Consider the following 265,675-nt stretch of genomic DNA (forward strand, 5'->3'; position numbering starts at 1 on the left):
CCCTTTTATTAATGGTGAGTCATAGATAGAATCAATGATTCACTCTAAAAAAAACAGTGAATAATTAAAGCTGAAGCTTAATCCGCTTATATTTTGCCTTTCCTGGTTACTCCACCCCCATCAACATGCTAATTAAATTTTTAAATTAAACCTTTCCAATTTCATTACATTTATGTAGCGCTCAGCCCCTAAAGGGCCTGCTGATTTGGTTTGAAGGCTCTTTCCCCAATAAGTGCACTAGCAGCCAGGCACATAGTCTCAGTCACTCTTTGATTTACTGAAAATTTAAACTTGGATGGGTGCAGGGTAACTACAGCGTACTCCAACAAGGCAAAGTAATAACTTGAGGACACCTGTCTCCTTCTCAAAGATTCCTAGCACAGTCCCTTGCAACAGCAAATAATGGACTGAGCTACACGGGGATGCCATAGGAAATGTTCACTTTTAAGATCAGGTTGGATGCCACCTTCTAATATCTGCCAGAAATATCTTCTGTCACCTTTTCAGACCAGACCAGATCCCCAAAAAAGAAATCCCTCAATCAGCTCCAACAGAGTTCAGTAGAATAGGATCCCCAGCTTACACAGCTGGGACCTTAATGAGCAAATGAAGATCCTTTAAGCTGGGATCTACTCCTTGTTGACAAGAACCCCTCTGCTCCAGGCAACAAACTATTTATGCTCCCTCCCAGCCACATACTGGGCACCCTCCGCCAGGGATTTACATAAATATTCATACTATAGATTTGACTCTCCCAACCCAGTACCTTCCAGAACCATTTGGAAGGCAGGTGGAAGCAATCAAACCAACAGCCTCTGAAACACGAAGCAGACCAAAATAATCATAGCAGATCCACTGATCACAGCAGAGCCAAATAACTAAATTTACCTAACCTAGCACCTATGTAAGAGGGTGCCACATTTATTTTAGACACTGTGATGTCATTGTTGGGTCTCTGTGATTCTCTATGCAATGCAGGCAGATCATGGTTGAGAAGGGGCAGCATGGTGCTGTGCTGTTTTTATTTTTTTAGGAAGCTCTTTACAGCAGCTGAACTCATTACTCTTCTCAAGAGCCCCCAGCCATGATGTAAGCAATAGACTGACCCTTGGGAGGAGTTATCAAATTTCAAAATGATGGGTAGATGTCAATCTTGAGAAATAGGTGTTCTTAGGCAGGATTCATTTGTATGCAGAGTGCCATACATATAACCCACATGTGATGCTGAGCCTCCATCATTGAAAGAATGGAAACCCAATTAATGAAAGCAATGAGCCAGGGACAGTAAGGCTAGGGAGAAAAAAAATCTAGATGATCCTGGATGTCAGCCAATGTGCAGTGAAAACAAAGCAAGCAATTTCAGTAAAGAAGAGGAGCCTGAACTAGTGTCAGCAAATGTGGAGCTGGCAATATTATACACCAAAAGTTACACAGTCCTGTATTTCTCATTCAAAAAAGAGAATGTGACTGAATCAGATGGACAATGGGCAAATGCAGACAATGAATGTGCTACATGGATGCCACAAATGAAATTACTGATGAATCAATCACTAACCTATTTCTAAAAGTCAAACATACATGTAACATTATCCTATTTTCATTGTGCAAATCTAATTGCCTATCTGTGAAAGGGGCTTACTTCTCGCACTGTCTATGCCTTGAACACCCAGAACTCCTTTTCATCATAATGTAGCAGGATGTGTCTGAAACAGAAAAAAAGCTAAAACCAAGCTCCCATGAAGCCCCTGAAGATTTCATTGTTCAGAATAACCAAGTGGAGGGGTTGGCACAAACACAAAATATGTGGGACAACCAGATCCTGTAGACAGATGCTCCTTCGTTGCAAATAAATTAGGTAAAAGTTTTCATTGGTTATATTTCGTCAACTTTCTATCTCACTCGGACTTCATTTTCAGTGGCAAAACATTGTAAAGGTCAATGGACAACTGTGCTATGTACACTAGGTAGATGAATGAAAAAATGGACAGGTGGACCTTATGTATCATGTCACGTCAATGTAGCATTAGTCCTAACCTGAACATCTCAAATTGATTGGTAACTGCAGGGAAATAACTTTTGATCTTTTTGAAGAGCTTGCCAGCACAAGGCCTATTGTGTTACCATATCCTAGAAGGGTGGTGTGGTATCTCAACTCTACCAAGCCTTAAGGTGTCCATATTCAAGTCATGCCACCAATCTAGCTTTGCTTGAAACAACCAGGCCAGGTCTTATACTGGTCCAAATCAAGTAATTTAATTCTTTAAAAACCCTGGTATTACACAAGGAATTATCAATGTCGGAAATGTTCTGTGCTGCTAGAAGTCAATCACAGCCTTTTCTTTAGAAAAAAAGGGTATTCTGTTCATGGCTTAATTAAGAAGTGCTCATTCCAGTTCTGAGGGTATGAAAAAGAATGAATGGATTTGGGAAAGAAATTTGGAAGAATAACCCTGGAACCAGGGGCTGACTGACCATTTTGGAACGCGGGCACTGCCCGAGGGCCCAGGGTCAGTAGGGGGCCCCATGAGATGCCTCTGGTACCTTTTTTTCATAGGCTTTTTTGGGTGTGATTTGAGTGTGGGAGAGGACACAGAGGCCCCATGATCCCCTATTGCCCGGGGGCCCCATGAGTTGTCAGTCCGACCCTGCCTGGAACCTTATTATTATACTACTGTTATGGAGGGTATGGAGATATTTGAATACAAAGTTTGGATTCCTAGAGCTGTCAGCTTTTCCATGCCAAAGAACTTCCAACTGTCTGATTGGTTTGTAACTAAAGGAATTAGAGATTGAAGTGCCACACCCAGGAGCGGACTGACCATTTGGAAACTCGGGCACTGCCCGAGGGCCCGGGTCAGTAGGGGGCCCCATGAGATGCCCCTGGTACCTTTTTCATAGGCTTTTTTGAGTTTGGGCAAGGACACAGGGGCCTCGTGATCCCCTATTGCCCGGGGGCCCCGGTATCAGTCCGCCCCTGGCCACACCAAAATGTAATCGTCCAGACACAGACACATTCCAAGGTATGACAGACTCCAGACACCCCAACTGGGTATCTCTGCCAAGAAACTGCTTCTCAAGCTCTGGAACATGAGGCAAGTGACTATAGCTGTAGTTACCCCAAATAATTAGACAACACCAGTTTTGGAGTAAACAAGAAGAACTGCTTTATTAGAGAATTACATTGAATTTATACAGAAAACCATCAGATAAAAGTTATTCACATTATCACAGACAATGCCCACTTTGGACAGTCCCACACCATCATAGGAATACATTATACATAAGAAGCCATATGTTACAATGATAGTTATTTTGGGGTGATCCTGAGGGAGTGGCGGCAATCCCGGGATACCAGTTGATAGCCCCACACCCCCAGATGGTATGATCTAAAAAGCTACATATTTTGTGAACAGGGTTGGAGTGACAGCTGGTTAAAGGTATCCGGGTGCCGTTCATAGATTATTCAGGCAACAGTTCCTTAGCCGTGGTTACCAAACCCCAGAGAGATGTAACACTGAAATGCCAAGGTTCGCAAGCAAGCTCTCTCTCAGCAACCACCCTGGCCCATGTCTAACCAAAAGAAGAACATAGTCCCAATAGAGCAACGTGGCAGGACAATGGGCCTTCGAAGCTACTCCTAGTAAAGTTAGCGGGTATTTCTCCTGGCCCTAGCTGCTATATAGTTCCATGAAAATGTGGCTATGATCCGGTGAACCATTGACGGAATGCCCAGGCTAGAGGGAAGTCCGGATGGGAATAAAAGTATACTAGTTACCAGCTCCTTCTGGATAACTTTAAAACACAATAAAACACAGAGTTCTCCGGGCAATGGTTCTCCTGCAGCAGGGGCAGACTGACCATTTGGAAACTCAGGCACTGCCCGAGGGCCAGGGGTCAGTAGGGGGCCCCATGAGATGCCCCTGGTACCTTTTTCATAGGCTTTTTTGAGTTTGGGCAAGGACACAGAGGCCCCATGATCCCCTATTGCCCAGGGGCCCCATGAGTTGTCAGTCCGCCCCTGTCCTGCAGCCCCAAGTCTGTGAAACAAAGTAAGTTACAAAAAACTTTATCACAAAACCAGAATGTTTTGGGGGTCAGACAACACCCCTTCATCAGGGCCTGAAATAAAAGGTAATATTTTTTTGATCAAGGTATTCCATCAGCAGCTGGATGATTACATTTTGGTGTGGCACTTCAATCTCAGATTCTCTCAGGGAATGAATGGGTGTCACAGTGAATATAGGTTTGGAGACTCTGTTGGAACAGGTGCCACTGCCATGAGGACAGGAAAACCCAAACTTCTTAGTAGAATCATAAATGAAGAGCCCACCATAAAAAAAAAAAAAAAAACTGTACAAGCTGCTGTAAAAATAGATCACACCCAATACTAAACTCCATGGTGGTTATAAAAACTACTTGAGAATAAAACTTTGCACAGCGATCCCTGGCAATACTCAAACCTTTGACATCTCTAGCGTGTAAAGCTGAACTCAAGGCAATTATAAAATACACATATAATAGCTCTATGTTCATTAATACTCCAAATGATTACATTTATTTTTCCAATCGCAACTAGTGTAAGTAAGCTGACTAAATTTCAGCCTCTTTTAATCCCCTGTGCTGGAGAAGTGGAAAGGGGACAATTAGGTGAGCTGCATGATGAGGACAGAATAGAAAATGCCTTTGCTGAAGAACAATTACTCTTTAACTTTTCAGCATTCTGTTTGATTTCAGCAACAGCATGACAGTATTAAGGCTAGGTTCACACTGTAGCGGGTGGTTGTGGGTGCAGGAATCACAGCTGTTCCCACACCCACAGCCAAAATGTGCTGCTCTGTGGAGTCGTGCAAAGTTGTCATTCATTCTTAATGGCACCCCCATACATTTAAACCCTCAGCATGTTTGCAAAATCACCTTGTGATTTCTGTGCGGCTGTGTTTTAAAAATGGTGCAGGCAACTTTTTTTTGTGGGAAACGCAGGTACAGCAACCCATTCAATTGAATGGGCTGTTGAGCCCATGCAAACACAGACCGCAAACCTGCTACAGTGTGAACTTAGCCTTAGGCTAGGCTCACACTGTAGCGTGCATGCAGCTTGCGTTTGCATGGGCATGGAATTTCATACCAAAAAAAAGGTGCGTGCACCATTTTCAAAATGCAATTGCAAGGAAATCGCATTTGCACCATGTAATTTCTCTGCAGTTCCTGCACCCTCAAGCGTGATGCGGGTTTAGATGCATGGGGGTGCCATTAAGAATGAATGACAGCCCCACGTTTCTCTACTGAGTAGCGTGTTTTGGCTGCAGGTGCAGGAATAGCTGCGATTCCTGCACCCGCAACCATCTACTAGAGTGTGAACCTAGCCTTAGATGTGTCCTGCCTATGAGTGGATGAACCAGGTCAGTTCCCTTTATCTGTCTTTATTTTAGAAGTTTTATCAACACACACACAAAAAAAATCACTGATAATTACAGCATGTCTCACCTAGCAGCATATATAAATCTGATTGCTGTGGAGAGAAAATTGCATGATTTATGAGGATAAATACAACAATCAGCCATAATATTACACCCTCTGACAGGTAAAGTGAAAAACATTGATTATCTTGTTACAATGGCACCTGCAAGTGGGTGGGGTATATTAGACAGCAAACATGTTGTCCCTGAAGTTGATGTGTTCAAAGGAATAAAAATGGGCAACCGTAGGAATCTGAGCGACTTTGACAAGAGCCAGATAGTAATGGCTAGAGGACGGGGTCACAGCATCTCCAAAACTGCAAACCTTGTGTGATTTGTGCTCAATCTGAAGTGGTCAGGACTTACAAAAAGTGGTCCAAGGGAGGAAAGTCAGTGAACTGATGACAGGGTCATGGGTGGTCATTGTTCAGTGATGCACATGGAAAAGAAAGGCTGGCCCATGTAGTTTGATCTAATAGCTACTGTAGCTCAAATTGCTGCAAAAGTTAAAGCTGTTTCCAATACAAAAGTGTCAGAAGACACAATCAGGGGCGTATATATCATATAAGGCAAACAAGGCACTTGCCTAGGGTGGCAATTTTCAGGGGGCAGCACCTCCCCCCAGAAGAAGGGATGAAAGAAGGGACATGAGCGCTATGGGAACCAGGTGAAATCTGGGATAGGCTGCAAACTGATGTACGTGGAGCCTGATTCTCTTTCCTGGGGCTATCCGGAGCTGTGAAGATGAGTGTATTTTTCTCTATTGCCGGGGGGGGGGGGGGTAGTGGAAAGCTCTACCATGTAGGGGGCAGGTGTGTTGTTGGTCAATGTCAGAGTCTCCGCAGGAGGGGGAAGTGGGGGGTGGTGTTGGTCGGTGTCCGTGGGGGCAGATGATTTTTGTGTTGCCTAGGGAAATACAAAACCTAAATACATTATTGCACATAATGCATCACATTTTGTTGCATATAGGGCTGCATAGTCATAGACTGGTCAGGGTGCCCATGCTGACCCATGTCCATAGCCAAAAGCTCCTACACTGAGCATGTAATGGATCAGAACTGGACCATGGAGCAATGGAAGAAGGTGGCCCAGATCGATGAGTTTAAGAATGGTTTGAGGAACACAATGTGTTTGAAGTGTTGACTTGACCTCCAAATGCTCCAGATCTCAATCCATTGAGCATCTGTGGGATGTACTGGAAAAACAAGATCGATCCATTGAGGCCCCACTTTGCAACTTGCAAGACTGAAAGGTTCTACTAATGATGGCCAGGTCCCAGATACCACAGCATACCTTCAGAGGTCTAGTAGAGTCCATGCCTTGACGGGTCATGCTAGAGTTGATCAATGTATAGCTTTCTTGTGTTTAATGTGTCCTATATCTCCTTATTTGATCTATTCTGCTAAAGTATTTTTAAAACATTATGGAGCCAGACAGAGCAATGGCTGTAGCCACACCTTGGATGGCATTCTATTTTTAAATATAAACAGCACTTTACTATGTACCAGATTAATTCACACTGCAAAATGCTACAGACTGTTTACACTTCTCGGAATTATTGAGCCTTAAAAAAGTATTAAGGTTTCATTAATAATGTATGATCAATCTTCCTGAGCTCTGTGCTCTTTTAAAAATAATTGGTTGCTACTATCACCTTCTTGCTATTAACCACTTGCCGACCGCGCATAGCCGAATGACGGCTTCACCGCGGCCGGCCAGTTCTGAGTGGACGTCATATGACGTCCTCCCAGAACGCGCTCTCCTGCGCGCCCCAGGGGGCGCGCACCCGGCGATCTCCGTGATCGCTGTGTCCTACGGACACAGCTGATCACGAGATGTGGTGAAAGGCCGATCCCACCGGCCTTTTACCACGTGATCAGCGGTGTCCAATGACACGCTGATCACAGGAAAATGCAAGTGCCGGTTCTCGGCTGCACTTTCCTCACGCTGTCAGATCGTGAGGAAAGTACTGCCGAGAACCGGCAGTTGTCAGAGCGGGGATCGGCACCGATCATCAGGGCACTGATGATCAGTGCCCTGATGATCGGTGCCCAGCAGTGACCCCCGCAAGTTCCGATCAGCTGTGCGCCCACTAGCCCCGCCCACCCATTCCCAGCGGTGCCCCCACCTGTGCCCAGCAGTGCCCCCACCTGTGCCCAGCAGTGCCCCCACCTGTGCCACTCTGCAGTGCCACCTACCTGTGCCAGCAGTGCCACCTACATGTGCCCAGCAGTGCCACCCACCTGTGCCCACCCACCTGTGTCCACCAGCGCCACCCACCTGTGCTCACCAGTGCCACCCACCTGTGCCCACCCACCAGTGCTGTCCACCAGTGCCACCCACCAGTGCCACCCACCAGTGCTGCCAGTCAGTGCCACCAGTCAGTGCCCAGGGGTTGTGCCAGTCAGTGCCGCCAGTCAGTGCCCAGAAGTGATGCCAGTCAGTGCCGTCTATCAGTACCCATCATCAGTGTCACCTATCAGTGCCGCCTATCAGTGCTGCATATCAGTGCCGCCTATCCGTGACCCCTAATTAGTGCTGTCTATCAGTGCCGCCTATCCGTGCCACCTCATTAGTACTGCCTATCAGTGCCCTTTAGTGCTGCCTATCAGTGCCCATCAGTGCCGCCTATCAGTGCCCATCAGTGCCGCCTCATCAACGCAAATCAGTGAAGGAGAAAAAATACCTGTTTGAAAAATTTTATAAAAGAAACAAATAAACTTTTTTTTTTTTTCAAATTTTTTGCACATTTTTTAATTTATAGCGCAAAAAGTAAAGCGCCCAGTGGCGATTAAATACCACCAAAAGAAAGCTCTATTTGTGAGAAAAAAATGATCAAAATTTCATATGGGTACAATGTTGCATGACCGCGCAATTGTCAATCAAAGTGCGGCAGCGCTGAAAGCTGAAAATTGGCCTGGTAAGGAAGGGGGTATAAGTGCCTGGTAGGCAAGTGGTTAAACACCCAGTATGTTATATCACAAAAAAAGAAAAAACAGCTTTATTAGTGTTGTTGAAGCCAGCAGATAATTACTATAAATGCTGAGATGATGAAAAATGATATATCAATGCTGTAGAGGCTCCAGGTATAATTTATGGGTCTTGTTTGCTAAATGAAATAATATGCTAAAGTTTCAAAGTACTATCTGTAATGAAATGTTAGAAAGGGAGATGTTATTGAAGTACTTGTCATTTTGTAGCAGTCAACATTCTGCATAATAGCAAAGCTATTGTGAGTTTGGACCAGTGTTTCACAAGCAGAATACCATGGCACCCTGGGGTACTGTTTAGGTTCTCCCCAGGGTACCGCAGGCATAGGACCCAGTTTGCCCTGGATCCGGACCTGTGGGAGGGCCTGTGATGGGGGACTGTGTGACTAATTTTTTTCTTCTTCACTAATGTGCGCCGATGAGGCTGCACTGATGAAGATGCACTGATGGGCACTGATGAGGCTGCACTGATGAGCACTAGGGAGACTGCAATGATGGGCACTGGTGAGGCTGCACTATTAGGCACTAGTGAGGCTGCACTGATGGACATTGGTGAGGTTGCACTGATGTGCACTGTTGAGGCTGCACTGATGGGTACTGTTGAGGTGGCAATGATAAGGTGGCACTGATGGACATTAATGGGCACTGATGAGGCTGCACTGATGAGCACTAGGGAGACTGCAATGATGGGCACTGGTGAGGCTGCACTAATAGGCACTAGTGAGGCTGCACTGATGGACATTGGCGAGGTTGCACTGATGTGCACTGTTGAGGCTGCACTGATGGGTACTGATGAGGTGGCAATGATAAGGTGGCACTGATGGGCATTAATGGGCACTGATGAGGCGGCACTGATGGGCACTGATAAGCTGCACTGATGGGCACTGATGAAGAGCACTGACAAAGTTGCACTGATGAGACAGCGCTGGGCACTGATAGGCGGCACTGATTAGCACTGATAAGTTGCACTGATAGGTTGCACTGATGGACAAGCTGCACTAATGAGCACTGATGGGGCTGCATTGATAATCAGGGCACTGATTGATTTGATTATCAGTGTAAATGTGCTGTGTCAGCCTTGCCGGCTATCAGCTCTTCTTTCCTCACACAGTAACAGCATGTGAGGAAAGGAATGTTGATAAATGGCAAGTTTGTTTACATGTGATCAGCTGTGATTGAACACAGCTGATCACATAGTAAAGGGCCGCTGTGATTGGCCCTTTGCCTCTATCTGTGATCATCTGTGTCCAAAGGATACATCGGTCACAGAGCGTGCCTTGATGTGTGCCCCAGGAGCCATGTTCTGGGAGGACATCCATGGACACCCACCCAGAACAAGAGAGCAGCTGTCTTTTAGCTAAAGGACAATATTGAGGTGGTTAAAGCGTACCCCAATTAAAAAAGGTTGAGAAGCACTGTTTTGGACTATATTCACTGACTTTAAACTTTCCTTTGAGTTTACTTACTACATTCTTTTTCTGGGTCAGTGACTCCAAAAGTATTGGAGCAGGAAAAAGCCACACAAAGTTAGCGATGGCAGCCTTCATATTTTTCTCAGTAGGGGTATCCTTTACATTGCACTGCAAGAAGCCTTGAATATACAAACTGTTATCATTGAAAAATAACACAAAATGTCTATCTTTCTCTATACTCCACCATTTATTTTCACCTGGTGATCCAGTCAGTAACACATTTCTGTCTTAGGGTGTCTCCTCTATCTATGGAGGAGAAACGGAGACACCCTTGGACAGTAGCACTGTCTGGAGAGGGTAGTGTTAGATGGACTAGAAGATATAGATAGACTTTACTTAAGTGGCTAAAAATTAAAGCTTAACTCCAGCTAACACTTTTTCAGCTGTTACAGATATTTTTTCTCCTTTTGGGATCTCAACCCTTTAATTGCCACTTTTGCTGGACAGCTTGGTCTGTTAAAGGAAGTTGAGAAATAACAACAGCAGGATCAAAAGGTAAAAGAAAAAGATTATAAGCCAAGCAGCTTCTAACTTCAGCTTGTTCAATTAAGCTTTGACAATAAAACCTGGAAGCTGATTGGTTTCTATGCAGAGCTGCGCCAGATTTTACACAGTTTTCATAAATCAACCCCAAAGACTTCTTTGTTAATGCTACTGACAGACTGCATGGTAGATGTCATTTTGATGTTGCTTTTGGTGCCAATTTAAAAAAGTATGAAACAAGAGAGGGAGTGGTGTGCTGGTAGTTGCAATAATGTTATGTTTCTTTGTAGGCCCTAGTCATAAATGTCTAAATGCTTAAATGAACTACAAATACAGCAAAAACTCTTAACCACTCTAGGTGAAGCCCAAACTCCCAGTTGGCATTGTTATTCAGGATCAGAAGTGATTCACAGGAAAGCTAAGCAGCGGCTTCCATATATATGTGATTTTGCGCACACCCTTGCTGCCCTGTAGCAGTATTTCTGCTATAGGGTGGAGGCAAAGCGGTTAATTTTTCAACGGTGACTTTAAATGGAACTAACATGCTGAAGGGTGCAGCCCCATTGACTTGACACTGACTTGAATGGTACAAGCGGAGCCACCTGTCACCTTGACAAGCCATGTTAAATTTGCAGTGGAAACAATGCAAAGCATCACAGCCATGGCATGTGCAAAGCCCCCTCCAGCTGCATGTTAGGTTTTAGGAGGGTAGTTGAGGGGGCAAAAATGTGGCTCAACTGCCTGTTTTTACTGCTCCCTGACCGCCCCGTGAAAAAGAGACTTCTAGATCAATGAAGCCACAAATACTGAAAGTTCAGATCAGCATAGGGAGAGATTTACTAAAACTGGGGCTCTCAGAATCCGGTGGCTCTGTGCATAGTAACCAATCAGCTTCCAGTTTTTATTGTCAAAACTAAATTGAACAAGCTGAAGTTAGAAGCTGATTGGTTACTATGCACAGCTGCACCAGATTTTGTATGCACCAGTTTTAGTAAATCTCCCCCTTTGAATCATTTTTTAAATATTTTTTTTTTCTGGGGCCATGTGCTTTGTGGCCCTGGTCTGTGGCTGATACCTAATATTGAGCCCCCCCGTGTCCCCCAGAAAACAGTATGGGTGGTGAAGGATGAAACATTTTCTTTGAAGCAATTTTAGCAAGAGAATTTGTGAAATACCATACTGTATACAGAATGAAGGAGACAAAACTGTAATAGAAGATATTTTGCAGGGGTATGTTGGGAAAATGCTTACTACCGTGTAGAGTCAGGGTGGTTTCTGCCATCTTATCAGGTTTAACATGAAAAGCTTCAACTTACTTTTCAACTAACAAGAATACTGAGGAAGGATTGCATTTACTGTATACTAGACATATGCATTTCATTACAATTCATTTTTCAGGCGAAAATTCATTTTTGGAAATTTAGATGTATATGAAACTCTAAATGGACATAGAAACACATATCACTGAATCTGAAAAAATCTATAATTAAATTATCAAATGCATTTTTTTTGTTTCATTCACATGATGCGATAGTAGTTTGGGCCAATGGGGAGATGAATTAAATTTTTGAATTTGTTTGATAATTTTGATAAAAATGGATCTGAATTTCATTCTATTTGTTCATTCGGATGCGCACGAAACCAGTAGATACTGTCCAATCAGCTCATGCCATTTCTCTAGCGTCCAAAAATATTGAATCCTTCTAATTCTAATCTGTCCAGTTTGATAATGTACTATAGTATTATGTATAATATAATGTATTTTAGTATATATAATAATATATAGCAAATTTTTCAAATCCACCTGGACCAATGAATATATGAAATGAATGCTGAAGAAACAAAATGAATTCTGAAAACAAATCGGGTCAAAACAATGAATATGACAAAACAAAATTCTTAAATGTACGAATATATCTGAAATGAAACAAATCGATCTGGTGTGCACATGTCTACCGTATATATAAAGGGCAGATACAAAACCCCTTTAAAGTGAACCTACTGTGCTTTGAAAAGAAATATGGGGGGGGGATGGTGGTCATTGCTACTTTAAATTTGAGATATGCCAGCTTTCATCTCTATCCTCACTTCAGTAATAAGCGAGCCACTTACCTAAAGCGAGCGTGTAGTGTAGGAGTAAAGCTAGTAGTAGTCCTAGTTAATAGGTCCTCTCCTGTAATGGTAAAACTATATTGCTATTTATTCAAGAAGCTTCTTCAGTTAAAACTGAGCAGAGCAAACGACGGGTACTTGCAGTTGGCAGACAGGCAGAGTGGTTCAATGACAGTGCAGGTACAAGACAGTCAAGGTTCAGAGTAGTCAAGGTCCAATCCATAGTCAAAAGTCAGGTAGAGCTCAGGAAATAGTCGATATCCGATCCAAGGTCATAAACAGGAATCAAAACAGCAGAGCAGGACAGACAGACAGGAAGCTTGAGCACCGATTACACATGCTATCAGAAATATAAGACTACAGGCTTGGCTGGCATAAATCAGGTTTGGTCTACACCCAGAGACTGGCCACATAAATCACCTTGCAGGTGGACAGACAGATAGGAAGAATGTATCACAGCCAAAAGCAGGATGCTGGAAAGAGACCAGCAACAGTAATGGAGCACGAGCGCTACACGCTCCTAACAGAAACCCCTTCAACAATACAGAACAAGTCCAGTTGAACTACTACTAGCCATACTATGACCTTGGTAAAAGAGAATCCTCATGAACAGACAGAAGACAGCAGTACAGTTGTTTTCATACTCTGCTGGCATACTCTATCACCTACCCTTCTAAAAACCAAATCAGCAATGACAGCTTAATATATATCTTCTAACATGTTGCCTTGAAGGGATTTGCTGCTTTAAGGTAATAGTAATTAAGTGCTTTAACATTCACAGAAATTATGGAAATTCAGAGCCACCCAAAAGATTCCTATGTTCATGCAGACATGTAAAAAGTTAAAAAAGAAAAACATGTAAGGGTGATTGATACTATATCACCATCTATTTCTCATATCCTTGTTCCATTGGCCACTGAGTGTTTATTTTCTTTTCATACTTATAGTTAAGATAACTATTCAACTTCTTTCAGCTTGTTTCCAACAAAGTTGTGCTGCTATCTGTAAGTCAAGAAGAACATGACTTTGTGAAGCCCACCAAGGATCTAAGCAGAGAAGGGCTGAATAATTTATTGGCTGGTGATAGAAAAATCCCTTCTCTAGCTCACTCACCATTCCTCAAGAAATACAGTAAGTAAGGAGAGGATTCAAGAAAAAGTTGCATCTCTCTTAAAACCCAATTCCAGGAAAGGTAAAAGTCCTCCCTTAGAGTAGGGCTACATCCACACTGCAAGGGTTAAATGCTTGTTTAGTTTGAGAGATGGTAAAAGCACTTTTACTTACCTGATCCCCTTCTCCCCTGGCAAACAGTGCTCTACTCTTCAGCAGTGAACTGTTTCTCTGTGTCCTCATGTCCAATGCAGGGCTATGATTCTTTCATCTGGCATGATGATGTCAGAGGAGTTTAGACCATTGGCGTGCAGGAGAGAAGAAGCTGCAGAGCTGGTGTTGCAGCATGGGGAACCCTATGGAATTGGAGGATTGGGTGAGTAAAACTACTTTATTCTGTCTGCCTAGTTATAAAAGAACAGTGAACCCTTGCAGTGCAGGTAGAGGCCCACTGTAAGGCACAACTTTTCCTTTTCCTGGAGTTCAGCCTAAGTTTCACAAATGCAGTAATATACAGTATATCTCTACCATGCTTCTGTAGCTGTAAACAAAATAGGGAATATAGCATTAATATGGTAAGAGTGGCCAACTGCCAAATCGTTTTGGAGAGATGTAAATTGATCAGTTTAAGGAAGCCTCCCTGGCTGCCAGACAAGCCAGCGCTGTGCTTGAGGTCACATGATGCGAGAAGCTGCCTGCTGTTGGGGTGTGTGAGCTGTTTCTATGATAACAAGTTTCAGAGGATGTGGCCTGATTTTTCAGTTCCCTTTTTCAAGAACATGTTTTGGAGAGCATGGCCTCCTTTATCAAAGGACTTGATAAAGGAGGTCGAGCCCTCAAAAACATGTTAACATAGAAACAGCTCATACACCCCAACAGCAACCAGTTTCTTACATAACACGATCCCAAGCATGATGCTGGCTTGTCCAGTGGATGGGGAGGCTTCCTGTGTATGTAAACTGTCAACGAGCGTGTATGTGATCAAGCATAGGGCCTGCTGCATTCGGTCCAGGACTGCTGCCATATCCACACTGTCATCTGGAGCTCCTATTAAGGGCGGTGAGAGGGTTTTGGTGCACAGTACTGTGGTGGGGAAATGTGATTGATGAGCTCTGATTCATCTGTGCTTGTGAGTATTGGAATGCCTGCCTTTACACGCACATGAACTTTAATGGCATCCCAGTCTTAGTCTGTAGGGTTCAATATTGAGTTGGCCCACCCTTTGCAGCTACAACAGCTTTGACTCTTCTGGGAAGGATGTCCACAAGATTTAGGAGTGTGTCTATGGGAATGTTTGACCATTCTTCCAGAAGCGCATTTGTGAGTTCAGGAACTGATGGGAAGGCCTGGCTCACATTCCCTCTCTAATTCAACCCAAAGGTGTTCTATCGGGTTGAGGTCAAGACTCTGTGCAGGCCAGTCAAGTCCCTCCACCCCAAACTTGCACATTCATGTCTTTAAGGACCTTGCTATGTGCACTGGTGCGCAATCATGTTGGAACAGAAAGGGGCCATCCGAAAACTGTTCCCACAAAGTTGGGAGCATGAAATTGTCCAAAATGTCTTGGTATGCTGATGCCTTAAGAGTTCCCTTCACTGGAACTAAGGGGCCAAGCCCAACCCTGAAAAACAAACCCACACCATAATCCCCCATCCATCAAATTTTACACTTGGCACAATGCAGTGAGGAAAGTAACGTTCTCCTGGCAATTGCCAAACCCAGACACATCCATTGGATTGCCAGACAGAGATGTGTGATTCATCACTTCAGAGAACACATCTTCACTGCTCTGGAGTCCAGTGATGGCGTGCTTTACACCACTGCATCCAATGCTTTGCATTGCACTTGGTGATGTAAGGCTTGGATGCAGCTGCTCAGCCATTGAAACCCATTCCATGAAGCTCTCTATGCACTGTTATTGTGCTGTTCTGAAGGTTCTGACATTTTACGTGGCCTACCTCTTCATGGCTGAGCTGCTGTTGTCCTCAGTTGCTACCACTAACAGTTGACCGAATATTTAGTAGCAAGGAAATTTCACGGATGGACTTATTGCACAGGTGACAACCTACCACGCTTGAATTCTCTCAGCTCCTGAGAGCGACCTAATCTTTCACAAATGTTTGTAGAAGCAGTCTGCATGCCTAGGTGCTGGATTTTATACACCTGTGGCCATGGAGGTGATTGGAACACCTGAATTCAATGATTTGGAGGGGTCCCAATACTTTTAATATAGTGTATGTGTATATACAGTGGGGAAAATAATTATTTGATCTCCTGCAGATTTTAAAGTTTGCCCACTTACAAAGAAATGAAGGATCTATCATTTTTATCATAGGTGTATTTTAAATGATAGAGACAGAATATCAACCAAAAATTCTGAAAAAAACACATGATACAAATGTAATAAATTGTTGTAGTTCAATGAGTAAAATAAGTATTTGACTCCCTAATAGCCAACAATAATTCTGGCTCCCACAAATTGGCTCATGTAGTACTGCCAAGGTCCTACCTTTCCTCAGACCTTGTGCTGCTCCATGTGCTGGCATCCATCTTAGGTGTCTGCAAAACATTGTGGGATCCTTTATGCTTTCAGCCCTCTACGGCTGCTCCCCCAGGAGGTGGCGGCTTATCACATATAAGTCTGCTGTTTGTGGCTGTCCATTGCATTTGTGTCCTGTCTGTTGCACAACAGCAAGCTCCCATTTAGCTACTCATTGCTTTCCTGGATACCGACTCGGCTTTGGCTAAGACTTCTCCTGGCTTCTGACCCCGGCTCTGGCGACCATTATTCCTGGCTCCTGATCCGGCCCTGGCGCGATTCTCCCTGGCTCCTGATCTCAACTCTGGCGACGATTCTTCCTGGCTCTTGACCCCGGCTTTGGCTACGATTTCCGCTGTTGGACTCTTGTCTTATTTTTATATTAATAAACCTACCTTTAATTGCACCTCCTTGTGTGTCTGGCTCCTCGCTCCCTGACAAGTACACAGATTAGTCCTGTCAATCTAAGGTGCTCCTAAGGACAACTCTTTATGTGTATAAAAAATACCTGTCTACAGAATCTCTTTATTGGGCACCACAATGGGCAAGACCAAACAGCTGTCAAGGGACGTCAGGGACAAGATTGTAGACCTGCACAAGGCTGGAATGGGCTACAAGACCATCAAAAAGAAGCTTGGTGAGAAGGAGAAAACTGTAGGAGCGATTATTCGCAAATGGAAGAAATCCAAAATAACCAGCAATCGCCCTTGGTCTGGTCCTCCATGCATGATTTTGCCTCATGGGATAAGGATGATCATGAGAAAAGTGAGGGATCAGACCAGAACTTCACAGTAGGGACTTGTGAATGATCTCAAGGCAGTTGGGACCACAGTTACCAAACGAACCATTGGTAACACCTGGTAAATCCTGCAGCGCCAGCAAGGTCCCCCTGAAAGAAGGTATGTACAGGCCCATCTAAAGTTTGCCAATGAACATTTAAATGATTTAGAGAAGGATTGGGAGAAAGTGTTGAAGCCAGATGAGACTAAATTGAGCTCTTTGGCATTAACTCAACTTGCCGTATTTGGAGGAAGAAAAATGCTGACTATGACCCTAAGAACACCATCCCTACCATCAAGCACAGAGATGGAAACATGCTTTGGGGCTGTTTCTCTGCTAAAGGTACAGGCCGACTTTGCCGCATTGAGTAGCCAATGGACGGGGTCATGTATTGTAAAATCTTGGATGAGAACCTTCTTCCCTCAGCCAGAACACAGAAGATCATCATGGCTGGGTCTTCCAGCATGACAATGACCCAAAACATACCGCCAAGGCAACAAAGGAGTGGCTCAAAAGGAAGTACATTTATTATTTATTTATCAAGTTTATATAGCGCCAAAGGGTTTGCTCAGCGCTGTACAATAGAGGGGGGGGGACAATACATGAAACAGTACAGTAACATCAAAAAGCACACAAGAGGTAAGAGGGCCCTACTCTTTCGAGCTTACAATCTAGGAGGGAGGGTTACAATCTAGGAGGGAGGGATTAAGATCATAGAATGGCCTAGCCAGTCTCCAGACCTTAATCCTATAGAAAATTTATGGAGGGATCTGAAACTTCACGTTGCCAAGTGACAAGTGTCAAGATTTAGATTTAGAGAAGATCTGTAAAGAAGAGTGAACCAAAAATTCCTCACACCAAAATGTGTGCAAACCTGGTAGCCAAGTACATGAATATACTTTGATCTAAACAATTCAGTTGTAGCTCTGGCTGTATGTTTAGGGTTGTTGTGATGCTGGAAGGTGAACTTCCACCCCAGTCTCCAGTCTTTTGCAAACCCTAACAGATTTTCTTCTATGATTGTCCTGTATTTGGCTCCATCCAACTTCCCATCAACTCTGACCTGCTTCCCTTTCCCGGCTGAAGAAAAGCATCCCCACAACATCATGTTTCACAGTGGGGATGGTGTGTTCAGGGTGATGTGTAGTGTTAGTTTTCCACAACACATAGTATTTTGCTTTTAGGCCAAAAAGTTAAATTTTGGTCTCATCTGATCATCAGACCTTCTTCCACATATTTGCTGTGTCCCCCACATGACCTCTTGCAAAATGAAAGTGGGGCTTCTTATAGCAATGGCTTTCTTCTTGCCACTCTTCCATAAAGGCCAGATTTGTGGAGTGCAAAACTGATAGTTGTCCTGTGGACTGATTCTCCCACCTGAGCTGTGGATCTCTGCAGCTTCTCCACAGTTACCATGGGCCTCTTGGCTGCTTTTGTGATTATTGCTCTCCTTGCCTGGTCTGTCAGTTTAGGTGGACTTGAGAGGTTTGCAGATGTGTCGTACTCTATCCATTTTCAGATGATGGATTGAACAGTGCTTCATGAGATGTTCAAAGCTTGGGATATTTTTTATAACCTAACTCTGCTATAAACTTTCCACAATTTTATCCCTGACCTGTCTGGTGTGTTCCTTGGCCTTTGTGATGCTGTTTGTTCACCAATGTTCTCTAACAAACCTCTGATGGCTTCACAGAACAGCTGTATTTATACTGAGATTAAATTACACACAGGTGGACTCTATTTATTAATTAGGTGACTTCTAAAGGCAATTAGTTCCAGTAGGTTTTAGTTAGGGGTATCAGAGTAAAATACACTCCACACTTTTCAAATGTTTATTTTTAAAAATTTTTGAAAAACATTTATTATTTTCCTTCCACTTCACAATTATGTGCCACTTTGTGTTGGTCTATCACATAAAATCCCAATAAAATACATTTATGTTTTTGGTTGTAACATGACAAAATGCGGAAAATTTCAGAGTATGAATACTTTTTCAAGGCACTGTATATATTGTGTAAAAGATACTGAAACTTTACCTCTGTGCAGGAGCTTCCTGTAATGAAGACCGGTCACTGCTACTCTCTCTCTTTGTACAAGTTTTGTCTGCACAGGTTATGTACAGCAACAGTGATGATGTATCTGCTACTTTTAAAAGGTAATATCTGACTTTGCATTTGATATACACAAAGAGGATTTAAATATCCATTGTGGAAGTCTCTGTGCCTGGACTTCAGCTTTAAAGCTGAACCACAGGCAAACAACTTAATACACAGATAAAATACATATAAGGAAACCGTTTTAGCTGGCAAAGGATTTGTGTTTCTGTCCATCCGGCCCAATGATTTACACAGATTTGCCACACAGCACAGCCCTATCTGGCAGGGGAGGAGACGTGGTTTGTCTTTGCTGCAGCTAATTACACTTACAGGCAGGGCTGGACTGGCCATAGGGCACACCGGGCATTTGCTCAATGGGCCGAGGCCGCTGGGAGGCACATAGAGGGCCGCACCCCTCCCTCCCTCATCTCCTCCAGCAGCCGCCCCCCACCACCCCTAATCTCCTTCTGCGCTGCGGGTGATCTGTCAGCATATTCTGTGCCCTAAATAGAGAAAGATGCCCCTCATCCTCCCGCCCTCTCCTCCTGTGTCTGCCTCACCCACACTCCCAGCCAGCCTTGTGTCTTCTCTCCCCCCTCTCTCTTTCTCTCTCCTGTTAATTTTCCTTTCTTTCTTTCTAGTTCTCTCATTTCTTTCTCTCTTTCTCTTTTTTTCTCTCTCTCGCTGCCTCCTGTTTCTCTCCTTTCTTTCTTTCTCTCTCCTTCCTTCTTTCCCTCTTTCCTTTTTCTCTCCCTATTTTCCTTTCTTTCTCTTTCTTTTTCTTTCTATCTCTTTCTTTCCCTCCTTCCTTCTCTCTCTCTCTCTTTTTCTCCTTTCTTTCTTTCCCTCCTTCTATACATCTCCTTTTCTTTCTCTCTCTCTCTGTCTCCTTTTTCCCTCCTATCTTCTTTCTTTCCCTCCTTCCTTCTTTCTTTCTATACGTCTCTTTCTTTCTCTCTCTCTCTCTCTCTCTCTCTCTGTCTCCTGTTTCTCTCCCTTTCTTTATTTCCTTCTTTCCTTCTTTCTTTCCTTCCTTCTTTCTTCCTTCCTTCTCTCCTACAAAAAAATGCAAAAAAATAATAAAAGTAAATTGCAAAAAATTAAATAAAAATAAAAACCTACTGACACTAGTGATGGAACTACCAGGGTCGCAAAGGTCGTTTTTGCGACCGGGCCCTGGCTTTCGCCACCAGGCTCCGAGGAAAGGGTCCCTGGGCTATGGGCTGCTCAGTCCAAAGTGCCCGGGCCTATATTTTGTCCCAGTCCGGGCCGGCTTACAGGTCTTGTCTATCCACCATTCTGTGATTGAAAAGTGACAGAAAAAGCAGGATACTAGTAAGCTCATCTCTCTGCCACCATGCCCTCTCTTCCTATCAACATGCTTCCTTGCCTTGCAGCATGCCTAAATGATTCCTTGTGTGGGCCACCCCACCCCACAGTCTGAGCTCTGCTATAAAACAGATATTTACACTGCTTACATTTAAGAATTAAGAAATTTAAAGTGGAACTGAAAGGGTTGTTCAGTCTGGGGTGAAAAAAAAAAAGTCAGCAGATACAAATACTGTAGCTGGTGATTTTTAATCAAAGGAAACTTACCTGTCCTTGGATCCAGCGCCGTCCTCACACAGGCTAGCCTTCAGGTTCCCAGTGTCGGCATCCTCACTGTGGGCAGCCTAAGCTGCTTTCGGCTTCACAGCCAGCTGCCCACTGCGCATGCGCAAGTCATGCTGCTCTTTGTGAATGGTCCCAAAGTCTTTGGGGACCTGTGACGTGTCCCATAAGACTGCAGGGAGTTCTTGGCAATCCAAGCGGAGGTGGCATTGGGTACCTGTCAAAACTAGGTCCCCCCCCTCCCAAAATGACATGCCGAATATGTGAGAGGAGGGGGGAGGAGGACGTAAAGCAGTCTTTTCCCTTTTGAGTGAAGTTCCGCTTGAACTTCTGCTGTAACAAACAGTGAGCAGGCAGGCTTGTATGGTGGAAGAGACTCTTCTGCAACAAAATGCCCCTACCTGCCTGCTCGCTGTCTTCTTTGGTGCTGTAAACAGAGCTGGAGCTGATGAGGGACCATTGGACACAAGTATATTTACCCTTTAGTTCCGCTTTAAGGAGTACTAATAGAGATAGTAATGCATTATTTTGTATATTTTAAAATTGCCTGGATTTCAGCCTTTAAGCGACACTAAACGATATGCTTATTTTTCAAAAATAATCCACATACATCCAATACTTAATAGCCCTGTAAACTATTTTTCAATAAATTGTTTTTTATTGTGTTTTTCTGCTCCCTTTGTGAACTCCTGAACCTCTTCTTTTCCCTCTCACTTTTGTTTGTTTGAAACAAGCAGTGCCTTTTAGTTGTGGTCATGTACACTGCTCTATTCAAACTATACATCCCATAGCCCTTAGTGTCTAGTCCATCTTGGAAGCAAGAAAGATATGGCTATGCTCTTAATTGCAGTGGAACCATGGAAACCTAGTGTAGTCATCCTCTAACAGAAAATCAGATCACAGCAGCAAACAGAAAAGGAATTTGGAGATTTGGAGGGAACTGAGAGCAATAAAGGGGCTTTTTGTTAAAAATACAGACATGAATAGAATATGTATTTTTTTTTTTAAATCAGAATTTTGTGTCACTTTAAAGTGTTACTAAATCCACAACAGCAAATTCAGTCTGTATATGCAGTAAAACATGCTTGTTATACTAACTGTGGACCTTAAGGGGTTAATCATCTGTGTAAAAAGGTTGTTTGATCCTGTCTTCTCTGGTCCTCCCCTTCTTCTACTGTCACCAATCCATCTGATAGAACAGAGCTTTGGGGGCAAGCTGCACATTCTCAGTTTGGTGTGTATTGTTAGAGAGGTTTTTTTTTTCTTTTTCTTGGGAGGGTGCATGTGATCAGCACAGGGCCAATCAGCACTGTCCAGACAGAGGGTCAGGGGTTATGCAGCCTCATAGGACAGTGAGAGGAGAATGAAAACTCTTCCTACAAGCTTTAACCAGTATTCTGCTGGACACTGATAGAAGTCACAAGACTGCTCTAAGTGCTGCTGATGAAAGGTATTTAGCCATTTATATTTACTAAAATAATTGCATTTCCATGTTGTGTGTACTGTGGTAGTCCAGATATATAGTGAATGCAGGGGCCCAGAGTTTAGTAACTCTTTAAAGTGGAGCTCCACCCAAAAGGGGAAGTTCCGCTTTAAGAACTGCTCCCCTACTCCTCATTAAGGATTGGCACCTTTGGGGGGTGGGTACCTGAATTTGACAGGTACCCACTTCCACTTCCAGTCCTATCGCCTAGGTGATCGGAAGCGGAAGGTGCCCTTCCTCCCTGTAGTCTTTCGGGACACGTGACAGGTCCCAGAAGACTACAAAACCATTCATGAAGTGCAACACTACTCGTGCATGCGCAGTGGGTACCTGGCTGTGAAGCCGCAAACTATCACAGCCGGGTACCCACACTGAAGATGCCGGCCTCCTGGAATACAGGATGGCCGGTGAAATGGGCTGCGGGGGACACACCGCGGGACCAAGGGACAGGTAAGTGGCTGTTTTTTAAAAGTCAGCAGCTACAGAATTTGTAGCTGCTGACTTTTATTTTTTGACAGCATGAGTGGAACTCCGCTTTAAGAATAGCTCTGGATACATTTGTAGAGTATATGATCACGTAGAGAACAATTGAGGAATTAAATCTATGGCTTGACCCAGAATTTAGAAGATAAAATCAACAGTCTGAATCAGTCTGGGTGGTGTTCCTTAAGATGGGGAAATAATGAGTAGATATTCTCTAATACTTTACCTTTGGTGTTTTTTTTCTCTTATAATATGATTTCCCTTTTTTTTATACATTTTAGAGACATCTGTCATTTTTCTAAGGCAAAATGTAAAATATTGGGTTACCAAAGCACCTGGACAGCATTGCCTGCTGGCAGTGACTACCTCCATTTCATTCCAGTATTATGTATTCTTCACAGTCTATTCCCAGCACCAAGCTTGAGGATGCCTCCTGCCTAGGCTGTCATCATGTACAACAAAAACAGGTTGCATAATTCTAAACCCTGGGTTAATAAATGGGGATCTGCAAATGAGACCTGGAGGGAGATTTACTAAAACCGATGCACTCACAATCTGGTGCAGCTGTGCATGGTAACCAATCAGCTTCTAACTTCAAGCTGTCCAATTAAGCTTTGGCAATAAAACCTGGAAGCTGATTGGTTTCTATGTAGAGCGGTTCGAGATTTTCCACTCTCCAGTTTTAGTAAGATAACCCCCTATGGGTCCCTATCCTCGGGAATCAGACCTGGACCCTTGGGCACAGCATTCTGCATTGTCCAGATAGCTGGGAATACGAATCCAGTCCTTTGATTGTCTCTTCCCTGCTACATAGATGACAAATGCAGAATGTTAATCTGAATGGCCTGAGCACATACAGCCATCAATCCATAGAAATCACTTAGAAAGCTTCTGTACATTAGCTGCCCACGTAGGCTATCCTTATATGGAGTGAAGACAGGAGAGGGGATATCCCTTTGGACCACCCCTTTGGCGAAAATAAATCAGTGCTGCATTAGCTCAATCCCATCCAAAACCCAGCCAAGCCTGCAAGGCAACCCAACCCCTCCATACACCATGCCATTCTTCTTTGCCTCCATCCCTATGATCCCTACATACAGATATTAGCAAAACGTGCATTGGAAAAAAAATGCGATGTATTGCAGCATTGTACAGCAGACGATGACTCAAGCTCCCCCAGCCTGCTCCCTCCCCACCATCCCCCGCCCCATGATAGATGTCTATTAAAAGCTGCTGACGTCAAGAAGGACGGCCATCTTTGATAAGGGCAGAGCTCCTTTTTTCCATTGAAGAAGAAGACTCGAGGAGGTCAGGATCGCTGCTGCTTGCCTCCCTGCAGCTCCATCCTCCAGAAGGTTATTGAGTGATCTAGACTTTACTGCTCCTTGCTGGATCTGACACCCTCAGAGACAAGGTAAAGGGAGCCTGTCCTCCATGGGGGGTTCTCTGTCTAGATTTGGTTTTGCCTTTTTTGTGCTAAGCTGCTTAGATGGGGAAGGAAGTCCTGTTATGTGACGGCTGATGCAGCCAACAAATCTGAGCTCTTGCTGTTTAACCTGCAGGCTGTGCGATCCTGAGAAGGCTGAGCAGATTGCATGGAGGGCTTTATTGCTGTGTGCTGGGGGGGAGGGGGCGGTGGTGCCCAGCACAGGCTCGGTCTGCTGCGGCGATGGGAGCCCGGGGTGATTGATGAGGAGCGGAGTGCGGGCTGTGTGCTGGTGGGCGGATTCAGCACCATGGACAGCTCCACTGCAGAGCCAGTGCGGCCATCTCCTGCACCATACAGGAGATCTACCCACCGACCTACACCACAGCGACCGGGCAGCACAGGAGATCGACCAGGCAACACAGGAGATCTACCGGGCAGCATACAGGAGATCTACCAGGCAGCACAGGAGATCTACCAGGCAGCATACAGGAGATCTACCAGGCAGCAGAGGAGATCTATCAGGCAGCGGAGATCTACCAGGCAGCAGAGGAGATCTACCAGGCAGCCTACAGGAGATCTACCAGGCAGCATACAGGAGATCTACCAGGCAGCACAGGAGATCTACCAGGCAGCAGAGGGGATCTACCAGGCAGCATACAAGAGATCTACCAGGCAGCAGAGAGATCTACCAGGCAGCAGAGGAGATCTACCAGGCAGCATACAGGAGATCGACCAGGCAGCAGAGAGGAGATCTACCAGGCAGCAGAGAGGAGATCTACCAGGCAGCATACAGGAGATCTACCAGGCAGCAGAGAGATCTACCAGGCAGCAGAGAGGAGATCTACCAGGCAGCATACAGGAGATCGACCAGGTAGCAGAGAGGAGATCTACCAGGCAGCAGAGAGGAGATCTACCAGGCAGTAGAGAGATCTACCAGGCAGCAGAGAGGAGATCTATCAGGCAACAGAGAAGAGATCTACCAGGCAGAAGAGGAGATCTACCAGGCAGCAGAGAGATCTACCAGGCAGCATACAGGAGATCTGCCAGGCAGCAGAGAGGAGATCTACCAGGCAGCAGAGATGAGATCTACCAGGCAGCAGAGGAGATCTACCAGGCAACTGAGAGGAGATCTATCAGGCAGCAGAGAGGAGATCGACCAGGCAACAGAGAGGAGATCTAAAATGCAGCATAGAGGAGATATACTAACTAGAGATCTGTCAGGCAGCATACAAGAGATCTGATAACCTTTAAGGGCTGAGATAGATTGCATGGTATATAGGTGCCGACAATAGAGGAGATCTACAAAGCTGCATAGAGGAGATCTACTAACTATAGATCTAACAGACAGCATAGAAGAGATCTGATACCTATTAAGGGCTTCGATAGACTGCATGGTATAGAAGTGCCAGTAATAAAGGAGATCTAATAAGCAGCATAGAGGAACTCTATCATTCAGCATAGAGGAGATCGACCAACCATAGATCTAACAGGGAGCATAGCGGAGATCTACCAACCATAGATCTAACAGGCAGCATAGTGGTGATCTACCAACCATAGATCTAACAGGCAGCATAGTGGTGATCTACCAACCATAGAACTCAGTCTGCACAGAGGGGATCTAATACCTATTAAGGACTTAGATAGATTGCATGGTATATAAATGCCATTAAAAGTGGAGATCTAATAAGCAGCATAGAGGAGATTTACTAAGCAGCAAAGAGGTGATCTACCAGGCAGCATAGAAGAGATCCACTAGACAGCATAGAGATGATCTCTTCCAGCCTAGAGACAACCTGCCAAGCATCACGGAGATGATCTACTAGGCAAGCAGATCACACCTAGAGCCAGCTGATGGTATCCTTGATCAATCTGCTTCAGCCTACTACAAATCCATTCAATGCAGAATGTGCAGCCAGATTTGCTGTAACCTGCAGCCAGTCCTCCCCATTGAACTTCAAGGCATTGCAGTCTGATGGCCATTATTTCATGTATGATTGACATCACATTTAGAGAGACAGGTAGGGAGGGTTCAGACAGATCTGCGTAGTTGCGTCTAAAAGCCTGCGAAGCTGACGGATTTATGTGCTGGGGCATTAGTAATTACTGCTGGTTTTGTTACCCACTAGTAGGAAAGCAAGGGGGGAGGGGATCTGCATTACAGCTCAAGTAAGGGAGGGGAGGAGGGGGCAAAGCCAGAGCTGCCCCTCTAGGGGGCGTGCTGGAGGCTCCTTCCTACAGATGCAGGTTTGTCTATAAAGAGATGGGTTTGCTGCCAGCCACATCCATACATCATAAATGTCTTATTGGGTTCACAGTTGACGTCATGCTAGCCTTAATCCGTCTTGAAATGCTGTTCATGTGCCATCCATTATTTTATTAGGTGAAATACTGATTATATAATAGCCTCAAGTGCTGCTGGGCATCTGTGAGCGTCAGTGCATTGGCATTGTGTGCCACCTTTAATGGGCATATTGCCAATTGCCTTGAAAACAGCCATTAATCTGCAGGTGCTGGGAAACAGATTGCAATCATTAGGAGGGAGAGAGCAACAGTCACGTCGGTGATATTCTCATGGAGGACCCCACCCCAGCACTGCGACTCTGAAATAAACTTACATTAAGGATCACAGGGATCTACCGGATTGTTTTCCTTTTTTTGAATGGGATACACCTTACACAACAGCATTTTGGTCTGTGTTGGATTGTATGTCTCGATAGCAATAAAAAAAAAAAGAAAAAAAAAGACAGACGTGAAATATAATAACTATGCTCTCTCTCTCTCTTTCTCTGTCCATATACTATATATATATATATATATATGTGTGTGTGCTTTTTATCCCAATTTTTTGCACATAACACTTTCCGAAAGGTTTGTTGTATGAGAAGATGACAAGACTGTCAATGACCAGGCTCGATAATGATGTAATTTTTCATACTTTGATTTTTAAATCTTTTATGATTATTCTCAGCGTGTTTTTGTTATTTAAAGACTTTTTTTTAAGACGATTGATTTTTTTTGTAAATTATAGCACCACCTACAGAAGATATTATAGCTTGACATTTATTCATATCTTTATCATTCTGCTGTAGTATACATCCATGTCTGAAAGAATGGTACGTTGACAAGATGTTGTAGTAAATTATTGATCTCTGATGGGGACATGTTACAATAGAAATGGCCAAATCATGCAGCGATTATGGCTATACATATATTAAATATGATAGAGAAGCAGTTGTTGTTTGATGTACATGACAGGGAAGTGGAAGGCTATGGATTATTCGAATGAAGAACACTTTATGTGTTTTTTTTCAATGCATCATATGGTGCAACATTGCAGATGTGAGAACAGTTATCAAAGTGCAAGGCACACATAGAGGAAATGGGAAGGAACTGCAGTAATAGATATTGTGTTTTGTGTCTTTTGGTAGAGATCAATAGGTCAGCATCCAACACAAAATAACTCCCACTGGGACACAAATGATGATAACTTAATGTCAGGAGTATTAATAACGTTCTATGCAGATAATTCACTTTTCTAATGATGTAAAACTATTGCCCAGCTAGGATTGTTTCATATACAAAGGCAAAAAAAAATCAATCATGATGTGTATGCAGCAAAAACAACCAATCACCTTTCACTAGTTTAAACAAGGAAAATGAATGAAATTAGCACATTTTAGGCTGATGTAATGAAATGAAAAGCAAGGCACAAATTGTAACAACCCATATTAACATATAAGTAATAATTATTCATCTTTCTGACTGTTCTGTGTCTGGAGAATGATAATTGTTTGCTATGGGTTACTGCATTTTGGTCAGTGGTCTTTATTCAATAAACATTCATAAAATGGGTAGGGCTCACTTAGGGTTCCTTCAAAAGTTGCCAGGGGTTCCTTGAGTTGTGTCTAATTGACCTCCCATTCAATGGTGGTGTAACTACAGCCATAGCAGACCATATACTGCAATGTGTTAGAGGAGCACAATGAGCCCAGGACTAATTGACTGAACAGTGGTCAGTTGCAATTGGCAATTTATCGTTTTTTAAATCCCATTCCCAGATTGATATAAAGATTGCTGTGGCAGTACAGTAGTGCACAGGGGTATAGAAAAGAATCACCCCCCCCTCCTTTCAAATATTCACATTTTGTTGCTTCGTAGCCTGAAATGAAGACAGACACAGTTTTTGTTTTATCCAGTTGTTTTTACTCAGTACCACTTATAACATCCAAGAGTAAGATATATCACCAACATGTCAGAAAAAAATAAAAAAAATAAAAAAACAGAATCACTGGGTTGAAAAAAAGGATCACCCCCCCTCCTAAAATGACTTGTAAACTCAATCAGATGTAGCTAAGCACCTTCTCAGTAGCACACAAAGCCATTTGACTTTCAAGTGTGATCAGCTGTGGTCAACTATCGGTGGCAAGGTACTGTCAAAAGATTTCTGGGATAAAGTCGTGGAAAGGCACAAGCCAGGAGATGAGTACAAAAAAAATTCAAAGGCTTTATCAATGCCTAGAAGCACACTGAAGACTATTATAAGTGGAAGGTATTTGGTACAACACAGACCCTCCACAGATCACGACGTCGCTTCAAACTGGATGAAAGGGTCAAGAGGAAACTGGTCAGAGAGGCTACCAAGAGGCCTACAGCAACTTTCAAGCAGTTACAGGAATTTATGACAAAGAGTGGTCATTCTGTGCATGTGACAACAATATCACAAATTCTCCACCAATGTGGCTTGTATGGAAGGGTTGCAAGAAAAAAGCCGCTCCTCAAGAAAGGCCACATGCAGTCACCACTGAGCTTTGCCAAAATGCACCTTGAAGATTCTGAGGCCACATGGAAAAAGGTGTTATGGTCAGATGAGACTAAAATTATATTATTTGTCCTAATCGATATATCTGGCAGAAATTCAATACAGCTCACCATCCAAATAATATCGTTCCTACAGCAAATCAAGGAGGTGGTAATATCCTGTTATGAGGGGAGGGGGAGGGGGGGTTTCTGCAGTAGGGACTGCAGCACTTGTAAAGATAGAAGGAAAAATGGATGGGGCAAAATACCATCAAATTCTTGTGGACAATTCGCTGCTCTTTGCCAGAAAGTTGTCAATGGGAAGAGGGTTTACCTTCCAGCAGGACAATGACCCAAAGCACACAGCAAAAATTACCACACAGTGGTTGGAGAAAAAGGTGAGTGTCCTTGTATGGCCTAGTCAGAGCCCAGACTTAAACCCCATTGAAAATCTGTGGAATGACATGAAGACTGCAGTCTACAAACGGTCACCATCAAATGTAACTGAACTTGAGCAATTCTGCAAACAAGAGTGGACAAATATTGTAAAGTCTAGATGTGAAAACAGACTAAAGGCTGGAATTAAAGCAAAAGGTGGTTCAATACTGACACAATGGGGTGATCCTTTTTCCAACTCCTTTTTCCAGTGATTTCTGTTTTTTTTTTTATTTATTCTGACATGATGTTTTATCTTTCACTTGGATGTTATAAATTGCACTGAGTAAATACATCTGGGTAAAACAAAACTGTGTCTGTCTTCATTCCAGACGACAAAGCAAGAAAATGTGATTCATTTAAAGGGGGTGTTCTTTTCTATACCCACTGTATGAGGATGTTAAGGGGTTCAAGGTTTTGCAGCGCATTGGCAGGCCTTTATAGACTTTGTATAATGAAAGAAGAGTTCAGTAAGCTTTGGAGCTTAGCTACTTTTGAAATGTTTAGTAGCTCAGTAGCTTGAGTGAGATTAGCTACTTGTGAACTAATTCATCCATTAATGTTTTGGCAGATGTTATAAAGATTTGATCACATGTCCTATGCAATTAAAAATATGTGCCCTTCAGTACTCAGAAAAGGAAAAGCCTGGAGCACTCTTACTAGCTAATAATCTGGAGACAAAATATCAAAGCATGTATAAGATGCAGACAAATTATAATCCTTCCTTTATAGTGGCTATACATTTATATTGGCCATACATGTTACTGTCTCCTTGTACAATCACTCTACAGTTTTCTTTACATTTTTAAAAACTTTAGGATGTTAAGGCCTACCTAAAACATCCATTCATTTTGTATCAAATAACCAGTCCAGTTCTCTACCTAGTCTAAAGCAGTGGCTGTCAACTTTCTTGAGATGGTGGGTCTCAGGTGTGGCCTCTGACGTCACCTAAGGGCCACAGAAAAAAAATTCAGTGCATATTCAGTGTAAGAGCCAGAAGGAGCACAAAAGGATATAGTAAAAGACTAATGGCATGATACAGGAGATGGTCAGAGGCCATAGACCTGATACAAGAAATGGTCAGAGACTGCAGACATGATACAAGAGATGGTTAGAGGCCACAGACATGATACAAGAAATGGTCAGAGACTTCAGACATGATACAAGAGGTGGTTAGAGGCCACAGACATGATACAAGAAATGGTCAGAGACTGCAGATATAATACAAGAAATGGTCAGAGACTGCAGATATGCTGCTTTAAAACTGTCAAGGACTGAGAAAATGCTGTAGCAGTTGTTGGAGACTAGAGACAGGTTTCAGGGGAAAATCATTGAGTAGTGACATATTACAAGTAGTGACACATTTTAGTGTCTGTAGAGAACCTAAGGGCCGAAAAAAAGTGTCAGGTCAGGTCAGAAAGAGGTCCCTGGATCACAGGTTGGGCACCAGAGATCTAATGAGTCTAAAGGATATTTGTAGTTGTTTGATGAAGGGTTTAAACATAGTATTGATTTATTGAATATGGGAAAAATGTTAAAGACCAAACTCTTGGAGTACCTAGTGGTTGATCCATGTATCTGCTATAGCTGTACTAATTCAGCTTTAGTTGCTTGAAAAACTGCTTGTCTTGGCAGGCCCAGAGTAAATGCACCTCTGCTAAAACATTGTATGCTGCAGTGCTGGATATTTATCAGTAGCAACATTTTAGCAGTGTGTTACTTTTTACAACAGTGTTTGAAGACCAGTTGGCCCTGTAATATTTTTGCTAAGAGGCCCCATTATTTATACCTGCTCCCTTAATGAACAACTTTGTATTTGATATATAGTTACAAAGTTAGTCTGGCTGAAAAAAGAAAAAAGTCCATCCAGTTCAACCATAAAAAAAAAAAAAGTTATAATCCTATACCCACAGTTGATCCAGAGGAAGGCAAAAAACCAAGCAAAGCATGATCCAATTTGCTTCTTAAGGGGAAAAAATTCCTTCCTGATCCCCCGAGAGGCAATTGGGTATTCCCTGGATCAACTTTACCTATAAATGTTAGTAATCAGTTATATTCAAGAAAGAATCCAGGCCTTTTTTAAAACAATCCACTGAGCTGGCCAGAACCAACTCTTCGGACTATGGGAGTCTATTCCACATTTTCACAGCTCTTACTGTGAAGAAATCTTTCTGTATTTGAAGATTAAATTTATTTTCCTCCAGACGTAAAGAGTGCCCCCTTGTGCTCTGTGATGACGTCAGGGTGAATAACTCTACACCGAGTTCACTATATGAACCACTGATGTATTTATACATGGTGATCATATCCCCCCTTAATCTCCTCTTCTCAAGAGAGAATAAATTCAGTTCCTCTAATCTTTCCTCATAGCTGAGCTCCTCCATGCCTCTTATCAGTTTGGTTGCTCTTCTCTGTACTTTCTCCAGTTCCCCAATGTTCTTTTTGTGAATTGGTGCCCAAAACTGAACTGCATATTCCAAATGAGGTCTTACTAATGATTTGTACAGGGGCAAAATGATATCTCTCTCTCTCTGGAGTCTATACCTCTTTTAATACAAGAGAGGATTTTGCTCGCTTTACAAACCTCAGCTTGGCATTGCATGCCATTATTTAGCTTGTGATCTACCATAACCTTCTCCACCATTGATTCCCCCAGTTGTACCCCCCCCTAGTATGTATGATGCATGCATATTCTTAGTCCCCAAGTGCATAACCTTACATTTATCAACATTAAACATCATCTGCCACATAGTTGCCCAATTATATTTAATTATTGAGGTCGGCTTGTAAATTGGAGACATCCTGTAAGGACGTTATTCCACTGCACAGCTTGGTGTCATCTGCAAAGATTGTAGTATTGTTAATCCCAGACCCTATATAGTTTATAAATATATTAAAAAGTAAGGGTCCCAACACTGTTTTATTATGTTTTATTGCACTTACTGAATTGTATAGTTTCCAGAGATTCCTATATGCCAAATAGTCATACCTCAGGGTTTCCTCCTTACAGTGTCACTTGAGGCAACAATGAAAGGCCTTTCCCAATGCCTGTCAAACCCACTACTAATATAGCCGTACCTTCAGGTAGACTGGCACATTTTGCATTGTAGATGCTAGAAAAACAGCAGAAAAGAAAACAATCTCATCTTGTATCGTGGAGGAAATGGCCCTGGCCTTACCAGTACAGTCTAAGGAGTTTATTTTTAAGCAGTGAATCTGACATTCACCAAACATTCACTGCAGGTGAGTCTTCTGTGTGCCTGTGTTTTAAAGCAAACTTTACTCTCCAAACCTAAAAACTACTAGTGCATGCAGATCTGCTTGCTAAACCAAAACCAAAAACATATTACATTCTTTGTTATTGTGCACTTAAAAGATATTAAAGTGGAGTTACACTTACTCTGTAAAAAAATAAAAGTCAGCAGCTACAAAAACTGTAGCTGCTGACATTTAGAAAACAGCCACTCACCTGTCCCACAATCCCACGTTGCCCCCGCAGCACCCCGTTTCACCAGCCGCCCAGTATTCCAGGAGGCCGGCATCTTCAGTGTGGGCACCCGGCTGCAACAGCTTGCGGCTTCACAGCCGGGTGCCCACAGCGCTTCCTGAATGGCCCCGTCGTCTTCTGGGACCTGTCACGTGTCCCAAAAGACTTTGGGGAGGGAGGGTAGGAGGCCATCTTCCGTTTTCGATTGCCTAGGCAATCGCAGCGGAAGTGGGAGCAGGTACCTGCCAAATTCAGGTAGCCACCCCCCCCCGCTCCCCGAAGGTGCCAATCCTTAATGGGGAGCGGGGGACCAATCTTTAAAGTGGAACTTTCCCCTTTTGGGTGGAACTCCGCTTTAACTTTGTGCCTCTCTGGAGGCTCTGGCAATGTAGCCCTGGCCTCGCATGTTCCCTCAGGAAGGCTACGTCACCAGTGCCTTCCTGGCAGCTCTCCTGTGTATAGAGTGGGCTATCACGAGATTTCAGTAAAACTCTTGAAATTTTTGGATGACATGTAATCTTACGTGTGTGTAATCAGGCAGATAACAAGATAAAACTGAATTACCAAAAACCCACAAGATTTTGTGAGTTAATGCATGGACCTGTTTATGCCTCCTACTCACATAGCAGATGTCATTGGTGGGTCAGCTTAAAAATTGCAGAAGAGAAGTTGGCCGCTGATAATGTCTTTTTAGAAATGGCTTGGGTTTCCTTGGGATATAGTGAAATACAAAAAAATTAGCTTTGAATGTATTTATTCATTTTACTGTGTTTATTTAATGGATGCTGGCAATTAAATATGAAGGGGGGTTGATATAAATCAAAGTGATTTATTTACCCCCATTGATTGGTGAAAGTCCCATTCACAGCTTTATAAATGCTCTCCCAAGTGTAGCCAGCTTTGTCCTTATAGGAATCTTGGTACTGCAAAGACAGTGGAATGAAGCTCTTATGTCTCATTTATTTATTGGTTGTGTTAGCAAAATGTAATTAGGAGGAAAATGTTATGTAGTCATTTTCCTAGCAGCATTTATTAAATAAGGTCAGATGTATTTGCATAGTCAGCGGATCAATACACCCTCAATCAGGTTGGACATTTAAGCATTGTATATACTGTATATTACTTAAGTGTAACTCAAGCTAAAAGCAATATAGGATCAGCATCAGTAAAAAAGGAAGATACGGCCATTACTCCTGCTTTATGCACAGTATGAAAATGTCAAATCGGCAACATACATATTTAATGGATTAAATGAAGGTCAGAACAAATTCCAAGAAGGATAGTGATGCAGTAAAGGGCTGCAGTAATAACTGATTCAAGCAGTTTGCCTATGATAAGGCAGTTAGTACCCAAGATGTAATATATCTGCACTGGCCTGGATAATAAGCAGGATACAGCTTATGACAACTGAGCAAATTGATGCATGCTGAGCATTCAAAGTGATGGGCAAAACAAACCCTATCATTTTCATGTAGAAGACAAATTTAAAGGAGTACTCTGGTCAAGCATTAACATTTGGCTCTTAAACTGACTAATGGGACACAGTGAGCATGGTTTCCCTGCTCGGACTATAGCTGTCATTATCTCCATCTTCTAAATGGCCTGGGATGTAAACCTGTGAAAATGCATGCCAGGTGGTACAATGGTTCAAGCATCGCCCTCCCTCTTAGCCCACTTTAGCTTCACCCACACAAACTGGATTATACAGTCAGGTCCATAAATATTGGGACATTGACACAATTCTAACATTTTTGACTCTATACACCACCACAATGGATTTGAAATGAAACGAACAAGATGTGCTTTAACTGCAGACTGTCAGCTTTAATTTGAGGGTATTTACATCCAAATCAGGTGAACAGTGTAGGAATTACAACAGTTTGCATATCTGCCTCCCACTTGTTAAGGGACCAAAAGAAATGGGACAGAATAATAATCATAAATAAAACTTTCACTTTTTAATACTTGGTTGCAAATCCTTTGCAGTCAATTACAGCCTGAAGTGTGGAACGCATAGACATCACCAGACGTCGGGTTTCATCCCTGGTGATGCTCTGCCAGGCCTCTACTGCAACTGTCTTAAGTTCCTGCTTGTTCTTGGGGCATTTTCCCTTCAGTTTTGTCTTTAGCAAGTGAAATGCATGCTCAATCGGATTCAGGTCAGGTGATTGACTTGGCCATTGCATACCATTCCACTTCTTTCCCTTAAAAAACTCTTTGGTTGCTTTTGCAGTATGCTTTGGGTCATTGTCCATCTGCACTGTGAAGCGGCGTCCAATGAGTTCTGAAGCATTTGGCTGAATATGAGTAGATAATATTGCCCGAAACACTTCAGAATTCATCCTGCTGCTTTTGTCAGCAGTCGCATCATCAATAAATACAAGAGAACCAGTTCCATTGGCAGCCATACATGCCCACGCCATGACACTACCACCACCATGCTTCACTGATGAGGTGGTATGCTTAGGATCATGAGCAGTTCCTTTCCTTCTCCATACTCTTCTCTTCCCATCACTCTGGTACAAGTTGATCTTGGTCTCATCTGTCCATAGGATGTTGTTGCAGAACTGTGAAGGCTTTTTTAGATGTCGTTTGGCAAACTCTAATCTGGCCTTCCTGTTTTTGAGGCTCACCAATGGTTTACATCTTGTGGTGAACCCTCTGTATTCACTCTGGTGAAGTCTTCTCTTGATTGTTGACTTTGACACACATACACCTACCTCCTGGAGAGTGTTCTTGATCTGGCCAACTGTTGTGAAGGGTGTTTTCTTCACCAGGGAAACAATTCTTCGGTCATCCACCACAGTTGTTTTCCGTGGTCTTCCGGGTCTTTGGATGTTGCTGAGCTCACCGGTGCGTTCCTTCTTTTTAAGAATGTTCCAAACAGTTGTTTTGGCCACGCCTAATGTTTTTGCTATCTCTTTGATGGGTTTGTTTTGTTTTTTCAGCCTAAAGATGGCTTGCTTCACTGATAGTGACAGCTCTTTGGATCTCATCTTGAGAGTTGACAGCAACAGATTCCAAATGCAAATAGCACACTTGAAATGAACTCTGGACCATTTATCTGCTCATTGTAATTGGGATAATGAAGGAATAACACACACCTGGCCATGGAACAGCTGAGAAGCCAATTGTCCCATTACTTTTGGTCTCTTAACAAGTGGGAGGCACGTATGCAAACTGTTGTAATTCCTACACCGTTCACCTGATTTGGATGTAAATACCCTCAAATTAAAGCTGACAGTCTGCAGTTAAAGCACATCTTGTTTGTTTCATTTCAAACCATTGTGGTGGTGTATAGAGCCAAAAATGTTAGAAATGTGTTGATGTCCCAATATTTATGGACCTGACTGTAAGAGCAAGTTCCCACTATGGAATCATATGACAAGAGGCTGCAGCCTGGCCGAGAATAACTTTTTTATAAGGATTTTATGAACTGTCTGACAACCTTCCCAAAAGACCTTTAGTAGCTCAGTGACTGTTGACCAAAGTTAGACTACAGTACCATAGATATTTGTATTATTATTATTACAGGCACTTGTATAGCACTGTCAATTTATGCAGAGCTTTACACATGTATTGTACATTCACATCAATCCCTGCCCTCAAGGAGCTTACAATCTAACTCACATTCATGCATACACACATACTATGGCCAGTATAGACAGGAGCCAATTAACCTACCAGCATGTCTTTGGAGTGTGGGAGGAAACCACAGTACCCGGAGGAAACCCACTCCCTAGATCACGTTCTCATCCATCCCCTATCAAGGACAAACTGGGTTATATTCTGCAAGAAATTGTGCATAAAGATCAAAATTAAAACAAGATGAAAGTTTAAAAAGCTTGCAATATTAGCATTCTTATTTGCTCAATATAATATATCATTTTGCCTTTTTTTTGGCTTTTCTACTTGTGTATCAGTCTTCGTAATCACTCTGCAGTACTTAGACTGGGCATAATTAGGAGCCAATCTGCTGAGTACATGTTGACAGGAGGGAGAAGCAGAGTGGTGTCTCATCAGTGTGCTGCTGTTTCTTGGTTGTCCAATCAGCAGGCAGGGGGTGTACTCTTAAAGTGTGATTAAACTCACATAATTAAAAACTATCAATAAATGCTGTATTACATGCTGTTCATACTCAGTCACCATGGGGTTAATTTTCTGTATTGTGCAAAAAAACTGGTTGATCCTGCTGTTATCCGTTCTCCCCCTCTTGTTTCATGTCCCCAGTGCAGTTGGGGATTTTGCAGAGCAGTGTTGGCAGGTAGTGTACATGCTGAGTTTTCAGTGAATTTCTGCGCAGAGCATTTCCTCCCTATCACATCTGAGCAGCCCATGTGACTATAGAGTCACACATGTGGGCATATATACAATGGTAAATGACAGCCCCCTCCCTCCTCCTTTTCCATGCCTTCTAACCAGCTAAACACAATGGGGGTGGGACGTTACATCTTCACCTTCCTCTCCTTCCTATTCTAAAACAGTGGTGTCCAACTTTTGTCTTTCATTGGAAGAAGAAACATTGTCTTGGGCCACACATAACATACACAGAATACACAATAAATGCACAATAAGGATAGCTGATGAGCAGAAAAAGTCAGGCAGATCACAAGTTAACCATCAATGCTTTAGATTATTCTAGCAATTCTCAATGAATTATCAAGGTGCTCATCAGATATTTTGGTTCTAATTTTTCCTTTCACGCGTTTCATCGTTGAAAATAGTTGCTCACAAATATAGGTGCTGCTGAAAATTGATGACATGAATAAGGCGTGATTGTGAAGAGTGGGAGATTTTTTTTTATAAAAGTCCAGTAATGAGACACTATCAAATTTTTCTTGGCCTCATGTGTTTGATAAGTGAAAACACATTTTTACAAAAATGTTTTTAAGTAAGTGTCTGATTTTGTTTTGGGCCACATTCATAGCCATCTTGGGCTGCAGGTTGGACACCCCTGTTCTAAAAAACAGGCTGGAGTGGTGTGACACAGCCTCTAACTGGCAGCCATCCACCCACACCATGTCATTACCAAAAATAATAAAGATTTGGTTTCAAATATATATTTGTATGACAAATTAAAACAGTTTATTGATATTATGTAGTTTTACTCTGTATCCCAGAACATGTAGCAGATGACTAGAAGCTCCTCCTGCCACTATTTCCCTGTGGAGGGGCTGGGAAAGAGTTGGGTTTTGTGACAGCTGTATATCGATTAGGAAAAAAGGTACTTTGTTTTTTGTTTTTTTTAAAGAAAACAATTACAGTGCCATCATCCCCATACAGAAAGAAAAGAAACAATGCAAATTAAACAGTGTGTTTAGTATTACTTTAACTAAACTGTGCTGCTGCTGCAGTGGTGGCCAAAGATCTGGCTATGCTGTCTGGGCCACACTGAAACAGAAATCCATTGTCATCTAAAAACAGTAAAATGATCTGATCTGGCCTCTATAACATTTGCCAAATTCATAATAAATAAACTTGTTTCTGTTTCTTGATTGTCCTATCAGCAGACTGAAGGTGTTCTGTTAACCAAACTATACTCCTGCTGCAGTGCTGGTTAGGGACCTGGCTATGCTGTCTGGCAGAGTTGTCTGGATTTCAAGGCTGTCTGCACTGAAATAAAAATCCATTGTCCCATAAAAACCGCAAAACAATTTGCTCTGACCTCTATAACATTCACCAAATTTATAATAAGTACATTTTAATGTTTGTGAGATCTGTATTTGTTATTGAAGAGTGAGGCATGCACATGTACGACAGCAAATGCTTCTTGTTCTAGTGAACACTTTTAATTATTACTATAGGGAATGATCCAATCCTGTAGCTAATAAGGAGCACATTTTTAGTGAGCTGGTCATTTGCTGTCTTCTGCTATTACGTGTGTGCCTGCCATCTTTGTACTACATCACACTGATGAGCAACACATCTCAAGGAAAAAGCAGAAAACACATACACTCTATCATTATGTTAACACACATAGGTTCAGGTAGTGCTGACAGTGCAGGCTAATCACACTCTATTGATTTGCACGATGCTGTAGTCTAACATAATTATTCACTGGGACCCCGAGAAGGGGGGAGATTTCAGCATGGGGGAGAACAGGGGGCTCTCACTAAAGATGCTTAATGCTAATGCTGGAAAGTGAAAGGCCCTGATAAGTGTTATATTGTCTTACAGGAGTATAAACATTCACAATTATTAAAAGTATTACAATTTTTTTTATTGATAAAAAATGTCATATACAGTACATGTATTGTAAATGTATATTTTGTCTGGGTTTCCATTTAAATGGAATAAACTGTATCTTTCCACTTTTTGGAATATCACATATATTGTAGTACTATTTGTAGTATTGCATAGTGTGCTATTGTGTAAAACCTTATGCAGCCTTGTGACATCCCTGAATTTACAATATATGATCTAACAGATGACGTGAAATGACAATATTAATGTAGTTCTAGTTTTTTTTTTTTTCTTCCATAAGCATTGACACAGAGTTCTCAGATGTTCTTGATTCATTGTACAGCTTCACTAATGGTCTAGGCAGTGCCTGTCATTTTACATTCAATTTAATTCCTTACTGATGGACATTTAATTTGATAAAGCATTGCATAATTTGTGCATTTTTTAATTTTTACATAAAACATTTTTTCACCTTTTTTGTCATCCTTTGTTACATCTCAGTGCTGCCTACTCACTGCAGCCTCTTTGTAGCCACGTACCGTCTATACCGTATGTATGCACTCCAGCCATGGTGGCATGACATTTCTCAGGGTGGGTTTCCTGGTGGACCATGCCTGCATAATGTGTAGACATTCAGAGAGAACAAGGTTGGGATTATGGGGCTTTTAAGGTGCCAAATCACATATGTGCATACAATAATCTAAGAATGTGTGTTGAAACAGCAACTTGTAGACTCCATCAGAAACCCATGTGACAACACAGCAGCACAATTGAGAGGCAGTGACAGAACATTCTTACCCCATAGCAGGAATTGCCTGAACAAATACTGTACCTTCATGGCAGGATCACTAGGTCTTATTTTAAAGCGGTTGTAAAGGCTCAAGGTTTTTTCCTCCATGCATTCTATGCATGAAGGTAAAAAAAAGCCTTCTGTGTGCAGCAGTGCGCCCAGCCCCCTCAATACATACCTGAGCCCCATTGAGATCCAGCGATGTGCACGTCAGCCTTGGCTGTCTCAGGTCTCTGCCTCCTCACTACCTGAGACAGCAAGCGGGAACCATTGGCTCCTACTACTGTCAATCACAGCCAGTCAGCCAATGAAGAGATAGAGGGGGGTGGGATCAAGCAGTGGCTCCATGTGTGAATGAACACACGGAGTAGCGGGTGCCCCCATAGCAAGTTGCTGAAAGGAGGAGCCAGGAAATCCTGCTGGGGACCCAAGAAGAGGAAGATTTGGGCAGCTCTGTGCAAAACCACTACACAGAGCAGGTAAGTATAGACATGTTTGTTATTTTTAAAAAATGAACCTTTAGTATCGCTTTAATGAAAGCTGAAAGTGTTAACATATTAAAAAAGATGCATTAAATAACATACTAAACCTATGCAGTTTTAGTGAGCAGGTTTATATAAGATTTAATGGTACTTAAAGTGTACACCTTTACACAAAAAATGAAGAGGTGAACTAACACCCTACACCCTTCACCCATCCCCAACCCCCTGGTCCTCTCTACATTTACCTCTAAGGGGGATTAGCTGTCACTGCCCATGAAGCCGCCTGAGGATTTGAACGCCTAGCTTTTCTTCCATGTTTTACCTTTGGGCTTTCTGGATGGATCAGAATTCTGATTGGTCACGTGCTGGCCAATCAAAATTGTTCTGATCCATTCCAAAAGCCCTAAGGAAAGAAGGGGAAGAAGAATGGGGCTTTCAGATTCCCATACCACTGCATTGGCTGCTTGAGCAGTGATAGCTAATCACCCATGGAGGTAAGTGCAGTCGGGATTGGAGATGGGGGTGGTGAGGGTATAGGGTGTTAGTTCACCTTCTTATTTCATAATCACATTATGCTCTTCATTATCATAACTTATTTCCAGCCCTAGTTATGAGGTCTAACCTGAGCCGCTCCCCTTTTGCAGCAGCCTACAATAACTATAAAGGAGATGGCTGATTCAAAGCTGTAACTTGTCCCCGCTGTGAGAATTTTCCTAAGACAAGCAATGGCAAGAGGAATGCAGGAGGGGTGTCAGCCTCTGCATTCCTCTTGTCATGCTTTTCTCGGGAAAGTACTCACAGCTAAGACAAGCTGCAGTTTCAAATCAGCTATCTCCTTCCTAGCTGTTGTCAGATCAGCCAATGAACAGGGGGAGGGCATTGGGTCAGATTTCATAACTAGGCTTAGAAACCACATGGAAACATTGGGGACAGAAATGAAAAAATAAAAATTATAGATATTAGATCAAAGATGCTCCTGCAAAGCATGTCAAGCAGTATAGCACATCATATTCACGTATTTACATTCAATGGATGTCTATACCTATGTTTATTTTTTCCTATACATTTGAAGTTAAATCATTCCATATTGTACCCTTATAAAAGTGTAAATTCTCCACTATTTAAAATGATAAATTTTTCCAGTGAAAAGTAAAAGCCTCGGGGCTGTAAGGATGCAAACATGAGTGAATTCTTTTATTCTAATTCATAGTGTTGGCGTCATAAGCAATTGAAATCATGTTGTTAAAGGTGATGCTGTGTTAATTGAACTGGACATACACTTCATTAGTCACACATTTGCACACACAAAAGCTTTTGTGCAGAAGGCACATATTATTTTGTGCTTTTTATTATATTATATGATACATTATATTCTACTGAAGTTGATTAAGCAAATCCAACCATCACAAAAAAAAATGACAGAAGATGTTTACTGTTCTATTGAATATACTTATAACTCGTGTGTCAGTCTGCATAACTGGTGGCCAACATGACATTTTTGTCAGGGCTTCCAAGGCTTCTCTCTATCATGGAATCAGAAAGCAACAGTGTTCTAATAACATGTATTTTTATAGGTCTTTATTATAATAATGGTAAAGTGTGGTAAGGATTGATGCCCTCTCAGGTCTTCTGCTTTGTATGAAAGACTGGCCGGTGCATCTGTCCCCTAGCTCCAGATGTCCACAATCTGCAGTGGGCCCAGATGATAAGCTAGTGTAGCACTACACCCACGAGGACCGCTGAATTTAGCTGGTTCTTTCCCAAACAATACAGAGGCTGCCAGTCACCCAAGCAACAGTCTGTTCATTCTGGCTCCAATAAACAGTCTAAAGGTTTTGTCTTTATGTAATTTACCGCTTGAAGAATTTGCAAAAGGAGAAAGATTGGGGCATGGGATAGTCTAAAAATACGAAGAAACATTAATCAGAGGACACTCTACACGTTGTAAAGATAGCGCAGTCTAAACTCTCGCAGCCTAGGACCACATAATGAGCCTCTTTTTATCCTGCACAACTGTGCAGCTATGTGTGACCAGTGTAAGTCTAAGGCACTGCAGACAAAGGGGGTCAATTAAGGTCTTTACTCAGAAGTCTCCAGGACAGTAGGCTCCTTCAAGCTTCCTCCTGACATGGCTCAGTGAGTGAAACTCTCCTTTCAGATACGATCTAGTAGAAGAATACTACATGCAGCTCCAGGTTAGTCCTTGGTCTCCAGACCTGCCACACCCATGACCCAGCTGAACAGCAACTCAGTCCAGCCAAGCAGCACCTTGGAGCTTTCCAAAACATTCCCTACCAGAGGAAAGAACAGTCACCTCAGGGCTGCAGGCTACTTATTACATCGTAGTCCACCTTCTGGGTGCACCTCCTCAAGGATTGGCCAGGGCATAGTAAATATTAAGGCCAGTTATTTGAATTTCCAGTCCTAAGCTCTGGAAGCTTCTCCCAGAGGCAAGGGGGAACAATCAAACTCCCAGCTTGTGAAACCATAAGCAGACCAGGGCAAATTATAACTCCTCTTTTGATTTTAGAAGAGACCAAAAAACAAAATTTCCTCACATCCTACAGTAGGAGGGTGCTACACTAGGATACTTGTCACTTTAGCTATAACATCTACTGTGTGGCCCATAGAGAGGTGAGAACTAATATAGTTAATAAACTAATAGATGAAGTTTGCCTGGTTGGTAAATATTGTTTAATACCCAAGGGTGTACTTGCAATAGGTTGAACCAAGCCATGCCCAAGTTTGATTGTCTTCCCTTCTCACCTCCCCATTTCCCCTCTCATCTGCACTCACACTGTGCTATAAGACAGTATTCCTGGCTATGTTTATGTGATCACATCTGCCAGCCAAGATACGGTGATCCTGGCTTCCAAGCTCTATGGAGAGCTCTATGCGCATGCATAGTTTGAGCTTATGCTAAAGCATACTGTACCGACTCCAAGTGAACTTCGCCCCATGCCGTCTCTCTCAAGCTGTTCTGGCACGGTTTGGAGCACTAACACTACACGAATGAACCAGGCCCAGGGGTGATCCGGTTAAAACTGCGAGTGTTACCTTAAAGGTAACTTAAAGTATAAAAAAGGAAAAACTTTTTTTTTAGTGTTTGATAGTAGAGAGAGATTAGAACAACTGTCAGGCTTTTATTGCTCTTTTTTATTGCCTCTTTATTTGGGTCACCAGAACAGGAAAGGGGAGGGGATCTTCCAATGGAGACACTAGTTCTGATAACTCTGGTGACAACCAGGAGTTCCCTCATTTTGGAGGGATTTTCTCTTACTTCCTGTTATGGTTTTGGGACTGGACGTTTAGGGATGGCAAGAATATATCTGACAGGGGTTTTAACTTCCCCCTACTATGTCCAAAAACAAAGATGTTTTACCTTTAGTTCTACTTAAGGGTTTCCAAATGTGAAAGGAAAGAAATAAAGAAATGGCTTCAGATAATTTAAAGCAGAACTTTGGCCACTAATACGTTCATTTAATGTGATTGTAACCTTAAAAATAAATATGCATGTATCTATCTCTTTAATGTATTTAAAGTGGGTGTGAAACCTTACATATACCTAGTGAAGTGACTGGCCTCAGGTGATACACAGAGATGAACCAAACCCTCCTACATAAGATGTACCTGTTTATCTTCAGTATTCTCTTCTCTACAGTCGTTCATAGTCCAGAATTTATAAAGCTTGTCTGAGAGGTCAGAAAACAGGTTCGAGTGCTGAAGTTATATTCTGCAGAGCTCTGTGAGGAGAGCTCTGAGAGCTGATTGGAGGGGAGAGACAGCCCCCCTCCCCCCTCCACACAGCTCACAGGAACAGAGCCAAGGATTTCAATCTGCTGGTGAAGCACACACTATAGAGGGCTATGCTTTGTTCATATTTCATGTCTAAGGTTTATATTCACTTTAATTGCGCAATTCATATTATTATTGTGTTTGTCCTTTCAGTGCTTCTATATTACCTGGTTGATCCTGCCAGTTCCCCCCTTCCTGGTAGTAAACTTTTTTGCCTTCCTCGGGATAAATTGTTGGTATAGGATTAAACTTCTTTTCTTCAATTTTATGGTTGAACTAGATGGACTTGTGTATTTTTCAGCCAGACTAACTATGTAACTTACCATGCTAAGCATGGTCTGAGCTAGCATGGTCAATTTGTGCCCCTGTTGTTTGATACAGGCAACCTGCCTGTATCTACTGTGGTCAGTGTAAACCCCCCACCCATCCCTCCTCCCCTGATTGACAGCGGCTTTCCAAGCCAGCCAATCCCCAGCAGCAGCCCTGATGTGAACATGTCTACCTGCAGGTTCATGAAATGTGTAGAAATGGAAAGCTATCACGTGATCTGCACTTTACTTTTCCAATAATTTTTAATGAAAGATTTCAGTTTACAACTAGAGAAATTATTAGAAGGACACAAAATGTCCTCAGCAGGGGCGGACTGACCATTTGGAAACTCGGGCACTGCCCGAGGGCCCTGGGTCAGTAGGGGGGCCCATGAGAAGCCCCTGGTACCTTTTTCATAGGCTTTTTTGAGTTTGGGAAAGGACACAGGGGCCCCATGATCCCCTATTGCCCGGGGGCCCCATGAGTTGTCAGTCCGCCCCTGGTCCTCAGTCAGCACTTTACACAGTAAAAGGGCGGTAGCTGTCGGTAACAAAAACAGCATTATAAAACTGTAAGAAATTAAAACTGGATGTCATTAAGAAAGCACTATAGATTGTCATATATATGCCCAGGGGGCAACAACTGACTTATGGGAGGAAGGAATGGGGAGGGAGGGTGTCCAGTAGCTCAAATTTGGATTGCCATCTGTTGCCTATAAGGAATGGTTCACATATATGCAGATTGGGTGCGTTTTGAACCGCATCCAATTCACATGACATGTGAAATAACATTGTTTCTTATGGGGCCTGTTCACATATATGCAGATTGGGTGCATTTTGAACCACATCCAATTCACATGACATGTAAAATAACATTGTTTCCTATGGTGCCTGTTCACATATATGCAGTGCACAAGCAGTGCGGATTCAGTGCTAATTGAAAAAAGTCCTTTTTGATTTCTGAGCAGTGCGGTCCGGTTCTGGTGCAGATTACAGTATCAATGTCTTCTATGGGAACTTCTTCTAAACCGCACGTTTATCAGTTGCGAACAGGATTTCAGCACAGTTTGCTCAGTCACAGAATTTGCAGCTGAAGAAAAGATCCTGTCCTGAACCTGATCTAAACCTTATCTGAACCACTGAACAACTACTTTTTCATTTAACTGTAAAAACAGAGCTTCAATTCTCACTGCACATGTATGAATCCACACAAAGAGGTCCATTCATGATAATGTAACATCAAAAAACAACAAGAGAAGAGTCCGCCATAGCAGAGAGGATACAAGGGTCCCAATTGACCGTAGAGGAGAAAATGAGACCAGTTTTAGACATTCTGACTCACAGACTCATTGAAAATTTGCTTAGGAAGGATCCATATAACCTTCAGGTCATATAGCAGGCTTGAAAGAGAAGGGAGAGAAGAGGAAGGCAAAGGAAGGAAGAAAGAGAGTCAAGGGGAAAGGGAAAGGAACGTAGAAGAGCAGCAGAACCAAGTAGGCCTCCATTGACCCCTGCCCATCCAGCTCCCACTATGTAGGTGACTGTAAATATTTTGATCTGCACTTTTCAAGCAGAAAAACAGATATAAAGGCCATTTTTTTATATATATAATAAAGTTCACAACTAATTTAAATATATTCCTAGTATTACTACTCACCTTCACCATAACAGCAGCAAGATTTTTCACCTTCACCATAACAGCAGCAAGATTTTTCTCTGATTTAAACCCCCTCACATGCTCATTCTTTCCCTTGATGCAGTAGCTCTGAGCTCAGTATTTAAGAGCTGACTCCTGTGATGGTGAAGGGAAGCAGTAACACTAGACCTCTCTTAGCAACATCCTTAGCAACTCCCAAGAAGTTTTCCAGTCAGGCTTCATGAGCTACAGTATATAAATGGCCTACACCTATAGTAGGGAAATTATTCAACTTTAGTTTAGCTACACAGTTTGTTTTTTTCTACAAACAGGGCCACTGTTCGAAACCATGGGGCCCATACAGCCAACCTAACAGGGCCCTTCTTCCCTCCCCCTATGAATGAACACAGTGAGTGATTTGTACCGATCACTCATTGGGGTTGATTTACTAAAACTGGAGAGTGTAAAATCTGGTGCAGCTGTGCGTAGAAACCAATCAGCCGCCAATTTTTTTTTTGGTTAAAGCTTAATTGAACAAGCTGAGGTTAGAAGCTGATTGGCTGCCATGCACAGCTGCACCAGACTTTGCCCTCTCCAGTTTTAGTAAATGAACATCAGCTTTACCGGATCCTTCCTCCACTCTTCATCCTGAAGGATCCTATTGTGTGCTTGCAGCTGCCAGTGGGAAGGAAAGGAGGGAAGCCAGCAGCACTGCAGGGGTGGGGGCACACATATGGTGCACAGGGAGAGTGACGGGTACAGAGGGGGGCAATTGCTGGAACCAATCCCCTGTATACCTCTCTCTCTCTGTTGCATGACCACGCAATTGTCATTCAAAGTGCGACAGCACTGAAAGCTGAAAATTGGCCTGGACTGGCAGGGGGTTAAAGTGTCCAGACTTGAAGTGGTTAAAGATAACCTGTTGCCTTTCCCTGCATACCAAAGCATAAAATATGTGATCAACAATGGTAATACTGAGCTGCTCGGCCCTTATTTTGTTTAGTTTCTAGTCCCAGGCTGGTTCTTGTTTTTCTTGTTTAGTCTTCTTCTTCCTCAACATTGACTTTGCTTCCCCTAACAACCTTGAACACCAAGCATATGGATGGTGAACCTCTGTACAGGGCTGCTGCTTTGATGGAAGTGTTTGATTATTCTGGAGCCCTTTTTCAAAGCATCCAACCAGTGTTGAAGGACAAACCAATTAGTAGCTGCATGGGGGAAGGGGGGACTGTTTGCGTTGAGGTATGGCAAATCACTCTTCCAATATTTTTCATGTGCCTAGAAATGGAGATTGTATTTTCAGGTAATTATGTAGGTTTAAATGTAGGTACAGTATGAATATAAAAGGCACCTTGCTTGCAAATACCGCTCCACTGAGGTCATTCGTTTACTTTGCTCTTTCTGTATGCAGTTATTATTTTATTCTCATAGTTTGGTGAATTTCTCTGGTTGCTCCAGTTTCAAACCGCAATCCAAAAATTTACTCATTTTTGCCTTTCAACCAAAACTAGCTCTGCAGTATATGTTTGTTGTTGTGACATTACGTCGTAGGCTCCTTGAGGGCCAGGGAATGATGTGAATAGTCTATTTATTTTGTAAGTAGAAAACTACACTGAGATTTTATACAATGTAATTGATCAACTGACAACACATAATAAAAATGTACAGAATGCAATTGCATAAATACAGTATTACTGTGCAAAAGTTTTAGACAAGTGTGAAAAAATGCTGTAAATTAAGAATGCTTTCAGAAATAGAGGTGCTTTATATAGTTTATTTTTATCAATTAACAAAATGAGTTAAAAAAAAATCCTGAAAGCTGAGAAATAAAAGCCAGATACTTATCCATCATGCCACACCATGTGACTGGCCCCAAATGTATTCTTCAGCAGAAGAAACATACCGCCAATGTTATTAAGAACTATGTTCAGTGTAAAGAAGAACAAGGAGTCCTGGAAGTTATGGTTTGGCCCCTACGGAGCCCTGATCTCAACATCATGGAGTCTGTCTGGGATTACATGAAGAGACAGAAGGATTTGAGGATGCTTACATCCATAGATTTTTGGTTAGTTTTCCAAGATTTATGGAACAACCTACCTGCAGAGTTCCTTCAAAAAGTATGTGCAAGTACACCTAGAAGAATTGAAGAACTGATACTGGTTTAAAGCCAAATGGTAGTCACACCAAATATTGATGTGATTTAGACTTTTCTTCTCTTCGCTCGGTTTACTGCATTTTGTAAATTAATAAAAATAAACTATACAAATAAACTACTTTAAAAAAAAAATAATAATATATATATATATATATATATTTTTTTTTTAAATTCTAACTTTGCAGCATTTATTCACACCTGCCTAAGACTTGCACGGCACTATATATATATATATATTTAGATATTTTATTTTTATACATCTAAAGAGTAAATTCTTTAACCGCTTTCCGACCACCCTATAGCAGATATACTGCTACAGGGCGGCACAGGGGTGCAAAATCACATATATATATATGTGATTTTGCATATCCGGGAAGGGGACGCACATGCCTTGGCTGACAATCACAGGGTCCTGGCCAGTGATTACTCGCCAGTACCCGGTGATTGCCGAGCTTCTCCAACAGGCAGAAGAACTGTATGTAAACAATACAGTTCTCCTCCCTGTCAGCTCGTGCACACTGCTTTGGATGGCAACACAGCCATCCAAAGCAGTATGATTATAGTGAAGCACAGACACAAGGAAAACAGCACACAGTTAACCCTTTGATCACCCCTCTTGTTAACCCCTTCCTGCCCAGTTCCATTAGTACAGTATCAGTGCTTTTTTTTAGCAGTGATCACTGTATTGGTGTCACTGGGGATGTCACTGCCACCAAGTCAGTTCCCCCTCAGTGTCAGAATGCCTGCCGCAGTCCCACTATAAGTCTCTGATAGATGCCATTACTAGTAAAAAAAAGAAAAAAAAATCCAGTATCTATACCACCATTTGTAAACACTATAACTTTCACGTAAACCATTTAATTTACACGTATTGGGATTTTTTTTAGCAAAGACGTAACAGAATACATTTTGGCCTAAATGTATGATGAAAATTGATTTTTTTTAATTTTTTTTACTGGACATGTTTAATAGAAAAAAGTCAAAAATATTGTTTTTTTTCTCAAAATTGTTGGTCTTTTAATTTTTTTAGTGCAAAAAATAAAAACTGCACAGGTGATCAAATCCCACCGAAAGAAAGCTCTATTCGTGGGAAAAAAGGACGTATATTTCAATTGAGTGCAGCATTGTATGACTGTGCAATTGTCAGTTAAAAAGAACGCAGCGCCGTAACGCAAACAATGGCCTGGTCAGGAAGGGGGGTAAATCCTTAGGAGGGCGAGCGGCTAATATATCACTCGTACTTTTTGGTCAACAAATGGAATCCCAGCTCACAGAAATAGTTATGTAGTCATATAGACCTTGTATTAACTACCTCCATTTCCATAATCTTACCTCCTCCACTACCATAGAGGTCTGTGTCCAGACACTTGTGCTAAGGTGTGTGTTACTCAACTTTGCCACCATAGAGTTAGACTGTAGTTTAATGCATTATCGAGCAAAAGACAGTCACAGATCATAACATGCTGGGGTACAGGACTATAAAGAGGTACAAAAAAAGTGTGAACCTTCAGTTGGACTTTTTGCACTTCATACCAAAAGTAAAACGTTTGTCAGCGTTGCGGTGGTAATACCCTAACAGACACAAAAAAAAGTGTGAACTTTCAGTTGGACTTTTTACACTTCATACCAGAAGTAAAATGTTTATTGGCGTTGCGGTTGTAGTACGTTAGCTAACTGTACAATAGTTATGTGTTTCTGGATATTATATGTTTTTGTAGCAAAAACTGTATTCATTAATTACTTATTAACACAACTTTACAGTGTATGTCTAGTACAATTTTTGTTTCTTTGAATAGAGTGGGGAATGGTTAGAATCCCTGTCTATTTTTTACTGCTCTCTGGGATTCTATTAGGGAGATTTCCCCTCACTTCCTGTCCTGCTGAAAATGTTTAAACAAGAAGTGATAACAACTCTCCATCAGCAATGCTGATTGAACCCCTTTCCACTGACCATACATATATATACGGCCTCATGGAAGTGGGTATTTATCAATGGGGCCGCATATATGCGTATTTCTCTTTGCCCTGTGAGCACGTCGCTAAGTACACTCCCAGCACAGAGACTGGTCTCTCACCGAGATTTCTGGGTCTTGTACTAATAAACAGGACCCGGGACTCCTCGTTCCAGCCTCTGATTGGTTATCATAGTGATCAGTGACTGTGAGCCTGCACCTGTGTTTACTTCCTTTTCTTACATTGTATCTTTCTCTTCTTTCAGGAAATGAAGGTGTAAACAAACAAAAGTGTGTAAAAAAAAAAAAAAAAAGAAAGAAAGAAAAAATAACTAGATCAAGGTTTGATCTAGGTCAGTGCAAGGGTTAGTGTTAGGGTCAAATTAAGGGTCAAAGTTCGGAGTCAAAGGTCACTGTGTGAATTTTTTGAGTAGAATTTTTTTTAAATAAAATTTTTTAAATTATTATCAGTGTCAGTTAGTGTTAGTTTGTGTGTGTTTTAAGCAGGATTTAAAACAAGCAAACAAAAAAAACCCCATTGTTTCTGGGCCCTACTACAGGTACAAACAGCAACTAACATACACATATGTGATATTTCTGCGATCTTCAAGAGCAGGAGAATTTTATTTTAGGTTGTTCCTTGGTGGTACATTATGGTATTAGCAAGAAATATAAAGCTAAATTAGAAAAAAAAAATTTCTTTATTTTTTGGGCCAGTTTTCCTCTGATAATAAAAAAAAAAATTAGGAGATATCCATTACCATTCACCACCAAAAGAAAGCCCAGTCTGTCCTAAAAAAAAAGGTATAATACACCTGGTTACGCAAAGTAGTTGCAACGATATGTACAGTTTTGAAAAAAAATGATGTAGCGCTTAGACAAAATAAGTCATGCGTAAACAATGAATATTGTGTATATAAGTGACTCCACATAAACACACTCAGTGACTATAATCAAAAAGTGACAAATATAAATATATGAGCAGCCTGTGGGCTGTATTCCTAGAAAATGTATTGATCACACAGGGATCAAACAATGAAGTGAAACAAAGTGATCAAGAAACTTATTAAAGATGATGAAATAAAGTTTTACCAACACACGTCAAAGTTGGAAAATTGTCCTTAGGCATTAACATTTGTTTTACCCTCAGTCACTAAGGGGTTAAATAAAGATGCAGTTCTTTAGTAGAGTAGGGATGTTAGAGTCCCTGACAGATTTTGTAACAAAGGCATTTTATTTGAGTTTTAAGATATTTGTATTTCTCTCCATGCCCCTGTTGCAGATTTTCCTTTACTTCCTGCCTGGCTAAACTGTTGTCAGCAGGAGAGGGACAGGAAGTGAGGGTAAATCTCTCCATTAGAGGCCAGGACAGGAGTAATATTACAGCAGAAGTTCTAATCCTTCCTCACACTATCAAAACAATTTCTAACAAACATTTTAAAGTATAACTAATGGAAATTTTTTTTGTGTTGGATAGAGTGGAGAGGGATTAGAACACCTATTAGGCTGTTATTGCTGTTTGAGTCCCCGTTAGGAAGATTCACCATCTCTATTTGTCCTATTTACCATTATCATTGAAAGTGAAAGTAAAAGAAAACACCGCATTTTGGCTTGTCTCCAGAAAAATAATAGTGGGAAATCTTCCAATGGGAACACTGGGGTGACCTGGGGGTCCCCAAGGAATTCCCTTAATTTGACGGTATATATATATTGGAACTTTTTTTTTTGTAATACTAGTAATGGCAGTGATCAGTGACTTATAGCGGGACTGCGGAGGGCATTCTGACACTGGGTGGGAACTGACTAACTGTCACTGACATCCCCAGTGACACTAATACAGCAATCAGTGCTAATAAAAAGCACTGACACTGTACTAGTGACACTGGGCAGGAAGGGGTTAATATCTGGGGCGATCAAAGGGTTAACCGTGTGCTGTGTGTGTTTCACATTATGTGCTGTTTTACTGTGTAAGCATGCTGCTTTGTAATGCACTGACACTGTCCACATACCTTTTACTGCCCTATGGACACCATCCTCTGCCCTACTGACACCATCTTCTGCCCTACTGACACCATCCTCTGCCCTACTGACACCATCCTCTGCCCTACTGACACTGTCTGCACACCATCTACTGCCCTACTGACACCATCCTCTGCCCTACTGACACTGTCCACACATCATCTACTGCCCTAGTGACACCATCCTCTGCCCTACTGACACTGTCCGCACACCATCTACTGCCCTAGTGACACCATCCTCTGCCCTACTGACACTGTCCACACACCATCTACTGCCCTACTGACACCATCCTCTGCCCTACTGACACTGTCTGCACACCATCTACTGCCCTACAGACACCATCCTCTGCCCTACTGACACCATCTTCTGCCCTACTGACACCATCCTCTGCCCTACTGACACCATCCTCTGCCCTACTGACACTGTCTGCACACCATCTACTGCCCTGCTGACACAATCCTCTGCCCTACTGACACTGTCTGCACATCATCTACTGCCCGCCAGATACCATCCTCTGCCCTACTGACACTGTCCGCACATTGTCTACTGCCCTAGTGACACCATCCTCTGCCCTACTGACACTGTCCGCACACCATCTACTGCTCTACAGACACCATCCTCTGCCCTACTGACACCATCCTCTGCCCTACAGACACCATCCTCTGCCCTACTGACACTGTCTGCACACCATCTACTGCCCTACTGACTGACACTGTCTTCATTTAATGTAGGTCAAGTTTATATTTTTACAATGACATTTGTTTTATTATATGTTTTTAGATTTTCCTTACTATTTAGTTAGCCTTGCTAGTTAATTTATTTATTTATTTCTTTTTAAACGGTGCCCACCCTGGTGATCCTTGATCTTTTTCATGTTGTTCAGGTAGATCTCCACTTCTCAAAGGTTGCCTACCCCCGCTGTAGAGATAGAGTATTTGCCGAATGAAAGCACTTATTGAAGCTAGTGAAGCATATGCTACAGATTGCAGCAAATTTCTCAAAAAATGTCAGTAAACCCGAGTTAATATCAGTAGTTCTGAACAACTGACAGATACCTGATGACTTCTATACCACTGTTCTGAATGAATAATGTCTGTTGCTTCTTACCATACTAAATTGTATGAATAATTTTGAAGCCGCCAATGTATGAATGTATTTCTGTCGTTTTAGTCTACGTAGTTATCCTTGGCTCTCAAGATTCTAATTCCGATTTCTGCTTATTAGTGTAGCTTGGAGAAATTAGCTGCTACTTACTGTATGCGCTATGGTTTGAGTTTTTGCTGGAATACATTAATATTCTCATGGTGGGGAAAACAAAATCCTGCCTAAGCCGCAATGTCATGACAGATCATGTGCACAGTGATCAGGGAATGTCTGGAAGGGGTGAAAAGTTTAAAGCTATATACAGATATAAGCTGAGCATTGTAGATGTTCAGGATCCTCATGTACTTGCAAGTCACTGGGAAGCAGCTTTATATCTGTTCTAAAGCGGTAACTACATTAAAGTTACATTTTATGATCTGATTAGATTGCAAAGCAATAATTTAAAACAAACCTTGCATGAACAAAACTGACGTTCCAGTGCTGTAGTCTGCATTGCTCCCCCAGCTGTAGGAAGGATAACCATGTTTCAGTATGCTTTTAATTGTATATGTCTTGTCCTCCCATAGCAGCTATAGTATATGTTATATAAACTTACCTATAACAGTGATGTTTGGAGATCTTGAGATGCATCTTGCTTATTGCTGCACAGCCTGTAACTTAAAGGATAAGTGCGCCTTTTTAGAAAAAAATAATAAATGCACATACTCAAGCATTTATTATTTTTTCCTGCAGGAGCCTAGAAAGCATTGCATCTGTGGTCAGTGGATCAGGAGTGCAATGTCAGGCTTCTGCAGACAAGCCCTGCAACTTTCAGCCTGTATGTCCATATGGGCTGTCTGTTTGAAAGCTGTGGGCTCGTGAATGAACTGCAAAGGCGCTTATCAGCACCCTTGCATTTCATTCAAAACTACCATGAATGAATGACGTAGCTGTGTGTGCAGTTCCCCAAATGACCATGCTGTTTTTGAATTGTGACAGCTGACGTTCCTCCACCTGCTGTCACATTGGGGGGGCAATGGAGAGTTAGCAGGAGCTGGAACATATTACATGTTCCAAGCTAAATAGGGGTGGAAAATGTAACATATTCAAAAAGGTGAACCTATCCTTTAAATCTTCAAAACTGTACCAACATATTTCCCCCCTTCTCTGTTCACTTCATTCTAAAGCCATCTACAGTTTGAAATACCTGGCCAGAGTCCTAAAGACTAAAAGATGGGCCTTCCATTGAAGTGACTGAAGGCTTCATACACACGTGTGATTACAATTTGGAATATTTCTGAAGATTTTGGCCATAGCTTGTAAGGCACATCTTGGGACAGTGCTATTATAGGTATATTAAAAGTGCTAGAGGAGGGGAGACAGGATTGAAAGAATATCATTAACAGCATAACATGCTGCTGCTTGCATCTCATCTTGTCATCTTGTCTTTAACACAGAAGAACCCTTGAAACATCTTTCAGGTCTCAGGGAATCTCTGCTAATAAATCACAGCTCAACACACATTTTGGTGCCTCGAATGTTAGACCTGTTCCTGGGTATAATTGACCCACTGATTACATAAATGCCACCAATTTTTCCCTATCAGCTCTAGTACTTGAGATACAGCATAAATTTCACATACCATTATTCACTTTGATCGCGCTTCCCTTCTTTTGAAAAACCTCTACAATGCACGATCTGAAAAAATTAAACAATATGAGTGTCGATACACATACACCTCCTATACAATTATAACTATAATACAGTTAATAACTTGCACTTTAGAATCCAATGTTTCCAATGTAAAATTACAGCTGGAAGTACCTCAACACTCTCACTATATCTGCTAACCTGTACATAAAGTAGGTAACAGAAGAACAAGTTGATCAGCATGATCTTTTCGAAAACTGACTAAAAGATTATATAAATTTGACCCTATCCAAGAAACTAGAGCTGATGTAATATAGCCAATGCAATTTTCCAAATCAGCATCCCAAATAACCCCAAGAACTGGTCAAAATGGCAAGGCACCAAGAAAAGAGTTTTTTTGTTTGGCTGTGTTATTATATCTACTGCTCACGAGATGTAGATATAAGAATAAATAAAAGCATAAGGAATGTAAAATGAAATGAAATGCGGACATTGCAAAGTGTAGTGCTCCCTCACATTTAGTGAGTTCAGTATAAAAGGAACCTCTTACGCTGATGGTCTGTGGAGAGGTTTCCCCTTTTAGTGGTGGTCAATGGTCTTTGTAAACTTGTAGTCAGTAGGAAGAATATGTACAGACTCCTGAAAAGATCATTGATGTCAGTGGTAGCTTGTCTAAGAGGCATGAATTACTGTTGCTCAAGGAATCCTAGCTACCTCTGGAACCCTGGTTGAGAAAGGCTGGCCTAGAGTCTCACTTTATATGGTCCATCTCTTTCTGGCCTCTCTGTGGGCTGTTCAGCTTCCAGTTTCTTTTGCAGCATATACTATGCTCCCCAAACCTTGCAACATGACCCACTCAATAATACAGAACATGCTCTGTCCCAAGTCCCCCACTGTTTTTCTGATTAACCAGTTGCCGCCCGGCCTATAGCCAGATGACAGCCGGGCGCACACCTTGTCCCTCCAGGTGGACGCCATATGGCGTCCTTTTTAAAGCGTGCATTGTGCATGCCTGCAGGGCCGCGCTGCGGTGCGATCTGTCACCGGCCGTGTACCTCCGACACGGCCGATGACAGATCTGTGTACCGGCCCCGTTGCCAGTACCATGTGACCTGCTGTGACCAATCACAGCAGGTCACATGACAGTTGTAAACAATGGATGGCTTCCTTTCATGCCATTCATTGTATACAAGTGTGTCTAGCTGTGAATGGTCACAGCGATCACATGCACAAGCTGGGCCAATCACAGCCCAGCTATGTCATGTGATTAGCCGTGGCCAAATCACAGCTAATAAAAAAAAAACCCTGAATTAATCAATTTCATTCAGGTAAATGCTTGCTTATAGCAAAGTAATTCTTTGCTATAAGCAAATTGTATAAAAAAAAAAAAAAATACTGATCACTTCCCCAAAGTAGTACAATGTTACTATGGCAACATTATACTACTTTGGTCATAGTGAAATATGAAAAAAAAAATCTTAAAAAAATAGAAACAATTTAATAAAAAAATAATATATAAAAAAAAATTATCAATTTTTTTTTCGTACTGTCACCAGTCAGTGTCCCTGATCACCGCCATGCTAGTTATATGATGATGCAGTACTGCACTGGTGACAGTATGTAAAAAAAAAAATAGTGAAAATCATTATTTAAATGTCTTCATTTTCCGAAAAATTATGATAAAAAAAATTACAATTTCAAAAAACTCACCATGCCTGTTATGAAATACATCGGACTGTCTACTTTGCAAAAGGGGTCATTTGGAGGATATCTGTACTGTTCTGATATTCTTGGACCTCAAGAAATTAGATTGGCTTTCAGTGCTTCAGGATCGACCAATTTTCAGATATATTCCATAGTTTGTGAACTCTATAACTTTCCTACAGACTAAATCATAAATACAAATTTGGGTTATTTTCACCAAAGACATGTAGCAGAATACATCCTGGCCTAAATTTATGAAGAACAATTATTTATTTGCTAACAGAAACAAAAACTTTTTTTTTTTTAACTTTCGGTCTTTTTTTGTTAAAAAAAAAACAACCCAGTAGTGATTAAATACCACCAAAGGAAAGCTCTAGTTGTGTGAAGAAAATGATAAAATTATAGTTTGGGTACAATGTTGTATGACCGCGCAATTGTCATTCAAAATGTGAGAGTGCTGAAACCTGAAAATTGGCCTGTGCAGGAAGGGGGTAAAAGTGCCCTGTATGGAAGAGGTTAAATCAGCTTCCACTTTGTGGATGGACCCTTGTGGCAGGACTTAAATATCAGAAAGAAGTACAAGGAGTCACGTGTATCTTTGGAGTGGATTATGTTGAAGAATCGGTCCACCACTAACCATTTTGATACGTGAGAAATTTTGAAAGTGAACAGAAATTATGAGTATGATGCCACATGTCAATATAAAGTATGTGAAAGGTAAAGTATCTAATGCTAAGCATATATTAAATGATTTTTGACACTTTGGCATTATATTATGATCAAGATGTGTACAAAACTTGATCAAAGCTAGTTGTGATGATTATTGCAGAAAACGAGAAATGGGTCAGCTGAAATTTTCAATGTCCATGGCAAGTCACCACAATCTACGTGATTCACTTATGCCTCATCATGTTGAATAATAGTTAGCTCAGAGGTTAAAATGTACTTGTCAGCTGCACACAAGAAGACAACATATATATAGAAAAAAAGTTATGTTATTCAGGATTTAAATAAAGTGGCTCAAACTCATGCGCTGCTACACCATAAGCATTAATACTAAATACAATTGAAAGAAGGCCGGGGAGATTGCTGCAACTACTCACTAAGTGTACTCTCACTAAAAAAACTATTAAACTAAAAATATTGTAGTGCGCAAACTCCTCATCAAAAGAAAATAAAACTCAAGTGAACAATATGCATTAATCCACAATAAATTAACTGAAAAAATAATGTCCTAATAGATTGTCTTAGATTGTAAGCTCCAAGGAGCAGGGTTCTCCTAACCCTTTTGTATTGAACTGTATTGTTGCTGTATTGTCTCCCTTTATATTGTAAAGTGCTGAGCAAACTGTTGGAGCTATATAAATCCTGTATAATAATAAGTGTGCTGTCATCCACTTTCCAAAATGTGCTTGTATTAAGGCCACACTCCCTGCTCAGAGTTTGACCTACATACTAAAATAGGTCAAATGCATTTTTGTTGGAATGTATATCCTTCATATTGTGATAGATCTGTGTATTTCTCCCTCCAAATATATATTCACTCAGTCTTGGCTCCAAACTGTGCATAAAAAAACGAAATATATTCCGTAGTGCAACACTGTTTAAATAAACTAAACACGAAGTGAACTAAACACATGCACTCATATTGAACAAAAATGTGCTCCACAACAGGGTGATTCAGTATTCACATTATCCAACGTGTGCAATAATCCATAGTGTTTCCCGTCTCTAAGTGTGCCATGCACTCACCTTCTTCCTTGACCTATATAGAGAATAGGTCACAAACACTTTAAACATTGATCAATTTCTGCTCATCCACTGCTATCCTTTAGTGGCTATTTTCTTGGTACTGGCCCTTTAAGAGACTGGACTCCAGATTTCCCACTGAGATGGTACATACTCAAGGGAAGAAAGGACAATTCATAGTGCAACCCCATATAAATTTCACTTTATTAAAGTAATAAAATTCACTCACAAAAAGTGTATAGTTAAAGGCATATCAAACCAATATCAGAAATGATTCCTCTCATTCTGGTTTGTGCAATGACGAAAGTGACGTCACTAGGCTCCATCTGACGCATTGCATCACTGGCCATGTGACTTCCTTCAGGACTTGCTTAATTCATCTTTGCAGTGGAGGGACATGAATACGTCATATGTTTTGTGTCACTTCATTTAGTATATATGCAGTATTTTCAAAATATCTTTTCATTCTGTGGATTCCAATTTTTTGCCAGGGAATTATAGTATGCACTTTAAAAAGACTCTGCCAGTAGAAAATGCATGGGGGCTAGCTTTGCTGACCTCCACTTTAACAATGTTAACTGTTTGGCTGTCATGCTGATGCTTTGACTCCAGTGCCATTGCAAGGTCAACCAGCCCCCAGGGCAAAGATGCCAAACTGCACCCCCCCTCCCCCCATTCATGATCCTACACCTAGCCATCACTCACTGGTCAAAATCACTGCTGCTGTCACTACTCCTGTCAGTCTTGTAACAGAAGGAAGGCACCCCCATCCGTACAGTAAACTACTGCGCCAAGGGCAGCCGCCCCTCCTGTCCAGGGAAGCCACCCTTGCCACCCACCTTGTCTCGGCTCTGCTTGGCTTCCATGCTTTCTGACTCTCTGACTCAAAACAAGTATAGAGATTAAGAATTCTGACAGTTTTCTGATATTCATATATGGCATGCCTATTTCTACCAGGAATATAACATTTTCCAAAGAGGGCCAGTTATGGCAACCGCTATTGTCACTTTAAAAAATTTTTTAACAGGCTAGATTAATGCAGGTTTAACTTTGCAACTTCAGTGCTACACCTATAGCACTGGCAATTACCATTTTAGATGATCACTACTTCACTTGCCTGGACTTACCTAAAAAATTAAGCAGGATGGTTAATGATTTGTGGCCACTTAAAATGGCCTATGTTGGTCTTTGGTTTGGTCAATGGCACCAGTCCCAATAGAAATTTTACATTTGCAGACGTAGCTTCCCACTCAATTCTTTTCTCTTCTTTTGAAAGCCAAAGAGAGGGATCTGAGGGACTGCTTGCATGCTATCTGAGTAGGATTAGTGAATAGATAGATTGTTAATACCAGATCCTAATATCAATTTTAACAATAATGTGAAGTGCTAGAAAGCCAAGAGTCTTCCTGAAGAAAATAAAAAATTTTCATGTTTGCATTTCAAGCCATAAAACCTGCAAGGATACCTAATATTTAGAATTTTATGGGTGATATGCCATCATATCAGACACATAAAATATATATAGTCTGAGCCAGGTGTCCCCAGTCAATTTGTTAGCCTTAGCACATGTGCTTTTGACCATCTGTAACTTTAGATTTTAATCTTCTTTTAAACCTTTTATTCTTATAAAAGCTGGAAGGAGATTGCACCACAGTACTACAATTGTTTACATATTATGTTCTCTTTCCTGTTTTATGTTCTAAGACTATTATAATTAAATAAACTGTAAAGTAGATTGCTCCTTTTCATTCAATGCACTTCTGCGATCAACGGTCATTTCATGGAGTTAGAGGAATTCAAAGAGATATGTCCTGCCTATGAGATCTAAAGACCCTTGTATGGGAATCATTATGTGCAATATGACCATTATAATTTTGAGGTCCATTTCATTTGGTGATAGTACCTTTCCTAAAGTGATTTTAAAGTCTAAAACTGTATTTTTTTTAAATAGCAAGTTTTTACTTACCTCTTCTATGCAATTCCATTGCACAGAGTTGCCCTGAACTACCTCTTTTTGGGTCCCCTGCTGGCACTCCGGGCTCCTTCTTTTCTTGGAAGCCATTTCCTATTGTGGCACACCTGCATGCTAGATCCAAGCCTCGCTGTCTGCGTCCATAAACACAGACCAGACAGCTAGGGTCTGTCCCACCCCCTGCTCCCTCGTCAAAGGATATGACTGATGGCAGGAGGAACCAATGGCCCTTGCTGCTCTCAGCCTAACCTGTGAGAGCGGGAAGGGGAGAGAGCTGCTGCAGATGGGCACTGCGCTGGATTGAGTGAGGCTCAGGTAAGTATATTTGGGGATAAGGGACAGATATTTTATGCTAAACCTTTTTTACTTTAATGCAAGGAATGTATTAAGGGAAAAAATGTTTAGACTTTACAACCACTTTAAGCTGGTGGTCAGTGTACACACCGGGAGCATGCTTTGACTATACAGCGTTCAAAGTGCCATGAATTTCTTCAGATAGACTATGATGGAGGTGGTGAAATCATCTTTACAAAAATTTATGAACAGCTACATGGCTTACTAACACTATTCATGAAAGATTTGATTATATAGTAATAGGTGGACTTTCTGTATCATGAAAAAATTGTAATTTATTAATACTATTTTTTAATTTATATATTGATTTATATATACACATGTATAGTTTGTTATTAATCCTGGTATAGCACTGTTCATTTTGGTGATATAGGTATTTTCTAAAACTGTTACATGTCATACTTTCAATCCCACTTCCTTTTTTGCACATTGTAAAATATGTGAATCAGATAAAAAATACAGGGTTTATTTTAATTCCATTTTCGCTCCATTTTCAATCTGCAATTTTCTACTTTGGTGCAATGACCATTGAAAAAGCAGCTAGAAAAAGGGATAAAAATGAAGACTAAAGAAATCTGCAAACACTGCTTTAATGATAATGACTACTAATAATAGATTGATTAAAAAAAAGGATTAAATTGCAGTGAGTTAGCGTGCATTATCTTTTTATGATGGAATAAAAATATCCATACGCACATAGCCTTTTGCATTCTTTTTTCCCCGAAGCCTGATGTGTGGCCCAGATTTATATAATCTCTTTAAGCCTAATCTCTGCATTCTCAAGAACCTTTAAAAGGTTTGATTTGGTAAAATAATGTGTAGGATGTTGTGGAGTTCCAGATCTTTGAATATTATTCTGATTTGCAGATGCCTAGTAAAAATAATACCCCAGTAGTAGATATGTGTAGGTTGGAATTCCTGAAACAAAACTGCCACCTGTTAAACTATGTAGCCTTTGTTTTCCATTTAATTACGACTCTTTATGATCCAGTCATGTAATTTGGTAAAGTTCCAAATCTTTTAAATTAGGGCCTTTGTAACTGTAGAATAATAGAACACACAAAGCATACAAAGAAAATGTAAAAGATCTATGGGTAAGACAATACAGGGTAAGAATGCTAGTTAGTTGCCATTGAAAATGGCTTGTCTTTAAAAGGAACCTGTCAAAAAAATAACATAGTACTTCTTTCTTCCCTGATACAAGGTACCTCATGGTGCCCTCACAGACCCTCACAGACCCTTCTTTAATTACAAAAGAGCATTGGACATCCCTGGAGATGACCACATGCTACGTAACATTTAACTTTCAGCCAAAATCAAGAGGTGACATGCCTATTTCATTTCACATTTCAAAGCCAGTTGTTCTCTGACTGTCATGTTGAGAGGCTGAGAAGACTTTCAGAATTGTGGGGCATGTCACAGATCTTGACTTTGGATAAAAGTCGAGATTTAGATATATTGGAATTACAGGTCTTTATACAAGGTTCTTGCATAAACTTGTTGTCAAGTGATGTAGTGATGGTGACAGACCAACTTGAAGGGTCTAGTCAAGTAACAAAGCATGTTTCCCTATTGTACATCATGGTATTCCAAAGGGGAAAACCTAAACCAGGGCACTTAACAAATGGACCTCAATAGGACAAATTATGATTGGCTACAGGTCTATACCCAGCAGGCTCCTTTTTAAAAAATCAGCAACAAAACAGATCTTTGTGCAAAATGCTTCAAGGTATTGTAAAGTCTGTCTTTATTTTTCTGCTGATCTTTGCTTAAAGAACTTGCTGGTTCTGGACCTGACTGTAGTAGACCTTTCTCAGGCTCTCCCATGCAACAACAGTGTTCTTTATTATGTGCAGAAGTGTAGAAGTTAGGTCTTTAGATGTAGATAGGATAGGCTTCCCTGAAGAGATGGGTTTTCAGGAGTTGCCTAAGTGCCTGGTCATACCGGTGCGACTTGTCATGCGAGTTGATAGTTTCAAATTGCATGACAAATTGCATCCTATGGAACGCAATTGAAGCAGTCATATCGGTGCAATTCCAACTTAGTCGGAGTCAAACCAATTTTGAAAGTATTGCATGCACTACTTTTTGCAAGTTCAGGTGTGACTTGCATAGACATCTGTGTCCTGCAAGTCGCAGATGTCTTGCAAGTCGCATCTGAAGTCGGACTGACATCCGACTTTGAAATCGCGTGACTTCACTGGAAGTCGCATGATTTCAGAGTCGGATTGGTGTGACCAAAGACTAAAGGTGGAAAGAGTAGGAGAAAGCCAAACAGATCTCTGTTTCTGAAAAGGAGGTTAGCTGCTCTGCTGTCATGCTGTCTTTCTTCAGAGCTTTAAATCACTGACCTCAGAGACATGCAGTCTCTCTGATTTTTTTTTTACCTTTTTGAATTTTCTGGTCTGTGTGTACTTTGGGTTTTAAGTAGGTGGCTCAAAAAGTATTTAAGCCAGAGGTCGGCAAAACAGTCAAGGAGCTTGGCAACAGGAGTTGAGTATAACCGAACAGAAAAAATAACGAGACCAAAAGTTCTGTAAGATTGATAGTTATTGATGTAAAAGAATGTGCTTTTTAATTTATTTTAATATTTATACTGCAAGGTAAAGCTGTAACAGTGTTAGAATTGTAAATTACCTTTATCACAGTAGAGGGGTATGGAGGGTACAGTGACGAGGGAGGCCAGGCGATGCACAAGGTATTGCTGTCCATCACTCATCCTTGGAAATTCACCTTTGCCCTGGCAGATTATCACATGAGTAATAATCGTGATGAAATAGATAAATACAAATTGTTAAGTCCTTCGTTATAATAAGTTATATATAACAAGCTTACCGCCATCCACGACCTCTTTGTTTCCCGCTCCCTCAACCTCCTAGCGATCACGGAAACCTGGATCCAGCCCACTGACTCTACCTCCCCTGTTGCACTCTCCTACGGAGGTCTCACCTGGACCCACTCACCCAGGCCTAACGGTCGTAAAGGTGGTGGGGTTGGTCTGCTCCTGTCACCCCAGAGCACCTTCCGAGTCCTCCCAAACCCCCCCTCCCTATCCTTCTCCTCCTTCGAGGCCCACTGCGTCCGACTATTCTCCCCAACCCCCCTGAATATTGCTGTGATATACCGGCCTCCTGGATCCATACCCCGCTTCCTGGATGACTTCTCCTCCTGGCTACCCTTCTTCCTCTCCTCTGAGCTACCCACCATCATCCTTGGGGATTTTAACATCCCTGTCAACCTCGACAACCCGGACACAGCCCGTCTCCTCCACCTAACCTCCTCCTTTGCACTTGCACAGTGCATATAATCCACCACCCACTCCGACGGAAATATCCTGGACCTTGTCTTCTCCAACCGCTGCGCTGCCCACAACCTCACTAACACCCCCTTCCCTCTCTCTGACCACAACCTGATCACCTTCTCTATCTCCTCGTCCTCCAACGCCTACCCCTCCAAATGTCACACTACTACCAGCCGTAACCTCCGCAACCTTAACCCTGCCTCCCTCCACTCTGCAGCTGATCAACTCCACGACCGCATCCTCCCCCTGTCCTGCCCCGACTTGGCTATGACCGCCTACAACAACGCGCTGTCAACAGCCCTTGACTCACTAGCGCCTTTAACCACACGCAACATCAGACCCCGACCGCTCCAGCCCTGGCAGACTGATCACACCAAAACCCTCAAAAGACAAAGTCGTGCCCTGGAGCGACTATGGCGCAAAACCAAATCCCAACAAGCCTTCACCCGCTACAAATCTGCCTTCCACACCTACACCTCCTCCCTCCATGCTGCCAAACAGTTCTACTTCTTGACCCTCATCAAGGCCCTCTCCTCCAATCCTCGCCGACTCTTCTCTGCCTTCAACTCTCTACTCTCTCCACCCCCACCTCCACCCAGCACCTCACTCACTGCCCTTGAGATTGCCAATCACTTCAAAAACAAGATTGACACAATTTGCAAGGACATTGCCGCAACTCACACACCCTCTCAAACCGTCCCCTCTCACATAGCTACCCCCTTATCCCCCCTCCCCCTCGACATAACCCGCAGGGACTTCGTCGCTGCTCAAACTCTCTCCAACCCCCTTCACCATCACTCAGCTACCCCCTCATCACCCCTCTCCCACGGCCCCACCACTGCTCTGACCTACTCTTCCACCCCACCCTACATTCCTCATACTGAAGCTCCCCCCACACTCCGCACCTTTGACCTTACTACCATCGAGGAAGTCTCCAAGATCCTCTCTGATGCCCACCTCACCACCTGCCCCCTCGACCCTATCCCCTCACAACTCCTACGACCTTTCTCCTCCTCCATCCTACGCTCCCTCACCCACATCTTCAACCTCTCCCTCTCCTCAGGCACTTTCCCCTCCCCTCTGAAACATGCACACATCACCCCCATACTTAAAAAGCCCTCCCTGGACCCCAATGACCCGAACAACCTCAGACCCATCTCCCTGCTCCCATTTACATCTAAACTCCTCAAGCGCCTAGTCTACACCCGCCTATGCTCTCACCTCAACGACAACAACCTCCTCGATCCCCTACAGTCCGGCTTCCGTCCCCTACACTCCACCGAAACTGCCTTACTCAAACTCTCCAACGACCTGCTAACCGCCAAAGCTAATGGCCACTATTCAGTGCTCCTACTCCTTGACCTCTCTGCGGCCTTCGACACAGTCGACCACCCCCTCCTCCTCAAAAAACTACACTCCCTCGGCCTCAGAGATTCTGCTCTCTCCTGGCTCTCATCCTACCTGTCACAACGCTCCTTCAGCGTTACCTATAATGCTACCACCTCCCCCTCACTCCCCCTCTCTGTTGGGGTCCCTCAAGGCTCTGTCCTTGGGCCCCTTCTCTTCTCCATCTATACCTCCTCCCTTGGCCAACTCATACACTCTCACGGCTTCAACTACCACCTCTATGCCGACGACACACAAATCTATCTCTCAACCCCCCACCTCACCCCCTTGGTCTCAGTCCTAATCACACACCTGTTGAGCGACATATCAGACTGGATGTCGCTCCACTTCCTTAAATTGAACCTCTCCAAAACCGAGTTTCTTGTCTTCCCCCCAGCCCGAACACCACCCCCCATTGATTTCTCCGTCATATCCAACAACGCTACCATCAAACCCGCCCTGCAGGCCAGAGTACTGGGTGTTATTCTGGACTCCAACCTATCCTTCCAGCCCCAAGTCCAATCTTTAACAAACTCGTGCAGACTCCACCTCCGCAACATCGCCAAAATCCGCACGTTCCTAACCCCAGAAACCACTAAACAGCTCATCCACTCTCTCATCATATCATGACTCGACTACTGCAACTCCCTCCTCACTGGCCTGCCACGCCGCTGGGTATCCCCTCTTCAGTCCATCCTGAACACGGCTGCCAGACTCATTCACCTTTCCAACCGCTCTGTCTCCGCCACCCCCCTCTGCCAATCCCTCCACTGGCTTCCGATTGCGCAACGGATCAAATTCAAAATCCTAACGCTGACGTACAAAGCTGTCCACCATACTGCCCCGAACTACATCACTGACCTAATATCCAAGTACCGCCCAGCACGCACACTCCGCTCCTCACAAGACCTCCTTCTCTCTAGTTCCCTGGTCTCCTCCTCCCATGCCCGCCTCCAGGACTTCAGGGTGTCACCCATCCTCTGGAACTCCCTGCCCCAACCCATCAGATTATCACCTACTCTCCTCTCCTTTAGGCGCACCCTGAAAACCCATCTCTTCAGGGAAGCCTACCCCACCCCCTGCTAACTTGCCGACCTCCTCCACTCTTCCTACCACTCCATCCCCCACAGCTATCGCCTCCTGTGCCACCATCCCCTCCCTCCTAGATTGTAAGCTCGAAAGAGCAGGGCCATCGAACCCCCCTTGTATCACATTGTATTGGTATTGTTCTGTCACATGTTCTGTCCCCCTTTGTAATGTACAGCGCTGAGCGAACTATTGGCGCTTTATAAATACTGTATAATAATAATAATAAGAAGCACAATATATTGCGTGCAACTAAAAAGGTCAATATACAGAAAAAAGTTCATATAATGGTGAAAACCAGGGGCCGGAAAATAAATGCTTTGGTCCCTGGTAACCTGTAGAGTCATGGAGAGGATGCATTGAGCTGAATAACTTTCAGGATCCTATCCAGAGAATGGCTGCAGGGCAGTCCCAGGTCCAGAGGAGGGAGACTCTTTCCATGCTGCACACTTGGTCCACTTTAAAGGGGGCTTCTGGCAGATCTTACAACCATCATATAATTCTACTAATTGCGTATTTATTATGCGCATCTGGTGAGTGCGCATTTTTTATCCTATCTCCTGCACAAATTTAATGGAGTATAATTACATGAAATTCGTCTGATATCACTTGGGCGACAGGATCTTCACGTAGCACCATTTTCTGACTGGTGTCAGATTTTTATCATTATATGAACTTTTTTTTGTATATTGACCTTTTTAGTTGCACGCAATATATTGCGCTTCTTATTATAACAAAGGACTTAACAATTTGTATTTATCTATTTATTTCATCACGATTATCACTCATTTAGAATAATTTTTTAGCACTGCACTTATTGATTTTATATGCTATTTAAGGTCTTTGGGTTCCTTTACAGTGCACATGCTGCTGACCCTATTGGAATCTTGAGTGCTCGCTGTTCTCTTCATCATATAGATTATCACATGAACCCAAAATTACCCAATCCAGACTCAATGACTAAAATCAGCATGCATATACTAATATCCCAGCTGCCACCACTCACAATATACAGGCTTGTGAGAAACCTTGGTCACTGGCTTTAAGTCTTCTTCAGACCATACAATACTTCAGATTTATCAAAAAATAGCATAATTTTATATTAAAGTGGTTGTAAACCCCTGAAATGAAACAAAGCATATCCTTGTGGTTCCTAGTGGATATAAAAAATACCATAAAAATAGTATTTTATACGGTGCCTTGGACCTGGTCCCTGACCACACCTCAGTATCTCTTTACAGGCTACAAGCCAAAACTAAATACAAAAGGGGGAGTTTAATTTTGGTTGCACTATATGTGTGCATTTATAAGACAGGCAGGGTAATAGAATTTTAAACACATTCGCTAGCCAAATATACAGCTGATATACATGAATAGCATTTCTGTCACTTTTCCCCATTCTCTTCCCTCTCTTGAAATCACAATTTTTTAAATCTTTTTTGGGGAATCCTCCTCCCCCACTTCCTGAATTCTCACTTAGGTGAGGATGATGCTTCCCTTTCCTGCAGTCATCTGGGATATCCATGTCACGCTTCCCAGGAGGCCACAGGTGATTCTACTGCCCATGCTCTGCGTCATCAGGGGCAGCTTTTTCTTACTGGTACTTTGCACAAAAAAAAATGCTACATGTTTTGGGATCCCTCCTCTCAAAGCTCCCAGTTAAGGTTAAATGCAACACAGGTTGGTACTAACGTAGCAAGTGACCCTCTTGATATGAGCATAGCAGCCATTAACACGTTAACCAAACTGGAAATGTTTTTAATGGATTTTTTATATTGAATAGATTTTTATAGTGAATTTATATGTTTCATTTACATTTCCTTGTATTTATTGATGCTTTTTGACCAACAAAATCAATGTTTTGAGGTGGAAATATGGTTCTGTTTATTGTCCTTATATCCAAACATATTTTTTCCATTAAAATCATTATTTTGTATCTGTTTTCTGTACTTTTTAAGCTTCAAAAGCCAAATTGGATGGGAACTTTGAAATTTAGCCTTGCTGAGGTGAAGATAGGCAGCTTGGGCATTTTAGGGTAAAATCATCTAAAATAAATAAATAAACTCAATGACAAGGTGCCTGGAGGACATCATATATATTGGAGGGATCCATTGCCCATGATGGACTTAATAATAAATGCATAATAAATATTTTTAGATAGTAGTTGATTACTAATTGTTGTTAATTATTTATTATAAATGAATGATGGAACAGTTGAATGAAGGTTATTCTGAAGAAAAACCTGCTTTATTGTTATTGCTTTTGCTTGAAGCAGGACCTCTTTAATTAGTTTGATGCCAAAACAGGCATTACAAATACAAGAATTTACACGCAGTGTTCATTTTGCTATTCTCACTTTTTCTTATTATGCAATTCCATATCAGTGGGAACTGTTCACAGCTTGAATAGTAAAGTAAAAAATGCAAAGGGGTTTATTTACTAAAGCTGGAGAGTCCAAAATCAGACTCACTTCTGCATAGAAACCAATCAGCTTCCAGGTTTCATTGCCAAAGCTTCATTGAACAAGCTGAGGTTAGAAGCTGATTGGTTTCTATGCAGAAGGGAGTCTGATTTTGGACTCTCCAGCTTTAGTAAATAAACCCCAAAATGTCAGACTCACGAATTCAGAAGAATTGCATGCGCCTGAGTTTGTTCAGCAATAATAAATACTTATTTTACAAGGCTGATTCGTGTTAGGTGGTGTTAGCAAGCTGTTTATTGTAATGTTTACTAAGATTTAATAATGAAGAGCAAAAAATGGCTTGGCAGATGTCACAGGATTGCAGGAACAAATGACTGCAGATGCACTGCCAGTAGAGAGCATGTTTTAGTTATTAGCATCCATGGTTCTCTATACATCGAGATCAGGCAACTCTCAAAGGTGGAATATAGGGCAGCGTAACGTCTTCATTTGGAAGGACATCATTTGTCTTTCTTTTACTCCTGATACATAGACTATTACGAAAATACACTATTTGACTACCAACTCATTGAATCTTTCCTCCACCCTGTAAACTAGGATTTCTAAACCCTAGGGTTCCTCCAGAGGTTGCTAGGGGTTCCTTGAGCAATGAGCGATTACTGCCTCACAGATAAGTTCCCACTGACACCAATGATCTTTTTCGCTGTCTGTAAGGGAGGATTATTCCCTATGACTACAAATGGAAGGATAATTTTTTCTACTGACCCTCACACTGATGTATCATGAGTTGTAGATATAGTCATTTTTAGCAGGGATTCCCTGAGACAGGAAGATTATTTCAAGGGTTTCTCTGTGTTGAAAAGGTTGAGAAAGGCTGTTCTCAACTGTTGCATTTGTTATTTTGAAAAGCAGTATACAGTAACTGAAATAGTAAAAAATAAAACAAAAAAACACTTGTGGATTGAACCAGGGGCCTCCAAACTTAAGCCTGTGGGCTGCATGTGGCCCTTTGCTTGCCTTTATCTGGCCCTTGGGGCACTATTTTTTCCACTGATACAAGGCACAATTCCTTCCACTGACACCAACAATGGGGTCCTATTCCTCCCACTGACACCAGAGAAGGGGAAGTAATTCTCCCACTGACACCAATTATGGGACACCATTCCTCCCACTGATACCTACAATGGGGCACCATTTCTCAAACTGACGCCAATGATGTGGCACTATTCCTCCCACTGACACTAATTATGTATTTTTTCTTACTCTCACTGAACACCAAGCCTATGGCATTGTTTACTCCCACTGATGCCAGAACATTTTCTACTCTCACTAGCCTCGGTCCAACCCCCGTAAAGTTTGAAGAACAGTAAACTGGCCCTTTGTTTCGAAAGTTTGGAGACCCCTGAATTAAACTAATAATTTTTTATGTGTAATTATCCTTCATTCTCCATGTAATTGATTAAGGGACTATAAACTGTCATTTGCCGTTATATTTTGTTCTAAAAGGTGTCTCTCTTTGTCATCATAGAAAGTTTTGGTGGTTTGGACACCTTGGAGAACACCAATATGCTTTAGAATATGAATTGTACAAATACTTGGTATAATTCATACATTTTAATTTTGTACACTTATGACCTCATGCAAATAAGAGCATGAGGTGATGCAACATACATTATGGGCATATTTCCACACCCAAGAAGCACAGATGCAGCATAGATCCGCCCATAGTAATAAATGGCTGTATGCTATCTGTACCCGGGTGTATGATGTGCTTCTTTAAACACGGGCACTAGCATAAGTTCCTGGGCATGGCTTGTGAGCATCCTGGTATAAATGCTTGCTCGCATACATATGTTTATGCAAGCATGACCTGTGCCCATACATAACTAGAGTGCAGACATTCATTACCATGGGTGGCTGTATGCTGCGTTTCTGTCTACCTTGTGCAGAAATACAGCTACAGTACTGGGCCCCTGTGCATAAGGCCTAGCAAGAATTAGTTCTTCCCTGGCCCTGCTAACCATAACATTTATTTTTATCACTAGCATTAATTATACATGTAGTTTTTAAAATACATATTTGTAACCCGTACTTACAGCAAATTAAAAATGTATGCTTTTACAGTTAGCAAAATACAAGGCTGTCATGAAATTTCCATCTTAGCTCATTGCTTGTGTAATTTAAAGATTAAAGGGGTACAATTTAAAATTTAGCACCTCCGCTGCACATAAAGTACATGGGAAGACTGCCAACATTTGCTGCTGAGCTTTTCCGTTAAAGGAGGATTTTAGAAGCTTTTTGTAACATTTGGGGAAAGAGCAGTGAGAACTGAGCAATCAAAAAATCATAGCTTTGGGTGCAGAAAAAACAAGATGGGTGACACTTAAGGATTCTCACATGTACTCTAACCAGGGACTTTTTCAGTAGCTAACTCCATCCAAAACTGATATTTTGGCAAGTTGAATCAGAGGTAGATTTTTGGTTCTGTGGATCCTGGGTGTATTCAATTCACTGGCCCCCTGCCAGTTTAACTGGATCAAGCATAAGGATAGGTTCACATTTGTGCGTTGTGTTTCTTATGGGATTTGAGTTTGAGTTTTAATTGTATCGTATGCAGTAGTATACTCTGTGCAGATTACTCATAGGATGGTTCTAGATAATATGAAAAAAATGCTTCCAGGTACAGGGAATATGCGGATATCTGCTGTATGTGCTTGTTTTATAATCTTAAAGCTAATTTATAGGCAAATATAAAACACACAAAATAATACAGCTTTTTATTAATTAAAACATCATAATGTTCAGTTTTTTATGCGAGCAGTGTGAGTACGCATATTTGACTTCCACCCCCTATATAACAGCCTCCATTGGCTGCTACCAATATAACAAGACACAATTTACAACAAACTATATCACTTGGTACATTGACTGCTTAACTCTGTACACTAAACTGTTGTTCAGTGGTTCAGATTTATCAAAAAGTCCTATTACTCATTCTGTATATTCATATGACAAGTTCATATTCTTCCAGGATTATCACTGTGAAGCATTCATGAACATTGGGTGGCACCAGAACAGAATATGCACGTTATGTTGTTTGTTGCTCAAGGATGTGGTTGGAGGCATCTTTGTTCTGTTAGATGTTGCATATACAATTTTGATGCACCAAGCATGTCTCTTTTATCGTTTCTCTGGGTGGCAAGAATGCTACAGTACAATGGAGCACAAAATTAGTTAGGATAGTAAATAAGTAATTAACAATCTCCACATTTAAATAAACTCATAAAAACAATAACAACCTCTAAGCACAGTCAGTCTCCTTCATTTCATATTGCTGCTGGGCCAAAAAGCCATCATTGCAGAGCACCGTTGGCTGCATAATGAAGCATACTGTCATATACAAGAAGTCCCGAGCTCTGGGCTCTTTTAGTTACAGCATCATTTAAAAGGACAGTGCAATCACAATTATTCTGTAAGGAACCTATATTCTTCACTAATAATTCATCACATTTCATGTTGGAATTTATTTCCCGTGTTTTATAACTGGCCTTCTCCCTACCAACTGACAAACTGCAATAATTGGAGGACGTAGAATGGAACTGAGTATGTGATCACTTAGTATCAATAACAAAGAGAACTTATTTGAGTTATATCTGTTTTCAGCTAAAAACAGTGGTAATGATTGCACACATTTGTAGGTATGTGTAGGTGATTGCAGCCGTCAGGTGGTGCAAGGTGTTGCCCTATTCTAAGGCAATATTGACACTAGGAATATAAAGCAATAAACAAACTACAAGCAATTTTACTTGGTGGTTACCTCCTCCTTGCTATAGTATGATATATTCCCTGCAGGCTTTCACTCCAGGTTGTCTGTTTGCCCATTAGGGAGCTCAACAACCTAACAGATGCGAGCACACTATTGTATTTTACCTCTTTTTACATTTCATCCAGCCATCTGTTAAACCACTACACTATAAGGAATTCTCCCGCTGCCTATGTCTTTTTCTCTTTTTATTTTTTTCTCTTTATTCTTGGAGGCACCTCAGCTATAGTACAATAGCTCTACGATACAGTAACACATGAGAAATCTAAACAACATAAATCAGCTAATCACCAGTATTGGCTGTGGTCATTCTGTAGCTGAACCTTCCCCATTACTGACTTATCATGCCTTTTTCGGTACTGTGCCAATGTCTGGAAGTGGTCATCTTGTAAGGGACAGGGACTTTCCTTCCCCATGTAATAGCCTCAGTGGCACAGACCATACCCTTCAACCATCCTAGATTCTGCTGGACTGTCATGGAATTGTAACAAATACCAGTGTCCCATAGATCAGGACTGTGTTGGAGCACTTGTTGCAGTGTTGCTGTGTATTTTGCAACTTTTTGTAATGAAGTTCTTCTTTAAAGCATCCATCTTCTGGTTCACTCAGTAGTTGCCCTGACATAGCCTATTCATTTTCAAATCAAACTGTTAATTCTCTTTAATTTTCTGTTTGTAAGATCAGTGATTGCTATACCTTCTATTCCCCCAGCTAATGGTCTTGGCACATCCCTCCTATAGTTCCTTCAGCAGGAAGCAGCAATGTAAATCAGCCCCACTTGCAGTGGTGGGCGGACCGAGACTCACAAACACATTCAACTTGTGCAGGCCTAGTATACCCACCCACATTCACTACAATTCTCTGTGGTTGATGGAAACTGTAGTTTACTTTTACTGCAGAGAGAAAGGAGAGGATATGATGTAATCCATGCTGTTTCACCTCCTCCTTGGCAGAGGAAATGCTATTATCTTTTGAATTAGAGAGATGAGGTCATGAAAATTCAGTTAGACTTTTTTCCTCAATGGTAAGGATTTTCAAAATGTATTAACTGTTTAGTGTAGGGGGGTGTACTAATGGGTGATTTCTTTGCCTATCCCAGAATTTTTCTTTAAAGCAGAGTTCCACCCAAAAGTGGAAGTTCCACTTGTTTGCCTCCTCCCCCCCTCCACTGCCACATTTAGCACCTGGTTTTCACAGGTACCCACTTCCACTTCCGGCTCAGTTTGCCACGGTGAAGTGAGCCGGACGTTTTGCCCCCCTCCTTCTGACTCAATCATGCGTAGTGGGCACCCGACTGTGAAGTCATAAGCTGTCACAGCTTGATGCCCACAGTTGAGCACCAGGGAGAGAAGAAGGAGAGAAGGGATGGTGCAGGTGAGCATGTCGCTGGACCCCGGGACAGGTGAGTGTCTGTTTATTAAAAGGCAGTAGCTACAGTTTTTGTAGCTGCTGCCTTTTAATAAACACAAAAATGGCTGAAACTCCACTTTAAGGTAGGTTCAAGCACAGCATTAGCTAGCTGTGTTTATTCAGTTTTATGTATTTATACTGTATTTTTGTTAATCCTTTAGGTTAATGTAAGTGAGACAATATAATAAAAATCTTCCACACTCAAGTATGGCATCAATATTGTGGAAGAAGTCTCATTCTCTTAACCATAAACCAGGTCTCAGTCTTAGGTCTCAGTCCACTGGGTTCCACTTGGCCTTGCTGCCCTCCTCAGACTGGGGAATCCATAGATACGTAAGAGAACAAAAGAGTGTTCACCATTCTTGTGCACTAACTAATACACTTTTTATATCCAAGGTAAAGTAGATAATATACTCACAAACATTAAAACATAGCATGCTCATCTCAAATCTCCAAATGGACGATCAGAACTGATGCACATGCCTCCAGATGGACTAAAAAGATGTCACAGAGTCCTACAGATGTTGACACATTTCAAGGGTGTACTCCTCTTTATCAGGGCAAAATGTATGTAAGAGAGACTCTCACTAATATTACAGTAATGATGCAGTATGTTGTGGGTACAAGGACTACAGACTGTGTGTAGGGTATACTGTATGTAACCCTAGACTTCATTAGATTCCTTTAAACTACAACCAATATTATTTGCAATTAAGCTATGGGTGCCCCCCTATTCTCAAGTTCCAAAGTTGGGAGGTATGCCAAAGATGATAGAAGGGGCAAGCAGGTCCTGCAGGACAAAACACTGGTAAGGCTGCATACAAAGTGGCCTACCAGATCAGCCAAACCAAAGACAGGAGTTAGTTCTGCATCTGTTTCAATACTTAAAAACTGTCCTGCTGCTGTCTACTTTCTACTGAACCATACTTTTTAATATGGTGCAGTGTAGTGTTACCAAGCTACTTCTGCCAGTCATAGCAGGTTTAGTATTGCTTGATGAAAACACATTTGTCACTGCTAAAACCACTTGCAAATGCATTTTTAAATGGTATGATTCAAATAATATTAGATTGGGGTACTGATAAAAAATGTAATTTCACAACCAAAAATAGAATGAAAAGGTATGCTGTTCCTGAAGCCATCTGTGAAAAAGATGTTCTATACCACCACGTATAACTTAAAGGCATCATCTAAATCGTAAATTTAAAGGATTAATGTATTTTCCATCTCACCCTTGAACTCATATAAAAAGGTATTTCCCAAGCTGTCTTCTTTTTTCTTGCATTGGTACAGGTCTCACACAAGAGTGCCTGGTTCCCCAGTGCTTTTGTTTTGCAACACCCAAATCTAGCTACTGTTCAGCTCATCACTTCAGTCTCTTCTCACCAATTGACTAACTGAAATATCAGTATGGATGCCACATCACTTCCTAAAACTCCATCCTTGAAAAACTAAGCTTATAATACCCCCCCCTCCCACCCCCACTGCATGGAATCCTATTCCAGCTCAACCTAACATCTGAACTTTTACTTTCTTCATCAACTCATCCCACCACAGTCATTACCATTTTGTATATCTTACCCTTCCCTATTGTGTTGGAAGATATCACAAGTGGTGTAGTAGCTGGCATAGAGACTAGTCTAGTAGCTAGCATTTGTTTTTGTGGGCTTGTGTTTTTGTGAATGACATCATCACCATGTAGTGCGATCATTGACAACACAAGCCAACAGTTACAACTGTACTCTGTCACCTCCAGTCGGAAATAACGGTCTTCTGGCTCTCGGGCAGGTGGGTCTGTGCTCAGGAAAAAGAAGACTTCAGAGGAGACACAGGACTTTACAATTAGAGAGTCGACCTGGAGAGGAGCAGCAGATGGGGATTGTGTGGGCTCTGTTTCCATCGTGAGTCATGCTCTCCCTCATCCTGTGCTAGTCAGGACTAAGTATGTATTCTTCTATTTCTTCTAGTAGGGTCAAAAAGCAGTGAGGGAGGGCAAGATTTTCAACCTCGTTGTTATGCAACCCCTGTACAGATTTAAATGGGACCAAGTGCTTTGTGTACTTGGTCCCCTGGGGGATTCAACAATGGTTTTAGAATTCTGGTGATACTTCTTTAAAACCATCAGAACAGACATATTTCAGTCTACAAGTAAGCTGAAAATGTTTACACAAGCGTGCTATTACAGCATTTACTCAAAACCTTAGGTCCTGAGCAGCCAATAGTCATTCCAAGAGATAGAATAGAGGCACAACTTTTGTGCAACAAAATAATCATAGCATGCATATAATGAGTAAATATGTCATTATCTATGTATATTTAAAAAGAAATCTTAAAATGTTTTAAAATATAATAAGCAATGCTGATCATGTGTATAGAGCTAATCACAGCCATTCACATACTGTATATGTCTTATAGCAAAAAAAAAAAAATCCAGTGAATTTTACTTAAAGATGGTAGACATAATCAATATGCATAATCCTTTAACCTGCTGAACTTGTACATCATGAATATTATCTAAAATATCTGCTTTTCTTACTGCTTCATGTATGTTTCTGGTTCTTTGTTCATTTGGGTCTGCCTTATAAGTACATTCCTGACAACTGACCTCAGATAACAGCACTGAAACAGACACAATTTCCAATATCTCTGTAAAGCACAGTTAAAGGGGAAGTAATGGCCAAAGCTGTTTTGGTCATACTTCACTTGTGGGTCACAGAAGTGCACTTAGTTCTGCACTCCTGTGGATCAGGTTCAGTCGACAGCTGACATCACATACCCGATCCAGGCTCTGCAGGGATCCCATAAATAATGTTGGGGTCTGTCCAGATTCCTGACGCCAGCTGGCTCAGCCTCTCAGTGTACCACTGAGAGCCTGAGGAAGCCGCTTCTGCCCCCTCCTCAGCCCAATGCTCAGATCAACGCTGCAGCCATATAGGTAAGTATGTATGTCTATTATTTTGGTTTCCCACATTTCTGTTTTAAAGATAATTAACAGATCTACTTAATTTAGTTGAAATGCTACCTGCTGCAGCACATGGAAAGTTACTTTAATTTGGTCTTTAGAATGACAAATTTTAAATCTGAGAAAACTGAGCATTACAAGTTGAATACACCTGCAAATGGGTCACTGAAATTATGTGTGTATATAGCATGTAAATAAATAATTGGGTCACTCAAATTATGTGTGTAAAGCATGTAAATAAATATTTGGGTCACTCAAATTATGTGTGTAAAGCATGTAAATAAATATTTGGGTCACTCAAATTATGTGTGTAAAGCATGTAAATAAATATTTGGGTCACTCAAATTATGTGTGTATAGCATGTAAATAAATATTTGGGTCACTCATATTATGTGTGTATATAGAATGTAAATATTGATTATTATTTATATAGAACCACCAGAATTTGCAGGGTTATACAGGGTCAAGTGTATAATATAATACAGTATAGAATACATGTCGCAATAGGATAAAAAAGTGGATTGCCCTTTCCAAGAGTGCATATAGTCTAAATAATAATGCGCAAAGCGCACCCCCAGTGAAAGAAAAAATGCCCTTGCGCTATAAAGGTAAATGCTCGTTCAGGGGCGGACTGACCATTTGGAAACTCGGGCACTGCCTGAGGGCCCGGGGTCAGTAGGGGGCCCCATGAGATGCCCCTGGTACCTTTTTCATAGGCTTTTTTGAGTTTGGGCAAGGGCACAGGGGCCCCATGATCCCCTATTGCCCGGGGGCCCCATGAGTTGTCAGTCCACCCCTGTGCTCGTTTAGATCCTGTGGAGGGGGTCACAAAAAGCAATTTTACTCACTAGTTCCTCTTCTACCCTGGCATCTGGTGCTCTCCTTTACCCTCTTATTGTCCAGCAGAGGACTGTCCCTCAGCATCTTTATGTCCAATACAGGGCTATGGGATCTTCATTGAAAGACTTGTGACTGCTGGAGCGTGGGGGAATTGGCTGTGGAGTTTTCCACTGCAACCTAAAGTGGACTGCTTGAGACCTACATGAACCAATTTCACAGAAACCACAAATGAGGAGAAATCTTTGCAGTGGGGATACAGACAGCATTCGAACCTACCTGAGGTTCTTTTCTTTCTCTACTCTGATAAAAAGGTGTAGTTTTGCTCTTTTGTCTCCATTGGAGAGATGCCCCCTTACTTCCTTTCCCTGATTTAGGGGAACAGGAAACTCCCCAAAATGACCTAGTAATATACCTGTTAAAAATTGTAATTCTTTCCTGGTATAACTAAAAATAAAAGTGACATTCACCTGGAATTTTCTTTTTTTAAGAGCATACCAAAGACCTATATAAATAGGCGATAGATGTTATCAAAGAAAGCATCGCTCATTCAGAAAAAAGCACAGAATAGAAAAAAGCACCTACCTGCCAACCTGTCTCCCTCTCATAGCGTGATAATTGTCTTGTTTGGACTTTTCCACTCATTTTCCAATTACTTTAACAAGGATTTAAAAATAATTAAATGCTGTTAAAAGCTAATTTTAACATTGGTTAACAAATTCTTGAGGTTGTTGCGATTAAAAAGTTGGGTGAAGTATAGAGCCAGATATGTGAAAGCCAATGAATGTTGGGAAGTCATGAACCTCTGAAACACATTTTTCCTTATACAAATTTAATTACATAGAATAAAATTTTTAAATATTCTAGAAAATACAGTGCTCAGAATAGATGAGTTCACCCCAACAGATTTGTCAGAAAACCTTTACTTTCCTTTCAGAATCAACATTTTATATGGGACACTATACTACAAAATACTTCCACAAATGCAGGTCATTGATTGCAAACAATTTTCACACACGAAAAAGTATTTTCCTAACAAATTCATTCAAGACCATGTTGCAAAAATGAATACACCCCAATGAAAGTCTAATGCAGGCCATAGATGGGTCGAAAATCGGCCGATTTGTCGGCCGAAAATAAAATCGGCCGATTTTTGGATCGTTAGTGGGCGATTTGGTCGGCCGTTTTTCAGGATTTTGGCCGTTTTTTTTTTTATGTAAAGTTGGAAAAAAATCGGCCGATTTTCGCGGCATTAATGGGCCAATCGGCCGATTTTTTACCGATAAAAAATCTGCGCATGAGCAGTGACCTGCAAGAGGAAGACAAAAAGAAGAAGAAGAGGATGAAGAAGAGGATGAAGAAGAGGAGGATGAAGAAGAGGAGGATGAAGAAGAGGAGGATGAAGAAGAGGAGGATGAAGAAGAGGATGAGGAAGAAGAAGAGGATGAGGATGAAGAAGATGAAGAAGAAGAAGAAGAAGAGGATGAAGAAGAAGAAGAAGAGGATGAGGATGATGAAGAAGAAGAAGAGGATGAGGATGATGAAGAAGAAGAAGAAGATGAAGAAGAAGAAGAGGATGATGAAGAAGAAGAAGAGGATGAGGATGAAGAAGAAGAAGAGGATGAAGAAGAAGAAGAAGAGGATGAGGATGAAGAAGATGAGGATGAAGAAGAAGAAGAAGAGGATGGGGATGAAGAAGAAGAGGATGAGGATGAAGAAGAAGAGGATGAGGAGGAAGAAGAAGAAGAAGAGGATGAGGAAGAAGAAGAGGATGAGGAAGAAGAAGAAGATGAAGAAGAAGAAGAGGATGAAGAAGAAGAAGAAGATGAAGAAGAAGAGGATGAGGATGAAGAAGAAGAAGAGGATGAGGATGAAGAAGAAGAAGAAGAAGTAGGATGAAAATAAGAAGAATTCCAGTCCAGCAAAAAGTATCTCTGCAGAGAGCTCTGCTATTTCTGACAGTTCTCTGACAGTTCTTTGACATTTACAGCGGTTGAAACATTGTATCTATTTGTTTCCGAATAAAAACATCTGTATCCTAAATGGAAACAAATAGATACAATGTTTCAACCGCTGTAAATGTGAAGGAACTGTCAGAACTGTCAGAAATAGCGGAGCTCTCTGCAGGGACACTTTTTGCCAGCTGTAGAAGGGATGAAAATTGGCCGATTTTTTTTTTACCATTGATGGTAACGTCGGCCGCTTGAACGACCGAATTTTCGTTTTTTAAAAGAAAAATCTGCCGTTTTTTCTCCCCATCTATGGCCTGCATAAGAAGCAAAGCAAAATTTTAGACAACAAAATCCTAATTAAGAAGAATTAAACTACAGGTGAGTCTAATTATTCATTATACATGTGTCCAGCAGACAGTTGATTATAAAAGGGTGTTACTTAACAAAGAAAACCCCTTCCCATTTCATGCAGTCAGCAATGGCACCACATGGAAGAGAAATGTCACAGAGCCTGAGAGAGAAAATCATTTCTTTACACAAGAGAGGTGAAGGCTACAAGAACATCAGCAAAGTTTTACTTATCAGTCAGAATACTGTAGCAAAAGTGATACAAAAATTTAACAAAGATGGAACTGCAACCATCTCCTAAAGTACATGCACAAAACAACCTGCCTACCATTTGCCAGGGCCCATGCTAAAAAAGATGAGACCAAGATAAATGTTTCTGGAACTGATGGCTTCAAAACTGTATGGCATTGCAAAGGTGAGGAGTACAAAGAAAAATGCATGGTGCCTACAGGGAAACATGGTGGTGGCAGTGTCCGTCTGAGGGGCTGCATTAGTGCTGCTGGTGTCAGGAAGCTGCATTTTTTTGATGGTATCATGAATTCACAGATGTACTGCTCTATATTGAAAGAGAAGATGCTACCATCACTCCGTGCCCTTGGTCGTCGTGCACTTTTGCAACATGACACTGATCCAAAACACACATCTAAGGCCACTGTTGCATTTCTGAAGAAGAACAGGGTGAAAGTGATTCAGTGGCCAAGTATTTCTCCTGATTTAAACCCAGTCGAACACCTAAGAGGAATTCACAAGTTGAGCATCACTCTCCATCCAGCATCCAGGCTCTAAAAGAGGTAATTCTTGAAGAATGAAAAAGATAGATGTTGCAGTATGTCACCAACTTGTTCATTCCATGCCTAGAAGACTTGGTGCTGTCCTTACAAATCATGGAGATCATACAAAATACTAGATCAGTGGCCAATCAGTGATCACATGCAGAGTAGTAAGCAAGATGTCGCTTCTGACATCATTGCTTACTACGTGTGAAATCTGTGAATGATCACAGAGGTCACATGGTACAAGGCTATTCACAACAGCCTTGTACCATGTGACAAGCTGTGACCAATCACAGCTCACACAGTATTTCTCAATGGCTGCAATAATGCAGCCAGAGAGAAGGAGAAATGATTACTTTTACAGCCTTTATTGGGTGTAAAAGCAATCAGTGTAAAAAAAAAAAAATCTTCATCACCCTCCCACAAGTAGTACAGTGACAGCATAGTGACACTGTACTGCTAGGGTGACAGTATGTAAAAAAACAACAATATAAAAAATAAAATAAAAATTATTTTTTTTTTAAATTATAATTTTTGGGTTTTTTTTTTTTTTAGATAACTGAATACATTTTGGCCAAGATTTATGATGAAATATTATTTATTTGCAAAATTTTATAAGAAAAACACTTTTTTCAAAATTTTTGGACTTTTAATTTATATAGCAAAAAAAATTAAAATCCCAGTGGTGAATAAATACCACCAAAATAAAGCTTTATCTGTCTCAAAAAAATGCTAAAAAAATCCATATGGATACAGTGTTGCATGACCGCGCAATTGTCATTCAAAGTGTGATAGCGCTGAAAGCTGAAAATTGGCCTAGACAGGGGTAAAAGTGTCTGGACCAGGGGCAGACTGACCATTTGGAAACTCGGGCACTGCCCAATGGCTCGGGATTAGTAAGGGCCCCATGAGGTGCCCCTGGTACCTTTTTCATAGGCTTTTTTGAGTTTGGGTAAGGACACAGGGGCCCCATGATCCCCTATTGCCCGGGGGCCCCATGAGTTGTCAGTCCGCCCCTGGTCCGGACTTGAAGTGGTTAAGGAAATATTTTGTGCCATTAAAGTCCCAATTAATGGGGGAGTCATTTCTCTACCATAATCATTTTCTATCTTGAGGCTTTCTATTTGCTTGTCTATATGTTCAAAAATCAGTTGTCGATTTGTCTCCATTAAACTTTAGAAAAGTGAACAAACATTCTGTAGACATTTTTTTTAGTTAAGTTTTACTCTTAAATGACTAGCTTTACTTATCCTATTCACATGAGTCAAATGGGTTAGGTGTCACTTGTTCTACTCACATGTTGCTTGTCCTAATTGCATTTGTCAAGTATCACTTGTCCTCCTCACAGTACATCAGTAAAATGTCACATCCTCATCACATGGGTGTGTTAAAGGGCATTATCAAAATTTCAGAGGAGAGCTACAACAGAACAGTCAGAAGCAGGGGCAGACTGACCATTTGGGAAGTCGGGCACTGCCCGAGGGCCTGGGGTGAGTAGGGGGCCCCATGAGATGCCCCTTGGTAACTTTCATAGGCTTTTTTGGGTGTGGTTTGAGTGTGGGCGAGGACACAGGGGCCCCATGATCCCCTATTGCCCGGGGGCCCCATGAGTTGTCAGTCGGCCCCTGATCAGAAGCTATTTTATTTCCTACAGTCTCTAAGGGAAGCTCCATGTGCAACCTTTGAACAGAGAAGGTAGGAGGGGGCAGTTGAATGACTGAAATTGATTGTTCACTTGTGTGTGTAGATATCAGCTTGAACTATTGAACTCTATACATAACAGTTTTGTTTTTCAACAGAAATTAGTTGATTGGTAAATATGTGGAAAGGCACTTAGCACTCCATTGTCAGCTAGAAATAGATCAATACGATTTTTCATATACAATACTTTATATTTTGTCTGATTAAAATAAAGTATTTTTTTTAATATTTAAGAACATACTATATATTCAAATTGTCTACAAATAATTTACCTGTTCTTAAGTAGAAGCTGTCACCTGTCGTAAGAGAAATTGGAGGCTGCCATTGCTGACCTTGTTCTGAAAATGCTAGTTGCCTGGCTGTTATGCTGACATACTACATACCTCACCATACTGGTCAGTGATTGCAGCCATTGGCTACAAGCGCTGATTGGCTGCTGGTTTGCCAACATGCTCGTTCGACAGTCGTGAGATTGGCTTCTGTCAGACAGGCAGCTGTACACATGGGCCGAAAGTCGGATGGTTTCTACTGTACAGGCTGATTTCGGCCGATACCTGGCTTAATATTTTCAGATCGAGATGTTAGCAGCCTTTATGTTTCTTTCATTCAAGGTTTACGTTACATGTTTATCTTTATTGTATATCACATATATTATGTCTTTGGCAATCTGTATCATCCTAGGTTCACACCTAAGCGTTTTCTGCAGCATTTTGCAGAAACGCAGTACAGTCCATTTAACATGATTTCCTATGGGACAAGTTCACATGTCCGCATTTACACCTGGTGCGTTTTTTGGAAAGGGTCAGGCACTATGTTGAACGCAAAAAATTGCTATTTTGTGTCTATAGACTTCAATGGAAATGCTGCAGAAAAGCATGTATAGTGTTTTTGCTGCGTTTTTGCTGCATTTTGCATTTTAAATCTGCCTAGCAACAATTATAGTTTAAAAAAATTAAAAAATGCAAAACGTATCAAAAACGCAAGTGCAAAAATGCAATGCAGAAACAGCTCAAACGCAACCTGCATAGGTGTGAACCTGCTCTTGGTTGAAATTGCTTTAGCAGGTCTAAAGAAATTGAAATGTAAGTCTCTTTGCTGAAGAAACACTACCAGGGAATTTAAATGAAAACATTTCTGCCACAATATTAGTATCCTCTTTTCTTGTCATTAATGTGACTTTTAACACGCCTTTTGTTTCCCTTGGCTGTGACAAACTGTGTTCACTTTTGGGATTTGTGTGAGAGATCAACAGAGTTAATACTGGATTACCGAGTAATATAAACACTTCAGAATTCCATTTAGCCCCTGAGCTCTGCCTGAGATACAGAGCACATTGGTTGAAGAAACAAAAGCTGGTCTAATAATAGCATGTACGGTGTTCATGCTAGTTCAAACAGTAATGAATATGTCATTATATGGTGTTTTTTTCTTCGTAACGTGTATTTGGTATATGTGCTAAATATATTAAATAGGATTAGAAGGATCAATCCATGAAGTCCTTTTTTGTTTTTACAACTTAAAGGCACCCTCCTTCCAAGTTATTACAATACCCAGCAATTTTACCTACACTGCCAACTGCTGGTGAAATCTGGAATTACATTGTGACCATACCTTAATATCTGTTGTGCTCTGTATAAGTCAGGACAGTAATATGTGCATCATACATGGTAAAGTTGGCCATAGACGGTTATTTTTTTTCTTCTGTGCAGCCAAGGTGGATGGAGGAGCCCCCACTCTGGCAGACATTGTATTCTGACAATGGAACCCACTGCTGTCGGTATACACTGATCAGCAGCTGCAGCTTCTGATCAAGAGAAATTTTCTAACATATCCTTTCAAAAGAATTTGATCAAGCAATCAACTTTTTGAGTAGGAACAACCACACACTGATTAAAATGGACTATGGTGGGAGATTGGGGTCATAATGTTAAATTATATACAGCATCAACAGTACATAGGCTGATCAGTATACATAACAGTATTTAATTCAAAAAATAAAAAAATTACCATCCCTCCATCTATGATTTTTTTCCTTGAAATGCCATATTAAAGTGTTACTAAACCCAGGACCCTGCATTCACTATATCTAGTCTCCCACAGTACATAGAACATGGAGGTGCAATTATTTTAGTAAATATAAACTGCTAAATACCTTTTCTCATCAGCAGTATATAGCAGTCTTGTGACTTCTATCAGTGTCCAGCTGAGCACTGGTTATAGCTTGTAGGAGGAGTTTTCATTCTCCTCTGACTGCCTTATGAGGTTGCATAACTCCTGACCCTCTTTCTGGATAGCGCTGATTGGTCCTGTGTTGATCAAATGCACCCTCCCAAAGGAAAAAAAAACTCTCTAGCACATACACACACTAAACTAAGAATGTGCAGAGTGACTCCAAAGACTCTGTGTTCTCAGAAGATGAGTCGAGGACCATGGAAGAAGGGGAGGATCGGAGAAGACAGGATTAAACAGCCTTTTTACACAATGCTGAGGATTAACCCCTTAGGTTCCACAGTGAGTCAAGCATGCTTTATCGCATGTACAGACTGATTTTACTGTTGTGGGTTTAGTAACACTTTAAGGTAGCCATACACCTGTAAAATCTCATTTGAATGTTCATCTAAAAATTCAGCAAAATTGTTCGTCAGAGTATTCGATGGTACCATCATGGACTTGACGTATTTCGTATGATATATTGTTTGATTGCCAGTGTGTCTAATTCTCAATTTTGGGATACATTGAGGTAATACATCTGGGAGCCACATTCACAGTCAGGGGCGGACTGACAACTCATGGGCCCCCTGGGCAATAGAAGTTCATGGGGCCCCTGTGTCCTTGCCCAAACTCAAAAAAGCCTATGAAAAAGGAACCAGGGGCATCTCATGGGGCCCCCTACTGACCCCGGGCCCTCGGGCAGTGCCCGAGTTTCCAAATGGTCAGTCCGCCCCTGTTCACAGTAGAATTTTGTTAGTTCAAATAAGAGTTTGTAAAATTTTTTCCATCATTTACTTTCAATTTTTTGCCACATTAGGGTTGAAAGCAGTTGTTGATTTGTTCCCACTAAACTCTTAGAAAAGCAAACAAGCATTGTAAAAATGAAAGTTTTCGATGGAAATTCTACTGATCTAGTTTGTCAGTTTGTCATACTTGTGTTAGTTTAAAATTTCTGCTATTGGCACAGGAATTAGGAATCAAGCAGAATCCAAAGACATCCAAAGATCTGACACGTCTGGTTAGTGTTGGAGCATACCGCTACCTCCCATTCCCACACATTCCTATTGGCCCCTAGCTATGACCTTCTGCCTTACTGGCCAATAGAAATTCTTGGTTATTAACTGTATGTATTGAAACTTGCTAGAACAGCCCAGGGTTGGGTCGTAATGGCAGGGTGTTTGAAGCGGGTGCGGGTAGGTCTCTGCACTTTATATCTGCTGATTTTTTTTTTTATTACAGTGTCTCTCCACCCCAGATCACTTTTTTTCGCATTTAGATGTTCCTGCTTTAAAGCAGATTTAGCTGCATTTAGGTGTGTTTAGAGGCAGTTAGCCACGTTCACATGTGCTTAGCTGTGTTTAGTTTCTAACTGGATTCTGCACACAGAATTCTATCTTCTCTAAACACACCTATACTGACTGCACCTAAACACAGGCAAATTCTGAGCTTGAATGGAACCACTGGAAATCATTATATGAATGTATTGTATAAGAATTTAGAAATGTCTTCTAGATACATATAAACACAGGGTTGACAGTGCCAGTGTGAATGAGGCCCTAAAGTCACCAGAAATAGTTCAGCAGCCATGGCCAAGAAATGTAGTGCCGGGGCCGGAGCTTCCACTAGGCAAACTAGGCAGCCGCCTAGGTCGCAATGCCACCGAAGGGTGCCTTGGCGCAGCACAGGCAGGCAATTTGTCTGTGTGGCTTATGGACCTCTTGTATGAATTCTTCATTTCTCTGCATACAGGGAATAATGGAATCTTTACTCTGTACAATTGTCTCACGGCCTATCCACAAACATGACCATTTAGTACATATATATATATATATACATATATATATATGACAGTATTCCATGTAGCAGTGAAGTGTCAGCTCCCCCTAGGATAGATAGTGATGACATTAGCCCAGGACCCCGGGCGGTCAACAGTCTCTGACTGGAGGATCGGTCCATACATCTACGGTACACACGCTGGCACACATGATCCTCCAGCCAGGGGCGGACTGACCATTTGGGAACTCAGGCACTGCTCGAGGGCCCGGGGTCAGAAGGGGGCCCCTTGAGATGCCCCTGGTACCTTTTTCATAGGCTTTTTTGGGTGTGGTTTGAGTGTGGGCAAGGACACAGGGGCCCCATGGTCCCCTATTGCCCGGGGGCCCCATGAGTTGTCAGTCCGTCCCTGCCTCCAGCTGTAAGAGGGAGCTGGCTAGTGACCAAATGGAGCGTGTCCAGCTTTGGCTGTGCCTTGTTCTAGCTGTAGCCAATCAATAGGCAGGGGTGTGCTACAGTTGCAGGGCTAACCCTATGTTAGTAGGATGATCAGGGCCCGATGTGTAGGAGAGGGAAGCGGTGTAGTGCTGGGAGGCCACCTGTCCTCACTAAGAGCCTCAGCCTGGACTCTGCACCCCAACAGGAACCATCAGGGGTGAGCCAAGCCTAGGGGTATAGCAAGTCATAGAGGTGACAGGAGGAGGGGGGCGAACAATGGTCGGGGTGAGAGGAGTGGATGCTGATTGATCGTGTGGGATGCCGCCACATCATGAATGATCCTTCAGTTAAGTGGAGGAGTGGCAGAGTGGAATGAAGAAAAGACAGGAGGTGTCTGGGGCCAGTGTAGCAGCTGAGCTGCCGCTCCTTCCAGTGTTCCTCTCAGACTTGGTCTCTTACTGCAAGCCGGCTGGTGGCTACTGATCACTGGAGGTTTTTAACTGTCTGATTGGTTCATACAGTTAATTTATATTTAGTTAATATATATTTTGTCTTTAATATTGGTGGCATCTTATGGCACTTATAAGGCACTTGCAAATCAAAAGAAATGTAGCAGTTTCATGTTTTGTTGTCTTAATATTTTCTACTGTTTTTAAAAAATGTTTATTTATTTTTTATTTTTACAAGTAGCTGGTCTTGTCTAGGGTGCAAAGTACTCTAGCGCCGGACCTGTGCAGCGCAAAACATAAAATGTACTTTCTTTAAAAAAAAAAGATGGGATATCCCAAATGACTATTAATATAATATTTAGTGGCACTAGGCCGGTATCCCAACATAGTAAGTATTAGCAGAGCTTGTTAAGAATCGGATATGATTGATTACAGATCACATTCAGAAATAGGTTAATTGCAGCAGGTAATCCGCTGTCACTGTCATTGATAAGCAGCATGAGAACAAGCTTTTTCTCCCCTCAAAGGCTGTCAGGCAGGAGGGGTTTCACAGTGTGGGCTCTAATCTTAGAGTCATGTGACTGGAAAAGTGTAGTGCTTATCATGTCATCCAGCTGGTCACATGGAGCAGTCATTTAGCTGATTGGTCCGGAGAATCTCGGATCCTTTATTAGTTGTCACATAAATCCTCTGCTTCCATTCTGTTTAATCTTTGCAATGTGCATAGTACTCTGAACGACACCGTCTAAAATAAAGCATGAATGAAAGCTTATCCTCCCCAAACCAATCTGCTGCTGCTCTCCCTGAAGCTGAAACAGTGGTAAAAATGGACTGCATATCATTTATTTTCTATACCTACTGTATGTAAGTAAGTATATACAGTGAGGCCAAATGGATTGTCAAGATGATTTCTCATAGGTCGCTGTAAGTTACTGTAGTTTGCAAAATCGCTGTCTGCCTTATCATATGAATACCATGGTGTAATAATCTTTTGAAATGTCTGCTATACCAAGGGAGAAATATTTAAATGTTGCATGTTGTCATGAGCCATGCCTTATCATAGGTTAGTGATAAGGAAAGGTAAGGCCATCAACTGTTGATTGCCTGCTGTATCGGGTGGATTTCTATAGCTGCGTAACATATCATTGGTATCAAATTAAAGGGAACTTGAAATGTCTTTTTTTGGCTAAATTTTGAAATTGCTGTTCAGTATATATATATTTGTATATATATATATATATATATATATATCAGTGTTTCTCAGCCTTTTTTCAGTCAAGACACCCTTTAAAATTATGGACAGTCCCGAGGCACCCTTTAAAATTATGGACAATCTTGAGGCACCCCATTCTAAAAATTGAAACACTATTCTAAAAGTTCTATGTAACGCAGCAACATTAATGCTATTAATGCAAGCACAATGGGCACCCAGATGTGAAGCCACAAGCTGTCACATCTGGGTGCCCACAGTTGAGTTGCCGACACCAACAAGGAGAGAAGAGGGAGAGAAGGGACTGCTCAGTTGAGCACATCACTGGATTGTGGGACAGGTAAGTGTGGGCTTATTAAAAGTCAGCAGATACAGTTTTTGTAGCTGCTGACTTTTAAAAAAACAGAAAAACGACTGGAGCTCCGCTTTAGTTGAACAAGCCAAAGTTAGAAGCTGATTGGCTATCATGCACTGCTACACCAGATTGTAAGTGCTCCATTTTTAGTAAATCAACCCCTAAGGGTCCATTTGGATCTATGCTTGTGCAAAGAAGTGCATTTTTCTTTTTGTAGTGTTTAGCAGGTGCATTATCATGCCTCAACATAGATTTCCTTTCTGCATTATGTGCATTTTGACAATTGTTTTCAATACGTTTTTAAATTTAGAATTTGGAGTGGATAGGGTTAACAGCCATTGACCAAGACCTGTTAATACATATTGCCAATGCATCAAATTCCATGTTATATGCATTGTGATATGTTGCCAGTAACTTACATAAGGCCTACCAATGCACAAAATCACAGAAAAAAATCAGATATGCCTCTTTCTTTTAAAAACAGCACAGTGGGTAAATGGTTAGCACTTCCGCCTGGCAGTACTAGGGTCACTGGTTCAAATCCCAACCACGACACCACCTGCCTGGAGTTTGCATGTTCTCCGTGTGCCTGTATGGGTTTCCTCCAGGTACTCCGGTTTCCTCCCACACTCCAAAGACATGCTGGTAGGTTAATTGGGTCTTGTCTAAATTGTCCCTAGTATGTGTATGTATGAATGTGAGTTAGGGACCTTAGAATGTACACCCCTTGAGGGTTAGGGACTGATGTGAATGAACAATATTTGTAAAGCGCTGCATAAATTGATGGCGCTATATAAGTACCATAAATAAATAAATAAAACATGGGAACAAACACTATGGGGTTCATTTACCAAAGACAAATAGACTGTGCACTTGCAAGTGCTGTTGCATGGGCATTTGATGTAGAGCTTAGTAAATGAGGTGGGAGCTCTGCTGGCTGCTGACTTCAACTGTCCAATCATGTGCCAGCAATAATATTCTTTCTAAACTGAAGTGTCACCTCATTTACTAAGGTCTGGAGCAAAATCCCTTGCAGAGTGCAGTCTATTTGTCTTTAGTAAATCAACCCCTTTCTTTTTTTTTTAGCAGGAACCATGACACATGCATTATAGCACAACAGAAAGCATGTAATAAAATACAACTGTGTAAATTGTAAATCTTACCCCTTGTGTGCTGTTTGATGTTACTGTACTGTTTCATGTATTGTCCCCCCTCTATTGTACAGCGCTGAGCAAACCCTTTGGCGCTATATAAACTCGATAAATAAATAAATAAATAAATGGGCCCTAGAAGAGCCACTATCATGAAACATCTTTTACTCTGAAAGTTGTAAGTGATTAATAAATGTAATTATAGAATTCTGTAGATAAATTTATTTTTCTTATACACATGCTGTTATTTATATCCACTTGCCCTCTGAAAGGTTTTACCCCCTACATGACCAGGCCATTTTTTGCTATTCAGCACTGCGTTACTTTAACTGACAATTGCGTGGTCATGCAACACTATACCCAAATGACATTTATTATATTTTTTTTCACACAAATAGAGCTTTCTTTTGGTGGCATTTGATCACCACTGGGTTTTTAATTTTTTATTATATAAATAAAAAAAGGCTAAAAATTTTGAAAAAAAAAAATACAATATTGTTTAATTTCTACTATAAAAGATATTTAATAAAAAAATTGAAAAAATAAAATTTTATGAATTTAGGCCAAAACGTATTCTGCTACATCTTTGGTAAAAATAAAATCCTATTAAGTATATATTATTTGGTTTGCGTGAAAGCTTTAGCGGCTACTATGTTATATATACTGGAATATTTTTTCTTATGCTAGTAATGGCGGCGATTAGTGAGTTATAGTGGGATGGTGGTTGTGTGGCGGGCACTCGGACACTAGCTGAGGCTGGCTGGGGGATACACTAACTGACTGACACTGACATCAATAGTGTCACTAATACAGTAATACAGTTACCATCTATGGGTGATCAAAGGGATTAACTGTGTGCCTACAATGTGTAATGTATGTAGTATGTGCTGCTTTTACTAAGCGATCATGTTGTTTTTTTCCCTACTTTGCTGGGATTAAAAAAACAGCAAGATTGTCTGTCATTGTACAGAGCTCTGTGTTGTTTACCAATACAGAGCTCTTTTCCGTGAATTATGGAGCTGATCAGTGGGTCCAGATGATCAGTCATTGGCTGGGACCCGCTGATCGGCTTGTGCTGTAACAACGCCCCTCCATGTTAGCCTATGTGTCCATGCACACATAGGCGTTTACTTGCAGAAGATTTAGAGGCAGAAAAAAAAATCACTTGCGCGTTCAGAGAGCAGTGTTTGGCCAGAAAAAATGTGCAAATGCACACAAATTTGCGCACTTATGCATGTTCACTTGTTAATGCATTCTAAAGGCCAGAATTAATTAATATTCTGGTCAATAGAATGCAGTTAATGCCAAGCCCGCATAAACTTGACTAAAATGCAGGTTTTACAGCATTTTTTTAGCTTCTTTTCTCCTGTAAGGCAAAAAAAGCTTCCAAAGAAGCACAGTGTGCACGAAGCCTAAAAGCTGAACTTCAGGCACTAAAGCTTTCATCTAAATATATCCCTCAACAGCCACAAAGGATATACAATAAATCCACTTTGTGTGCAGCAAATGCCTCTGCAGGCACAGATGTGCCCTTGTAAAAGTATCAGTGATATCATCATTGTGTTGCATATACCATGTGCAGAGAACAGAGCTGTGGGAGGGGCCCAGTAGGTCCCACCCTCTACAGGCTGTCTGCAGAAAACTATAGGAGGGGCGGATACAAGACCAGTCACTCTGCACAAGGAGAGAGAGCAGCAGTGACCGGTCTTTAATATAGGAATCTCCTGCACAGAGGGAAAATTTCACACTGGATTACCACACAGATCTGGAAGAAAGATACAAAGCACACCAAGAGTCATTCATTCAAAGGCTAATCACAGTAGCCTTTTACCATGTGATCAGCTGTGTCCAGTCACAGCTGACCACTATGTAAATACACTTGCTGGTTATTGGCAGTACTTTCGTCACAGTGTGAGGAAAGTACTCCTGGTAACTGGCAACTGTCAAAGTGGACATCTGCACTTATAATCAGGACACTGATTATCAGTGTCCTGATTATCAGTGCAGCCCCAAAAGTGCCCAACAGTGCTGCCCATCAGTGCCCAGAAGTGCTGCCCAAAGGTACCCAACAGTGCTGCCCATCAGTGCCCAACTGTTCTGCCCATCAGTTCCCAACAGTGCTGCCAGTCAGTGCCATCTATCAGGGCTGCCAGTCAGTACCGTCAGTGCAGTTCAGTGCTACCTATTAGTGCCCATCAGTGCCACCTATCAGTGCCCATCATTGCCACCTATGAGTGCCGCATATCAGTGCAGCATTATCAGTGCCTTCTCATCAATGCCCATCAGTGCCGCCTTATCAGTGCTGCCCATCAGTGCCCATCAGTGCTGCTTATCAGTGCCGCTTCATCAGGGAAGGAGAAAAATTACCCGTTTGCAAAATTTTATAATAGAAACAAATAAAACTTTTTTTTTTCAAAATTTTCACTTTTTTTTTCGCTTATAGTGCAAACAATAAAAAACCCAGTGGTGATTAAATACCACCAAAAGAAAGCTCTATTTGTGTGAAAAAATGATAAAAATTTTATATAGATACAGTGTTGCATGACCACTCAATTGTCATTCAAATTGCGACAACACTGAAAGCTGAAAATTGTCCTTGGCAGGAAGGCGGTGAAAGTGCCCGGTAGGAAAGTGGTTAAGAGCTAATTCACATTATATGAGGTGACAGACATTTTACTGCATTGTAAAACATCAGTCACCTCAAGGACACACAGGAAACAATTGTTTTCCTAAGTGTCCCATTCACACTGCAACGCAGCACACAGACATGCTGCATATTATCACAATGCACTGTGCTGAATCGCACGGCAATGTACAGCAACACAGCACATTGCACTGCTCTTCATTGCCGTGAATGAAGTCTACATTCTGTACTCAGAAATAAAGTAATATTCAAATAAAGTTTGTATAAAAAAACATAAAGGGAGTCATGTGATACACTGAATTGAGCACCACACTGGCCCCTACAGCAGCTGGCAACGAAGAGATGTTGCAGCGCTAAAGCACTGTGGCAGCTGTCTGTTTAGTGTGAATTCACCTTTACGCTGAACTGAGAACATCTACCCTTGTAGTGTCCAAGCTGCAAGGGTTAAATGTTCATTTATTCTAGGAGTGCAGGTATAGGACACAATACTTATCCCTCAGCTGGCTCCCTCAATACATGTGATGGGTCCTGTGCTGTCGCCTCTCTAAGGCAGCCTTTCTCAACCAGGGTGCCTTGAGGTTTCTTCAGGGGTGCCTTGGCTAAATGTATAAAAATTGCCCAAAACTTGTATACAAGCCAGTGGGTGGAACAAGCCTGCATTTTAGTTACACAAAGCCACAGGTTTCCATTGTGCACCATTATGACCTTCTAGGCGGTGGCCTGAAAACCAATGACATCATCAGCTGAGAAGGAGGACATCAGCTGCCTGCACAGCATCCTAGTTTGACCCTCCCCTGCCCCTCTCCGTCAGTGCCGGGGTCACATTAGCTCAGTGATGGAGAAAAACTGAGGGAGAAGAGAAACATTGGAATACTAATCAGTACCAGTGTGCAAAAGTGTATTTGCTTTGGAAGCAGGGGTGGACTGACCATTTGAAAACTCGGGCAGCGCCCGAGGGCCCTGGGTCAGTAGGGGGCCCCATGAGATGCCCCTGGTACCTTTTTCATAGGCTTTTTTGAGTTTGGGCAAGGACACAGGGGCCCCATAAGTTGTCAGTCCGCCCGTTTGGAAGAATAAATCACCTCTGATGATGGGGGTCCTACATATGTGGAGGTTGCTGCGTTATATACAACTATTAGAATAGTTTTCACATTTTAGAATGGGGTGCCTGAATACTGTCCATAATTTTAAAGGGTGCTTTGACTGAAAAAAGGTTGAGAAACACTGGTCTAAAGCACTCTCTTCTGCAGTTGCATTGTGGGGCAGCACAGCGGCTCAATGGTTAGCACTTCCACCTGGCAGTACTAGGGGTGTTGGTTCAAATTCCAACCGTGGCAACACCTGCCTGGAGTTTGCATGTTCTCCCTGTGCCTGTGTGGGTTTCCTCCGAGAACTCCGGTTTTCTTCCACACTTCAAAGACATGCTGGTAGGTTATTTGGCTCCTGTCTAAATTGGCCCTAGTATGTGTATGTATGAATGTGAGTTAGAGACCTTAGATTGTACACCCCTTGAGGGTTAGAGACTGATGTGAATGTACAATACATATATGTAAAGTGCTGCATGAATTGACAGCGCTTTATAGGTACCTGAAATAAATAATAAATTCTCTCCTCCACACACAGTGCAAGGTAATAGCTCTGCATGGTACACAAGCATGCTGAAGTACCACCTACAGCCTGGAGCGTTGGGTAGAAGCAGGGGCGGACTGACCATTCAGAAACTCGGGCACTGTCCAAGGGCCCGGGGTCAGTAAGGGGCCCCATGAGATGCCCCTGATACCTTTCATAGGCTTTTTTGGGTGTGGTTTGAGTGTGGGTGAGGACACAGGGGCCCCATGATCCCCTTTTGCCCGGGGGCCCCATGAGTTGTCAGTCTGCTCCTGGGTAGAAGAGAACAGAACTGGAGCCTACCGCAACAAGGGACAGGGGAAGTAATACACCTTATTCCAACAGCCCTACTGAATGTTAACCAAGTATTTAACCCTTACAGTGCGGGAGGAAGCCCACTTTAAGGGTGGATATGTCTAATCCCCGGAGCTCAGCTGTAAATTATGTCTAACATTATTAAAATGTTTGATGAACATGACTATTACGGAACCTTGCATAGAGGTAATTTCATTAAGCACTGTACAGCATAATTAATGAAGGTACTGCTAGCAGATTTCACTGAGATATAATTAAAGTGTTATTTTTATCAGCACACGGAGGGGTTGCATTATTTATAGAGCAAGTCCATCCAGCATAAACACTCCATAGCACTGCGTACAGCCCCGGGTCAAGAAGCTTCAGTTAGACATGCATACATTGTTCACCAATGTTTACCCTAAGCACAGCTGTCAAGCACATTCAGCTTCATCACCTATTTTTTTTTCTTGTTCAAATATTTACAAAAATATTCCCCATTTGTCTTTTTAATTTCATGCAGGTAACTGCCTGATAAAAGAGAATTAGCCTTTGCTAGACACCTGTGTTTACGTTCTTTGTCACGGGACAGTATACAGGATTTTATATATATATATATATATATTTTTTTTTTTTTTTTTTACAGGAAAATTTACCATTTATATTTATTATGTTTAGGACTATTTTTCTTTCAAATAATTGTGTACATCAAGCCTGATAAAAGAGAATTAGCCTTCGCTAGACACGTGTTCTAGTTCTTTGTCACTGAACAGTATACAGCATTATATATATATATATATATATATATATATATATAGTTTTTTTTTTTTTAACTGGAAAATTTACCATTTATATTTATTATGTTTAGGCCTATTTTTCTTTCAACTGTGTACTACATCAAGCCTGATAAAAAGAGAATTAGCCTGCGCTAGACACCTGTGTTCACATTCTTTGTCACTGAACAGTATACAGGTTATATATATATATATATATAAAAATATATATATAAAATTTTTATTAATTTATTTTAGATATTTTATATATATAATGTTTTTTTTCTTTTTAACAGGGAAATTTACCGTTTATATCTATTATGTTTAGGACTATTTTTCTCTCAACTAACTGTGTACTACATTAGGTGTTGCAGTACTACCTTGTAGATTTTGTTTAGCATTGTATTTATAAAAGAATTTGCATAGTTGTTTGCCCATCAAACCTGCGTGTAAATTCATTCCATGTGAATAGGGCAAAATCTAATGTTCTCAGGCCATAGTTCCTGCAGATTTAATAAAAATCATTGCAAGCAAAACAGTGTGAATGGGGAAAATACTCTTGTGTTGCTTCACTTTATAGGGACAGCTGTAATATTTTTATATAGAGGGGTTCTAATACCAATATCACTAATTTATTTTTTACGTTTGAGCTTTTTTGGAGCTTCGAGCTACAAAACGCTCAAGTGTGAATGCAGCCTTAAAGAATTTGTAAACCCAACATGTCATATTCCTGACATGTGCCTACTGAGGAAGCCCGAATCTGGGGCGTAAAGCGTATAGGTGGAAGGAGCTGAGCCCTAGACACTTTAAACTGATGACCATCCGGGAGAGTGGGGTGGTGAGCCATGTAACAAAATATACATTATTTGCTAGCTTGTTTCTTACGTTTTGTAAGTGTTTTTAATCTGGGTGCCAATAAATCGTTTTATAAATAGAGAGCACTATGGTTCCGCTTTTCTGTTTTCCATAATACATATTATATGAGAGCGTCAACTGGAGGAGTGTATACTTTGGTGGCAGGGCTGCTGTTATAAAATACAGGCCCCATACAGCCAACCTGACAGAGCCCCCCCCCCCAAAAAAAAAAACAACACAGATTACTATACTTCAGTTATGAATGAACACAGCAAGTAATCAGTACCGATCGCTTGTGTTAATTCTGGAAAGGAAGGGGCTGGTAAATGTGACATATTCACTGGAACCATCCTATTGTCCTAATGCCTGCAGCTGCAGGTGGGAAGGAAAGGAGGATAGCCAGCAGCACTGTGGGGGTGAGGGGCCCTGGGCAGCAGGGGGAAACATATGGTGCACAAGAAGAGTGATGAGGGGCAATTACTGGAACTGATCCCCTGTATGGCTCTCTCTGCAGCAGCTGAAATCCGACGGGAGGGAGAGAAGTCAGCTTTCAGCTGCTGCAGAAAGAGCCATACAGGGGATCAGTTCCAGTAAATGCCCCTCTGCTGTTCTGATCACCTTCCCTGCCCACATCCGATTCACCCAGCTGCCTGGGCCTCCCTGCTGGCCTGGGCCCCCTACTGGAAGACTGGTGGTACCCCCTTATCTACAGCTCTGTGTGGTGGTACCAGGAGAGGAGCTGGAGGAGGACCACGGAAGGTGTACACAAGTCTGTCCATATGTGGAGCACATAATGACCTATTGATGAGGTCATAAAGAGAGGTGAGAAGGTTTTTCACCTAATGGTGGTGGCACGGTTGGCACTGAAGATTTATCTTATACACATTGCACAGTGGTGTTATAAGAGACTTTTCCATGGGACTTTAATTATTGTTTTTTATTGATTTTTATAGGAGATATTAGTTTGTTGTGCTACACTTTATTGTTATTCATTTTGGTACAGGTGTTGTGAAGTCACTAACCGTGTTTTAGCAGCAACTATTTAGAGCACTATCATATTATTTTAGGGTGTGTTGCACTGATTGAATAGGGGTTTAGATGTTGCACTCTTAGTATTGCTTCCTTTGTGTGAAACCCTTGGTGTTCCCACCAGTCCCCTTGCGTTGCTGTCTAAAACTTACCACACTAGGCATGAGAGAACACTGCGGTCAGTTCTCTAGCTGTGCTGGAATCTCAGCCTGCATTCCTCCAATGATCAGACTTGTTCTGATATGCCCCCCCATGCATAGCCATTCACTGGGAAGATTAGTGTGCTGCTGTTTCTCCACCCTCAGCTCTCTGAGAGCTTTATGCAGAGAGAACAAAGGGTATGTGATCTCTTATAAAAAAAAGGGGGGGAAATGTTTATTATCTTTTTTATATCTGTACAAAAATGTTTTACCTTTCATTTCTATTTTAAACTGTATGGGTTGTTTTATAAGGTGAGGATTTACACACACTTTAATGATAGATGTTCACCACATCCTACATACAGTATATCTTTATCCATTGCTTTATTACCAATTATAGATAGTTTCTACACAAGATGATTGTTGATTTTAAAATAAGGTATAAAAATGTATTAATAAAAGTTTAATATTTGGAATCTGTTACTTTACAGGTCTGAGGTTGCACATTTCAGGTTCCCCATCCCCAAAGCACATATCCATTCACAATGGCAGACGACGCTGACATGCGCAATGAGCTGGAAGAGATGCAACGGCGTGCAGACCAGCTGGCCGATGAGGTGAGTTTTATATGACTACTCTTATGGTATATATGCTGGTTTATTATTATTGCCTCTAGTGTCCATATTTAAAGGAATAAAAAGGTCTGTCCACTTTATGTTCACCTTAGGTCAACATTGACATGTCTAAAATTCTATCTGCCTGTCTGTCTCTGTCTCCTGACTCACTGACCCAGAACAAGTATGCAGCAAGTAAAGTCAGAGTGAAGCCAGAACTCCCAATTTCTATATTTAGTTTAACAAAGTGACTTGCAGATAAGCAGTGAAAGTCTATACATTTCTCTGTAGAAATCTATTTTAATAGTTTGAAGGATGTTTCTGTAAAGTGCCTTGCCAACCATGCCAACCAGTGATATTGATTATTAAAAAGAGTTTCTGATTAAGATGGCATTACTTTCATACAGTCAACCCTAAAATGTTATGTGTGTCCTACCCCAGTAACCCCTTCAAGTCTGACACATACCTGCCCATGATCCATGGAGGCCTTCACTGTGGGTTATTGAGACCACGGGTTTGATTTACTAAAGGCAAATAAATTATTCACTTTGCAAGGCAATTTGCCCCAGAGCTTGGTGAATGTTGTAAAGTGAACTTTGCAAAGAATAGCCAATCAGGTGCAAGAAAAATAAAAAAAAACAGCAACTTTTTTACACAATCGGATGATGGAAGTCAGCACAGTCACTGGGCTCTTGAGCAAATTTCAGTTGCAAATTGAACTTCCTGTTTGCTTTTAGTAAATCAACCCCAGTAATCAATGACCTTCCTATGGGGCCAAATGGGTAATTGTGCATGTGCAGCCCAGCTGGTATACATTTCCAAGAAAAGCTGAGTGGCTCCCAGTGGCCCAACAGTGAAGATCTCTCTGAATCATAGACAGCTGGGACAGAAGGACTTTTTTTTATAGAATAACTGCAGTGACAGTATAGATATAAATCTGGATTCACATATACATTTAGATCTTTGGTGTATAGGGACAGAAAGTGAACCTGGGTGTCAGTACAAATCACAGGGCCCCATAGCAAAATTCCAATTGGGCTTCCAACTTTGCTGCTCCTTTCATTTTGCATTGGTGGTCAGTGACTTATTTTACAGACCTGATAATAGACTTCTTTGCCATATTACATTTTAGATAAGCCTATTTAAATTTTAAAAGCTAGTGACTCACGTAGCATTCCTAGTTATAGCCAAGAACCTTGGGGGCCAGTCTACAACTGAGCACAGTCACATTATATGCGTGCCTGCCTGGCAAGGCTACCACATTGGCTTTATTCTCCTCTCCCCATAGGTCCGTGGCACACAGCCAACAATCAGGGGTGGATCAATGTGCAGAAAGTAGTTTTTGATTATCAATGCCAACCGTGATTTATTTATAATGGTAGGGCAATAAATATAACTGGGTGGTTATTTTATAAGTTCTTTGAGTATCTCCACTGGGTTCCTAGGGCCATAGCTGCTGCATTTTCTGCTATGACTATAGTTACTCTCTTGAGATGAAGGTAAAAATATCCAGCAGAAAAAAACGCTAAATGCTCCTAAAAGCTGCTAAACGCTACTAAAATACTCCTAGCAGCTTTTTTTTCCCTAGCTTTTTTTCCCCCTACATGTACTGTAAAAATGCTAATAAAACACTAACACTCCTAAATGCTTCTGAACGCAACTAAAACTCTTCTAAAAAATGCTATTACCAGCATTTTTTATCCAGCTTTTTTTCCCTGTGTTTTTTTTTTACGTACAAAAAGCGCTAGTGTGCATGGAGCCTAAAAAACAAATCAGTAATGTGTTATTTCTGTCCTCATGGGTTCACTTTGATATGTTATGATGAAAACTATTTTTTAATTTGTTTTTTGCCTATAACAGACTGCCCCCCCAACATGTCTCTTAAATAATTAAAAAGCCTAATTGGGCTATAGAGACCCTTTTATCAACAGCTATTGACTTTTCCTGATATATTTTTTCACCTTCACAATAACTAAAATTCTAGTTAGCCAAAGTAATCAATAAGCTCATTTTCAGCAGAGAGATCATCAAGCCTGCTTAACGTGGTTGTAAAGTTTCCGCTCTTTTTCCTAAAATAATAAACATGTTATACTCTCCTGCTCTGTACAATGGTATTGCACAGAGCAGCCCCAAACCTCCTCTTCTTGGGGTCCCTTGAGGGTGCTTTTTGGCTCCTCTTCTTCTTTGTCTGCCCCCATAGCAAGTACTTACTATGGGGGCAGATGTGCGGGCTTGATCCCGAGCTGGGCTGTGTGTGTTTATAGGAACACACAGTGTGGCTTGGCCCCAAACCTCCTCTTCTTGGGGTCCCTTGAGGGTGCTTTTGGCTCCTCTTCTTCTGTGTCTGCCCCCATAGCAAGTGCTTACTATGGGGGCAGATGTGCAGGCTTGATCCCGAGCTGGGCTGTGTGTGTTTATAGGAACACATAGTGTGGCTTGGCCCCAAACCTCCTCTTCTTGGGGTCCCTTGAGGGTGCTTTTGGCTCCTCTTCTTCTGTGTCTGCCCCCATAGCAAGTGCTTACTATGGGGCCAGATGTGCAGGCTTGATCCTGAGCTGGGCTGTGTGTGTTTATAGGAACACACAGTGTGGCTTGGCCCCAAACCTCCTCTTCTTGGGGTCCCTTGAGGGTGCTTTTGGCTCCTCTTCTTCTGTGTCTGCCCCCATAGCAAGTGCTTACTATGGGGGCAGACGTGGGGGCTTGATCCCAAGCTGGGCTGTGTGTGTTTATAGGAACATACAGTGTGGCTTGGCCCTATGCCCCCATTCCCTCCTCACAGGCCAAAAAAAAAAGAGCTAGTGTGCATGGAGCCTAAAAAACAAATCAGTAATGTGTTATTTCTGTCCTCATGGGTTCACTTTGATATGTTATGATGAAAACTATTTTTAATTTGTTTTTTGCCTATAGCAGGCTGTCCCCCCAACATGTCTCTTAAATAATTAAAAAGCCTAATTGGGCTATAGAGACCCTTTTATCAACAGCTATTGACTTTTCCTGAAATACTTTTTCACCTTCACTATAACTAAAATTCTAATTAGCCAAGGTAATCAATAAGCTCATTTTCAGCAGAGAGATCATCAAGCCTGCTTAAAGTGATTGTAAAGTCTCCACTTTTTTTTCCTAAATAATAAACATGTTATACTCACCTGCTCTGTACAATGGTATTGCACAGAGCGGCCCCAAACCTTCTTTTCTTGGGGTCCCTTGAGGGTGCTTTTTGGCCCCTCTTCTTCTGTGTCTGCCCCCATAGCAAGTGCTTAGTATGGGGGCAGATGTGCGGGCTTGATCCCAAGGTGGGCTGTGTGTGTTTATAGGAACACGCAGTGTGGCTTGGCCCCACCCCCCCATTCCCTCCTCACAGGCCAATGGCTCCTGATGCTGCTTCTGTGCCTGTGAGGAGAGAGAGCAGCAATGCTGTTCACGGGAACAGCGCTAGATCGAAAGAGGAGTCAAGTAAGTATTTTGGGGGAAACTGGGGGTGAGCTGATACTGGAATGTTTTTTACCTGTAGCCCTGGTTCACACTGCAGCAGTGTGGGTAATCCCATGTGATTCACACAGGAACCGCACCGCATTCCTGTACAAATCACATGCGATTTTTATGCGGTGCGATTAGAACAATACATTCTGTATGACTCTATTTGCACCGCACCCGCACCAAAAAGGTGCAGGACCCTTTTTTGATCCGCACAGATACCATAGGTGTTAACATCTATGCGATTTTATTTTGCACATTGCAATGCGTTTCGCGGACTGATGTGGGGATGTCGTTAACTTAACATACACACCCACATCAATCAGTGTGAACGGGATGCGATTGTGATGCGGTGCAGAATTCGCACTGAAAATGCTGTGAATTCCGCACCACATCAGTGTGAACCAGGGCTAATGCATAAAATGCATTAAAGTAAAAATCCTCAAAGCGTAACTACACTGTATCTGAGCACCACAAACTAAAAGCACTATTTAGTTATTTTATTGTTATTAATAGCAAACTCCCCCATCTATCAATGTCTCCATGCTTTATTTTGCGGATAAATCACTTAGAAAAACACCCCCTAGCGTTTCTTGCCGTAGACATCTTGAGTGAGGGCAGATGATTCACGTAACATGTACATCCTGGAATCGATCTGCCCTTAGCTCAGGCATGCAGGCAGAAGGGTGTGCTTAACTGAGAAAACCCCTCCTCCCCTCCTGTAGACTCCTGGGATGTATGAAATAGTTTTCTTAAGCATGGAAGTAACTGAAGAAATGTAAAAAACAAGTCATTATAATATACTTTCCTATCTATTTATAAATGCTAACAGGATAAGGATTCCAAATAGTCAATGTTGACTGAGAAAGCGAATTTCCACTTTAAGCCTTTAGACCTATGTTAAAGACTAAAAAACAAAAAGACAATGCAATCAAGGGGCCCGGTGTGTTCAAAATAACATGCAGTATTTCAATATTGTCCTTAGTTCAAAATCCTTACCATTGGCCATGAGGACCATCCCCAAAGCCTGCCTGAAAAACTCCCACTGAGGTGATTTCCCATCTTCCCCAAGTTCTGGGACGCCCTGAATGTTAGGATCTCGCTCTCAGCATCCCAGAAGCGAGCACAATTCCATATTTCAAACCCGTGCTTCTTCATTCAAAACTCCTACATGCTAAAGTGCAGGTTTGAAATGCAGAAGCTCATTTGTTCTCGGGATGCAGAATTGCACAGCTTTTTTTTGTGACCCCTAGACTACATAGTCTGTTTTCCTGAGAAGGTGAGCTTAGCCTTTAAGCTATTTTACTTACAATATTAGGTAATAACTGTAACTCAAAAATGGAAAATCTGCACATCATCCTGCTTGTCTTGATGTCTTCACGTTTTACAATGCGGTGAAGATTATTTGTCTAGCTGTCTGGTTGCCATTCACCTGAGCGTACATTATTGTGTGCACAGTGTGTCATTCAGTTCTTCCTGAACCCTCACCTGACTCCTCTTCCATCTGTCTCTGCCCAGCTGTTTGATGTGAATAGATAGATAGAACACATGTATACATGTGGCAGGTGAAGCAGGTGGACATAGGCAGACACGTGTTTTCTAAACATCTATTTCACCTTTCAGGTTCTTATTGCTCCTTCAAAAAACTGCCCTAGTTCATGAGTGTGGTAGTGACCAATGCTAGCCATTAATGGCATTTCAGTCAATTTCTGCTGGTATTGGTCCTGTTGGCTCAACAAATGTCAATCTAAAAATCAAATGAGTTGGGTGGAAAATTGTTGGCTGAACAGTGACTGCATCCTATCAGATGCAGCCACTGTTCAGGTATTCAGACGGCTGCGGATGTGGCATCTGTCTGAACATTGGAGATTCCTCCATCCCTGATGATTAGTGTCCATTTAGTTCTCTCTTTCAGCCCATGGATCTGAATAAGAGAAATCTAGCCATATTTAGGCTGATATAATTGATTACATGCACTCTACAGAGTGCAATATAAATATGGGGGAAACATAACGGAACTTTAGTTTAGATGTCATTGCTGTGTATGTACTCCTGTACATGGGAGAGAAAGATTCTGCTAAGATTAAAGGCCAAGTCCAAAATCATTTTTTAAAAAAGTTTTTTACAGAGTGAGGAAGGATTAGAACCTCTGTCAGTTTTTTTTTTCTTTCAGGGTCATAGGCAGCAATAAAAACCTGACAGAGGTTCAGTCCCTACAAAACTAAAGCGCAACTGAAATAACACATTACTGTGGTTCAATCCAGTAATACATATTGCTTTTTCTACTTTTTTTTTCTACTCATTTTGAACCATCGCTGATAAAAAAAAAATATAAAAAATGGTAAATAAAATTCATATTTATTACTGTACATGCATCCTGACTGCAAAATACAGTAATAAACTTAGAGGGCTCATACCAGCTTTTAAAGATAAAAGTTTTAGCAGGAGTTGGGTTTAAGACTTAGCTGGAGTCTGCTAAAAGCTAGTATATGTCAACAGCCAAAATTTCCATTAAGATTGTTATTAACTCTTCTGTCCCGGGAGTTAAAGGGTATGATAAGGATTTCAGTAAGGCCCCTTTCACATGGGCGTTCCATATGTCCGTTTTTCACCTGTCTGTTTATGGATGAAAACCGGACACCCATGTATTTCTATTGACTAGCGGATGTAAACGGATGGTCATCTGTTTATATCCATTAATGTCCGCATCTGTTAACATCAGTTTTTTTGAACAGAAGAAAACCCTATTTTTCTTCAGTTAAAAACAGATGTCAACGGACGAAAAAATGGATGTAAACTGATGAAAAATGGATGTGAACTGATCCATTTTTTCTTGGGAAAAACGTGACTGAACTTATGAAAAAAATGGAACACCCATGGTAAAGGGGCCTAAAGCTGCTTACAGGATTTGTCCAGGAAAAAAAACAAAAACAAAACAAAACAAAACAAAAAAACTGTTAAATTAACAAATACCTGTGTTAACAAGACTGAGCTAATGATATATTTTACTGAAGTCTAACTGGCAAAATCATTATATTATTACTGCACTATAACAAAGATTAGACCATAGTATAGCATACTGAATTTAGTTTGCAATGCATCTACCTTTCTAGTAGCTGAAAAATACAACATTGGCTAGAGAGCCGACTACGTGGATTTGGTAACCCATAGATGAGGTGATTATACTATTAAATATTATTGTTATGATTATGATGATTATTGTTATTAATAATAATACTTATTATTATTATTATTTATTGACATGGATATATTAAGCAATAATATTAATATATATTAATAAAAATACCATACACTATTACTATTACTAATAATATTTAATTATTAATTGTATATTATCACTAATATATTATATTAGTGCATTTCCAGCAAAAACAAAAAGTACTATCTGTGATACCTTTTTATTTGCATTAACACCCCAAAAAATCCTTCTGTGTAGAGACTGTGTTTCTGATAAAGCATTCTGTATTAACACTGCTTGGACCTTGAAGAAGGGGATGCACCCCAAAAGCTTGTCCTGCAAATGTGGATGTTATTGCAAATAAAAACAGTATCATGGACAGTACTCAATTGCTCTGATAGCTGATAGTAAGGAAGGTTCCCATAACAGGAACTTTGGAAAAGAAAGAACATTATTTGTAGTATTTCAAAAGCGTTGTCTTCAAGAAAGAGATTTTCTTTCCTATAGTTCTGAAAACTAAATTAAAACTAAAAGCAATACTATTTTTTTTTTTTAGTTTTGGATAGTGTAGAGATGGATTAGAACATCTGTCAGGTTTTTATTGCCCCTTTTAAGGAGATTCACCCTCTCTATTTGTCCTGTTTACCATTATCAGTGAAAGCAAAAGAAAATCTCAGATTTTGGGTTGTCTCCAGAAAAGTAATAGAGGGGAAATCTTTCAATGGGGACACTCGTTCTGGTGATCTGGGGTCCCCAAGGACTTCCCTTAATTTGCAGAGATTTTCCCTCACCTCCTGTTTTGGCTATGGAACAGAAAATGAAGGTAAATCGTCCCAATAGGACACAGATAGGAAAAAAAACTGACAGGGAGTTATAACTAATTTACTTTGTCCAAAATTAAAAAAAAAGGTTTTTCCTATAGTTCTACTTTAAATCCATCAAACTGTTGTTCTTTTGTGTCTTTAATATCAGAGAAACAGAGGTGCTACAAAATATTTTAGTGTCCCAGAGAAGCACTCACTCCTCCTACCCCATCTTTTTGTCAGACCTTCACTGGTTAAAATAAAGTCACAAAAATAAGAAAAAGAATGACACTTTTTTTCCCCAGTATCTTTCTTACAGTAAAAATATCTATTTCTTTTTCAGTCACTGGAAAGCACCCGCCGAATGCTACAGTATGTTGAAGGGGTAAGTAAATTCTTTTTCATTTCTACAGATCATTACTAGCTAAAATCCACATTTATGCTCTGTTGAAAAATGAATAGTGTACTAATTAAAAAACAAACAAACAAATGTGGACATCATCTGAGACATTTAATGATTAACCTGCTTGATATTGATACACATTTAGGGCTCGTTCACAATTGACTTTATTTCTATCTCTTGCCAAATGCCCCTATAGCGTTTGACAGGAGTTAGGCGTTTGGGAAGCGTTTTTAATGCTCCTCAAACACTCCCCAAATGCTCCCAAAACGCCCTATGCGCAGTTTTGAGGCGGTTGATAGGCATTTGCCAAGCATTAAAACCACACTACAAACTCCTATAATGAAGTTAAATGGTATTAATGCTCCGCAACCGCATCGCAACTGTATCGCAACTGTATCGCAAAAGCCTGCCAGGCGTTTGCAGAGCGGCACCATAGACTTGAATGGGAGGCTTCAACTCCTCCTGACTCGACACGAGGTGTCAGTTTTGCCGTGACGCAACGATATTGCTTCCGTGTGAACAGCACTGTGTGCTGCCATGTGCAGAATTTTCATAGGCGTTTGAGAAGAGTTAAAAACGCTCCCAAACGCCTGTCTTACGCCTGCTGACAAAGCTAGTGTGAACGTAGCCTTAGGGCCAGTTCACACAACATGTGTTTCAGTTGCTTTTTTTCTGCATCCAAAACGCACAGAAAATAGGTTATATGGTTGTCAGTGTCATAGTTCACATCAGTGCTTGCAGTTCCAGTGCATTCCAGTTGCAGAAAAAAAAGTAGAACATGCTGCATTTTTTCTGCAGAGAACTGTACTGGAATGCAGTAAAATGCATCAAGAACGCACTGGAATGCACCAAAACTCACTACAAACGCACTGCAATGCAGTGAAGAAAAAGAGAGGGGGAAAAATGAACTGGAATGCATAAAAAATGCACTGGAACGTGGCAAAAATGCATCAAAAATGCACTGGAACGCTCCAAGAACTCGTCAAAAACACACATTCAGAAACGTATCCGGAAAGCATCTGGACTGCGTTTCTATAGTGTGAACCAGCCCTAAAAGTGGTAGTAAGCAAATTTTTGTATACTTTTACCTGCAGGTAAACTTATGATATAGCTTACCTGTAGGTATAATGACTATCTCCTAAACGTGCACTGGTCAGGAGATCTTCTAGTGAGCAGCAGCTGCTGACATCACGAATGTGCTCTGAAGGAATGGCATATCCATGCTGTGTGCTGCAGTCGTAGCTCCCATGCGCGTGCGCGGGAGTGACGTCATTGTGGCTTTGGCCATTCAAGTGTCCGCAGCCCAGGAACGCGGAAGGAAGACCGTGTGAAGATTGCAGCCTCTGCAGTGGTGACAGCGTGGAGGGCTTCGTTCTCAGGCGACGCATACTAGCACATTATGACATTACCTTGCAGGCGAAATTCTTTTTTTTTTCCGGTTTACTACCGCTTAAAAAAGGCACAATGTTATTTTATATCTTTATTATGGAGTAGATTTGGTAATTACCACTAATAGCATTTAGTATTTATAAATGAGTAATATATCTGTAAAAGGCTTTAGAGTCTCTCGATCAGAGATCAGAGTCATGATGTTTAGACATATTTGCGCACATTGTCTATTTTTTACATAACCTGTGGTCTAATGTATTACATATAATCCACTTTAGATAATCATTTCCTTTTCAGCTTACATGAAATTGTATTAGCTGAGAAAACTGAGAAAACATTTGCGTGTGTACAGATGTGTACTTTGTTCTTTTCTGACTACTGCATTACATTTTGTACTTCAAACCGGCAAGATTTATTGAACTGGGTACGACAGCGGTGGAATAAATTAGAGGGTCATGTCTTGGCCCCACCAACAGTAGCTAGTCCTGGAAATTAGCTCAGTAAAGATGTCAAGGAGTCAAGAGTCCACCACCCTCCTTTATGTCACAGTGCACCCCCTTACCTTGTGCTGCTGCCAGGAAGCATGAGGGGCATAACTGGGAAGCATAAAGTGCAGAGTCGGGAGGAGGACCAGAGGAGGGCTGGAGTCTGCTTCCAGAATCTGCTAAATGCTGAAACAAGGGGAGGGAGAGACGAGGGGGTGCTTCTGCTGCACAGAAAGGTTGGACTGATGGGATGGGGATGCAAAGGTGAGCCTCTCTGCGGGTAAACCGAGGAGTGCAGGATCTGCTGAGACAAGGTGGTAGCGGAGACAAGGAGGTGCCACAGCTGCAGGTGAGATGTGAAAGCCACATGAAATGGCCTGGCGGGCTGGATTTGGTCCTCAGACCTTGTGTTTGAGATGTGCTCTAGACCCTCTATTGCCTGCCAACTCTTCTGGATGTGATTTAGGAGAACCTATTGCTTTTTTTTAAAAATAAAATAAAATTTCCCTGCAGTATCAGCCTCTAAATACTCATCTCTCATCAGGCAGGAAGTCCATACTCCACTGACTTCAAGTGTCACAGCATCAGGCCTAGTCTTAGCATTTTCGGCAGTGTCGGATACCTACTTCCCTGGCCACCCACTATGGTTCTGTTTGGAAGCCCTAGTAGGGGCAGTGGGACAGGAGGGTGAAGTGTCACAGGAGAGAGGCAGCAGGACAGGTAAGGGGCAGTGGGGCAGGGGGGGAAATGGGACAGGAGGAAGGCAGTGGAACAGGAGAGGGGGAGCGTAGCAGGAGGGGGACAGTGAGACTGGTGGGGGTGCAGCAGGATGGGAGGGGAGCAGTGGGACAGGAGGGGGAAGTGTCATGGGAGGGGGGCAGTAGGACAGTGGGGTCAACCTCACAGGAGGGGGCAGTGGGACAGGAAGGGAGGAGCGTAGCAGGAGGGGGGCAGCGACACTGGTAGGGGGGCAGCAGGATGGGAAGGGGGCAGCAGGACAGGAGGGGGAAGTCTCATGGGAGGGGGCCAGTAGGACAGTAGGGTCAGCCTCACAGGAGGGGGGCAGTGGGATAGGTAGGGGGCAGCATCACAGGATGGGGGCAGTGGGACAGCTTTCACCTGTCCAGCAGTGCCTCCTCCAGATGTGGGGATGGGGTGGGGTTTGACACTGTGCTGGTGGTGGGGCTGTACGCTGTCACATAGGTGGCAGGACTTGGTGGCCCCGGTGACTCTGGTCCTCTGGCTGGGAGAGCCGCCGCAGTTGAAGGTGGCATTGACGGGTTCCATGGTGTGGATGGGGTGGTGGGCCACGTCTTCCTCTCCATGGGCTCTGGGGGGGAGGCTGTGGTGTACTCTGGGGGGCCAGCTTTTGTGGGGCTGTGCTCTCTGCATGCAAAGGGATGGAGGAGACTATAGGGGTCCTGGAACTCTAGGCTCCACTCTGTGGAGTGGGGAAGAGCAGCCAGCCAAGGACATGAGGTGGGGGGAAAACAGGGCAGTGTGGGCTGGCGGGGGGCTAGGCGCCAGTACACAGTTTCTGGTCACCATGGCGACCTGGTGCCTGGGAATTATCCTACAGAAATACTGTATTTTTTTTCCACAGTATACTGTATACTTTTTTAGTCAAGTAAATATAAAATATCGCATGTGTACATTTTTGTTTTCTTGTACAGTATCTTTCCAGCAGGTGGAGATTTAGGCCCTTTTCACATCCTTTCCAATTTCTCATTATCTCCTGTTGTAAAATGCCTGTTGCTTAGTTCAATAGCTCAAGATGAAATGTACACACACAAGAGACTCTTACCACAGGATTCAACAAGAAAACAGGAGTGCGAGATCCTCATTAGCATGACAGTAATAATTTATTAGAAGAAAAAATAGCACACTTACAGTTAAAATTCTTGCAGGTCAGCATAGGCAGTAGGAATCACTAAGATGGAGACAAAGCAAAGTTATGTAAAGAAACGACAACTCCAGATCTCCTGGCCAACATCACAGAGAACGGGAACCTTTGATACCAGTCTGGGGACTTGGAGCTGCTGTTCCTGTACATAGCCTTGCTTTGTCTCCATCTTAGGAATTCCTACCGCCTATGCTGATCTCAAAGAATTTTAAATGTAAGTGTGCTATTTTTTTCTTGTAACAAATGATTACTGTCATGTTAATGAGGATCCCACCCTCCTGTTTTCATATTGTTTAAGCTGCTTTGGATCATCCTGGATCTTCACGGGAAGCCTCAGGATCCCCGTTATATGGCCTCTGACCATCCTTCTGATTGGATTGAATTTCACTGTTGCTGCTGATAGTGGACATTGAAAGCTGGGACTTGTGGTGCGGTTCACTGATTTGTGATTTACCACAGGATTTATCCTTTTCTCCTCTGCTCCCTCCTTATAGTTGTGTCCAAAGTTTTGATCACAGACAACATGTCTGAAGGGAGACAACTTCCGTGGTGCTCTCAGCTGTGTGAAATCCTTGTCATAGAGCCACCCTGTATTAAAATGAAGTGGTAAAAATAAGAATGTATATAAACTAAAAAAAAAAACATCAATTGTTGGTTCAAAAACAAAAGCCTAAAGCAAAATTTAATTCTCAGTGTAAATCAGCTAAATTCATTCCAGGTACATCAAAGCAATGAATGTTTAATGTCTTAGGCAACTAATGTATGCTGTATGCCTGCGCCTGGGGAGCCACATGTACCGTGTACAGCCATTCACCGTGCTCGGGAAAACATTGATTGTTTTTGTATTGGCTTTATCTCACACATACATTTACGGCATTTCTCACCCAGGGCCCATTCATACTGGTACAGTAACACAACTCACCAAGGCCTCGAAATAAAACTGACCCCAAACTATTAAAGTTGCTCTAAACCATGTATACTAAATTACCAAAAGTATTGGGCCAGCCCTCCAAATCATTGGATTCAGGTGTTCCAATCATCTCCATGGCCACAGGTGTATAAAATCAAGCACCTAGGCATGCAGACTGCTTCTACAAACATTTGTGAAAGAATGGGTCGCTCTCAGGAGCTCAGTGAATTCAAGCGTGGTACCGTGATAGGTTGTCACCTCTGCAATAAATCCATCCATGAAATTTCCTTGCTACTAAATATTCCACGGTCAACTGTTAGTGGCAGGGCTTGTTTTCTCAGCAAATAGGTGCAGGATCTCCTCCTTTCAGAATCACTCTTTGTCTTCGCCGCTACCCACCTCAGAGCACCGTTCCTCGGTTCCACCCCCTACCCACCTCCCAGTACCACCCCTTTTAGAGAATACAGAACCAAGTATCATTTTGTGGTGCTAAGTAATTTGTATAGCATTTGTTAATGATAATAAGAATAGCAGTAAATAAGATCCCCTGCACCTAGGAACAGTAGACTCTCGAGTAACAATAGATCCCCTCTTAGCAACAACAGACCCCCCCAGCAACAACAGATCTCCCTGCAGCCAGCATCAATAGAGCCCCCAGCAGTCAGCAACAATAGACCCCTCTCGCAACAGTAGATCTCTCCCAGCAACAAATGAACCCCAGCAACATAAAACTCACCCCCTACAATGGAGAATAGATACCCCACCAGCAACAATAGACCTCCACAGCAGCAATAAACCCCTCCTGCAAAAATAGATCTCTTCCAGTGACAATAGATCCCCCACCAGCCAGCATCAATAGACCTTGCAGCACACCTTAGTTCCATACATCATCCAGTGCTGGAGGTGCCAGAACTGCGTTCTCCCACGTTCCCACTGAAAAAAGCCATGGTTAGTAGTATTATAACAAAGTGAAAACAACTGGGAACAACAGCAACTCAGCCACGAAGTGGTAGGCCACGTAAAATGACAGAGTGGGGTCAGCGCATGCTGAAGCGCACAGTGTGCAGAAGTTGCCAACTCTCTGCAGAGTCAATAGCTAAAGACTTCCAAACTGTGTGTGGCCTTCAGATTAGCACAACAACAATGCGTAGAGAGCTTCATGGAATAAGTTTCAATAAGTCCAATGCAAAGAGTTAGATGCAGTGGTGTAAAGCACGCCGCCACTGGGCTCTAGAGCAATGGAGACATATTCTTTGGAGTGACGAATCACACTTCTCTGTCTGGCAACCCGATAGACCTGTCTGGGTTTGGCAGTTTCCATGAGAACGGTACTTGCCTGACTGCATTGTGCCAAGTGTAAAGTTTGGTGGAGGGGGGATTATGGTGTGAGGTTGTTTTTCAGGGGTTGGGCTTGGCCCCTTAGTTCCAGTGAAGGGAACTCTTAAGGCATCAGCATACCAAAACATTTTGGACAATTTCAGGCTCACAACTTTGTGGGAAGAGTTTGGGGATGGCCCCATCCTGTTCCAACATGACTGCGCACCAGTACACAAAGCAAGGTCCATAAAGACATGGATGAGCGAGTTTGGGGTGAAGGAACTTGACTGTCCTGCACAGAGTCCTGACCTCAACCTGATAGAACACCTTTGTGATGAATTAGAGCGGAGACTGTGAACCAGGCCTTCTCGTCACACATCAGTGCCTAACCTCACAAATGCGCTTCTGGAAGAATGGTCAAACATTCCCATAGACACACTCCTAAACCTTGTGGTCAGCCTTCCCAGAAGAGTTGAAGCTGTTATAGCTGCAAAGGGTGGGCCAACTCAATATTGAACCCTACTGACTAAGACTGGGATGCCATTAAAGTTCATGTGCGTGTAAAGGCAGGCGTCCCAATACTTTTGACAATATAGCGTATGTGCCCTATGGGATGACTGTATGACTATTTAGTAGATACCAGATGTTCTTTTTTTTCAAGTTTATCCATGACCGTACAGATAAAATTCTGTTGCAGATTTTCTCACCTAGAGCCGATAAAAATTGTTATCAGGGTCTGATTTGCTCTTGCGTTGTCATCTTTTGTTGGTGCAATAGACCACTTAGACATAATTTACTATGATTCTCAGCCCGTGTTTGGACACCTGCATCTTCTGTAACATTTACTAGATATCTCTGCTGAGATCAAGTGATGTTTGGTTAGCATTATAAATAGAATTTTTGTGTCACATAACTTGGTGACACAGTTGGGTCGGTGGGAATTTTCACTTTTAATTAGTGACTTTAAACCACGATGTCTTGTCTGCATAATGTCTAGGAGTCTCTGGGCTGTCGACACTTTTTCCCAGCATCTTTCATTACTGTAGGACATGTCATTGTGTCAGTGCACATCCTTATCTTAGTCATTTATTTCAACATCTTCTACAACGTTTATTTTTACTCAGAGATACACAGCTATCACGTTTATTTTGTATGCATACTTATAACTTAAAGTGCAATTCCAGTTTAAACTAAAAAAAAAAAGTAACCAGGCATATTTAAAAAAAATAAAAAATTTGAATTCTCTGCAGTACCCAATGCTTCGTGGTCCAGGACCAGGCCTTTTCCCTGTTGAATAATGCCCAGGGTCATTGAATCCACCTCCAGTGAATCCAGATCAACATGGACACACCCACTGGGGGTGTATCATCACAATGCCCTAGGCACTAAGGTCATTTTGTCCACCCACTGACACCACTTTAGCAAGGGAGCCCCCAGATCCTGCCCCGCCGCCCTTTAGTTTATTTAGCAGCGGCAGAGCTGTTAGATAGCAGGAGCCAGCGCAAGGTGCAGACCTTTTTTTTGGGGGGGTGGGACTACAACGGGGAACAATTTCTAAAAACTTTTTTTTAACAAAGAACTTTCCATTTTTTTTGCAGCATACAACAATGCACACAGAAGAGGAGGTGGTAGTACTGAAAGATAAGCCCCATCTTTGGTGGCAGTAATAGTAACCAGCATTGTTGTCAGTGGCTGCAATGATAACTGTTAACATTAGTGTCAGTGGGTGCAGCAATAACCCCCAGCATTGGTGTCAAAGAATGCAATTGCAACCCTCAACATTAGTGTCAGTAATTGCAAAAATAACCTCCAGCACTGGTGTCAGAAAACACAATAATAGCCCCCAGCATTGGTGTCATTAGCAGTACTCTACATAAAACTGTATTTCATTAAAAAAACATGGTTATAGTTTATACTACCCACTACTACTTTAGCAAAATAAAGCACATCTCCTTGTTACTCTCCTCCCTCTCTCTATATATATATATATCAGCATTTCCCTTGTTAGCACATGAGCACTGCAACACACCTTAATGACTGTTTGCGTTGCTTCTCCTTCTCCCAGCCTGAGTCCTGCTGTACAGTGAATTGCAAGAGGCTGATACCAAGACAATGCAGATACTTACACTGCCTGCAATGTAAAAAAAACATTTATTGGTGTAATAAAGTGTAATGCCTTCTAAAATAATAATAATATTTGTGTGTGCATAGTTAGAGGCTTGCTAGAAGCCTGGGTATGAGTCCGCATGGGGGTGAGTCAGCGAGGTTAATTAAGGTTAAGGCTTGAGGGCTGCACAGGTCAGTTCTCTGATACATCCCCCTGCTCTAGAAATTTGGAGAAGTTTCTAGAAGCCAGTAGGCATGGGTGAGGAGGGGCTGATCTGCATGCTTAGGTTAGTTTGGCCAATCCTCAGGCAGGGAGCCTGGCATGGTGGCTATATCTACTCTTAAATATAGGAGAGCCTGGTCAGCAGAGGAATCGGGTGGAAGATGGAGTGAGGAGTGAGGAAGTGCTCTGAGTGGCTCTGAGGAAGAGGCAAGTCCTCGAAACGCGTCAGCCTTTTGGATGTCTAAACTCCCTATTGCGGACTGTTACTCAGCGCGGTGTTGATCCAGCTGTTCTTTTATGATGTGCCTTGACTATATTGTCGTTTGTGAGTACAACACCTACTTTATTATTTTTTATTAAACATTTTTTATGGTAATGCACTAGGCCTGTGCGCCCTCTTTTTGTTCTTTCCCTACTGGTGTGGAGCCTGAGAGGGGCCCCAGAGGAAGGGGGTCTGCCTACAGGCTGGAAGCTTGAAAGAAGTACTGCCACTGTCCCACAGTCTGTCGGAGAAAGACAGTCTGTCAGCAGGGAAGGAGCCAGTTCAGAGTAAGGCCTGAGAGCAACTCCAACCTTTAAAGCTAAAGGAACAGGACAGGGTGAGTACTTCTACAGCCCCTGGGCTAAAGAAGGGAGAGGGCAGTCAGGTGCAATACCCAGCCAGTTTTCCCTGGGACTACATTATTTGTGTGTCTCGGAATCCCTTGCCCTGGGATACTCTCAAGACAGGCAGGTGGGTAAGGAGATTTTCATCTAGGGTCTGAGGAGGTTCATTTAAAGGGATCAAGTGCTCCTTGCATAGACTGTGTGTAGATTGTTTAGAAGAGCCACTCCTTAATGAGTAGCATCTGTTCTCTCTGTGCTTTTTGCTGGATTTTGTTTGCCTTTTTTGTGCCTAAGAAGTTCTCCTCCAAGTTGGGCATCCCATATACCCCTAGACCATGGGTAGACTGACAACTCATGGGGCCCCCGGGCAATAGGGGATCATGAGGCCTCTGTGTCCTTGCCCAAACTCAAAAAAGCCTATGAAAAAGGTACCAGGGACATCTCATGGGGCCCCTTACTGACCCCGGGCCCTGGGGCAGTGCCCGAGTTTCCAAATGGTCAGTCCACCCCTGCCCTAGACCCCATCTCATGGACTGTTTACTTACTGTGGATACAAGTATGAAAAATGCTTGTTGCCTGGCTGTGCAGAGCTTAGGGGGATCCAAAAACTCAGCGACCCTCAAGAGGGTAGGGCTACAAAAGGAGAAGTATAGACTTATAAAAAATCAAACATCTTTACTCACCTCCATGCTGCAACTGTTTCTTGCCTGCCTGCTTTAAGCCCAAGAACTGAGCAATTACATGACTGATGATCATTCAGCTTGATGTGCTCAGAGTTGAGAGTGGTGACTGTCAGTTACCGCTTTCTACTCTGCCCCTCCAGTGTTCACTGGAGCGCCGGGCTGGAAAGGGTGCAGGATCAGGTGGCTCCAACTCTCAGCCATGCATTAAGAGGTTGAGCCAGCTGCTGGTCAGGAATATTGGTGGATTCTGATAATATGGTTGGGATCCTTCCAGAATCTGTGACGTCAGATGACAATGGGCATTAGCAGGAGAGCAAAAGTAAGTGCACTCTTGATACCCAGAAGAGAAGTATGGTCAAAACAAGCTTTGACCATACTTCTCTTTTAATGAATACACAGCTTTATTAATTAATGTTTTTTATATATGCATGGAGGTCAGTCACTCCAGAAATGGTAAGCTGTTGATCCTCAAAAGTTTTGACTTCACTCTGAAGACTAGAGCCATGTTAAAGGCTAACTCCACATTTTTCACCATGTTACAAGTTACACCTGTATTCAGGGTGTAAACTGGTGCAGATGGGACCTCCACACCCCCAAAATACCCCTCCCCCTGGGTTCTTCTCCTGCACAGCCACTGTGACTTTTGAAATTGGCACAGCTGTACGGGGCTTTGCCCACGCTCATTCATTCACAGAGATCTGTGAATGAATAAACTACATGTCCTGTGTGCCACCTGCCACCACTTTCTCCAACTCTCCAACTTATAGCCTGAACCTTGGTATGGACATAGAGCTGGAGAGAGAGTCTGCAGGATTGATTGCAGGTATAATGCTTTGCAAGCTCCTATTTTGCAAGCTCCTATGGGAAAAAATAACAAATGCACATTTTTTCGGCATATATATGTGCATTTATTATTTTCTGAAAGATGGACTTAGTCTTTAAATGTTACTGAGTTCACCTGCCTCCTGGTATGCTGGTAAAAATATCCAGAAGCCTAAATCCCACAGAAAATAGACATTGGTATATTTATCTTTTTCTGAAGAGATTTAGTAGAGTTTTGGATATAAGTAGGTACAGAAGAATTCCCTTTAAGTTATCACAATGGCTGCATTTTAAAATGGAAGCTTGCCTGAACTCTGGGGAAGCTAAAAATACTCCTTTGCAGTGGGGCTCTCCAAACACTTTAGGGGGTAAATGCAATTTTACTTATTCTTCTAAATGCTCCCTAGGCCTGGTCAGCACAGCCTTTTCTTCTCAATGCCCTGGCAGTTGCAGGTCTTTTGACGTCATCTGTTGGAGTTTGATAGCAGACGTTTTTATTGAGGGCTTTGTGCGTTATACATGTTAGCCCACTTAGCTTGTGAGTATAATTTATGTCTTCCTGTACCCTTTAATAAAATTCTAAAGATATTGCACAAGGCATTTGCGTCCTCTCTGTTTGTGTTTTATCAAGACTAAACTATCCAAAACTGAGCTCATAATATTTCCTCCCCTACTTGCCCCTTCCCCTGACTTCTCTGTCAAGATCAATGGCACAACCATCAACCCATCCTCACATGCCAGGGTTCTAGGTGTAATGTTGGAGTCTGTACTCTACTTTTGGCTCCACATCTAGTCACTTTCCAAAACTTGCTGCCTCAACCTACCAGACATCTGCACAATGCGCCCCTTTTTAACTAATGACACCACAAAGCTCCTAGTCCCTGGTCATCTTTCATTTCGTCATGAATGATTCTTCAGCTGAGAGGAGGGGCGGCAGACGGGAGAAAGAAAGGACAGAGGAAGATGCCAGGTGTCTGGGGCCAGTGTAGCAGCTGAGCTGCCGCTCCTTCCAGTGTTCCTCTCAGACTTAGTCCCTTACTGCAAGCCGACTGGCAGCTGCTGATCACTGTGGAGTTCCGGCCCTTTGCTTCCCATTCATTAGCAGAGGTGTAGCTGTGGCTATGGAGGAAGGTAATGTCTGACTCTGATGTCTTGTGTCTTTGTGAGTGTAACCCGGCCGGCTGGCCATCCATCACATGTGTGGCAGTGAGTGATGACATCATCACGATCCCACAGCCTGCTCTTAGGGTACCTGCTGATCTGTGCCAGTGTTGGTGGTGGTGTGTTTTGTCAGATCTGCCATTGTTCAGCTGTTCTCTGTGTGTGCGGGAACTGGGCAGCCTGCTGTCACAGCGTTTTATCTCCCCCCATTGCCTGGGGAATTCCAGCCTGGGATCTGTTAGAGTATGGATCCATCATCCTCTACTCACTGTAACTGTCACCCTGCCACTACCAGCCACAGATACAGTCCATCCGTGACACTGATTTTGTCTTTAATATTGGTGCTGGTGACTTTTACTTTTATGCAAATTAAAAGAAATTTAGCAGTTTCATGTTTTGTTGATTTAATATTTTCTAAATTTTTTTTCTTATTTGTATTTACTTATTTATTTGGGGGGGAGGTAGCTGGTCTTGCCTAGGGTGCAAAATAATCTAGCACCGGCCCTGGCTATCCCCCTGTCAGGGCTCCGGGTAAGACCAGAGGTGTGTGGACTGACACAGGGAAACACCGGCTTCAGGTATAGAGTAAACAAGACAATTTATTAAAGACTAAACAACAGAAACGCAGTGCAAGGTAAACATAACACAGTGCAAACAACCCAACCTCCAACAGATAACCATATATACAAATCAAACGTAGTCGGGCAGGCTGGGTCGGTAGCAAACGGGCAAACAGGGTACCAGGAGCGAGCGGAAGAGTATTCAGGAATAGCCGAGGTCAGGACAGGCGGAGTTCGTTCAGAGTCAGGATCAAAGCAGAATCAGGATCAGGCAGGAAGCACACAGGATGCAGGTACAGGGTCTCACGGGAAACATACACCAAGGCACTGGCTGCAGGCCTGGCCACTCCTTAAATACACCTCCTGCGATCAGCCTCAGGTGATGACTTGATTGCAGGAGTAAGCTTCTGGCTGCTGAGAGCACGCGCTGGCCAGCCCTGGTACTGCAGCCCACACGGCAGGTGAGTCCCACCACCAGTGGTTAGTCCATTCCCCCCCTTCAGTCCATCGTGAATGCTTCTGCTAGACTCATCCACCTTACCAACCGCTCAGTGTCTGTCACTCCTCTCTACCAATCCCTCCACTGGCTGCCAGTCACCCAACAAATTAATATCCAAATGCTAACAACAACCTACAAAGCCATCCACAACTCTGCCCCCAGCTACATCACCAACCTAATCTCAAAATACCAACCAAATCGTTCTCTTCATTCCTCCCAAGACATCCTTCTCTCTAGTTCCCTTCAAAATGACTACCCTGCGCTCTGTGTGTGAAGAAAACAACAGCTGCACTCACTGTTTATTCCCACTACAACACATACTCAGTAAATCTTTTAAATGTGTTGTGCTGTTAAAAAACCATATATGTAACACCCCTGAAATCAAATAAAGTGCTAATATAAATATTATCAATGATAATAAATTCATATAATTTCAAATGTGACAGAAACAATCCAATAAAGTGCCAAAACAGACAAAATTCATGACAATGTAAATAAATACATAAAAATATACACATAAAGAAATAATACAATAAATAAGTGGTAAAGTCCAATCTCCCAAAGGTGTAAAACAATCTGTGCTCAATCCATGCAGGTGATTGCAAAATAAAGTGACTACTGCTTCAAATCTTCACCATTGTGCATGCCACCCACATAAATATAGGCCTCTTACCAGAACCAGAGACCTTACAACCAAGGTCTAACAGCTCTAGATGAAAAAACACAATCCGGGATGGTTGGACCAAAAGCTTGTGCATCCAGCAGCAATCAATCTCCACTATGGGGGGCTTTATGCCCCACTCATAGCTCCGCCGTCATATAACCTCCAAGTCGGTATAGAACAATCACCAAGATCATATGAAACAAGGAGAGTAATTGCTCATGGTACAGTATGCACAGTGAATTTATTGTTAAAATCAAAGAAATATACTCACAAGCATTAAAATTCAAGAAGCATATCAGATACAAGGCATCCAGCACCCCAGTGGGCGTGGTGACGTCACCACTAAGTCTCCACCCAGGAGACTTGTATTATTTATTGATTGATTTATTTGTTTATTTTTATGCATTTATTAACATTGTCATAAATTTTTGTCTGGTTTGGAACTTTATTGGAATGTTTCTGTTACATTTGAAATTATATGAATTTATTATCATTGATAATATTTACAGTATATTAGCACTTTATTTGATTTCAGGGGTGTTACATATATGGTTTTCCAAAAGTGCAACACATTTAAAAGATTCTCTAGCTCCCTTGTCACCTCCTCCCATGCTTGCCTCCAGGACTTCTCCTGAGCCTCTCCCATTCTCTGGAACTCCCTACCACAAACTGTCCAGCTATGTTCTACTCTGTCCACTTTTACGCGATCCCTGAAACTTTTTCATTTCAGAGAAGCCTGACCCTCCCCTTTTAGATTGTAGCTGTAACGAGCAGGGCCCTCTGATTCCTCCTGCATTGAATTGTATTGTAACTCTACTGTCTGCCCTCTTGTTGTAAAGCGCTGTGCAAATTGTTGGCACTATATAAATCCTGTATAATAATAAAAATAAATAACGCAGGGCCCATAGACTTGCATTGGATGTGGGGACGCCAAGGAACAGTCCACTGCTGGAGTGTAGGGGAGTTGAGAGAGCCAACGATCGGGTCAGTAAAGATACTTTTTTCGCCCCCTAGACCTAAACAAGCATTTAACCCTTTCAGTGTGTAGGTAGTCTCGCTGCAAGGGAAGATTTATATTTTCCCTGGCGTTGGGCTTTAAAACATTGTATGCAGATTACCTCATTGTTCCTGAGTATGCTGCTGCTTTTTAACATATCTAAAAATGATCTGGTTGATGATGTTATCACCGATATATTCTGTGCTGTCAAGCAATCAGGCTTACCTAAAATAAGCTCTTTAAAAGTGGATATTTCTGATTTAAAGACTTTTACAGATGCGAGAATAAGCAGCTTATGATACCTTTCTATAGCACTCACCAGGTCAGGAAAGGATTTGTTCAATTTTTATATTCATCTCTCATCTAAGCATTGCTTTCTAAAGCCTCCTGCCAACCATGCTACCTCAAGACCATATGAATGTTGACACTTTTGTTCTACAGATTCCTTTGCCCTTTTTTCAACCATGATACTGGATCCACATCTGAAATAGAAATCACTATTGTATGCAGCATGTTGTGTTCCTTTATTTATATTCAAAGTCACCTTCAAAATGCACAGTCTACCATTAGCCTACAGAGGAGATGGTATAACTACTGTGTATTTTTGTATAAGCTACAGGGAGTCTTCCAAATCTCTTTCTAATTATCAGCAGGTCAGTGTTGCTAATCTGCCCCCATGGCTATGGGAGACAGACTGTTGGCAGAAGGAGTACTGACAAAACCACCCATAACAGGTACACACTTATGACAGGCTGCTTAACTGACTGTAGGCTTCCATTACCCTTCCATTACTCTTGCTAACATGCTGTACTGCACCAGGATGACTCTTTAGGTGCTGTCTTCATACCCCGATGTGTTTAGTGATCCCAGCTGTAGACTATGTGTGAAATGCGCCAGTTACTTGCATTGCACAGTTCTTCCCTACATCCCTAAACCCTAGCTGAGGCTTGTCTGCTGCCCTGGCATACCTGCAAAGGTAGAGTCTTTAAATAATAAAGTCCATGGTTATCGGCAGAGTCCAGCAGCTGGTATCTTCGGTGGGTTTCTATATCGCAGCAGCAAGGTGTAACGCTGATCCTTCCCCAGCCAAGGATTGACGACAGAAAGGCAGGAGCAAGACTACTCCTACTCTCGACTCTATGGCTCTCTCTGGCTCCAGAGCATTTTCTCTTTGATATGTCCAGGATCAGTGGGTTGAGCCCAAAAAGCCAGCCAAGAAAAAAACCCGGGAACTAAGGTTAACCCTAACCTTCCCATCCGGGGCAGAACCTAGCTAGCTAAATTGCAACCCGCTTACAAATGCGTTAGGGAAAGGTGATCCCTGGGCAGGGACATCGTGGAAGCAGCCATACTAGTCATGATTCAATAAAGATCGCTTTGAAGGAAGCTGTGTAGCTCCTATTCATCTACAGCACCAGTGTCAAACTGGTGGCCCTCCAGCTGTTGCCAAACTACAAGTCCCATGAGGCATTGCAAGATTGACAGTTACAAGCATGACTCCCAAAGCATGATGGGACTTGTAGTTTCACAGCAGCTGGAGGGCCGCCAGTTTGATACCGCTGATCTACAGCATAGGTTGTAGACATGACATATAGCCGGCTGCTTATGTTTCTACACAAGTAATGACTTTGATTTCACACTTCATGTGACATGTTAGTGGATTCGGACACTTCTGTTATCTTGTTTTTTTTCATCTTCAAAGAACAATAGCTACATATACTGTATATGGGTTGTTGTAGCTTCAAGCTTGATCAGAAAGGCTATTGCTCAATGTGACATTGTTACATTAGGGTGTATCAGGCTGACAGGTGCAGGGATGTGAGCGACGTGTTGGCAACAAATCTGGACATTTACAAAAACTGGTACAAAAAGACACCCAGTGAAGAAATCAGATTCTGCCATTTACTTAAACAGTTCCTGCTTGTTGTGGATATAACAAGACTCTAGCATGTTTCACAGAACTGGATAAGGCCCAATTCACACTGATGTGGTGCAGGATTCTCAGCGAATTCTGTGCGCTTCCCTCACTGCATCAGAATCGCACTCCGTTCATGCCAACTGCTTTGGGTGTCAATGTTAAGTTAACAACACCCCCAAAAGAGGTTCACAAAACGCACTGCATTTGTGTGAAAACCCATGCATTCCGATTCCATTGCAAAAAACAAAGGGTCCTGCACCTTTCCTGCAAGTGCGTTGTGCAATTTGAGCCATACAAAATTAATGGTTTAAATTGCACAGAAAAAGAATCGCATGTGATTTGAACAGGAATGCAATATGATTCCTGGCCAAACCACACCGCATCAGTGTGAACCGGCCTTTATTTCTGCAAACACGTAACCCTTAGATGTCTGGGTGTACTTCACAAACCAATATACTGTAAATTTGCAGCATCTGCAAGATGTACCTTTATTTATGTGACCGATAGATGTGCACATAAGTATCAGTGTATGGCAAATTTTGATTAACAATAACTTACCAGAAAGTGAAAGTTTTCTCTTCATTAGTTTTGTGGGGTATTGTTAAATATTAGGGAGGGTGTAAGCTTGGGGTCTTAATGGACTGAGGGGAAAGGGAAGCAGGAGATATGAGAAATGCAAAAGAAAGGGGTAGAATGAATATTTGAGGAAGGGGGTTAATGAGGAAGAGTTTTAAAGAGGAGTTCTGGCCCCCCTCCCGAAAATGAAAAGTCAGCAGCTGCAAATATTGTATCTGCTGACTTTTAATATTATGGCACTTACCTGTCCAGGGATCCAGCAATGTCCTCACCCTGAGCTGATTCTTTAATCTACTGTCCGTTGCTGGCTGCCATCTTGCCTAAAGGAAACTGGCAGTGAAGTCTTGCGGCTTCACAGCCGGTTTCATAATGTGCATGAGCGAATCACGCTGTGCTTTTGTGAATGAGCTGCAGTCCTCTGGGACCTGTGAAATGTGGGGGGGGGGGGGACAGACTCAGTTTGCTGCAGTGAACTAAGATGGAAGTGGAAGCAGGTACCTGTCAAAACCAGGCACCCTCTCCCCCCCAAAGGGTGCCAAATGTGGCAGTGGAGGTTGGGTGGAGGCAGATAAGCAGAACTTTCACTTTTGAGTAGAACTCTGCTTTAAGTTTGACTTTAAGAGTCTCACATTTGGCTAAAAGAGTGTTCTGTTTCAAATGCTGCTTTATGCATTATCATACCTCCTTAAACCTGGTCTGTCTAGACCGGGTGTCGGCAACCCGCGGCTCCGGAGCCGCATGCGGCTCTTTTTCACCTTTCCTGCGGCTCCGGAGCACACTGCCCACCAGGTGACAGGCAATAGGGTCGGCAAGCCGCGGCTCTTTTAATGCAGCTCTTCTATGTGCCGGGCGCCCGCTCCCCTCCCTCCTCCAAACATTGGCTGTCAGGATGTAGGCGGGGCAGCGTGACGAACTCCTCTCCTCTCACAGTCTGCCCTGAAGACCAGAACGGCGCGGGAACACAGCTAGAGGAACGCGCGGAGCAAAGGTAAGTGAATTGACACAGGGGGGATGAATTACTATAGGGGGGATGAATTACTATGGGGGATGAATCACTATATGGGGGATGAATTACTATGGGGGATGAATTACTATATGGGGGATGTATTACTATATGGGGGATGTATTACTATATGGGGGATGAATTACTATATGGGGGATGAATTACTATAGGGGGGATGAAATACTATAGGGGGGATGAAATACTATAGGGGGGATGAATTACTATATGGGGGATGAATTACTATATGGGGGATGAATTACTATGGGCGATGTATTACTATATGGGGGATGAATTACTATATGGGGGATGAATTACTATGGGGGATGAATTAATTACTATATGGGGGATGAATTACTATGGGGGATGAATTACTATATGGGGGATGAATTACTATATGGGGGATGAATTACTATGGGGAATGAATTACTATGGGGGATGAATTACTATAGGGGGGATGAATTACTATAGGGGGGATGAATTACTATAGGGGGGATGAATTACTATATGGGGGATGAATTACTATAGGAAGGATGAATTGCTATATGGGGGATGAATTACTATGGGGGGATGAATTACTATATGGGGGATGAATTACTATGGGGGATGAATTACTATATGGGGGATGTATTTTCAGTTTTAAAAATGTTTCTCTCAAAATACATTTCAATCGTGGTTTTGGCGAGATTTGGCTCAGTTGAAAAAAAAGGTTGCCCACCACTGACCTAAGGCTATGATTGTGATTATGACGATACACTGTGGCCCTGGTTAACCCTTTGCTTACTGGGCCCTTAAACCCCCTTCATGACCAGAGCGCTTTTCGCAATATATGCAGTGTCGGATTTGTTTTAAATGTTGCAATGGTTTTGCGGCTCCCAGTCTTTTTTTCCCTCTCGGAAACGGGTCCAAGTGGCTCTTTATGTCTTAAAGGTTGCAGACCCCTGGTCTAGACAGTATGGTCACCTGCTGACTTGGCACCATCCACAGGCAGCTTAACTCTTCAAGACAGCGTTGTTAAATCCAACACAATTGTACTTCAGCTATTGTATTGGCTGTAAACCACCACTAGGTGTCCAGATACTACTGAACAGTAATAACTTCATGCTGTTTAATACAACAGAAAACAATATATATAAGTGAGGCAGAACAAAGAGACTGATATAACTGCAGCAGCAGTGCCAGGTATGGCTGAATTAGTCATGTTGATTGCATAGGGACAGGAGGAGATCTTCCACCAACATAACTCTATTAATTTTCCTAAACCACGGTTTTAGAATTTTTAATGAATACATTTAAACTGTTTTATATCTGTTTTTTTGCTATCAATTTACAATGTTTGTTTTAGAAATAAGCATATAATATAAGGCAAATAGTTGCCAGAAGACTATGAGTTCTATAAGCGACAGAACAGCACATATTTTCTGCTTTCAGATTTCATCCTCCTCACTTAAACTATGGACTGAGCCGTCTGATAAGTGATTAATTGCTGCAATGTGTTATTCATGTATGAATTTCAGCTTGAGCTACTGTGGTCTGTAAACAACAGGCATTACATCAAAGAAGCAAGGGGATAGCCTGGAAAAAAGGAAAAGCAGCCTAAAACTGCCCCCCAAGCTTAACCCTTAATACTGACTCCTTTCGGCCCTTTAAGAGGTTTCTGATGCCGGGAAGGTGGGGCTAATGATCATGTGACCATCGGGATTGGCTTTTACAGCAGTCACATGATCAGCTTTCTGTTAGGTGCTGGTAATTGTGCATGGGTTGCACAGGGCATGCTCAGGTTTGTTTACATTTTGGTATGCAGATATGCAGCCTCTTTGCGTCAAGGCCCATCCACCGAGAGGCCACATATATGCATACTGTCAGCGTGAAGGAGTTAAAAGAAAGATTCAAAATTAATACAATATTTCATATTTACCTTACTGAAAAAAACATTTGAAAACATTTAAATTTTTTTCAAATACTACTGCTTGTAGAAAGTGACAGTATTGTTAAACGCTAGACACCAAAAATGACGTCCCCCTGAATTTGCTATCCATCTTATTAACTGTCTTATGTGACTATTTGATTTGCCTTAAATGTTGGTTTCACTTTCTGACTGTTTTCTCTGTCTTCCCTCTGCTATGGCACCTATCTTGTGGATATAGAGTAAAGATGCTGGAATCAGGACTTTGGTTATGTTGGATGAGCAAGGAGGTAAGTTCAGTTTTCTTAGGAGAAATATTTATTCTAAAAAGCTTTTACTTCCACTCTATGACTTCCTATGATGAACCACTCAGAAGTGTTATATTTTCTAGAGGTGCACACCCACACTGCTTGGACATCGGGCTTCTCCAAAGTAACATTTGCAACTTCTTATGTGTCTTCGTTAAGCTGACAATACATTAATTGAAATTTATCCCATTTTCAGCCAAATTTCAATCCATGTATGGGCAGGCTGGTTGTACAGAAGTTGATCTACCAATCAACTTCTGTACAACCACCCTGTTGGAAAATCTCAGTGTATTCTGCTGGCAGGGAAGTCTTTCCTCTATCAGAACACAATAGCTCAGCGGGAGTGATTCTCCCATCCGCCTCGAATGTGTGGATGGGGGAAATCCAGTCTTTTCTTTTTTTTTACCCGCTGTTGGAACAAAAGAAAACAAAGAATTATCTATGGGCTGCTTTATTCGTTCACTCCTATCTGACTTTCAATGATTCTATGCTCTTGGGCACTATGGGGCACTATATAAAATACACTTTAGAGTTGTTTCCATAGAATTTCCTTGTCAGATTTGTTTTCTAGGTACGTCGCCAGGTTTGTTCTCAAACCTCCCTGATTGCACAGATTTGACACTTGCATACAGAATGTGATAACATGTGCATAGCCAGTTTGTACACATGTACTAGGGCCAATTTAGAGAAGAATCAATTAACCTACCAGCTTGTCTTTGAAGTGTGGGAGAAAACACAAGCACAGGGAGAACATGCAAACTCCGTGCAGAAAGTCCATGAAACAAGTACCCCTTGTGCGACAATGTCATCGACTAAGCCAATGTTCTACTTGCAAATGCTAACAAATAGCCACTAAACAAACATACATGTTGGTTCATGTGAAAGTGTTTTCCATCATTTCATTAGATCAAAAGTATATCAGAAGTGATAATATTTAACGTAGGACTCCAGCCATGTAATAATAAAAAAATACAAACAGATGAACATTTCTTGCAGAATGAGGTGAAGTCGTAAGCTCTGAGGAGCAGGGCCCTCCTAACCCTCTTGTATTGAACAGTATTGTTGCTGTATTGTCTCCCTTTATATTGTAAAGTGCTGAGGAAACTGTTGGCTCTATATAAATCCTGTATAATAATATTAATAATAATAATAATAACAACCATGTTCTTCTGTTGTTATTGTTTATGGGTGAACATTTTCCTAAGCATACGGACCTGTCTGCACACACTATTACAAGCTCAAATGCCATAGCCCCGGTTCACACTGGTACAACTTGTCATGTGACTTGACAGATCAAAGTCACATTACAAATTGCACCCTATTTACGGCTATGGAACCCTTCAAATCAGTGCAACTCTGAGTCAGACCAACTTTGAAAAAGCTACCTGCACTATTTTTTACAATTTCATGTGCAACTTGCATTGACATCTGTGCATGACGACGCACAGATGTCAGCAAACCACACATGAAGTGGCACTGATCGACAGCTTTGAAATCGATCAGAAGAAGCGCAATTTCAAAGCTGCATTTGGTGTGAACCAGGGCATAAAGATAGACCTATAATGTAAAGCTGACCATACACAAGTAAATTTCCAAATTAACATTTTCTACAGAAAATTGGTATGAACATTTGAACAAAAATTATCAGTACTATTGATAACTTGATTAATGTCATTTGAAAGCACTGTTGCTGTTAACATTTGACTTTGGAATTAATGGACTTTCCCAAATATAAAAATGCATCCACTCGTTTAACATGTTTATTACTGAACTTTGAATTTTGACTGGTCTCCTTTAAAATAAAAATGGGGTATTGTGTGTTGTTGACTTCCTGTTCAGTTGTTCAATGGAAAGATGCTGCCAAAAGTAACATTTCCCCAAAACTACCATAGCACCTAGTTTTTAACTACAACATACAAACCAATGTCAGATACATTTCAGATATCTTAGTTTTTGTGCAGGTAAGGTATTGACTGTTATTTTTGTGGCTTGATCATATAAAGTAATGTTTTATTTAGATCTGACACTTCTTTTAAAGGGTCAGTCCGCCAGGAAACACTTTAGTTGTTGGAAAATTTGGGAAAGGAAGTGGTACATTTCCAAAATATACCGAAATTGGCCCCTGAAAACAATTTAATCTGTCACATAATAGGTCTAGATCTGTTCATGTTATCAGTTGGAAGTGAATTACACAATCCTCAAATAACTGTCTGTATGGTACAACAGAGGTGAGTCCTCCCTTCTTCTGTAACTTATAACTTGTTTTTTTAGCTCAGGGGTCTCAAAACTGAGGCCCAGGGGCTGGATGTTGCCCTTTGCTTGACTTTATCTGGCCTATTCCTTCCACTGACACCATCAGTGGGGTAGTATTTTTCCCGCTGGCAGCAGAGACGATACTAATTCTCTCACTTATACCAATAATTACATTTTTTTGCTCCCACTGACCACCAAGCCAATGGTGCTCTATACTTCCAATGATGCCAGGGAATTTTTTACTCCCTCTGGCCACAGTCTGGCCCTTCTAAGTTGAAGGGCAGGGCAGTAAAACTGGCTCTTTGTTTCGAATATTTGGAGACCCCTGCTTTAGCTGATGAGCAGCTGAGAAAACAGTAGCTCAATTGCAAATGGATGTCAGGGGATAAATAGCACTTGTTTCAAGAGATATTTCAGCCAGAAGTAAGAGAAATACAGATGGATGGAGAGGACCTTTTAAAAAAAGGTCATAGAAATGCAAAAGTTTCATATTTATAATGGTTTATTCTATACAATTTAATTATACCAAAGTCACAGCTTTCATTTTTGTTTTATACGCCAATGGAAAACAGTAATATGTATATCAATATATCATTTAGGGATCACTTTATAGGATATTCCCAAAAATGTCCATTTACGTATTTGTCACAGGCCAACAAAGGAAACCATTCCCACGAGTGCCCACCACTGTGTTTTTGTTCTATATATTCATCATAAACACAATAAAAAACAGAGAGTTTTATGTACTTGCCAGGGTTTCAATATAAATGGCTTGTTGTACCCTCAAGCTAAGTCAGCTTTTAAATGGATCCATATGTCACTTCAGGTGACATGGCAGAATGGCTTTTTAGAACTGTAGCTAAGCTTTGGACCGCATTTCTGTTGCATCAGAAATAAGCAGGTCAATGCTGGTCCAGTCATCAACCCTGTTTATACATGAGGAAGATCATATTGCTGTAGCTTGAAATTGATAATCCCAGATGATCATCCAGCTATCTGTCAAGATGTAGAATGGCTGGATGAAGAGTTGCCATTGGCTTACAATGTTGCTGAGTGTACAAAAGAAAGATATTTGAAGGCGATATAAGCATTAAAGATTATTTGGCCACAAAGTAATAAAAAAAATGAAAACAAATTATAAATACATTTCTGTAAACTGTACAATATATCCAAAAAGGGAAAACATTTTATGTCACCTTGCATTTTTGATTTGGAAAAGAGCCAACTTTAAAAATATTTAAAATAGGCTTCACCACGTATTGGGATAAGCCATATGTACCAATGAAAGGTCATATCAAAGCAACCCATAGTTTGTACAGTTACCCATATAACTAGCTGTATCAGAGTGCTGGGAAGACCAAAACTTGAATGGCCAATAGGTCCAACTCCAAAGGAAAACTTAAATAGCCAATAGGTCCAACTCCAAAGGAAAACTTAAATAGCCAATAGGTCCAACTCCAAAGGAAGACCTGAACCCCAAATACTGAACCAACCAAAAGGTTAAAATCAAACCAATTGGATTTGCACTATGCAAACCTTATCAGACCTAGGAGTTCCAAAGTAAATTATATAAGATGCCCAGCAGACTGACATCACCAAAGTTATAAGGAAATGGCTGAACAATTAACTCAAAAGTGGCTAGAAGGTATGCACCACAAGATACAACACGTTTCACTGGTAGCACGAGAGTGGAGAACAAAGAAGAGAGAACTCAGTCTTGAGGCACTTGCTTCAAACCACACTCATTTTTGGTGCCATTATTACATGGGCTAGATTTCCCCTCTCCAGATAGTGCTATCCATTATGGCTTAGTAAAATCTGGAAATTCTCATTGTTTATTGTTCAACCATTTTCCTATGTGAAGTATATTATAGACGTCTTTGTTGTCATCACCAACGTCCATTGGAGTGTTTATCTAATCCATGCTCCAAATTAGAGCTTTCTATATGATTAACAGCAGAAGTGTAGGTAAAGTTTGTCTGACTACTGATGATGCCAGTCTGCTAGGCAGGTTATATAACTTAACTCTGGTTCTTTTGGGTCTATTTAGGTTTGTGAATCTGGTTGTCATCTTGAGTACAAGGTGGTGAATCTCAGTTTTTTTCCTAAAATGTCCCTTCCTGGCACTCCATTTGGGCCTATGACCTACTCCTTCTTTCAGATGTTATTTTCTGTGTATTCTAAACAAAGCAGATTTTTCAATCTATCTATCTATCCTAGTTTTTTTTTAGTCCAAAAGCAAAAATTAGGGTAGAGGAAAGCCAAACACCTAGGAAGCCTGAATAATGTAGTTTTTACTTTTACTGCCTATACTCAAGCAAAATGCATGCCTAAATTCAAGCAGCTTTGCGTAAACATCCCTAAAATGCTAAAAGGGAGGGGTTTAGCATGAATTGCTGCACTGTGATTAGCCAGTCATTGGCAGAGAAAGAAAAAAAGCAGTCAGCTTCTGTCGACTACTTTAGCTAACCCCTAGTGCTATGGGAACTCTTTGTCATGTATTCAATATATATTTGTAAAAAAAAAAGATGCCAATATAAAACATTTTTTAGAAATGATAAACATAACAGAATAAACATCAAACCAAAACCATTGTAGTTTTCTCTTGACAGATACAATTTAGACAATTATGCTAGCAGTGCTTGGAAGCATGCTCTGGGCGCATAAAAAAAATGTAAATTATCCCCACCAATCTGTTGCTTGATATTTCTAGATGTGAGGACCCGTCTCCTGAATCTGCTTTTCTTGCCAATCCTTGACCAGCCTCACGATAACATCATCATGCCTGCATCACTGTAGGCAGTGCAGGGCCAGCAGCCACATCATCAGATGAGACATGGCTGCTGGTAGGCGTGCTTGGCCATAATCCAGTGTGGGACTATGAACTAAGTTGAGTATTATCAAGTAAAAGCCTATTCCCTGGATAAAACAAGCAATAGATTCTTTATTAGTGTGGATAGGGGACAAATTTAATTATTGTTATGTGCCCCAAGTTAGGTTTTAATTACATACAGTAACTGGACCAAATAAAAAATGGTTGTGCTTGAAGTACTGCCATATGTATGCATTCACACAAGGAGGCTGCTGAAAAATGAAGAATCCAGCTGCAGCTAAACATGTCATGAGTGCAGGAAAACAAAACAAGGATAACCATGAAGACATACACTATATTGCCAAAGGTATTGGGCCAGCCCTCCAAATCATTGGATTCAGGTGTTACAATCACCTACATGGCCACAGGTGTATAAGATCAAGCACCTAGGCATGCAGACTGCTTCTACAAACATTTGTGAAAGAATGGGTCGCTCTCAGGAGCTCAGTGAATTCAAGAGTGGTACCGTGATAGGTTGCCACTTGTGCAATAAGTCCATCAGTGAAATTTCCTTGCTACTAAATATTCCACGGTCAACTGTTAGTGGTATTATAACAAATTGGAAGCAACTGGGAACAACAGCAACAGGCCACGTAAAATGAAGAGTGGGGTCAGCACATGCTGAAGAGCACAGTGTGCAGAAGTCACCAACTGTCTGCAGAGTCAATAGCTAAAGACCTCCAAACTGTGTGTGGCCTTCAGATTAGCACAACAACAGTACATAGAGAGCTTCATGAAATGGGTTTCCATGGCCGAGCAGCTGCATCCAAGCCTTACATCACCAAGTGCAATGCAAAGCGTCGGATGCAGTGGTATAAAGCACGCCGACACTGGATTCTAGAGTAGCGGAGACGTGTTATCTGGAGTGACGAATCACGCTTCTGTGTCTGATAATGGACGTGTCTGGGTTACTCGTTTGCCAGAACTGTACTTGCCTGACTACATTGTGCCAAGTATAAAGTTTGGTGGAGGGGGGATTATGGTGTGGGGTTGTTTTTTAGGGGTTGGGCTTGGCCCCTTAGTTCCAGTGAAGGGAACTCTTAAGGCATCTGCATACCAAGACATTTTGGACAATTTCAGGCTCCCAACTTTGTGGGAACAGTTTGGGGGTGGCCCCATCCTGTTCCAACATGACTGCACACCAGTGCACAAAGCAAGGTCCATAAAGACATGGATCATCGAGTTTGGGGTGGAGGAACTTCACTGGCCTGCACAGAGTCCTGACCTCAACCTGATAGAACACCTTTGGGATGAATTAGAGCAGAGACTGCGAGCCAGGCCTTCTTGTCCGACATCAGTGCCTGACCTCACAAATGCGCTTCTAGAAGAATGGTCAAACATTCCCATAGACACACTCCTAAACCTTGTGGACAGCCTTCCCAGAAGAGTTGAAGCTGTTATACCTGTAAAGGGTGGGCCAACTCAATATTGAACCCTACTGACTAAGACTGGGATGCCATTAAAGTTCATGTGTGTGTAAAGGCAGGCGTCCCAATACTTTTGGCAATATAGTGTATTTATGAAGCAGTGAATGTGATTTTCACCAAACATTCACTGCTTGTGAATCAATCACTCTCATTTAAAATGCACGCACCTGGAAAAATTGTCTGCAGTGAATGTTTTCTAATTGTCAGATTCACTGCTTTATACATATAGGGATCTATTTATAAAACAAATGCTTTATGAATGTTAGAGCGTTTACACAGTCGCCCTGAATAATCATCATAATGTGTCTAATATTTTTATTACCTATGATCATCAGTTCCATTGTTTGTTTACTTTGATCATCAGTTGCTTCTAGTGGCCATGCTGTGGTATTTTCCTGAAACACTTCAGTCAGGAAAGTACTGCATTAAGGCCACTAGATGGAGTTGATGGTCATAGGAAATAACCATTTGAGTTGATGATCTTAGAAAACAAACATATCAGACTCATTATGGGGATTATTTGTAACAGCTGTGCAAATGCTGTGACATTTGTACAGCATTTTTTTTTTATAAATGGCATAAAAAAAAGGATTGTAAGGATCAATTCGGCCTTTAAAAGATAATGAGTAATCAATATACTAAGCATTCAGAGTTGGAAGGCAGTGTAAATAGTTGAACAAATAAACTAATAAAAGGTGTCATCCAGCACAAATAAACTAATAGATGTATCTAGAAATGTCACTGTAATTTTTCTACCTTTATCAGGGTGTTCAAAAACAAAATTGTACGTAAATATATAAAATAAATAGCACCTGCTGAATCCATGCTTTGCTGATCGAGTTTAGTGTGTTTCTGTTGAAAAAATAGCCTGATGAGGACCTACTCATCATTAAACATTAATATGGACAGCCATATTAAATGTTTAAAAGCCTTGCAGGTACTTCAGAATATATCATGTATGGAAAATTGATTGTTTAATTCACAGTTTTTTATCTTCTGCATTGACATCTGATTGCTATGCAACATATTTGCTTTGTTTATTTGTGATATATCTTAAACCAGTTTTCTGATTTAAATAAAGACTTGGGCCTCCCATAACCCTCAAGAAGACCTGCACTGCGGATGTATAGAGCATGTCATTGCTGATCTCGCCTTTGAAAACTAATAGCTTCATAGCTGTTGTGCTTATCCAGTTTCTTCAAGCTGAACTCCACCTGCCAAAGGATTACTAATGCTGTGATTTATACATTTCTAAAGGCAGCACAGCCAGGAGGGTGACAGTACTTACTTTGTTAGGTCTTGTTTACACAGGCAGCGAGGGGGCGGTAAAAACAGTGCAGCTCCTCTAGAGTCTTCCAATAATTCTTTAAGAAGTAACACACAGATAACGACCCACTACATAAAAACAAGTGACCCATTATTTTACTGCCCCCGACCACCCACCTAAAAGATAACATGTAGCAAAGCGGGGTCTTAGGCTGGCCATAGACAGAGCAAGTTTCTGTCCTGCAACCACGGGACAAGGACACAGACAGTGTTGAAAGGGGAATCCCTCCCGTGAAGCCCCCCCCCCACCTATTTGCTATAACAGCCGCATGTAAATTACGGCAGGCTAGTTGTACCCAAGTTGATTGAGTTGGGTACATTCAGCCTTCCCATACATGGTTCGAATCTCATCTGGTTCAGCGGGAACTGTCTATGGCGGGCTTTAGACATGCCACAACTATGGCATTTTGCTTCACAGGCACAACGAAAACTCAGCTTGTTGAACTCGCACATTGAAATAAATTGGTTGGCTTGCTGCTGTGGCAAGATATTTCAATACAAGATCCAGCTTCAGCTGGAAGAAAAACCTCCTTAAAGCCTCTGCTCTACTGCCCCTTTGAAAAGTGATTCACTGCAGGTCATTTTCAGAGCGGTGGTAGAGACTCCTGCCTGCCTAAGCAAGGCTTTAGAGTGAAAGTGGAATTCCAGATATGTTTATTTAATACATACATAGTTACATTGGTTTAGCTTGGACCAGTGTATGTACACTGCTCAAAAAAATTAAAGGAACACTTTTTAATCAGAGTATAGCTTCACAACAATGAAACTCCTGGGATATTGATCTGGTCAGTTAAGGTAGCAGAGGGGTTGTTAATCAGTTTCAGCTGCTTTGGTGTTAATAAAATTAACAACAGGTGCACTAGATGGGCAACAATGAGACAACCCCCGAAACAGGTATAGTTTTTCAGGTGGAGGCCACTGACATTTTTTTCCCTACTCATCTTTTCTGACTGTTTTTCACTAGTTCTTCATTTGGCTAAGGTCAGTATCACTACTGGTAGCATGAGGTGATATCTGGACCCTACAGAGGTTTCTCCTCTAGGATGGCACATCAATATGTGCCATTGCCAGAAGGTGTCATCCAGCACAGTCTTAAGAGCATTGAGGAGATTCCAGGAGAAAGCAGTTACTCTAGGAAACCTGGAGAGGACCGTAGAAGGTCCTTAATCCAACAGCAGGACCGGTATCTGCTCCTTTGTGCAAGGAGGAACAGGATGAGCACTGCCACAACCCTGCAAAATGACCTCCAGCAGGCCACTGGTGTGAATGTCTCTAATCAAACAATCAGAAACAGACATCATGAGGGTGGCCAGAGGGCCTGACATCCTCTAGTGGGCCCTGTGCTCACTGCCCAGCACCATAGAGCTTGACTGACATTTGCCAATGAACACTAGAATTGGCAGGTCTGCCACTGGTGCCCTGTGCTTCTCACAGATGAGAGCAGGTTCACCCTGGGCACATGTGACAGACATGAAAGGGTCTGGAGAAGCCATGGAGAACATTATGCTACCTGTAACATCATTCAGCATGACCGTTTTGGTGGTAGGTCAGTGATGGTCTGGGGAGGCATATCCATAGAGGGACACACAGGCCTCTACAGGCTGAACAATGGCACCCTGACTGCCAGTAGGTATAGGGATGAAATCCTTGGATCCATTGTCAGACCCTACACTGGTGCAGTGGGTCCTGGGATCCTCCTGGTGCACTACAATGCCAGACCTCATGTGGTGAGAGTATGAAGGCAGTTCCTGGAGGATTAAGGAATTAATACCATTGAATGGTCCCCATGCTCGCTTGACCTAAATCCAATCGAACACCTCTGGGATATCATATTTTGGTCTATCCGACGCCACCAGGTTGCACCTCAGACTGTCCAGGAGCTGGTGGAGATCCATAGAGTAGCAGTGCCTACTACAGTGATTTCTAGCTTCCATGGGGATTGGCCAGGTAATGGCCAAGCTGGGCCAATGTGACTATGTATAAAATATCCATACCTGGAATCCATATTTAAAATAATACACAACTGCATTATGTTACATGTTTTTATATATGCCTGGATCCAGCATGAGTTGGCAGCGGGTAAATTAAGTATTGAAAATGTCACCATTTTTCTAGGTAAATATATTTCTAAAGGTGCTATTGACGTGAAATTTTCACCACATGTTGGTAACAACCCATGCAATCAATACATACAAAGAAACCAAACAAAGTTCAGAAATTAAGTTATGTGTAATAAAATGGAATGACACAGGGAAAAAGTATTGAACACATGAAGAAAGGGAGGTGCAAAAAGGTATGAAAAATCACGGCACTAGCTGAAATTAGTAATTAAAAAGCAATCCTGCCCCTTGTCAGTGCAAATTAATATCAGCTGGTTCAGTTTTACCTGATGGCCTATAAAAAGGTGTCTAATTACCAAGGTTTCATACAAGAAACATCTCATGATGGTTAAAAGCAAAGAGCTATCTAAAGACCTTTGCAACCTTATTGTTGCAAAACATACTGATGGCATTGGTTACAGAAGAATTTCTAAACTTCTGAATGTTCCAATGAGCACTGTTGGGGCCATAATCCGGAAGTGGAAAGAACATAATTTCACCATAAACTGGCTACGACCAGGTAGTCTTCGCAAGATTTATGAGAGAAGAGTGAAAAGAATTTTCAGAAGAGTTGTCCAAGAGCCAAGGGCCACTTATGGAGAGCTTCAAAAAACCTTGAATTAGTAGGTACAATTGTTTCAAAGAAAACAATAAGTAATACACTCAACCGCCATGGCCTGTATGCATGTACATTATGCAAGACTCCATTGCTGAACAAAAAGCATGTTGAAGATCGTTTAAAGTTTGCTGCAAACATTTAGCCATGCCTGTGAAATACTGGGAGAATAGTCTGGTTAGATGAGACCAAAATGGAACTTGTTGGATGCCATAATACACACCATGTTTGGAGGTCAAATGCACATCACCCCCAAAAGATCATACCAACAGTGCAGTTTGGAGGTGGAAACATCATGGTGTGGAGCTGTTTTTTAAAATCTGCTGCCATCTACCTGGATGATGAAGATGAAACGAGGGTGGACATTTCAGCAAGACAATGATCCCAAACACAAAGCCGAGGAAACTCAACTGGTTTCAAAGAAAGAAAATAAAGCTGCTAGAATGGCACAGCCAATCACCTGGTTTGAATCTGTTAGAAAATCTATGGAAAGAACTAAAGATCAGAGTTCATATAAGAGGTCCACGGAACCTTCAAGATTTGAAGACTGGGCCAAAATCACACCAGAGCAATGCATGCCACTAGTTTCTCCATACAGGAGGCGTCTTGAAGCTTTCATTACCAACGAAGGATTTTGTGCGAAGTATTAAATAAATTTCAGTTAGCGTGTTCAATACCTTTTCTCTGTATCATTCCATTTTATTACACATAACTTAATTTCTGAACTTATTTGTTTTGGTTTCTTTGTATGTATGGATTTCATGGGTTGTTACCGACATGTGGTGAACACCTTTCGAAATATATTTACTGAGAAAAATGGTGATGTATTCAATACTTATTTTACCCACTGTATTTGGAGATAGAAGAATTTGACTTTACATGATTACCCAACAAAGGTTTTCACCTAAATGCAATAACAGTTTTCAGTAAAACATCAGGCATAAAGAGATACAGTATGTGTAATTGTACTACAGGATGTGTCAGAAAATCAAATCAAGTTATAATTTAGTTTTAATATCACCTTTAATAGAAACAACCTTGGACATTCTGTTACCCACTCTTCCCACTTCCAAAATACTAGAGAGCAAACCTAGGGAAACTCTGCAGAAGTATATGTATCTTTTAATTTCTATTAAAAAGAATAAATATATATATATATATATATATATATATATATATATATGTACAGTTGTATTCAAAATAATAGCAGTCAGACATCACTAACCTGATCAATCACTGTTTTTGGTAGAAATGATATTTCTACATGGCAAATAATTTACTAGCTGGTGTAGTAGAGTAATAGAAATCCAACAGACCCAACAGTCATGACATGCATGCTGCTGATTCTGTGTAATTGAATCAATAATTGAAAGGTGCATGTTCGAAATAATAGCAGTGTAGAGTTCTATTAGTGAGGTCATTCATTCTTTAAAAATCAGGTGGCAATTATTGCCCTTATTTAAGGAAGGAAGGCAGCAAATGTTGTACATGCTGGTTACAGTGCATTTCTCTCTGAAATTCTGAGGAAAATCGGTCGTTCCAGACATTGTTCAGAAGAACAGCGTACCTTGATTAAAAAGTTGATTGGAGAGGGGAAAACATATAAAGAAGTGAAGAAAATGATAGGCTGCTAAGCTAAAATGATCGCAAATACTTTAAAATGGCAACCAAAACCTGGAAGAAAGCGAAAAATTACCATTCGAATGGATAGAAGAACAGCCAAAATGGCAAGGACTCAGCCAACAATCAGCTCCAGGAAGATGAAAGAAGGTGTAAAGTTACCTGTGAGTACTGTTACAATTAGAAGACGCCTATGTGAAGCCAAGCTATCTGCAAGAAGTCCCCGCAAAGTCCCACTGTTGAAAAAAAGACGTGCTGAAGAGGTTACAATTTGCCAAAGAACACATTGACTGGCCTAAAGAGAAATGGTGCAACATTTTGTGGACTGATGAAAGTAAGATTGTTCTTTTTGGGTCTAGTGGCCGGAGACAGTTTGTCAGACGACCCCCAAACACTGAATTCAAGCCACAGTACACTGTGAAGACAGTGAAGCATGGTTGCGCAAGCATCATGATATGGGGATGTTTCTTATACTACGTTGTCGGGCCTATTTATCGCATACCAGGGATCGTGGATCAATTTGAATACATCAGAATACTTGAAGAGGTCATGCTGCCTTATGCTGAAGAGGAAATGCCCTTGAAATGGGTGTTCCAACAAGACAACGACCCCAAACACACCAGTAAACGTACATCATCTTGGTTCCAGACCAACAAGATTGACGTTATGGAGTGGCCAGCCCAATCCCCGGATGTTAATCCAATAGAAAACTTGTGGGGTGACATCAAAAATGCAGTTTCTGAGGCAAAACCAAGAAATAGAGAAGAACTGTGGAATGTAGTCCAGTCATCCTGGGCTGGAATATCTGTTCACAGGTGCCAGAAGTTGGTTGACTCCATGCAACACAGATGTACAGCAGTTCTCAGAAACAGTGCTTATACAACTAAATATTAATTAAGTGATTCAAAGGAAAGAAAAATCTTCAAACATTTTTCAGTTTATATAGTGAATGTTTGAGTTTGTAAAGAAGAATACAAACACTGCTATTTTTTTGAGCAGTCTGATATTCACTTTTCTTCATTTTATTTAGAGGAACAACACAAATTTGATATATTTTTCTTCATGTTTTGATTTGGAATAGAATGTGTAGTGTTCCCAATGCATTTGTGTGTATGGAAATAAAAGCTATTAGAAGGATTTTGAGCTTTATTCACTTTTTTCAACACACTGCTATTATTTTGAACACAACTGTATATACAGTAAGTATACTTACTAAAAATCTTAACAAACTAGCAAATGTTACATAATCTCCCAACTATAAACCCTCGTAATCGGTTATAAAGTAAACAATGTATTTATATTCCCAGCAAGTAAATTGCCCATGAATATGCAAATGGTCATTATTTGTATAATTGCTGGAGAGAATGAATCATACCCATGGCTAACAGAGGGGTTTGTCTCACTTATCACAGAATACAATTACACAAATTGGCAATAATTCACACTGTTTATTCTCTACCCTTAGCATTATTGTATCATGTCACATGCTGTTCCAGATGACAGCACAGAAGCCATCTTGTGTGTTCAGTTCATTACCAGCTTTGGAATGTACAGGACAATGATTGGATCTTTAACCTGAATTACATGTTTATAAATAATATTATCAATAATATTACCATTATAAAATTATAAAGAATATTAATCGTCAGTGTTCTGAAAAAAAAAATCCCAACATCTTCTGATAGGATGCATTGCGGTAGTGTACGCCATACATAAATAAAAGATGTAGCTGGTAACAAAGCCAAGTGAGTCATTGATGCTTGTTCATCTGACTGTCCAGAGATGAGTAAATATATGGTAAACCCTCAGTTTAATTGACACTGGTCAATACAATGGAGCACTTAGCAGCTTCACTAAAAGCTTCATTCTTCCTTTCTGTTAAATTATTCAGAATCCGAAAGAAGTCGTTATATCATCAGAATACCAAGGAAGGCAGTTTTCCGCCTGCATTGTCATACTGTGTACCATGATATTTGAAATAGGATTCACTGCAGAATCTAAACACTGCAGTGTAGTTTAATAGCTGAAAACAGAAAATGGAAAGTGACCTACAATATCACTTAAAGAAATCTAGTTGAAAGTTGTTGGAGTGTAGCAGACATTAAGATGCATATTAAAAGGCAAAGTGTTTTCCTGCACCTGGCTTTCTTCCTCCAGTAGGAGATAGATCACACTCAGGCCTGTAGTTAGACACCTTGCTATCCTCAAAACATCCATTTGTGCATTCTTGTATCATGCAGTTATTGCAGTGAAAACGAATGCTAGTATGCGCCATTGTAGATATCACACTGCCTGCTTTAAATGCTCAAGTAAAATTCTATCAATTTTTTTATAATTTATATGTCTTTTAGAGTTTTTTTTGTCCATTAAAGTGTTTTCACATGAAGGGATTCATTTTTTGGAACAGGAAGGAAGGGGAACAGCGCTTCTAAGTGCAGTATGCACTTTATTAGCTGTTCCCCTTGTTTTTCACAGAGCTCCTTCTAGCCTGTATTGGAACTGGCTGTCTTCAAGTGCATGCATCATTGGGACTTTACCAACTCTCTTTTACACAGCTTTATTGACTCCTTTATCACAGTGCATTCAGTTCTGTGGACCCTTTGCTATTTAGTGGGCACAATTCACTAAAGCTTATCGCATGAGTTAAGTCAGTCACAGGACCACATATCGCATACGATACTGAATGTCAATTCACTATCCTAAGTATGAGGTATTTTCCAAAAACAGCAAAAACACATGGTAAATACCGCATAAAAAGACCTTAAAGTCAATTCACAAAAGGAAATAAATAATTAAATGCATGCGATAATTAAGTAGTGGTCCAGGCATGCAGTATGTACTGGTATCTGTCAGTACTGTCGTGGGTTGTTAAGGACTCTTAGCAACCTATGAGTCATCAGCTGTCAGCGGGGTTCCCCACTGACAACTGAATGTAAAAAAAAAATTATTGCCAGCAATTAAAAAATAATAAAGATGGCGTGGGGTCCTCCCCCCATCCATACTAAGTCCTTTGGGTCTGGTTTGGATTTTGAGGGGAACCCCCATGCCAAAATGTGAAAACAAATGGCGTGGCATCCCCCCAAAATCCATACCAAACCCTTATCCGAGCATGCAGCCTGGCAGGTCAGGAAAGGGGGGGGCGAACGTGCACCCCCCCCTGAACCATACCAGGACACATGCCCTCTTTAGCAAGGGGGGGCGGGATCTGGGGGCCCCACAAAACTGGATTCTGGGGGCTTCCAGATTCCAATAAGCCCGCAGACCCCCACAACCACCGGCCAGGTTTGTGGGGAAGAGGTCCTTGTCCCCATCAACATGGGGCAAGGTGCTTTGTGGCCTGGTATGGTTCCGGAGGGGGGAGGGCTTGTTCATCCCCCCCCTTTCCTGACCTGCCAGGCTGCATGCTTGGCTAAGGTTCTGGTATGGATTTTGGGGGGGGGCCCCACACTATTTTTTTTTAAATTTTGGCATGGGGGTTCCCCTCAAAATCCATACCAGACTTGAAGGGCTTGGCATGGATGGGGGGACCCCACACCATTATTTTATTGCTGGCAATTCTCTCTTTTACATTCAGCTGTCAGTGGGAACCCCGCTGACAGCTGAATCATTACTGCATGGTTTTCAATACTAAAATACCACAAGACTTGATAAAATAACTCATGCAGTAATTTAGTAGTGTTTTTCAGTGAATTCAAATGTTTTTTTTTTAAATGCTATGCGGTATCCTACCACATACTCGGATGCGGTAAGATACCGCTTAGTGAATTGTGCCCATTGTGTAATACTGTCTGCAGCCTCATTTGACATGTACGATCCTCCCTATTGTTCACCAAATATCCACCTTTGCATTCATTTTTTTGGACTGATTTTAAATTTTCACAATTTTCACCTATTAAGTGGTTTTAAACCTCAGACGTGAAATATGAACAATGCATATCCCTCTATAGTGTGTACTTGTCTCAATCCAGAGCACTAAGTGCCACTTCTGTCTGCTGCCTCATTCCTCTGCTATAAACATGAATCACTTCTGACAACTTTTCCTGACACCAATAGAAATATAGTGACAGGGGAGGGACCTCCAGCAGATTGACAGCCTCAGCTCTGTTCCTGTGTGCTGTGTGAAGGGGGCTGTCAGAAGGGGCAGTCAGCTGTCAGAGTTCTCCTCACTGATGTAACTTCACTTCCCTGCCCCCTAATTTTCAGAGCTGAGAGACCCTGTGTAAATTCTGCACTTGAATGGATGTAGAGAAAAGATGGCTGTAGATAGACAGGTACAACATATGTAGGAGGATTTGTTTAATCTCTGTGTATCACCTGAGGTCAGTCACTTCACTGGGTGTATGTGAGGGTTTACAACCGCTTTAACCGCCTCCCGCCCACCATATAGTAATATGATGGACACAAGGTGGTTCTCTCGTTCTGGGAGGATGTCATATGATCAGTGTGCGCTGATGATCTGTTTAGCCCCAGCAGCGCCACCTGTCAGTGTCCATTAGTGCCAGCTCTCAGTGCTCATCCATGCCACCTGTCAGTGCCCATCAGTGCCACATTTCAGTGCCCATCAGTGCTACATCAATGCCACATATCAGTGCCCATCTGAGCTGCCTTTCAGTGTCACCTATCAGTGCCAGTCAATGCCATCTATCAGTGCCAGTCAGTGCCACCTATCAGTGCTGCCAATCAGTGCCAGTCAGTGCCGCCTATCAGTGCCAGTCACTGCCGCCTATCAGTGTGCATCAGTGCCGCCTATCAGTGCCCGTCAGTGCTGCCTATCAGTGCCGCCTAACAGTGCCAGTCAGTGCCACCTAACAGTGCCAGTCTGTGTCGCCTATCAGTGCCAGTCAGTGCCACCTATCAGTGCCACCTATCAGTGCCATATATGAGTGCTGCCTTTCAGTGCCCATCAGTGATGCCTGTCAATGCCCATCAGTGTCACCTACCAGTGTCTCCTCATCAGTGTCCATCAGTGCAGCCTATCAGTGCCCATCAGTGCAGCCTCATTAGCGCACATCAGTGAAGGAGAAAAATCACTTATTTACAGAATTTTATAACAAAAACTAAGAAAAAACTTTTTTTTTTTTCAAAATTTTCAGTGGTTTTTGGTTTGTTTAAGAAAAAATAAAAAACCCAGAGGTGATTAAATGCCACCAAAATAAAGCTCTATCTGTCACAAAAAAATGATAAAAATTTCATATGGGTACAGTGTTGCATGACCGCGCAATTGTCATTCAAAAATGAAACAGCGCTGAAAGCTGGAAATTGGCCTGGGCAGGAAGGGGGTATAAGTGCCCTGTAGGCTAGTGGTTAAAGATGATAAACTTTACCCAAGTGGTTGTAAACCCTTAACTATACCCAGTGAAGTGACTGGCCTCAGGTAATACAGAGATGAACCAAATATTCCTATGTAAGTTGTACCTGTTTGTCTGCTGTAATTTGTCCTGTACATTCTTGCAAAACTCAGAGAAGAAAAGGCTTTTTCACAGACTCACAAAGCAGGGGGCAGAGAGCTGCAGGTACACACTGTACAATAGCTCTGATAGCTGATTGGAGGGAAGGGACACACCCCCTTCAAACAACGCACAGGAACAGAGCTGAGGCTGTCAGTCATAGGCTATGGGCTGGAGGACACTGCCCTGTCACCTTTTTACCTCTTGGTTTCAGGAAAACGAAATATCACAAAACATAAGCGCTTCGTGAATGGCCCCGTAGTCTTCTGGGACCTGTCTCATGTCCCAGAAGACTACAGGGAGGGAGGACAACTTCCGCTCCCGATCGCCTTAGGCAATCGCAGCAGAAGTGGGAGCGGATACTTGTCAAATTCGGGTTCGGCCCCCCGCGCTCCACAAGGGTGCCAATCCTTAATGGGGAGTGGGAGACAAGTGCTTAAAGCGGAACTTCCCCTTTTGGGTGGAGCTCTGCTTTAACCTGAGCACTAGTTAATCTTGTAGGAAGAGTTTTCATTCTCTTCTGACTGTGCTATGAAGCTGCATGAACCATTACCCTCTGTCAAGACAGGGCTGATTGGCCCTGTGCTGATCACATGCACCCTCCCCCCAAAAAACCTCTCTAGCAATACTCACCAAACTGAGCATGTGCAGATGTGCCACTGCTGCCCTACACTATGACATATGCATATACAGGGTGATTTTACTGTTGTGGGTTTAGTAATACTTTAATCTAATGAAATATTTTTGGCTATTGGAACATGTTATACATGATGTACAAAGAGCTTTGGTGTTTTAGTAGGCTAATGGTACAGACTTTTTGTCATGTAGAGGAAACACATTTAAAGAAGACATTTATTGAAGAAGTTATGTTTAAAAAAGGCAAGCAGAGGGCAATGAACTAATCACCAGCCTATAGGCTCCTTGCAGCTGATCTTTCTCTTTTACTGACTTATGTCTTATTCCACACTGTCTCTTAGAGGAGTAGGCCATTTTGGTAGAGGCAGTGTTTTGCTTCCTCATGTGAAAGTTGCTTCCCTGGTGACTGGTGATCTGATGTCTGAAGGGTAATGATCAGGAACCCATAAGAGAGGTAGATGAAGTACAAAGCTACAGAATGAATGAAGCAGGGTGATGTTTGCACTGCAAGTCCTCATGTACAGCTTCCTTTCCAGCAAGAAACTGTTAGCAGCAGAGTAGTGACATCACCAACTCTCACTTCATATTGAAAATGCTGTCCTTCTGAATTTTATTCACACCCTCATTGTATTTATTTTCTCCCCTTTCCTTCCCTCCAGATTGTACATATTATGTTCTGAAGTCTCTCCTGATATGTTTTTTCCCCTAGACCTTTCACCATTTTTGTTAACCATCTCCAGACTTGTTCTACTTTGTCAATGTAATATTATAAGTGAGGTCTCTGGAACTGGGCACAGTATTCTAAATGAGGTCTAACTAAAGATCTATATAGGGGAATCAGGACCTCCTTTCTCCTGCTGGTGACCCCTCTAGTGATGTACCCCAGTATTCACTCTCCTCACTGCTAGGCTACCCTGTTTCGTCATTTTGGAATAATCAGAAATGAGCACCTCAAATCCTTTCCCTCTGTAGTATTGCCAAAAACTGTACCACCAATATTGTATGCTATCAGAGGACTGTTTTATCCTAGGTGCAATATTTTACATTTAGAAAGTTAAACTGTAGTTTATGCTGCATTGACAAATCTTCCAATAGTGGTAAATAATGTCCATGTTACAGACACCTCCAGAAATATCAACCCTTTTGCACACCTTTTTGTCATCAGTAACAACATATCTTATCCACCAAACTTTCAGTTACTTCACCTTTTCTCCTCCTATCATTTGCTCCCCTTGTATTCCCTTTCACACCTCCCTGGCAGCTACATAGCAGGTTAAGAAGGAAGGTGGGGGGAACAGAGGAGCTGAGCCAGCATAGGCAGTAACTAAACAATGCAAGAAGAGGAGAGACCTATGACATGCAAGAAAAGTGGGGGCTGTTTTAAATATTGACTCTCTTGAACTGGGGTGGACTGACAACTCATGGGGCCCCCGGGCAATAGGGGATCATGGGGCCCCTGTGTCCTTGCCCAAACTCAAAAAAGCCTATGAAAAAGGTACCAGGGGCATCTCATGGGGCCCCCTACTGACCCCGGGCCCTCGGACAGTGCCAGAGTTTCCAAATGGTCAGTCCGCCCCTGCTCTTGAAGTAGTCAAGCTTGCCAGCAAGGCCCATTGCAAATGAATCAATAAATGTTTATTGAAAAGAAAAATGCTGCAAATAAGGATTTATTTTTCTGTACATTTATCTAAAATCTTTTAAGTTGCTGTCAGGGCCTCTGTAAAGGTGAAATCATGGCTATACCAGCATTTCTGAAAGTCTGTATTTTTATAGACTAGGCATGTCCCCTATATGACAATGTTTCGGCTTGCTTACTGAGACCCAGATAAACAGAGCTCCACTGGATTGACCCAGTGATTCAAACCCAGCTAGGTACAGCTCCCCAAGGGATCATCTCGCCATATCATCAACTGAAAAAAAGGAAAGTGCACATCAGAAAGCCGTGCCAGTAGCAAAAGTGACAGAAAGGCTTCAGCTTTGCCTCCTCCCAAGGCATGTCCCTCTAGTGCACCTGTTCATGGCCTACAGTTAAAGTGTTACTATCCCCAGGACCCTGCATTCACTATATCTGGTCTCCCACAGTACACACAACATGGAAATGAAATTATTTTGGTAAATACAAACTACTAAATACCTTTTCACAGCATCAGTATTTAGCAGTCTTGCAACTATTATCAGTGTCCGACCGACACTAGTTAATTTTGTAGGAGGGGTTTTCATTCTCCTGTGACTGTTCTATGAGGCTGCATGACCCCCAACCCTCTGTCTGGACAGCATTGATTGGCCCTGTGCTGATCACATGCACACTCCCAAAAAAAACCTCTCTGACAATACACACCAAATAAAGCATGTGCAGGCTTGTCACTGTATTTAGCAGTCTTGTGACTGTTGCCAGTGTCTGGCCGAGCACTGGTTAATTTTGCAGGAGGGATTTTCATTCTCCTCTGACTGTTCTATGAGGCTGCATAACCCCTGACCCTCTGTCTGGACAGCAGTGATTGGCCCTGTACTGATCACATGCACCCTACCAAAAAAAAAACCTCTCTCTGGCAATACACACCAAATAGAGCATGTGCAGACTTGTCACTGTATTTAGCAGTCTTGTGACTGTTACCAGTGTCTGGCTGAGCACTGGTTAATCTTGCAGGAGGGATTTTCATTCTCCTCTGACTGTTTTATGAGGCTGCATGACCCCTGACCCTCTGTCTGGACAGCATTGATTGGCCCTGTGCTAATCACATGCACCCTCACAAAACAGAAAAAAGTCTGGCAATATACACCAAATAGAGCATGTGCAGATTTGTCGCTGCTGCTCTAAATATGGCAGATGGATTGGAAACAGCAAATGAAGGGGAGGATCAGAGAAGACAGGATCCAACAGCCTTTTTATACAATGCAGAGGATTAACCCCTTAGGCTGCACAGTGAGTATAACAAGCATGCTTTACTGCATATACAGACTGATTTTATAGTTGTGGGTTTAGTAACACTTTAAGCCCATGAGCGGGTAAAATGTGTTAGAGGGGCATTGGTTGGGAGTAGGCAAAACTGAAGCCTTTCTGTCACATTCCAAACTGTGTGGCTGTGTGATGCACGTCCATTTTTCCTTATTTACAGTGCTTGAACTTGGCAGTAGACTACTCAGGCACCTAGGGCTGGAATATGAGATAAGAGAAGGAGCTTTCATGCTGGCTGCAGTTGGGAGGCGCACTAATGGTGAGATGTGGCAGTGGAGAATGGCTGCTGCAGATGTCTTTTACTTACTGGAACTGTGTAACAGGTGACCATTAAAGTGTCCTGTAGTGATGTGGGGGTTGTTGGGAGGAACCACAGAGCTCAGTTAGCTGGGGTTACGCTATCTCACGCATCTGGTAGTGGCAGCAGTGTTGTCCAGAAGTCTTTGAAAAGCAAAGATTTAGGAAAAGGAAACAAAGTGATGAAGCTTCTTCTTTTACAGGGTGTGCCATTTTTGTTTTTTTAAATTCTGCTTTAGGCAGCTTTGGAATTTCACAGTATGTACACCCATTCAAAAATAGAAACACTGAAATCATATATACATAATTTAAAACAACTTAAATATATGTTTCAACTATTTGCTCTTTAATAAAGTCCAAACTTTCCATTATTATTGTTCTTAAATAGTGCATATCCCTTACTATGAGTTTTGAAAATTAAAATTGAGGGTAACTGTATCTAACATTTAATTGCATTAACTCTGTATATGAATTATGCTGTCTTTTCAAATATGCTTGTTATTAAGGAATTGCAAAAAAAAACTAATAATAATTGTCTTATTCCTTTTCCAGCTTGCTAGATTAACTCTTGTCTACAACTAGTTGTTAATGGCTAACCAACACTAACAAACATGTTTCTCTTTTAGGATGCCTTTGTTCATTGATTTGTGTGACAACTATGACCTTTTAATCCTTAACATTTTATTTATTAACCTAGATGTTGTTAAAAGTCTTTGTCCATGGATTGTCTTGAGCCTTCACAGACAGAAATATAAATGTCCCATGCCATTATCTGTTTAAACAGATCAGATCATGTATTCACTTCTAATAATTCATAGTCAATGTGATTTTATTCCATTTTACAGAAAAAAAAATTCTCTGGCTTCAGTGATCAGCATCTGCTCAGCCTCAATGCATCCATCTCCGTAATGCATTGAAGTAACTTTGCACTTTCCGTTGACATAGTCCTTTATCATGTTCTGTTTAAGACAAAATAAAATTTCATTCCACACTGTCATCCCTTTGTCCTGACCAGAACAACTTGATCGTGTTGAAGAAGGCATGAACCATATCAACCAAGACATGAAGGAGGCCGAGAAAAATTTAAAAGATTTAGGGAAATGCTGTGGCCTTTTCATATGTCCTTGTAACAAGTAGGTACTGAGTACCGACTCTGCTCTGTGGTGTCCGTTTTTTTGTCACAGTGAATGTCTGAAGTTTTTGTCTTTCTTTTTGTCCTTTTCCATCTGCTTCATTCTGTGGGGATATAATGCTTATATTTAATCAGAACAACTGGAACGCATCGAGGAAGGGATGGAGCAAATCAATAAGGACATGAAAGAAGCAGAAAAGAATTTGACGGACCTAGGAAAATTCTGTGGTCTATGTGTCTGTCCATGTAACAAGTAGGTTCTGCCTGCCTAAGTCTTTGAGCACCCAAGGCTGGTCTTTGAGCCTTGCAGAGATCATCGCTGCTAGACACATGGGCAGGAAAAAAGCATGTGGCATGCAGAGAGATCAATATTCATCTCATAGAATAGACAGTGGGAAGTAGACGTATTAAAATCGGGCATTCTGCAGTGAAGGTCGCACTGCATTTCCCTTCACGGTAACATTAACTTCAACATTTCCGTTACATTAAAAGAAAACTGCTCAATGGTAAACTGCAAAACCACAAAGAACAGAATTAGTAGCATAAAAATCAAAATTGGTGCCAAATGATAATTTTTTTTTAAACGCTAAAAATTTAATTTTTATGATGCTCTTGACGGAAATGTTGAAATTTTAGATTTTTGCATGTAGATAATTTTCCCTAGAAGCTTGCTGGGCTTCCTGAAACTTCTCTAAATGGTTGCGCTGGATATTTTCATTCATTAGTGAAATGATTCTTGAAATGAATTATATGGCTCTTTCGGACACAGAATAGACTACCTTGTAATGCAGACATTTATGACAAATTTGGTCAGTAAACAATTCTCCTTGATAAGTTTTATCTCTGCTCTCTTTAAGGCAGAGGCTGTTAGTAATTGTGTAAATGTGGTCCTGTTGACCTAGATGACACTGTTAATACCAGCTGGCACAGCTGTTGTGCTGATAAAGCCAAAATTTTACAGTATGCAAATCTGACACTCTGCAGTCATACAAACTAGTCTATTTTAGTCTGAAGTACAATGGAGATTGTTTCCAGCATGTAATGGGGTTTGACACAGTTATGTAATTAGTAGGTCATGTGCAGCATAGTGGGTAGTGATTATTATTGGCGAAACTGTACCAAATGTGTGCTACCGTCTCAGGCACCATTCCTAGATCAGCGGAACCCCCAGTGTTACTATCACCTTCTTGCCTAAATTTTAATCACTATTGATGTCATATTTTTAAACATATATGAATACGAATCCCAGAGAAGTATAATTATTTAAGACGAAGCCCTGAAATCTACACGTGTAAAAGGATCTTCATGATCGTATATAGTAGAAATTTTTGGTGGATCTGCCAAAGTCCAAGGTGATATAACCCAAGAGCTGCTGCGGATTATTGCTGATATTAATATTATTATTGAAGGCTCCTTAATCTGTCAACAGAGTAAATGATGTCCTGACTAGATTAATATGGAGAGAATCCCAGATAATGCTGCACATTTTAACATCTGCCACTGCAGGCATGCCTAGATTTTAATGGTTCTTGCTATGACAACCCAGTCAAAAATGGCTTTGGAGTAAATGGGGTGGGGACGGTCATGTTAAAGAGGTGATCCACTTTTGAATGACTTTAATTTATTTGACTTTACATCATCTTCTCTTTCTATGTATTTTGCTTGTTTCTTCATTATTTTACAGCTGGTGGTTTTAGCAAGCAGATTTGATTATTGGGTGTCACAATGGTTTCTTCCTTGAAAACATTCATAGGCAGGGGCTTTGTATCAGTATAATTTATTTAATTTTGAGCTGCAGTTTGGTTAAGACCGGATAAATACAGTTCAGCCAGTAATAGATTTATATCTTATGTATTTTTGTGAGGAAAGCAGCAGACCAAGTATTTACTGTGTCAATGTTGCTCTTACCCCTAACGCAAGTAGTCAGGCACTATAGCTAGCTTCTGTGTTCTTCACCTATAGCAGCCCCATTTCCCATGAGGCAAGCAGGCATACTGGTACTCTGTTGCCCCAGAACTTATACACAATGCTATAGTGCCTGGCTACCACACTGGGGCAGGTGCAAACTGAGTTCAGCAAACAGATACTTGTGTTTGGCAGACAGGCAGAGTGGTTCAATGACAGTCCAGGTACAAGGCAGGCAAAGTTCAGAGTAGTTAAGGTCCAATCCATAGTCAAAAGGCAGGAAGAGTTTAGAGAATAGTAGATATCTGATCAGAGGACATAAACCCGGGAATCCAAACAGCAGAGCAGGACACACTTTCACAACCATGAGACCAAAGGCTTGGCTGGCTTAAATAAGGTTTAATCTCCACCAAAGATATTGGCCACATCAATCACTTTGCAGGTGGACAGATAAACAGGGAGAATATATCACAGCCAAAACCAGGATGCTGGAATGAGACCAGCAGCTGTGATGGAGCAGGAGCGCTAGACTGTCCTAACAGTCAGTTAAAACAACGTCATAGAAAATTATTTCTGCAAGACACCATTGGATTATCCTGTCGAAGGTTGTCTTCCAAGGAACAATGTCAGTCTTCTTCCTCCACTTTGTGTGGATAAGTAGAGTGTCACAGGGCATGTATTGTTGCATCTTTTACCCAGCGTTCAAGGATCTATTTTCCTGAAAGCACCTATGCAGGGATAGAACTTTTCTATAAAGGCTGGGCTAATGATACAGAGCAAAATGTGGATCAACAGTATTTCTGAAGGATGCTTAAAGAGATATACTGATTGATTTTACCTTTATGTGGCTTCATTTTACCATGTTGCATTGCATCCTCTAATAAATTCAGTGAACCCCATGGGCAGTGCCAGCCATACAATATTTTTTTAAATGTTTTATTTAGTAAAGAAGCATCTAGCAAACCTCATCCGAACAGGAATTACAAACATGGAAAGCAAAATACAGGGAGCACTACATAAATCATGTACAAAACAATAACATCCATGGATGCATGGTAAAGAAATAAATAATACACATATGGAGAGGAACTAGCAGAGTAGACCATGTCAGCATAGGCTGAAGTTCGCACCACTGAGCAGCAAAATCCAAACCTAGTAGAAACCAAGGGCTTTCCTTCCCAGTACATAGCTTTCACGAGTGGTATGGTTTAGATGCGGGCGGGATACCCCCTTTTACCCTTTTAAGTAAGAGATAGAAAGAAATGGATAAAAGGGAAAAAAAAGGGGGGGGGGGCAGGGAGGTGCCCAGTCTGGCAGTAGCAAAGCTGCAGAGGAAGGCTGAGATAAGTTCAGTCTCCATCAGAGCCTTGCCATCATTGGAGTATACAAACATGTTCAAGTGAGTCCATTTTTCAGAGTATTGCTGTCGCCGGTTTTGAGCAGAGAGCACAAGGTTGTTTATGACTTCCACCTTGTTGAACCACAAGATAGAAGGTGGGCGAGTGTGTTTCCATTGCAGAGCACCGATACAATATTTTCCATCCACTGGACAATGTTCCATTGAGACAGAACCAAAACTAAGAATCTATGTACACAAACCACAAAGTAGAACTGAACCCTCCTGTTTACTACAGCCAAGGAAGCTGCCATCTTTGGCACTGTTTTCCATGCTGCTGTACATGTGATCATTTATGACACCAACCATTTGATTTCTTGACATTTTGATTGAAAGCACAAGCATGTGTGACAGTTATCATTCACAGCATGCTTTGAATGTTTTAGGAAACACTAAACACTATTGCTTTAAGGCTCCAGAAGGTGGGTCCTGCGGCTGTTGACAATCTAGGTTTGGGATGTAAGGGTCATAAGGCTCAGCTTAGAGTACAGAAAATGGTGCCTGGCCACAATGCAGGATCAGCAGACTGTAAAGCTCCATTCACATTTTGCAGGACTGCAAAGTTGCGTGACTTTGGAGTGCAAATTTGGTGCAACTTTGGATGGGTGCGACTTGGTTGTGACTTTTCCCTCTGCAAAGTTGAACCCAATGTTGCACCACTGTTGCATGTAAAACATTTAAGTACGGCTGTCACTTTTAAGGGTTAACATCAAAATCTATGGACCTCAAGTTGCATGAAAGTCAGACCAAAGTAGTGCAAGTCACCCATACATGAATGGTTATCATTTGAAAACATGGGGTACGACTTGTCATGTTACTTTGATATCCAAAGTCACACAAGTGTGAATGGGGTCTAAAGCTATGGGGGTCTAATAGCGAAAGATGATGAGAAACTGTTAAATTGATGGATTTAGTTCCACTTTAAACAATGCTGCTTGCTTATAAAACACCAGCCTGAAAATCAGAAGAACCAATGCAAGCTTGACTCCAGCCACAACTGTTTTCTTTAACTTTTGAATAAACTGGAGAAGAGTTAGAACCTCTGTCAGGTTTCATATTCTGATGTACCCATATGGAAGAGATTTTTAAAAGCTGTTTGTGTCCCTATAGAAGAGATTTATCTTCCTCTTCCTGTTATGTGTGACACCCATCACATGGACAGGAAGACAGTACAATTTTCCATGTAGGGATAAGACAACAACAGTCTGAAAGAGGTTCTAAACCTTTCTTACTGTTCTAAGTAGAATATTTTTATTGCTTGGGGGATTTCCCCTCACTTTCTGTTTTGTCTTACATCTGTCAAATGGACAGGAAGTGAGGTGACATTTTTCTCAGGGGGCACCAACAACACATTTTTTAACAGAGGTTCTAAACTTCAGCTTACTAGGTAATTTGTCTTTACTACTGTCTCTCCTATACCTTTTCTTTTTTGTCTGATGCCTGTCATTGGAAAAACAGAGAAGAAGTGAGGATAGCAAAAAGCTGACCCTTTCACCATCTATGAAATAAAAATGGCTGGGGATGGGCTTAAAGTGGTTGTAAACCCTTACACCCTCACATAAACCCAGTGAAGTGACTGGCCTCATGTGCTACACAGAGATAAATCAAATCCTCCTACATATGGTGTACCTGTTTATCAGCAGTCTTCTCTTTTCTACAGCTGTTCAAAGTCCAGAATTTATAAAGCTTGTCTGAGCTTTTGGAAGAAAGGGGGCAGAGATATTACACTCTGCAGAGCTCAGTGAGGAGAGCTCTACGAGCTGATTGGAGGGAAGGGACACACTCCCTTCACACAGGTACAGAGTTGAGGCTGTCCCTCAAAGGCTGTGTGCTGGAGGTCCCTCCTCTGTCACCTTTTTTCCTTTTGGTGTCAGGAAAACTTGTCAGAAGTGATTCATGCTGATAGCAGAGAAATTAAGCAAAAGACAGAAATGACACTTAATGCTCTTAATTGAAACATGTACACACTATAGAGGGATATGCTTTGTTTATATTTTGTGTCTGAGGTTTACAACTACTTTAGCTTAGAATATGGTGTACAAAGCAAAGAGATGCCTGAAGAGTCATAAAGAGGTGGAAAACCTTTTTTAACTATTAAGTTTTTTTTTTAAAGCAGAGAAGGCAAGAAGTCCACTTTTGACTGGTTTGGGCTCTGTGACAGCTGTTACTGATGGTGCATTAATGCAATAGTGAACCATGGGAGCAGTTGTGCTTAGTTGAAGAGTGTTTCACCTCCTATTCATGCCACCAGCTTGTGCATGAACAAGGTATATTGGACATTGATGCTACAACGCTTGTTTCGTTTGCTGCTGCATTCATTTCACTCTACTTATTTCTTTTATTATTTTTTTTTTTATTTTTGTCTTTGTTGACGAAGGTTTGTACATCAACTCTCGATGTATGGTTACAGTCTAAAAGTACCGATATATTATCCAAAAACAAAATAGAGATCAGAATAATCAAGGTATTCTGACATAGCTGTTTTCACTCATCCTCTACTAAGATATTTAATATACAAATATACTATGCAACCTAATCCCTTGCATAGTGCCAATCTACCGTGTAGGTGAATTTATGTGACGCTGATGTCCATGTGATGTGATGTACACACTATACTTGGCAGTTTTGTTTTATGTTTGTCTGCCGGTATGTCTATCTATGTGTGTTTTATGTCAAAGAAAAGACTGTTTTCCTATTTACCGGATGAAATAAAAACCTAAATATATGTTATACCAGTTAGATGAAGTTCTGAATGAATTAATTAAATGTCAGGATTTCACAGCTGATGAACTTCAGTGCTAGGTAATTGGGTTTATGATATATATCGGTATAAGCTGATGCCCTGTTGGTTGCTCATTTGCCTGAATCAGCTCTTATTGGCTCTGTGCCATGGCGCGTGTGGCATTTCATTTCTCATTGATCTTAGCCATGTTTGCAGAGGTCATTGACAATGTGTTTTCTATAGGCTTAAGTCAAGTGATGCTTACAAAAAAGCTTGGGGCAATAATCAAGATGGAGTGGTAGCAAGTCAGCCCGCCCGTGTCGTGGATGAACGTGAACAGATGGCTATTAGTGGTGGCTTTGTTCGTAGGTAAGTCATTTTCTTATAAACTGCCTATCCTAATGTCTTTATAAAAATGGAACCAGACACTATCTCCATAGCTGCCAATAGTCCTTCATTTGGAGGGATTGTCCCTTTTTTTAAAAGCATATCCCTCTCTCCCTCTTTTTTGAATGATGTATAGACCTCTAGAAAAATGTATAATTTACAGTGGTATTAAACCCAAAACCAAAAATGTAATATATTGCAGCTTACCAATAATTAGAGGTGGTGGCCGCATTTGTTTTCTGGGGTTTTTTTGGACTTTTTGCTCTCCATGTTCACCTGGTGATCTGACAGTACCACACTTTCTGTATTAGAGTGCCTACAAACTAGATGGAGGAACAACAGAGACACCTTTGGAGTGCTTGTGTGATTGAGAGGAGCGCCCGATGTCCAAAAAAAGTCTCACTTGATGAATTTTATAGTTGTTTAATAAAGATAAAAGTAAACAAGTTGAGCCTACACGTTTCAGGGGAATTGCCCTTTCTCAGGGCTGTATTTCCTGCAGAATGGTTAGACTCTGAAAAGGTTAAATATATTAGTTCAGCTGCTCTGCACTATGCCGGCGTTATGGCTGCCTCTGCTTCACAACACCAGCATGCTGCAGAGCCGCTTACCAAATATATTTAACCCTTTCAGAGTCTAACCATTCTCCAAGATAAACAACCCTGAAGAAGGAGGAGGCAATTCTCCCGAAACGCATTGGCTCTACTTATTTACTTTTATCTTTAATAAACAATTCATCAAGCAAGACCTTTTTTGGACATCAGGTGCTCCTATCCAGTCACTCAAATGTTTTCTGTGGTAACACCTCCGTTGATGTTATCAAAAATGTAGAAGCCCTAGACCCCAACTGAGTCTATCACCCACCACCTACAACTGGGATATAACCCATTGGAAGCAATTCCCTCTATACCCTCCACACAGCAACTTGCCAATAGGCAGCCTCCAGTGGCACTGATCTAGCGCTGTCTTCCACACAACCTTGATACCTTTGGACTGCAGCATTGTCAGTCTGGGGGGAGCAAATTGTTTGATGGACAAGCAAATTTAGATACCCTAAATAAACTGAAGTCAAACTCCTAAAACTTTTTAAACAGTTATGGCAAACATTTTTTCCCTTTTGAGATAAAGGTTTTACAGAAATAGTAGTTGACCATTGTAAACACTCCTATCAGTGGTAAATGGTTTGGCTCAACCCTCTAACTGCTACATCTGTAGGGCAGCTTGTTCTTTCGAAAAACAACAGACTAATGCAGGCCATACATGGATCAAATTCCGAACAAATTGTCTTTAGAAATACTGAAATTTAGTTCATTTTGTTATCCGATGGTGCCAGTGTTGATTTCGAAATTTGACCAACCAAGCCTTTCATTTCACCTTGTGTTGCTACAGAAAAGAATTTTCATGGCCAAGAATTTTCACAACTCATGCTTACGTCTTTTTCGATTACGTTTCTCGCTCGATTCTTCCATCAATGATTCGAAATTCATTCATTTTTCAACAAAATTTCCAACATGCCGATCATTTTAATTCGATGGTTGCTTGAAAATCAGCTATTGCTGTGGGCCACTAACGGTGCGAAATTCGAACGAAAATTCTTAGAAATGATTTTCTAAAGAAAATTATTACGGAATACGACCCATGTATGGCTCGCTTTACTCGCAGGATCACCAGGTGAAAATAAAATTTAAAAAAGGCCAAAAAAAAACTAATGCAACCATCGCGTCTAAGAATAGGTAAGCTGAAATATCATAAATGTTTTCTTTGGGGTTTATTATCATTTTAACTGACAAAAGTGTTATCTTGCACTAAATATTTGATTTAACATCTAAATCTAATCTGCATTTGTTAATTTGAAAAGCTATTCTAAAGGAAAAGTAGTGGTGAGAAAAAAAAACACTTGTGGGCTCAGTCGTTTTTTGTGTGTATCAATTAGGAATTGTCTTGGGGATGGCAGATGTATCTTTTGCCTACATATTTTGTGCTAAAAGGTATTCCTCTTTCCCATTTCAGAAAGTTAGAAGATATTATATTATCCATACCTGCTTCTGCTTTAAACATTAGTATATTTTTAATATAGATCTACACATTTAATAGCACCCATAGCTTACTTATCTTCCACCCTCAGTTTCATCCCTGGAAAATAATCTCACTTCAGGAAACCTGGAATAACCACTGATACCAGAGAAGCAGCAAACAAAAATGCCCAACATAGAAATACCCAACATGCCATTACTTGGGAGCTATCAGATGCATCAGGCAAATTTCCATAACTGTGGACATTGGGTATGCTACACATGCCAAAAAAAGTTGACATTATTAGGGCATGTGTAGCATGTCCTGCCCTTCTCCCCCACTGTCACTCTCACTCAGCATTTGCTGGTGTTTATTTTGACAGCTGGGACTTGCTCTGTCAATACAGCAGCTATCACAGCAGCTGCTGTCAAAAATGGACCTTCTGACATGTGCAAGGCCCCTTTCACACAGGGTGGATCCACTTTTAAATAAACATTTTAAATAAAAATTTCATTTAAATTATATGCCAAAGTAGGTGGTGGTGGTGGTGGTGGTGGTGGTGGGGGGGGATAGGACTTAAAGAGGAACTTCCCTTTTTTGGGTGAATCTCCTCCTAAAGCATAGCTTCCAGTAATGATTATTAACTCCAAAGAGTCTAGAATTATACAGTACATATGAGCTGGAGGAGATATTTCCATTGAAGAGAGCCATGCATGTCATACCCAATCATAGTTACATAGTCTGGCTGAAAAAAGACAAAAGTCCATCCAGTTCAACCATGAATAATAATAAAAAAACATTTATAATCCTATACCCGCAGTTGATCCAGAGGAAGGCAAAAAAAATCCCAGCAAAGCATGATCCAAATTTGCTCCTGCAGAGAAAAAAACATTATCTATAAATGTTAGTATCCAGTTATATTCTGTGTATCTAGGAAAGAATCCAGGCCTTTTTTAAACAATCCACTGAGCTGGCCAGAGCCAACTCTTGAGGGAGTCTATTCCACATTTTCACAGCTCTCACTGTGAAGAATCCTTTCTGAGTTTGGAGATTCATTTTTTTTTCCTCCAGATGTAAAGAGTGCCCCCTTGTCCTCTGTGATGACCTCAGGGTGAATAGCTCTACACCGAGTTCACTATATGGACCATCTATGTATTTATACATGTTGATCATATCCCCCCTTAATCTCCTCTTCTCAAGAGAGAATACATTCAGTTCCTCTAATCTTTCCTCATAGCTGAGCTCCTCCATGCCTCTTATCAGTTTAGTTGCCTTTCTCTGTACTTTCTCCAGTTCCCCAATGTTCATTTTGTGAATTGGTGCCCAAAACTGCACTGCATATTCCAGATGAGGTGTTACTAATGATTTGTACAGGGTGATACGATATCTCTTTCTCTGGAGTTTATACCTCTAATACAAGAGAGGATTTTGCTCGCTTTAGAAACCTCAGCTTGGCATTGCATGCCATTATTAAGCTTGTGATCTACCAGAACCCCCAGATCCTTCTCCACCATTGATTCCCCCAGATCCTTCTCCACCATTGATTCCCCCAGTTGTACTCCCCCCTAGTTTGTATGATGCATGCATATTCTTAGCCCCCAAGTGCATAACCTTTATCAACATTAAACCTCATTTGCCACATAGTTGCCCAATTAAACAGTGCATTGAGGTCGGCTTGTAAGTTGGAGACATCCTGTAAGGACATTATTCCACTGCACAGCTTGGTGTCATCTGTAAAGATTGAAATGGTATTGTTAATTCCAGACCCTATATCGTTTATAAATATATTAAAAAGTAAGGGTCCCAACACTGAACCTTGGGGTACACCATTGACAACCCTAGACCATTCAGAGTATGAATCATTAACCACTACTTTCTGAATACGATCTTTTAGCCAGTTTTCTATCCATTTACATATGGATTTTCCAAGCCTGTAGACTTTACCTTACACATTAGCCATGTATGGGGAACTGTGTCAAACGCTTTTGCAAAATCCAAGTATACCACGTCCACTGCCACCCCTCTGTCCAAGGTTTTGCTCACTTCCTCATAAAAAGAAATCAGATTTGTTTGACAAATTCTGTTTTTCATGAATCCATGCTGTCTGTTGCTTAAAATATTTCTTTCCATTAAGAACTCATCTACGTGGTCTTTTATTAAACTCTCCAGTATCTTCCCAACTGTAGAAGTTAAACTAATAATTCATCGGTAAAGATTTTGATCCCTTTTTAAATATTGGAACCACATTGTCCTTACGCCAATCCAGTGCCAGTCATTAAAGAATCCCTAAAAATGAGAAACAATGGCTTTGAAATGACAGAGCTCAATACTTTAAGGATCTGTGGGTGTATGCCATCCAGTCCAGGTGCTTTATTCACCTTTATTCTGTCTAAATATTTTTGGATCATATGAATTGTGAGCCAATGTGGATCATCTTGAGCTGTGTCAATACCCTGCCCATTATGGACAAGAGCTCCCCCATGCTCCTTTGTATACATAGAGCTGAAGAAGGTATTTCATAAATTTGCCTTCACTTTGTCCCCAGTCACCCACTCTAGATTAATTTGTAATGGGCCTACATGCTCGGACCTTACCTTTTTGCTATTAATATATTTGAAGAATTTTTTGGGGTTGGTCCTGCTATCTTTTGCAATCTGTCATGCGTTTTCAATTTTTGTGGCCTTTATTTCCTTTTTGCATATTCTGTTATATTCTTTGTAATGTTTAAACGATGATAGCATTCCTACATTGTTATATTTAATAAAAGCTCTTTTCGTATTACCTATAGCTTTTTTAACTTTGACCGTAAGCCACATAGGTTTGATTTTTAGCCTTTTAAACTTGTTGCCCATGGGAATATATTTTGCAGTGGGTTCACATACAGTCTTTTTGAAGAACTTCCATTTCTGTGTTGTGTTCATCGATGCCAATATTCCCTCCCAGTCTAAGTCTTGGAGAGCAGCTCTCAGCTTTGGAAAATTAGCTCTCTTAAAATTGAGCATTTTTATTTTTCCTGTATTCATTTTTAACAATAAATGAAATCATGTTATGGTCACTGCTACCCAGATGTTCTTTTATATTCATTTATATTTTATATTATGGACATTCATAATAAGCTCTGCATGGTTTGAGATTACCAGGTCCAGCAGAGCATCATTCCTAGCAGGGGCCTCTATGAACTAGAATTTTAGTGGAAGGAAAATGATAAATGATTTTCAAAAATGTTTACAAATAAATATGTAAAAAGTGTGGCATGCATTTGTATTCAACCCCCGGAGTCAATACTTTGTAGAACCACCTATCGCTGCAATTACAGCTGCAAGTCTTTTTGGGGATGTCTCTACCAGCTTTTCACATCTGGAGAAAGAAATTTTTTCCCATTCTTCTTTGGAAAATAGCTCAAGCTCTGTCAGATGGAATGGAGTGCATCTGAACAGCAATTTTTAAGTCTTGCCACAGATTCTCAATTGGATTTAGGTCTGAACTTTGACTGGGCCATTCTAACACAGGAATATGCTTTGATCTAAACCATTCCATTGTAGCTCTGGCTGTATGATTAGGATTGTTGTCCTGCTGGAAGGTGAACCTCCGCCCCAGTCTCAAGTCTTTTGCAGACTCTAACAGGTTTTCTTCCAAGATTGACCTGTATTTGGCTCCATCCATCTTCCCATCAACTCTGACCAGCTTCCCTGTTCCGGCTGAAGAAAAGCATCCCCACAACATGATGCTGCCACCACCATGTTTCACGGTTGGGATGGTGTGTTCAGGGTGATGTGCAGTGTTAGTTTTCCGCCACACATAGCGTTTTGCTTTTAGGACAAAAAGTTAAATTTTGGTCTCATCTGATCAGAGCACTTTTTGCTACATGTTTGCTGTGTCCCCCACATGGCTTCTCGCTAACTGCAAAAGGGACTTCTTATGGCTTTCTTTCAACAATGGTTTTCGTCTTGCCTGTCTTGCGACTAAGAGTTGTCCTGTGGACAGATTCGCCAGCACACCACAGATCTCGATATGGTCCCAAAAGTTTTTTATTCCAAAAAGATCACATCATAAAGAAAAGTGCAATGTTTTGGAGCAACGCAAAACCCCTTCATCAGGCACAACCCTGCCAAAATATGTAAAATATGATGAACTAGAGATATAGTACTATGTGTATATACCTCCATGCACTCAAAATTATTATCTACCAGGCGAAGCAGGTGTAGTGCTAACCTCTACTGTTGATTGGGCACAATAGCCAGATTTGCCCGATTGGAGACCGGCAGCGAGGCTCAGTGTTGCCGTTGCTAAGCAAGGAGGGTGGCCACCAATCAGAGTGTGCCTCGTATGGCGCATGCGTGCATGACTGCTGAGCAGTGGGACATGGGTGCTGTCATCATGGCAACGCATGACGTAGGATCGCATGTCAGGCCGGGGACAGGCTCAGCTCCGAGAAGGGAGCTGTAAAGACACCAGGGACACTGAAAAAAAGTGGAGGTGCAGGTGAAAAATAAAGAATACAACAGTTATTAGATACAAAATGGAAAACAAAAAAAGGAAGCCACAAGGGAAAGAAAAAAAAGGAAAAAGGGAAACAAAAAGAGAAAAAGGAAAAAACAGAAAAAAGGGGGGGGGGGGAAAAGAAGGGGAGGAAAGGGCAAAAATGACAAAAGGGAAAAAGGGGGGGAGGACAATAAAGGAAAAATAGAAAAAGGAGGGAAAAAAAAAGATAGAAAAAAAGAGAAAAAAGGAGAAAAGAGAGGAACTCAAAAACGAAAGAAGGAAAAAAAAGGAAGAAACAAAGAAAAAAAAGGGGAGAAAAGGGGAAAGGGAAAATGAAAAGTAAGGGGGGATAAAAGGTAAAAAGAAAAAAAGAAAGAAATTACAAATGAAGAAAAAAAGAAAAAAGGAAAGAAAAGAAAAAAGTGTGTGTGTGTGGGGGGGGGGGGGGGTAATATGGTATTAGGGGTGAAGAGGATAAAATTGGAAAATTTAGAAAACGGGGGAAAGAAAAGCATTGCGCCTAAGAATAATGAAACCTCACATAGCACTACCATCAGAGTCTAGCCCAGTGGAACAATGTATGCGGCTATATCAAGTGAAATTATTGTCAGTCCCACCAGGGGACATGATTAATGTAGAAGCAGAGTTAGGGCTACATGGTCAGTCATATGTACACTTACGGGCAAAAGGTGAAAAAAGGCACAGAGTGAAAATATAGTAACGGCTAACAAAATCTAAAAAAATAACCGACAAAGCGTGTCCAGGTCAAAGGAAAATTGGTATCCAAGAGAAATCCACAAAGTAATACATATTATCTAATGTCAAGAAAACATGTGAATGACAGATTGGTGTTAAGACCACCAGGTTGTACTGTATCTAGTGTGTGTATCCAGTACGCCTCACGGTAAAGGAGTAATTGATTGTGGTCCCCTCACGGGTTGTTTAACATGTTCTATCACCATCCCCCGTAGCTCATGCGGTTGGTGTTTAGACATTACAAAATGCACAACTATAGGCTTACTAAGATCAATCTTTTCGCCCTTCTCTGTTTTAGCCAAAGCAGTCCTAATGTCGCTTCTGTGCTTTTGAAACCTTTTCTTAAATGGACCTATTGTCTTGCCAACATAGGTTAATGTACAAGGGCATTTAAGAATGTAAACACAGAAATCTGTAATGCAATAGAAATAGTCCAGTATTCCATATTGGTTACCCCTATGTGGGTGTGAAAAAAACTCTTCACAAATGAGTGAGTTACATATATTTGCAATTGAAACATGTAAAGCAACCCTTCATCTTGGATATCTTAGGTGGAATCCTGGTGTACTTGTGTATTGGATGAGCCTGTAGTAGATGATCCCTTAGTGTTTTACCACGCTTGTATGCCATCATGGGTTTCACCCTGATACTAGGTGCTAAAGTGCCATCTGCCTGTAGAATGTTAATATTCTGTTCTACCACCTTTTTAATCCCACTGGAGTCCCAGCTAAATGTATGGACAAATAATGGGCGATCGACCGTACTGGTAGTCCTAGATCGAATGGTTAGGGCTTTGGCTAAAGCATGATTTAGCATGATTTAGCAACATTTGGTACATTGTCTCAAATTGTTGTTGCCTATCATCAGTGTTTGAGCAAATACATATGACCCTTGTGAATTGCAAAATGGGCAAGTTCCTGCGTAGATGAGCAGGAGGTAAGCTATGAAAGTGGTGAAACATGTTCCTATTAGTAGGTTTAGTATAAAGAGATGTTCCAATGGTACTGTGGGTGTTGGTGATCATTACATCAAGAAAAGGGATCTGGCATGGTGAAATTTCAGGGTTAAACACAATCCCTGGAAACACATTTTTCAGAAAGTTGACAAATATATTTAAATCATTCTGAATGCCCATCCGCATAAGAAATATGTCATCTGTATACCTCATCCAGCCTTTCACATGGTCAGTGAATAAAGTGGATGGGTATATGTGACATTCCTCCAAGTAACCTACAAACAGGTTAGGAAATACGGGAGCCACCGAGCTACCCATAGCAGTACCTCGGATTTCTGTGTAGGTTTTGCCCTCAAATTTTAATGATTATTCGTAAGAATAAACTCATGGCATTCGATAATATATTCATTTGGTAAGTCAGAGAAGCTACGTTTGGTCATGAAATGCCCAACTGCATGTAGACCTGCGTCATTAGGTATGCATGTGTATGTAATGTCCATCATGGCCAGTTTTCAACCTTCCTGAAATGAGGAAAAGGCCCTTAGTTTATCTAGAAAGTCATTGGTATCACAAATATAGGCTGGTAGTTCCTTGACAAGGGGTTGTAAGTGAGAGTCTATAAATTGGGCTAATGGTTGGGTAATAGCCCCAGTACCGGAAACAATTGGTCAGAACTTAAGTGGAGTAGTCTCCTTATGGATCTTTGGTAGTCCGTAGATCACCAGTAAGTGGGGATGGTTGTTAAACAGAAATTCAGCAATCCCATCGGTTATCCAACCGTTATTTCGACCAATGCCAATCAGATTTATCAGTCCGTTCCTGGTGCCTTGTGAGGGATCCTTCACTAATGCCTATCACATAAAATCCCAATAAAATAAATTTACATTTTTGGTTGTAACATGACAAAATGTGGAAAATTTCAAGGGGTATGAATACTTTTTCAAGGCTCTGTACCTTCCTATCTATTTACTAATGCTAGCAGTGTAAGGATTCAAAATAGGCAATGTTAATTGAGAGAGTTTAGTTCTGCTCTAGCACTGTCGCTCTTAATCAAGCTTCAATGGAACCCTCAGATGATTGCCAAGGGTTCCTTGAGCAGTAGCAGATGGACCTCACACCTGACAATGCTTGTATTTTTTTCAAGGACAGCATCACTCAAAAAGAACAAAAGCATGGCACCAGTGGAGCCTCTCCTCTTGTCTCTCAAATATGTACCACTGATGCCAATCATTTTTTAGCTGTCCATAAGCCTTCCTTCTTTTGACCACTAATGTCAGTGGCACTTTCCCAGCAGACCCCAATGTATTGGGGCATGTAATGTTGCTTCCTATTGACCCCCAATGTATTGGGACATTCTTTCTTTTCTGGCCATTAATATTGTTTGTTTCATTTTATTGTAATGATTTATTACTGAATATGTTGTTATAAAGAGGGTGCTATAAAATGATCCACCATAGGTATCCAGTACTCTAGGTATACATTATCCTTTTATTGGTTCTTATATCTGCATCTTACTGATCACACTAATGTTACTGTAGGAATCCTTTTTAGAGGAGTTTCCTCAGACTTGAAAATTGTTTAATGGGTTTCTCTTGGGTAAAAAGGTCAGGAAAAGGCAGGGTTAAGAGCTAGGATACTGCTGGGGTTAGGAGTTGGAGGCTGTTGAAGTTGTTGATGGTAGGGCTTTAGGAAAAGTAAACCGTGTTAAAGCAAACCAATGCAAAGCAACAGGTTCCCTATGAGGTTGGTCCCCTATGCTGTTGCTAATTGCCTTCCTTTTACCCCCTGCCAAAGTAGTGAGAAACCCTCTATAAGATCTGAGTCAATCTAGGTGATGTTTTTACAGAGATTAGCATCTTTGGTGGAAAGGGAGCAAACCACACATCTACCAATCATTAGATGTGGTGGCTGCATCTGTTTTCTTTTCTTTGGCTTTTTTTCCCTCTGTTTTCCCCTGGAGATCTAGCCAGTAACACATTCCCTGTATTAGTGAAACTCAACTTTGGAGGAATGAACACAGGCGACACAGCAGGCAGCAGCATTGTAAGTTTGAGGGAAGAGGAGTGTTAAATGTATTAGCAGATTTAACACATAATATAATAACAAATTGAAGCCAAACTTCAGCTCACACTTTGTTCTCAGTTACAGCAACAGTTTTTTTTTCCTTTTGTAATAAAGGTTTTACATGAATAAATAAAAGCTGATCATTGTAAACACCCCTGTCAGTGGTAAATCGATTGTCTTATCCATGTAAACTGATACATTCTGTTGGAGAGCTTCTGAAAAACAACACTGGATCACTAGATAAAAATAGATTAAAGAAAGCCTAAAAAAGAAAACAAATGCAGCTATCTAAGAATTGGTAAACTGCAATATAATAAATGTTTGCTTTTGGGTTTAATATTGCTTTAAGCAGCCAGCATTTTCAAAACACAATGGCAGCCCAATGATCTCTCTTAGCACAGCCCTGACTAGTTCTTTGTCATTCACTCCCTGTTTGTTTTGTCATTGTGAAGTAGGTCAATATAATCACAAGCAAGCTTTCGTATATGTTCATGGATGCATGTAAGGAGTGTTCCTACCACTGCGTGCTAGAATGCCCTTAGAAATGTTGAAGTAGAAGATAAATGTGTGCCTGCAGCTCCTATGCTTCCTATGTGAGTCAGCCCATATATACCCCAAATACGTCAAGAAGTTAAACGGTTAAGATATCTAAATACATAAATAAGAAATATTTCTCTGTATCCACATCTGCTATCTACCGATCACAAAGAGCTGCCTGGTTATTGTTTTCTGCAGCAATAGAGAGTGATGTGCAGGTCAGTTAATCTTCTCTGACATAAAATAGTCTCTGCTCTTCTGTAATTACCGAAAAATGGCATTAGGCATCACAAGGAGATGTCTCTAGTTAAAGGCCAGATTTGATTTGCACCACACAATCTCTGGTAGCCTGGAAATCCCAATAACTGCCAGGCCACAATGGGAGATATGCAAGAGAATTTAAATTGCATTGTTATATGTTTCCCGATCATTTAAACATGGACTGTTATTTGTTGGACTAAAGACACCTGTCCCTCTTCATTCAGAATTGTTTCTCTGAGATATCACATATTTTGAAGCTGAACCCCAGGCAGATATAAAAACACAGTTTAATGCAATTATGCATTCATTAAAAAGTTGTATGTTTTATTGTTAAAGCAAAGCTCCACCCAAAAGGGGAAGTTCCGCTTTAAGGCTTTGTCCCCTGCTCCCCAATAAGGATTGGCACCTTTGGGGAGTGGGGGGGAGGGAGGGGGTATTTGACAAATTTGACAGGTACCCTGTCCCACTTCCTCTGCAATCGCCTAGGCAATCAGAAGCAGAAGTTGTCCTCTCCTCCTCCCTCCCCATAGTTTTCTGGGACACGGGACAGGTCCCAGAACACTACGGGGCCATTCACAAACCGCAGCGCTACTCACGCATGCGCAGTGGACACCCGGCTGTGAAGTCGCAAGCTATCATAGCCGGGTGCCCACACTGAAGATGCTGGGACAGGTGAGTGTCCATTTTTTAAAAGTCAGCAGATACAGTTTTTGTAGCTGCTGACGTTTATTTTTTCTAATTCCGACTTGACCTCCACTTTAAGTGCTACTGTTGGTGGATCTAAAACAATACAATCAGATTGTAACATGCATGGTGAGCTTTTAAGTGACACTTAAAGTGTTACTAAACCCACATCAGTAAAATCAGTCTGTATATGCAGTAAAGCATGCTTGTTATGCTCACTGTGGAACTTAAGGGGTTAATCCTCCGCATTGTGTAAAAAGGATGTTTAATCCTGCCTTCTCTCATCCTCCCCTTCTTCTACTGTTCCCAATCCATCTGCTGATGGAACAGAGCCTTGGGGGCAAGCTGTACGGTTTTTTTTTCTTGGAAGAGTGAATGTGATCAGCACAGGGCCAATCAGCGCTATCCAGACAGTCAGGGGTTATGCAGCCCCATAGGACAGTCAGAAGAGAATGAAAACTCCTTCTACAAGCTTTAACCAGTGCTTTGCTGGACACTGATAGAAGTAACAATATTGCTCTAACTGCTGATGAGAAAAGGTATTTAGCAGTTTATATTTACTAAAATAATTGCATTTCCATGTTTTGTGTACTGTGGGAGACCAGATATAGTGAATACAGGGTCATGGGTTTAGTAACATTTTAAGCCTTCTACACACTACTAGTTTTTTTTGTGGTCAACCCAGAGAGCTTAGGAGAAGTCGCTGTACTAACTGTCTGATGTTAGTACAGTAATCTTCCCTGCTGTACTATTGTGTTCTGACAGGGGGATGGCCCCGCCAGAACACTCCAATTGGAAGCCGATCTGCAGACCTTTTTCAGTCATGCCCCTTTGACAGAAGCTGGCCGAATGGTAGTGATCAGTCATTAAACAAAACTGTGGGGAAGATGACACACTGCAGCGGGGTCACAGCATGAATAGGGAGGAGAAAAGAAAAGGAAAAAAACCCTGCATTGAAATATTTCAGCACAAGGGGAAAAAAGCAGTTACCTAAATGACAAAAAATGTGGCAGAATTATACTCACCTCCAATCCCATGATACGCTGCCCCAGAGCTCCTCACCTGGTCACTGACCTATTCAAACAGCCAGACTCCAGGTCCCGAACGCCGGCCGCTATCGTTGGCATCAATCCCCTGCATCAATCCCGTGCAAGATCGGGAGCTCTGACAAATTTGGCATTGCTGAATTTGTACAGTGAGTTGCGCTTGCGCAGCAGTATAGGGATGGACAGGCAGGTAGGTAGCTTTAATTTAAAAATCCTGCCTATTCAATATTTAATTGAACTGCTTTTTTAAACTTATACTGAAATATTACACTACAGAGTTTTTTTTCCCTTTTCAGTATGCTATAAGTTACAATGACAATACTAAAAGATTGAATGAAATTTAAACAATTTTTCATGCCCTTACTTTTTCCTGTTATTTACTTCCTGAATGGATGGGAGAGCCCTCTGGAGCATACAGAGAGAGGATCTGTCACTGCTTGGAGCTGAGAAGCTGGCCACTGTCAAACAAGGTCCCGCCTCCTGGATCATCTCCTATGGTGGACATCACACTGGTCCAATTTCCGAGAATTGGACCAGTGTGCTGTCCATCAGAGGAGAAGACTTCTCAGGTCCAAGACTGGCTTCTGAGCTCCAAGCGGTGATAGATACCCCCACTGCCGGCACTGGCCGGCTCTCCTTCCCACTCAGGCTGTGATTGGATGCAGTGTGTTACATTTCCCATAGTTTTGTTTAATGAATGATCTCCGTCTCCATCGCTTCCACTGTGTGTCTTCAGCGGAAGCGGTGTGGCCTTTCACATTGCATTAGAGCAGTCCAGGGGGCAATACCCCCCCCACCCCGGTACCCAGTCCACCCTTGATTACCATTCTAAAAATTACAAAAAAAATGAGCTTTACATATACTTTATTCAGTTCTGCACAATGGTAGGATAAACATATAATGGGATAGCCAAGTAATTCCTACACTAAGGATTAAGGGAAATACAGTTGAAGTCTCTAAGTAGTAAATAAAATATGACTACTGATTGAACCCACCAGTCCTTACACTAGACCAAAGATGATCAGGTATGGGTGGATTTATTCTGTAATGTTACCACTCTTAACAAGCTGCAAGGTTTAGAATCTTTGTCTCAAAACTTATTTTTCAGAGTAACAAATGATGCTCGAGAAGCAGAGATGGATGAGAACCTTGAGCAAGTCAGTGGCATTATTGGAAATCTTCGTCACATGGCTCTGGATATGGGCAATGAGATTGACACACAAAACCGCCAGATCGACAGGATCATGGAGAAGGTGGGTGAAGAATTTTATAAACAGATGTGTTACTGCTGTGTGGTGGAAAATAATGACAAAAAATTCACAAAAATGTTCACTTCAGTTGATATGTGCATATGCTTATCAGGTGTACATAGCTGTCACCTCCGTTTTGCCTTTGCCTCAGATCTGGAGCCAAAATGGAGGTCTACCAGGGGCATGTACGCAGCTGCTAATAAAAATGTGTTAGGGGATTAGCAGGGAAAACTAGCCTAGACTATGAGGCTTACTCAGTAGGTCAATACAAGGTGCAGTAGTGCTGTACATAGTTCAGTAATTCAAAACTACCAAAGATTGTCTGTTAAAGCCTTTGTGTAAAAATACATGTTTTTTAAAACCCCCTTACCTATAAAAGGAAGCAGTTAAATATTTCCTAGTGCCCAGCAAACACCATTCTGATCATCAGGATCGGTCCTCCAAAGTCCGCAATACTTCTGGGAGGCTTGTGCTTTTGTATAGCCTACTGTTATGCTTACCTCTACCACTGGTGGTCAGGCACTATAGCTGGCTCTGTGTTCTTCTGTGTTCTTTCCCATAAGGCAAGCAGGCCTACTTGTACTCAGTAACTCCCAGGTCTTATATACAATGCTATAGTGTCTGGTTAATATGCCAGGGCTGGCACGAGCTAAGCACAGCAGATAGGTACTGGTGGTTGGCAGACTGGCAGAGTGGTCCAATGGCTTGGCAAGCTTAAAAAGAGGTTTGGTCCCCAACCAGAAGCTGTTCCCACTCCAATCACACTGCAGGTGTACAGTCAGGGGGAGTGCAGTTCAGCTAAAACCAGGATTCTGGAATTAGGCCAGCAGCTGCCATGGAACAGGAACGTTACACATTCCTAACACCTACATATTTGTCCTAAACCATAATCTTAAAATGAGGTAATAACTGAAAAAAACAAGGTGGTTGATGCAAGAGCCATAAATTAGGTTTCTTTGTAGAATGACAAGGCATATTCTGCTTTGGACTAGTGGAGAAGAGTCCCATAGTAGAGCCACTGTTCCTTTAAACTAATGGGTGCTGGCTAAATGTAGATTTATAACAATATATAGATAGATGACCTCTGGGAAGTTCCCTTGGGAGTTGTACCTGGTACACCTAACTGGGTTAAGGTTTCATGAGTAGACCCAGAATGTACTAGTAGGGTTATATCTTCCAGCTGGAAGGTAAATGTCTTGGAATGGGTAGAGTCATTGGTTGGACAGAGGAAAGTCTTGGCCTGCCTATTTAGCCAGTTTACCTTGTTACCACAAGATTAAGTGCTAAGGAGACAAATGAATAAATTAAAGATGTTTACTTAGTTACCATATCATTTTTTACCTTTTAGGCCGACTCCAACAAAGCAAGGATCGACGAGGCCAACACACGTGCCACAAAGATGCTGGGCAGTGGCTAAACGCCTCAAGACTTTATTATCTGCTCCAAACTGTTCTGCTAGACAGTACTTTCATGCTTTTACCATGGTATTTACATACTAGGTTTGCACACATGCACATATCACCCTCCCCCTCCCCTATTGTAAATGTTGTCCTGTGTAGTATGTCAGCTTTCCAAAAAAATATACTTGTAATTATTTTTTTTTAAAGTATATTCCTTTCCAAAGGTTGTATATAGTGATCTACGCTAGCTCACTATACTTTTTTTTTTTTTTCTTTTTTTTATGTTTATCATTTTTTATGATGTTTGCCGAATGACAACAGTGTAGGAATGTTTAATGTGCTGTTGACCTTGATCTATACAGTATTGTTCTTGTAAATCTGTGACATTTCACAGAACTACTGCCTATATCCTTTTTTTGGTGTCATGATACTTAAGCTGTGGAACTGTCCTCGGTTCAATGTTGCTTCCATCTGTTATAATTTCATGATTAGAGCGTGAAACTATATAACTATACTTAAGCATTGCACTAACAAGTGATGTGAGTTATGCATTTATGCATGGAAAAAATAGACATTTTAGATGCCTACATACAAGAAGACCTTTTCCCCGTGGCAGTAGCACATTCAATAAAAGCATGCTGAGTATTTGGACACTGTTGGGACTATGTTATACCAGCAAGTTTGCAGTAGTGCCACGTTTCTGTCAATATATTGTTCTATTTAACCATTATCATGCTTTTTTATTTTGAAAAGGACAGACTTGGCACATATCCAGCAGGAAAAAATCTATGTTGCTTTTTTCGTTGCTGGCGATATATAAAAAAAAAAACTTAAAAAAAAAAAATACAAATATGGTTGTAATATAGGGTTTGGGTACTGTTTTTGAGGATCCTCTATGTGAGGAAATGACTACAGTCTACAATAAAATGGTACAGATATGTAATTTTTATAAGGCTGGGTATGGTTAGCCACTTATCCCACGTGGTTTTTATTTTACTTTTCTTTTAAAAGTAATGTTCTCTGTTGCTTACCTAGAGCTATGCACACCAAATCGCTGAGATGTTTAAGTAGATTTAAATTAAGACAATAATCTAAATGAATGAATTCTAGATAAACTGTGATTATCAAAATCATTGCAAGCATGTACTATTAAAATTCCTTCTGTCTCCTGTCAGTTTGTGACGTGATTGACATTTTGTAGCTAGTTTAAAACAATTAAAAATTATAAATCTAAAGGTCTCTGCATTTTTTCTTGTCTTGTCTGTGTGTCACTGGTTTCCACCCACGTGTAGAATTGGTGGGCGCATTTCCTTGCTGTGTGCAGATTGTAAAATGTTCATCCAAAAAAAAATTAAAAAAAAGGGTGCTAATGACAGAACTATGGTCTAATTAAAAGGCCAAGCATTCATTTACTTACTGAGTCGTGGAATGGGCCTGGAACAAGTATACTGCCAAAGAAGTCAGAATAATAGATGGAAATCACCAATGACACCACTTTTTTTAAAGTGGTTGTAAAGTTTGAAGGATTTTTTTACCTTCATGCATTCTATGGATGAAGGTAACAACCTTCCGTGTGCTGCTCCCCCCACAGCACCCCCTAATACTCACCTGAGCCCCCTCTTGAGCTAGAAATGTGCATGAGAGCCTCAGCTGTCCCGGGTCTCTTTTTCCTCATTGGCTGAAACAGCAGCGGAAGCCATTGGCTCCCACTGTCCATAGTTGGGTACAGGGGTGGACTGACAACTCATGGGGCCCCTGGGCAATAGGGGATCATGGGGCCTCTGTGTCCTTGCCCAAACTCTAAAAAGCCTATGAAAAAGGTACCAGGGGCATCTCATGGGGCCCCCTACTGACCCCGGGCCCTCGGGCAGTGCCCGAGTTTCCAAATGGTCAGTCCGCCCCTGGTTGGGTATTTACATTAAAACTGTCCAAAGTGACTGCCCAGAAATTTCAACAAAACACTGGACACATCCATTCGTCTATCCTTAAACGTCATGCTCAGCGGAGGTGCCATAGTTGAAGATAGACATGTGCAATTTGGTTGCAAATCGAAATTCAGACAAAATTTTTGTTATTCAGAGATTCAGATGTATCCAAATTTCAGAATCACAGTAGTAACGAATTATAACAAAAAGAATTATCTGAATTTGAACTCGAAAATCAATTCAAAATGGAAACATATTGCAATAAATCAATATTATAATCACCATGCAAACCACACTACAAAAAAAATTCATTTTAAATTATCTGTCAACTTAATGAATGAATAGCAAATTAACCTCTTCATGCCGGCCGCACGGAAATGTGCGGGCTCCTGGTGTCTGGGCCTAAACGCCGAGTGGCTGCACATTTGCGCTCTATTAAAAAAGTAAAAAAACAATATTTTTTACTTTTTGCTATTAAACATGCCCAGTAAAAAATTTAAAGAAAATCAAATTTCATCATAAATTTAGGCTAAAATGTAGTCTGCTACATGTCTTTGCTGAAAAAAATCCAAATACATGTAAATTAAGTGGTTTACATGAAAGTTATAGCGTTTAAAAATGGCGGTATAGATACTGGAATTTATTACTTTTTTACTAATGGCGACGATCAGCGACTTATAGCAGGACTGCGGCAGTCATTCTGACACTGGAGGGAAACTGACTTGGTGTCACTGATATCCCCAGTGACACCAATACAGTGTTCAGTGCTAAAAAAATCACTGACACTGTACTAATGGCACTGGGCAGGAAGGGTTTAACATGAGGGGTGATCAAAGGGTTAAATGTGTGCTGGGAGTGTTTTACTGGAGGGCAGTGTCAGTGTGCTTCACTGTAAGGACACTGCTCTGGATGTTGTGCACAGCCATCCAGAGCAGTGTGCCTGAGCCGAGAGGGATGAGGACTGTTAGTAAACAAAGCAGCCCTCCTCCCCGTTGGAGATCCTAGGTAATCACAGGCCGGGACCCGGTGATTGACAGCCACGTCCACGAATGGCAGTGCACCCCTTACTCGGAAATACTAAATCACGTACATGATTTTGCGCACCCCTGCCACCCTGTAGCAGTATATCTGCTATAGGGTGGTGGGAAAGCGGTTAATTGCCGAGTGGCTTGGTGATTGAGGAGCCTTATAACATTTGACAGTCATCACAAGTGCAATTGCCTATCAAGTTTAGATGGGCCATGACATCTGGTGAGTGCCACTGAATTGGAGGAGGCTTTTCTCTGGAGCACGTGGTGACACTTCAGTGACGTTTTTTGCACATGTAGAAGTAATTTTATTTGATCATGTGATGATAAAGTGGATCAGAAGGACTTTTCATTTAACCACATATTTCATATAAATTTTTTTTAGTGGACTTATTTGAAGCATTTATGTGTTTGATGAATTAGACTTTCACTGATGCAATTTTATAGATTTTTTTATATATTTTTATGTTATAACACATTATTTTATTGTATATTAATTTATGTTACTGTTGTATACTTTATTTGTTGCGCTGCTTTCACTGGTTAATTGAAAGATATTGAAATAAATACAGTAAGGTATAAAAGTGAAATAAGATGATGATTCCTAGTTAGGCTACGTTTTAGAATATAATAAAATAGAATAGAAAAGAATAGAATAAAAAAACAATAAAATAGCATATAATATAAATGACTAGAATAGGATAGAAAAGAATATAATAGGATAAAACAATAGAATAGAATGAAATGGAAAAGAATAGAATAAAACAGACTAGAATAGAAAATAATAGAAAAGAACAGAAAATCAAAGAATAGAATAGAAATTAAAAGGATAGAATAGAATAGAAAAAATGGAATAGAATAGAATAAAATAGAAAGAATATCATCGTCTTCTGAAATTCAAATTTCAAAAGTTGAATAGAATAGAATCAAATAGAAAGAATATATCCATCTTCCAAATTCGAATTTCAGATAGGATAGAACAGAATAAAATAGAAAGAATATAGTTGTCTTCCAAAATTTGAGTTTCGAAAACAAAATAGAATAGAATAAAACAGAAATAGAAAGTAAAAGAATAGAGTACATCTTCCATGTGACGGGCGCGGCCTCAGACCCCAGCCCTTCTCAGCCAATTTAAGACCACATGCGTAACAGTGCCACTCTCAGCTGCACCTGCACAAAGATTTTCCAGCTCGCTGGACCACAATCTATGTGCCAGCAGACTGAGAGCGATTGTTACTGGGTCAGGTTAATTACGCAATTAACCCTTCACACTGCCACCACCACCTTTTTACAGAGAAGGAGGAAACTCACAAATCTTAAGAGTAACACTATGATGTTTGAATAAGGGTCTGTATACACACTACCACCCCAGATAGATATATGCAGAGGTTTTAAAACATACAGTAGCACTCTTCTGAAACAGGGATTCTTTTAGTTTGCATTAAAAGCTTCAGAGACAGTTTCAACACTTTTCAGAAAATAGGATTTATTACTAAAAAGGTCAAAATGGTGCAATTAAAATATTTACAGAAAAAGATGCAACCAATATTTATATATATAAATAGAGAGAGCAATAATACAACAGAGAGATAAAAGAAAGAAGTTTCAAAAGGTAGGATACTTGCAGAAGTCCTTGGTTTAGGCAGAGTTCATGTGTCCGAACAAAAGGTTGACTTTTCTCCCAAAGATGGTTCCTGGTGTTAAAAGGGAGAATCTCTTCTTCTTTCTCTCCAGGCATGACAGCCTTTTTTCTAGTGTCCCAGCAGGGGGTGTCTACTGAAGCCAAGGGCCAATCGCCTCATTTGGGGAGTGGTGTTAGGCGGGAACCCAGGCTATAACCAAATCCCTCCCAAGTTTATACCATGGTTAATAACCTTCACTAGGTATATGAAGCATCCTAGCCACTGGCAGATTAATATGCAGGATCATATTCTGAACGTCTAGACACCAAATATGGCATATCTTACCATTCCAGATAAAAACATATTGCTTTCTACTCTCCTGTAGATGCCACATAGGGGTGTAAGGTATCAGGTGACTTGTATTAAAATATATATAATATAAAATAGAATATATGCTTTATTTTAATGTGCTCTGTTCCTTTTGAGGTTTATGAATTTGTATGAAAAGTGATTCAAGTGGGATGTACATTTTATGACTTACTGGAATGCCTGCCTGTCAAGTGACTGACTGAGTTATGCCTTTATGACCAGGCCCAGGCAAGGGTCTGTCAGACACTCTGGAACCAGGCTAATTGGGGTTACAACCATGAAGCTTACCAGCTGTGCCCTATGCACTTGTGACCCCAGTGCACACACACAGACCACATTCCATTCAATCAGGGAATGGGAGGACTGGAGTGAGAATGATATTTGCAGAGTCTGATACAAATATGATTGTCAGCGTCCGTATCTATACGCACAATTATCACGTTCCAAAATTGGAATTAAATATTTTCAATTCGTATTTGAATAGTTTGAATTCATTGGAAAAATCTGGTTTAATCTGGTCCAAAAGGAAACTAATTTTGCTACGAATGCTACGAAATAAATGTTTTCATCCTGCACGTCTAGTTAAAGATTTAGCAAGAAAAGATGACCTAACTGGCAGGTTTGAGATAACAATAATGAAAGCCTAGTCACAGTTTAGAGCACTTCTTTGCGTTAAAGTAGATGTAACTCTAATATAATGACAGTCTGTTAACATGCTGGTCACCATAAACAACTGCCATTTTTTCTAAATAAAATATTTTTCACCTTTTTTTATCTCTCTTTGCATCTCAGTGCTGCCTCGTGTGCTGAAACTGCCATGTGTAGTTGTCTGTATCAGAAACCCGTGTGGCAGAGTGACAAATCAGGAGAACAGGGAATCAGAGACAGAGCATTGTCACCCTATAGATAAGACCTTTATGGAAGTATGACACGCAATTACTGAATGAAAGAGGCAGTTTTACAAAGATTGAAAGTAACATTGTAAATTACATGAGCATGTAAAGCTATACGAGATTTTAGTGGTTGAGCTTATATACACTTTAATTGTTGGTTGGATGGATATGTTTTTTTTTCACTTATGCATAAAATGGCGTGGCAAAACAAAAAATACAATAACGTACTTGTGATCTTTAGGATTCAATAATGGGAAGTTTTTTCCAGTGACAGGTTCAGTTACCAAAATCCCATAGGCAAGGTTTGATCCATGGACTGTTCACATTCAGAGGAGTACACATGAATACATATGTCTAAATCAAACTCAAAATATTTCCTCCCCCATATGCCTCTTCTGATTTCTCTTGTCAAGATCAATGGCTATCAACCCATCCCTGCATGCCAAGGTTCTAGGTGTGATCCTGCACTTTGAACTATCCTTTCAGCCCCACATCCAATCACTGTCCAAATCTTGCCACCTCAACCTATGCAACATCTCCAAACTATGCCCCTTCCTAACCAATGAAACCACAAAGTTCCTAGTTCCCTCCTTGGTCACCTCTCACCTCGACTACTGCAACGTCCTTCTCATTGGATTACCTTTACATGGGATATCCACCATGAATGCTCATGCTAGGCTCACCCATCATTTAGTGTCTGCAACTTGTCCCTGTCAATCCCTCCACTGGTTTCCGCTTGCCCAACAAATTAAATTCAAAATATTAACAACTTAAAAAGCCATCCACAACTCTGCCCCCAGCTACATCACTAACTTAGTCTCAAAATACCAATCTAATTGTTCTCTTCATTGCTCCCACTTGACCACTTGCTCTCTAGCTCCCTTATCATCTCCTCCCATGCTCACCTCCAGAGCCTTTCCCAAAGCCTTTCCCATCCTATTAACTCCCTACCCCAATTTTTCGGACTATCTCTTACTCTGTTTGCTTTTAGACAATCCCTAAAAACCCTTCTCTTCAGAGAAGCCTATTCTGCCCCCTCCTAAGAACTGTATTTTTATTTTCTCCATCAGCTCATCAACCACAGCTATTACCTATTGTGTCACTTGACCATCCTTCCTAGATTGTAAGCTCCAATGAGCAGGGCTCTCTGATTCCGCTTGTATTAAATTGTATTGCAACTACTGTCTGCCCTAGGCCTGTTGTAAAGTGCTGCCCAAACTGTCGGCCCTATATAAATCCTGTATAATAATAATAATAATATCTACCTTCACCAACCTATCGTAACCTTTTTATTCCAGAACAGCCCCTAAAATAATTTTCAAGACTCAGAACCTTACTAAAACCAATTAATTTGGTGTCGATGGCAAAAAAACCTCCCTCATTGGTGGTCAGTAGGAAAAACGCAACCCATGCTAAAAAAAATAATTGGGTCATGCTGTTGGCTTTGCCAAGTAGCATTGGCCCTAGAACTAGACAGGCACCATCAGGTCAATCACCCACGGCTAAATGAACCCTGGAAACCTCCAGAGGAACACTGGTTGGGAATGGCTGACCTGGACAATAAATTAAATTTAAACAAGAGTGCAAGAAAAAAATCATACAACTGTAACTCATGGCATAACACATTCTCATGGTTTGCTTTACTTGGGGAGAGCTAGTAACTAAAGACTAGTACAAATATATGACTGCCACAGAGATAATCCAACACAATGTATTCTGCACTCAGCCCTATCTCTTTACCCCTGAGATATTTTCCACTACAAATCAATATATTGATGAAAAAAAGTATGGAGTAGTGCATACTTAATCACCTGTGCAAGATTTATTTTCACGTGTAAATTCAAAGTAATTGCTGACTTCATGCCATGCTAACAATGTTCACTTCACACGCAGTTCCAATCTACAGTGTTCTGGTTACTGGAAGCCCCTAGACTATTACTGTCACTTTTTATTCCCAAACTGTAATGTACTGTATGTTCTAATTGCACATTACCACTGCTCTGTACTTTATCCATAAAATATTGTTTTAATAAGACAGTTTGGCTTAAAATAGACCTGGCACAAACTCGGTTAAATTCAAACTGAGCATATGATTAAAAAAGACATAGTTTGACCTTATCCTCAGTAAAAACCATGCCCAAACAATCACTCGTTTCAGAGACATAGGCAGCTGATGTTTTATGAAAATTCTGATTTTTCTTGTATAAACTCATTAGACCCTTATCCTTCCATCCTGAATCTCACCATTAGTGAATGAGGCCAAGCATTACCAACAGCGAGGCTTGGAAAACAAAAAGGGGTAGGACAAGCTTGACTTTGACAGGAAAAATTGCGATTTGAATATACTGTAACCTCATCCAGGGCTGCTGTTAGAAATCATGGGGCCCTATACAGCCAACTTGAGAGCCTTCCCCCCATATAAACACAGTATACTTCAGTAATGAATGAACACATTGAGTGATTGGCACCGTTCACTCATTGTGATCATTCAGGAAAGGAATGGGCAGGTAATTGTGACATATTTACCAGACCCTTCCCCCACTGTCCACAAGATACTATTGTGTGTTTGCAGTAGCTGGTGGGAAGGAGAGAACCGCCATTACTGTGGGGGTAGGGGGGTACACAGGGGGGTCTGGGCAACAGGGGGAGACATATAGTGGTAGGGGGGGCAATTACTGGAACCAATCCCCTGTATGGCTCTTTTTCCAGCAGCTAAAAGCTGGGGAGAGGGAGAAGAAGCCGGCTTTCAGCTACTGCAGGGAGAGCCATACAGGGGATCGGTTCCAGTAATTGCCCTGCCATGCTGATCACCCTCCCTGTCCACATTTAATTCACCCAGATGCCTGGGCCCCCCTGCTAGCCTGGGCCCCATGCAGGAGGACTGGCGGTACCTGCTTATCCACGGCCCTGACCTCAACAGCCAAAATGCCTAGAAATACTGACTGGAAATTAGCTTTTCACTGGAGGTAACCTTTGATTTTATTAACACAAAACTGCAAGTGCAGCTGACATCCTCATCATATCATAGGCTCTTGATCACTGCTGCCAGCCCACTTCCACAAATGTAATAAATCAACATATAAAGCAGAAGGCACCTTAATCACTACTAGATGTCATACAGCACACATAACAAAGGGCCAGCAATGTTGAGTGTGGCATCTGCTTTTCTCTTTAATGAAATGTTTAGTGTATTTTTTCATCATATGGTCAAATTGAATTTATCAACTCTGTGCCAAGTTTATTTCGAAACAAAGTTCTGTAGAAGCTATTCCTTAAATTAAAAGTAAAATTGTCAAGCTGACACAGAAGCTGAACTTGAACATATTGCTAGCAGGCAGAGTGTTTTTTTTTTAATAGAAGAGATTTTGTGCATCTCTTCTGGCAAAAAACCTCCTTTACTTGTTTTCTAGCTCTTGTATTGATGTGATAATGCAGTACCATGTCAAGCTGGTGGTTATGTCAACGTGGACCCCTTAGTTCCATTTTTAAAAGATGCCCAAAACAGATAGTAAGCATACCCAAGACATGTAGACTGATAGATGGTTAAAGGTAAAGCAGGACAACACAGGGCAGATCAGACCTGGGAGTTGGATCTGCCAAGTTAGAAACATGCTAGACGACTCTAGGAGAGGAACATTCCTCCTGAGAGCAGCTGAGTATTTTAATGAGCAAGTGAGACTGCTGAAGCCTATAGCATTCACTTCTGTGCAGGAACAAGGTAAGAACAACACATGCTGTGAAACTTCAAGAACCAAAACAGCTTTGTTAAAAATGTGGAACTACGAATAACATATTGGCTTGCCTGCTGGCCTGTGGTACTAAAAGTAACAGCTTTCCTGCTGGTCTTTGTAGCCACATGTACTTTGCTGGTGATCTGTGACACACCTTCACACACGGAGAGTTGTATCAACAATGGGACCCAATGGCCAATGAAAGAGGACACTGGGTACAGAAGAAAGATCAGACAAGAAGTCAGCCATGGTGACAAAATGGCAAAGGAGGGCTTCGAGCTGTCATTGCTGGTGGTGGACAAATGTAAGGTAGCAATATTGTGAAAGTACAGTATGTTGTACATAGTCTACCTTATGGCCAATGCTCATTCAATTTCCCACCACCATTACCACCAAGAATAGGTGAATATATGGATTACCCTTCTACCGATTCATTCACCCGACAGATATGTGCTTTGTGACATTCTCCTGCTGCTTTTTGAATATTACCCTATCCAATCACTAGCCATTAAGGGTCAACTCCTACATGAAGAAGCAAAGCCTTGCTTCTCTACCAAATTGGCTTCTTTTACACACAAAAATGCAGATTAAGGCATTGTACGTCAGTGATTGGCAAAGATCTACTGCAGGGAGAGTGCAGGCAAAACTGGTGGCTAGTACTGTGCCTTCTGCTTGTCATTTTGGGCCAAGATTCCACAATTCAGGCCCTCTTTAAAACTGAACTCTAGGTAGATATAAAAGACACAAAATAACTCAGCTTTGTAATCATTAATATCGTAATAAATTTATTTTTTAATTGCAAGCAGTAAGTACCTGAATTTGACCTGGTGTCAGCCTCTTGTAGCCTCTGTATAGCAGAGCTGGAGTGTGAGAAGAAGAAGCAGCACAAGGAGCCAATCAGTTCATGTGCTGACAAGAAGCATGCTGATAGGAAGAGACAACAGAGTAACAGAGAGATGAACTCACCATTGTGCTTTTTCTCCTTTTCCTCATCGAAAACCTGGGCTCAGAGGAAGTGGGTTGAATGATGCTAACCATCAAACTGAGGGCATCTAACAGCAGAGTAAAGTACTGTCTGTGAAACATCTAAATTAAAAATGAATATTGCATTAAAAGTTGGTTGTTATTTTATCTTTTAGTGAGGTATTAATTTGATCTTGTATTTGGCTGGATTTAGGCTTTAACCTGAGTTTGACTAATTTGAATTTGTCAAAACTACTGAAAATGGGAACTGTATTTCTCTGGTTACTTTTTATCAAAATACTTGCATAGTATATCAAATTTGCACTGAAAGGTGTGCAATTGTACGTTATATGAGTGTTACAAAACATTGCATGCCAGAAAGATTCATCATTGCTCTCAATAATTGTTTTGTGTACGAACAAAATGAGAATTTCAGAAAAGTGAGAATCAATAGTGCTAGCTGCAGAAATCATCTAGCTGCAGTAGAATGTAAAATAATCTGAAAACCTAGAGAGATACTCTGAAAAAAAGAGAGATGACCGATCATGTCCCAGTAGACATGCTGGTAGAAATACAATATATACAGTTGTGTTCAAAATAATAGCAGTCAGACATCACTAACCGGATCAATCACTGTTTTTGGTAGAAATGATATTTCTACATGGCAAATAATTTACTAGCAGGTGTAGTGGAGTAATAGAAATCCAACAGACCCAACAGTCATGATATGCATGCTGCTGATTCTGTGTAATTGAATCACTAATTGAAAGGGGCATGTTCAAAATAATAGCAGTGTGGAGTTTTATTAGTGAGGTCATTCATTCTTTGAAAAACAGGTGGCAATTATTGCCCTTATTTAAGGAAGGAAGGCAGCAAATGTTATACATGCTGGTTACAGTGCATTTCTCTCTGAAATTCTGAGGAAAATGGGTCGTTCAAGACATTGTTCAGAAGAACAGCGTACCTTGATTAAAAAGGTGATTGGAGAGGGGAAAACATATAAAGAAGTGCAGAAAATGATAGGCTGCTCAGCTAAAATGATCACAAATGCTTTAAAATAGCAACCAAAACCTGAAAGACATGGAAGAAAGCGAAAAACTACCATTTGAATGGATAGTAGAATAGCCAAAATGGCAAGGACTCAGCCAACAATCAGCTCCAGGAAGATGAAAGAAGGTGTAAAGTTACCTGTGAGTACTGTTACAATTAGAAGACGCCTATGTGAAGCCAAGCTATCTGCAAGAAGCCCCCGCAAAGTCCCACTGTTGAAAAAAAGACGTGCTGAAGAGGTTACAATTTGCCAAAGAGCACATTGACTGGCCTAAAGAGAAATTTTGTGGACTGATGAAAGTAAGATTGTTCTTTTTGGGTCTAGTGGCCGGAGACAGTTTGTCAGACGACCCCCAAACACTGAATTCAAGCCACAGTACACTGTGAAGACAGTGAAGCATGGTTGCGCAAGCATCATGATATGGGGATGTTTCTCATACTACGGTGTTAGGCCTATTTATCGCATACCAGGGATCATGGATCAGTTTGAATACACCAGAATACTTGAAGAGGTCATGCTGCCTTATGCTGAAGAGGAAATGCCCTTGAAATGGGTGTTCCAACAAAACAACGACCCCAAACACACCAGTAAACGTGCAACATCTTGGTTCCAGACCAACAAGATTGACGTTATGGAGTAGCCAGCCCAATCCCCGGATTTTAATCCAATAGAAAACTTGTGGGGTGACATCAAAAATGCAGTTTCTGAGGCAAAACCAAGAAATAGAGAAGAACTGTGGAATGTAGTCCAATCATCCTGGGCTGGAATACCTGTTCACAGGTGCCAGAAGTTGGTTGACTCCATGCAACACACATGTACAGTGTCATGAATGGACTCGTCAATGGTGGTGGGCTGCAGTACCAGGGCTGGCCAGCGGGTGCTCTCAGCAACCAGAAGCTTACTCCTGCAATCAGCCATCACCTGAGGCTGATTGCAGGAGGTGTATTTAAGGAATGGCCAGACCTGCAGTCAGTGCCTTGGTGTTTGTTTCCCATGTGCCCTGTTTCCTGTATCCTGTCTCCTGCCTGCTCGACTCTCCTGCTTGACTCTGACTCTGATAGAACTCCGCCTGCACTGACCTCGGCTATTCCTGACCATTCTTGTGCCTGCTCCCGTTGTACCTTTCTGCCTGATTGTTCCTGACCCGGCCTGCCTGACCACTCCACCTCTCCAGCCCTGACTGCACCTGTACCTATTAGTTTAAGGTTTGTTTTGTTTTGCACTGTTTGTTTATTTTGTGCAGCTCATAATAAATATTATTATTATTTAATCATTTCTGAAGCCTGCTATTTCCCTGTGTCAGTCCACACATCTCTGGTCATTCCTGGATCCCTGACATACAGCAGTTCTCAGAAACAGTGCTTATACAACTAAATATTAATTAAGTGATTCAAAGGAAAGCAAAATCTTCAAACATTTTTCAGTTTATATAGTGAATGTTTGAGTTTGTAAAGAGGAATACAAACACTGCTATTTTTTTGAACAGTCTAATATTCACTTTTCTTCAATTTTTTTTAGAGGAACAACACAAATTTGATATATTTTTCTTCATGTTTTGATTTGGAATAGAATGTGTAGTGTTCCCAATACATTTGTGTGTATGGAAATAAAAGCTATTAGAAGGATTTTGAGCTTTTTTCAACACACTGCTCTATTATTTTGAACACAATTGTATATATATATATATATATATATAGCACTCAGCATAAATGAGTACACCCCTCTTGAAAAGTAAGATTCTTGAGCCCAAGAACAATTTCCAAAATTTTGACAAAACTGAGTTGTATAGAACATTTGTTTAGCTCATTACATGAAAGTAAGGTTAATAATATAACTTTTTTTACTCAAATTAGTTGATGCAAAAATGAATACACCCCACAACAAAAACTACTACATCTAGTATTTTCTATGACCTCCATGATTTGTAAGGACAGCACCAGGTCTTCTAGGCATGGAATAAACAAGTTGGTGACATATTGGTATCCCTGGAGAAGTCACGTGTTATCATAACGCAACATGTCGGACTAGAGCATGGTGACACAATTACGCACGGACGGCAGCCATCTTTGGACTCCCTATGCAAGCACCTTGACTGTGGGTTATACAGTTCATGCCTGGTGGGTCTATGACCCGATTTTAATGTGTGAGTAGGTCTTTGGCATTTGTGCATGGTATAATAAACTTTACTCTATTACACTATGGTTTCTTTTCCTCTGATTCCCTGTTTATGAGCCATTGGGAGAGTGGAGGAGTTTTGTAAAGGTGCCTTAGCATTGTAATGGTTGATTAACTGTGGGTTGTGTGGAACCTGGGACTAACTGGTGATTTGTTATGCCTTATGACTCCTTGAGGGTCAAAGATTGGAGATAAGCGTGCACGCTAGATGGTGACAGATGGTCTGATGCACTTGTACACGTATTAATTTTCACATTCGAAGATTGATTCATCACAGTTATACGTTTGGGACTTTGTGCTATATAATTTATGAATATTGTTCATTTATGATCACATGTATTTATATTTGGTTAATATTTGTTTCACTTAAATCACCTATCACTTATATTTAGTCACATTCTTGATGGCATGTTTGTGGGATACACATTAGGTGCACCACTGTACACCTATATATTTATTCATACTATTTGTGTATTCACCCATTTGATATTGAGTTTTTTACTTAATTTTTTATGTCAATTATCACATGGTATTAGCACTACACCACCATATCTACTTATGTTTCATCTATTCTAGTCTAGTTAGGTGTAAGCAGCTTCTTTGTTTTTATATCTTTGGCAGCACATGAGTCCACTCCCCTTTATTTGGTGACATATTGCAACATCGATCTTTTTCCATTCTTCAAGAACAACCTCTTTTAGAGCCTGGATGCTGGACAGAGAATGATGTTCAACTTGTCTCTTTAGAATTCCCCATATGTGTTTAATTGGGTTCAGATCAGGAGACATACATGGCCACTGAATCACTTTCACCTTAGATTTGCGTTTTGGATTGTCATGTTGGAATAGTGCATGACAACCAAGGGCATAGAGTGATGGTAGCATCTTCTCTTTCAATATAGAGCGGTACGTCTGTAATTTCATGATACCATCAATGAAATGCAGCTCCCCAACACCAGCAGCATTCATGCAGCCCTACAGAAGGACACTGCCACCACCATGTTTCACTGTAGAAACCATGCATTTTTCTTTGTACTCCTCACCTTTGCAGCGCCATACAGTTTTGAAGCCATCAGTTCCAGAAACATTTATCTTGGTCTCATCACTCCAGAGTACAGAGTCCTAGTAGTCTTCTTTTTTCGCGTGGGCCCTGGCAAATTCTAGGTGTTTTTCACTAGTTTTGCATTTGGCTAGGGTCAGTGTCACTACTGGTAGCATGAGGTAATACCTGGAGTCCAGTCAGTCCAACTCCTCCAGGATGGCACATCAATACATGCCATTGCCAGAAGATTTGCTGAGTCTCCCAGCACAGTCTCAAGAGCATGGAGGAGATTCCAGGAGACAGGCAGTTACTCTAGGAGAGCTGGACAGGGCCACAGAAGGTCCTTAATCCATCAGCAGGACCGGTATCTGATCCTTTGTGCAAGGAGTAACAGGATGAGCACTGCCAGAGCCCTACAAAATGACCTCCAGCAGGCCACTGGTGTAAATTTCTCTGATCAAACAATTAGAAACAGACTTCATGAGGGTGGCCTTTGCCATTGAACACCAGAATTGGCAGGTCCGCCACTGGCACCCTGTGCTTTTCACAGATGAGAGCAGGTTCACCTTGAGCACATATGACAGGTGTGAAAGGGCCTGGAGAAGCCGTGGAGAACGTTATGCTGTCTGTAACATTCAGCATAACTGTTTTGGTGGTGTGTCAATGATGGTCTTAGGAGGCATATCCATGGAGGGACGCACAGACTTCTACAGGCTAGACAATGGCACTCTGACTGCCATTAGGTATCAGGATGAAATCCTTGGACCCATTGTCAGACCCTATGCTGGTGCAGTGGGTCCTGGGTTCCTCCTGGTGCACGACAATGCCCAGCCTCATGTGGTGAGGGTATGCAGGCAGTTCCTGGAGGATGAAGGAATTGATACCATTGAATGGCCCCTACACTTGCCTGACCTAAATCCAATAGAACACCTCTGGGATATCATGTTTTGGTCCATCCGACACCGCCAAGTTGCACCTCAGACTGTCCAGGAGCTCAGTGATGCCCTGGTCCAGATTAGGGAGGAAATACCCCAGGACACCATCCATCGTCTCATTAGGAGCATGTCCCAACATTGTCAGGCATGCATAGAAGCACGTGGGGGCCATACAAACTACTGAGGACCATTCTGAGTTGCTGCAACAATATTTCAGCAAATTGGACTAGCCTGCTGCATCATTTTTTCACTTTGATTGTAGGGGTGTCTTTGAACTAAGTCCACTGTATATACAGTATATATATATATATATATATACTCTGTGTATATTGTATATACTATTTATTACACAAGCTGTTTTGAATTCAATGATATTAAAAAAAATTCCTGCGTAATGCTGATTACATGCAAGGCCGCCATCAGAGGGGTACCTTCGGTACCCTTGCAGTGGCCCAGACAGCAGGAGAATCGATGTGTAGAAGGGCAGTTTCAGAGCAATGCTCCTGTACCTCTCCCTCCAGCAGCTGACGAGCCAGGACCAGGGGACAGCCTGGAGCAGGGAGAGGAGAAGTGGTGGAGATGAAAGAGTAAGGAGGAGGTGAGCTGTGCTGTGTTCTGTGGGATCTCCCTGCCTTCTTACGTACACTGACAGATTGTATGGGACTGCACACACCTCCCCCCCTCCTTCCTGCTGCCCAGAGATCAGCAGCCCTTGGAGGAGGTGTGTGTGCAGTCCCATAGGATCTGAGAAAGGAAGCAAGAGAGAGGAAAGAGAGAGAGAGGGGGGGGGGAAGAGAGGGAGAGAGAGGAAAGAGAGGGGGAAGAGATTGAGGGAAGAGAGAGAAGGAAGAGAGAGAGGAAAGAGAGAAAGAGGAAAGAGAGAGGGGGAGGGAGAGAGGGAAGAGAGAAAGAGGAAAGAGGGAGAGAGAGGGGGGGAAGAGAGAGAGGGGGGAGAGAGAGGAGGAAGAGAGAGGGGGAGAGAGAGAGGGAAGAGAGAGAGGGGAGAAAGGGAGAGGAGAGAGAGAGAGGGGAGAGGAAGAGGGAAGATAAAGAGGGGAGAGAGAGAGAGAGTGGAGAGAGAGAGGGAAGAGAGAGATGGAAGGGAAGAGAAGAGAGAAAGAAAGAGAGGGAGAGGTAGAAAGAGAGAAGGAAGAGAGAGAAAGAGGGGGGGAAGATAGAGAGTGAGAGAGAGAAAGGAGAGAGGGAAGAGAGGGAGAGAGAAAGGAGAAAGAAAGGGAGAGAGAGAAAATCATATATACATACACACACTTATTGACTCTCTCGCTCTCTCATGGGGGGGGCAAAATGTTTGTGTTGCTTAGGGCAGCACAAAATCTAAATACATCACTGGCTACAGGCATCATTCCGGTATTGTTTTTTTCAGCTGGCAGTCGGCTTTCATTTAAAAGCAATCCTAGTGGCGAATTAGCTGCTGAATTGTTTTTACAAGCAGCGGGAAGGGACATCCCCCCCTCTTCTGCTGCCTTCCACTATTTTCTTGGACTCTCCTGTCCCATAGGGGAATCCGAGAATGCAGCCGGCAGATCCGCTGGCTGACTATAGAGCTGATCAGAGACCAGAATGGCTCCAATCATCTCTATAGTCTAAGAGACCAGAAGCTACGAGCATTTCATCACTTCAGTTTCGCAGTATATAAACAGCACCATTTGTAAACTGAGTCTGATAGACCTAATATTTCTCAAAAAAGAATATAAGACAATGCCCATTGAAGTTATAGGGGATATTTGCATTCCCTGTGATAGCATTAAGAGTGATCAAAAAAAAAAGAAAGGGACAGTGTAAAAATAATTTAAAAAATCAAAATAACGACCCCCCCCCAAAAAAAACAAACAAACAACTGGGCAATATATTGTGTTTTTATGCATTAAAATTCCAAAAAGTGTATTTTTCCCAAAAGATTTGCATTTTAAAAATCGCTGTGCAAATGTCTGATGTAAAAAATTTCAACACCCACCGTTTTATTCTCTAGGGCCTCTGTTTTTAAAAAATATATAATGTTTGGGGGTTCAAAGTAATTTTCTAGCAAAAACCTGTTTTTTCATGTGAACAGAAAGTGTGAGAAAAGGCTTGGTCTTCAAGAATGGGTGATGTGTGGCATAAGCTTCTAATGTTGGCCCTGAAATGCCAGGATAGTAGAAGCAACCCCTCCAAATGACCCCTTTTTGGAATGTAGACACTTCAAAGTATTTGCTAAGAGGCATGGTGAGTATTTTGCATATCTCATTTGCTGCCACATGTTTTTGTAAAACAAAGAAGGAAAACAAAAATTTATTTTTTCTTTTCTAAACCCTGTGACAAAAATGATATCTGTAAAATACAGTGTTTGTATTATCCTGGCATTTTAGAACCTCCGAAACTGTGATAGGTAGTGGGGAAGAGATATGAGGAAATATGCCTTTTGAAAGCCTGGATGTGGTCATTGGATTTTGGGGGCTTGTATGTAGCTAGGCTGCCAAAAAAGTCCTGGGAGTGTCTAATTTCCAAAAAGGGGTCATTGCGGGGGGGGGGGGGTGTACTGCCCTGGCATTTTAGCACCTCAAGAAATGTGATAGGCAGTCAGAAAGTAAAAGCTACGTAAATTCCAATATATATACCATAGTTTGTAGACGCTATAACATTTTCACAAACCAATTAATAAACATGTATTTAGGATTTTTTTACCAGAATACATTTGGGCCTAAATTTATAACTAACTTTGAGTTTACTGGATATTTTTTATAACCAAAAGTGAAAAATAGAGTTTTTTTTAAATTTTTGGTCTTTTTCTTTTTATAGCGCAAAAAGTAAAAACCGCAGAGGTGATCACATACCACCAAAAGAAAGCTCTATTTGTGTGAAAAAAAGACATAAATTTAGTTTGGGTACAGCATTGCATGACCGTGCAATTACCAGTTGCATTAGCGCAGTGCCGAACAGCAAAAAATGGCCTGGTCAAGAAGGGGGGTAAATGCTCAGGAGGGCAAGTGATTAAAAAATTGATTTTTTTTTCTATTATTCTATACCAGCATTCCTTTGATCATAAAAAAAATCATGAGATATCATAACCATTTACCATCAAATGAAGGCCCAACTTGTCTTGAAAAAAACAAGGTATAATTTACCTGGATATACAAAGTAGTTGTGATGTTATGTACGGTTTTACTAACACATATCAAAGTTGCAAAATTGTGCTTAGACGTTAAGATTTGTTTTACCCTTAGACATGAAGGGGTTAAAGTCTTGATGCCCTGGGCTCATAAGAAGTAGGGTTGATGCTAGGCATTATTTAACCTGAAATTAAAGCAGCTCTGGACTTCAGAGCAAAGAGTATGCAGAGGACAGCACCAGAGAGAAGGTGACAGTAAAGGAAGGACTTCTTCTTTATTTTTGCAGGCGTGGGCAGTATTTAAAAAAATCTAAACTGGAACTCTTGCTTTAAAATGCATTGGGCCACATAGAGTTTGCGGTCCCTCCATAGAATAAGATATTTCTGCTCAGGATCAAAGTGTCCATGAGATTATTTTGCAGTTATGCTTTTAATGTATAATGTACCTTAAAATGGGCAGCACAATGGCTAAATGGTTAGCACTCCCACCTGGCAGTACTAAGGTCATTGGTTCGAATCCCAACCACAGCACCACCTGCCTGGAGTTTGCATGTTCTCCCTGTGCCTGTGTGTGTTTCCTCCGGGTGCTCTGGTTTCCTCCCACATTCTAAAGACATTCTGGTGGGTTAACTGGTTCCTGTCTAAATTGGCCCTAGTATGTGTGAATGTGAGTTAGGGACCTTAGATTGTACACTTCTTGAGGGTTAGGGACTGATGTGAATGTACAATATATATATGTAAAGCGCTGAGTAAATTGATAGCACTATATAAGTACCTGCAATAAATAAGTAAAGCTGAGCCCTATGCAGGGCAGTCTTAATGCATGGGCTCCCCTAATGCATTACATCATATATGCCAACTGTCCCGAATTTGCCGGGATAGCCACACTTTTTACTAAGCTGTCCAGGGATGGCCATACCCTCCTGATCTCAGTATTGTGTCCTCCTGATTCCCCTCTACTGTGCCTTTTGTTGATTAGTCTTTGATTTGTGGCACATTTAAAAATGATTTTATTAAAAGTACTAATAAATATATGTTTAATTCTACCAACTATTTATACTTTAATTCTTGAGAGTAGGTGTGTAAACTGGGGCAGGCTGGTCAGGGCCCCAGTGTATTACTTTGCCCAGGGGCCCATGATGCTAACAAGACAGCCCTGGCCCTATGTGGCCATGCCTAGCTATACCATGTTTGTACTCTGTTTTTAAGGCATCATAAGAGTCAAGGAACAACAATACCCTGGCACATATTTCAGTATCAGGTGTCAAGTAGTAAGTGAAAAAAATGCTGAGCATAGCGGAATATTTCTCTGCTGTTAGAGGCAGATGTGTTCAGTATATGCTGACTATTCATAAGAATAGCAAAATATATTCATGGTTGTGGCCACAAATCCAATATACACCAGCTAAGCACTTACAATAATAATATGAGCTTATTAATGTAACTGATAAGGCTTTTACTTGCACGTATATTGATTTGCTGCTTTCAGGGAAGAAATGAAGGGCTGGGTTCTGGGAGCTTCAGAAACTGATGCAAGATGTTTTGTGGCCTGTTCCTTAAATTACCTTAATAAATCAATGATGAGTATAATTTATGCTCCAATTTTATATCACACTAATTTTGGCTTCACCGCTATTATTAATGAGCTCCTCCTATACAGTATTGTAGGGTATCAAATTATCAAAAAACATGGAGAATTTTGTGTCAACATATTGTATATTACATAAAAACCTTTAATTTTTATTGTACATTTTTTTCATGTTGTTTTTTTTTTATACAAAATTGTACAATATAAATTGAAGGTTTTTGTAATCTAATATACTGTCTGTGTCATAAATGTTGGTATACACTGATGCCTAAAAAGGTCCTACCACAAAAATGTAGTTCTTAAATACACTCTTTTAGAGCCCATTTCATTTCACGTGGTACAGTAACACGTGTGCTAATGCGTGTTATATCACGTGTTACTGTGCTTATTGAAATTAATGGGTTGCCAATGCACACTGCGTTGCCAAAAATCAGACGTGACCATTTTTGTAATGCAACGCACTGCCGGGCCTTGTGGTACACTGAAGAGCTTGTGCATTGCCTTAGTGCACTGGGGTGCCATTCAAAATGAATGACACCACAGCCCAACAATGTATACAAAGTGCATTGCAGTAACAAATAAGTTGGCTCCTAAAGACTGTTGAAAGGAAAGAGATTCTTGAAAGTCCTGAAAGTGTCCCTGAGGGCTTGTTTAGACTTGCAGTTGGGACGGTGATAACACACATTTGAACCATGTTTGTACCCCCCAACTTTCCTCCGTTAGGCTGCAAAGGCAACAGATGGGGATGTTTACATGCCGCAACAGTGATGCTTTGCTTTGTTGCCCATGGGAATATATTTTGCAGTGGGTTCACATACAGTCTTTTTGAAGAACTCCCATTTCTGTGTTGTGTTCATTGATGCCAATATTCCCTCTCAGTCTAAGTCTTGGAGAGCAGCTTTCAGCCTTGGAAAATTAAATTTGAGCGGTTTTATTTTTCCCGTATGTGCTTGCTGTTTACAGCTAACAATAAATGAAATCATGTTATGGTCACTGCTACCCAGATGTTGTTTTATATGGACATTCATAATAAGCTCTGCATGGTTTGTGATTACCAGGTCCAGCAGAGCATCATTCCTAGTTGGGGTCTCTATGAACTGTACCATAAAATTGTCCTGTAGTAAGTTTACAAATATTTGTCCTTTAACTGTTCCTGCAGTACCATTACTCCAGTCAATTTCCGGGTAGTTAAAATCTTCCGTTCTGGCCCAAGGCCCTCTTGCTACTTGTTGCCTTATTCTCTCAGAAGATGAACCTGACAGAGAGGAATTAGGGCAAGGATGGAAAGGATTTACTGGCCATTAAGGTGGCTTTGGAGAAGAAGCACATTAGAGATGAGCGAATCGAAGTAGGCGAAGTGGAATTCGTTTCGAATATTAGGAAAATTTCGATTCGCGTCGAATCCGAAAATAAGCAGACTTCGGATGCGCGAAATTTTTCCTAAAATGGCGGCGACATGTGCGGCGACGGAGCGGGGATGTCTGGGAAGGCGCGCAGACAAGGCGCGCTGACCCATAATGCATTCATTCATGACATGTGATCGCATTAGCCAATCAGCAGCCAGCCAGCCAGCACAGTGTAACGGTCGAGCTATAAATGGCGGCCATTTTAGAATTCTCCATTTGCCTCCAGTCATTCAACAGAGGCAGACCTGGCTGTATTCAGGGAGAGAGTTAGGGACACAGAAACGTTACTTAGGGACACAGAAACGTTAGTTAGGGCCACAGAATCGTTACTTAGGGCCATAGAAACGTTACATAGGGCCACAGAAACGTTACTTAGGGCCACAGAATCGTTAGTTAGGGCCACAGAAACGTTACTTAGGGACACAGAATTGTTACTCAGGGACAGACAGAATTGTTACTGAGGGATACAGAATTGTTACTGAGGGCCACAGAATCGTTACTTAGGGCCACAGAAACGTTACTTAGGGCCACAGAATTGTTACTTAGGGACAGACACAGAATTGTTACTGAGGGACACAGATTTGTTACTGAGGGCCACAGAATCGTTACTTAGGGCCACAGAATTGTTACTTAGGGACAGACACAGAATTGTTACTGAGGGACACAGATTTGTTACTGAGGGCCACAGAATCGTTACTTAGGGCCACAGAAACGTTACTTAGGGCCACAGAAACGTTACTTAGGGCCACAGAATTGTTACTTAGGGACAGACACAGAATTGTTATTGAGGGACACAGAATTGTTAGTGAGGGCCACAGAACCGTTACTTAGGGCCACAGAAACGTTACTTAGGGCCACAGAAACGTTACTTAGGGACAGACACAGAATTGTTACTGAGGGACACAGATTTGTTACTGAGGGCCACGGAAACGTTACTTAGGGCCACAGAAACGTTACTTAGGGCCACAGAATCGTTACTTAGGGCCACAGAAACGTTACTTAGGGCCACAGAATTGTTACTTAGGGACAGACACAGAATTGTTATTGAGGGACACAGAATTGTTAGTGAGGGCCACAGATCCGTTACTTAGGGCCACAGAAACGTTACTTAGGGCCACAGAATTGTTACTTAGGGACAGACACAGAATTGTTACTGAGGGACACAGATTTGTTACTGAGGGCCACAGAAACGTTACTTAGGGCCACAGAAACGTTACTTAGGGCCACAGAATCGTTACTTAGGGCCACAGAAACGTTACTTAGGGCCACAGAATTGTTACTTAGGGACAGACACAGAATTGTTATTGAGGGACACAGAATTGTTACTGAGGGCCACAGAACCGTTACTTAGGGCCACAGAAACGTTACTTAGGGCCACAGAATTGTTACTTAGGGACAGACACAGAATTGTTACTGAGGGCCACAGAATTGTTACTGAGGGCCACAGAACCGTTACTTAGGGCCACAGAAACGTTACTTAGGGCCACAGAATCGTTACTTAGGGCCACAGAAACGTTACTTAGGGCCACAGAATCGTTACTTAGGGCCACAGAAACGTTACTTAGGGCCACAGAAACGTTACTTAGGGCCACAGAATTGTTACTTAGGGACAGACACAGAATTGTTATTGAGGGACACAGAATTGTTACTGAGGGCCACAGAAACGTTACTTAGGGCCACAGAATTGTTACTTAGGGACAGACACAGAATTGTTACTGAGGGACACAGATTTGTTACTGAGGGCCACAGAAACGTTACTTAGGGCCACAGAAACGTTACTTAGGGCCACAGAATCGTTACTTAGGGCCACAGAATCGTTACTTAGGGCCACAGAAACGTTACTTAGGGCCACAGAATTGTTACTTAGGGACAGACACAGAATTGTTACTGAGGGCCACAGAATTGTTACTGAGGGCCACAGAACCGTTACTTAGGGCCACAGAAACGTTACTTAGGGCCACAGAAACGTTACTTAGAGCTACAGAAACGTTACTTAGGGCTACAGAAACGTTACTTAGGGCCACAGAATCGTTACTTAGGGCCACAGAATCGTTACTTAGGGACACAGAAACGTTACTTAGGGCCACAGAAACTTTACTTAGGGCCACAGAATTGTTACTTAGGGACAGACACAGAATTGTTACTGAGGGATACAGAATTGTTACTGAGGGACACAGAACCGTTACTTAGGGCCACAGAAACGTTACTTAGGGCCACAGAAACGTTACTTAGGGCCACAGAATCGTTACTTAGGGCCACAGAAACGTTACTTAGGGCCACAGAAACGTTACTTAGGGACACAGAATTGTTACTCAGGGACAGACACAGAATTCTTACTTAGGGACAGACACAGAATTGTTACTCAGGGACACAGAATTGTTACTGAGGGACACAGAATTGTTACTGAGGGACACAGAATTGTTACTCAGGGACACAGAATTGTTACTGAGGGACACAGAATTGTTACTGAGGGACACAGAATTGTTACTCAGGGACACAGAATTGTTACTCAGGGACAGACACAGAATTGTTACTGAGGGACACAGAATTGTTACTGAGAGACACAGAATTGTTACTGAGGGCCACAGAACTGTTACTTAGGGCCACAGAAACGTTACTCAGGGACACAGAATTGTTACTCAGGGACAGACACAGAATTGTTACTCAGGGACACAGAATCGTTGAATTAAAGAGTATGTCAGACAACATGCAGAGGAGTGGCAGAGGAGGCAATGTTTTAGGAGCGAGCAGACGTGGCAGCAGAGGAAGGGGTCGAGGCAGCACTATTCGCAGCCAGAGGCCAGTGCTCCCGGTGTCATCCAGTACAGTGAGGAAGAGCTAACAGAGGGCGGTCAGGAACGGGGGGAGACATCCGCCTCTTCAGCAGCCAGGCGAAGAAGTAGTGGCGAGGAGAGTGGCTCGGTAGCCGGTCTAGAGACAGGTCTGTCTCCTGACCCACACGCAGCCGAGGGGGCTAGTAGTGAGGCGGAGACCCTAATTGATGAAGATGAGGCTGATCGCACTTGGCAGCCTCGTCGTCATCAGGCTATTGCTTCCGCATCATCAGGAGAAGAGGGTGGCAGCTTGGCAGCGAGCAAAACAGTCGGTGGGTTGTCTCCATCGCCACACTCTGCCATGTGCCACTTTCAGGTCTCCTCACACACTGCTGGTGTGTTCCATTTTTTGTCATAGGGTGCTGGCAGATTACGGGCCTCCCATAGCTGCTGCCAGGCCCCTAATCTGCCATGGGCCCCTATACCGCCTCCTCATGCTGCTGCCAGGTCCAGAGTCTCTCATGGGTCCCTGTACCGCCTCCCATTGCTGCTGTCTCCATCGCCACACTCTGCCATGTGCCACTTTCAGGTCTCCTCACACTGCTGGTGTGTTCCATTTTTTGTCATAGGGTGCTGGCAGATTACGGGCCTCCCATAGCTGCTGCCAGGCCCTTAATCTGCCATGGGCCCCTGTACCGCCTCCTCATGCTGCTGCCAGGTCCACAGTGTCTCATGCCATGTGCCACTTTCAGGTCTCCTCACACTGCTGGTGTGTTCAATTTTTTTGACATAGGGTGCTGGCAGATTACGGGCCTCCCATAGCTGCTGCCAGGCCCCTAATCTGCCATGGGCCCCTATACCGCCTCCTCATGCTGCTGCCAGGTCCAGAGTCTCTCATGGGTCCCTGTACGGCCTCCCATTGCTGCTGTCTCCATCGCCACACTCTGCCATGTGCCACTTTCAGGTCTCCTCACACTGCTGGTGTGTTCCAATTTTTGTCATAGGGTGCTGGCAGATTACGGGCCTCCCATAGCTGCTGCCAGGCCCTTAATCTGCCATGGGCCCCTGTACCGCCTCCTCATGCTGCTGCCAGGTCCACAGTGTCTCATGCCATGTGCCACTTTCAGGTCTCCTCACACTGCTGGTGTGTTCCATTTTTTGTCATAGGGTGCTGGCAGATTACGGGCCTCCCATAGCTGCTGCCAGGCCCCTAATCTGCCATGGGCCCCTATACCGCCTCCTCATGCTGCTGCCAGGTCCAGAGTCTCTCATGGGTCCCTGTACGGCCTCCCATTGCTGCTGTCTCCATCGCCACACTCTGCCATGTGCCACTTTCAGGTCTCCTCACACACTGCTGGTGTGTTCCATTTTTTGACATAGGGTGCTGGCAGATTACGGGCCTCCCATAGCTGCTGCCAGGCCCCTAATCTGCCATGGGCCCCTATAGCGCCTCCTCATGCTGCTGCCAGGTCCAGAGTGTCTCATGGGTCCCTGTACGGCCTCCCATTGCTGCTGTCTCCATCGCCACACTCTGCCATGTGCCACTTTCAGGTCTCCTCACACACTGCTGATGTGTTCCATTTTTTGACATAGGGTGCTGGCAGATTACGGGCCTCCCATAGCTGCTGCCAGGCCCCTAATCTGCCATGGGCCCCTATAGCGCCTCCTCATGCTGCTGCCAGGTCCAGAGTCTCTCATGGGTCCCTGTACGGCCTCCCATTGCTGCTGTCTCCATCGCCACACTCTGCCATGTGCCACTTTCAGGTCTCCTCACACACTGCTGGTGTGTTCCATTTTTTGACATAGGGTGCTGGCAGATTACGGGCCTCCCATAGCTGCTGCCAGGCCCCTAATCTGCCATGGGCCCCTGTACCGCCTCCTCATGCTGCTGCCAGGTCCACAGTGTCTCATGCCATGTGCCACTTTCAGGTCTCCTCACACACTGCTGGTGTGTTCCATTTTTTGACATAGGGTGCTGGCAGATTACGGGCCTCCCATAGCTGCTGCCAGGCCCCTAATCTGCCATGGGCCCCTATAGCGCCTCCTCATGCTGCTGCCAGGTCCAGAGTGTCTCATGGGTCCCTGTACGGCCTCCCATTGCTGCTGTCTCCATCGCCACACTCTGCCATGTGCCACTTTCAGGTCTCCTCACACACTGCTGGTGTGTTCCATTTTTTGACATAGGGTGCTGGCAGATTACGGGCCTCCCATAGCTGCTGCCAGGCCCCTAATCTGCCATGGGCCCCTATAGCGCCTCCTCATGCTTCTGCCAGGTCCAGAGTGTCTCATGGGTCCCTGTACGGCCTCCCATTGCTGCTGTCTCCATCGCCACACTCTGCCATGTGCCACTTTCAGGTCTCCTCACACTGCTGGTGTGTTACATTTTTTGTCATAGGGTGCTGGCAGATTACGGGCCTCCCATAGCTGCTGCCAGGCCCCTAATCTGCCATGGGCCCCTGTACCGCCTCCTCATGCTGCTGCCAGGTCCACAGTGTCTCATGCCATGTGCCACTTTCAGGTCTCCTCACACTGCTGGTGTGTTACATTTTTTGTCATAGGGTGCTGGCAGATTACGGGCCTCCCATAGCTGCTGCCAGGCCCCTAATCTGCCATGGGCCCCTGTACCGCCTCCTCATGCTGCTGCCAGGTCCACAGTGTCTCATGCCATGTGCCACTTTCAGGTCTCCTCACACTGCTGGTGTGTTCAATTTTTTTGACATAGGGTGCTGGCAGATTACGGGCCTCCCATAGCTGCTGCCAGGCCCCTAATCTGCCATGGGCCCCTATACCACCTCCTCATGCTGCTGCCAGGTCCAGAGTCTCTCATGGGTCCCTGTACGGCCTCCCATTGCTGCTGTCTCCATCGCCACACTCTGCCATGTGCCACTTTCAGGTCTCCTCACACTGCTGGTGTGTTCCATTTTTTGTCATAGGGTGCTGGCAGATTACGGGCCTCCCATAGCTGCTGCCAGGCCCTTAATCTGCCATGGGCCCCTGTACCGCCTCCTCATGCTGCTGCCAGGTCCACAGTGTCTCATGCCATGTGCCACTTTCAGGTCTCCTCACACTGCTGGTGTGTTCCATTTTTTGTCATAGGGTGCTGGCAGATTACGGGCCTCCCATAGCTGCTGCCAGGCCCCTAATCTGCCATGGGCCCCTATACCGCCTCCTCATGCTGCTGCCAGGTCCAGAGTCTCTCATGGGTCCCTGTACGGCCTCCCATTGCTGCTGTCTCCATCGCCACACTCTGCCATGTGCCACTTTCAGGTCTCCTCACACACTGCTGGTGTGTTCCATTTTTTGACATAGGGTGCTGGCAGATTACGGGCCTCCCATAGCTGCTGCCAGGCCCCTAATCTGCCATGGGCCCCTATAGCGCCTCCTCATGCTGCTGCCAGGTCCAGAGTGTCTCATGGGTCCCTGTACGGCCTCCCATTGCTGCTGTCTCCATCACCACACTCTGCCATGTGCCACTTTCAGGTCTCCTCACACACTGCTGATGTGTTCCATTTTTTGACATAGGGTGCTGGCAGATTACGGGCCTCCCATAGCTGCTGCCAGGCCCCTAATCTGCCATGGGCCCCTATAGCGCCTCCTCATGCTGCTGCCAGGTCCAGAGTCTCTCATGGGTCCCTGTACGGCCTCCCATTGCTGCTGTCTCCATCGCCACACTCTGCCATGTGCCACTTTCAGGTCTCCTCACACACTGCTGGTGTGTTCCATTTTTTGACATAGGGTGCTGGCAGATTACGGGCCTCCCATAGCTGCTGCCAGGCCCCTAATCTGCCATGGGCCCCTGTACCGCCTCCTCATGCTGCTGCCAGGTCCACAGTGTCTCATGCCATGTGCCACTTTCAGGTCTCCTCACACACTGCTGGTGTGTTCCATTTTTTGACATAGGGTGCTGGCAGATTACGGGCCTCCCATAGCTGCTGCCAGGCCCCTAATCTGCCATGGGCCCCTATAGCGCCTCCTCATGCTGCTGCCAGGTCCAGAGTGTCTCATGGGTCCCTGTACGGCCTCCCATTGCTGCTGTCTCCATCGCCACACTCTGCCATGTGCCACTTTCAGGTCTCCTCACACACTGCTGGTGTGTTCCATTTTTTGACATAGGGTGCTGGCAGATTACGGGCCTCCCATAGCTGCTGCCAGGCCCCTAATCTGCCATGGGCCCCTATAGCGCCTCCTCATGCTTCTGCCAGGTCCAGAGTGTCTCATGGGTCCCTGTACGGCCTCCCATTGCTGCTGTCTCCATCGCCACACTCTGCCATGTGCCACTTTCAGGTCTCCTCACACTGCTGGTGTGTTACATTTTTTGTCATAGGGTGCTGGCAGATTACGGGCCTCCCATAGCTGCTGCCAGGCCCCTAACCTGCCATGGGCCCCTGTACCGCCTCCTCATGCTGCTGCCAGGTCCACAGTGTCTCATGCCATGTGCCACTTTCAGGTCTCCTCACACTGCTGGTGTGTTACATTTTTTGTCATAGGGTGCTGGCAGATTACGGGCCTCCCATAGCTGCTGCCAGGCCCCTAATCTGCCATGGGCCCCTGTACCGCCTCCTCATGCTGCTGCCAGGTCCACAGTGTCTCATGCCATGTGCCACTTTCAGGTCTCCTCACACTGCTGGTGTGTTCAATTTTTTTGACATAGGGTGCTGGCAGATTACGGGCCTCCCATAGCTGCTGCCAGGCCCCTAATCTGCCATGGGCCCCTATACCGCCTCCTCATGCTGCTGCCAGGTCCAGAGTCTCTCATGGGTCCCTGTACGGCCTCCCATTGCTGCTGTCTCCATCGCCACACTCTGCCATGTGCCACTTTCAGGTCTCCTCACACTGCTGGTGTGTTCCATTTTTTGTCATAGGGTGCTGGCAGATTACGGGCCTCCCATAGCTGCTGCCAGGCCCTTAATCTGCCATGGGCCCCTGTACCGCCTCCTCATGCTGCTGCCAGGTCCACAGTGTCTCATGCCATGTGCCACTTTCAGGTCTCCTCACACTGCTGGTGTGTTCCATTTTTTGTCATAGGGTGCTGGCAGATTACGGGCCTCCCATAGCTGCTGCCAGGCCCCTAATCTGCCATGGCCCCCTATACCGCCTCCTCATGCTGCTGCCAGGTCCAGAGTCTCTCATGGGTCCCTGTACGGCCTCCCATTGCTGCTGTCTCCATCGCCACACTCTGCCATGTGCCACTTTCAGGTCTCCTCACACACTGCTGGTGTGTTCCATTTTTTGACATAGGGTGCTGGCAGATTACGGGCCTCCCATAGCTGCTGCCAGGCCCCTAATCTGCCATGGGCCCCTATAGCGCCTCCTCATGCTGCTGCCAGGTCCAGAGTGTCTCATGGGTCCCTGTACGGCCTCCCATTGCTGCTGTCTCCATCACCACACTCTGCCATGTGCCACTTTCAGGTCTCCTCACACACTGCTGATGTGTTCCATTTTTTGACATAGGGTGCTGGCAGATTACGGGCCTCCCATAGCTGCTGCCAGGCCCCTAATCTGCCATGGGCCCCTATAGCGCCTCCTCATGCTGCTGCCAGGTCCAGAGTCTCTCATGGGTCCCTGTACGGCCTCCCATTGCTGCTGTCTCCATCGCCACACTCTGCCATGTGCCACTTTCAGGTCTCCTCACACACTGCTGGTGTGTTCCATTTTTTGACATAGGGTGCTGGCAGATTACGGGCCTCCCATAGCTGCTGCCAGGCCCCTAATCTGCCATGGGCCCCTGTACCGCCTCCTCATGCTGCTGCCAGGTCCACAGTGTCTCATGCCATGTGCCACTTTCAGGTCTCCTCACACACTGCTGGTGTGTTCCATTTTTTGACATAGGGTGCTGGCAGATTACGGGCCTCCCATAGCTGCTGCCAGGCCCCTAATCTGCCATGGGCCCCTATAGCGCCTCCTCATGCTGCTGCCAGGTCCAGAGTGTCTCATGGGTCCCTGTACGGCCTCCCATTGCTGCTGTCTCCATCGCCACACTCTGCCATGTGCCACTTTCAGGTCTCCTCACACACTGCTGGTGTGTTCCATTTTTTGACATAGGGTGCTGGCAGATTACGGGCCTCCCATAGCTGCTGCCAGGCCCCTAATCTGCCATGGGCCCCTATAGCGCCTCCTCATGCTTCTGCCAGGTCCAGAGTGTCTCATGGGTCCCTGTACGGCCTCCCATTGCTGCTGTCTCCATCGCCACACTCTGCCATGTGCCACTTTCAGGTCTCCTCACACTGCTGGTGTGTTACATTTTTTGTCATAGGGTGCTGGCAGATTACGGGCCTCCCATAGCTGCTGCCAGGCCCCTAACCTGCCATGGGCCCCTGTACCGCCTCCTCATGCTGCTGCCAGGTCCACAGTGTCTCATGCCATGTGCCACTTTCAGGTCTCCTCACACTGCTGGTGTGTTACATTTTTTGTCATAGGGTGCTGGCAGATTACGGGCCTCCCATAGCTGCTGCCAGGCCCCTAATCTGCCATGGGCCCCTGTACCGCCTCCTCATGCTGCTGCCAGGTCCACAGTGTCTCATGCCATGTGCCACTTTCAGGTCTCCTCACACTGCTGGTGTGTTCAATTTTTTTGACATAGGGTGCTGGCAGATTACGGGCCTCCCATAGCTGCTGCCAGGCCCCTAATCTGCCATGGGCCCCTATACCGCCTCCTCATGCTGCTGCCAGGTCCAGAGTCTCTCATGGGTCCCTGTACGGCCTCCCATTGCTGCTGTCTCCATCGCCACACTCTGCCATGTGCCACTTTCAGGTCTCCTCACACTGCTGGTGTGTTCCATTTTTTGTCATAGGGTGCTGGCAGATTACGGGCCTCCCATAGCTGCTGCCAGGCCCTTAATCTGCCATGGGCCCCTGTACCGCCTCCTCATGCTGCTGCCAGGTCCACAGTGTCTCATGCCATGTGCCACTTTCAGGTCTCCTCACACTGCTGGTGTGTTCCATTTTTTGTCATAGGGTGCTGGCAGATTACGGGCCTCCCATAGCTGCTGCCAGGCCCCTAATCTGCCATGGCCCCCTATACCGCCTCCTCATGCTGCTGCCAGGTCCAGAGTCTCTCATGGGTCCCTGTACGGCCTCCCATTGCTGCTGTCTCCATCGCCACACTCTGCCATGTGCCACTTTCAGGTCTCCTCACACACTGCTGGTGTGTTCCATTTTTTGACATAGGGTGCTGGCAGATTACGGGCCTCCCATAGCTGCTGCCAGGCCCCTAATCTGCCATGGGCCCCTATAGCGCCCCCTCATGCTGCTGCCAGGTCCAGAGTGTCTCATGGGTCCCTGTACGGCCTCCCATTGCTGCTGTCTCCATCACCACACTCTGCCATGTGCCACTTTCAGGTCTCCTCACACACTGCTGATGTGTTCCATTTTTTGACATAGGGTGCTGGCAGATTACGGGCCTCCCATAGCTGCTGCCAGGCCCCTAATCTGCCATGGGCCCCTATAGCGCCTCCTCATGCTGCTGCCAGGTCCAGAGTCTCTCATGGGTCCCTGTACGGCCTCCCATTGCTGCTGTCTCCATCGCCACACTCTGCCATGTGCCACTTTCAGGTCTCCTCACACACTGCTGGTGTGTTCCATTTTTTGACATAGGGTGCTGGCAGATTACGGGCCTCCCATAGCTGCTGCCAGGCCCCTAATCTGCCATGGGCCCCTGTACCGCCTCCTCATGCTGCTGCCAGGTCCACAGTGTCTCATGCCATGTGCCACTTTCAGGTCTCCTCACACACTGCTGGTGTGTTCCATTTTTTGACATAGGGTGCTGGCAGATTACGGGCCTCCCATAGCTGCTGCCAGGCCCCTAATCTGCCATGGGCCCCTATAGCACCTCCTCATGCTGCTGCCAGGTCCAGAGTGTCTCATGGGTCCCTGTACGGCCTCCCATTGCTGCTGTCTCCATCGCCACACTCTGCCATGTGCCACTTTCAGGTCTCCTCACACACTGCTGGTGTGTTCCATTTTTTGACATAGGGTGCTGGCAGATTACGGGCCTCCCATAGCTGCTGCCAGGCCCCTAATCTGCCATGGGCCCCTATAGCGCCTCCTCATGCTTCTGCCAGGTCCAGAGTGTCTCATGGGTCCCTGTACGGCCTCCCATTGCTGCTGTCTCCATCGCCACACTCTGCCATGTGCCACTTTCAGGTCTCCTCACACTGCTGGTGTGTTACATTTTTTGTCATAGGGTGCTGGCAGATTACGGGCCTCCCATAGCTGCTGCCAGGCCCCTAACCTGCCATGGGCCCCTGTACCGCCTCCTCATGCTGCTGCCAGGTCCACAGTGTCTCATGCCATGTGCCACTTTCAGGTCTCCTCACACTGCTGGTGTGTTACATTTTTTGTCATAGGGTGCTGGCAGATTACGGGCCTCCCATAGCTGCTGCCAGGCCCCTAATCTGCCATGGGCCCCTGTACCGCCTCCTCATGCTGCTGCCAGGTCCACAGTGTCTCATGCCATGTGCCACTTTCAGGTCTCCTCACACTGCTGGTGTGTTCAATTTTTTTGACATAGGGTGCTGGCAGATTACGGGCCTCCCATAGCTGCTGCCAGGCCCCTAATCTGCCATGGGCCCCTATACCGCCTCCTCATGCTGCTGCCAGGTCCAGAGTCTCTCATGGGTCCCTGTACGGCCTCCCATTGCTGCTGTCTCCATCGCCACACTCTGCCATGTGCCACTTTCAGGTCTCCTCACACTGCTGGTGTGTTCCATTTTTTGTCATAGGGTGCTGGCAGATTACGGGCCTCCCATAGCTGCTGCCAGGCCCTTAATCTGCCATGGGCCCCTGTACCGCCTCCTCATGCTGCTGCCAGGTCCACAGTGTCTCATGCCATGTGCCACTTTCAGGTCTCCTCACACTGCTGGTGTGTTCCATTTTTTGTCATAGGGTGCTGGCAGATTACGGGCCTCCCATAGCTGCTGCCAGGCCCCTAATCTGCCATGGGCCCCTATACCGCCTCCTCATGCTGCTGCCAGGTCCAGAGTCTCTCATGGGTCCCTGTACGGCCTCCCATTGCTGCTGTCTCCATCGCCACACTCTGCCATGTGCCACTTTCAGGTCTCCTCACACACTGCTGGTGTGTTCCATTTTTTGACATAGGGTGCTGGCAGATTACGGGCCTCCCATAGCTGCTGCCAGGCCCCTAATCTGCCATGGGCCCCTATAGCGCCTCCTCATGCTGCTGCCAGGTCCAGAGTGTCTCATGGGTCCCTGTACGGCCTCCCATTGCTGCTGTCTCCATCACCACACTCTGCCATGTGCCACTTTCAGGTCTCCTCACACACTGCTGATGTGTTCCATTTTTTGACATAGGGTGCTGGCAGATTACGGGCCTCCCATAGCTGCTGCCAGGCCCCTAATCTGCCATGGGCCCCTATAGCGCCTCCTCATGCTGCTGCCAGGTCCAGAGTCTCTCATGGGTCCCTGTACGGCCTCCCATTGCTGCTGTCTCCATCGCCACACTCTGCCATGTGCCACTTTCAGGTCTCCTCACACACTGCTGGTGTGTTCCATTTTTTGACATAGGGTGCTGGCAGATTACGGGCCTCCCATAGCTGCTGCCAGGCCCCTAATCTGCCATGGGCCCCTGTACCGCCTCCTCATGCTGCTGCCAGGTCCACAGTGTCTCATGCCATGTGCCACTTTCAGGTCTCCTCACACACTGCTGGTGTGTTCCATTTTTTGACATAGGGTGCTGGCAGATTACGGGCCTCCCATAGCTGCTGCCAGGCCCCTAATCTGCCATGGGCCCCTATAGCGCCTCCTCATGCTGCTGCCAGGTCCAGAGTGTCTCATGGGTCCCTGTACGGCCTCCCATTGCTGCTGTCTCCATCGCCACACTCTGCCATGTGCCACTTTCAGGTCTCCTCACACACTGCTGGTGTGTTCCATTTTTTGACATAGGGTGCTGGCAGATTACGGGCCTCCCATAGCTGCTGCCAGGCCCCTAATCTGCCATGGGCCCCTATAGCGCCTCCTCATGCTTCTGCCAGGTCCAGAGTGTCTCATGGGTCCCTGTACGGCCTCCCATTGCTGCTGTCTCCATCGCCACACTCTGCCATGTGCCACTTTCAGGTCTCCTCACACTGCTGGTGTGTTACATTTTTTGTCATAGGGTGCTGGCAGATTACGGGCCTCCCATAGCTGCTGCCAGGCCCCTAACCTGCCATGGGCCCCTGTACCGCCTCCTCATGCTGCTGCCAGGTCCACAGTGTCTCATGCCATGTGCCACTTTCAGGTCTCCTCACACTGCTGGTGTGTTACATTTTTTGTCATAGGGTGCTGGCAGATTACGGGCCTCCCATAGCTGCTGCCAGGCCCCTAATCTGCCATGGGCCCCTGTACCGCCTCCTCATGCTGCTGCCAGGTCCACAGTGTCTCATGCCATGTGCCACTTTCAGGTCTCCTCACACTGCTGGTGTGTTCAATTTTTTTTGACATAGGGTGCTGGCAGATTACGGGCCTCCCATAGCTGCTGCCAGGCCCCTAATCTGCCATGGGCCCCTATACCGCCTCCTCATGCTGCTGCCAGGTCCAGAGTCTCTCATGGGTCCCTGTACGGCCTCCCATTGCTGCTGTCTCCATCGCCACACTCTGCCATGTGCCACTTTCAGGTCTCCTCACACTGCTGGTGTGTTCCATTTTTTGTCATAGGGTGCTGGCAGATTACGGGCCTCCCATAGCTGCTGCCAGGCCCTTAATCTGCCATGGGCCCCTGTACCGCCTCCTCATGCTGCTGCCAGGTCCACAGTGTCTCATGCCATGTGCCACTTTCAGGTCTCCTCACACTGCTGGTGTGTTCCATTTTTTGTCATAGGGTGCTGGCAGATTACGGGCCTCCCATAGCTGCTGCCAGGCCCCTAATCTGCCATGGGCCCCTATACCGCCTCCTCATGCTGCTGCCAGGTCCAGAGTCTCTCATGGGTCCCTGTACGGCCTCCCATTGCTGCTGTCTCCATCGCCACACTCTGCCATGTGCCACTTTCAGGTCTCCTCACACACTGCTGGTGTGTTCCATTTTTTGACATAGGGTGCTGGCAGATTACGGGCCTCCCATAGCTGCTGCCAGGCCCCTAATCTGCCATGGGCCCCTATAGCGCCCCCTCATGCTGCTGCCAGGTCCAGAGTGTCTCATGGGTCCCTGTACGGCCTCCCATTGCTGCTGTCTCCATCACCACACTCTGCCATGTGCCACTTTCAGGTCTCCTCACACACTGCTGATGTGTTCCATTTTTTGACATAGGGTGCTGGCAGATTACGGGCCTCCCATAGCTGCTGCCAGGCCCCTAATCTGCCATGGGCCCCTATAGCGCCTCCTCATGCTGCTGCCAGGTCCAGAGTCTCTCATGGGTCCCTGTACGGCCTCCCATTGCTGCTGTCTCCATCGCCACACTCTGCCATGTGCCACTTTCAGGTCTCCTCACACACTGCTGGTGTGTTCCATTTTTTGACATAGGGTGCTGGCAGATTACGGGCCTCCCATAGCTGCTGCCAGGCCCCTAATCTGCCATGGGCCCCTGTACCGCCTCCTCATGCTGCTGCCAGGTCCACAGTGTCTCATGCCATGTGCCACTTTCAGGTCTCCTCACACACTGCTGGTGTGTTCCATTTTTTGACATAGGGTGCTGGCAGATTACGGGCCTCCCATAGCTGCTGCCAGGCCCCTAATCTGCCATGGGCCCCTATAGCGCCTCCTCATGCTGCTGCCAGGTCCAGAGTGTCTCATGGGTCCCTGTACGGCCTCCCATTGCTGCTGTCTCCATCGCCACACTCTGCCATGTGCCACTTTCAGGTCTCCTCACACACTGCTGGTGTGTTCCATTTTTTGACATAGGGTGCTGGCAGATTACGGGCCTCCCATAGCTGCTGCCAGGCCCCTAATCTGCCATGGGCCCCTATAGCGCCTCCTCATGCTTCTGCCAGGTCCAGAGTGTCTCATGGGTCCCTGTACGGCCTCCCATTGCTGCTGTCTCCATCGCCACACTCTGCCATGTGCCACTTTCAGGTCTCCTCACACTGCTGGTGTGTTACATTTTTTGTCATAGGGTGCTGGCAGATTACGGGCCTCCCATAGCTGCTGCCAAGCCCCTAACCTGCCATGGGCCCCTGTACCGCCTCCTCATGCTGCTGCCAGGTCCACAGTGTCTCATGCCATGTGCCACTTTCAGGTCTCCTCACACTGCTGGTGTGTTACATTTTTTGTCATAGGGTGCTGGCAGATTACGGGCCTCCCATAGCTGCTGCCAGGCCCCTAATCTGCCATGGGCCCCTGTACCGCCTCCTCATGCTGCTGCCAGGTCCACAGTGTCTCATGCCATGTGCCACTTTCAGGTCTCCTCACACTGCTGGTGTGTTCAATTTTTTTGACATAGGGTGCTGGCAGATTACGGGCCTCCCATAGCTGCTGCCAGGCCCCTAATCTGCCATGGGCCCCTATACCGCCTCCTCATGCTGCTGCCAGGTCCAGAGTCTCTCATGGGTCCCTGTACGGCCTCCCATTGCTGCTGTCTCCATCGCCACACTCTGCCATGTGCCACTTTCAGGTCTCCTCACACTGCTGGTGTGTTCCATTTTTTGTCATAGGGTGCTGGCAGATTACGGGCCTCCCATAGCTGCTGCCAGGCCCTTAATCTGCCATGGGCCCCTGTACCGCCTCCTCATGCTGCTGCCAGGTCCACAGTGTCTCATGCCATGTGCCACTTTCAGGTCTCCTCACACTGCTGGTGTGTTCCATTTTTTGTCATAGGGTGCTGGCAGATTACGGGCCTCCCATAGCTGCTGCCAGGCCCCTAATCTGCCATGGGCCCCTATACCGCCTCCTCATGCTGCTGCCAGGTCCAGAGTCTCTCATGGGTCCCTGTACGGCCTCCCATTGCTGCTGTCTCCATCGCCACACTCTGCCATGTGCCACTTTCAGGTCTCCTCACACACTGCTGGTGTGTTCCATTTTTTGACATAGGGTGCTGGCAGATTACGGGCCTCCCATAGCTGCTGCCAGGCCCCTAATCTGCCATGGGCCCCTATAGCGCCTCCTCATGCTGCTGCCAGGTCCAGAGTGTCTCATGGGTCCCTGTACGGCCTCCCATTGCTGCTGTCTCCATCGCCACACTCTGCCATGTGCCACTTTCAGGTCTCCTCACACACTGCTGATGTGTTCCATTTTTTGACATAGGGTGCTGGCAGATTACGGGCCTCCCATAGCTTCTGCCAGGCCCCTAATCTGCCATGGGCCCCTATAGCGCCTCCTCATGCTGCTGCCAGGTCCAGAGTCTCTCATGGGTCCCTGTACGGCCTCCCATTGCTGCTGTCTCCATCGCCACACTCTGCCATGTGCCACTTTCAGGTCTCCTCACAGACTGCTGGTGTGTTCCATTTTTTGACATAGGGTGCTGGCAGATTACGGGCCTCCCATAGCTGCTGCCAGGCCCCTAATCTGCCATGGGCCCCTGTACCGCCTCCTCATGCTGCTGCCAGGTCCACAGTGTCTCATGCCATGTGCCACTTTCAGGTCTCCTCACACACTGCTGGTGTGTTCCATTTTTTGACATAGGGTGCTGGCAGATTACGGGCCTCCCATAGCTGCTGCCAGGCCCCTAATCTGCCATGGGCCCCTATAGCGCCTCCTCATGCTGCTGCCAGGTCCAGAGTGTCTCATGGGTCCCTGTACGGCCTCCCATTGCTGCTGTCTCCATCGCCACACTCTGCCATGTGCCACTTTCAGGTCTCCTCACACACTGCTGGTGTGTTCCATTTTTTGACATAGGGTGCTGGCAGATTACGGGCCTCCCATAGCTGCTGCCAGGCCCCTAATCTGCCATGGGCCCCTATAGCGCCTCCTCATGCTTCTGCCAGGTCCAGAGTGTCTCATGGGTCCCTGTACGGCCTCCCATTGCTGCTGTCTCCATCGCCACACTCTGCCATGTGCCACTTTCAGGTCTCCTCACACTGCTGGTGTGTTACATTTTTTGTCATAGGGTGCTGGCAGATTACGGGCCTCCCATAGCTGCTGCCAGGCCCCTAACCTGCCATGGGCCCCTGTACCGCCTCCTTATGCTGCTGCCAGGTCCACAGTGTCTCATGCCATGTGCCACTTTCAGGTCTCCGCACACTGCTGGTGTGTTCAATTTTTTTGACATAGGGTGCTGGCAGATTACGGGCCTCCCATAGCTGCTGCCAGGCCCCTAATCTGCCATGGGCCCCTATAGCGCCTCCTCATGCTGCTGCCAGGTCCAGAGTGTCTCATGGGTCCCTGTACGGCCTCCCATTGCTGCTGTCTCCATCGCCACACTCTGCCATGTGCCACTTTCAGGTCTCCTCACACACTGCTGGTGTGTTCCATTTTTTGACATAGGGTGCTGGCAGATTACGGGCCTCCCATAGCTGCTGCCAGGCCCCTAATCTGCCATGGGCCCCTATAGCGCCTCCTCATGCTTCTGCCAGGTCCAGAGTCTCTCATGGGTCCCTGTACAGCCTCCCATTGCTGCTGTCTCCATCGCCACACTCTGCCATGTGCCACTTTCAGGTCTCCTCACACTGCTGGTGTGTTACATTTTTTGTCATAGGGTGCTGGCAGATTACGGGCCCCCCATAGCTGCTGCCAGGCCCCTAATCTGCCATGGGCCCCTGTACCGCCTCCTCATGCTGCTGCCAGGTCCACAGTGTCTCATGCCATGTGCCACTTTCAGGTCTCCTCACACTGCTGGTGTGTTCCATTTTTTGCCATAGGGTGCTGGCAGATTACGGGCCTCCCATAGCTGCTGCCAGGCCCCTAATCTGCCATGGGCCCCTATACCGCCTCCTCATGCTGCTGCCAGGTCCAGAGTCTCTCATGGGTCCCTGTACGGCCTCCCATTGCTGCTGTCTCCATCGCCACACTCTGCCATGTGCCACTTTCAGGTCTCCTCACACACTGCTGGTGTGTTCCATTTTTTGACATAGGGTGCTGGCAGATTACGGGCCTCCCATAGCTGCTGCCAGGCCCCTAATCTGCCATGGGCCCCTATAGCGCCTCCTCATGCTGCTGCCAGGTCCAGAGTGTCTCATGGGTCCCTGTACGGTCTCCCATTGCTGCTGTCTCCATCGCCACACTCTGCCATGTGCCACTTTCAGGTCTCCTCACACACTGCTGGTGTGTTCCATTTTTTGACATAGGGTGCTGGCAGATTACGGGCCTCCCATAGCTGCTGCCAGGCCCCTAATCTGCCATGGGCCCCTATAGCGCCTCCTCATGCTGCTGCCAGGTCCAGAGTCTCTCATGGGTCCCTGTACGGCCTCCCATTGCTGCTGTCTCCATCGCCACACTCTGCCATGTGCCACTTTCAGGTCTCCTCACACACTGCTGGTGTGTTCCATTTTTTGACATAGGGTGCTGGCAGATTACGGGCCTCCCATAGCTGCTGCCAGGCCCCTAATCTGCCATGGGCCCCTGTACCGCCTCCTCATGCTGCTGCCAGGTCCACAGTGTCTCATGCCATGTGCCACTTTCAGGTCTCCTCACACACTGCTGGTGTGTTCCATTTTTTGACATAGGGTGCTGGCAGATTACGGGCCTCCCATAGCTGCTGCCAGGCCCCTAATCTGCCATGGGCCCCTATACCGCCTCCTCATACTGCTGCCAGGTCCAGAGTCTCTCATGGGTCCCTGTACGGCCTCCCATTGCTGCTGTCTCCATCGCCACACTCTGCCATGTGCCACTTTCAGGTCTCCTCACACACTGCTGGTGTGTTCCATTATTTGACATAGGGTGCTGGCAGATTACGGGCCTCCCATAGCTGCTGCCAGGCCCCTAATCTGCCATGGGCCCCTATAGCGCCTCCTCATGCTGCTGCCAGGTCCAGAGTGTCTCATGGGTCCCTGTACGGTCTCCCATTGCTGCTGTCTCCATCGCCACACTCTGCCATGTGCCACTTTCAGGTCTCCTCACACACTGCTGGTGTGTTCCATTTTTTGACATAGGGTGCTGGCAGATTACGGGCCTCCCATAGCTGCTGCCAGGCCCCTAATCTGCCATGGGCCCCTATAGTGCCTCCTCATGCTGCTGCCAGGTCCAGAGTCTCTCATGGGTCCCTGTACGGCCTCCCATTGCTGCTGTCTCCATCGCCACACTCTGCCATGTGCCACTTTCAGGTCTCCTCACACACTGCTGGTGTGTTCCATTTTTTGACATAGGGTGCTGGCAGATTACGGGCCTCCCATAGCTGCTGCCAGGCCCCTAATCTGCCATGGGCCCCTGTACCGCCTCCTCATGCTGCTGCCAGGTCCACAGTGTCTCATGCCATGTGCCACTTTCAGGTCTCCTCACACACTGCTGGTGTGTTCCATTTTTTGACATAGGGTGCTGGCAGATTACGGGCCTCCCATAGCTGCTGCCAGGCCCCTAATCTGCCATGGGCCCCTATACCGCCTCCTCATGCTGCTGCCAGGTCCAGAGTCTCTCATGGGTCCCTGTACGGCCTCCCATTGCTGCTGTATCCATCGCCACACTCTGCCATGTGCCACTTTCAGGTCTCCTCACACACTGCTGGTGTGTTCCATTTTTTGACATAGGGTGCTGGCAGATTACGGGCCTCCCATAGCTGCTGCCAGGCCCCTAATCTGCCATGGGCCCCTTTAGCGCCTCCTCATGCTGCTGCCAGGTCCAGAGTGTCTCATGGGTCCCTGTACGGCCTCCCATTGCTGCTGTCTCCATCGCCACACTCTGCCATGTGCCACTTTCAGGTCTCCTCACACACTGCTGGTGTGTTCCATTTTTTGACATAGGGTGCTGGCAGATTACGGGCCTCCCATAGCTGCTGCCAGGCCCCTAATCTGCCATGGGCCCCTATAGTGCCTCCTCATGCTGCTGCCAGGTCCAGAGTCTCTCATGGGTCCCTGTACGGCCTCCCATTGCTGCTGTCTCCATCGCCACACTCTGCCATGTGCCACTTTCAGGTCTCCTCACACACTGCTGGTGTGTTCCATTTTTTGACATAGGGTGCTGGCAGATTACGGGCCTCCCATAGCTGCTGCCAGGCCCCTAATCTGCCATGGGCCCCTGTACCGCCTCCTCATGCTGCTGCCAGGTCCACAGTGTCTCATGCCATGTGCCACTTTCAGGTCTCCTCACACACTGCTGGTGTGTTCCATTTTTTGACATAGGGTGCTGGCAGATTACGGGCCTCCCATAGCTGCTGCCAGGCCCCTAATCTGCCATGGGCCCCTGTACCGCCTCCTCATGCTGCTGCCAGGTCCACAGTGTCTCATGCCATGTGCCACTTTCAGGTCTCCTCACACTGCTGGTGTGTTCCATTTTTTGTCATAGGGTGCTGGCAGATTACGGGCCTCCCATAGCTGCTGCCAGGCCCCTAATCTGCCATGGGCCCCTATACCGCCTCCTCATGCTGCTGCCAGGTCCAGAGTCTCTCATGGGTCCCTGTACGGCCTCCCATTGCTGCTGTCTCCATCGCCACACTCTGCCATGTGCCACTTTCAGGTCTCCTCACACACTGCTGGTGTGTTCCATTTTTTGACATAGGGTGCTGGCAGATTACGGGCCTCCCATAGCTGCTGCCAGGCCCCTAATCTGCCATGGGCCCCTATAGCGCCTCCTCATGCTGCTGCCAGGTCCAGAGTGTCTCATGGGTCCCTGTACGGCCTCCCATTGCTGCTGTCTCCATCGCCACACTCTGCCATGTGCCACTTTCAGGTCTCCTCACACACTGCTGATGTGTTCCATTTTTTGACATAGGGTGCTGGCAGATTACGGGCCTCCCATAGCTTCTGCCAGGCCCCTAATCTGCCATGGGCCCCTATAGCGCCTCCTCATGCTGCTGCCAGGTCCAGAGTCTCTCATGGGTCCCTGTACGGCCTCCCATTGCTGCTGTCTCCATCGCCACACTCTGCCATGTGCCACTTTCAGGTCTCCTCACAGACTGCTGGTGTGTTCCATTTTTTGACATAGGGTGCTGGCAGATTACGGGCCTCCCATAGCTGCTGCCAGGCCCCTAATCTGCCATGGGCCCCTGTACCGCCTCCTCATGCTGCTGCCAGGTCCACAGTGTCTCATGCCATGTGCCACTTTCAGGTCTCCTCACACACTGCTGGTGTGTTCCATTTTTTGACATAGGGTGCTGGCAGATTACGGGCCTCCCATAGCTGCTGCCAGGCCCCTAATCTGCCATGGGCCCCTATAGCGCCTCCTCATGCTGCTGCCAGGTCCAGAGTGTCTCATGGGTCCCTGTACGGCCTCCCATTGCTGCTGTCTCCATCGCCACACTCTGCCATGTGCCACTTTCAGGTCTCCTCACACACTGCTGGTGTGTTCCATTTTTTGACATAGGGTGCTGGCAGATTACGGGCCTCCCATAGCTGCTGCCAGGCCCCTAATCTGCCATGGGCCCCTATAGCGCCTCCTCATGCTTCTGCCAGGTCCAGAGTGTCTCATGGGTCCCTGTACGGCCTCCCATTGCTGCTGTCTCCATCGCCACACTCTGCCATGTGCCACTTTCAGGTCTCCTCACACTGCTGGTGTGTTACATTTTTTGTCATAGGGTGCTGGCAGATTACGGGCCTCCCATAGCTGCTGCCAGGCCCCTAACCTGCCATGGGCCCCTGTACCGCCTCCTTATGCTGCTGCCAGGTCCACAGTGTCTCATGCCATGTGCCACTTTCAGGTCTCCGCACACTGCTGGTGTGTTCAATTTTTTTGACATAGGGTGCTGGCAGATTACGGGCCTCCCATAGCTGCTGCCAGGCCCCTAATCTGCCATGGGCCCCTATAGCGCCTCCTCATGCTGCTGCCAGGTCCAGAGTGTCTCATGGGTCCCTGTACGGCCTCCCATTGCTGCTGTCTCCATCGCCACACTCTGCCATGTGCCACTTTCAGGTCTCCTCACACACTGCTGGTGTGTTCCATTTTTTGACATAGGGTGCTGGCAGATTACGGGCCTCCCATAGCTGCTGCCAGGCCCCTAATCTGCCATGGGCCCCTATAGCGCCTCCTCATGCTTCTGCCAGGTCCAGAGTCTCTCATGGGTCCCTGTACAGCCTCCCATTGCTGCTGTCTCCATCGCCACACTCTACCATGTGCCACTTTCAGGTCTCCTCACACTGCTGGTGTGTTACATTTTTTGTCATAGGGTGCTGGCAGATTACGGGCCCCCCATAGCTGCTGCCAGGCCCCTAATCTGCCATGGGCCCCTGTACCGCCTCCTCATGCTGCTGCCAGGTCCACAGTGTCTCATGCCATGTGCCACTTTCAGGTCTCCTCACACTGCTGGTGTGTTCCATTTTTTGCCATAGGGTGCTGGCAGATTACGGGCCTCCCATAGCTGCTGCCAGGCCCCTAATCTGCCATGGGCCCCTATACCGCCTCCTCATGCTGCTGCCAGGTCCAGAGTCTCTCATGGGTCCCTGTACGGCCTCCCATTGCTGCTGTCTCCATCGCCACACTCTGCCATGTGCCACTTTCAGGTCTCCTCACACACTGCTGGTGTGTTCCATTTTTTGACATAGGGTGCTGGCAGATTACGGGCCTCCCATAGCTGCTGCCAGGCCCCTAATCTGCCATGGGCCCCTATAGCGCCTCCTCATGCTGCTGCCAGGTCCAGAGTGTCTCATGGGTCCCTGTACGGTCTCCCATTGCTGCTGTCTCCATCGCCACACTCTGCCATGTGCCACTTTCAGGTCTCCTCACACACTGCTGGTGTGTTCCATTTTTTGACATAGGGTGCTGGCAGATTACGGGCCTCCCATAGCTGCTGCCAGGCCCCTAATCTGCCATGGGCCCCTATAGCGCCTCCTCATGCTGCTGCCAGGTCCAGAGTCTCTCATGGGTCCCTGTACGGCCTCCCATTGCTGCTGTCTCCATCGCCACACTCTGCCATGTGCCACTTTCAGGTCTCCTCACACACTGCTGGTGTGTTCCATTTTTTGACATAGGGTGCTGGCAGATTACGGGCCTCCCATAGCTGCTGCCAGGCCCCTAATCTGCCATGGGCCCCTGTACCGCCTCCTCATGCTGCTGCCAGGTCCACAGTGTCTCATGCCATGTGCCACTTTCAGGTCTCCTCACACACTGCTGGTGTGTTCCATTTTTTGACATAGGGTGCTGGCAGATTACGGGCCTCCCATAGCTGCTGCCAGGCCCCTAATCTGCCATGGGCCCCTATACCGCCTCCTCATACTGCTGCCAGGTCCAGAGTCTCTCATGGGTCCCTGTACGGCCTCCCATTGCTGCTGTCTCCATCGCCACACTCTGCCATGTGCCACTTTCAGGTCTCCTCACACACTGCTGGTGTGTTCCATTATTTGACATAGGGTGCTGGCAGATTACGGGCCTCCCATAGCTGCTGCCAGGCCCCTAATCTGCCATGGGCCCCTATAGCGCCTCCTCATGCTGCTGCCAGGTCCAGAGTGTCTCATGGGTCCCTGTACGGTCTCCCATTGCTGCTGTCTCCATCGCCACACTCTGCCATGTGCCACTTTCAGGTCTCCTCACACACTGCTGGTGTGTTCCATTTTTTGACATAGGGTGCTGGCAGATTACGGGCCTCCCATAGCTGCTGCCAGGCCCCTAATCTGCCATGGGCCCCTATAGTGCCTCCTCATGCTGCTGCCAGGTCCAGAGTCTCTCATGGGTCCCTGTACGGCCTCCCATTGCTGCTGTCTCCATCGCCACACTCTGCCATGTGCCACTTTCAGGTCTCCTCACACACTGCTGGTGTGTTCCATTTTTTGACATAGGGTGCTGGCAGATTACGGGCCTCCCATAGCTGCTGCCAGGCCCCTAATCTGCCATGGGCCCCTGTACCGCCTCCTCATGCTGCTGCCAGGTCCACAGTGTCTCATGCCATGTGCCACTTTCAGGTCTCCTCACACACTGCTGGTGTGTTCCATTTTTTGACATAGGGTGCTGGCAGATTACGGGCCTCCCATAGCTGCTGCCAGGCCCCTAATCTGCCATGGGCCCCTATACCGCCTCCTCATGCTGCTGCCAGGTCCAGAGTCTCTCATGGGTCCCTGTACGGCCTCCCATTGCTGCTGTATCCATCGCCACACTCTGCCATGTGCCACTTTCAGGTCTCCTCACACACTGCTGGTGTGTTCCATTTTTTGACATAGGGTGCTGGCAGATTACGGGCCTCCCATAGCTGCTGCCAGGCCCCTAATCTGCCATGGGCCCCTTTAGCGCCTCCTCATGCTGCTGCCAGGTCCAGAGTGTCTCATGGGTCCCTGTACGGCCTCCCATTGCTGCTGTCTCCATCGCCACACTCTGCCATGTGCCACTTTCAGGTCTCCTCACACACTGCTGGTGTGTTCCATTTTTTGACATAGGGTGCTGGCAGATTACGGGCCTCCCATAGCTGCTGCCAGGCCCCTAATCTGCCATGGGCCCCTATAGTGCCTCCTCATGCTGCTGCCAGGTCCAGAGTCTCTCATGGGTCCCTGTACGGCCTCCCATTGCTGCTGTCTCCATCGCCACACTCTGCCATGTGCCACTTTCAGGTCTCCTCACACACTGCTGGTGTGTTCCATTTTTTGACATAGGGTGCTGGCAGATTACGGGCCTCCCATAGCTGCTGCCAGGCCCCTAATCTGCCATGGGCCCCTGTACCGCCTCCTCATGCTGCTGCCAGGTCCACAGTGTCTCATGCCATGTGCCACTTTCAGGTCTCCTCACACACTGCTGGTGTGTTCCATTTTTTGACATAGGGTGCTGGCAGATTACGGGCCTCCCATAGCTGCTGCCAGGCCCCTAATCTGCCATGGGCCCCTATACCGCCTCCTCATGCTGCTGCCAGGTCCAGAGTCTCTCATGGGTCCCTGTACGGCCTCCCATTGCTGCTGTCTCCATCGCCACACTCTGCCATGTGCCACTTTCAGGTCTCCTCACACACTGCTGGTGTGTTCCATTTTTTGACATAGGGTGCTGGCAGATTACGGGCCTCCCATAGCTGCTGCCAGGCCCCTAATCTGCCATGGGCCCCTTTAGCGCCTCCTCATGCTGCTGCCAGGTCCAGAGTGTCTCATGGGTCCCTGTACTTCCTCCCATTGCTGCTGTCTCCATCGCCACACTCTGCCATGTGCCACTTTCAGGTCTCCTCACACACTGCTGGTGTGTTCCATTTTTTGACATAGGGTGCTGGCAGATTACGGGCCTCCCATAGCTGCTGCCAGGCCCCTAATCTGCCATGGGCCCCTATAGCGCCTCCTCATGCTGCTGCCAGGTCCAGAGTGTCTCATGGGTCCCTGTACGGCCTCCCATTGCTGCTGTCTCCATCGCCACACTCTGCCATGTGCCACTTTCAGGTCTCCTCACACTGCTGGTGTGTTACATTTTTTGTCATAGGGTGCTGGCAGATTACGGGCCTCCCATAGCTGCTGCCAGGCCCCTAATCTGCCATGGGCCCCTGTACCGCCTCCTCATGCTGCTGCCAGGTCCACAGTGTCTCATGCCATGTGCCACTTTCAGGTCTCCTCACACTGCTGGTGTGTTCAATTTTTTTGACATAGGGTGCTGGCAGATTACGGGCCTCCCATAGCTGCTGCCAGGCCCCTAATCTGCCATGGGCCCCTATACCGCCTCCTCATGCTGCTGCCAGGTCCAGAGTCTCTCATGGGTCCCTGTACGGCCTCCCATTGCTGCTGTCTCCATCGCCACACTCTGCCATTGTCAGGGATCCCGGCCGCTCAGCGTCTCGCGCATGCGCAGATCGCCGACTCTTCCTGGCCGGCGAATACAGAGATCGCGGCGGCCGCGCATGCGCAGTAGCGATCGTGGCCGCGCCAATGGAAACTCAGGGCGCCCTATTTAAATCTGCCCTGTGCATTTCCAAAGTGCCGCAAGGTCTTGTTCCTGTTCCTGTGTTCCTGCTAGTACGTTTCCTTGTTGCCAAACTCTGCCTGTTCTGATTTCGCTGACCCTCTCCTGCTGTGACCCCGGCTCGTTCCTGACCATCCCTCTGACTGACTCTCTGTACCACGCTGCCCGCTACCTGCTGAACCTGGCTTGTGACCCCGACCATTCTCCGCTTTCTCCCTCTGTACCACGCTGCCCGCACGATACCGACCCGGCTAGTCTGACCTCGCTCACTCCTAGCAGTCGTCCATCCATCCCGCTCGGATCGGGATCTGTCATCCCATCCATCCCGCTCGGATCAGGGTCTGTCATCCCCTTCACAGCAGACTCATCCCGGGCACATACCCTCAGCGGGACCCCTCTGCCACCGCCGGGGGTGCCCAGGGACGCGACCTGGTTCCAGTCTTGCACCAAGTCCATCCCCACCATCAGGGGCTCTGGTGAAAAGGCAGACTGGGACTTAGACTCCGCGTCCTGGGAAACCCCGTGCCGTGGACCACTAGAGGTCCCGCTGGGCGGAGCCTGACAGTACCTTGCGGCCATGACTGAGTCTGGAAGGGGAACCTTCCCCCTGGACGATTTGTGCCAACACATTGCCACCCTCACAGAGGGGGTTAGGCTCCTCCAGGAGGGCTATACAGAATTAGGTGACCGTTTGCAGACCTTAGCCACCCCTACCGGGCAGGTTACAGAGCGCCCTGGGGAAACACTAGTTCTGACATCTGCACCGGAGCCCCGAGTTCCCTTACCGGAACATTTTTTCGGGGATCGAGGTAGATTCAGGAGGTTTCGTATTTCCTGCCAGTTATACTTCGACCTCCAGCCTCGAACGTTCTCATCAGAAACCATAAGGGTCGGGTTCATTATTTCTTTATTACAAGAGGAACCCCAAGCCTGGGCCCACCGACTACTAGAAAACCGAGACCCTCAGTTGGGTTCAGTAACAGCATTTTTTAAAGCGATGGCGCTCTTATATGACGACCCAGATACGGCCACGACGGCCGAAATGTCCCTACGTACCCTAAGGCAAGGTAATCGGGCAGTGGAGGAATACGCCGCCGAATTCAGGCGTTGGGGTGGTGACACCAAATGGAATGAGGCGGCCCTGTCTCACCAATTTCGCATGGGGTTAACCGAACCACTGAAGGACGAGCTGGCCCGAGTTGACATGCCTGAAACTCTTGAGGGCCTAATAACCTTATCTATCCAGATTGACCGCTGGTGGCGGGAACGTAGGAGGGAAAGGTCCAGCCAAGAGCAGAGATCAGCCAGGCGACTTCCAGTCCAGACCAAGTCTCCACGGGTCAACCGGAACCAGGAATTCACGAATACGTCAAATCTCAGGTCAGCAGGAGGGGTTCGGTCTCCACTAACGTCTGAGGAGCGCCAGAGGCGTCAGGTAAACCGGCTTTGTTTTTATTGTGGGGAGGCGGGCCATATAGTACATACCTGCCCTGCCAAGAGGAGGAGGTTTCCTGCGATATTTTCCACGGTTACTCCTAAGGTTAAGAACGACACCAGTTATCTAGCAGTATCTATCTCCTTGCAGCTGCCAGGGAGAACTGTGGTAACTACCGCAATTATAGACTCTGGAGCATGTAGTTGCTTCATAGATCTGGATTTCGCAGCTCAGCAGCAGATTCCTTTACAGTCAAAGGAGACAGGGTTAAATATCTTCTTAGCTGACGGGTCCCAAATTAGGTCAGGGGTAGTGGACCGTGAAACTCCACCTATTTTTACTACAGTGGCCAACCATCACCAGGAGCTTCTCCGCCTGGATGCCATCGCATCCCCCCTGTTTCCGGTGATCTTGGGCCTCCCTTGGTTACAAGCCCATGACCCGCAGATTAATTGGAAGTCTGGCTCAGTTCACTTCACGTCATCCTATTGCCAGCAGCATTGCCTCCCTAGTGCGTCTCCGGCACCGCAGGCTTTGCTCTGTCTGGATATGGAGGCAGAATTGGCTCAAGCCATTCCTTTAGCCTACCATAGTTATTTAGATGTATTCAGTAAGCGGGGGGCAGAGGTCCTGCCCCCGCACCGAACATATGACTGCCCGATTGATTTGCTCCCAGGCTCGGAGATACCTTTTGGGCGAATATTTTCGTTAACTGAACGGGAATTAGGGGTTCTAAAGGAGTATATTGACGAGAGTCTCCGCAAGGGGTTTATTCGGCCCTCCACTTCACCAGCTGGGGCTGGTATCTTTTTTGTGGAAAAAAAAGACAAATCCCTACGACCCTGTGTAGACTACCGAGACCTGAACAAAGTAACTGTCAAGAATCGTTACCCGCTACCTCTAGTCCCTGAGCTCTTTCAGAGATTAAAGTCAGCTTCTATCTTTACTAAACTGGACCTGAGGGGAGCATACAATCTAGTCCGCATCAGAGAGGGGGATGAGTGGAAAACAGCATTCCGCACTAGATTCGGGCATTTTGAATACTTGGTCATGCCCTTCGGCCTATGCAACGCGCCCGCCACTTTCCAACACTTCATTAATGATGTATTTAGGGACTATCTGGACATCTTTGTTGTCGTATACCTAGACGACATCTTGATCTTTTCCCCATCCTTAGAGGTCCATAGGGGGCATGTGAGGTACGTTTTGGAACGACTCCGCCAACACGGTCTATATGCTAAGGCAGACAAGTGCTGCTTTGAGCAGCATAGCATTTCCTTTTTGGGTCTGACCATTTCCACTACAGGTATAGCCATGGATCCCCAAAAGGTGTCAGCTATCTTAGATTGGCCTATACCCACTGACAAGAAGGCGGTCCAACGATTCATAGGCTTCGCAAACTTCTATAGAAAGTTCATTAAGAACTTTTCAGGTTTAGTTTCCCCGATTACTCAGTTAACCAGACAGGGGGTCTGTTTCCAGTGGACACCAGAAGCGCAGGAAGCGTTTACCACTTTAAAGAGGTTATTCACTGAGGCCCCTATCCTGAGCCATCCTGACTCATCTATGCCCTATATCCTGGAGGTGGATGCGTCTGAAAACGCAGTGGGGGCGATTTTGTCGCAGAGGAAGGGCGTTAAAGAGCTCATGCACCCAGTGGCCTTTTTCTCTAGAAAACTGACTTCCGCAGAAAGGAATTACGATATTGGGGACCGGGAGCTTCTAGCAATCAAGGTGGCACTAGAGGAATGGAGGTATTTATTAGAAGGGGCAGTACACCCAATATTGATATTCACAGATCACAAAAACCTGGAATATTTGAGGACAGCAAAGCGCTTGAGACCACGTCAGGCTAGGTGGGCACTTTTTTTTTCGCGATTTGCTTTTCACATTACCTATAGACCAGGATCAAAGAATACTAAGCCCGACGCGCTTTCCCGTATGTTCGGGGACCCTGAAGAGACGCCCCGACCCGACACAATCTTGTCCTCAGGGAACTTTTTGATCCTACAATCTGAGCTCCGCTCCAGACTGCAGACCGCATCCATAGGCATGCCAGGCACACCCGGTATTTCCTTAGTGAATCGGGAGGGGCTTCTTTGGAAAGAAGGCCAGATTGTAGTTCCCGAGGAGACCCGTACCTTGGTGCTTGGATACTGCCACGACCACCCGTTAGCGGGACATTTTGGAATACGCAAGACCCTGGAACTATTGCAACGCACCTTTTGGTGGCCCACTATGGCCAGGGATTGCGAGAAATATGTTAAGACTTGCACTGTGTGCCAGAGGAATAAAACTACCAGAAACAAGGCCTGGGGCCTATTACGCCCACTACCAATACCTGACAGACCTTGGAGCATGATCTCCGTTGACTTTATTGTAGAGCTTCCCTCCTCCCAGGAACACACAGCAATCTTTGTGATCGTAGACCGGTTGTCCAAGATGGCTCATTTTGTACCCTTAAAGGACACACCGACAGCCCATGAGACCGCACAGGTTTTTATCAGGGAGGTGGTAAGACTCCACGGAATCCCCAAGGATATTGTGTCAGATAGGGGGGTTCAGTTTACGTCTAGATTTTGGAAAGCTCTATGTGAGACGCTTGGGATTAAACTGTCATTGTCCTCTGCATATCACCCACAAACAAACGGCCAGACAGAACGAACGAATCAGACACTTGAACAGTACCTCAGATGCTACACTACCTTCCTCCAAGACGACTGGTTGACCCTCCTGCCGCTAGCGGAGTTCGCCTATAATAACGCGAGTCATTCTGCTACAGGCCAGGCTCCTTTTTTCGCAAATTATGGGTTCCACCCCACTTTTTTGCCGGATTTGATTCCGGAAGTCACGGTTCCGGCCATGCAGGACATGCTGAGCTTTTTATCCTCTAATAGCAAATTGCTCCAAGAGGCGATGGCAAAGGCCCAGGAGAGCAATAAGAGGGCTTTTGATAAAAAGAGAAGAGGGGAGTTGAGTTTGCGGCCGGAGGACCAGGTTTGGTTGTCCACCACAAATTTAAAGATGTCCTGCCCATCGAAGAAATTGGCTCCCAAATTCCTGGGTCCATTTCGGGTCAAACGCAGGATCAATGAGGTAGCATACGAGCTCGCTCTGCCTGAATCTATGAAGATTCATCCGGTCTTCCACGTATCCCTACTGAAACCAGCAACTCCAGACCCCTTCCCGGACCGAAGGTCTAAACCACCGGAGGCAGTAAACGTGGATGGGGAGGAGGAATTTGAAGTTGAGGCTATCCTGGATTGTAGGAAAAGGGGAGGCCAGACTCAGTTTCTGGTGAAATGGAAAGGGTATGGGGCGGAAGAAAATTCGTGGGAGCCGGCCCAAAATGTGCACGCCCCAAGACTTGTGCAGAGATTTTTTCGGAACCAGGCATTGGGAAGGGGTCGGTTGGGCATCCGGAGGCTGCCCGTAGGAGGGGGGCAATGTCAGGGATCCCGGCCGCTCAGCGTCGCGCGCATGCGCAGATCGCCGACTCTTCCTGGCCGGCGAATACAGAGATCGCGGCGGCGGCCGCGCATGCGCAGTAGCGATCGCGGCCGCGCCAATGGAAACTCAGGGCGCCCTATTTAAATCTGCCCTGTGCATTTCCAAAGTGCCGCAAGGTCTTGTTCCTGTTCCTGTGTTCCTGCTAGTACGTTTCCTTGTTGCCAAACTCTGCCTGTTCTGATTTCGCTGACCCTCTCCTGCTCTGACCCCGGCTCGTTCCTGACCATCCCTCTGACCGACTCTCTGTACCACGCTGCCCGCTACCTGCTGAACCTGGCTTGTGACCCCGACCATTCTCCGCTTGCTCCCTCTGTACCACGCTGCCCGCACGATACCGACCCGGCTAGTCTGACCTCGCTCACTCCTAGCAGTCGTCCATCCATCCCGCTCGGATCGGGATCTGTCATCCCATCCATCCCGCTCGGATCAGGGTCTGTCATCCCCTTCACAGCAGACTCATCCCGGGCACATACCCTCAGCGGGACCCCTCTGCCACCGCCGGGGGTGCCCAGGGACGCGACCTGGTTCCAGTCTTGCACCAAGTCCATCCCCACCATCAGGGGCTCTGGTGAAAAGGCAGACTGGGACTTAGACTCCGCGTCCTGGGAAACCCCGTGCCGTGGACCACTAGAGATCCCGCTGGGCGGAGCCTGACAGCCATGTGCCACTTTCAGGTCTCCTCACACTGCTGGTGTGTTACATTTTTTGTCATAGGGTGCTGGCAGATTACGGGCCTCCCATAGCTGCTGCCAGGCCCCTAATCTGCCATGGGCCCCTGTACCGCCTCCTCATGCTGCTGCCAGGTCCACAGTGTCTCATGCCATGTGCCACTTTCAGGTCTCCTCACACTGCTGGTGTGTTCCATTTTTTGTCATAGGGTGCTGGCAGATTACGGGCCTCCCATTGCTGCTGCCAGGCCCGTAATCTGCCATGGGCCCCTGTACCGCCTCCTCATGCTGCTGCCAGGTCCAGAGTCTCTCATGGGTCCCTGTACGGCCTCCCATTGCTGCTGTCTCCATCGCCACACTCTGCCATGTGCCACTTTCAGGTCTCCTCACACACTGCTGGTGTGTTCCATTTTTTGTCATAGGGTGCTGGCAGATTACGGGCCTCCCATAGCTGCTGCCAGGCCCCTAATCTGCCATGGGCCCCTGTACCGCCTCCTCATGCTGCTGCCAGGTCCACAGTGTCTCATGCCATGTGCCACTTTCAGGTCTCCTCACACTGCTGGAGTGTTCCATTTTTTGTCATAGGGTGCTGGCAGATTATGGGCCTCCCATTGCTGCTGCCAGGCCCCTAATCTGCCATGGGCCCCTGTACCGCCTCCTCATGCTGCTGCCAGGTCCACAGTGTCTCATGCCATGTGCCACTTTCAGGTCTCCTCACACTGCTGGTGTGTTCCATTTTTTGTCATAGGGTGCTGGCAGATTACGGGCCTCCCATTGCTGCTGCCAGGCCCGTAATCTGCCATGGGCCCCTGTACCGCCTCCTCATGCTGCTGCCAGGTCCAGAGTCTCTCATGGGTCCCTGTACGGCCTCCCATTGCTGCTGTCTCCATCGCCACACTCTGCCATGTGCCACTTTCAGGTCTCCTCACACTGCTGGTGTGTTCCATTTTTTGTCATAGGGTGCTGGCAGATTACGGGCCTCCCATTGCTGCTGCCAGGCCCGTAATCTGCCATGGGCCCCTGTACCGCCTCTTCATGCTGCTGCCAGGTCCAGAGTGTGTCATGGGTCCCTGTATGGCCTCCCATTGCTGCTGCCAGGAGGCAGCAGGGTCGCAGCAGTGTCAGTGGAGGCAAACGGCCACGGAGTAGAGCACCAGCTCCACTGCAGCCTACCACCACGGCCAGTAGTGGTGCCGGTGTGCACGGAGGAAGTAGCAGTCAGCCAGTGAGGAGTAGCGGGGGCAAAGTTTCCTACTCGGCGGTGTGGCAATTTTTCGTCAAGCCGCCCGAGGAAGTAAACGTAGCCGTATGTCGACTATGTGGCCAGAAAGTCAAGCGTGGCCAGGGGGCCCATGTTGGGACTACAGCGTTGCGTCAGCATATGCAGCGTCGCCATTCGGTGGCCTGGGAAAACCGTGATAAAGATACGGCGGTTCTGCCTGCCCCAGCCCAGGGTTCCATTTTGTCATAGGGTGCTGGCAGATTACGGGCCTCCCATTGCTGCTGCCAGGCCCCTAATCTGCCATGGGCCCCTGTACCGCCTCCTCATGCTGCTGCCAGGTCCACAGTGTCTCATGGGTCCCTGAAACGCCTCCCATTGCTGCTGTCTCCATCACCACACTCTGCCATGTGCCACTTTCAGGTCTCCTCACACACTGCTGGTGTGTTCCATTTTTTGTCATAGGGTGCTGGCAGATTACGGGCCTCCCATTGCTGCTGCCAGGCCCGTAATCTGCCATGGGCCCCAGTACCGCCTCCTCATGCTGCTGCCAGGTCCACAGTCTCTCATGGGTCCCTGTACGGCCTCCCATTGCTGCTGTCTCCATCGCCACACTCTGCCATGTGCCACTTTCAGGTCTCCTCACACTGCTGGTGTGTTCCATTTTTTGTCATAGGGTGCTGGCAGATTATGGGCCTCCCATTGCTGCTGCCAGGCCCCTAATCTGCCATGGGCCCCTGTACCGCCTCCTCATGCTGCTGCCAGGTCCACAGTGTCTCATGCCATGTGCCACTTTCAGGTCTCCTCACACTGCTGGTGTGTTCCATTTTTTGTCATAGGGTGCTGGCAGATTACGGGCCTCCCATTGCTGCTGCCAGGCCCGTAATCTGCCATGGGCCCCTGTACCGCCTCCTCATGCTGCTGCCAGGTCCAGAGTCTCTCATGGGTCCCTGTACGGCCTCCCATTGCTGCTGTCTCCATCGCCACACTCTGCCATGTGCCACTTTCAGGTCTCCTCACACTGCTGGTGTGTTCCATTTTTTGTCATAGGGTGCTGGCAGATTACGGGCCTCCCATTGCTGCTGCCAGGCCCGTAATCTGCCATGGGCCCCTGTACCGCCTCTTCATGCTGCTGCCAGGTCCAGAGTGTGTCATGGGTCCCTGTATGGCCTCCCATTGCTGCTGCCAGGAGGCAGCAGGGTCGCAGCAGTGTCAGTGGAGGCAAACGGCCACGGAGTAGAGCACCAGCTCCACTGCAGCCTACCACCACGGCCAGTAGTGGTGCCGGTGTGCACGGAGGAAGTAGCAGTCAGCCAGTGAGGAGTAGCGGGGGCAAAGTTTCCTACTCGGCGGTGTGGCAATTTTTCGTCAAGCCGCCCGAGGAAGTAAACGTAGCCGTATGTCGACTATGTGGCCAGAAAGTCAAGCGTGGCCAGGGGGCCCATGTTGGGACTACAGCGTTGCGTCAGCATATGCAGCGTCGCCATTCGGTGGCCTGGGAAAACCGTGATAAAGATACGGCGGTTCTGCCTGCCCCAGCCCAGGGTTCCATTTTGTCATAGGGTGCTGGCAGATTACGGGCCTCCCATTGCTGCTGCCAGGCCCCTAATCTGCCATGGGCCCCTGTACCGCCTCCTCATGCTGCTGCCAGGTCCACAGTGTCTCATGGGTCCCCGAAACGCCTCCCATTGCTGCTGTCTCCATCGCCACACTCTGCCATGTGCCACTCACTTTCAGGTCTCCTCACACACTGCTGGTGTGTTCCATTTTTTGTCATAGGGTGCTGGCAGATTACGGGCCTCCCATTGCTGCTGCCAGGCCCGTAATCTGCCATGGGCCCCTGTACCGCCTCCTCATGCTGCTGCCAGGTCCAGAGTCTCTCATGGGTCCCTGTACGGCCTCCCATTGCTGCTGTCTCCATCGCCACACTCTGCCATGTGCCACTTTCAGGTCTCCTCACACACTGCTGGTGTGTTCCATTTTTTGTCATAGGGTGCTGGCAGATTACGGGCCTCCCATAGCTGCTGCCAGGCCCCTAATCTGCCATGGGCCCCAGTACCGCCTCCTCATGCTGCTGCCAGGTCCACAGTCTCTCATGGGTCCCTGTACGGCCTCCCATTGCTGCTGTCTCCATCGCCACACTCTGCCATGTGCCACTTTCAGGTCTCCTCACACTGCTGGTGTGTTCCATTTTTTGTCATAGGGTGCTGGCAGATTACGGGCCTCCCATAGCTGCTGCCAGGCCCCTTATCTGCCATGGGCCCCTGTACCGCCTCCTCATGCTGCTGCCAGGTCCAGAGTCTCTCATGGGTCCCTGTACGGCCTCCCATTGCTGCTGTCTCCATCGCCACACTCTGCCATTTGCCACTTTCAGGTCTCCTCACACACTGCTGGTGTGTTCCATTTTTTGTCATAGGGTGCTGGCAGATTACGGGCCTCCCATTGCTGCTGCCAGGCCCGTAATCTGCCATGGGCCCCCGTACCGACTCCTCATGCTGCTGCCAGGCCCGTAATCTGTCATGGGCCCCTGTTGTCGCTTGTTGGCATATTCCGCTCGTTCAGATGCTCCTTCTCCTGCTACTCCTCTTCACGGATTCCGTCAGCAGTCTTTCTTGGAATCCGTTTCCAAGAGACAACAGTTTGCGAGCACGCACCCGACGGTGCAGAAGCTGAACGTCCTCCTGTCCAAGTTGCTGCTGCCAGGCTCGTAATCTGTCATGCGCCCCTGTACCGCCTCCTCATGCTGCTGCCAGGTCCAGAGTGTGTCATGGGTCCCCGTACCGACTCCTCATGCTGCTGCCAGGCCCGTAATCTGTCATGGGCCCCTGTACCGCCTCCCCATGCTGCTGCCAGGTCCAGAGTGTGTCATGGGTCCCTGTACGGCCTCCCATTGCTGCTGCCAGGCCCGTAATCTGCCATGGGCCCCCGTACCAACTCCTCATGCTGCTGCCAGGCCCGTAATCTGTCATGGGCCCCTGTACCGCCTCCTCATGCTGCTGCCAGGTCCAGAGTGTGTCATGGGTCCCTGTACGGCCTCCCATTGCTGCTGTCTCCATCGCCACACTCTGCCATGTGCCACTTTCAGGTCTCCTCACACTGCTGGTGGTTTCCATTTTTGTCATAGGGTGCTGTATGGCCTCCCATTGCTGCTGCCTCTACCGCCACACTGTGGCTCCACACTCTGGTTTTGGCCCCGTGACTGCCCAAATGAGTGAAGTGTGCGGTGATTCTAAGATCGACGGCACTCATCTGCATGTCATACTGACTGTCAGTATTATTTCTCTTCCCCAGCAGACTCCAAGGGCATTTAAATTAAAGGTAAAGTGTTCTGCACTAATATAAAGGCTCTCTGAAGCCTAGAAACACCCTTTTATAAGTTAAATTCGCAGCGAATATATTCGACTCGAATCAAAATTTTTCCACGAATTCGCCGAATCAGTCGAATCGAATTTTTGAATACTTCGCTCATCTCTAAAGCACATATCCCATCCTTATCCAGAATGACTACAATACCCTGGAGTATTTGAGGTATGACAAGTATTTTAGGCCACATCAGCTCAGCTTCTCTTATTTCCCAGATTCGACTTCCACTTAACCTATTGACTTAGAATGTGAAGACTGATGCCGTGTATGTATCTTATAATTCTATTGCTCTTCTGCCTAATTTAAGGAAAGATGTAAGCAAAGGGTTAAATCAGTAAAGGGAAATGTAATATGTAAGAAATAACATCTAGTAGGGTCTGCAGCTCTCAAAACCATACTGATAAGCAGATAGCCACAAACAAAAGTCAGAGAGCAGTAGGTCCTGTTAGGACACAATAATGGCCTCAAAAGACCTGCAAGTAATGAAAAATTCACTAAAATTAAAGGCGTATTCCAGGATTGGAGAAATGGGTATGTACAGCTTTTCCTTGAGCCCCTGAACAAAACAAGCACTTAACTCATGCAGTGCAGAATGGGAAAATAAAAGTTTTGACAGTAGTTCTGTTTTAAGAAAGCCTACTATGGTGTTGGGGGTGTGCTCAATGGACCACACATCCTAACCTCTATGCAAATGTCTCTGAATGGCAGTTTTTAGGCCAGGCTACAGGGAATCTGCACTTGGCCCACTGAAATATCATTTGCTGTAAAGCTCAATTTGTCTCCGCTTCAATCCGCTGTTTTTTTTGTTTTTTTTTTATAGAACCCCTTTATTGCACAGTAAATTTTAATAGAAATGTGAACCAACATTTTATATCTATTTAGCCATAGATGCTATTTTCTACAGTGTACAGTACATCATTATGCATTGTATTCCTTGTTTGCAATGTGTATTTTTTAAAATATTGGTTAACGTGTGATATTGATTGTTTTAGCCCATAATGTAATGTCTGCGATATCTTAGGTTGTCAGTAGAAATGATGCTTTCAACAAGCAGTATAAATAAATCTAGATGAGGTCAAATGTAAATCATTTATAAGTTTACATGCCAAGTTATAATAACTAAAGAATGAATATTCAGATTTTTGCCTAAACCTAATTGTGACAGGTTCACTTTGAATCCTAGAAGTCTGAATATTGGACTAGGTTTTCTTGGCTTGTACAGTATTACTTTACTTAAAATGATACAAAAAATACTGAAAAAGATTATGCAGATGAGGATGAACAATAATAGAAGCAGGGTCTGCTCCCTGTGCTGAATCTCATTGCTGAGTTAGGGAAAAGTTTGGCAAAAGCAATCTTCTTACACCATGCAGATCTCTCCTGCAGTGGCTGGGGAATAGCTCAGCAGCAGAGAGCATTGTTCTATCACTCGACAAATGATGATTCATGTGCTTCTTCGACCTTGAGATTAAGGGCAGCCAAACCTCACATAGATAAAGGAAATAATAACAGTATAATGCTGCTAGGAACTATTCATGCATCATTCTTATCAGAACTCACATCATTAAAACATCACAATTACAATAATATTATTTATGCTCACATCAATTAAGAAACCTTGATACACTATATTGCCAAAAGTATTGGGACACTCCTCCAAATCATTCATTCAGGTGTTCCAATAACCTCCATGGCCACAAGTATATTAAATGAAGCACCTAGGCATGCAGAATGCTTCTACAAACATTTGTGAAAGAATGGGTCGCTCTCAAAAGCTCAGTGAATTCAATATATTAACGTGATAGGTTGCCACCTGTGCAAGAAGTCCATCCGTGACATTTCTTTGCTATTAAATATTCCACGGTCAACTGTTAGTGGTATTATGACAAAGTGGAAGCAAATGGAAAAACAGCAACTTAGCCATTAAGTGGTAGACCGTATAAAATGACAGAGCGGGGTCAGCGCATGCTTAAATTGCACAGTGCGCAGAAGTCCCCAACCGTCTGCAGAGTCAATAGTTAAGGACCTCCAAACTTCATGTGGCCTTCAGATTAGCACAACAACAGTGTGCAGAGAGCTTCATGGAATGGGTTTACATGGCTGAGCAGCTGCATCCAAGCCTTACATCACCAAGTGCAATGCAAAGCATCAGATATCAGCTCCAGTTGTCACAGTGTGTTCTACAGCTTGTTAGAAGTTCTGGAAAGCCGTGCAACCAGATTTTGCAGTTCTAGTGGAGTGCTCCTTTAACCTCAGCTAGTTGTTCCTGCATCTCCTCTGTTCCTGATCGGATGCCTAGCCTGACTTACCGAGCTTAAGCCTCCAGCCACAAGTTCTGCAATCAACATTTGAAGGCACTTGTGTTCCTCCTGTCCATTGGCACAACTTGTTCCACCTTCAGTGGGTCCTGGGTTGGAGATATAAGAGAGGCCAACCTTGCCAGTTCAGACTTCTACCAGGTACGTGACAGTTTATCTTGATTTAGTAGAGCTATAAAAAGAAATATTACCCCCTTAAGTCACAAAGCTAAACTAAGCATGCTTGTCAGCGGTGCGGGTTATAACTCTCCAATCTATGTAAAAGTGTGATCTCTATATTACAGATTCATTTGTGGCAAGATACCTGTAACTTACAGTCTCAGTAGATTTGGCAGACAGTGACTCGCTCAAAATTACATCTTGCAGATCATAGAAAGCTTTAATCCAAAACTTGTGCAGATCATAACAGATAAACATCAGATAGGTCAAATAATCAAAATATGTCTATCTCCAGCAGTTTGCAATAAACGTGGTGAATAAAGTCTACAGCACACTGGAAAGAGGGTGGGACTAGCTATACAGAGCATTCCTAGCTACAGAGTATGGTATGGAGCTGGCCTCTTTGGTTTTTAGTTAGTGGCCATCGTCCAATGGCAGCATAACCCATGGTACAGACTCCACAAGTGCTTTGTGCCTCAATGAATTTTGGAGAAAAATTGCTCAATGCAATAAGGTGGCCAGCATCTTATCTGAATAGATGTTTAGTTCACCTTTATCAAAGGTGAAGATGAAAAGTAATTGTGCAACTTTCACCAAAGGTAAATAATACCCTTCCTACAGGAACAGGCCATTTATGTACCCCCTGAAGCCTGTTCAAGAAACTTCCAGAGATGGCATCACCTGGTCCTGCCTTATTGTTAGAATGTTGCTAAGATATGCCCAGCTGATTCAAGCCCCCTCTTATGTGCTCTCTCTCCCCTGTAGCTGTAAGCGACAGAGGAATAGTGGACCATACATGCAAGGGTTTGAGAGCTTGCTCCTGTGATGGTGGGGATGAGCAGCAAAGGCTGGGAATGTATTACCAATGTCCTAGCAACAAGGCAGGACAGGATGATGCCCTCTCTGGAAGTTTTTCAGCCAGGCTTCGGGAGGTATATAAATGGTCTACACATATAGCATGTTTACCATGACCAAGTCAACCTTTACCTGCCTAGGCATTTTATTTTAAAGGTGAAATAATCCTTTAAGCAAGAAGCAAGAGTGTTCAGACCCCTTTTAGTATGCAAAGTGAAACTGATATCAAAGAGGCACAAATAAATGTCTTTTTTGGGCTAATAAATATGAAGAAAGGCATCCTGTGGTGTATACTCCTAGTTAGGGCTTTTACTTTTAAACATTGAAAATGGCTGACAAGTTAATGCCTATGGCTTGATAAGAAGAACTACAATTTAGGGCCTGAGCATCTGACTTCCCTACATTGGTATGAATGTTAATCAATATAACTTGCAGCTAAGGTTTTACATGATGTAAGCCTATACTTTAAAACGTGAGCCAGTTTTGACATTATTTTCCTTTCCCTCAGATTATGTTCATTGGTATGCAGTGGATTTTCCGCCGTAAGAGGAATTCTGTCAAGCACTTCAAGCATCGAAAAGAACTTTGTGACCCACTTCTACCTTCTGAGGCTCAAACATATTAGTGTTTCATTTCATACCATCCAATGCAGATATTTCCACTTGTCTTTGTGCTGTCAAACACTGATGAATAATAGAACACAGGAATCCGCAACGAATGCCTGACATACACGTAGTACATGCTACCTAAATTTGTTACACAATCTGATGAATGCAGTGAAGGATAAATCAGCATTTCTTCATGTTCTCAGGGGATCTAAAATTTCATTTCACTTTTCTGACTCATTGTACTGTGGTATCTATAATATTATTGTTGTTATCGGTTAAAGGGGATGGTCATTTAAAAGGGAGGCAATAAATTGTCAATGCTGAGAAAATGGAAAAACATTATACAGAAATTGTCTAATGAAGTCATGCTGGAATGTTTATCCTTTATGATCCAGAAGATCTGCCAAAAAATGCTAGAAGAATGCTGATCTATTCTTTGAAATGAGGTTGCCCTAGAAATCCACCTTAAGGCCCCTTTTATGCGTGGTGGAATGCACTTGCTCAGCAGAGAACCTGACCGCTGATCCCCCACTGAGCAGAGCGGAGCGGGCAGATGACAGGTCTGTGTTCCACTCTGCTTATGCAGAGCAGACATGGACACATGGACCTGACTACCTTCGGATCCAATTTGACCAGATGGAGGGGAGCAAATCCCCTTGTTTTGGATTGGAAGTAGGCAGGTGTAGACGGACACAAGTCTATTTACATTTTCATTTCCATTGAAGTGAATTAAGTGCCTGAAAAAAGGACAGGTGGACCTGACCAGACCAGTCATGTGAAAGTGGACTAAAGGGTAACCATAAAGGTGGCATAGAACAGATTGGGTAAGGTGACCAGATTTTTAAAATGAAATCTAGGGACACCTGATTGACCATGCCCACTTTTATTGGGGGTGGGACATGTAAATCAGCAGGGGGTAGTAATAGCAGCATGGGAAGGTTGGGTGTGGCCAAATTAGGAGAGCCTACTTTGCTCTGGGTCAAGAATGTAGGCCGAGGTGAGCACTGCAGGTCACCATCACAAGCAGGGGCAAGGCAGCAAATGATCCACATCCTTACCTGCTGCAACAAAGTCTGCACAAGCTGAGAGGGGGGAGACTGAGAAGACCACACAATATCATACGTCATCACAATAGCACGTGTCATCATCAATAACCCTGGACACAGCCAGGAGCAGGCACACCCCTCTACCTTTTTTCTCCAGTTCCAGGGCAATCACAGAAATGTTGCCAAGATGGATTATCCCGCAGCTGCCTGGGACAGAGACATCATCTTTAAAGCTAGAAAGAAATTAGGGACATATTCTTTTAACCGGGGACGGAACCAGAGGAACAGCACTGCAGGGTGATGGCAGGATGTGCCAGAAGCAGGCTCCAAATAAATGTTCCTGACCACTGCACTCCGTATACTGGGCTATATATTACATACTCTAGACCAGTCTTTTTCAACCAGGGTGCCTTTCAGGTTTCTTTAGGGGTGCCTTGGCAAAATCAGGTAGATCAAGCTTGACTTTTAGTAACACAAAGCCACAGGTTTTCATTGTGCACCATTACAACTTTCCATCCGTTGGTGTCCTAACAACCAATGATGTCAGCAGTTGATAAGGAGGAAGTCAGGCACCTGCACAGCATTCTTTTTTTGTCCTTCCTCTGCCCCTCTCCATTAGCACTGGGGTCACAATAGCTGAGTGAAGGAGAAAAACATAGGAATACTGGTCAATACCAGTGTGAAAAAGTGTATTTGCTTTGGAAAAAATAAATCACCTCTTGAGTATCCTACATACAGTACATACATGTGGACGCTGCTGCAATATGTAGAATTATTAGTTTAGCTTTTTTACATTTTGTAATGGGGTGCCTTAAAATTTTCCAAAATTTTAAAGTGTGCCTTGGCTGAAAAAAGTTTGATAAACACTACTCCAGACCACTGCATTCTGCTCTGTATGACATAAACCTCACCATTTCGCTCTACACTGGGCTGTATATGACATACTTCTGACCATTACACTCTTTACACCGGGATGTATAATACGTGTTTCTGACCTCTGTACTCTGTAATCTGGGCTGTATTTGACATGGTCCTGACAACTGCACTCATTACAGCAGGCTACATATGATATGTTTATGGTCACTGTGCTTTGTATGCTGGGCTGTATAGGACATGTTCCTGACCACTGCACTCTGTATGCTGGGCTGTAAATGACATGTTCCTGACCACTGCACTCTGTATGCTGGACTGTATATGCTGCACTCCTGACTGCTGCTCTTTATATTACATTGTACAATTGTTGGTTACTGAGTTTCATTTTTTTTCATATGAGTGTGTGGCGGTTTGTATATGAATGTTATACTCTCGCTTAAAGCGTGCCTTGACTAAAAAAAGTTTGATAAACACTGCTCCAGACCACTGAATTCTGTTCTATATGACATAATCCTGACCATTTCGCTCTGTACACTGGGCTGTATATGACATACTTCTGACCATTACACTCTTTACACCGGGATGTATATTACGTTTTTCTGACCACTGCACTCAGTATTCTGTGCTGTATTTGACATGGTCCTGACAACCGCACTCTTTACACTGGGCTATATATGATATGTTTATGGTCACTGTGCTTTGTATGCTTGGTTGTATATATGTTCCTGACCACTGCTCTCTGTATGCTGGGCTGTGTGTGACATGCTCCTGACCACTGCGCCTTGTATGCTGGGCTGTGTATGACATGTTCCTGACCACTGCGCTCTGTATGCCGCGCTGTGTGTGACATGTTCCTGACCACTGCGCTCTGTATGCCGGGCTGTGTATGACATGCTCCTGACCACTGCGCTCTGTACGCCGAGCTGTGTATGACATGCTCCTGACCACTGCGCTCTGTACGCCGGGCTGTGTATGACATGCTCCTGACCACTGCGCTCTGTACGCCGGGCTGTGTATGACATGCTCCTGACCACTGCGCTCTGTACGCCGGGCTGTGTATGACATGCTCCTGACCACTGCGCTCTGTACGCTGGGCTGTGTATGACATGCTCCTGCCCACTGTGCTGTGTATGACATGTTCCTGACCACTGCGCTCAGTATGCTGGGCTGTGTATGACATGTTCCTGACCACTGCGCTCTGTACGCTGGGCTGTGTATGACATGCTCCTGCCCACTGTGCTGTGTATGACATGTTCCTGACCACTGCGCTCAGTATGCTGGGCTGTGTATGACATGTTCCTGACCACTGCGCTCTGTACGCTGGACTGTATATGACATGTTCCTGACCACTGCACTCTGTATGCTGGGCTGTATAAGTTGTACTCCTGACTGCTGGATTTTATTCTACATTGTACGATTCTTGGTTGCTGAGTTTCATTTTTTACATGAGTGTGCTGCGGTTTATACATGCATGTTATACTCTCACTTGTGGCAAAGTACTTACATATTTTGTGGGTGCAAGGACTGTGGAATATGTTACCATGTACACAGTGAGTAGGCTCAAGTTTAAAGCCCCTCCCATAGTTAGCACAACCTCTGGTTGGCCCCACCAGCACCACTTGGCTCAGCAAACTGAAAAAAAAAAAAAAAATCTTAAGGAGTGGAATGGAAACAGTGACTTCTTCCAAGCAGATGCAATCACTGTTCAGGTGTTCAGACTACTATTTGAATACAATAACTGGCAGTGCAGATTCATCCATCTCCAGCCATTTAGTGTGGATGAGGAAATAGAGCCATGTCTCCTGTCAAAAAAGTATACCTTATGGTGCTGTTCCAAGCCATGGATGGAAGGAAAAGGGTCACCCCACCAGCAAATGAGAAGAGGGGAGCATGAATCCGAGCGATTCCAGTGTCAGCCCATACATGTGAAGGGATGGACACTGCTCAACTCACCCCAGGAGTCCAATATTGAGGAATGGCCTCAGTCGCTGTTCTGGCCATGCTCTCTGACATGTTTCCCGTCTGCCCATCAGGCTTGGTCACAGAGCACCTCTGACTAAGCCCCGGTGGGCGGGGTGAAACACATCAGAGGGCGTGACCAGAACAGCGACTGAGGCCATTCCTCAATATTGGACACCTGGGGTCAGTTGAGCAGCATCCATCCCTTCACGTCTCCTGTTGCTGTATAAAATCTATGGCCTCATCCCTCTCTAAAGCACACATTGTAATATTTCACCAGATAGTAGAGTAGTAGTATGGTTCCAACTGAATAAGTCCTGCCCTCAGGACATAAAGCATATAGGGGCGGAGCCACATGTCAACTACATCATCTCACTGCTATCATGGAACTTATGAGTGGTGAGAGGCCAGTACAGGCAGTGAAGAATATTATGATTAAGGAGATCTTGTTTTTATTCTTGTGCTTTTAGTTCATACTAACCACTTGAGCTCTGGAAGATTTTATCCCCTTCATGAACAAGCCATTTTTATTTTTTTTGCTCTACTGCACTGTGTTACTTTAACTGATAATTGCGTAGTCATGCAATGCTATACCTAAACAAAATTTATATCATTTTTTTTCCACAAAAATAGAGCTTTCTTTGGTGGTTTTTGATCACCGCTGTTTTTTTTTAAAATTTTTTGCAATATAAAATGAAAAAAGACCAAAATATTTGAAAAGAAAAATAAGATTTTTTTTTTCTACTTTGTTACACAACATATCCAGTAAAAAATCTAATTTCTTCAAAAATTTTGGCCAAAATGTATTCTGGTACGTCTTTGATAAGCAAAAAAAAAATCCCAATACGTGTATTTTGATTAAGTGATGTGAACTTCTGCGCCTACTATACAATATTAAAAAAAAAACCGAATAGGTGCTGCTGCTGACATCAATTGTATTCCCACAGTATCAACTAAATAAATTAATTAATTAAAGGTGATGTAGCGCTGCTAATGATCAATCATTACTAATAAACAATAGATGTGGATAAACTGTGCTCATAATCATAATGTGAACAAATGAACAAGAACATAGACCAGAAATATAAATGAATGAATAATGTGAATACAGGTACGAAAGTGCTTTCAATAAATGAGTTCATAAGTTTTCAAACATCACATGATCCAACACCGTAACTACAATTCCATGGTGAATATGAATTTTCATGCTAATAACAGTGCCACTCCGTGCTCACAGAACTCTCACCTCCAACGCATGTAAAAACTGCATGTTAATAATATGACATCTCCACACATCCAGACCTCACAATATCTCCTTTATCCAGAATGATGGGAAGAAAAAAGTGTGGAGAAGGCTTGGAACAGCTCTTGATCCAAAGCACATAACGCCATCTGTAAAACATGGTGGAGGCAGTGTGATGGCATGGGCATGCATGGCTTCCAGTGGCACTGGGTTATTGGTGTTTATTGATGATGTGACAGAAGACAGAAGCAGCCGAATTAATTCTGCAATGTTTAGTGATATACTGTCAGCCCAGATTCAGCCAAATGCAGCAAAGTTGATTGGACGGCGCTTCACAGTACAGATGGACAATGATCCAAAACACACTGCAAAAGCAACCAAGGAGCTTTTGAAGGAAAAGAAGTGGAATATTTTGCAATGGCCGAGTCAATCACCTAATCTCAACCCAACTGAGCATGCATTTCACTTGCTGAAGGAAAAACTAAAGGCAGAAAGACCCACAAAGAACAAAAGAAGACAGCTGCAGTTAGAGCCTAGCAAAGCATCAGAAAGGAAGAAACCCAGTCTTTGGTAATGTCCATGGGTTCCAGACTTCAGGCAGTCATTGCCAGTAAAGGATTCTCAACAAAATATTAAAAATGAACATTTTATTTATGATTATATTAATTTGTCCAATTACATTTGAGCTCCTGAAAATGGAGGGATCGTGTATAAAAATGGTTGCAGTTCCTAAAATTTGTACTTGATATTTATATTAAACCCCTTGACTTAAAGCTGAAAGTTTGCACTTTACATTAATTTGGATTGTTTCGTTTTAATTTATTCTGGTGGCATACAAAGCCAAAAATATGAAAATTGTGCATGTGTCCAAATATAAATGGACCTAACTGTATATTATGCCAAATCTGAATCTGTGAAAGTGCATGAAGAGGATCCGAGGGGGCAAAAAAAAGCACTGTGTGACCTCATATGCTATTAAAAGGTCAGAAGAGGAGGTGAGCAAATGGATTGAATACGTGGTGGATTGCACGTTCTCCACTTGGTAGTGAAAACGTCATATGACATGGTCAACTGACCGAAAGAGAGAAAAGGACATTGCACAGGATTGTGACCTGGAATAAGAAAACAACTGTGGTGGCTGCAGAGCTCAATCCCAGTCTTCACAGGACTGAGCAAAAGAATGTTACATCACTTCCGCTTTCAATGCAAAACATGTCATCAATCTTTCACACCTGCAAATTATGTAGAGTTTCCATTTTTTTGTCTAACCCCTGTATGATGGCACTCTAAGATTGTCATCCTTCCTGTGTAGAGAGACTTCAGTCCACCAATACAATACTGTTAGGGGTGTATATTGTTCGTGAGAGACTGTCTGAGTCATCGAGATGAGGGGGTGTTTAATATGTAAACGTTAAGCATCAACCCTCCCCCAAAATCTGTTTTTTCTTTAATCCAAGTAACAATAAAGTCACAAGTTCTTTTTGAATTTCTAATGTAATACACTGAGTCATTACAGAATGATTATCATAGAGCAACACAGTCGTCAAGGTTTGTGCAAAATGGATTCATTAGAGGAAATCATTTTTTGTTTATCATCGTAGAACCCACATAGTTCTGCTATGCAAAGACGGTTATCTTCATAACAACAAGGGGAGGGCAGTCTTGAGGATAAAGCTTGTTATATAAAAAGCTGTTGGGTGTATACTCTGCATAGCAGCCAATTCAGATCTATGGGGTCCTTTGCGTTAAGGCAACGCATTCACTTTAATAGGCTGCCAATGCAGCCAAACAGACCAGAATATGGACGTGCACCATTTTTCTGATGCAGTACACCACAATGCATGGTACTACACTGATGTGGCATTGAAAATGAGTGCTACCACAGCGCACCAACTCCTGCCTGGTGTGTGCTGATAATGCACTGCAATGGAAAGGTCTGAATGGGCCCTTGTAGTATGTAAACTATACGCAAGGGCACTGAGAAACAATTGTTTTCAATGTGCCTTTTTCACACCATAATGTTGAGTTGAGGGACGTTTCTTGCGCTGCATAAAAATGCAGAATGCCTGCTTTTTTGCATAGTGCAATACATGACACCATGGGAGCTATTTACTAAAACTTCATGGTGCAAAATCTGGGGCACTTCTGCATAGGAACCAATCAGATTCCAGGTTTGTCAAGGCTTATTTGAACAAGTTGAAGTTAGAAACTGATTGGCTACCATGCACAGCTGCACCAGATTCAGAGTGCTTCAGTATTAGTAAATATACCCCCATATGTCACCACACTGCAAAGTGTCCTAATACCTTGTGATTTATTGAATGAAGTGTTATTCTGTGAAATCTAAAATAAAAAACCCCACAATAAGATGCATAGTAACAATGCATCACACCTTCCCTACATAACACACACCAGCATGCACATGGTATAATGTGCAGACTGGTGTGAATGAGCACTTAAGAGACAGCAACACTAGAATTCCAGACTCACCCAAAGCAACTGAAGGCCCCAAAGTGGGTGTCTTCCATAAAAACGACAAACCAAACGATCGAGAAAATACCAAACCTACATATGCACTGCTCAATAAAATTAAAGGAACACTTTAAAAACAGATCAGATCTCAATGGAGAAAAATATCATGCTGGATAGGTATACTGATATGGACTGGGTAATGTGTTAGGAACAGAAGGATGTCCCATCAGTTGATGGAAATGAAAATAATCAACCTACAGAGGACTAAATTCAAAGACACCCCAAAAATCAAAGTGAAAAAATTATGCAGCGGGCTAGTCCATTTTGCTGAGATTTCATTGCAGCAACTCAAAATGGCACTTAGTAGTTTGTATGGCCCCCACGTGCTTGTATACATGCCTGACAACGTTGACATGCTCCTAATGAGATGATGGATGGTGTCCTGGGGGATTTCCTCCCAGATCTGGACCACGGCAACATTGAGCTCCTGGAAAGTCTGAGGTGCAACCTGGCAGCGTCGGATGGCCCAAAACATGATATCCCAGAGGTGTTCTATTGAAGTTAGGTCAGGCGAGCGCGGGGGTCATTCAATGGTTTTAATTCCTTCATCCTCCAGAAACTGCCTGCATACTAATCGCCACATAAGGCCAGACATTGTCGTGCACCCGGAGGAACCCAGGGCCCACTGCACCAGCGTAGGGTCTGACAATGGGTCCAAGGATTTCATCCCAATACCTAATGGCAGTCAGGGTGCCATTGTCTAGCCTGTAGAGGTCTGTGCGTCCCTCCATGGATATGCCTCCCAAGACCATCACTGACCTACCACCAAAACAGTTATGCTGAATGCGGTTACAGGCAGTATAACGTTTTCCACAGCTTCTCCAGACCCTTTCACACCTGTCACATGTGCTCAGGGTGAACCTGCTCTCATCTGCCAATTCTGCTGTTCAGTGGCAAATGCCAATCAAGCTCTATGGTGCCGGGCAGTGAGCACAGGGCCCACTAGAGGAGGTCAGACCCTCAGGCCACCCTCATGAAGTCTGTTTCTATTTGTTTGGTCAGAGACATTTACACCAGTGGCCTGCTGGAGGTCATTTTGTAGGGCTCTGGCAGTGATCATCCTGCTCCTCCTTGCACAAAGGAGCAGATACTGGTCCTGCTGATGGGTTAAGGACTTTCTGCGGCCCTGTCCAGCTCTCTCAGAGTAACTGCCTGTCTTCTGGAATCTCCTCCATGCTCTTGTGACTGTGCTGGGAGACACAAAAAACCTTCTGGCAATGGCATGTATTAATGTTTCATCCTGGAGGAGTTAGACCGCCTGTGCAACCTCTGTAGGGTCCAGGTATTACCTTGAGCTACCAGTAGTGACACTGACCCTAGCAAAATGCAAAACTAGTGAAAAACAGCCAGAAAAGATGAGTAGAGAAAAAAAAATGTCAGTGGCCTCCACCTGTAAAACCATTTCTGTTTTGGGGGTTGTCTCATTATTGCCCATCTAGGGCACCTGTTGTTAATTTCATTAACACCAAAGCAGCTGAAATTGATTAACAACCCCCTCTGCTACTTACCTGACCAGATCAATATCCCAGGAATTTGATTTAATGCTATACTCTGATTAAAAAGTGTTGCTTTAATTTTTTGAGCAGTGTATACGGAAAGAGCATTTTCTCTTAAATGAATAATTAAACACTCTTCCAAGACAGTGCAAATTGCATTCTGTTTATGCTTGCTCTATTGAGGTTGTGGCATGTGTGACTGACAATGGTAGCTGCCTGATTTTACTACTTCTGTTTAGAAGATGAGTGGTCAGATGAAGGCCATTGCTTAACAATGTAACAGTAAAGGTGCAGCTAAAAACAATAAATAAAATGGGTCGCAGAATTTTATGAGCATGATGTGTATGACTGGGACTCGAGTGTGCCACCTGCTGGACAGAAATTGTATCAGATTCTTATCTGAAAAGGTTTACAGAACCTATGATATACAGCAGTCTGTCAGCATGATAGGATCATGTAATCCTTTAGATCAGATGTCTGTTAGGCAGTCTGTCATTTTATTTACGTATACCTGCATATTTCTAAGATCGTTTTAAATTTAAGAAAAAAAAAATAGACTTTACAACTGTTTTAATTTTTAAGCCATGTTAGTTACAGAATGTTGAATGTGGCTTGTCTGGAGTCTTATTTTGCTGTAGATCATGGAGATAACTCAAGCCCCCCTATCATTTTGGAGTCCACTCATGAATTCAGGTACAGGCTGACAATTACTTTTTATTGAGTTCCCAATCAATTATGAAAAGTTTCAAAAACCATCATATCCAAGTACTAGAACTATAAACTGAAACCTTTTGAAGGAAATTAGCAACTTACAGTGTATACTTATTTTCATTATCCTCTGGCATGGCTATGAACCACTGGTATGCTGTCAAATGACAATCAGAGGCTTTTCAAAAAATATACTGAAAACTATTTTAGAAAAAAATAAATTACATATAAAATATCTATTTTAGGTGACTGAAGTTATTCTAAATATCTTTGGAAAAATAATAATTTTACATGTAAACTATAAAATATCTTACAACAAACAAAACAGGTGTCCACATTTCTAATATAAAAAATAAAAGCTTGACCATAGTGCTTGCTGCGAAGTCGGAGGCTTACGCACCAGAGAAAAGGGACTAACAGATGACTATCAACCCGAGACCTCAGGCTTCTTCTGGAATAGTGGATTGCAAAGGGGTTCTCCGTGGCAGCAGCAGTTAGTTTACGGTTCACAATCACACTTAATTTTCATCGTTAATAACATATGCCAAGTCCAAAATCAGTCCTGCTGTGTCCACAGCCACTTTCAGTCCATTGTATTTTCCAGTGAAACTATCCACAACCAGTGGCTCTCTGTTCACGAATAACGGAAATACATCTGTATGGTTTCGTGGACTGAATGCTTTGTGGGAACTGCCTAGCATGCTCCACTCTATGACATCAGTCTTTCCAAGTAACTGACAACCACACTTCTGTTTAGTCTCTATACAATTGAAGTCTAGAGTAGAATTAGGAGGAATGGACCAGAAGTGACCATCCTGAAGATCAGTAAGAGTGTCTCCACCATCATGTTCCAGACTTCGTGCTGCTGATTCTAAGCAAGAAGAGAAGCAGTCTGACACCAGTTTATACTCTGCCACAGAGCAGTTCTGCCCTTCCAGATGGCTGCTGTGGATATTGGCACTCTGTAACAAGACAACATTGCTGTATTAGGATTCTTAAGCAATTTGGTTAGAAAAATGCAGAACTTCAATACTTCACATAAGTACCAGGGAAAGGTGAAGTGTTTGTATGATTGTGTTTTTTTTTAGTTTTGTGACACCTATGTCTTTTTGTGCTTTGGGTGGAGCATATGTATTACAGCCAATTGCTGCAGGACTGCCATCATGATCTTGGGCTTTTCTAGAAGGTCACAGACAAGAAAGACATCCCTCCCCCCTTAAATATGTCTATTTAGACGAAACGCGCAGGGTGGAGCCTTAGCAGTGACGTTATCATGCTCACCGGTTGGCTGAAGCTGCGTTTACATGCATGTCTCTCAATTATATTTGCGAGTACCCTTTTCTTTATTTAATAAAAGATTTTAAGGATACTACACTGTTTCCTTGTTCTGAGCTGGATGTTGATCACCTTTGCTGAAAAAGCCAACTATAACCACCAGTCTGATTCATTGGAGAAATAGCGTGCTAATTCATCTCTACCTCTACAAACCTTGGGGCCTGCCTTTCTGAGAAGAGGCTTATTCAAATAAGGTGGTGGAGCACTGAACACTTGAGGAGGGCGTTGAATGTTTACCTTCGACTGTTTCAGGGACTTTATTCACGTTATACAGAGCGTGACTTAACTTTAACATTTACTTTGCATTACAGCACAACACAAATTTTTTATATAAGGAACTTATTAGATTAGTGAAGCCACAGATACAGAGAATAGGTGAACAATAAGAAAAATTGAATTCAAGGCATTAATGGCTACCGCTTCACTTCTAACCTGGTAGGTTGCCATTAAAATATCATAGTAATTCTGTTGACTGTTTGAATGGGATATTTCCCAGTTTCTCCTTTAGGGACCAATTAGCAGCTGTGAGCTGAGAGACCAGCTGACATTTAGCCCTGGTTCACAAATGTGCGGGTGGTGCTGCTGCGGATCCGCACGAAAATCCGTGCAGCCGCTCCACCTGCACAGAGGAATGAGGACCCATGGGCGGGTGCCATTACTTCTAATGGCACGCCGCCCGCACTGGAAAACGCAACGTACTGGGAACTTCGGTTGCATTTTCAGTAGAAGGGCAGGGACTTCTTCCCTGCGTGTCATGAGGCACAGGAGTCCATTCAAATGAATGGGCTCTCGTGCCCGTGCAAAACGCAGCCCGCACAGCCGCATATAAGTGAACCAGGGGTTAATACTTGCTATGCATGTACTGACGTAAATGGTCTTAATGGTGATGGTAAATGTAGTCCCTCTGCAGGCAGTCATGTGACTTTTTCATCATGTTTACAGTGCACACCCTCCTGACCAAACGTTTGGGAAAGAGGCAGAAGGAGGATGCAACTTGTCACCATCTAAAAAATAAGTGATTAGGGACACGTTAAAAACTACAAAAAAAAAAAAAAAAAAAAAAAACACATTCTCGAATATGTTCACAAGATAGACCGAAATAAAATGTTAAAAATAGGAGGGCTTAATACTACTTTAATGATTAGGCAACTGGAATAAATTGTGTTTTTTAAATCTTTGCCTGGGCCTTGTAGGAAGGATTTTTTATTCCTGAAGACATATGCTAGATCTCTTCTGCAATAAAGGCTTTTTACCTTACTGCCTGCATGCTTCTTTTGTGTTTTAAGCTGTGCATGAGCATTCATTCCATCTGCCGAGTGCTGGGATGAACACCAGTGTGCATGCGAGTTATGTCACTCCAGGCCTGCCAATTAAGAAGGCAGAATATGCCGGACCAGAGAAAAAAAAAACAGGTAGGAGATGTCGGCACCGACGAGGGAGCTTGCGGATGTCGCATCTCTGGAGTGGAGGTGAGTATTGTTCCCCTTTACAACGGCATGTTGCCAACAATGTTAGGTTTATGTTTATACAGCAAAGGCTTTTATCATTAGGAATAATATTACCATACCTTATAGCGGACATAAGCAGCCAAATGTGTTTCGGTGCAGCCACCTCCAAGAAGCAGCCGGGGATCCTTAAGCAGTTGATTTAATGTATGTTCTGCAGTCTGATAAACTCTCTTTAACAAAAAGAAAAACGTATGTTTAGTTTCTGACATAATTACATGCTGCACATTATTTATTCAGTCAGTATTTTTTCCCTACAAAATTGCAGAGCAGGATGTATTTATTAATGAAGAAAAAAAAAAAAGTTGGTGCTGTTCAAACAAAATCACCTTTCTTAGGGCACATTGCTCTGACAGGTTCCTGCACGTGTACTAACTTACTCTACTTTGACCATTATTGTGTGTTGTGCTAGTCAGCCCCTTCATTTTGAGGGGCTGAAAATGCATATTTTAACAGGAATGCACTATTATTCAATTATTTTTTTTTGTACACAGCGCACAACAACAAAAAAACGATTCACATGTGTTGCAGTGTGTTACAAAACAATCGTGTTGTGGGTGTGCTGCCTAGGTTGTGAAAAAAGGTGTTAAAATGAGCTTTTACTGCAATGTATGTAAATACGCACAATAAGTGCGGTGACTTTCGTTTTAAATGGTATAACAATACAGTAGTTGTGTGCCTTAACGTGCCCAGACTAGGAACATAACGGATGGACATATTCTTAACAAGCAGTAAAGGCTTTAAAACAAGTCATCTCTGACCTATCCAGCTGCTTGTTCTGTGAAGTATTTCATCCCAGTTGCAGACGGCCCCATGCAGATATTCTGTTGCAGGGAGGCCGCTCTGGGCTGGATCACGTATCGCATACGTGATCTGGCTCTTCCGGGCACTTGGTGCCTGCTGCCCCAGCTGTGCTGTGATTCATTACAGCACAAGCTAATCAGCGGGTTCCGGCCAATGATTTATGCTGGGACCCACTGATCGTGGAATGGATGACAGAAGAGAGCTCTGTGGTTGTAAACAAAAACCCAGCACATCCCTTAGTAAAATCAGCATGCAGGACACACTTAACACTTGTTAGACACACAGCTAACCCTTTGATTTCCCCTAGATGTTAACCCCTTCCCAGTCAGCGTCATTAGTACAGTGTCAGTGTATATTATTAGCACTGATCACTGTATTAGTGTGTCACTGGTGATGTCAGGGTCATTTAGTCAGTTCCCACACAGCGTCAGTTAGCGTCAGATTGCCTGCCATACTATCACAGTCCCACTACAAGTTGCTGATCATCACCATTACTAGTACAAAAAAAAAAAAAATCCAGTATATATCCCATAGTATGTGGACGCTTTAACTTTCAAGCAAACCAATTAATATACACTTATTGGGATTTTTTTTTTTACCAAATATATGTAGCAGAATACATTTTGGCCTAAATTTATGAAGAAATTAGATTTTTTTAATTTCTTTATTGGATATTTTTTTTATAGCACAAAGTAAAATTTTCAGTTTTTTTTCTAAGTTGTGTTTTTCTATTTGTGTGGAAAAAAAATTATATAAATGTCATTTGGATACAGTGTTCAATGACCAAGCAAATGTCAGTTAAAGTAGCGCAGTACTAAATAGCAAAAAATGGCCTGGTCATGAAGGGGGTAAAACCTTCTGGAAGGCAAGTGGTTGTATATCACAACAGAGACTCCAAAGTCAGGTTTAAAACGCTGGTTTCTAACAGCTTAGGAACATCTAGTGTTTGTTTGCATTACAAGGCTACCAGGCTGCCATGATCTGCTCTGTGCTTCAGCGCATACTTCTGAATGTATTTAAAGTAGAATTCCAGGTTTAGAGTCTTTAAATAGTTCGTTTGGGCCAAGCTAGGTCTAACAATCTATTTCCATTACAGAACTATGCGACCGCTGTGACATATTGTAGTAGCATTAGCTACATAAAGTATGCAGAGTTGTGTTCCAACAGCAGTATGGGCGACTTCCCATCTGCAGCAGGGATTAAAGTGTTACTAAACCCAGGACCCTGCATTTACTATATCTGGACTCCCGCAGTACACAGAATATGGAAATGCAATTATTTCAGTAACTATAAACTGATAAATGCCTTTTCCTCTTCAAAAGTCCTGCTCTTTCTTGGTCCACATAATGTCACCGCTACAAAATCACTGCAGCATTTGCCCTCATACAAATCCCACTCCCACCTCACCTCCCTCACCCTCCTATTACTACTAACTTCCAGAGACATCGTCCCAAACTCTGGCCCTCCACCATCAAACTCCAACCCACAGGAGCAGCAGCCTCCCTTCTGTCTTCAGCCGCAACCCTCACTCTCTTATCTCAATTCCCCTGCTTCACACACCGGCCCCTCCCTCCTATGTGCCCTCTGGAATGCCCACTCAGTCTCTAACAAACTTCCTACTATCAATGACCTCTTCCTCTCCCACTCCCTCAACCTACTTGCTGTTACTGAAACCTGGCTCCAGGATTCCGACTCTGTCTCCTCAGCTGCACTCTCCCATGGTGGCCTTCTATGGACTCACTCGCCCAGATCCAGTGGACGAAAAGGGGCGGAGTCAGACTTCTTCTTTCCCCACAAAGCACGTTCCAGGTTCTTCCTGCCCCTCTGTCTCTGTTGCTCTGCTCTTTTGAAGTGCATTGTATTCATCTCTTTTCTCCTGTGTGTCAGAGGATTGCAGTCCTTTACCGCCCTCCAGGCCCAGTTTCACGCTTTCTTGAGGACTTTTCGGCATGGCTGCCATACTTTCTCTCCTCTGAGGTGCCTGCCATCATCCTCGGTGACTAACATCCTAGTCAATGTTAACACCTCAGCCACTTCTCAACTACTCAACCTAACTTTCTCTTTTAACCTAACACAATGGACACAATCCATCACCCACTCGAACAGCAACACCCTTGACCTTGTATTCTCCCACCTATACACTCCCTGTAACCTCTCTAACACCCCTTTTCCTCTCTCTGATCACAACTTTATCAGCTTCTCACTCTCCGTGTCTCCTACCAGCAAACCGTTACCTGTAGAAACCTTCACCACCTCAGCCCTTCTCTTCTTCACTTGCTATGGAGTGCCTCTATGATAAAATTGCACCCCTGTCCTGCCCAGACCTGGCCACATCTGCCTACAAACAACTATCTATCATCTTCCCTGGACGTCCTTGCTCTTCTCTCTACACACAGAATCAGGCCTCGCCTGTCACAACCCTGGCAAACAAATGACACCAGATGTCTCAAGACTTCTGAAAGACTTTACCCTCTACAAATCCGCTCTTCTAAAATACAACTCCGGCCTCCACGCTGCTAAGCAAACCTACTACAACACTCTCATCAAAACCCTCTCATCCAATTCTGGTCAATTCTTTTCTACCCTTAATTCCTTACTCCACCCCCCCCCCCCCCCCCCCCACTGCCTCCACCCACCAACTTACTTACTGCACAGGAGATTGCAAGTCATTTCAAAAACAAGATCGACACAATTCGTGATGAGATCTCCAGTGTCAAGCTTCCTCCTCCAACCAACATACCAGGCCCAACACCACACTCAACACTCTCCTCTTTCGACCCTGTTACCGTCAAGGAAGTTACCGAACTCCTTTCCAAGGCCCACTTCACCACCTGTCCCCTCAAGATTATTGCAGCCTCTTTCCTGCTCGATCATAAACTCTCTAACCCACATCTTCAACCTCTCACTCTCCATGGGCACCTTTTCCTCCCCGCTCAAACATGCACTGGTTACCCCCATACGCAAAAACCCTCGCTGGACCCCACCTGTTTGAATAAATTAAGACCCATCTTCCTGCTCCTGTATGCCTCCAAGCTTCTCGAGTGCCATGTTCACAACCGTATGAACTGCTACCTCACCGACAACACCCTTCTTGATCTCCTACAGTCTGGCTTCCGCCCACAACATTCCACTGAAACTGCCCTACTAAAACTCACCAACAACCTACTAACTGCTAAAACCAATGACCATTACGCCATACTCATACTCCTAGACCAGGGGTATGCAACCTGAGAGCCGCAGGACTACAAGTTCCATCATGCCTCTGCAAGTCATAGTTGTGACTGTCAGTTTTGTAATCTTTGCAATGCCTCATGGGAAATGTAGTTCCACAACAGCTAGAGAGCCACAGGTTGCCTACCCGTCCTAGACCTTTCCGCTGCCTTTGACACAGTTGACCACCCGCTCCTCCTCAGTAAAACTCCACTCCATCGGCCTCCGTGACTCTGCTGTCTCCTGGTTCTCCTCTTACCTTTCTCAGCGCATTTTCAGTGTCACATACAACTCCTCCTCCTCTCCCTCTTTCCGTTGGGGTACCCCAAGGTTCTGTTCTTGGGCCCCTCCTTTTCTCTCTCTCTACACCTCCTCCCTAGGCCAATTGATAACTTCCCATGGCTTCCAATACCAAACTCCTCAAGTATCACAAATCTACTGAGGACATATCAGCATGGATGTCACACCACTACCTTAAACTCAATCTTTACAAAACCGAGCTGGTAATATTTCCTCCTCCCCGATCCCCCACTGATGACTTTACTATTACGATCAACAGCACAACCACTGGCCCTTCCCCTCATACCAGGGTGCTAGGTGTAATCCTAGACTCTGATCTCTCCTTTGGGCCCCACATCCAATCACTGGCTAAATCCTGCCGCCTCAACCTCGGGAACATTTCCAAAATCAGCCCCTTTCTGACCAATGACATCACAAAACTTATTCACGCCTTGGTTTTATCCCGCCTTGATTACTGCATCTCCCTCCTCACTGGTCTACCGTTACACAGGCTATCCCCCCTTCAGTCTATTATGAATGCTACTGCTAGATTCATACACTCTACCAACCTGCTGCCCTTCTCTGCCAATCCCTTCATTGGCTTCCACTAACCCAACGTATAAAATTCAAAATACTAACCACAGCTTAGAAAGCCATCCACAATACTGCCTCTAGCTACATCACCAACGTCATCCGCAGAGATAGTCGAAATAGCCTTCAGTTTCCCTTCAGTACTGGCCAAATGTGTGAAAATCTAGGCCCAGAGGCATGTAAAGCCCTGTTGAAGTTGAGCTTTAGCCATGCTGAACTCTGATCCTCCCCTTCAATAAAGATCACATGATGAAGTAGTTCTCAGAAATCTACATACATTCCCAGCACTGAAGGAAGAATGAAGAATTGTATTCTTCAGGAAAAGCATTTTAAGATCTTCTATAAAACTTTATTGACCCCAGAGAGATCTGTGAACATTGCTTTATGTTACTAGTCCAGATTACATGTTAAAAGAAATAAACGTCTTATACTTACCTGCTTTGTGCAATGGTATTACACAGAGCGGTCCTGATCTTCCTCTTCTGGGGTCCCCCGCCAGCACTGTCCCACTCCTTCTCTTCTGTGTTGCCCCCATAGCAAAATGCTTGCTATGGGGGCAGACTTGTGGGCTCGATCCTGAGCCAGGCTTTGTGAATCACACACACACCACGGCTTGGCCCTTCCTCCTTTCTAACAGCATTTGATTGACAACAGTGGGAGCCAATGGCTCCCAATGCTGTCTCAGTCTCTGTGAGTGGAGAGGGGAGAGATTAGATGCAGGTGTAAACAGTGCTGGATCAATTGAGGACTCTCAATCAGTAAGTATTTAGGGAGGTGGGGGAAGCACAGCAAGTTGTAAAACAGTTTTTACCTTAATACAGGGAATGCATTAAGGTAAAAAAAAAAGTTCTGGCTTTAGAACCACTTTCAATTATGTTTTTGCGGATAATGCAAAATTGTCCACGAACAAACAGAATAAAAAGCATTATTTACCACAAGCTCTTTCAGGGATGTCTCATTTCGGTTGCAGAGCACAAAGCTGCACACGGATGTGTCGCAGGGAATAAGATGCAAGTACTGCTTGTTTCCATGGGACATTTTGCTGATTTTCCTGAGGCTGCCATAGCAAGTAGAGGAAAGAAAGCTCAGAGAAGCTATAGACTGCGCACCTGTGAATAAGGGGAGAAAAAAGTCAATTACTTTAAGCTGCTGCCATAATTGTCTGGAAAAGGTCAAAATTATTGATGCAGGAATATTTATAGCCACAACAGCACAAAATAGGGCTGATAAAGAAGATCTGTGCAATAAAAATGTTTAGTTGAATTACCTGATCTGAATGATTGCCAGCAGGTTGAATGAGCTGCAGATTCCTTATATCTTGTATGTATCAGACAGCAAATTCTCTTCTCCGCCTATACAGTGCCAGAGTACCAGGCTCTTGCCATGGAGACACCCTCTCTTAAAGGAAAACTACACAGACATATGCAGGCTGCCACTGCTAACCTCTGATAAAATGTTACTTGCCTGGCTCTCATACTAATCAAATAGGAACAGTACAGATTGGGAAAAAGTATACGGATTAGGGGATTGGACTTCCCTCTGACCCTGCCTTGTTCAGAGTTAGTGACTCTGAAAGTTAGATCCATAAAAAGCCAAGTAATGCCAGCCATAGACGGGTTGAAAATCGGCCGATATTTCGACCGAAAAAAAATTGGCCGATTTTCGCACTGTTAGTGGGTTAATTGGTCGGCAGTTTTTCTGTTTTTTTGCACGTTTTTTTATTGGTCATGTTGGAAAAATTTGCGGCCCATTTTGACGATCGGCAAAATCGGCCGATCGTTTTACCGATAAAAAAATCCACTCATGAGCAATGACCTGCAAGGGACAGAAGTTATGGGGTGAACTTTATGATTTAGTAGGCCGATTTTTTTTACCGTTGGTGGTAACGTCAGCCGACTGAACGACCGATTTTTTTTTTAAATTGGCCGATTTTCGACCAGTCTATGGCCTGCATAACCAACATTTGCAAGAGGAAGTATGCAATATCAGCTCCCACATTCGCTTAATTCAGGTTTCCTTAACCCCTTCACGCCTAAGGGTGAAACAAAACTAAATGCCTAAGCACAATTTTGCAACGTTGACATGTGTTAGTAAAACCGTACATATCATCACAACTACTTTGTACATCCAGGTGAAATATACCGTATTTTTTTCAGGACAAATTGGGCTTTCATTTGGTGGCAAAAGGTAATGGATATCTCCTGATTTTTTTTTATCATCAAAGGAAAACTGGCCCAAAATAGTAAAAAAAAATACTTTTTTTTATTTAGCTGTGTGTTTCTTGTTACGACCATAACCTACCACCAAAGAACAACCCAAAATAAATTCTCCAGCTCTTGACGATCGCAGCGATACCATATACAGTCAGGTCCATAAATATTGGGACATCGACACAATTCTAACATTTTTGGCTCTATACACCACCACAATGGATTTGAAATGAAATGAACAAGATGCGCTTTAACTGCAGACTGTCAGCTTTAATTTGAGTGTATTTACATAAAAATCAGGTGAACGGTGTAGGAATTGCAACAGTTTGCATATGTGCCTCCCACTTATTAAGGGACCAAAAGTAATGGGACAGAATATTAATCATAAATCAAACTTTCACTTTTTAATACTTGGTTGCAAATCCTTTGCAGTCAATTACAGCCTGAAGTCTGGAAAGCATAGACATCACCAGATTCTGGGTTTCATCCCTGGTGATGCTCTGCCAGGCCTCTCCTGCAACTGTCTTCAGTTCCTGCTTGTTCTTGGGGCATTTTCCCTTCAGTTTTGTCTTCGGCAAGTGAAATGCATGCTCAATCGGATTCAAATAAGGTGATTGACTTAGCCATTGCATAACATTCCACTTCTTTTCCTTAAAAAACTCTTTGGTTGCTTTTGCAGTATGCTTTGGGTCATTGTCCATCTGCACTGTGAAGCGGCGTCCAATGAGTTGTGAAGCATTTGACTGAATATGAGCAGATAATATTGCCCGAAACACTTCAGAATTCATCCTGCTGCTTTTGTCAGCAGTCACATCATCAATAAATACAAGAGAACCAGTTCCATTGGCAGCCATACATGCCCACGCCATGACACTACCACCACCATGCTTCACTGATGAGGTGGTATGCTTAGGATCATGAGCAGTTCCTTTCCTTCTCCATACTCTTCTCTTCCCATCACTCTGGTACAAGTTGATCTTGGTCTCATCTGTCCATAGGATGTTGTTCCAGAACTGTGAAGGCTTTTTTAGATGTCGTTTGGCAAACTCTAATCTGGCCTTCCTGTTTTTGAGGCTCACCAATGGTTTACATCTTGTGGTGAACCCTCTGTATTCACTCTGGTGAAATATTCTCTTGATTGTTGACTTTGACACACATACACCTACCTCCTGGAGAGTGTTCTTGGTCTGGCCAACTGTTGTGAAGGGTGTTTTTCTTCACCAGGGAAAGAATTCTTCAGTCATCCACCACAGTTGTTTTCCGTGGTCTTTCGGGTCTTTTGGTGTTGCTGAGCTCACCGGTGCGTTCGTTCTTTTTAAGAATGTTCCAAACAGTTGTTTTGGCCATGCCTAATCTTTTTGCTATCTCTCTGATGGGTTTGTTTTGTTTTTTCAGCCTAATGATAGCTTGCTTCACTGATAGTGACAGCTCTTTGGATCTCATCTTGAGAGTTGACAGCAACAGATTCCAAATGCAAATAGCACACTTGAAATGAACTCTGGACCTTTTATCTGCTCATTGTAATTGGGATAATGAGGGAATAACACACACCTGGCCATGGAACAGCTGAGAAGCCAATTGTCCCATTACTTTTGGTCCCTTAATAAGTGGGAGGCACATATGCAAACTATTGTAATTCCTACACCGTTCACCTGATTTGGATGTAAATACCCTCAAATTAAAGCTGCCAGTCTGCAGTTAAAGCACATCTTGTTCGTTTCATTTCAAATCCATTGTGGTGGTGTATAGAGCCAAAAATGTTAGAATTGTGTTGATGTCCCAATATTTATGGACCTGACTGTATGTGTATGTTATTTGTACCCGTAGTACAGCCCAGAAACAAGAGTGCGCGTTTTGTTTTTGTCTTTTTTTTTTTAACCTAAAACACACTGACACTAACACCAATTTTTTTAAAATCCTGACCTTTGACCCTGGCCTTTTGACCTTGACCCAAACACTAACCCTGGCACTGAACTAGATCAAACCTTGATCTAGGTATTTTTTTCTTTATTTTTTAATATTTATCTTTTTTTTTTTTATACAAACATTTTTCGTTCTCTCTATGCCAGGAGTTAGAGAGATACAATGTCTCTCTCTCCTCCATTCATAGGGAAAAAAAAACAAGGGGGCGGGGCTGTACAGTGACTGATCACTGTGATAGCCAGAGGCTATCACAGCAATCACGTGACCCAGAATCGGGAGTCCCGGGTCCCAATCGTTATAAAACAGGACCCGGGGCTCTCGGTGACACCACAGTCTTTGTGCTGGAAGCGCGCTGTGCGGCGCGCTCCCAGCACAAGGACATGTATGCAAATATGCGCCCCCCGGAAAAAAGCCTGTGAGGCATATTTGTGTGACGTTGGCGTCAAGCTTTTAAACGATAAAATTAAGTATATTGTTGTGTCCATACTAATAATACTGCTTAAGTGCAGGCACCACAACACACCTTTGAAAAACTGCAGACTGATTTTCCCTGTACCCCAGCTGTACACTACACACATGTTCACACTTCACCCCAACTTAAATGTAAACTTTTCCTAAAGTTTTGGATCGAGTGGAGAGGGATTAGAACACCTGTCCGATTGGTATTGCTCTTTGTGCCCCCATTAGGGAGATTCAGCCCCTCTATTTGACTTGCTTACTGTTATCACTGAAAGTAAAAGAAAATCCAAAATTTTTGGGTTGTCCCATATCTTCCAATGTGGAAACTAATTCTAGTAACCCTGATGGCAACCAGGGATTTCCCCACTTTTTGTTGTGGCTATGGGAGAGGAAGTGAAAGAAAATCTCCCAAATGGGACACAGATGGCAAAGAAAAACTTGGAAGGAGCTATAACACTCCACAGCTCTAACTAAAATGAAGAAAAACAAAAAAAAGTTTGCCTTTAGTTGTACTTTATTACTAAGGATCACCTCCCACTGTTTTAACAGTTTAATGGCACAGCCATTAGGAGGGTTTTGCATCACAGCAGACAAGATTGAAGCTCTTTACATAACACCCCCCCCCCCCCCCCAAGATTTAGGCTAGGTTCACACCCATGCAGGTTGCATTTGAGCTGTTTCTGCATTGCGTTTCGCAGTTGCGTTTTTGATGCTTTTTGCGGGGTGGATTTAAAATGCAAAACGCATCAAAAACATGGCAAAAATGCAATTCATGCTTTTCTGCAGTATTTCCATTGATGTCTACAAAACCAAAAATTCTAATTTTTGCATTAAAAAAAAGTCCCTGACCCTTTCCAAAACAAAACACATCAGGTGAAAACGCACAGGTGTGAACATGTCCCATAGGAAAACATGTTAAATGGAATGTACTGCGCTTCTGCAAAACGCTGCAGAAAACGCTTAGGTGTGAACCTAGGGTCATTGGTTTCCTAGGCACAAAGAAATGGATTAGAGTTATCAAACTTACTTGCAGGCACAGCAAGCCTACTTCAGCTCGTGCAGACTCCACCTCCGCAACATCGCCAAAATACGCACGTTCCTAACCCCAGAAACCACTAAACATCTCATCCACTCCCTCATCATATCACGACTCGACTACTGCAACTCCCTCCTCACTGGCCTGCCTCGCCGCTGGCTATCCCCGCTTCAGTTGATCCTGAATACGGCTGCCAGACTCATTCACCTTTCCAACCGCTCCATCTCCGCCACCCTCCTCTGCCAATCCCTCCACTGGCTTCCGATTGCGCAACGGATCAAATTCAAAATCCTAACACTGACGTACAAAGCCGTCCACCATACTGCCCCGAACTACATCACCGACCTAATATCCAAGTACCACCCAGCACGCACACTCCGCTCCTCAAAAGACCTCCTTCTCTCTAGTTCCCTGGTCTCCTCCTCCCATGCCCGCCTCCAGGACTTCTCCAGGGTGTCACCCATCCTCTGGAACTCCCTGCCCCAACCCATCAGATTATTACCTACTCTCCTCTCCTTTAGGCGCACCCAGAAAACCCATCTCTTCAGGGAAGCCTACCCCACCCCCTGCTAACCTGCCGACCTCCTCCACTCTTCCTACCACTCCATCCCCCACAGCTATCTCCTCCTGTGCCACCATCCCCTCCCTCCTAGATTGTAAGCTCGAAAGAGCAGGGCCCTCAATCCCCTCATGTTTGGCATTGTATTGGTTTTGTTCTGTCACATGTTCTGTCCCCCTTTGTAATGTACAGCGCTGAGCGAACTATTGGCGCTTTATAAATACTGTATAATAATAATAATAATTTTACATACTGTATATTGTTAGCTTGGAGACACTGATGCACTTCAAAATTCTTTAGGCCCCATTCACGCCTGGGTGCATTGCGATGCATTAAATTGTTACTAAACCTACAACAGTAAAATCAGTCTGTATATGCAGTAAAGCATGCTTGATATACTCATTGTGGAACCCAAGGGGTTAATCCTCTGCATTGTGTAAAAATACTGCTTGATCTTGACTTCCCTGATCCTCCCCTTTTTCAGGGTCTCCCTTTTATCTCCTGATAAGACATATTGTGTTGAGACACTCTGCACATGCTCAGCTTGGTGTGTATTGCTAGAATTTTTTTTTTTTTATTTTCTTGGGAGAGTGCATGTGATCAGTACAGGGCCAATCAGCAGTGTTCAGACAGAGGTCAGGGGTTGTGCATCCTCCTAGTGCAGAAAGAAAACTCCTCCTATAAGCTGTAACCAGTGCTCAGCTGAACACTGATAGAAGCCACAAGACTGCTCTAACTGCTGATGAGAAAAAGGTATTTAGCAGTTTATATTTACTAAAGTAATTGCATTTCCATGTAGTGTGTACTGTGGGAGGCCAGATATAGTGAATGCAGAGTCCTGGGCATAACAACACTTTAATGCATGCACATAATGGGGGTTATTTACTAAAACTGCATGTTGCAAAATCTGTGCAGCTCTGCACAGAAATCAATCAGCTTCCAGGTTATATTGTCAAAATGTAACTGAACAAGCAGACGTTAGAAGCGGATGGCTACCATGCACAGCTGCACCACCTGTAGTAAATCTCCCCCCAGTGTGCGCTGCATTTAGGCGGCCCATTTATTTTTAATCAGCTGACAACGCACATGAAACTAGACATGCCCCATCTTTTTCTGGTGCACTGCATCACAATACATAGACAGTCTGCATCTGTATGTTGGGGTGCGTTAAAACATACATGCAGTACACACTGGTAGGATGCACTAGTGTGACATTGAAAATGAAAGGCACTGCAATGCTGATTATGCATTACTCTGCATTGAAGTAACACTTGCATGACAGATCGCATAATTGTAAAACTGTACGAGGTTGCACTTGATGGATATCAGACTTTTATTTAGCTTTATCTCTATAACTGCTAGTACTGCTTTCTATAACACTTCAAGTGCACAGTTCGGTCAACTGACATTAGCCTGAGTGTTTTTACTGCATCAAGTACAATGTGGGTTCATAATATATCCTGGAGTTCAGCATTAACTAAAACTAGGAAAATAAGGTATCATGTACAAAAGGCCACATCAAAATGTTACAGCAACAGCTAAAAATGTATACAAAAGTTGTTTGCTTTGTATGCAAAAAAGTCTAATGCAGAAATCAAGATAATATACATTTCATTAGAATGATTATTTTGTGTGTAGGATTAAATATTACATTTATATGTGAACATCATTTCTCCACGCAAAACAAAATTGAACAAGTGTTTCAATTTTAAAAAGTTCCATTGTGACTACATTCTCCTATGTATTTTTTTTTTACCTGTCATCCGACTTAGTGGTTCCATAAGAGCTGCTCCCAATCTTTCTACGGCAAGGATCTTCTGCTCTTTTAAATATTGTTTCAGAGATGGATGAATAACTTTTTGACAGACAAGTACATGAACATGGTCATCCACTAACTGTTTGCCCAAGGCCATCAACTGTTCCAGCATGACTTGTTCAGGGTCTACACTATCCACCACATCAACAGAGCCATCCCCTGTATCACTAAAATCTCCAGACATTGAGACTGAAAACAAGGCCAATGTAATGTTTGTAGGGGGTAAGTCTGACAACGTTAGGGTTCGGCTCCAGCTGCTAGCTGGCATTTCGATGAGGACACCAGGAACTAAGGTAGACTCCATTACACTCAGACCTTCGACGGGGACCATCACGGTCCTTCCTAATACCATATTTGATAGGCTCTCCATAGGAACTTTGAAGAGAAAGGTTTTGACAACTAACATGGTAATGTAATCGACTTCTTTTATGGTAAGCATGCAAGCAGGTTTACTGTGAAGCACAGATCTTGTTAGATCAAATAACGAGGCATTACAGCTAAAATCTACCTTTAGTTTGCATGCACACTCCTCAGATGTCAGATAATTCAAACACATGTCCAAAATCCTTCTGTTTATAGCTATTACTTTGTGAGGGGACACCGGTAAATTCAGGCATCTGTCAATGAGGTTACAGCAAAGAATTACTGCAAAGAGTCCACCATCATTGAAGCGAGATACATAATTACGGACAGAGGACACAAGCAACTGTAAGACTGGATGGCTAATAGACAAGCCGCCAAGTAAGGCAGAGGACTGTGATGTTGTAATAACATAACCTCCACTACCATTATGGACCTGTTTGAGCCTACCAGTTGGTCCATAGCATGATGCTGCAATCATCTGTAGGACATTCAGTGGTCCTCTTAGTGAAGCACTGGTTACGGGTCCGGTTGTACACTGCGATGGTTTTTTCATTTCAGCTCTTGCCATGATTAAACCTGAGAGTTCAGATTCTATTTCCAAGAGACAACTCGGGCTCTGGTTTTATCATTTAAAACTGATAATTTATTTATCTGATGTGAGGATGGGCAAAATGCATATTATCACAACTGCAGATCAGTGAGTGTCAACAACAGAACTGAAAATGGTGTTTGGGATGAGAGCTCCTGTGGTGGAACCAAGAAAAGTAAATCATCTAGTGGGCTCAGTTGCCGTTCTTACTGTCCTTTATAACCATTGTTTCCCGGGCAGAGTATTTTGCCACCTTCTGAATAAAATATGTCCCAAAATGAATGCCTGCAAAAGATAATCCTGCAATCCAGAGCCAGTTCCTCCTTAAGAATGATTTAGCTTTCATGGTTCCTTGTTCAGCAATAAGAGAGAGAGAGATCCAAAGAGTAACCTAGAAAAACAAAGAGGAGTAATTACAATTAAATTAGGTTTAATACATTATAACATCACAGCAAAATAAAATAAACTTAAAGCTGAATTCCATGAAAAGGAAAAATCCTCCCTTACGGCACCACAAGGATTAAATACTTAAGTCTAGGGGGCCTCAAAAAACAGTTTTACTTACTCGATTATTCACTCCAGACATCTCCCTCCAGGCTGTAAGACTGGTCCTACAGTCTCTTGATCCCCACACTCTGGCAGTCACAGGTTTTCTGACTTCTTCAAACGAGTATGCCATAAGAATAGTCAACTGCCAGAGCGTAGGGGGAAAAAAAAAAAGAGGAGCATGCCAGCTGATGAGTAAGAAGAGGACTGGGCAAGTAAGACAGCTTTTTGTGGCCCCCTAGACTTCAATGAACATTTAACCCTTGCAGGGCAGGGGCAGCCCCACGCGGGGAAAGTATTTTTTCCTGTTCCTGGAGATGGGCTTTAAATTATGGAGAAATTAATCCAGAAAAACTTCATGAAAAAGGGATGCAAAAGAGGTGCCAAGTTGCAAAGCCAGCCCTATGGTGAGGACAGATTTGGAGCTATATTTATGATAAGTATAGGAAAAAGAATTCAAACCTGACACTTCAGCACTCAGAAAATGGTAGAGGCACTCAACGTATAAACCAATTTGTAATTTCGTAACCCGGACTAGAAAGAAGTGGCGGTGCGGCCCTCCTCAGATCAGGGAAATCCTACACTGCACAAAACACAAAAACAGAGAGGGCGCAAACACCTAGCGCATACCTTTTGAATCTTTATTAAAGGATTGAAAAAGACAAATGTTATACTCAAAAGCTAAGAGAGCTAAAGACATGTGAATGCATAAAGCACACAATACAAGAGTCCGCACTCCACCTCCAACTGGAAACAAGATGACAAACACACCTGACATAGTTCGAGGATCCAAACCATAACTCTGAGGAAGGGGACAGGTTTGTCATCCTGTCTGCAGTTACATTGTGTGTTTTATGCATTTACATGCCTTTAGCTCACTTAGCTTGTGAGTACAACATTTGTCTTTTCAATCCTTTAATAAAGTGTCTGTGCTAGGCATCGTGCCCTCTATTTTTGTGTTCTGTATTTATGATAACTTTAACACAGATCATACTGAGTGATAGCATTGAGTTCTTATGGGAATATGTAGTTTTGTTAATGTTTTTTAGATATGCTTGTAAAAGATCAGTCTCTCAGTCATAGAAAGGTGTACATGTGTCGGTCTGTAGGTTTGTAAAAGGTTGATTACCTTAATGCATTCTATGCATTAAGGTAAAAACCTTCTGGGTGCAGCTCCCTTCCAAGCCCCCCCCTCCCTATATTTACCTGAGCCTCATCTCGATCAAGCGATGTGCTTGAGAGTCACAGCTTCCATGAGTCTCTCTCTCTCTCCTCATTGGCTCCTGATGCTGTCACTCACAGCCAGTAAGCCAATGATGAGAAAGCGGGGGGCAGGGCCGAGCTGTGCATGGACAACGTCCATTCACAGGAGCATGGCACGGGAGTGAGACTACTCGAGTGCCACCATAGCAAGAGGCTTGCTATTGGGGCGCTTGGCTGGAGGAGAAGCCAGGCCCGCCAGCAGGGGACCCAAAAAGAAGAGGATCTGGGCTGCTCTACGCAAAACCCTTGCACAAAGCAGGTAAGTATGGCATGCCTGTTGTTTTTTTTAATACAACCTTTAGAATCACTTTAAGTTGGTATGATTTTCCCATTACATTCGTTGGCTCTGCTCCTAGCTTTGCAGTGCTGCACTATAAACAAGGGTTGTACTTTACTACTTCTGCAATCCAAGTCAATGAGTCAGCTGACTGACTGAAAACAATGCACTCCTGGTGTGGCTGATAACTTATCTGAATTGGGTAAAAGGTGGCTGAGACAAGGTCTTACTTTAAAGGGGCATATCTGGAAATCTCTATATTTAAAGGAAACCTGTACCTGAGAGTTTACTAATGGCAGCCTACATCATGTCTCAGCAAAGGTTTCCTTTAATATTAAAACATGAAAGAGAAAACATGTGACAACCTGAAGTCACATCAAACTTAGTTTAAATAAACATGATAATATTAAGTAGACGGACATCAGAGGCTAGATGATTCTTTATTCTCAGAATCCCTGGACATACAAATCATCTGAATGGAATAACGTCTCATTATTATGTGGATTAAGAAAATGTTTTCACAGTACAGGATATAAATTGGTATATCACATTTCCATCTTTATTTTGCAAAGCTATTGATGGGGCAGTGATTGCACTAGATATAAAGATGGAGGAAATACAAATGTAGTTTGTGCTAACATGGACGTGGATAGTTACTTTTGTTCAACCGCCTCCCGCCCGCCATATAAGGTAATGACGGGCGCAAGGCGGTTCTGTCGTTCTGGGAGGACGTCATACGACGTCCTCCCACTCTAACCACGCATGCGCGGCTCCGTGAGCGTGCAGCATGGCGATTGATAAACGATCAACGGGAAGAGTCGAAGATGTCGGCTCGATCATGTGATCAGCTGTGTCCAATCACAGCTGATCGCATGTAAATAGGGAAATGCCGGTTATCGGCATTTCTCTCCTCTCCTCCTGACGCTGACAGCTCGAGAGGAGAGCCGGTAATCGGCATTCCTCGGAGGGGATATGTACACTGATCATCGGGGCACTGATGATCAGTGTAGCCCCAGCAGTGCCACCTGTCAGTGCCCACTCAATGTCAGCTGTCATTGCCCATCAATGCCACCTGCCAGTGCCCATCAGTGCACATCAATGCCACATATCATTGCCCATCTGAGCTGCCTTTCAGTGTCACCTATCAGTGCCACCTATCAATGCCAGTCAATACAACCTATCAGTACTGCCAATCAGTGCCACCTATCAGTGCCTAACAGTGCCACCTAACAGTGCCATATATGAGTGCTGCCTTTCAGTGCCCATCAGTGATGCCTGTCAATGCCCATCAGTGCCACCTACTAGTGCCTCCTCATCAGTGCCGCCTATCAGTGCCCATCACTACAGCCTCATTAGCGCACATCAGTGAAGGAGAAAAATCACTTATTTACAAAATTTTATAATAAAAACTAAAAAAAACTTTTTATTTTTTAAAAATTTTCAGTTGTTTTCGGTTTGTTTAGCAAAAAATAAAAAACCCAGAGGTGATTAAATACCACCAAAAGAAAGCTCTGTCTCAAAAAAATGATAAAAATTGCAAATGGGTACAGTGTTGCATGACCGCGCAATTGTCATTCAAAGTGCAACAGCGCTGAAATCTGAAAACTGGCCTGGGCAGAAAGGGGTAGGTACAGAGCTGAAATACATACATGGGCATAGTTTTACCTGCCAAAGGACTGGTATTACTGTTCAGCCAGAGTTATGATTCATAAATTCCTGCCAGGCAGAATAGCCAGTTCCTTGAGCTCTACTACAGCAGCAATTGAGTTTTGTCATACACAAACCTCCAATATGATAGGAGCAACAGCTCCTTTTTTTTTTTTTTTCCTATTTCCACAGATCTTTCAAGATTGGGAAATCTCACAAGATTTCAGGAAAGAGCACATAATTTTTCTTTCATGATATCTCGCAGATTAACTACGAGAGCATCTTGGAAGGCACTGGTGACGCAGCCTTCCCAGGAGGCAGCTGGGACACCCTGGCTATGTCACCAGTGTCTCAGGAGAGGCAGAAGTCAAAGGCTATCTCCATCCTTAGTACCATGTTACATCTGTATTTAGGGTGTAACATATAACATGTTGCTAAACGCCCCAAACCGTCACCCCCTAATTACCCCCACAGTTGATGTCTCAATTAAACGGACAGGCGGACTTGTAGTTCTCAATGGACTACAAGTGAACTGATCAGTGCACTTGCAGTCCATCGACACTTTCTGCAGCTCAGTAACAAAGCCCATATAGAGACATGGGCAGGGTAGTGTACAAAGTGTCTGCAGGAGCCTGACATTGCACCCGCAATCCACTGAATTTGCAGGTTCTTCTGTAAACAGATAAAGTAAATGCACATTTTTTAATCTGCAAAAACATGCATTAATTTTTTTTTCTTAAAGTCGACCTTAGCTTTTAAAGTGGTAGTAAACTCTTATTATACACTTGTACCTACATGTATGCTTATAATAACTTTAAGCTGTTTAGAAGATATTCACATCGACTGCCAATGATGTGAACGGCACATGCACAGTAGCTCTGCATTAAGGGCACACGGAGTGTGGTGTGAATGCAGACAGCACTGTTTGTGATTGTAACTCCTTTGTACATGCACAGAAGTGACATCATCTCAGCCCGGCCATTCAAACAGCCAGAGTGTGTGAACCCAGAAGGAAGACCGGGAAGACAGCGGTGCCGGGAGTGGTGACATCGTATTGTTAGAGGGCTGTGTTTGACAGCAAAGTCTGCCATAATGTGCTGCTATGCGGTGCTAACCCTATAACAATACAATCTCTGAACCTAACCTTTAAAGTGGTTTTATAGGCAGAAGGATTTTTTACCTTACTGCATTGTAAAAACCTTCTGGGTGCAGCTCCACCTTTCAAACCCCCCTAATACATATCTTAGCCCCATCTTGATCCAGCGATGTCCATGAGAGCAGCATCCCTCTTGGGTCTCTCTCTCCTCTTTGGCTCCTGCCAATCAGAGTCAGCGAGCCAATGAGAAGACAGCAGGGCTGACCTGCGCTGTGTGTGTGAATGGACAATGTCTATTCACTTGAGCGCAGCTCAGGAGCGAGCCTGCTTGAGTGCCCCCATAGAAAGACTTGCTATTGGGGGCATTCGTCGGGGGGGGGGGGGGGGGGGAGCCTGGACTGCCAAGTGGGGTACACAAAAAGAAGAGGATCGGGGCTGTTCTATGCAAAACCACTGCACAGAGCAGGTAAATACAACATGTATAACAAGTTATTTAAAAAAACAAAACAAAAAACATTTAGAATCACTTTAAATTTAACCCTGAAACCTAAAATGTAACTTCTTAATGAACATAAAAATACTTTTTTTTAAACCCTGATGCCCAACCTGCGATCCTTTGACTCTCAATAAGGTACCCCTGGCCCCAGCAGCTAATAGTCATTGCTTTTCCTGCCCTAGTGCATACTCAGTTCTGATAGGTCTGTGACAGAACAATATGTGGAGAAGTGAACCTGGACTGCGGCTCTTTATTATGTTGCCTATGATGGAGGGGAAAGCCTGGGGATGCCTCTTCTTACACTATGCTGGGTTCTGTACGAATGAGATCAAGGAAGGGCACTCTGTATCACAACACTGTACATTGCCAGAACCCTTAGGGTTTTCTCACTCCTCCGACCCTTTCTTTGTAAATGAAGTATTCAGGAAAATTCTAGGGGAAAGCACAAGATCAACTTGTAATGGCGGATTCAAGTTGGGTTGGTTCAGAAATCAGAATCATGCTGGCACAGTCAGAAGCTAGAGGGTAACTATCAGATGACTGTATCACTCAATGCGAAGTTAGTTTGTGTCTTTTACATTTCTAATGTAATGCACACTTACCTAAATCACCTTAAGTTGATCGTTAGTGTTCTTTGGTATCTCTGTTTTTCATTGCAAAAAATCGGATAGCAGGTCGTTCCCTGGAATCTCCCGAAGGATTTAAGACTGGGTTTGACTGCAAGCGAAACCAGCCCCAGTGCATTAGTCCAACACCTGCTCCCATTACAATCAAAACTTTGTAGTTCTTCCACATTGACTTTATTCCCATTACTTTGCACCAATCTATACAAAAGAGAAATAATAGCAAAATGCAACATTGACTGGATAAAGAGCTGCAAGAAGGCAAGAGCCCAAAACTTGGGTGAGGCGAGTCATAGGATGTGCATACTTACCTCTGTATTCTAATCCAGAGATCAGGTGGCATTCTGTAACCCTATGTGCCTCTCTACCACTGGCTGCTAGGCATTTCCTCATCTATGAGGACAAAGACTAAATTTGGTTGTCTGCAAAGAGGGTCACAGTACACTGGGTCTTTGCAAATGAAGATTCATAGAGAGAAGTGTAAACATGACTCACCTCACCTTGTCCAGGAAAACCTGGGTGTTGGAGTTCTTATTTAAAACATTTTAGAAACATGAGCATACATGAATTAGTAGGTGGAGGAGAAAGGAATGATCTTATGAAATCTCAACAAAAACCTCATGCAATATTTAGTTCTGCAGAGCAGCGTTTTAGTGCAACACAGAATTCACCTATTGGAGCAAAGTGATTCTAAAAATACAAATTAAAAGCAACAGCAGCTCGACTGCTCTTAACCACCTCCCGACCGGCCGTTGCATATAAACGGCCGGACGGTGGCAGTGCAGGGTCGGGTGGACGTTTATGAACGGCCTCCCCGCACCCTGCTTGTGCGCGCTCTCTGGGAGCGCGCAGCACCGCGATCCGGTGCCCACTGTGTCCTCTGGACACAGTGAAACACCGATCGGACGGGACCTCTGTACGAGGTCCCGATCATGTGATCACTGATTGGCCAATCAGTGATCACATGCAAAGTAGTAAGCAAGATGTCACTTGTGACATCATTGCTTACTACGTGTGAAATCTGTGAATGATCACAGAGGTCACATGGTACAAGGCTATT

The 265,675-nt window shown here is 43.5% G+C and overlaps 3 protein-coding genes across 3 annotated transcripts; 1 reads left to right on the top strand and 2 right to left on the bottom strand.

The window, feature by feature from the left end:
- The first annotated feature begins 23,871 nt into the window (after positions 1 to 23,871).
- On the top strand, positions 23,872 to 171,826 carry LOC149430601 (synaptosomal-associated protein 25). The gene is made up of 8 exons (XM_089666202.1): positions 23,872 to 24,029; positions 98,018 to 98,143; positions 105,960 to 106,001; positions 125,986 to 126,034; positions 148,869 to 148,986; positions 155,000 to 155,125; positions 169,050 to 169,194; positions 170,540 to 171,826. Exons 2-8 carry the CDS (start codon positions 98,072 to 98,074, stop codon positions 170,606 to 170,608), a joined length of 621 nt encoding a protein of 206 aa, XP_089522328.1. The 5' UTR covers positions 23,872 to 24,029; positions 98,018 to 98,071; the 3' UTR covers positions 170,609 to 171,826.
- A 70,142-nt stretch (positions 171,827 to 241,968) lies between these two features.
- LOC149430602 (molecular chaperone MKKS-like) lies at positions 241,969 to 258,648 on the bottom strand. The gene is made up of 4 exons (XM_089666200.1): positions 257,656 to 258,648; positions 250,646 to 250,821; positions 244,891 to 245,001; positions 241,969 to 242,950 (listed from the first exon to the last, which is right to left on the bottom strand). The coding sequence occupies exons 1-4, from the start codon at positions 258,644 to 258,646 to the stop codon at positions 242,507 to 242,509; spliced, it is 1,722 nt and encodes a 573-aa protein (XP_089522326.1). The 5' UTR covers positions 258,647 to 258,648; the 3' UTR covers positions 241,969 to 242,506.
- Positions 258,649 to 264,616: 5,968 nt separating this feature from the next.
- Positions 264,617 to 264,823, bottom strand: LOC149430603 (uncharacterized). Its single transcript, XM_089666201.1, has one exon. It carries the CDS (start codon positions 264,800 to 264,802, stop codon positions 264,617 to 264,619), a length of 186 nt encoding a protein of 61 aa, XP_089522327.1. The 5' UTR covers positions 264,803 to 264,823.
- Positions 264,824 to 265,675: the final 852 nt, after the last annotated feature.

Source organism: Staurois parvus, unplaced genomic scaffold (genome assembly GCF_062004578.1).
Source record: "Staurois parvus isolate SC_StPar_1 unplaced genomic scaffold, SC_StPar_1.0 ptg002600l, whole genome shotgun sequence".
NCBI lineage: Eukaryota > Metazoa > Chordata > Amphibia > Anura > Ranidae > Staurois > Staurois parvus.

Coding starts and splice junctions, on each gene's coding strand:
- LOC149430601 (XM_089666202.1), top strand. CDS start 98,072: ATGGCAGACGACGCTGACATGCGCAATGAGCTGGAAGAGATGCAACGG. Junction 98,144..105,959: donor CAGACCAGCTGGCCGATGAG/GTGAGTTTTATA, acceptor TTTCTTTTTCAG/TCACTGGAAAGCACCCGCCG. Junction 155,126..169,049: donor AGTGGTGGCTTTGTTCGTAG/GTAAGTCATTTT, acceptor CTTATTTTTCAG/AGTAACAAATGATGCTCGAG.
- LOC149430602 (XM_089666200.1), bottom strand. CDS start 258,646: ATGGCAAGAGCTGAAATGAAAAAACCATCGCAGTGTACAACCGGACCC. Junction 245,002..250,645: donor CATCCCTGAAAGAGCTTGTG/GTAAATAATGCT, acceptor TTTTTGTTAAAG/AGAGTTTATCAGACTGCAGA. Junction 242,951..244,890: donor CTGCTTATGTCCGCTATAAG/GTATGGTAATAT, acceptor GTCTTGTTACAG/AGTGCCAATATCCACAGCAG.
- LOC149430603 (XM_089666201.1), bottom strand. CDS start 264,802: ATGGGAATAAAGTCAATGTGGAAGAACTACAAAGTTTTGATTGTAATG.